Here is a 207227-nt window from a genome sequence, read left to right on the forward strand (position 1 = left end):
TGTATGACTATACTTGTGCTGCCATAGATCTTTTACCAATTTTCCTGCAATAACTAAACAAATAAAACAGCATGTTATTTGCTCACTTCATCAGATGGTTGTTTTCTGAATTCAGCCTCGTGCTTTGATTTACTGTACTTCCCATTAAAAGGCGACTCACAGTACTACAAAAAGAGAACTGAGCAGTAGAAATGTCTGAGCAAGCACTTTTTTGTGGTTTCTAAACAACTGTGCAAATCATCTTATGACACTGGGCTCAGATTGACCTGAACAAAGATGGAGAAAAGCTGAAAAAACAATAAGGAAAGAAATTTCATAAATGCTTTTTTGAGGAAAAAAACATAGCATTGAGCAATACTGTCAACATAAAACCTTACTCAAAAGTATATAAGAAATTACTTTTGACATTACAACTGGTCAATAGCACTGAAAGCACAAATGATTTCCACTAAATAAATAACTAAATAAAGGAAATGCCATTATGAATGTATTGATAACTGAATATTATGTATTGCATATTATAATTGGAATATTAATAATGCAAGAAATATAGAGTTTGAGATTTATTTTATTGCAGACATGTATAAGTACAACATTAGCAAAGCAATTGTAATCTTACTGGAAAATTAATATTTAATCAGCATCTTTAAAAATCAGAATTTAGTGCAGCAATGCAACCCTTCAACACACAAACAGGTTATTGTTAGAACATATTCATATGCTTGAATACCATGAACCTTTGAAGTCTTGAAAGGTGTTTCTGGGTCAAGAGGGGATTATACATGGGATTTCTCACATTTATGACATTCTGCTTCTTTAGGCAACACAACCCAATAGTACAGTTGAAGGTTTTATATCTTAGCTTATAGTAAAAACATTTTTACATAAACTTTACTGTGCCACCATGTTTTCTGCTATAAACTGGATTTTTTTTCTCATGCATTCTACATACTATGATAGATATACAGTAAATATAGAGAGCTTTGTTTGTGTAGTTCAAATAGCCCATCACAATACATACAGTACTTCACCATAGGATAATTAGGACCAATTGCATGATTGTCATATGCAATTAATGCAAGTTAATCAAACATACTGTAGGTGGTGTCAATAAATCACAATGTTCAGTATATACTGCATAAGAGTGCAAAAAAACAAGGGTCTTTGTATTGAGAGTAAGTGGGAATGCTCAAGACTGGGCTTGCAGAACTGAAAGGGAAGAGAAACTTTGTTTAAGAAATGAAGAGGAAATTGCTGCCATTAAGTGTGTCTCCTTCTCACTCCAATGTTGAGAGAAGAGGTTTAGCAACAAGTTACACTAAATATGGATTATTTGGAATAGTGCATACTCGTTACTCGTTAAAGGAACACTTTAGTTGTGAGCATGCTCTAGAATGATATACAGTGTAAAGATCTGTTTTGGTTATGTTTAATTGATTAAGTTAATTGCCCCAGCTAATACAATTCTTCTACCTTTATTTTTTGCTCCTCTTGGCTGTTATTGTCTTAACTATCTCAATAGAAAATGAAATGGTGTTGTAGTAGTGAAGATGTAGAATGCATAATTTGTAAAAAAAAAACTGATTCACAAATTTTACATTTTCTACATTGAAATGTTTTATTTTGATTATGCTCAATATGAATGCATAGCATCTATATCACCAGATGGCTTGATGCTCTGTCTTTTACAGTTATTGGTTTTATTCTGTCTTTGCACAAGGTCTGATAACTGCAGTACCATTTTTACTTGTTTAGTAAGACATTTTGATTAGTTAATGTCATATTTATTGTTCATGTGTACTATAGAGATTATGCAAATTTTATTTAATCACATTACTACTTCATAATACAATTAGATATAAGGAGGCCAAATGGATTTGTAAGTGAAGGAGTAGCCCCAGGTGAATCTGTTCCATTCAAAACAGTAGCCTGCAACACAGGGCCAGATTGTGACAACCTTTTATCTCTGCCGGTTTATTTAAATTACATTAAATTATTTAAATCCCATACTGTACAAAACAAGCGCACTCTGGCATATCCTAGACATACATTAACTTTTGTGCACCATCATCACACTTTTGGAGTAACCACTAGTCATACAATAGTAAACTACAACATCCAGTAAACATCGAGGAAGGCAGTTTTAAATTTAATTGGAAGAACTGTTGATTTTTTAATTGAAATTTGAATTCTCCTTTATCTCAGGCAGTCTTACGAAGGGTTTACTTAGAGGACAAGGACCCCAGGAAGGGCATGAGTCCATAATTTAATCAGAATTGTGGGCAACATGGCGGTGTTGTAGTTACTGTATCACTGCTGTCTCACAGCTCTGAGGTCCTTCCTTTGATTCTGGCCTGGGGTGTATGTGTCTTTTTTTTCTCTGGGTGCTCTAATTTCCTCCCACCTCCCAGTGACATGCTAGTTAGGTTAAATGTTATCTCTGTATGGTCCCTGTGTGCTTCTGAGTGTGCCCTCTGATGGACTGGTGTCATGTCCAGAGTATAGTTTCCTCTTTTTTCCCCTCAGGTATGCTTCTGGCATACGCTCCAGGTTCTCATAAACCTGGATAAAGGATGTTTGAATAGTTCGGACTGAATGATAGAAAATTACAAAGTTACTTAAAGTAATTTAATCAGGGAACTGGTTGAAACATCTATTTCTGTCAGTTTCTACTGTATGTAGAGCCTGTGTGATAGACACAATTCAAAGAGGCACATTGTCATTATTTTATTATTACATTTACTTCCTCTAAACAGACAAAGGTCAGATTAAAATATTTAAAAATATCAGGCTTATATCTATGAATGTGCAACATACGGCAGAAAGCACAGGCCTTAAGTGTTGTTTTACTTCAGTGAAGCTATTAAATATTTTTTCACCAGCCAGAACAACACAATCACATACATCTGATTTCATGATACAGGTGCAGATAAGTAAGATGAATATGAAGACTATGTAGTATTTCTGTTTTCCAGACTGATGGCACTGCTTTTGTTGATACTCCATAGAAGCAACCCAGAAAGCAACCATTCTGCTTGACTGACCAAACGGAAGTCCCACACAAGCAGATGAATGGAAATTAAGCATAATAGGCTGTCAGTGCTCCTAAATGAAAACAAAAGACTCTGGCCTGAACACTCGATTCCAAAGCACACTGCTTGTCATTTTTTTAATACCAATTAAAGCTAAAAATATACTGGTTCATAGGAATGTTTAATTGAATATCGAAGAATTATTCTTTTGAAACATGCAGTTAGCTGTGCAAGCTATTTGTTTATTTTTAAGGATGAATATTTGCATATGTAGAGTTAATCCTGAAGTTGCGAACATGAGAAAATTTATTCAATGCCTCTACCATGAGTCCTTTTCTCATTTCTTTCTTGTTTTCAGATTTTACCTCATAAAATGGATCTTTTTATTTTATCTGGATAAAATTTATTTATTTCCTGATGACCTCTCAGTTTTGGAATGACTGCTTATTAACGATATTGGATTACTGCTAAGACACTCGTATGAGCATGAGGAGGGTGAGGGCTGAATGTGTTTTCTGCATCCAAACACCTTTCTATACATTTGCCAATTCCACAGCAGTACAGAGGTGAGTTAGTATCAATTAGAGAAATAGTGTGGCTCTCGCTGAGAACACCTCAATGTCACAGGTTCCTAGCAAGTCATAGGGGGCACTATTGTACAAGAAACTGAGGGTATCCTGGCTGACACGGGTCCAGTTAACCCAGCCAAATGTAGGCCAAATGCGTACCCCTATTTAGGTGATCCTGGTCACAGTAAACTTAGTTCACAGCTCAGCTATTTACTGGTGTTATCTGGACTATAAAGCTCAACTCACTATCACATCAAGCCTCTTCACAACTTAATCATGAGTTCTTATTAAAAACAAAAAGGTTTTATACACGTTTTAGGGAAGAATACTTCAGTCCAGCAATCTTTCATTTAATTATTCTTTCAACAAAAAGGCAAGGTTAATATGCCCTTTGATGAAATGTAAAAATGTTTTTAAAAAGCCTTCTCGCTGTTTGCAGGTGTCTGAATCTGGAGAACTATGGATTTATTTTAAATTATGATCCTTGGATGTTTCTGTCTGTACAGCCAGAGGAATAATTATATCATTTTGGACTGCAAGCCAATTAAGCGAAAGTTCTAATACAATTCAGAAAATACTCTCCTGACTCAGAAAACAGGATCTCTGGGGTCTAAAGACTAAGAAGACCTTCTGTGAATTTTTTGTCACTTTTATTACTGTACATGTACTGCAGCCAGTCTAAAGATGAGTCTAAAGCCACTCTTAGGACCCCATATTAATTAACTATACGCTTCTTTATGCTGCTTTATAAAACTATTTAAAAAAATGTCATTATAGATAAATGGAAAAAGGCTGTGCGGTGAACCTCAAGGGCTGTTAAGTTATCTTGTTTTATTTAATATTAACTTACAATGGTACTTAAGAAATCATTACTGCTGTAGAATCACAGTAAGTGGAATTCACAGCTGACTAAAGGAAATGTCAGTTCCACTCCCCAGCAGCATTAGCTGTAAATTCCTGCAGCGTTGTCAATAGTGTTCCCTCTGATTGTATTAACCAGAAATGAACAAACTCTTTATCTTTGTCATTACTCAATCTGTTGTCAGAATGACATCATCATCTGGCTTCCAGTGAAGAGAGGAGAGGAAAAAAGACAAGAACATAAATTTGTCAAGATAAGAAAGGTCTGAAGGGAAGATTTTTTCTATATTCAAATCAAGTCAAATGTTTAAGAATATTGCATGCCAATCTGACACAGGGCCTGTTAAATCCTCCCATTAAAGGCTTACATGATACAATTACATTTTGGAAAAGAATATCCCTGCCATGAATCTCTAACTGGTTTTATACAACAGGATCCTGTTGCATTTTTACCTCCTTTCACAGCTGCAAGAATTGCTTTTTATACATCTTTACTTTTTTTGTTTTTGAAAGTAGCAATTGTGAAATGTTTCACCAAAATGCATTAATTGTCTTATCATCCCCATGTCCACATCCCGTGGATCACAATAGAGCACTGTTTATTTAATTCACTAAACAATTCCTCCTTTATCTGAATGCTGACTGGAGTGAGAGTCAGTGTTAAGACTGATTGTGCAGACATTTACAGGAGCATATTCATACACAGTTCAGCAATCATTATTCAGGACTTGCTAACCGATGGGGGAGATGTCATGGGCTGTAGCTAGAAGGGAATAGCACACTGGCAGCTAAACAGGTGTTGACAATCAAGGAAGCAATGCCAGTTTAAACACATTTTTATTTTTAAGCCTGTTATTTTGCACCAGAGCATTAAATGAAAACCAGAATTGTATTATTTTCTATCCATTCCTCTTAACTAAACCACCAGGGTAATATGATTTTAGATCAAGGCTGTGGGCTAATACAGCTCTTCTGGCTTCTGTTATTGAAACCCTCAGTGCAGGAATCATCCAGTCCAAACTTCATAGAGTAGCTCATGAAATCTAAAAAGGGGAAGAAAACACCCAATGTGATAAAACAGAATGTTGTTCTTACATGGTTCACAAACCTACAAAATGTGCTTATTACTCTTTGAAATCAGAGAGATGTGCTTGAGAACATTTAAACATTAAAACAACTATCAGTAATAGTCTGTGGTGGAATAATTAAAGAACAATCTCAACCTAAGATATTGTGTTTTGATTCCTTGCTACTTGGCTGCATAATTTTACTTAATTGAAAATCTTCAGTTTCATGATCTTGTATGCAACAGGCAAAACGTGTCCTATGGACAAAGGGAAAATATGTTAAACAGAAGAGATAAAACATAATGTTAAATATGGCCACAGGTGCTCAAATAAGAGATCAAACTATCAGGCAGAAGAAGAAGAAATCTTCCTGTAGGAATTGTGTCGTGAGAAAGTGAACAACCACAGATGTTCCATCGACCCTGTTATGACTGGTGGAGATCACTTCCAGTTATACAGTTGAGGTAAACACTTTCTTCCCATCATCCTCTAGCAGTGCACGAAGACATCAATACACCTCACTTATGTAAAAGTAATGAAGGATGGTGGAAATGGTGAGGGCATGTTGAAGAATGTGCACTACTGTACTGTATGTGAGAGGTCCAAGGCCTATATCTTTAAGTGTGGAGTGCTTAAGAGTCTCTCCTACATGGCTCAGCATGTCACACCACAGTGAGATCTTCCAATGATTGTTGTCAATAGAGACAAACAGCATCACGAAATAAAATTGCCTAGTACACTCTGGGGCCAACCCATTTCATAAGAGTACAGCTGGAGCCTCAGTAGTGCAGATTTGCTGTGCAAAATGTTATCTTCCTGGAGGAAGATCTTCTTTACTACTGTGAGATGAAGGGCTGAAGGTGTGGCTGGGACATGGCACACTGCAATAAGGGCAGACATGATATGGTCAATTTACTGTACATGCGTGCTGCTATCACATGAACTGGAGCAACTGAGGAGACTTCGTCTGCAGCACTGTGGTGAGCTCTGTCTTATCATGGAGTCCGGGAATATGCCAGCTGCAGCAACCCTAGAAATGAATGTGGATCCACAGCTGGTCTAGCAAATACAAATATATCCAAAAAAACAATTATCCGTATCACAAGTAGGGGACTACTGGGAGGAAGGGCAGGAGAAGATGATGTAGTAAGGAATCATTGGACAACTTTGTTATTCAGTCTCAACAAAAGAGTAGTGGCACGGCACTTCCCCATTGAGGATAATTGCATTCTGCTTGAACAGTTTTTTTCTAATGGGGAGTAGGACATTCCATGTATTTCTCAGCTATTTAAAAATGTGGCTGATCTTAGGATTAAACTGGTGGTCAGCTACTCAGGGTGGTTGACTACGATGTTTAGAATTAGGAAACATAAATCACAATCCAACTGCATATTCAGAAGTTCCCTATTTACATCCAAATGCTGAGACTAAGATGGAGATTTTAGCATAATGTGTATAATCTAACTGTTTGCAAGGGGCTGGGGAAACCAGCAATGCCAGAGAAATGTCTTTCCAATGGCAGGTCAGTCCTGCGTTTTGAGGAAAATGCCACAGTCCCCTGAAAATAGCAAGAACACGTTTTGCCCCTGCGGGGGTGGCACAGCTTCTCTGATGAGAATGCCCAGGTTATCGTTTCCACCATCAAGTATTGCTTCTTATAGGGTCTGCACATATTTGAAAGTGGGAAGTTAGGACACTAAATACCTTTGCTTGACTCATCTCCCAGTTCACTTGTTGCTGCTGAAGATGTTGTCTTCTTATTGCTATAATCACAGTGGCCAAAGTAAGGGGACAGTTTATTTTTTCCATGTTGCCCTTGAAATGTTGATTTTAACTTTTTAAGGTTCTTAACAAGCAAGAGAAATTTAAGTCAAATTACAGGCATCTTAAATACATCTCATTTTATAATTTGAGAAACCTTATTTGCACTGACTCTACCCCATTTTCTATGTGACTCACCTCTCCTGGAATTACTGACATCATTTACAAAAGGTTTACACTGTGTGATACTTTAGCCCAGTGGCTCAAGGATTCCTAAAATTCTCATTCTCCCAGCTGAACTGCAGTATTCACATACACACTGTCTCTTATCGTTCCTTCATACTATCTGCTTGTCTCTCTTTATCTGTGTTGTCAATTTTATTGTTTCATGTTCCAGTGATGATTTACTTTTTTCTTAAACAATTATTAACAATAGAAAATTAATCCAAGAGCTTTGTGCATTTTTTTTAAAGACCAAATGTACAGTATACAGTGCATTGGTAGAACCTTTATCTAGTTCAATCTAATATTGCACATATGACACTTAGTCTTTGTCACGGATATTATGTCCGTAACCATCCTAATGAGATGTAAAATCCTCATAACGTTTTTACAATTATTAAGGGCATGAGGTCATTACATTGCTTCTTTCCACTGGAAGCTTAATAAATGGAAGATTGTATCCATCTGATGCATAAAACGATCCATACACCTTTCTCATACTGTACCATTGTCTTTGTAGAAACCTTGAACTTTCACACATTACTGTTGTTTGGTTAGTTTTATGCATCAGATGCATAGTGTTTTTTTGGTTTACCTAAATGTCATCTTCCATTCTTCTAGTAACCTGTAGGCTTACTATCACCCTGCACAGCTCTACCAAAACTATTAACTATAATGTGTCTAAAAAAGAAGTAATTATTTGTATAAACACAGTGTTTTTTAAATAAATATTTTGTATAAATACTTTGCATACATAGAAAGACAAAAAAATGGGTCACAAAACTTTTTTTAAATGCATGGATTTTATGGATTGTTGTACTGTATGATGTTCTTGCTGAGTGACACTTCATGAAGGTGAAGGAAAATCATGATGTTAAAGAAAAAGAGGCAACGTGGCAATCCCAGTTCTGTATTATGACCATGTCATTTCAATAGACATCCTAAGAATTTCATCTTGGACTTTTGATGTTAGAATTGACACACTTTAAGTAAAGATGACTGGACACATATATAATTACAAAAGCATTTTAGAAATACTATCTTATTGACTGACATTATAGGTCTTCTTCTGCCCCATAATAAAGAGCTTATTTTTTGTGGTTTTCAGATTGGTGATTGTGAATGGTGTGAACTTGCTTTGTGAAAAAAGCACTTCTGTACTTTAAAAACATTCAAACATGTCTGCTGGGTGCATTTGTACTGAAAACTAGCTCCTGTTGACATAATAAGAAATGTTATTATTTTGATTATATTGAAATAAAACTCACAAATATAATTCAAAGACCATATATTTTATCTGTAATGCAATGTCCACTTTTTAGTGCATGAAGAACATTGCCTTGAATGTTTTACAATTTGGTCAAATCTATGAAATTAGGACTGCGAGAGTTCAGTTCATCAACACAGATAAAATGTCCTCTCAAGCCAAACACAAAAGAATGTGTGCTTCATGTGATCCTAAGACTGGCATGTCGAATCCTGAATCAGCAGAAGGCAGGCTTCTCAGCTCTGTCACAAATAATAAAAATAAAATACTGCCACATTGAAACAGATGAGATAAATGTTTCCTAGGCTTAAAAGCTAATAACAGAATCCAGTGACGACAAGGTTGGTTTATAAATAAAAATACACTTCAAAGAGAAAATTGAACAGGGATTCGCTCTGTTTTAAAATCATTCTGTTGCATACATTTAAAATGGAAAATTAAAGAAATCAGAGTCCATGAGTGTGGTGTGTGGTGGCATCTGCGGTTTCAGGCAGGCTGTAGTATGAAAGATTAATCAGAGATAGAATGACATTAAATTACTTTTTCCTTTTTTATTTTTCTTCTAGGAAGCTCTAATGAAACTGAGCTCTGTCATCTCAGCTGCTGTATCCCGCTGTTAATTAGTTTTCTATTTATTTAGCTGATCTCGAAGTGGAGAGCAATCCACGGCCCGTGAATTGTTTGACTCCTGTGTTAAATAGCCCACATTCCAATCCTCTGATGCTGAAACTCACATAAGTCCCACTTTCATCTCAATGCCGTGTCAAATTAGCACCCAACAGATTCCCGATACAAAGAACTTAGTTACCAAAACCCTGGAGGCAGCGCGATTAAGATGACCTCGAGTAAATGTGTTGTGTCTTCAAGAGAAACCCTTGTGGGATTCACACATGTATCTGCATCCACTGGGAACACACATACTGTATGAGCACAAAATCAAACGTATTTGGGCCCTCACATTAAATTAAGCCCATGTACAAAAATAACAGGGACATTACTTTGAAAGTATTAGAAATTTTTTGCAGCTTTTCAAATCAGTATCTTTTACTCTGACAGTTCCTCGTTGTAACAGAAAATGAAAATAGAATTGCAACTTCTGTTTAACAACAGAAATGGTGCAGAATAGAAAAGTTCCATCTACAGTATTTCCAGTAATTACTTTATCCCAAGAGGGTTGCGGGGAGGCAGAGCCTTGCACTGTGGGCAAAAGACACAGGATAGGACTATACCTTGCATGAGGTGCCAGACCATCACCGGACACAAAAATATAGAGAAGGCAACTTAGAAAAGCCAATAAACCTGGACTGCGTGTCCTACACAGACCACACACAAACTCCCTGGCTGAAATTGAACCCAGGACCCAATGACTATGAGGCAGAAGACTCATGCCTTGGTGGTTAAGAAGACTGATACTGCAGATTCCACAACGAGACACTATTGAAATACATATATTCACCCTTATTATTTACGCAATGTAAATTGATTTACTTGCTTACCTTTTTTCAATTCTCATGAACAACCGAGCAAGACATACATACTGTACATGGTGAGAAATGTGTGATCTGGAGTTTGTTTAAAAGAAGTGCATTTTCACTGGCTTTACTCAGAAGATAACAATGTAAATGCTCAGTAAAATTACAACATTGAGGGTCCATCTACTGATCATTATTAGACTCGTTGACCCAGACACCTTTATGAAAACATGGAGAAACTACAGTATCAAAAAGCTTGCTTCCATGTAACAACAAGACATGGCATTACTGGGGCTGTCGAATGGCAGTCTGTGTACCAGAGATGACATTCCTGTTAATAAAAGCAAGAAAAGGTGTTTTCTGTTTAATCTGATTAATCCTGATTGCACAAGTGTGTAAAAGGGAGAAGCCACAAATGTTTGCAAATGTCTGTGAAAGGCAACAAGGGAAATTAAGGGCTAGTAGTTGTGGAATGGCTTAAAAAGCCATTAATCTTAACTTTATAGTCAGTGTGTTGTCAAATCTCACAGCAAAGCTTCGAGTTCACAATATTTTCAGTCCTGTGCTCCACCTGTTGTCACACCAACATGAATCAATTTCTCTCAACATGGTTTCTCAACATGGCAATATCCATACTCATGTGGCAAAGGTAATGCAAGCCTGGTTGCATCGATTTACGATCAACATCAAACACTGGCCCACTTTATGTGGGAAAAGTCTGTTACATACATCATTGTGTTAAAGCCTTTGGCTTTCTTTTCTTCTGAGAAGATGCCTTCATCTTCAAACTACAGTATACATTATGCACATTTTTATTGCTATACTTGGCCTCATCAGTACACACAGAGGAGAATATATTACTTTTATGAGTATTATTCCTAATTTTATGTGTGCATATTAAATGGTTTTTGCTTCAGAATTGTAGCAGGAGAAAATGTAAACGGGGCAACAGAGATTCAGACAAGCATGAACATGCAATTAGAATTCAAGATTTTTCCCCTCTGGAGTAAAACATTTTTTTTTCCTGTCTCAATTCTGTTACACTTCATTCATTGGGGAATTGTTTTTTTTCTATTTATGCAGTTAAATACTCTAATTCGAAACTCTATCACACTCAATATCTGCAAAATAAATCAATCTGATGCATGCAACACATAATAAATTAATATTATAGGACTGAAAGGTATTTTGTGGCAAAGCAGTCATTAACATTCATTGACTGCAGTAATTTCTACAAATCAACAAATTCCTGTTTAGACTGCCTGTGAAGAATACTAGTTTGTGTTACATCTTTAGGTGCACTTAAATATTTTACTATTCTTGTTTTAATTTTATTTTATTGTAAAATAGCAATAATTATAAAACATGTTTGATGTTATAAAGACTTTCAATCTTTTTCTTAATTGCTATTATAAACCAATGTAGTAGTAAGGTTGTATGGAGTGGATGCTGGTAAGATAATGAAGAATGTATAATAATAATTTGTCTACAGTAATATGAACCCATGAAGCACCAACAAAAGTTCCTGTTATGAAATACTGTGATAAAGCAATGTGTTCGTTGTGTTTCTGTGTTATTGTCATGTGTCAGTTTAGTAAGTGTCTGGGATGATAGTGTACTTGCAAGACTTACAAGACATTTGATTTCGTAGTGTTTGACCATGAGCAGTTTCAATGTTCAGAATAAAACAGTGCAAATGATGAATGGCAGTCAGGCTGCCATGTTGGTTTGTACAAAAACTTTCTCTATACTTTGATTGTATTTCCACTAGAATGATAGTTTAATCACTGTGATATGTTAATCATCATTAATTGTATAAACATATTTTTGTATTGGACCAGTTAGAACTTTGAGACAAATAAATGGCAACTGAGCAGTCATCTGGTTTTACAAAGGAATACCAGTACAATGTACACTAAGCCCAGTAAAATGATACTAACCAAGTTCAGAGTTTATTGACCCAAACAGGTTTTAGACAGGAGCAGTTAGCGTTACTTTACAGTTTTACTTTTAGAATTAGCCACATACTGACAACAAACAAAATTAAATGGCTGTATTATTTGTCAGGGTGCAAATCTGACAAAACCTTAGATAATTTGGTTGACCAGTTTGAACCTGGGTGAAAAAAAGCAGATAAATCCTTACAATCTCTAGAGATTTCCAGCAAACTTGCAGTTCTACAGTAACAAAGTAATATACAAATCCAAGAGATGCTTTAATTCAAACATTTGTAATCTTTGTTATGTTGATGTTCAGAACACATTTCAATGCCATTCCCAAGGAAAATGGCCTACAAGAAACAGAAAGGACATTAAGAAAATATGTTCAGAAATGATCCAAGTTGAATTTCAGGTTCTAAACCGTTTTAATTCTTCTTTAAAAATGTGCATTGCTTTTTGGTGCTTCGAGAATTGTACTCTGAAAATAAAAGAAAAGAAATTCTGAAAAGAAACCTACTGCTACAGTCACGATAACTTGAGAATTTATAGCCACTGGACTTTAAAACGTTGTTTTCAGGCCCAGTTTTGACTCTTTCGCAAATCCTGCTTGAGATCTTCTTAATTGATATATTCGCAGAGACAAATGCCAACAATAGATCTTTTTTGGCTCTTGTTTTTGTTGCCTTCCAAATTATTTATTTTCTAGGATAGCGCCAAAAGTGTGAGATTTTGGCTCTCCCTGTAATCATGAGAACCGGATGGTGATTGCTGACACTGCTTCAGAAAGAAGCAGAGAAGCAGTGTGTGTGTGTGTGCATGTGTGTCAGTGTGTACTTTCTTTGCCTAGTTTCTGAGTCCATGTGTGCAGGCATGCATTCATTAACGTAATTCCTCTACTTTAAACAAGAATGCCATCAGAGAGTGAAAAAAAGCCCTCATAAATATTTAGGCCCTCCCACTTCTACCTTCTGAACTGAAGAGAAAAGAGTGTTTAGCGAGGACTATGTCCAAGTGAATCTGCATGTGAATGTAAGAGAGCAACAAAAGGATGAAAAAGTGCTGAAAAGTAAGGGACAAACCCTTCATCTCCTTGGGGTCATTTATCTCACTCTTGTCAACACAACTCCAGTCGTTTTGAAGCTATTTGCACAGTTTTCAGCATTTTGTTTTCCGAGTTCTTAACTCGTTTTTTTGTTGTTGTTTTTGTAAGTAAATAAGTATATAAACAGCCCTGGAAGCTGTTTCAAAAACATCAGAGACCACATAGGAGGAGGCTAAAAGCTTAATTTCATACCCTGAAAAAAAACAATAAAAAAACCTAAAAAACAGTTTGGGAAGAATGAATGTTGCAATAATGAAAGTTTTACTTGGTAAAACACCATTCTTTGCACCGCCTAGAGGTAAAAAAGCAAAACAAGTGTTTTTACTTTATCCACACCATTTTCTGCCTATTTTTATGTTTCATTTAAAGCAAATAAAGAATAATATTTAATAATATATCTAAATACGGCACCTACAGTACATAGTTAAATGTATGGGGTAAATATAAAGTAGGTCTCAAATCTGCATGAAAACGGCTTCAATGTGTACTTCAAACTTATTTCAACCACCAAATGAAAGATTACCAGTAGAAGTTAACTGCTGAGCATTTTAAACCAGTTCAAACAAATAAATGTAACCAAATAACCAGTTTCAACCATTAGAAACCGGCTCCAAATTCCTATTTAAATAAACATCCATTCCATTAGAAATTCAGGTTTTGAAAATCAGTTAAGTGCTTAATGATTTTAGTGCATTTCATTACATATTGACTGAATACATATTGAATTTTTTCACACGCGAAAAGAGGGAAAAATTATCAGAAAAAGCTCTAATTAACTGACAAAGCAAGGACAAATATATTTTACTCTATGTACTCATTAGATGTTATTGTATATACTGTAGTATTTTGAGTCTGGAAATTACCATAATGTTACAGGAAAGTGTACTATGTACAGTTTGTATTTACATTGGCTGACTCTCATTACAATGGCTAAAGCCACAAAATAAAGATTCATACCATACCAGCTGTTTCTAGAACTTCCTCACTCTCACCATCTGTCATCTGAGATGGAAGGGTTATCAGAATGGTATCGTATACAGTATACAAAGTCAGTGGTCAGTCCCTGAGTACTTACTGTGCATCATTTTCCTTTGTCGATTGAAATAGGGGTTAAATTGGCCCCTCTTAATACAGCGCATTGGAGTGGGAAAGTACTGCAAACAGAAAAGCAGCCTGACTTGAATCAGCAGCCTGAAGAAAACAAGAAGTAGCTGTTGTTAAAGACGCCGTTCTCAGGGACAGTGCAAGTGACAAACGCAGTAGGGACTATGAATCACGATCAGTGTGCTGTCTCCCCAGAGCCAAGGGGGCAAAAAGTAGACAAGCTCCTAGGAAGGGCAAGTGGTTCCTGATCATGTTGGTACAAATGACATGGGCACAAGTAGCATGCTTTCCCTGCAAAACAGATTCAAAGTCCTTGCAGACAAGCTGAAGAGCAAGATCAAACTGGTGCTGCTCTCAGAGACCCTGCCGAACAACGGTCTGTGAACGCAATGACTGACAGAAGGCCTGCTGTGCTGAAAACAGCTTCAGCTTTCATAGCCACAGGAAACTTTCTATAGCCGGGTCTATCTGTACTGATACAATCAAGTATATCTAAATGAGATGGATATGAATCAGCTTGTGGCAAGGGCTGTATAGGAGGACAGACGAAATTTAACACCATTTAAACTAGAATGGAAGAGGAAAGAATCCAAAGACAAACTGTGAGGGCGATAAAAAGCAGCAGAGAGAGAAAGAGACAGAACCTGGGGGTAAAACATGGCAATGATTACAAATGTCAAACAACGTGGTTATTATGTTCTTGAACCTAAGTGGCTGGAGTGGAAGGTATAAATTGCAAGAATCTGCATTATCATGTGACTGTAATGTTATTGAAGGGAAAGTAACGTTAGTGGGGACACAGTGCTCCAGAGAAACAGGACTGGTGGAATGTGTGGAGATAAAGAACCATTCTGGCCCAAGAACCTACCCTAGATGAATCAGTGGTCGCAGAATTTATACAGTATGCATCAGGTTTAAAACTATTCAAACATTATAATGTTAAGAGTATGCTACAGAACTCCAAAATCAGAAATCAATTATAATGCAATCTTACATACTCAGGAAATGAGGAATGTATGTAAGAAAGAGAAAAAGATTTTAATTTTCTTCATATACTGTGGGTGGGGAAGAACAGAGACACCAGCGTCTGAAACTGAATTCCTAGACATGGCTAATGACTGCTTTCTTACTCAATTTGTCAGGGACCTACAAGAAGGAATGTCTGTATTGATCTCGTCTTTATAAAAATCAAGACAGAGTAAATAATACAGAGATGTGAGAACCCTTATGATCATCGTATTGGATGTTTTAATTGTATTCTGAAACTGGACAGGTAGAGTCCAAAACACATGTGCAGTATATAATTTAAGGAAAGCAAGGCGTAAAAGACTGCATTTAAACATGTAGAATGAAATAAGATGTGGCATCAGCAGAGAATGGATGACAGGAAGATAAAGATATTCTGTTGAAGCAAAGAACAGATCCATGCTACAATTAAGTAAATCAAACTCTGGAAATTGACTGGAAAATTGCTGGTGTAGTATCCATCCACAAAAAGGGTGACAAAACCACATAATGAGAGATCAACAAGACTTACAGTACTTCTGCCTAGAGGACAGTCAACAAATATTTAGAAAAGGTAGGACTTAACTTATTTAACAGAATTCTGTGAACATGCTACTGCAGTAATAGATACAGGGTACATGATATGATATATTTAGATTTTAAGAAGGGCCACAATACACACAAAAAAACTTAAACTGAAGGCATCCAAGGTAATGCACTGTACAGTATGTATTTCAAAGATGTTCTGTAGAAAGCATGTTTACAAAATACCTCCATTATAAATTCTTACATTATATTTAAAGTATATCCTTATTTGGATATGTGTTGAAAAATGTGTGTACTAATAAAATTAATTACTGAATGCAAATTTTAAACACAAAACAGAGTTTGTGTGTGCTACAATGGAAGCACCTTCCTAAATCACACATTACTACCACAAACATTGCTGCCAAGAGGCATACAGGTCTATATTACTAATCAAGACCCATTTATTAGTGAGAGTAAACTGAAGAACAAACTTTGGTGACTAACATCTTAAGCAACAGAATCCGTGGCTTAATAAATCATAAGAAGATTTTTTCAGATCACACCATTTCAGTAATTTCACACAAAGCTCGAGCCTCAGGCATGTAAAACTTCATTTGATGTCTGGTTTGCTCATTCCAGATGATAACCGTTACCTAATCATTATCTCTTATATTTTTTATCTCTATAATTACGTCTGTAATTTTTATTACATGTATAAAGTTGTATCAGATTCATCCCCATCTCTGGGTAAACCTTGCTGAGCTAAGTATTTTACATCTTTATTTTTAAAAGTCAATGATAATGATCACTCTTCTGTTGTTCAAGCAGAGATAGCACACATTAGCCAATAACAGAATGTTTCGGGAAAAGTCATAAAGAAAATTATTTTCTCCCGACAAGAGTTCTAACATGATTTTCAAAAGAGGTGGAAATAAGAAAAAGTGTGCAAAGTCTGTTTCGAGTCTCTACATTATGTAAAATGTGGCATTATTGATTTCTTGAACCATACATATAGCAAATAACGATGTTCAGTCACATAAATCAGACTTTATTTTTGTCTTTTTCAAAAGCATGCTTTTGATGTCAAGATTTAAGTTCCAAGGTGACGTCTACAGTTACTGTGAGTGTCTTGCCCCTGTCTTAGTTATGATACCAGAGTGAATGTGCCTCAATCTTTCACCCAATTGCCAATGAGAATCCATACATCCATCTTCTAAAAGCTGCATCCAATTCAGGCTTGTGAGGCAACCGGAACCTATCCCAGCAAGCAACGTGTCAAGCCAGGATACACCCTGGAAAGGAAGCCAGTCCATCACAGGGCACCCACAGACATGCACACACTCACATCAGGGTTAGCCAATTCACCTACCAGTATGTTTCTGAGCTGTGGAGTACCCAGTGGAAACCCATGCAAACATAGGGAGAACATACAAACTCCACACAGGTAGCACCCTAGGTCCAGCATGGAACCCAGGGCCCCAGCACTGTGAGGCAGAAATGCTGACCACTGCACCACCGTGCTGCTATACCCAGTAATTATAAAGGCTCCATATAAAATCAGTGACAGAAAAGGGCAAATGATGAAGGCCTCACTGACAATGTCTAGCTAATGCTTCACGTTCCAAGTGTTGGCACACAGAAGGCATTGTGCGACTGCACGGCTACAAAAGGCCCAATCCACCTCTCATGTCCCAAGAAACATTGTATGAAATACTACTCCTTGATCCAGTGCAGACTCCATCTAAGTCATCTGGTGCACATTCAAGGAGACTTGGGGAGTGGAGCCACGGTGCTTACACACCAAGATGTCAACATGAGCCTCAAGGAGGCAGTAGCCCCCACTGCTGCACTGAAGTGTAGGGACAGCTGCAGAAGAGAAAGACACAACCAACCCTACCATCTACACCATTGAAACAGGCTCTCCTGAACTCAGTGAAGGGCAGACTGCACGTGGAGAGAGATTAGCAGCTCCAGCACTGACAAAGAGGAAGAGTCTGATTGCCAGTAGCATACTGTAGCTGTCACAGCAGGAGATTGTTGTTTTGTGTTGTTTGTCTTGAAACATACCACCCTGCATTATAGTGGTGAAGCGCTTGATGACACTGATGAACATCAGGTGAGGTTCTTTTGTTGCATTAATGCGCAAGAGGGAAAGTAGCATGGGAAGTAACAGCCCGCTGCTGAAACAGAAAGATACTGACAAGTCTGAAGGGATCTGATCACACATCCCCAGTAGAACATTCAGGTTTACCCTAAAAATGGTCTAGGTTCACCTGAAGTTCTTAACCAGTTGTACTGTATGATGTGTAGTCAGTTATGTTTTTTTTTTTCTGGGGCCTAAGCCTACTTTTTCACTTTTTTTAATTTGATCATCTGACATTTCAAACTCTAAGATTCCCATTTGCACTATCTGCAAAGACGCAGACTTATTTTACTGATTAATTAAAATTACTGTATATACTGAAGAACATGTTTAGAGAGCAAATAAAATTATACTAAGATAGGAGCCTCACCTCAGTAATGTTGATTCCCGAAGGAAACATTTAAGTTCACTCATGCATTGAGAAATGTTAAAATATCAGACAGAAAATGTTTTTTAGGAGTATATGAGTATTTAATTTAAATATATATTACATACTGTACATAATAAATTTCACCTCCTTTAAAGAACGTCTTTACCATGTTTTAAAACCTACCTCAGCAAAATACTGGAACACTCTTTTAAGCAGACAAATTGAAAAGTCACTTTTAGACTTGTGCTTTATCTTTAGTTTTTGTTTTTGGTTAACATTTATATTGCAGAAATACAATTATGATAACTAGATCTTCAGTGCATTACTAAAGTGAAAAAAATGTATTTTGTACCTCAGTTCTCCTTTGGGACAGCAGCACTTAAACTACACAAGTGCCAATTGAGATATAAAAATGTGCATATTTCCAATGGCTAAAAAAATAAAACACTTTAAATGACATTAAAATAAACATATATAAATATATATTGCAGGGAGCTTTTCTAAAGCCTTCAATATGTATGAGTCTGCTCCATCCACCACTTTAAAGATAGGGATTTATGTATTTTAATAATTACATTACATAGATGTAAAATAACACTTCAGGTTTGCTATTCATCTTGAAATATATGCTTACATACTGTTTGGGGGTTTGTATGCTGTACTTATTGCCTACTATGGTATGTCATACAATACAGAAATGTTAAAATAACAAATGACATTTTATTAGTGATTATATCAACCACCTATATCTGAATAAAACATCACAGACATTGAAGCCTTGCATATTTTACAAAAACATAAAAAACTAGGTATCCAATAGGTAGCGTTACATTTTAACTTTTGATTAAGAACTTGAGAACAAATGTTGAGGGGGCACCATTAGGAGAGTATATCTGTACGTGCTGCAAGATAGTTCAAAAAGAAGAATTAAGGTCATATCAAAGTTCCAAAACCATAAAAGAACTGGAAATAAAGGACCTGTTTTCCTATGTAGGAAAAAAGATTCAGTTTTGTTGATTCTGAGAGGTGTTCCTCTAATTTGGCTGTAATAATTGCTATTGTAGCTGACAAATACATAAGAAAGGTTACAGGTGACCGAAGGCCATCTGGTTCATCTACTAGCCCACTGGGTAGTTAGCAATTAAGGATCTCATTCAGCCATTTATTGAAAAAGCTATGGTATCGACTTCAACAACTCTGAATGGGTATACAGTAGCTTGCTCCGTGCTCCCACAAGCCTTTTGGTTAAGAAGTGCCTCCTAAAGTTATATTTAATGGACTTCCATATTCTGTGGTTCCCACTTGTGCTCTCTGGTTTGTCTTTCACTGTTCAGTCTGAGGAAATTTTGTATCAGACCCTTCTTTTTCCATTCAAGACTAAACAGGTCCAGTTCCTCCAGCCTGCCAGTGTATGATATTCCTTTAAGCCCTGGAATTTACAGTATCTGATTGCTCCTTTCTGGACTGATTCCAGAGCAGCAATATCTTTTGTTATCATCTGGGAACCAACACTGGATACACAATACTCTAAACAAGGCCTTACGAGTGCATTGTACAATTTTAACATAACATTCCTCAATTTAAATTTACACTTTTTAGCAGATATCCTAACATTTTATTTTATATTGTTTACCTACATAATCTAGAAAATGTAAATGCTGTATGTATTTTCATAAGTAGTCTCTTCTATTTCTCTGTCTCCCATTTAGCATTTATCTACATGGAAAACTGCACTCTGCGCATTTTATATAAAATGCCATCACCCAGCATTTCCCCAGTCTTGAATTTGATCTAAATCTTCAGGAGTTTAATTCACTGCTTGTAGCTACAGTATTTGCTAATCTTTTTAATTTGGTATCTTCTGCAAACTTAACAAAATTACCAAAAACATCGGCACCTTGATTATTGACATAAATAAGGAAGATCGGCGGTCCTAGCTGAGGTCCCTGTGGTACTCCACTAATTACATCATTAAAACTTCACTATTCATCACTTATAGTGTCTTTACCCTAGGTTTTCTATTTAATGAGCTATTCTCAATCCAAACACTCTTGTTTCCCTGATTGTCTACTGCCTGCAATTTAAAAATTAATTGTTTATGAGGAAATTTATCAAAAGCCTTCTGAAAAACTAAATAAACCATATCATATGATCTACATGTATGCATTAATGTTGTGGCATGCTCCAAGAACTCTAACAAGCTAGTTAGGCAACCTTTTTTAATTCCATGTTGACTATTTCCTAAGATATTATTTCCATATAGGTGATCATGTGGTTTAGTTCTTTTACTATAATTGCTTCCATAACCTTACATCTAATGGAAGTCAGACGTATTGGTCTATAATTACTTGATTCAGTAATTATAGACCAATATGTCTGACTGTTGTTGTTTTTATTATACTGATATGATGCTGTTGCTAGTTCTGCTACAGCTACAATTTACTGCTGCTACTAACAATAATAATAATTTACACAACCAGGTCTTGTAAATAGAATATGGATTTTAAATAGGGGGATTATACTGAGAACACATAGAAAGGAGAAATAACATACTGAGCGAGGACATGGCAGATAAAAAGAGAAAAAAAGACAGGAGGTTACTGTGCCAGCAGTGTGCAGATTTTCCTGAATATGTTCAGAATAAGGTTAGCATGGTAAATTAGTGGACTGCCCTGTTTGTTAATACTTACAAAGCAGAAGGTTTTGGATTTAAAACGGAAAATTAGTTTAGATTTAAGGACCGGAAATGTTATTTTTAATGCTGGATTTGTTCAGCCAAATTGCTGTGCGGATGGCATTTCACAGGTGTTAATCACTTACTGTACCTGAGTACCAGCTGCATTCAGACATGGCTCAGAAACCCTCATAAGTAAACATGTAAAATAAAGAGCAAGAATGTGACAATAAGAGCCCCCTAATTAGCAATAAGTGAACAAACTAAAATGAGTTGCTTGACATGATGAAGCAACTAGTTATTTCCTCGAGCACTGCAATGGCAGCATTTTTGTTCATTCTAGTAATATGAATAAATCTATCGATTTTCAGTCTGTTTGTTCAAATGTGAGTGGCAAGCATATGAATATTACATCTTCTGTATATACTGTATATATGCCACTTCACCCTGTGATACTGAAATTCCGCAGGGTTATGGTCCAGAATTAGAACTGCTAGTCACAAATGCACAGCTTTTCAAAGCAATACATCTGACCTTTCCTGTCTCTGTGCAATTTGCCTGGATCACAGAGATGGCCTGGGATCATAGTTTTTAAAGGAGTCAGTTTGTAGACATATACCACTGAGCCACAGTATAATGTTCTGAAGGACTTCCAGACTTTTTAAGTGCAGATGGGAAACCAGGTTTCCAAACACTACTGCTGGTGGAGTAGTTTGTTCGAGGCTTTCTTCCACAGATGCGATTCCAAGTTCTAATGCTGCAGTACCGCACACTCGGAGTTATATACTGATCTTGTGCAAGTCCGACACTGGTTTTAAATGTCTGCGTTACTGCAATTACAGTAAATCCCACTGCGGAATTTCACCATATTCTTTAAAGCAAACCGGGTAATGTTTTATGGTTAACCGACTCCCTTTCTGTTTTGAGATTCTGAGGATTTCTAAAACTACAAAATGTGGCAGGAAATATTCCCTTGCTGAAGGAAGGGCAGCAGAACATTCTAGAGAGGAGACGGGAGAGTTAGCAACCCTGCCATTATACTGCCTACTTTAACTCTTGTGGCGGCTGGGAAAAAAAAACAACAACAAATTTGCCTTTTGCTTTCAACATGTCAAACGGCTAGACTACAACGTTAGGGTGGCCGGGCTCCGGGCTCGCTTAGTGCACAGCCAGCACGCGGACAGCCCCGCTCCACCGCTGCGACTCCTCTCCTCGCGGACCGTACGCGCGCACCCCCTCCCCCGGCGCGCGCACAGGAACGCGCGGGCGCGCGCGCCCCCGGCTTGCAAGGGGCTTGTGCCGGGCAGGCCGGTCACGTGGCCGCGCGGCGAGCCCAGGAGTGGGAGAGCGAGCGGAACGCCAGTTTCATTGAGGAGCTCGGCTGCCGAGAGCGGAGAGGGACGGTCGCTGGTACTTGTGCACAGAAACATACAACACACACGGCAAGCTCTGGGGAACACGGGGGGAAAGAGGGACCTTAAAACGGCCTTAAGACACCCGATAAGGGTAAGACGAAGCAGAGAGGCAGCGCAACTGCGATTGAAGGAAAAGTGAGCAACCCGGAGTTGGCTGTTCGTCCTGGGTTACTTGTGGAATTAGCGGCGCAACCAGTAATAATAAGAAACTACCTCCCCCCTTTTTTTTTCCTCCGGTTCCCCCCCCCCTCCCCTTTTAAGCGTTTTCTTTTTTTTTCTTTTTTCTGTCCACTGGAACAACTGACAAGAAGGAGGAACAGAATCACAGTGAGACTTGTGCGTTACAGAAACTGACGAGAGCCACCAGGAGCGTCTAGTAGCTGTCGGCTGGGAGAGATTTGAACCGAGGGGGGTGTGAAAAATACACACATCTCTTGCGTTTTGGGACTTTTTCGTTTTTATTTATTTTTAATTATTTTTATAGAGATATTTATTTTTTTTCCCTTCTTCTTCTTTTCTGTCTGGGGTTAAAGTGGTTGTGTTTTTTTTTTTTGGAATATGGTTGGGGAAATGGAAACTAAGGAGAAGCCGAAGCCGACCCCAGACTATCTGATGCAGCTCATGAACGATAAAAAACTAATGAGCAGCCTGCCTAACTTCTGTGGGATTTTCAACCACCTCGAAAGGCTGTTGGATGAAGGTAAAAAACAGCTAAGTGATTTTCAGACGTGCAGTCTTGTACCAGAATAAAAAAAAAACGCGAACCTGCACAAACATAGATGTATGTAATGTTTTACTTTGAAAACAGGAGCGTCACCCACTACACCAGTCCACCAAAAAAAAAAACGGATGTGTGGTGCAGCAGGTTTCGTGAATTCCTGCTGTTTGGGATAGAGCATGCAGCCGATTTTCAGCGATATTAATTATCGGCAGGATCTGTTTTTTTGTAGAGTGGAGAAGATACTAGGTCTGAATTCTTAAAAAATACCGGTTTGCATAAAATGCCATTAGGCTGGGCAGATCTTCCTGAACTAAACGGGAGGTTTGATGTGCCCCTAGTTGTTCAGTTGACACCGAAAGAAAACCTAATACGCAACTGGAAATCGTTACAACAGCATAGAATATGTTTCATTTAAAACGGGCATGGATCTGATATCAATTATACTTAAATCGACATTTTTCTGACCTCGGTTACAGCGGGTGCTGTTGTTTGAACAGTTGAACAGTTGTTACGCGTATTAAAACAACTGCTAAACAGGCTTCCTGATTTTCTGTCATTTGTGAACTGTTTTGATAAACCCAGAGAATTCGGCCACATTGCCAGTAAACACGCAGCTTGGATCTTTAGAATGAGACTTTTTGTAGAACCTGGTTTTGCGCTATAAGTGTGCTGTATTGTTATTATTGTTTATTACCGTCAATGGATTATTTACATACAAGACTAAAGCAAGACGGCTCTAGGTGCTACAACAATGACATTGTTTTAGATTAGCAGAAAGCTACTTGAGATTCATGTTAAAATGTATCTAAATGAAATCTGACAGAATCAATTCATTGAAGATTAGCCTCTGGGTTAGTGAAGAATTTGAGTGGTACTTGGATCTATTGTGATATAGAAACAGTGCAGTACATACCCTTAAATCAGAAACCATGCAAGTCAATGCCACAATTTTAGCGCCCAACAGTCGTATGCGACGCAGAGTAGGTTAGGATCGAAAATAAAGAGTAAAGACCTATTGAAGGAAAAAAATGTCCTTTCGAAACAGCACCGAAGTTACCATCCAGTAGTTTTTGGATGCTGTACATTTATACCTGCAGTGACAAAACCGAATTAATGTACAAAACTTATTTAAACAACTAAACAAAACTAAAATACTTAATGATCGAGATCAGAATGAGGACAATTACGACTGTAGGATATGTGCGTTATCACTCTTTAATAATGTAAATAGAATCATAATTCTTGTATAACTTTTTTGTTTGTTTGTAAACTGCAAGCACTGTGTGGTATGTGAATCGGGGTCCCGTGATGAGGCCTTTTGCTCTAAGAATTTAAATCATTGAACAACCACTCCTGTGTGTGTTCTCGTATAAGGGTGGGGAAGAGATTACAACTTTCTGGAAATCTGTTCTCGTCCTACAAAAAATGACAAACTTCCGAGAGTTGAACTAGTTTGAACGCTAGGGGGCTCCCCGACGCTCCGTTTAGAGTGATCCCGTCCTGTTACCAACAGGCAAAACCGCATTATAGGTCCTTTGCAACTGTAGCTGACTTTCTTAAAGCGGGTCCCTAAATATGAACTTTCTCCAGAATAAACATGGCTTTTGTTCACTGAGAACGACTGAATGATTTACTAAGGGTGTGATTTATAGAAGACCCATATTAGCCTCAAGCATTTGCAACTTAATACTGGGAGCATTTGCACTTCAGTCAGTAGTATTTACATGACAGACTTCAGTTCGCCGGCAGTAGTGCGGGTGTATCCTAGATGAGTAGTTTTTTAAATGTTTTCCGTCGCAAAAGTAACTTTAAAATGTTTTTTTTTGTGCCTTTGCATTTAGTCACTGCTGTAGTTGAAGCCATGTTCATATGAGTCCCTTGTCATTTAGTCGTAATGTGTAGACAGCCTTGCTTGTCTGAGTGAACTACAATCTCCGGGGTAACGTCGGCATAAAAATAGCAAAAAAGGATGTTCTCTTTGTTATCATAATAAGGCTAACAGCCAAGCCAAAGGAAAGTAGTCTTTCCTGCCCGGCAGTGCGTTATGTTTTTCCTGGTATTGTTTGACCCCCCACTTTAAAAGAGGAATTTTTAGACCGCTTGAACTAGATCTAAGCGCCCATGATATTTGTTTTAGAAATGCAGTTGTTTCACTGCTTGTTTTACTTTTTCTGTAGGGTAAACAGTGTTAAGTAATGTTATATCGTGACATAAGTCAGAAAGTATCGTTTGAAGTGCGATTTTGTTTATATTCAGTGATATTGTTTAGTTAATATGCCGGTACTGCATGAGATATTGCAGGAGCCCTCTATGCAGTGACCATTTGGCTGTGTGGTCTCTGTTAATTCGTACTGCAGTTATTCATATTGTACATGCTGTATCGGCCAGATAAGACTCAGAAGGTGTCCCGTGGTGACGGCGACTGTACAGGAAGGCTCCCTGGTTTTCTCTGACCTTTACACCACCGCAAGGCTTCTTGAAGCTCACAAAATGTGTTGTGCGAAGTCTGGGAGCAGTCCCTGATCCTGCACACTTCAGCTCAGGAGTCTCTTCTGCGGTTGTGTTCAAGATCAACCAGCAAAAGGCAGGCAGCTGTGCCAGAGCCCCATGTCTTCAACCTGCGCTGATAATATGTAGTTTCAGATTTAGCAGGTCTGCTCTCTCTTTTATGGGCTGATTTGTGTAGTAGACCTAATGCCGATATGGAGATTTTTCTAGTATTGAAAGTGGTAGGGTTTCAGATTATTCTGAAATGTCACATGTCATTTCTTTTTGTGCAGGACAATAATGGTTCATACTGCTTTCAGTCTTTGTTGTTCATATTTTTATAGGTAGAATGGTAGGTTTTCATTGATTAGTTGCTTTTGCAGTAGGCCTACATGTTCTTGTACTGTAATGTTTTTACTCATAGTTATGTAGTTATTGATTGTAGCAGAGGTGGATGTGGTTGTTTTCCCAAACTGTATGTCTCCAAGGTTGTTCTGCTAATGTGTGCAGACAGTTGTTCTTTCAACATCTGGATAGGGTTTTTTTAGGCAGGGCCTGTAGCTGTATTTGTTTCCTTTGCATTTACGATTAAATCACTAGCTACAGAGTAGTCCTATACGCAGACACACTAAAATATAATTAAAGTGCATTATCATACAGCATATAGGAAACAAAGCAGATAATAAAATTTTCAGCGAAGTGATGAAAATAACTTTAGTGAACTGTAGGGTTTCACTTCTGCATTATTGCTTGACGTCTACCTCAGCAGTAGCAGTACTGCACAGTAGTGGCATTATTTTCTTTTAAAAAAGAGAAAAGTGACATAAAAGTTCTCTAAAATACTGTCTTAATTTGAGTTTGCCAACAGAGTTGGTTTTGTTGTTTTTTTTCAGAAAGAGCAGAAATGTTCCTTTTTTGACTGCATGCACAGTAGTATTGACTTTGAGATCAAAGCCTCTTGTTAAAAGTGGCCTACTAATTACTATTCTGAAATGATCAAATTTTATTTAAAATATTATGGAGATGCATTTCCGCATGTGAGTTTCTGCAGCCATTAGCAGTTCCGATGTAATTGCCATATGCTTACTAAAAACTGGTCAGTAAATTACTCCAACTATCTGTCACTGGTGGTGCTTCATTGTTCATGTCTTGGTAATAAGGCATAACATTAACACATGCTTTGTTTGTGACAGGAGGGCTCTCTACTATGCTGAACACCAGCCCATCTTGTCAGCTCTGATAGAGGTTATGCATGAGTGTTTTGCTGCCCATAAGTGTTTAGCTCAAAGTAGAGGTTGATGTCAAAGGAGTGGCAAAAACTTTGTGGGACTGTGAAACTCTTTCTCCCCTTTACCCTTTTCAAAACATAACACAGAGAAATTTTATACGTTACAGTTCCACTCTCTTAATTTCGTTCAAAGCTGTAGCGTTCTGAATTTTGTGCAGGGGCCTCAAACCTAGAAACTTCTGTTTTTTGTTTTAGCGTGAATAATCAATTAATGGCTTATCTCAATTTTGTTTTCAGGGTCAAAAAATATTTTTCTTCAGACCTTTTACAGTTGGTTACTCAAAATAATTGGCTTCTTTGAAGGTACAGTTACCTATAAAGCACATCCAAGCCTTGACAGAAATATTACTGTTGTGAAGTTAATTAAATAATTTGACCATGTATTTAACTTAGAGCTCTGGGAGACCAAAACCCAGTGGACACTAGGCCCTCCAGGAGCTCAGCCTGAGACCCCTGATATAGAGACACTGGTGTTTCAGCCCAAGTGTTAGGCCTGTCTGTTTATATTCGGAGGCTTGACCTTTAGATGAGTGGTGGGAAGTGACCGATATAAAAATTGTGATACATGCAAGCGAGCCAGCCAGTGTCTGGCCCTTCAAGACCTGCTTAATAAATTTGTGTGAGTTGTGGAGGTTAAATCATTTAAAACAAACCTGTAGGACTTGAGTCTTTGTTTTACATTCACCGACATCATCCACCTCCCCACCCCCCATGAAAAAAATGGACATATTTAAAGTATTTCCTGCACTATGTGCATATAGCAAATGTTATCATTTCCTCTCCCAAAACTACAACATTTGACATTCATTTTTTTAATACATTTTATTTTTTAAACAAAAAGTAAAATTGAGTTGATAGATTCCCTTTGTAAAACCTTTTGTAGGTTTGAGAGCTGAAATCATTTTGATCAGTATATATGAGAATAAAATAATGTGTTTTTGAAAAAGACATTTTAACTTGATTTAAATGGGTTGTTGGAGACTTCACCTTTTTAAAATTATATCCGTTACGATGTGAAGCTTTTATTATTAAATATGTTTCCTAAATTGTGCATTATTCATGGATTTTTGTTTCTTGTTTTCTATCCAGCTGTATGATGTGAAAATATAATGGTATTGTAGTTCCTGGCTTTAGTTAGTCAAGTTTAATAATGCATATGATTAAACAGCAACTGCCTACTGTACATAACATTAATTCTCTTATTGCACTGGTTTCTTATTCTGTAGCATCCTGTCATTGTTTAATGCTCTGTTTCTGCATCACTGGATATATTTACATATATTCATCAGTATGCACATAATTTTATCAAAGACTTTACAGACCTTGCTTGTAATTTGGAAGGATTATGCATGTATTTTGTTCTCTTGTAACATGCAGAATGGGTACAGCTACAATGCAAACCTAAGTACCCGTTTAAAATACACAGGTGAACATTTATTTAAAAACAAATGAGGTAATTAGGAGGTTGTAACACTGGCATATATTGAGATTCACAGCCAAGATTCTGGAAGTAGAATTGCAATTTGAATTACAAGTGAGTGCATGCACATTGATACTGTATTTATTACTGACTTTTTATTAGCAGCAATAAAGTTGACAAAAATACTTGTGTACAGGATCAAAGGACTTGGGAATCTTGACCATAAGCTTTAAAAACTGGATATGTAGTCTTGAATGAGAAATTTCTTTAGTGTAATTTAGGTTACACTAAAAAAGTGATTGATTTGTAACTTTTCATTTCATGTCTTTTCAAGTTATAGAATTTTTTGGCAATATCGGGCTTTGAGAACACCAGCTAATAAGGGTAAACATAAAGTAGTTCAATTTGCAATTGAAATAAAAAAATCTTTAAAAAAAAAACCTATAAAAAACCGTAACCTATACGAAAGTATTCAGGTCTTCATTTCTTTTGGGATTAATATAAAGGAAAATGGAAATACAGTGTACCAAATGGGAATTCTTCAACTGCCCGTAGGGACTCAAATATATAAATATAATTAAAAGTGAAAGTTTTAACTTTATTACGTCGTCATCTTATTTGAATAGAAACAGTTCTAAACTCGTCGATGCCCCTCTTTAACAAAACCTTAATACTGCAAATGAACCTCTGTAGAGTTTTCTGTGACCTGAAATGAATAGCAGAAATCATAGGCAATTATTATTGTAAAAAGAAAAAGAAGGAATGACCCAGTGGAGGACCCAGAGAACTATAGGCCTGTTTCCATACTAAGCACTGTGCATAAACTAATTGAAAGAACATTTCTCAAGAGGCTAAAACCACTGTTCAGGGAGCACATTCCAACAGGGCAGGCTGCATTCCTCTCCTCCTGTGGCATTTGTGACCAAGTATTTGCCTTGAACACCTATATTGAGACTGAGGTGACAGATTGAGGCTGGATTTCCATAAATGGATGATCAAGGACTCTCTGGCCTGTGGCTTTGATATTTAATGCCAAACAATCTGCCACATTGTTTAACAATGGCCCATATACGGATACAGAGGAGACCTTATGGCGATCCATACTATGACTCAACAACTCAGTCTCTTGGCTGACAGACATTGGTATTTCACAAAACAGTTGTCACAAATACCACATGGAAGAAGACGACCACCAAACTTGAATTCATTTCACACGTTTCTTCTATTTATATTCAGAAACTGTGAAAGTCCATAACACTAATGGCAGTATTCTTTAGGCATATCATGGTATATATAATAATTTCAATTCTTTAAGTACAGACCTTAGGTTTGTAAAAGGGTTTAGCTATTGAGGTGCTTTACTAACATTTTTTTTGTAGCTATTCATTAAGAACAGAAAAACAATTACTTGTACCAAACGGGGAAACATAATATCCAGTGAGACTGCTGTATGGTGGTGTAGACTTTTAATATTGCTAAGTGTCTCTCGTCTATAAAATGGTATATTTGCGTCAGCCGCAGATTAACATAGGGTGACTACCGGAGCAATTCATCACCCAGGCAGGCCTGAAGAGTGTCAGCAAGAAGGCTGACGATGATGAATTGGACAGGAGTGGATGGTGAAGGGGGTGGCCAGGGGAGCCCACTGCTATGGATGCTGGGGTGTGTGTGATAGTTTGTGCACTCCGAGGGGAGCCGGTCTGATATCCAGAGCACCGCAGCTCAATTAGGCAAGAGGGAACCGCAGCCTCATGCCAGGAAACAAAAAACCCTGCCTGCATCTGTCCTTTGTGCTGCGACTCGGATGGGCCACATGCAGATTGTTTTACGAAAAGCAACACATTTCTGTTTCTAGATTTTGTGCCAGTTTGAATTTTTGGTTGTATTGCGTCTTTCCTAGGTATACAGACTGATGTGCTTTTTCATCTTATACATTACTAGTTTTCAGACAAACGTTATGTGCTATCATGCCACAGACTGTGATTGATGCCTGCTTTTGCTAAGAGTAGTATCTTTTCATAGAGGGAAGTGTTATTAGACTTTCAGTTCTTGTATTGTTTTGTTTTACCAGAGATGTTAATTGGGAAGTAATTCTCTTTTACAATGAAAACATGGAGACCCATTTATAGAGCAGGGCCTTGACTGGAGCAATCTGAGTGAAGTGCAATATTTGAGCCCTTAACTCTCTGCTAGGGAGTTCAGAGCCTGTGTAATTAGTATAATTATTGAGCTAAAAAACAAAGGTTTTTTAATATTTAGCCGAAGTTGTTCAAAGTCACTAGTAATATTCTTTAGCTAATGTTGCCTTACAGATACAGTGAACATGCTGAAATGTCGTTTTTCTTTAGATTGATATTGTCCTAAATTTATTTTTTATTATTCTAACATCGGTTTCGGCTACCGAAGATGAGAACATATGGAGCCCTGTTTCTACAAAGAAAACTTTTTTGTTCTCTTTTTTATGTCTAGGTGCGGCTGAACCTGATCTTTATAGGCTTCTGTTCTGAGTTCAGATCGTTACAAGGCACTGCTTAGAGAAAGAGCGTTTGGTAGAGTTCTCTGTTATAGGCCAAATGTCCGTAGCTCTGGTCCCGGTCCTGTGGTGTGTTTCGCTCCAGTAAAGCTCTAAATTGGGTCAATAATTCCCTTAATTTGGTGGCATTAAGTGCTTTCCAGATCTCTGCTGGAAATTTAAGACTACCTATAACCTACACCTGAAGGGCTGCGGCACTACGGGCTCAGGGTGACAGACCCTTGTTACAGGTCATGGGCATGGTACCCATGGCACAATCTTTCAGAATGAAGCAGTCAAGTATGTTGTTTTGTTCAGACATGGGAATAGCAAAACTTGGAAAATCACCAAACCAGCAGCACCAAAGGCAACCTTCAAGAAGCTTTCAATAACCAAAATTCATTATACAAACCGGTCATCACTTTAAACATCTAAGTTCTCTGTATTCATTAATCTTCTGTTTCTACCCTTTTTATTGACTTTCACATTAGCCAGTTATTAATAATTTGAAAACTGCAATAGTATTTGTGTTGCCACTTGTTTCCTTATTAAATGCAGTAATGATTCAGCCCACATTTTACAGGAACTTCCTTTATGTAACTGTATACAAATAAGATAGTTGCTGAAGAGAGATTTTTAATTGATAAAAAAAAACAAATGGAAAGGTTCCCACATATGTGCTTTTCACCATTCACTCAGTTCTTAACAGAAGCTGGAGGCAAAATTAGTACATAAGCTGTGAAAGACCTTGTAAAAACACACTACTGATCCATATAGTAGAGTTGGTTGGAGTTCAGAATGTGTAATAGCAGTGTATTGTAGTCAGGCGGTTCAGCACAATGAATTATTCACAGAGCATGTCAGTGATGCTACTTAAAAAATTAAGTATCGAGAGTCTGTAGGATTTGGAATTACTGGAGCCCCAATTTGTCATTCTTAAGACCAGGAGATAGGTTTGTGTTCCAGTGATCCCACTTTGCTCTCCTGACATCTGATAAACACTAATGTTAACACATCAATAAAACTGTAGTCCCTTATCTCTGCAATAAGAACATTAAGTTTAATAAATCCAAGCACAGTAAAACTCCACAGTATGTAACTTTAGGTGATGGAATGCACTATTCAGAATTAGCAGGTGTTACATTAAATCTAAAAATATATTCAGAGTTCAACCCCCTGCAAATATACCAGTATGTTTTTTGAATCAATTTTTCAAATGCAAACCATGACTAAAAGTAAAATTAAACCAAATGTTTTTGATGTATTATTGCTAATGAGGAAAAATAACGTACCATCCTGATGTTCAGACTTCACAATAAATTGCATTTACAAGCACTGTAGTTCACTAAAACAGATGGAAGCATTAGCCAGTTTGCAGCAAATGAGGGTGGGCACTGAATCCGGCATCTCTGGGAAAGTTCAACTGCTGTGCACTTTCAAGAGAGATTCAGAAAGGCCTTGTACAATATCTTTACCCTTCAGTAATGCCTGATTTTTAAGTCGTTTGGTTTTGCAAACCTCAGCACTATTACACATACTGGTGGGATAAAATATTGTCAACAGCTTGTGCTAGAGTGCGGCATTGATCATATGTGAAGCTTGAAGCTGGCGTTTTCTTCTTACAATCTGTTTTTTTTTTCCAGTCCTTGTGCACACATAGCAAAAATCAAAATCCTCAGTTGAACGGACTCAAAAGAGGTAATGCAAAAAAGCAACATTCTTTCAAGACAGTGGATGAGCATTTAGGTCAGGTTAGACAGTTGCAGATAATGTTCCCTGTCTGCTCAGTTTAAAACAAAAAGTTCAGAAGGCAGAATAGGGATGTGAAAATGAATATTTAGAGCAGCATTAATAAGAGGAAGGCATGAATTGAATGTTGATGCCCTGTAGTCTCTTTTCTGTTAGAAAACCATTTTACGGTGTAGAACAGAGTGGGCTTATTGGACTTCATTTCTATTTAATTATTTATTCATTTGTAATGTTTTATCTCACGATGTAGCTTTAAGGAGCACCTAAATAAAGAGAAGATACCTACTGAGTATGTGATTCCCAACAAAATGTGAATGGCTTGCTCTTTTGCTTGTGGGCTTTATTTTTTTTCCCTTTTTATGCCTAAGAGATAATATTAATTTTATTTAAAAAAAACAGTGTGTTCATAATGCCGACTATAACAAAAGCAAGAAAGCTGCAGAACATATTGGCCTTAAACATGAAATGACCTGATAACATGAATAAACATGAAATAACAATAACATATCTTTGAGAGTCATAGCTGTCGAAAAGCTGAGTTTTCACATGTCCGTACTTAAATAGGCATATGCAAGTAAAAGATTGAAAGATTGAAAAACATTCAGAATAGACAGAAATAAATTTATTTTTGGATGTTTTTTTACTGATGCACTTTCAGGGTTATTAGACCAACATTTCCGTCTTGTGCATCTGATAAATATTGTGAGGGGTAAAAATATAAAGATTTTAGATGTACTGTATACAATTACATATAGTGGGTTTCCAAATAGTGACACATAAATTTGTCGGAAGGCTGTATGTTGCAGAGACACTGCGGGATTGTTTGACTGTGCTCAGTCATCACCATTTACAGTAGTATCAGATGTTCTGTCATTCTTCTTCTGACTTCAAGCATGTGGAGATGAATTAAGTGTCAGGTGTGCACACTCCATGTGTTCAGTGCAGAAAACCAGAGAAAGGATCAGAAGACGCACATTTATAGTAGAGCACTTAAAAACCGCACAACTCCTCAGGAGTTTGTCGTGGATTGTCTTAGAGGCTTATTTAAATATCTCTTGTGGCTCTGCTGGCTGAGCCCCACTGTATAATTCTGAGACTTTGTGTTTCCATTTTGGTTAAATTGCTTTTGATCAACAGAACCAGCTGTATAGACCGAGAAATCATGTATCACTTTTTCTTTTCGGTTTGTCTGGTGCCAACCCTAGGGTATTTACTGTCTGACAGTAAAATAGGAAGTGAGGTAGACAAGAAAATGAATGTGAAATAAACCACTTTCCCTTCTAATGATGTGATCATTTTTTTAAGATTCGTGGCCATCAACAAACAGGGAAGAATGAAGAGAAGACACTGATTTGGAAATAAGTTGTGTATGAGGGTAGCCTGTGATGGTGGAGGGTGTGCATCTCCTTTTTTTGGGGCTATTATAAAATTGAATGAGGTAAGGAGGGGTAGCTCACACACGCTGCTGCCCTTTCCACGCTAGCCTGGCATCTGGCTGGCTACATTTGTGTTTGCTTTACAGTAAATCTGCTCATATCAGCATTCCTGACAAGTATCCATCATGAGGGAGCTCGGAGAAAACATAATGCTACTTTTATACTGCAGCGCTCTGCTGTATCCGGTTTTATATCAGTTTCCACGCGGTTAAGTCTCTCGGAAACAATTGTAACAGCCTTTTTTTCCTACCTTTTTTATTTCCTTTACCTTAAATGAAATCAGTGTCTATGGGCGGGTTGGGCCTGAAAGGGTTTTTAATATGTAATGTAATTTTGGCTGTTTTCCAAGGCAGGGGGATGAGAGATGCGGCTCTAAGCAGTGTTTTGGTGTCCCAAGGGTATTAGATTGCTCTGAGTTTGTCTCTTATGAATGATAGGTCTGTGCATTGGCCTAGAGAGGCTAATGTCTGAATGGATGTGGTGGCTGGCTGGGGTTGATGCCGCCGTTAGCACTGAGAAATGTATTCCCCCAGCCCTGTGTGCACCAAACCATGGAAAGCAGCGCCTCTTTTGTAATAAAGGTGATGAATTTAATCGCACAACCGGCAGCCAAATGGAAATTGCAGTCCTTGATATAGCATTGGGGAGGGGAAGTGGAATGCAAAAAGCATATTGAAGGAGTGGAGAATATTGCCCAAAAAAGTAAAAGGCGAGAATGAGGTGTAAATTTACTGCAGTACCCAGGAAGAAATAGGAGCTGTTTTTCTCAGACTAATTGGATTCCAGCAAACTGTACTTTACTATTTATGTAAAATAAGCTAAATGTTTTCCCAATTCCTTTTTTAAGAGGAGAGTTCCATCACCCAGCCAGCTGCATAAAATCCTTACAAAAGCATTCCTAAACTCGAATCAGCAAAATGGTGTTTGTCACACGTACAGAGAGAGGTCATGGGAGCATTTTTCGCACCACAAGAAATCCCAAATAATGTTGCCTTGAAAACACTGTTGAAGGCTCCTTCTTAAATCGGGTTGGCTTGAAATGTATCTGCAAGATTCAACAAAACAGGTATCATTTAGTCTGGTTCGCAAATCTTTAGAATCAACAGCTGTCTGGTCCTGAGAGGAGGCTGGTATTAGTTAGCCATGTACTATTGCAATAACTAGATGACAATGTGAATGCATTTTCTGCATTTTTCTATTTTCCAGGTAATATGTGACTGATGTTCCTGCTTCAAGATTAAGTCTGCATCAGTGCTGACATACCATTGTCACATTTCTGCAGTTTTTCTAATGGCAATTAATGTCTTAGGTTAATCTACTGTATGTATCGTAATCATTACATGGTGCTTTTATATCTGCTGTTCAAAAGAACCTAGAATATGTAAGAGGTTTTGAGATGACATATTGATGACTGTTGTAGAGCCACATTCCACAAAACAACCAGCCCTAGAAGAATTTCACTCTGGGGGAAAAAAAAGGCAAAAACTGTTAGCAGTTATTATGGTAAAAAAATTAAGCCGTGACATTTTTATGGTTTTATGTTGCACAAGCCTTTGTGGAGGCTAAAATGGAGCTGAAGGTTCTGCAGGTTTCACTCTCATAGCATCATTCATTCATGAAGCCATTGGTAAAAACCAATCGAGTTGTAATCTTTCACAGTGAAGTATTAATTTAAGGAACTGGCCCAGACAGAGTTCAACAGGCAGCCTTTCTAATCCAAAGGCTAATCTAATCCTTTTTTCTAACCACACAATTTCTCAGCCTGTGGGGTATGACACTGTGAGAAATGTGCAGAGGAAACAGACAGATACCTGCTCTTATTCTCTGAGTTGAGATCAGCAGTGATTACTGTCCTTGGTGACGAGTGCTGAGCTGCTGGAACAAACCAGTCACTTTTCAAGGGTCACATGGCAGAGAGAATGTGCCTGAAAAACATGCTCGTCATTCCTGGTGTCTTCTTAATCTAGCGGCATATCATTATTGACAAACCATTTATTAGTGCCATTCAACGATGTATTTAAAACATCATTAACACTGTGTGTAGGGTTTTTCAGAAACTATTATTCTGATGTTTTTCATTCGCTGTTTAATCTAGCATAAAATACTAGAATTATTTTTTGATAGTTACAGCATAGCGCAGTGTACGATCTCTAGTTTGTTGTTGATATCATTTTATGATTACGTGTTTGTTGCAAGTAGTTTAATGAAAGAGAAAAAGACAATCTGCTTTTCATTAGTTTTAATAAAAGTGAGTGGGCAGATCAGATGAAGGTTTACTGCGCAACATGTGCTCAGCAGTTTTCAGTAATATTTGGTAATTAGCCACCTCTGAGCGTGTGTCAGCAGTAATATTTAATGCTTTCTTGATTTTATAGTTACACTTTTTAGATTAGGAATCACAGAGTTAGGTGTCTATACACACAAGGCTCACCTTCTTTTTCGCTATGCGCAATCATCTTCAAGACTGAACAACAAGGAAGTTTCATATAAATTCAGATGGTGTCCTAGACAGTAGGGATAATCTTCAATGGTGGCAAATGGTGATCCCAATAGGAAAATGAAAACAGGGAACAGCCCAGTGGCTGTTGGATGAATTAATTATGTGAAGTCAATAAGATCTTGTTTTTCCTGCTAGGTCCTAAATTGATTTTTCAACTGTAAAGGTGAACTTGATTGCATGGAGATTGAAAATTCATCCTTTTAAATATTTTAAATTTCACCTCTAATTTTCAGTAACACTGTAGAAAAAATCCTGCTTCCTAAAATGCTTAAATGTTATGCATTATAATAAGTAGGTCAAACCAACATGTTTGGAATAAATTGATTATTTTTCTTTTCTAGTTACAGTAGAAGAAAGGTTAACCTTCAATGCTTTCATATACTTTTAAAGAAGGCTGTCGTGAAGTCCCAGTTTCCCAGGAAAGGTTCCTGCTGTTCTAGAACATAAAATGGGGTGTCCTGGAGCTATTCCTTTCTTTCCTGCTGCTCAGCTGTCACCATACAGCCTCAAGCACGGAGAGAATATAGCTGCACAACTGCAGGTGGAGGGGATATGGCACTAAATGTAAATCAGACTATTCAAACCTGAGAGAGAAAAGATTAGTGAAGGCTCAGCTTTCCTTGTTGCTGCTCATATCGGCCCTGCCCAGATTGGTCTGCGTGTTCTTGGCTTTCATAGCTATCGACAGGTAACGCTTACACTGTGCTTACTGCCTCCGCACGCTGCAGAAGATTCTAAATGTGGAGATTTCCTCTGACTCACTCAGAAGAAGCAGGATTGGCATCTGAATGAGGCAATGTTTGTTTTTCCAGTTACTATTACTGTTACTGAGAATTTCTTTGGATCTGTGTGTCTCAGAGGGAGTGAGAGGTATCTCCTTGTGTTTTGCGAAGTCTAACACACTCCACATTTCAAAGCCTAGAGGCTTCATGCTAGTGCCAAAGCAACTTTGGTTGTCTTTTGAGAAAGAGGACTTATGTTTGTCTGAGGTTTATGATGCACAGAGGCCTTCAGTTTGCTTCTGGCTTGGAGGCTCTTGTCATTATAGCCATCTCAGTGTTTGTTTTCCACTTTACAGCGAGATCAAGTTAATCTTCTAGGGATTTCAAATTTTGCTTCAGTTGATTATCCATTTGGAAGTACAATGTAAATCAAAAAAGGCTCTGCTTTTTAAAAAAATTTGCAGTAGAAATGTAAGTGAATCAAATATGTATACATCTCAGAGGGCACCACTTTAAAGAAAAAAAAAACTAAATGACTCTTTTCTTTCTGAATGTGAACTTGTAGCCTTTAAGAATTTAGACTTCTTAAGAATTGAATGTCGTCTGAATTGTGTTAGATTTTCTCATTACACCTGTCTCTAGTATTTCAAGGCAGGTAGGAAGTACAGAGAATGGTGAAGGGCTCTTATGCCACTTGTACTGTACATGCATGTTGGGGAACGTGGCAAACTGATGCATACCTCAGGGCAGAGGTGCTAAGCAGTCTTCACAGCTTCCCAGTGGTTGAAGTCAGCAGGGGAGCTCACAGGCCAAGGCTGTAAATTCTAACACTACTCCAGTCCTGTTTGCTTATTGTGACCTAGAGGAGCATGGCATTGGCGCCATCTATGGTAATGCCAAAACAGTGGCAACTCATGGCACATTCTCCCCGCATGCAGGCTTGGTGCATTGTCTATGAGTGATGCTTCACTCCTCCAATTGCACTGCCTCTCCTGCAAAGCTGCTTGGTTTGGACATCTTGTCAGTTGGTGAATGGCGAGGGAGTACAGTACATGCACAGGTCATTCTTCCCATGTTTCAGCAGTAAATCTAATTGTTTAACGTTTTCTGTTCCTAGATTGGAAGGGTATCAAAATAGAAGAATAATTGGTGATTCCAAGAAAAAAAAAGGAAAATTTTCCTTTAGAGCTGTATGATTTTCTGCTACTCATTCTAACACCGGCTCTCAGTTACTTTTTTTCTTTATTTTTGGCTAGTTCATTTGGACTTTTTCAAGCTTTTTTAGTGTTAATGACTTAAAGGGTGCAGTTGTTTTCCAGTACAATTACTTACTGACCTTTTTGGTTTTTTTTGGCATGGTGATTTATTCACTTAGGTGTTCTCTACACAGCTGTTTTTCTATGAAACAAGTTCAGACGCCTTAGCCCTTAGAGCAGAGTTGTCCAGTCCTCATCCTGGAGTTCTGGTGTGTGTGCAGGGTTCCCGGATCATTTAAAGCAGTAGCCCCTGAAATGTTTAGAGGGGTTATTAAGTTCACCTATTTAAGCTAGTATCCGGTTGATTTAATGCTTTAAGATCTGAAGTGGAATGAAGACCTGCAAACGCACCCTGGCCTTCCAGGATCAGAGTAGGACAGCCATGCTATAGAGACAACAAAGCGTGGTGATTCCTGTGGTCTCTCTTTCTTATCCCTGTCTGCCCTCTGGACAGTTCCCTGCGGAACACACTCTGGGACAGCACATTGTCGAGAAGAGTATTTGTGGATGTCAGATAATATGCACATCTGGAAAAGGAAAATATGAAGCTTATAAGGAATGTTCCCTTCCCTTGCCTCGTTTACAACAGCTGTCCAAGAAAAGCCTTTCCACATGGCTTGTACAGCAGATAATAATAATTAATAATTGCTTACACTTATATAGCGCTTTTCTGGACACTCCACTCAAAGCGCTTTACAGGTAATGGGGACTCCCCTCCACCACCACCAATGTGTAGCATCCACCTGGATGATGCGACGGCAGCCATAGTGCGCCAGAACGCTCACCACACATCAGCTATCAGTGGGGAGGAGAGCAGAGTAATGTAGCCAATTCATAGAGGGGGAGTATTAGGAGGCCATGATTGGTAAGGGCCAATTGGAAATTTGGCCAGGACACCGGGGTTACACCCCTACTCTTTTCGAGAAGCGCCCTGGGATTTTTAATGACCACTGAGAGTCAGGACCTCGGTTTTACGTCTCATCCGAAGGACGGCGCCTGTTTACAGTATAGTGTCCCCATCACTATACTGGGGCATTAGGACCCACATGGACCACAGGGTGAGCGCCCCCTGCTGGCCCCACTAACACCTCTTCCAGCAGCAACCTTAGTTTTTCCCAGGAGGTCTCCTATCCAGGTACTGACCAGGCTCACACCTGCTTAGCTTCAGATCTTTACACTGAGAAAGGAGAGTACAGTCAGTTGGTGGTGTTGCACTTTTGACTCTTGATATCAAGCCCAGCTTGATTATCTGTGGAGTTATCCTAATGACCATAGACCAGATGTGACCACATTCCTTTCATGCGCCTTCTTTTTATATGTATGGTGGATGCTTCTGAACAGGGTTAGGATTTATTTAATCATTTATTTCCAGATTGTTACAGTACATTTGAGGATAGACTGCATTCTCACTGTGGTTTTTAATATTTTGTTGTTGGCTTCATTCATTAATAACCAGCATACTCATTTTTCTCTAGATTTACTTATTATCTAAGTATACTTAAATCTAACAATTATTTCGAAACAAGTTCAAGTTTATTGTCATTATACTCATATACAGGTATATGGTATCACGAAATGCTTTTTAGGTAGCTCTCAGACGGAGAAATAATTCAAACTGTAATTTGGAAAGAAAGCCCCTTTTCTTAAGGAAATAAACTTGCATGTGACTGTCCCTTGCACAACAGCACAGAAACAACTGGAAGCTCAAGAGTGTCTGTTTAAATTGGGACATGAGTGTGCTTTCCCCCCCATTGTCTTCCCTGCGCCTTCCTGTTCGCCCTTGTCTTACACTTCTCTGGGTCACAGCCACCACGCTGTCAGGGCCAGTGTGCTGTTTCCCTGCCCTCCGGCTTCGGAGCCAAATACAGCACCTGATAACATGTGACAGTTTGAGGAATTTCTGTCTGTTGTGCTGTCACTGCTTTCAGAACTGGTCTTTAATTGTTGGATATTGAAAGTATTATTGAACGTGCTCATGAGTTTCTACAGAGGAAAGAAAAGCAAGATTCCTTTGTGAAAGAGCCATATGATTTAACCCGCATCTAAAATACAATCAATGAAAAAGTGTAACGTACTGTTATGAATTTGGTTCTGGTAGATTGCTCTCAAAGGCTGCAGAAATTGTTGCTCATTTGCACCATTCCTGAAGTTATAAAGGCATCTGCGTCAAACATTTGTCTCGCTTGGAGTCAATAAGCTGTAGCTGGATTGTTTACTGTTCATAGTTCCTAACTAACCATGCACATGTTTATTTGCGTCTTAGTTGTCAATAATGCAAGAACAAAAACAGTGAAAACACACTGAATTTCTGCTCCATTACAAGTATATATGATAATATACAGCACAAGGAGTTCGTTTTTTACAAGCGGCTGCATGTAGGGACAAGTTAACTGTTAACACTGTGACCGTTTTTAGTCAGATGATATCTGACATTCATTTATGTGCCCGGAAATGGGGCCCTGATTGCAAAAAAATGTTCAGTCTCAGCCTTATTAGAGGCATTCGCAACGATGCACATGATTCCTGGGTTCTTCAGTGAGATTAAATAGAGTAAAGCTATGTGTAGATTTCCATTTTTTTCCGTGGATTTTGTGAGGCAGGAAGCGGAATGATTTCTACCAGACCACACGTTCCTGAAATTAGCAGTGGAAAGGGTCCTGGAGAGATCAGATATATTCATCCAAACAAGCTGATGAGCTCCTTAAAAGGGTTTCAGATACTTGTGAGTGTTGGCTACAGTATGATTTCAGTGGAACATGCGAGAAATTACAGAAATGTAGAAATGTTACAGAGCAATGGGTTTTGTGGCATATATTCACCTTTAGCGAACATTTAGCATTTCTCAACATATTTTAGTAATAACCACATCAGAATTAAGTGCCTTTTTCACCAGTAACCTTACGAGGGCTCTGGGGGAAAACTTTTTAATGTGCAGTAAAATCATTACCGCAGGCAGACAAACAAAGTCGGTGTTTGGAATAAAAGCCTGAATGTAGTTATTTAAAGATCCTTTTTTTAACGCTGAGATTAACGCAGCATTGTTTCCCAGCTCAGACAGTGTCTGTCAGAGTCAGTCACCTCTGCCTTCCATCAAACGCGGCTCATCCTGAGGGACTGCTCACTCTCTGGAGGGCCAGTCTGAAGCAGGAAGTGGGGAGGCTGGCTGACATCCTGAGCAGCATAAAATTCTGTGTGAAAGATGAGCCCTTCTCCAGTAACTTGGGGTCACAGGGTGCAGCTTTTGTTAAACAAATAGGATACGGGCTTAAGGGAACATTGGATGGTTACATGGGATGTTTAAATTTCAAAGCATTTTTAACCTGGAATCAAATTGGTTTTTCTCCTCATTTTTGTTTTAAGGGCATAGGATTGGTTAACAGATAATTTACATAAACACGTTCACAATTTTCTGTCTGATGAAATGCTTTCTTGAAAATGCACCCATGTAATTGTATTTAAATGTGATTACATTAGTGTCTAAATTTGATTAGGGTTACTATGGTTTTCAAAACATTCACGAAGTTATTTGCAACCATGTTTGGCCTTTTCACTACCCTTTAGTAGGAGTAGTCCTTGATGTAGTAGTCATTGAACCATTAAAACAAAGTTTCTTGATCTTATTTGGGTGAATGTGATTTATGTTACAGCAGACTGTTATGCTTTGTGTTTTGTCTGGAATATATATGCATTGTTTTACCATTTGGTACAGTAAAAAACAGTATGCTGTGACTTTCTGGCATGCTGTGTTATTATGTGGGTGTACAGGACTGTAATGATGTAATATAAGATGATGTCAGTGCTGCTTTTCTCAATGGGAGATACTGTAGCTTAGCTCAATGGGTGGGGGTGGCACGCTTAAGGTTCAAGCTCATACCTAACTTTGATAATGATGAAAGATGAGCGATCATGGTAGATTTTGATCCACTCAGGTAGTGTGTCCAAGTTGTTTTTTGGTATAGTTTTTTTTTAGTTTGGAGGGTAAGCTATGCTGGAAATCTTGGTATATACTACATATATTGAAGCATTCCTGGCCCTAGTCACCAGTCTGAAGAATGCTGTCGAAAGAATAGTTCTTCTGTAACACCGCAGTCCATCCAGTCAGAAACATTCATTTGGTGACTGGATATGACCTTTTGCCCCAAAGACATATGACATCTGCTGAGCAACTGACTATACGCTTTTATGTTATTAACTTTGGTAGCATGATCTTGTGACATGCAATATAATTATACCAACTTAAAAGCGTAAGAATTGGGGAAAAAATGCAATTACAGAAATACTTTTGAGTTTTATGTACTGAGATTTTCATGAGGGAATGGTTCAAATAGGTATACAATTTGTAGCATCTGGGTAGATTGCATGTACTGTTGTAATAGTCTAACATCACTTTCAAAGTTTGGGAGAAATGAATAGAAAAAAGTTATAGAAAACACAAGCTGTAAGAAACAGTTGTAAGCTTTGTGAGTCAAATGAAACTATTTTTTCTGTCATGTCAATCATGAGGTCTTCACTGGGTTCAGTTTTCACTTGAAAAGGGGAAATGAAACCTCAAGCCACATACAGTATGTTAAATTAATTTAGTACAATATCACCACCTTTACTGGATATTTGTTTGATACTGGTTGTGGATTAATGTACTGCATGGACTTGCCAAATAATGGACGAATTCTTTCCTTCAATGGGAGAGGCAACTATGTGCCATGTTGTTTGCAAATCCATGCTTCAGTTTCCTTCAGGTAAGAGTTGTCGTGCCTCCCATGGTAACAGACTCCTAGTGAAATACTTTGGCTCCTGATTGGTGCATTATCAAAAACAGCAAGCCAGCCCATGCTGGACTTTGAGTCTGTGCCTTTTCCTATACCTAGCTTCACAGTATTCCTTAGACATTAGCTTTGGTCACATAAATTGATCATTCTATTGGCTCATTACCAGCATTATTAAACTAAAGCACTTTAAACTATTGTAGCTCAAAATGAAGTCACCGTGTAGCTTGGGCTGCTGTAGTTTGATAGCTTGCTGGATCCACTTCAGTAATCTCTTCTGCACTATTTAAAAATGAAACGTAGTGCACGCACTTCACCTTTAATTTTCTTTCTCTTTTTAAGTTAAGTGGTATGCATGTGAAAAGAACATTTTCACACTAAAACGCATACTCACCACTTATTTCTTCATAATTGACTTAACACATTCCAATGTAGGGAGTTTTGTTTTTACAGATGTATGTTTGTGATCACAATATTTGTTTTGGATATATTGACTAAAATGTTTTTCATGAATCTGTTAAACCAAGACCAAACTATTTCTAAATAACAGTTTGAAATTTACTGGCTTGCTTGTAATAGGAATATATTTCCTTAAACAATAACATGCAATTATGTAACCAGCTGCAGTTGAAGTCTGATATGTTATACTTTTGGGAGATGTATTTGTTTATTTCTGTTTCTCTGACATCTTAAAATATTTTTGTACATAGAACTACACATCACTAAGTCGTGTTTGTAGCCAAATTTAACTGGTGAATGTTTGTGCCCAAGGTAAGGTCTAATGCAGTGCTTTATGAAATAATTCTATTTCATGTGCTTGCATACTGTATATACTGTACCTATTAGCCAAAAATTCATTTATCATGAAAACCTAATTCTAATCCCCAGCCGTTTCTACACAGTTCTGGAGTAGAGTGTTCCCTGGAGCCTTGTGCTTACTGCCTCCCAGTGTTTCCTCTGATTAGGGTGTTTTCCTTGGCTTTAGGTAAATGATGAGGTATCTTTGTTTGCTCCCTGGGATGGCAGGGTAAATCTCTCACCTGTCATGACCTGTGGGCAAACTCTGGTAGAGTAGTTCACATACTGAAAGAGTTATGTGAACATTGTGAAGCAACAAATAACTATTAGCTGTAGGAACTTACTCAAGAAAGGCTGAAGCTCGAGCATGTTTTTTAATGTAAACCTCTGATCCTTTTTTACCCTTTAGCCCATCCACACACTTGGATGAGAAATGGATGTTTTTCCTATCCCCTTTACCATGGTTTTCTATCACTGCATTTAATGTCTGACTTTTATGTTTGAAGGGCTTAATTTTCAGTGTACTGTATTCTAGAAAAGAAAATGCGATGCTTCATTATTATCTAGTGAAGATTGTTTGTGGTCAGAATTCTAGATGGGTTCCCAAAGAATCAAGTTTATTTGCAGAGTGTGAATTTCACTGGTACAGGACTAAACGTCAATTACCAGTGCATATATCACAAGGACAGAGGCTTGAGAAACAGATTGTGACCATCTAGTTCACAGCAGTACTGTTTATCGGCTCATTTCTTTGAGCTTTGCCATAATTTTATGGCTGAGTGCATGACGTTATGTTCAAGTTTCTAAAACCTGATGTTCAACTGGTTTGTCTTTAGTTTTTTTGTTTAGTATGTTGCATATTCCTGTGACAAAACAAAATAAAATGTGCCTGAGACACAAGAAGAATTGCATATCTCAAAACAGGTTAAATATCAAGAGCAAGGACATGTTCAGTGGAACAAAAGTGCTGATGGGGGCACATTTGCTTGCTAATGACAACTCAATAGTGCCACTGCAAGCTCTTCCCCCTTTTATTAGGTGAATGTTAAATACGAAGAGTGTGATCGGGCTATTGTCACTCAGTAAATTGTCTGGGTTTATTATAAACTGAATTGAGGATGTGAGAGAAGCTAGCGGATCCTGTTCAAACAGATTAGGCAGCAGATGAAATGATGAGCACTGTCAGCTCTGCCTCCCCTATGAAATTTCACTGCATGTACAGAAAGCAGCATGCATGTTTTTATAAATATTGAATTGGCTCTATTATCTTGCCATTCTGGCAGATTGAACTAATTGAAGTCTGGCTTTTTTCTCTCTCTCAGGCTCTGCCAATGACAGGATGTTACAGAGAGCAAAATTTGCTTTCTTATTCATGATAGCGATGTTCTTTGTTGAGGCATCCGTGTTAATTATTACTCTTTTGGTAGCTGAATCTAGGCAAGGATTTAGGTGACTACTAGCGCACAGAGAAGAAACAGCTGTGCCTTTTGTTTCTTACAGAGACGGAATCGGCAAAGCATGTTAAGCATCATTATGATACAGCTAAATGCGCCTTAAAAAACTTCTGAAACAACTGCCTATAAATGAGGTTTCAATAAATACTAGTCATTGGAGAATTGACAGCATCTGATTTATATTCTTTTTCATTTTCCCTTAACCAGCTTCAAATGGCAGCGAATTGGCCAAGAGTTCATTTTAAATAATTGTCAAAATGAAGGTGGTGAGAGAGCAATGGCCGTTTAACCAGCTTGTCTCTAGTGAACCAGGAAGCAGGTCTCTTACAGTGGATGTGTATATCGATATGAAGGGGAAAAAGAACTGCTGTGTTTAAGCATAGTTTTTTTTTTATTTTACTCTCGTTTAGGTTGATTTGGTAAGTGGGATGAGATGCTTTGGGTGTGCCTGAATGACATTGCTTTGGGATGTCCCTCCCTACAAGCTGTAATACCCTGTCTCAGTCAGCCTTTGTTGTTAACTATTTGAACCCAAAGACTAGGTTCTGGTAGTTACTGAAATGGCAAATTATACTGCAGTACAAGTCAGAGTGATTCTGTTGCTCTTGCTCACTACTAATTCTGTATTACTTGGTCGGTCAGGCATCAGCAGTGCTTCCTTATTTTTGGGTTTGCCTATTTGCACCAAGACAAGTAAGCCAGGAAATGAATGAATCATCCTTCTAACCCCCAATGCTGGTGAGGAAGCGAGTGATGCAAAATGGTGGAAAATCAACAAGGCAGTATGGTGACTATTTCCAGATAGTGTTGGATCTCATTAGTAACACTTTTTATGTAGTCAGAGTCTACATTTTCTGTTCAGACTTATTGTTCATTGCAAACTGCACATTCTGAATTGTTCTGGGAGAATGAGGCACTTCTCCACACTCCTCCAACACGCTTGCATGTCAGCGCCACTTGCCATGCGACACACCAGAAGGTCCACAGTTCCTCAGAGAGTCACAGAAATTAGAGCACTGACTGGAGGAGTCAAGGTGAGCTTGCAGGCAGGGCTGAGGCTGGTTCCAGGAGTTGCTATTTGGTGGCGTGCTGAGGAAACCTTAGTGGGCTCGACCTCATGTATCGTTGCCTGCTTTTGGCAGGTTGTCTCTCTGCTTGAAATGTCATTTGCTGTCAGTTAATGACATACCCCAAAAAGAAACTCACAACATGTTCCCAGTAGGGCTTAACCTGCTCTGAGCAAATACCATCGGTGTGAGTGCCACTCAGGTGTCCTGAGAAACACTAGTTAGAATTTTTGTTATGTAAAGTTGTAAAACATTTTCCATCAAATAGCAGGTTAATTATAATAAACCAAAGTGTTTTTTTGAAAAATACTCGAGATTGTAGCTCAGTTTTGGATCGTGCAGCAGCTTATCCTCTGCGGTGAATTTCTACCCAGCCCACCTGGCTTGAAAACAGATGCTTTTCCACAATTTCTGTGTACAAATCTGCCAAATTGAAAAACAAACCTCAGGTGATTTCTTGTGAGGTGTGCCTTCTATATGTTATATAACTTGTAGTAAGTTTCCAATTTATTTGCATACTGTAGAACAGCACTACTTTTTTCTGAAATAATACCTAAACTAGTATCATTCCTTTATATGCTATTTATATGCTTAAATCAATACAAATCAATAAAGATGACTCAAGTTGAATTGTTATTTTAGTACCCTACAGATCCTTTCATGTTTTTTGATTTCTGTATAATTACAACATTATTTTTAGGTGATTCCCTGGGATTTATGACGGGATTTTGACGAATTTATATTCCCTTTATATGGTTTCCTTTTGAGAAACTGTGTTTAAATTTTAACAGCATTTTTTATGTTGTATCATGGTGTTACTATATGAGAAGGACATAATTATTGAAGGATTTTTAAAAAAGGAAATATTTACTGGAATTCTGTGATTGTATTTCCTATGTATTTTTTAGCCATGCATACCACTACACACTTTGTTATGAGGGAAAATACATTGTGTATGAGTATTGACATTTTACAACATTATACATGAGACATACTGTATGTAGTTGTGTCTGCTAGGGTTGGTAGGAGATTAATTGCATTTCCACCACTACAAAATGTACTAGACGTGGGCATTAAAATACATATATTCACTTGCATACAGTTAATTTCCTTGGATCTGTGTAAACAGAGCTGTATTTGAATTCTGTCCCACTGTCCTACAGCCCCACTCAGACCTCTTTAGCCTGGGCTGCAGACCCTGTGACACGGGGTGATCTGATCGAAGAACCTGGCACAGCCTCTTAATTAAGTCAGTCCGTTTCCCGCAGTGCATCCTAATGACTAGGAGCTGCAGAGAAGCCTCCATGGAGGGAGAGAGGTGGGGGATCCAGTAACATAAATATTCTCTGTTTGTGCAGACACCTGCACCTTGGCTGGGTCTCTCTCTAGCTCAGCTGTGAGTAAATGCTAAGCTGCATCACTGTCACTTTCTGTTTGTAGAAATGCGGGTGAGGACGCTATTAACATTCTTCCCATTTCCATCCTTTTTATTAGAGAATGAGTTTTATTTACGGTCCTGTCCTCGCACTTCCAGATTTTGTTTCACCCCAGTGGTAGCCGTGAATTGTTTATATCTCTGTTCTTGAAATACTGCATATAAGGAGTGAATTTAAATCTCAGACAAGCTGTTTTTTCCCCCCCCATTTTCTGATTTGCGCTTTCCTTTTTTTTTTTTATTCACAGAAGTATTTTTTAAGCCTCAGAATGTAAATCGCTGGATTACAAAATCACTGAATTTAAGTCTTCTGATCAATCAAGGATGTCTTAAAAATGCATGGTTTTTCACAGTTGATGTCCTTTCATCATGAAAATCCATTTATTTGAGATGGAGATTAGTTGATTTTCTTTACCGTACATGCCCTCACAGTGGTAGTTCAATATTAGTTTTATAACAGGCCAAACATTTATTGGTGTCCTTTATTTAATGTCAGATTGGGGCATCTGTGATACACTTGTTGGATTTTTAAAGTTTGATAATGTTTAACTCTTGAATCATTTTCTGTGTTTACTTTGAACACTTAGAGCCTCCGAATGGTTTTGGCTTCTTAACTATTAAAAAGAACCTGAAACTGTTATGTAGAGAACTGTTATATGCTATCACAAAGTAAATTGTGCACACAGCAGTAATTATGAAGAATATTTCAATTACTTTTTTAATATAAATTTGAATCATGTGTGAGTTAGCTCATCATTTATTCACTAATGAAGCATATACTGTAGATAACCCTGTGTTTGTATTGAATTTACTACAGCATGACTAAGTAAAATTATTGTTTATATGAGGCTCTAATTAGGATTATAACCGAATAGGTTCCTACTGTGATAAGCCCATAATGGTCATAATTGTTTCCACACAGAAATTTGCTTTTAACATCTAATGAAAAATGTTACAAATCAGTCAGGTAAGAAAATAGATGGACTTCTACTGTTTAATGTATGAGCTAAGTGGCTCAAGATAAAAAATATATTTGATGCCATGGTACCAGTATCAAAGGGGTATGATAAATTAAAAGAGCTAGAATGGAAATCATATTGAGAATCTTGCCTTTCAGGATTAATGCTTTGAAATTTGACCAAATAATCATTTTTCTCTTACTTTTCCCAATAACATATTGCTGGCCTCAATGCATATGTACTTTTGTTAATGATACAATGAGAGAATAGGTTCAGAAAAAAATCATATGATTTGTGCTGTTGTTTTTTTAAATTTAATTTGTTTTTCTGATGTTTCACTGTCAAAATGTGTACATTTTTTGCTTCAGATTTATTTCTTTGTTTTATGTGGCTTTTTGTATGGAAGCATTTAAAGACAATCATTTTATTTTTCGTGTCTCCTAAACTTCACAAGATGGCTTTGTTTTGCATCTTTACTACTGTGTTCGCACTACTTTGAAAGTAGTTCAACACACACGATAGTCACTGCAAACAGTGTCAACATTTTTGAGTTTTAGGATAAACTTTGCTGGCCTGGCTGGGTCAAAGCAATTTCATATTATTCCTAATAAAGGCAACAAAAGAGAAAAGTCACTCTTAAAATGTCACCTTGACCAATAAATGCCACAAATAAATTGCCGGCTTTTACTAGGAAACTCGGCAACTGTGCTGTTAGCTGAGATTTTTCTAGTTCTGTATTTCAGCAATCTAATAAAACAGATGCTGCAATAGCTTGCACTAAACATATTGATTACGCTAAAGGGGTTTTGGTTTAGGTCATGACACCAAATTAATGGCCTGGTGAGTTTTAGTGATGCCACTGATGGTCATATAATTAATGGAGTGTCAGTTCTGGAGTATGGACTGGTAATGGAAGTGCTTGCACTTGTTATAAAAATGGTACTCCAGCGTCTTTTTAATTGTTTTATGTAGATGTTTAATAGAAGAGCAGAAAGAGTGAGATGGGAAACAGCCTTAGCCAGAAATATATAGAATTAACAAGCATTTCACAGTGAAGAAGAGAATGGGGTGGAGCAAACTACCTTGAAATTTACCTTGGGAGTATTCTGCCTTTATAGTACTGTGAAGCCAAGCAGCAAGTCTCACTGAATTAATTTTACAGAAACTCTGTTCATATTTCTCAAATCCAGAAGGGGTTGCTGTATAATACAGGAATGGAGTTAATTAAGGGAAAACAAACTGAATTTTCCCTGGCATGTTTTTTTTTCTTTTAAGCTTTGTTTTACGGATATTGATTTACAGGTCTTGAGGGTATTTCAAAACATATCCAAGGGAAATGAGCACTTCTTCATAGCTTTAAATTAAACTAAGATTGACTGAATGCAGTAATTATGACTGAATACCAATATATAAATAAAAATTAATTACTGGGCTACAAAGCACATCTTATTTTATAATATAGTGTGACTTCATTTTACTTTTTTAATATTCTAGACAAATAACAGTTGCAGCCTAGTGCAACATCTTTAGAGCATAAATAAGTAGATTTCTCCATTTTGCAGGAGTCCTTTGTCATATGTTTTCTCCATGTACAGTACTGTATGTGTGTCATTTAATACCCACTAACAAAGTGCATCAGTGAATTATTACCAGGGCTGTATGTACAGAAAGCAATAGGACTGTTAAATTAAAAAAATAATGGATGTCTAATGATAACTGAAGAACCACATCAGAAGTGACTTTTTCCTTTATTCAGTTGCATGATACTGGTTTTATTTTGACAAGAGTAAGTGCAAATCATTTATTGGCATTTCCTCACTGGCATTGTTTAAAATACTTAGGCCTAACTGCTCTGTCTCATTATGCAGTGTGTGACAGCTTGAAGATGCCACAGCAATGACTGTCTGGTAGTGATGAATCAGTGTGCTGATTACTTATTATTATTGTGTTAGCAACGCCATTTTTTTCCTTGAAACATGAAAACCAGATTCTTTACCAGATCTTATCAGCAGAACAATTAAAAAAATGCAAAACACAACAGAAAAGTGAGTTTGTGAAAGGTGACTGAAGAACTATTTCTAACAAAAAATCAAATTAATGGTGAGATCAGTGTTCACCGTTCCGAGTATATGACATAAACATTGTGCAGGTAACACTTAAAGCTTGACGAGTAATTAACATGCCTTCTTCTCGTCATTCACATGAAAAAATGAAAAAATTAATTACTAACATAACATCATTTTCATACACAGTGGGGGTTATAGCACACAATTTCAAAATAAGAAGCAATATTTTGCAGAACATGGTTATTTTGAAAAGTGCCATCTGCTCATCAAGTTGGCATCCCACATTTCTGTACTGAATGCAGATAATAGACCAGTATTTTTTTCATATATATTCCAATTCATAATTTTATTACAACCGCTCTTAGTGTTTTTTACTTTAACCTTAATTAGTTTTTTTTTCCAATCTAAAGATATACAGTAGATTGTTTGTAATAAAGTTCATATCTATTCATTATGAAATGGCAGAAATTCCTCCAAATCAGTACGGTAGTTTAGAAAAGTAAAATCCTCTTTTGGAATTATGACTCATGATATTTTTAGGGCCTTACTCTTGTTTGTTACAAAAAGTATTCCATTACTTTTTTCTCAGTTCCACGCAAGATGTTTTTATTATTCTATCTGGCCTATGGGGTGGTATTACTTTTTCTAACCCTGTGATTTGCTTTTGAAATTACAGTTGTGAATTGGGAGGCAGCGAAACGTTTCCAGAAATATGCCCTGATGTGATGGTGTGACTAAAACGGCTCTGATGACCTAATGAAGACAGTGCGTGTGCGTGTCAGGAGAGGCAGAGGCCGGGGGGGGGGGCACAGCGTGTTTGTGTGTCGCGATGGGTGGTGGTAGGAAGAATGAGAGACTCCTGTCCTCTCTGCCTCTAATGACCTGTCTAAAAAGAGGAGAGTCAGCTGTTTAAAAATCTCCTCATGCTTATCAAATAAATCTGTTGTGTGCACGATTAGTATGGGGATAATGTGAGGGGTGATTTATGTGGCGGGGTGGAAAGATCATTCCGAGGCCCAGCCCTGTTCGATGCTTTACTGTTTTACCAGTTTCCTGTGTTCCATCCTGGGGACCTGATAATGAAATCACCTGTAAAGGGTTCCTCCGATATACAGAAAGTCCAGAAAGGCAGCACCACCCCCTGTGAGCTGTATAACCTGCCATGTTTTCGAGTGCAATGATTTTTTCCCAGTTGTTGTGATTGGCAGTAATTAAAATTTAGCTAAGGGGAGATAAAGGTTTAAACTTTTGAATTTGGTCAGTATATTCAACCCATATGTTTTGTAATTTATTGCTTTTTATATTTTGTTTTTTTCAGTGCTTGTCTAGTAATAGTTTTCCGCTTAGGAGTGTTATAAAACCGTTTTGTCACAGATGTGTTGCAGCTCAGGCGATTATCTTTTACAAATTAAAGCAAAAAGGTTACCGTCTTTGTACTTCCAAGTGCTGTTCAGGCTTTTTAAAGAGGCAGTCTTTAAAATGGATACCTAAAAAGAAAAATGTTCAGAGTGCCAAAATAGTTTCTTCTTGGAAAAAGAATTTGGCAAATTGTGGAGTAAACAATTTTGCCGATAAGATTTGGCATTTTTAAGCCAATAAAATGTTAAATGAACGTTAATGGTAAGAAATATAGCACTCTGCCCATGGCATTGAATGCACTCAAATGTCAATTGAAAGCTCTTAGCAGGAGAAGAGCCTGTGGGTGTTCTCCTCCAGTCGCAGTTGACACAGACTGTGCTGTAGTGTTCAGTGGCATAACTTGTGTGGACCTGTAGGCTAGCAACCCAAAGAAAATGATTGAATTCTCGGATCCAGAAAGCTGACAAATCACTAAAAGTGATGTCCATTAATCACCTGCGTGACAGTTTAATCATCCTAAGACCTAGTCCTCAGCTGAACTCCTGGACACAACTATAATAAGAAAGAAAAAGAAATATGGAGAGTAATTTTTTATAAAAAGCTAGTTATCAGTTTATGGTAAAGCATTAAGGTGATGAAAATAATTTACCAAATCCTTCAAATCCTACATTTTCAGGTATTTTGTATTCCACCTTATGGTACACAAAATGCTAAATGGGATTGTATAACTCACAATTACTGTACTGTATGTGTTGCTTACGACGTCACCATGTCAGAAGTGAAACATACCAGCTAGTCTTTAAAATCAGTAAATAAATTTAAAAAATCTTCAAAGGCGGACAGGAAGACTTAATACTTCATTAGTAAAATTTGTAATATTTTATATCGTATAGTAAATGTGCTGTTCATATCTTTGCCGTAAACCTTTTTTTATCCATCCATCGATTTTTTTTTGTTGCTTCATCAAATTTAGGTTCATGGGGAAGTCAGAGCTTATCCTGGCGAGCGGTGGGCACAAGGCGGGGAATACCTGGATTGGACGCACACACACACACTAGGGCCAGTTTTCTCAGAAACCAATTCACCTACCAGTATTTTTTCAGAGTGTGGGAGGAAACCGGAGCACACAGGGGAAACTTATGGTAATGCAGGGAGAACGTACAAACTCGACGTAGATAGCACCCCAGATCTGGAATTGAACCCAGGGCCCCAGCACTGCAAGCCAGAAATACTAACCACCCTTCCACCCACCTGTGTTTACTTTTCATTAAGTTTATGATTAAGGTTAGGCAGCCGTTTAAATTCTTGACAGCAGGCTTTGGAAACAACAAAAGTATAACGGAAGAAACTTTATTTTCATTATATACATATTGCCTTAATGGAGAATTGTCATACATTGTATTAAATCTTAAGCTTTTGACAGCCTGTTAGATAATGGTTTTCAGTCTAGAGTGCCAATGTCAGAAAGGCCAAGGTGTTCTTGTGTTGTTTTATGTAGAGGATGAAATAGACATAAAGGTAGGAAACCTTTCTGAAACCCGATCAAAGGCAGGATTTAAAATTTCAATGCGTACTCATTTCTCTGTCGATTGTTGGCTTCATATAATGAACAGAGAAGATTAGGAATTCTTTCAGACAAAACGGTTGTGAGCACTTTCATTTTATAATTACGTATGTTCGCCAGGAGCACTTTCTGGAAAAAGTACCACAGGGCAGGAGACTTCCTTTTTCACAAGGCTTTTGAAAACTGTTATTGGGAAAAATACTTCTGTATATTGGTGAGCTGCTGTCATAATAGAGAGACCAGTGAAATGACTGAAAACAATGGAGTAAGAGTATAACTTAGAAGATAAAAAAAGACGAGCGTGTCATGTGTGGTCAGGAGGATGATGAGAATCTGCTGAAGGGAAACGGAAGAAACTAAAGAGGTGTTTAATTATTTTTCAAGGCTTCATTGCTTAGTTGCATCATTACAGTGCAGTGGTTTTGGGTGTTAAATGAAAATGAATGCCAGTGCTTAAAACTTTCTGTATTTCAGCCAGGGTGATTGAAATTACAAGATTGGAGCTTGAACATTTGCTATTAATTCACTACTTCACAGAGCAGGCCCCTTTAATGCTTCTACTTCAGTAAACCTAATGGGAATTAAAGGTTCCCATTAAACTTGAGTTTTAATTATGGTGTATATTTAGCCCAGGCGGTGAGAGTTTTAAACATTGGTCGATCCTTCTGTGTCTTTAACTAGGTGATTGAGTGAAGTCCTTTAATATTGCTAGGCGTGAGATTATTGCCACATGCGGCACACACGCATAGCTTTTGTACCCAGATGAGCAAAGGATCAGTCTAGTAATCGGTTGTAAACTCACCTTGTTTTCACTGTCTTCCATCTCCAAGCCACTCCTCTCGCATATAGATCAAAGATGTTTCTGGTTCACCAGTGTGGTCTGACCTTGGCATCGTTTCTGTGAGATTTAACCACATGGTGTTTTGTTTGCCAATCTCAGTTTTGGAAATATGAAAAAATGTTATCGTATTCCTGGTTTATACTGTATTTTGTGCTTAAATTCTGAACTGGTTTAATGTAAGCTATTACTCCGCCACTGAGGTGTCTGTTTCAATGAGGTGTGTGTGTTATCTTCCAGATGGGATTTTTTTCCCCCAGTAGCACATTTAAATGAATCTTAAATCATGATTTAATAAAAAGAGACTTGTGAACTAATCGTATTATTGTTAATGAAAACCCACATGTACTAGTCCGTATTTATTCACACATGTTGTAAACTCACACTGTTTACAGTATTTCATATAGGATCTTATGTCTGAAGTAATTAGTCCGTCCTATTGAACCGTAGACTGCGAGCCAGGGTGTCTCCTGTAGTTCAACTTCACTGTAATTAAACCATTTACCTCCCCAATGTTTGCCCCTGTGAATTGCTGTGGAGAATTCATTTTTTAAGTAATAGCATTATACAGTGCAGTGTAGCTGGGGACTTGGATATTTAAAGTCTTTTATGAAATATTAACTAAGTTGATGGTTTTAATTATCATTCCCACCTTATTAAAGCAGTCTCGTTCCTCCTCAGGGGAGGAATGCAGTTGATTTAAGAAATGGAAGTTATTACTCTTCTGTTAAATCAAAGATTAGATCACATGTAATTATAGTTATTATTACTCTCCAGTTTTTCAGTTTCCTGGTGTGACCTATGGGCAGTGGAGAGCCGCATAAAAAATGCAGTGTGTTTAAGGTCAGGTGAAATAGATGCTGGTAAATATTGCATGGGCTTTATCATACACTTTAATGTTGTTCTGTTAGGAACTGCTTTAGTGCAGCTAGTGGAAAATCTTTGACACACCTAGAAGTTCAAAATCTCTTCTATTGAGGTTATGTTGAGGTTATAGTTTTCATATAAATAAACGTGCTGAATTTCTGTGAAAAGTTTATGGGGAGCACTTAACCTTTTATGGGCCATGCATGTTATACCATTTAGGAAGCCATTCAGTTGTATACAATGAGTTTGAAGGAATGTTATCTCATAAGCCCCTCTGGGAATCTTGTCAGACTGCTGTCGGCGATCATGACTTGTAGCCTTGTATCTGAATGGAGAAATCTCGTGCCCCAGTGCCAGTTCGTCTGGACATGACATACAAAAGCAGATGTAACACCTGTTCATTGACTTTGTGCCCTTGACTTACCTCACAGCTGGATACCTAACTAGTAGAATAAGCTCCTAGCACTTGAGCAAACTGCTTCATCTATCATTCAGCTAAGCTTAGAATGCCTCTCAGGTACCCCAGTTGTTAAGGTTAGAAGGTGAAATAATGTATTACAATTTATTTAGTTAGGCAGCAAAACCTAATGTAAATAACAATGAAATCCATTATTTATCTGCACAGACTTCTTTTGCCAACATCTATCCTGTGCATAGAGCAGAGAGCAGTAGGGTGCTCAGCTGTGGAGAAAGGAGCCTCCTCAGCTGTGTGTGGTGGCTGCAAGGTGAATTCCTATGTTTTCCAGTGGTGACGGCTGATCCATCATTCTGCCTGGCTTGTCCTGGATGCTCCTAGCTGGAGGCAGCACCAGGACGCTTGAGAGAACGAGATAATAAGGGGAATGCATGTTGTGGAATGCATTCGGCTAAGCAAGAGAAACTAATCTCGCTTCGATAAATGGAAGTGTCTGTCTTTGATTGTATGTTTGCCTGCACAGGGGGGAAAAAGAAACGTCAGTGGTGCCTTTTTGGAGTACAATGAAGGCATTGTAATTTCAGGATTATAGCTGAGTTATTTGTGTTTTTTGAAGAATGTTTTCGTCAAGATAAAGGCAACAGAGTAGGTTATTGTCTTGTCCTCAGGATGCAAACTGAGCTTATACCATAAGCATTGCAAAGAAACACTGCAGTTTGTAAAATTGTGCCAAACCCCTTAACAATTTGACAAGTCTGTTGCTTGAGGAATTTACTGAGTTCTAACCAAATTAATTTAATTGCCAAATATTAAGTGAAGGAACCTTTGCTTGGCTTCTACATGATCACTACCTCTGACTTTTAATGTTGGTCTGGGATGTGGTTATGTACATATGTTAAATGTGGGATCACATTTTATTGTTTTTGATATTCACAATGATAAGTCAAGGAATAAGTATCCTCAGATTCCTTTTATTGATTTTTTTTGTGTCCGATAGGAAACGTATCACATTTTATATTATGCAAGTTGGTAATATTGAGTTTTTTTCTCTTCTTTTTCAGAAATCAGCAGAGTACGAAAGGACATGTACAATGACACATTAAACGGCAGCACAGAGAAGAAGAGCTCAGAACTACCTGATGCTGTGGGGCCTATTGTTCAATTGCAAGAAAAACTTTATGTGCCTGTAAAAGAATATCCTGATGTAAGTATTTTCCTCGCAGAATACCCTCTTTCTTAAAAACATTTCCTAATAAGATGGTAGTTGATCGCTACAGAAGCCTCAATTTATTAATTTTTAATTTTAAGTTTTTTTTAAGTAGCTTAACTTAAACTTTTGCATGAACCTGTGCATCACTAAATCAAAAGTGGCTTGGAGCGGTTCCATTCTGACATCATCTTTAATTAGCTGTCAAAGTAAATACAATTTGTCACATGTCCCACAAAGGAAGAAAGACTGCCTTAACGTTCCCATGGCTGCTACACTGCTTTATTCCCTTTTTGAAGAAAGAGGCCTTTGTGAGCTCATTTATTTCTAATGTTTCTGCAAACTGCCTGTTGGTCTTTGATCTTTGGATACACCTAGACCCCACAGGTGTGCGCGTAAGTGCAAGAGCAGTGTATTCATTGCAAAACTTCAGGAAGAGTTGTTTTATCAGTTCAAAATGGGCTCCCTTTTTTAATTTACATAAAAAGTGTTAACCTCAGGTTAGCGGCTCAAGAAGGCAGTTGTTCTATTAAGACATGAAGTACAGAATAATAAGGAGGATAATTCAGAATCAAGAGCTTCCTCATACTTCTGAGTGTATACCTTTGGAGAACCCTTTGCCAGCCCAAATAGCAAGATTAATGTTAGAGAAGAGCATTTCCCAAAATATATCTTATAGGCAGCATTATAGATACATGCATTTGTCATTGTTGAAGTGTCTTTAGGAGTGTCTGCCTGCTTCTTTAATCTCTTTAATAATCAGCCCTGGCACATCTTTACTTAAGCCCTTTTACCCAGGGGAGCAAAGTGAGCTCAGAGCAGATTGATCCCAATTAACTCATTCCATTGCTATTGCTCCTCTGAAAGCAGCACTAATCAAGACATTTCACAAGGACGTAAACATTGATTAGGATTAGCCACTTGTGCTTTGCAAGAGGTTCCAAAGACATGGCGAGGGAGGATTTCTTCATGTAATGGGTGAGATAAACGTCATGTAAGACGGAAAAATCTTTTAGACCCTCACAAATTAAATGGAATACACAACACAACATAAATTTTACACCAGTGACCCTTTAATTCTGCAGAACAGAAAGACAGTTGTCAGTTTTAAAATACATTAAACAGCTGCAGCGTTGTGGATCCCTTTTAATTGGCGTTTACAGCTTTTACACAGTCATAAATTGTATTGGTTACTGATTAAAAAAATAATTCCCTATCTATTTGGAAAATAAGTGTTTTACAGATCCAAACATATGTTATTCATCGCTAACAGTAAGACTTTTAAATTTGATTTGAAGCAAATTTGAGACTTGAGAGAAGAATATGGAAACAAACTCCAAGCTTAAAGGAAATGTCTTACTCCAGGAGAGAATGCGGTCTTAATCCATAGTTATATTACGAACAGGTAGCAAGTTGTTTTTTCGATCTTAAGATAAACGCAGTGCCCCAGAATCAGCAGCAGGGCGGTACTGAGTAGTACTGGAGAGACAGTTGCTGTGGGAAGGAGACGGGCTTGAAGGTGGAGAGTTTCTCCCTTTCTCATTTGTGATGCAAAAAGGAGTGGGTTTACTTGAGGAGCTGAAGTCATTAAACATTTTGTATAGTACAAGCGTTTTTTTATACCATGAGCTTATTGCAAACTCCTCAGGGGTTTGAATAAGCTTTATATTCATTTCTGCTTGCCGTCATTGTCTTGGAAGTTTTTTTTTTCTGAATAAAAAATGTAAAAAACTCAGACTTTATTTTATGCTCACTACCCTAGGATAAAGAGTTCATTTAGGTCCCTTTTTTCAGCATGGCAGTTAGGATACTAAGTGCTCTCGGTGACAGTTGTTTTCTGATTACGTTCTACCCTTGGTTTAACGGAATTTCCCCCCAAGCAGGCTTCGGATTTAATGGACAGAATCTGCTATGGGGAAGTTTGTCTTTAAAATCAGAAACACTGGACTTTGCCTCCATGATGGACAAAGTATAGAGCACTTGCTATAGGGGTAGGCAAATTACATATGATGGGTGTTGTCAGCGTTATGTTTGCTTTAATGCTGTTTATTCTATATATTTACAATACATGATATAAAAAGCTTGTTTTTATGGTAAAATGGCACATGAACAATAGGCTCTGACTATATTGATTGTAGTTGTTACAGTATATTATGATACAGATAATACACTGTAGATACAGTAGATTGTCCATACTGTATGTTTTCTGTTTATTTATGTTTCTCATATAATACTGTGTTTTGGAGCTGAAAAAACAATGATTTAATGAACATTCAACAATAATAGACGCCATTTTCCCCACATTATTCTGTTAAACAGGATTTACTGTAATATTTAAATAGTTGGAATAAAAGTACTTTGAATCTAAGAAATGCTTAGATGCGTTATTGTGTTGTCTTGTGAATAGTATTCTGTGTAATAGTGGCTTACAAGATTGTTGTCTTTGCAGAAATTCACATCTTTATCATTATGTTTATTTATATATAATTTCTTATACATCTTATCTTTATCTCTGTACTCTTTGCAGGGATGTAGTTCGGTGTAATGCAGACAACTTTGCTTGTGTAAGACTGTGAATGAAGTAGTGTTTACAGGCCTCACTAGTACTATTACCACAGCACATCAAATTTTAATAAGATTTCCTGTAAAATATTCTTGTTAATTAAACACTTTACTATCTTCACAATTCTTTTATTTGCCAAATACCATTATATCTCATGGTGGGTATGTTTATTTTTTATTTTAGAATATCATAATTTTCTTATTTTTTGGGATATCTAGTGAAAATATAATTGTATCTAGTAGAGATGTACAGTATTTGTTATACAATCTGGTTTGATATTAAGACAAATTAGGTGAAAACTCTTGGGTAACCCTTTTGTTAGGATTGATCTCCACTTTATCTGAAACATGTGTGTCAGCTGTGGATTCATGCTAGTTTTTCAGTGCATTTGCAAGCAAACTCATTAGGAGTTTGGAGCTTAATTCCATTTCAGACAGCACTTAATGAAGATGGATTCATTCATTAGACAACAATTTTAGCTACCACTGTTATTGTACACGGTATCAGGCAGCTAGACATATTTGCTTAAAATCCAGTTGCAGTTGTGAGTAGCACTTGAATAAGTTTGGACTCTGGGTATCATTAATACTGGCGGTATGTTGTGAGCTCTGTGGCGCCTCATAGGAGAGTTGCTACTAATTGGAGGAGTTTTGCCTCTGTCCCTGATACAATGACAGGTTTGCAAGCTCTGGACAGGTCTCGGGAGTTGCTGTTGCATGGCGAACTGGAACAAATCCTGGAATTGTCCTGGTCGAACAACATTAATGGTTCCCAGGTAGTTCCCAGGAGCTCCTGCTTGGGCATTTTCATCTACTGGCAACTCATGAGGCCACCCAGACTCAAACCATCAACATCTGAGCTGTTGCTTTCCACCTGGTCAGAGTGAGTGCTTTCACTGGTTGAAGACACTCAGAGCCCAGTAATTGTTTTGTAACTGAAACATTGTGTGTACAGCAAGGAAAGCTGGTGACTAGTTTAGTTTTGAAAGATGTTATTTCCCTTTAATATTCTAAATGTTCACTTGACATGCATAGCCATGAGTCTCATTCCCCTCCCTGGGGCTCCTTTTCAAATTAATCATCATCACAAGCATTTCTTCAGCAGAAAAAAACAGCGTAGCAAGAAGTAAAAATAACAGGTTACACTGAGGGCTTTTTCGCATTGGGTGCACTTGTAAATGTACTGAGTACAGTGTACTTGCCAAGTATACTCGTCACCTTCCAGGGGAAATGTCCTCAGATTGTTTCTCTTTCACATTGATCATGTACTGAGTACACTTGGAATTGTACAGAGTACACTTCTGTCTTTTCAAGTGCATGAGGACATTTGCCTTTCACACTATGTATCTGCAATAACACTGAGAACAGTACATTATTTACTCTTTTATTGGATTGCAGCAGTAATACATAGAAAGCTGAATGCAGAATATAAGTAAAAATTGTGCACAACATCCTCTTTATATTGTAGGCGAGTATAAATCTTCTACAGTATATAATATTAAAAAAGACTAGAAGATATTATACAGCATAGCCAGCCATTGTTCTTGTTCTGAATGTGAGAGTTCAGCTTAAATCTGCATAAAAAATAAAGGCAGAAATTAATCCAGAAATAGATGCAAAGAATTCAGAAGCTCATAAATAGGACCGTGCAGAGAACACCTCCCTCAGTTTATCCAATGAACTGTACTTGGAAACAAAATATCATGCTGAATGGGGGGGGGTTGGGGTAAGAATTATTCATCCAAAAATGATTTCGTTTTGCATTGCGAAGTGCATTCATCATGAGCAGTTAGCACTCAGCACTCATGGATAGAGTGTGCTACAGAGCATTGTTCTAGAGGACTTGCAGGTGAGCTTGCTGCAGGGCAGCTGCTACAGTATGTGCATTAGCAGCAATGCGGAAACCCCAGTTATACGAAGCACTGATAAGAGTCGGATGCAAACCTTCACTAACCCCAGCCTGTGGCATGGCAGTGACAAATGGTAGCTGAGAGGGATGGAGGTCGTTGGCATAGAGTCTGCGCCTCCTTGTCAGATCATGCGAATATTACGAATGTCAAAAGCAACGCAAGGAATAGAGCCCAGATTGAATTCCTTCAAGTATGGAACACATTTTGCTCTGTTCCCAATATATTTGTGTTTTGTATTTTGTAACGTACCAGGATCTTTGTCCTAATAAGATAAAATCTGAAGATATGAGTGCCAAAATGAACTAATTGACAGGCCAATTCCACTGAACTTCACTTGCTGTCAAAAGCATTAAGCTACAAACAGAGGCTTGTCCAGTTCTGTAAGGGATGTTTTTTAAGCCCAGATGTTGTGCGTTTTACCCCAGGGGTTTTGTTGTAATTGTAATTTTTAATCATTTTGGGGTTTTCTCCAGTAACAGACAAAAACAAAGGCTTAAGAGAAATCTAGAAATATTTAAGGGAATGATGTGAGGATAGCTGAATCTGTTAGTGTAAATTACATTTTTGTATTTCAGAAGGTTTTCAAACCGCAGTAAGGACTTGAACATATTTCTGCAAGCAACCCAAAATGTTTTCTGGATTGTATAATATTTTGGATTTAAGAAGTACAGTATTTATTAGCAACATTAAATTACTTTTTATATACCTTTTAAGGCTCTACTGTGCTGTGTTATTACATGGCCTTCATGGCAGATGACAATTTTTATAGTCTGTAATTTCTTTTAGAATTGGGAAGGTTGCTTTACTGTCTCCGAAAAGGTTGAGGAGGATTATATGTCCGTTTACAGTATGTCACAAGACTCCAGTTCTATTTCACTTGACTTCTTCACTCTTAGTTGTGAATGCAACTCTTTTGTCCCATCATCTGAGCATGACATATTTCACAGTAAAGAGGGAATTTAAATGCTGTACAATTCCTGGGAGGTTCTTCTTAATGAACGGCTTCCTCAGACATTTTAAACCTTCTCAGAGTCTGAACCTCATTTTCTCAAGACCGTTATAAAATAAGGCATCAGAATTAGTAGATCAGGGAGTATTTTCAAGTCCTGGAAGTACATTGTTTTCTTCAATCCTGCAGTGTGAACATGTTACATTTCGTAACAAAGTATTTCCAGATAACAGAATATTATATTGTTATTTTTTGTTGTTATTGCTTTTTTTGGTGTGTTGGGGAGGGATTTAAATCACAATACTGAAGGAAATTCAGAGAATGTATTGCCAATAGCTTCCTTTAGGATCCCGATTAGCTAGTCAATTTGATAATTGCAAGAGGCCTGTTAGTACTGATTAATGCTAAACTATGGGCTCTTAAAGCTCTTTTGCGGCTCTTTCAGTAAATTCTAAGAGCTCCGCAATTATCTCATCCAAAGCTCTGTTGCCTCTCGAGGATTTGGGGAAGGAGAAGTAGGATCGGGGTTGGAAAGGCCATGAGCGATAAACAGCTTTTGCTTGTATTCTGGACTGTTTGCTTAAAAAGCGCTAATTAATCTAACTTGGTGATGAACTCAGGGATTACTTTTGGCGTGGGAGGTTTCTCAATAAACTGTCTTGTGTTTTATGCATTTCTAGGGCAGAACACTGCATAAATGGAATTAATTTGTTCTATCCGCTTGTACACTCTGTGTGGCCTTTGGTAGCCTGCTACCCCTGTTCCAGTTTAATGAGCCTCTTGTCTGGAGGGGAATAACAGAAAAGGGAAAAATTAGTACAATATTGCCTAATAGAAAGGATTTCTTTATGCATAAATTAGTTATATCCATTTACAATATGCCATCTTATTGTAGTTTGACGTAGTAGATTAACTTTACAACTTTAAGCGCCCATTAACAAAACTATTTTATGTTTAAAATTTGGCATGATTTAAAATTTCATTTGTCACTTTTATTTAAAGTATTTAAAAAAATATTCAAGTTTTCAGTTTGCATAGGTTTGATAAAGAGAGTAAGGAGTGATTACAGCTGCTCATAAAAGTTTTGTTTCAGATTAAGTACTTGTTAATTACTTGTTGTCCAATAGCTAGTAATCATGACTGCTTATACTATATATTTTGGATGCATTTTATATCAGCCTTAGGCAGTGCTCTGGTTTTAAGATGTAAAGATATCTGAAGATTCTGAGAGAAGCTCTGAAGTAACTATAAAACAAAACCATTAACAATCTAGAAAAGGTTTAAAAATTAATGCTTGAGGAAAAACCTTATATTCTGCTTGAACAGAGTTCAGTATTGTGACTGGAGCCAGCTGAACCACGTTACTGTATATGGTCTTATGAAGGGTTTTCATGTTTTCCTACATATGAACAAGTCTTCATGGTGCATCCATTGTTTTTTTTCTTACTTTATATTTACTATTTTTACTCTATTTTTTTACTCTTGGAATTACCCTCTAGTTGTTGTTCTGTGGCTCTGATGCTGACACAGCTCCCTGCTCATAACCTCTACATTTTAAAATATTAAATTGGATGCATTTAAGTGCTGCTGTATATGTAGACTAGTTTGGTATTGTATTATATGGTCAGACACACTCATGAGTCTGTTTAAGTTCTGTCAGTATTGTCTCATTGGGTTGATTGTATTTCATAAAATAGTCTTTTAGGTACAAGCATGAATGAAGCATAGGTCTAACAATTTTTGCAAATAAGGGTATATTTCAAAAGAGCTGTTTCATATCAGCAATTACAGGGAAAACTGTTTACTGAATACTGAAGAACTGCAATGATAGTTCACACTATAAACTTTGCTTTGATTTGATTTTCTGAAGGTAAAAATATTTCAAAAGTTGAATGGAGGTGAAATATGTCTCAGTCCTTGTCCATGTGGTCGGGAGGATGATCTGCAGGAAAGAAAGCTGGCACAGTTTGCCACAGTAACTGAGACTTGCATGGCATGGTGTCCACATGTCAGGGTTGACATGACCTTGCGCAAGTATAAAATAATACCTTCGTGGTGCCTTCTTGCACTGCACCAGACCCACGAGGAGCTTCTTCACTTTTGCGAACAATTAATTCACAATACCGATCCACATACCGTATAAGCATATTTTGTTCTTGCTAACAAAGGTGGGATTTATTTAAGAAGCATAATTTCCAGCAATGTTTAATTCCTGCCCTTTATAAAAAAGAAAATAAAGAGACTATCACTAAAATAATGCAGAAAAAAATCCCCAAAGCTCCTCTCCAAAGCATGATAGAAGAACAACTAAAAAAGCCGATGGTACTTTCGGTAATAATGTTATCTTTAATTGTATATATAATTGCAATAATAAGATTTGTAATAAGTGGAAGAAAAGATTTTCTGGTTGACTGACAAATGTGAAAGCCTAGCCACCTTGAATTCCAAATGAACATGCCCCTTGTCAGGCTCTGATTTGCCATGCTGTGGTGAAGGTCTGTGCCTGAGCTCAGGGGTTAATGAATGTTGTGATTTCTTTCCTTTGGCCTTAGCTCAGGCTGTTTGAAATGATTTCCTCTCCAAGTGTTGTGACATTGTTTTAATTGAATGAAGCTGCAGAACTGGCATGATAAATCAACAGAGAATGAATTTGTAATGAAATGCAAACGATATTAACTTAGAAATTGGTTGCAGTAGACAAAGCAGCTGGCTGTGATTAATTTTTTTTCATTTCCCTATGTAATCAGCATAAGAGTGAAGTGACCTTGGTTAGATATGGGAAATGCATGATAGTCATGCTTGTTCTAAGAGGTATTTTGGCAGATACATGAGAGCTGCTACCTATGATGATGATATACGGTATTTTACAATAGTACATTTACATTAAAAAAACTAAAAAATAGTATGAAGCAGAAGCTAGGAGCTGTGGATCATTCCTGTGCCGAAGAAGCTTAATGATCCTTAATTATACCAATGCTGAATGCTGAAGCAGCATTGCTATGATATAATGTTGTGATGCAATCAGTCCATTCCAGTCACTCTGTTGTAATTATTTAAAACTGAAAGCAACTAACTATTCATACAGACCTTTAAAGATCTTTAATGCAGTTTTCAAATATTAAATGTCTTGTATATCAGAGTGGGATTGTTTTAATGCCTAAAGCCCTAATTACAAAAAAAAGGTAATGGGTGTTCAGACCCCTGGAGGCAGTGGTGCCATTGCTATCACACATCAACCAAATAAAAACATAAAAAATACTTTAATTTCCCTGTAATGGGTGCTGTTGGCTTTATATGCAGGACCTGTTTCTAAATGTGGTTATTCTCATTAAATGTGTTAGCTGGGCTTTGTTCTCATATCCCAGTCTTTTGTCTTCCATGATAATGAAAACCAAAGGCATCCTGAGATGGAATTAGGACTGTGTGTTATTAAAATCCATGAAATAATTAATTTGCCTATTACCAGTACTTGCTCATTTATCTTCATAATAAGATCATTCTGAATAATTTAAAGTCCACCGCGCTTACATTTTAAACGACCATAATTAGATTTGGTCTGTGTTTTATTGCAGATGATGAAAAATATATTTAAGATCTATTGTGCAGATCGGATAAATAGTATGATTGCTTTTCAACCTGATATTAGGAATTGCGTGGTGTGCAAATGGTTTATACATTCTCTATTGATTTTCAAGACACTTTAGAGAACTAAAACAGACTGTTTTCTTCTGTGCATAAATTCTAGAAGATTCTTTTTCAATCTGTTTTCCTGTCTTTTCATTTTTTCCCTTAGTTTTATCAGCAATTACCACTGTATCTCTGTAACAGAATATGAAATCTGGACTGTTAGTGCAGAAAAAGTAAAAAACAAATTCTTGCTTTGAAATCACTGTATGTTTCTTCAATGAATGAATGCTTGTAATTTGTATCTCTGGCATCTGTATGTATTTATCATATACTGTACATGTCAACTAGGACAGCAATTAACTTAGAAGAAGAATTATGAGAGAAAGTGATCTCACATCTCAAATAATGTAGAAATATAATACTAGAACTTCATGTGCCAACTTTCCAGAGGCAATGAATGATTTTGCATGAATGTTCTGTAGTTTTTTGTAGAATATGTTTTTAGCATTTTTCTGAAAACTCAAATGTTCTGGTACCATGTCCTGGGCATGATTTTCCAAATTATACCTATATCATTTGCATCATATATAACTAGAAAAGAAAACAATACTGTCTTAACTTTATTTAATGTGCAAAATTGAAAAAATATAAATGTCTGTTTTCTCTAATTGTTTGTAGGAGTGTCAGTGTCATTTTTCTAATAACCAGAAATATTCACATAAGAACATAAAGTCCTTTAGATATACTATACTGGTCATGAGCTAGAGAAAGATTCTTTCTTTTGCTTTAATAATACATGATTCAATTATGAGTTCAGGCAGGATCTGGAATGATATGGCCTCTCAATGCCTATATTTGTCTTCAAAGATTTCTAAATTCCAAATAATAGAAAAGCCTCTCAAATATATTTGAAAGAAACTGTACGAGTTCTAATACATGTCTAAGATAAATATGAAAAAGAATATTAAAAGATTGAAGTTAAAAGGCCACTGGAAGGGGCAGTTTACTGGTTACTTTGGAAAAATAACTTGCAAGCCATTTTCTGTTACTTTAAACAAGTAAAAAAAAAACTACCTGTTTGTTTTTGCTCTGTAAATCAGAAAATTAATTTTGATGTCAAGGTTTTTCATATTAAAGTCATTGCGTACTTAGTTACATAAATAATAAGATATTGCTAGACTTTCATTTATGAAGAAAACCAAGCTTTTCTTGATGTGGTCTGGGGTAAAGCTTTGTCTAAGTGTCTGTCTGTGTGTGTGTTCTTGTGCCTTTTAGTTTCAGCTCTAACTAATAGCGTTGTCAACATGTTGAGGAATGTTGACAGGCTGCAGCAGACAGGACACATGAGGCGTACACACACAGAGATAGGAATAAATGAGATCAGGGCTAAATATACTTGTGTGAGCTTTATACTGTTCTAGCAACTGCTTAAGCCCTGCTGTTTGATGGTGGGGGGCAGTGGCCTTAAAAAGGAAGAGAATGCATTGTGACTCTGAATAAAAAAAACAGCTGGTGGGCTTATCATTTCGCCCCGTGACAGATAAGGTCAAATGTTTTTGGAAGGACAGGGGCCAGGATCCAAAAGACAATGCGTATTCCTGTCCTTAATGCAGCCACACTCACAGAGCAGCCTGACATTGGAATAGTGAGCATGAAAAAAGAAGGCCAAGTTGATTTTGCCCTATTTTAATTTTGCCAGTCGTGCAACACAATTGTAGTTTTAAACTACTTACTGTATAATTCTAGTCTTCAGTTTTTAGCCAAATTGTGTGAACTTTCACTATGGACTAAAAAACAGGACAGAAAGAACAAAAAAATCCCTAGACCTGTTGTTGAGGTTTGAGTTCTGATTAAACCGTGCATTATTGCTGAAATGTGAAGTACTGGCAAACACCGTAGAAGCAGCAAATGAAATGTAAAAAGATTTTGATAACTTTTAAGACTGGTAAAATACCTGGCAGATTGTTTAATGTAGAAACACAGAGTCAGAAGAGGTTACTTATGAAAAATATTTAGGTTTTTATGTTGACACTTTCTAGACGAAGTGGGGAAGCAATTAAAACCAAATAAATAGTTAGGATAAATAGTTAAAAGTATGTAATCGAAACCAAGGAACGTTGTTAAAATGGTGTAATGCACTAGTCAGGTCTCTTTTATGATATTGTTTAATTTATGGTCACTACATCATAGAAAATATATAGCTTTTCTGAAATTAGTCCAGAGAAGAGCAACCAGATACATTCCAGGGCTTAAGGGAATACCAGACACAGCAGGCTGAGGGAACTGAGCCTTTTCAGTCTTGATCAGAGAAGATTGCAAGGGGGCTTAATACAAGTTTTTTTTTAGAATCCTCAAGGGCATTTACAATGTCAGCCCGGAGGACTTTTTCAGAATGAACAGTGAAACATGAACCAGAGGACACAAGTGGAAACGACATGGAAGTGCAGGAGGCAGTTCTTCACCCTTAGGGTTGTGGGATTATGGAATAAGATACCCAGCCATGTTTATGAAGCTGTTATCCTGGCTTCTTTCAGGAAACATTTGGAAGAGACTCTTGGATCAGTTAACTACTACCAAATTGTAGTTAGATTAGATGGATTGAATGGCCCCTCGCATTTGTAACTTTTCTTACGTTCGTATGAGAGTCTGTCTACTAGTGACACTATTTGTGAGCAGACTTAGTTTGAAAGGTGTTAGAGACTTAATTTATTCATGATTGTCATTGACTTGCTATTAACAGACTATAGGTTTTACTGTTACTATAATTTCATTACAAGAACTGAATAAAATTACAAGAACTGAAAACATTGTTATAGTAGAAATCATGATTGTCTGTTACATATTTTACTTATATAAAGACGAGCAGTTTTCGGGGGATCTGGTAATTTGCGGCTCTGCAACTCTAGAATTCTGGGATCAAATTAAATAATTTTATCCCTGCTAGATTTTTTTAAGCTATTTTAAGATACCCAGCATGTTCACACTCCCTTTCTCCAGTTTTAAAGTGCTTTTACAATATTGAGGTACAAGGGTTGAGCTTTTTCTATTAATAATGTTCATGCAGCCAAATGTGCCCTTTTCAACTCTGCCAGGTGACAAATGATTTATGGACAGATGACAAATTGCTAAAACAAGTATGTGTTCTGTGTGTAAAAAGGAAACAATCCAATTTCAGCTGAAGCTCACTCACATCACATGCTTTCTAGAGGGTGAAATCTTGATTACATCCAGGTTAGCCAGTCCAGCTTTTGATTAATGAGATACATAGCATATTATCTCTCCTTATTTTAACACTGTTAGACCTTGCAGTAAACCTTTAATCAGTTTAAATAACTAAAAAGGTGTTATGATGCTGTTTCAGACCTAGAGAAATATATATTTTGTCAAGAGTTTTATGACTTGCAGTTTATATTTTTAAATTTTGGTTTTTGTAGTAAAATTCAGTAGTACCTTTTTTTCTGTCAAGTCGCGAGCTTTATAAAAAAACAACACTCTCCAATATTATATTTATTCACAGTATATTATGCCTTTTATTGTCTTTTGCTATTCATTAAATGTATTAATTATTAATGTGTTTTCTGTTCATATGTTTTAATATATTCATTCTGGTATGAATGTGATCAAGTAAATATACTGTACACAGGTAGATTTCTGATATCAAGATAAGACTGGTTTTGTGTTCAATATATGTGTGTGTACATATGCTGAATTCAGATAGTACTATGGCTTTATTTTTTCCCATTCATAAAACAGAATTGCACTGGAACTTGTTTGTCCTTCGACAGAAGCGAAATCAAATTTCCCAGCATTTGAGTGATATGTTAATATTACAGACGTTTTTTGGGTCTGTCATTTCCTCTATCAGTATTTCCACAACACATGTAGTCTTAATCTTGAGCAGTGCCTTTGAAGCTTAGATATATTACAGCAGGCTTTGAAAAGTATATCCACACCAGAACTATGTAAAGCCAATTTCTGATTTTGAAAAGCTGCTGAAATATCTGATTGAGAGCAGTAACATCTTCTGCAAGGGATTTTTTCCTCTCTTGATATAAAGGGCATTTTATTATTTTTAAGTGACCCAAACATTTCTCAGTTCCTGAGTAGAATTGTTATCGTCACAGTATGCTAAACTGAGGAATGACAAGACACTGGGTGAATCTTCACCTAGCATTGATGCCGTGCTAAATGGTTTGTCTCTGGTTTGGTTGATTGAGCCAAGCATCAGTGTCTCTAAACACAGCTCTGAGTGGGAACTGACTGGTCCCGTCCTCATCTGAGTCGTTGTCAGATCGTTATGGTCGAGGCGCAGGTTTCTCTACTGTTCTGTAATCGGGTGGCTTAGGACAGTTAATTTCATTAACGTTTTTCAGAAAAAGCATGTGATGACTGGTGGAGAGCCGTGTAATTTTCTTTGTACTGAAAGTGGAATCAGCAATATTCTTTGCTTAGTAGGTAAGAAAACCTAGTAGTTTTAGTACACAGATGCTGATAGGAGCTAATTTAAATATTAATTTATAAGGCAGTTATTCAGAAATGAGTTTAAATAGCCCCCTGCCCTACAATGCGAAGATCTGTGCACCCAGTGGTGTTCAAATGACGGCTTACACCATTGATGTTATGGAAGTTAGGATGCCTCAGCTGAAATGAGATTTTGGAAAAGTTTATATTTTTTGCAGAGAGTCTCCAGTTTTCAGTAGGAAGCAGCTGGGGGCTCTGTCTCTGTAATGAAGAGAGCAGCAGCACAAGGATGCCACTTGTCCACATGTGGGGCTCCATGTAACTGTGAGGAGGAGAGGATGGCTGTAGGCGTTGGAACTAATTTTATTTTTCCAAGCTCAACCACTGCACAGTTAGTCAAAATGAAACAGCTCATTAAATATCCGCCTTTGCATTTAAGGATTATCCTGTCGGGTATTACGCAGCTGTACTAAAACAAAAGGTGGCTTTGTAAGGCCTTTGCACACAGTCGCAGAAAGTTGTTGAGGTTCATTTTCATGTTGTTGATTTCAGTCGTGTTATGTGTTGAAATCTACAGGAATGCATTCCCTTCCTTGTAGTAATAATTAACTCCACACAGTCCTGAATTCTTGCACAACAGGAGCTGTTTGGTTTGGATAGAAAATTATATGAAAGATTTCATCAGTCTATCATTCCACCTAGAAGCAGACCTAAAAAGGGCAGAGTTACTCAGCTTTCATAGTTTATTAGTAGGATGTTGTTGTATTGTTACTTTAAGATAAAGAGAGGCTGTCTTTGTTATATAGTATCTCTCATTTAACACGTTGTAAAATCTCTAGCAAGCTACCTGTGAAATTAAAGTATTTCACAATTAGAGAATTATTTAACTATAATGAAAGATATGCATATAAAATAACTGTTAGTTAACAGAGCTGAATCACTAAGAAATCAAAACTAGTCAAATTCTCTCTCCCCTGCATGGGTTATAAAGTTTCTTCATCCTGTATGTCACTGAATCATATATCCTCATAGCAGAATAGTTTTATTCCCATGCTTGTATTGAACACTTCTTCTTGTGTAAACTGTGCTTCAAAAATGATTTTTCTGCTTTGTTTATATGTATTATCTTTAATCTGTTGTGGCAGCACAATAAAAATGCCTAAAAATTATTAAACTAAGTTTACCTTATCCAAAATACTTTTTATACAGTTTTTTATCAGTTGCTGTCGCCTTTTGTTTTGATTTGTAGAAGAGATATTGGATTTCATCACTGTTACTTCAGCTTCTAAAGCCAAGACAATTTAATTCAATCAGATAAAGCTTGATCACTATAAATTAAAAAGAGAAATGTAAAGAATGACAAGATAAAAGAGTCTCATCTTTTTTCTTTTCAGAATCAATTAGGAAGTTAATGTTTAATTTGGAAAAATTCCACCTCACGGCAGTTCGTGGAAGATGTGTTTTTTACTGCAATGGGAAAACTGTAATTTTTTCTATCTACATATGGAAGCCAATAAGTGCAAAGTGAGACTTTCATAATCAGTATGCTCTGTTACACACTTGAGGATTTTCTGCCTTTAGAGCAATACATTACATATGGCAAATCTTCTGCAAAATACATTATCAGAAACTTTGATTAAATATCCTTTTAATCACAATAAATTATACTTAGATTGTTTTAGGTTTACTGTTTTGAAGGCTGTAGTCTATACAGTTTGTTGTTTAGTGGCTTTAAAGGTGTCCCATACAGTTCTTCAAAGGTAATTGCGGCTTTGAGGTACAAACTGACTTCAAACCCATGTGCTGACTTTTCCCTAGGGTAATTCTGTGGCAAAATAAAAGGATACTGTATGTTATTTAAATTAACAGACTAACAGAACCACATAAATGTTGACTGTAGCTCTCCAAAGACCCTCATATTCCCAATAAACATTATTACAGCTGTGCTTTGCAAGATCTTTACAGATGAGGGAAGTATATTTTATAAAGTATTTTACCTGCATGTGGCTGAAATTGCACAGTTTTTATTCTTTTGATGAAGTTAATTGCATTGGTTGTAGACATAATTTTGTGCTTTGGTTTATTTAAAATATTTCACTTTTTTCTCAGATGAGGAAACTAACCACGCTAGGCTGTGGTTGTGATGATAACAGGCAAAACCAATATAAAAGACAGCAGATATTTTATGCAAAGGCTACAGCATTTATTTTTAAACACAGGTGGTGTGTTTTAAGTACAAAGTGCAAATAAACACTGTTAAAAACAGAGTGGTCTCTTTGTGACCAGTAAGTGAGGCGATTTTCACAAGATCAGACAGGTTATTTTCAACGGGTAAATTGAAGTGTGAAAAAAAGTTTTTTTCCCTTAACCTGTAGCTTGAGGACAAGTAATGCCTCCCAACATTTTACAACAGCATCCTATAGTATGTCCTTCAATCAGCTTTCAGCTTCTTTCTCCTTGTATTTTTGTCATCAACAAGGAGTATGGCAAATCAGACATGCCAATTAAAAAAAAAAACAATATTTAAACAATTGACAGACCTTATCTTGTTGCCTTCACTTTAGAATAGGTCTTGAGCATTCCCTGATAGAGCTAGCTATTGTGAGCTATTTAAGTGAATTGTCAGAGAAGCTCATGATTAAGGTCTGAGATTACGCTCAGGTGAGGGGTCAAATTAAGTGTTTTCATTTGCTGTTTTTTGCTCTGTGATGTCAAGTACTTGAATTTTGCCCTTGGGGGATGTTTTCTGAATATTGTACACTTTTTGGGTATTAAAAGCATCAAGGATCTAGCCATTCTTTGTTTAATTGGATTTTTTCCTCACATCTTCAGGCAGCTGTGGTGAATTAATATTTAGGTTAAAGATGGAATATACAGTAGCTGAATATTGCATTTTCCCTTACTTTACCCCCTACATAACAGATGCAAAGCTTGTTTTAATATGTGAGCACATTATTTATTAGCATCTGGACTATTTATGGGTACTGCAATGGTATTACCAATCCTTCATCACTTATAGTTCAGGTGGGTAGCTGTGTCAGCATGCATAGGCTGCAAAGGAACAAGTAATACATTTATTCCATGCTGAAAAAAAGAAGAAAGAGAACACAACGTTTCGGCCGTGGAAAACTTCACTTGACACCTGAAGAAGGCTCCACGGCCGAAACGTTGTGTTCTCTTTCTTCCTTTTTTCAGCATGGAATAAACGTATTACTTGTTCCTTCATCACTTATGCACAATTTAAAAAAAGCAGTGAAACCCACTAAATTAATCTTGTTGGAATTTGTATTAGCTGCGTTCATACTGCCAGAAGTCAATAGAATGTACTACAAGGTACTTAAGTATTCCCCTTTAGATCCCGACTCTGGAAGAATTTCTCATTAACTGAGTGGAATTCTCAATGAGAGAATCTTTTTTTAACTTGCAAAACTGCAGGACTATCTCTGAAATTAGGTTCAAAACGTCAGGTTGTTTATAGTACAATTTTGAATGATCTCCGTTTTTTTAAAACGGATATACAGTAAGAGAAAATGTTCTGAGTCTTCTGAATAGACAATTACTATTTGCAAAGGCTGAGCTGTGTAAATCTAGTAATTAACAGTTTCTTGAATGAAGTATTTGAAAAAATGTCACTTTTTTCATTTTATTGCTGGGCATGCATTTCATGGTTTCACAACAGTGAAAGTAAAGTGTGCTTTGCAGTGCAGATAATTATTGTATCTGTTAGGATATTTATAAGCTCTCACATCTTTTCCTATTATTAATTTTTAACTATTGAAAATGCTAATTGCCACTCCAACTTTGGTTTTTAGTTTAATCCTCAGGCAAAATGCATCATCAATGTTTGCCTGATGCAAATAAATAAAGGCTTCGTGGAATATGTGTGAATGAGCTCAGGGCCTCCTAGGATTGCAGAGCCATAAGGGATGTCTTAAGGCAATGCCAGAGGCAGGTCTGAGGGCCTTTTGATAGTCTCCCACTCGAGGGCTTCGTGATCGAGCTGTTCCTTGTCAAATCAGCCAAGTTCCTGGAAAATCTCCACTGCAAGATTTTGATTTTGCTAATATTTTGTGAAGTTACGAGTTTGCGGGGGACCTTAAAATTGAAAAACGAAATCGGTTATCAGCTCCTGGGTGATTTTTGTAAGTATGTATTGCATCTAAAGTAGAAGTGATAGCCCTTTCAGATAGCTTAGATGTGCTCATAAATTAACTGACTTTCTGTATGCAGCTCTGCTCCTGTCTACCTGCTTTATGGTCTGATTTAATGACCTCACAAAAAGGCTTCAGAATGAAAGCATGGAAATTGGCCCCATGTTTGAAGGGCTGCAGCTCTTTTTGGGACACATTAACAAACATTCTTAATGATCATGAATTGACTTGATAATCCCTGTCCTTCAAAGTTTAAGAACTGTTCAAATATGATTAAAATACATTATTGTTCATTTGGATGTATTGTACATTATGACAAACTAACCACTTTAAAGGGCTTTATTGTGATTTATCTTCATATAAGTTTTAAAGATAATCTAAAAGTTATTTTACTAAATGCTTAACCTGAGGCTTACCAATGTGAAAATGCTAAACAAATTTAAAAAAATACCCCAAATTGACATTTCAGATAAACATTGTTAGACACTCAAAATGGCAAGTGGTAGTGGAAATAGCAGAGAAACAAAGATTTCTCTATCAAATTAATAGAAGGCAAAAAGTGCCATATAAAATTACCTGAAAGCAAGACAAAAGTTTACAACATAGTTTCGGAAAGAGAAGTCAGATTGTCACCTGAGATGACAACAGTTGTGAGTGTCATTCTTCTAGTACTGAAGACAGCTGGCTGTGAAGATCTTGATGGAAATACTGCTACCAAGAAACCCACGTTAAGGCCTCAGGATAAAATGAAAGCTGTTTGCAAAAAACTCCAAAATTGAGCATTACAGTCATGGAATGAAGTATTATACTCTAATCAGTACAAAATCAAAGCTTTTCAGTCAGTATATGATACCAGATAGGAGAAGAGCTATTGGATGTTAGAATGCAGAATATCTGCAGGTAACTAAAACAACCAACCCCCAGAGCAAGCTGTTATCCTTAAAATAAACCTGTGTGCATAACATTTAAAATAAAGGATGTAGTTTGATATGAAATTAAGTATGAACAAAAAGTAACAAGATCACTAAAATGGAATGCTGCAGTGTAGAAAATACGAGATGTAATAAATTTGAAAAAGGTAGAAGAAATTGATTGTAGTTTTTGATTGATTTTCTTTTTGTTTCAACTTCTTTTTTTTTAAAAGCAAAGTGAACCACTGTTGCAAGCCAGTTACCCAGTGCCCAGTAGCTGTGTTGTTTCCTGAACAGACTCTCTTATTAGTTTATTGTGCTTTTGTGCAGTTCAACTTCGTGGGACGAATCCTGGGACCCAGAGGATTAACAGCGAAGCAGCTGGAGGCAGAGACGGGGTGCAAAATCATGGTTCGAGGAAAGGGCTCAATGAGGGACAAAAAGAAGGTAGGCGATTTTTTTTTTAGTTCCACTAATTCAGCCTGCAATTCATACGTCGGCTAATTTCCAAATAGAAGTGAACATAAGGGTACTTAAAAGCATAAATGTATAATTTTGTCATGCTTTTTGTTTGGCCATTTGCTTGATGTGCAGTTAATACTAAGCAATTATTAAACTACAGCTTTTTAGTTTGGAAGTGTTTGCCGAAAGACCCTATTACATTTGTGCGTCAATTCCCTGTAATTTGTGACTGTGAATTGCTCTGTTGGGTTAGTGTTGTAAAAAAGAATGGAATGTTGCATTTTGCTAATGTCTCTTCTACTTTCAGCAAGGCCATAGGTTAGAATATCCTAATGATGTTGAAATCAAAATGATTTAACTGTGTGCAAACTCCTCGTCAACTGTATGGTGCTGTAGAGCTTGCTCAAGGACAAAGAAACTAAAGATGCATTAAATCTTGGAATGTCATGTTAATGGTCTCCAAGGCGGTTTGATGTAGAAAAAGATTAGATGTATTCAAATCAAATTAAGCAAGATTAGATTGAATATACTGAGCAAATTGATACCACTTTCTTCTTCTCCTTCTCAAGTGACAGACTAGCATCCCAGCATGATGTACTGAATGCTCAGCAGTCAACAGTCGTATACTCTTTTAGATTTCCATACCCTGGTATTTTTTGTCATTTTCTGTGATTCACAGAGGAAATTACATTTTTTTAAATAGTTTAAAACTTCTGATATGCAGGAAACGAATTATTTTTCTCATCTGCTCAGCAATTTGGTCATTTTTTTCATTAGCAAAAATGTCCCATAAATCAGAACAAAATAAATGTTATCTTGATGTGAGCTAACACATTTTTGCTGCTTCTTATCTTATATTTACTAAAATGCAATGAAGACATTAGAAGGACGTTTTTTCAATGTCTGGTGTTACCAGATTCATTGTCCAGAGTAATGGTTCTGGAGCAGCATGTCTGTCTAATTTCTAGAGACTGTAAGAATTACTCCGGTTGTACATGCGCCATGTTAGCTTTCACTCCCTTTGTATTGAATTTGTCATTGACTTCTCTTCTGCTGCACTTTCATGAGGGAATAGGCAATCTTCTGTGGATCAATCCTTATAGAAGTATAGACATGCAGTTTAGACCTGGCAGTGACAGGACTTTGACGTCGTAAATGTAATTGATACTTGCTAGGATCATCAACAGCGATGCAGAGACTCAGACTAGGAAGCTAAAACCCATTCTTCTGGTTAGTGGTTTGTTCTGCATCATTTTTAGCCACTCTGGTTCTCTCCATGGTTCTATCTTGTAGTAGAGCAAAGTACAGCAACACAGTGCTGTCCTTGTGAACCCATCTCCATCACTTAATGCTTCACTTGTAAAATACTGTATTATAATTCAAAGCATTGCATTTGCCTCCATTATTTAAATGAAAATTGATTTTTGCACGGGGTGGATGTGTGCACAGAAAGCATAATGCACCACCTTGCCATTTGCACTGCCTTTTGTCTTCATGCCAGCTGCCCCAGAGAAGTAAAACTGGATCACCTTCCAGAGAGACAAATCGTGTTCTCCTGCTCAGGCAGGGCCATGGCTGGCTGCTACAGAGACACAGACTCTGCTGTCTATCTTCAGGATGCAGGGACAAAGTGTTAAAGCATGAAAAATATTTGTATTCGTTTAAAAAAAATCCTTTTATTTAAAGTGACCATTCACAGATACCTATGCAAAAGAAAAAAAATTAAGGTTTGGTCGGTGCTCTGGAATTTCCTTGATAATAAATTCACAAGTACAGTTAATTCATAAGAGCACAGGTAGAAATTTCTTGGAAATATATGTATCAGGTTATCCTTATATCTAGAAGTTATACTCTATATATACAGTAACCATATAGTTGTATATGGTTACATTAACTATAAAAGACTAGTGTTCTCTCCGATTGAGTATTAAACAATTCACAGATCTGCTAAATGTACAGCATACTGTATGTACTGCATCTATAAAAAAACTAAATGATTTTTAATATCAAGTTGTTTTGGTTTTCATGCAAACGTTTTTTGGCATCTGCTTTCTCTCTCATTTACAGTCTAACATAGGTCTCTGTCTCTATAAATACTATTCATTGCCTAAAGAGCCAAAAAAATTGCTTTACTCTGGAGAATAGCAATCCAGCATCCTCCAGGCTGTCAAGCAATAGGGGACTGTGATGAAAAACTTGGCAAAGCAGATGAATTAAATGTAAAGCTGAAATCCTTATTACACATTTTTGTCAGCTTAGCGATAGAAAACAAAGCCTTAGAAAGCAATTTTTGAGTCAGTTGCAGTTTTACAAAATTGCAAAAGATTGTGATAAAGGCAAGGAATTGTTTTTATATCAACTATTAAGGGTTGAGCTGTTCATTCTAGTTCTAGAATTTATTTCTAGTGCTAGAACATTTATATGTTATTTAGTAGGTAAAAAGTCAAATCTAGGCATTCTTGAAATAATTAGGTAGAAGTAATTTACAAAATTTGCATAATGAAACAGGCTCTGTGGGCTTATATGACTTCTTTTTATGATAGTTTGTGCTAAAGTTTATCATGATCCACCTGGCTACACTGTAATCAGGTAATGGACATAATTTCAGGCATATGGAGTTAAAAGTTGATTAAAATCAGGGTTGAAGCTGATTTAAACAAAACACAAAAGGGATTCAAACATGAAAGTATCGGACAGTGGTTGTAAAATTAATGCAGCAGGTACACTAGCAGTGCAATACAGTGCAATATGGGTTGTAATACAGCCCATTTGAGGGGAGCAGAACATTGATGTGTGGTGAGCGTTCTGGCGCACTATGGCTGCCGTCGCATCATCCAGGTGGATGCTGCACATTGGTGGTGGTGGAGGGGAGTCCCCATTACCTGTAAAGCGCTTTGAGTGGAGTGTCCAGAAAAAGCGCTATATAAGTGTAAGCAATTATTATTATTATTATTATTATTATTATTATTATTATTATTATTATTATGTACAGTATATGTTGTATGTAAATGTGCAGATCACAGATAGTCATTGTCTTTTACTGGTGTTTCAAATTATCTAAGTAAAGGATATGGGCAACATTTTGTATATGAGTGTTTGTCCATCCATAAATCATTCTATTTTAAATAATCACCTTATTTGTCGAGTTCTCAGTGATCCAGAGCCTGACCCCACAGACACGGTATGAGACAAACTGCGCCCTGGATAAGTCATTAGTCCGTCACAGGACGTGTGCTCACTCACACCCACATACTGCATAAGGATCACTTCGCAGACTCCAGTTCACCTGTACAGCTTGTCTTTGGATTGAGAAAAGACACTGACATACCTGGAGAAAACCCACACAGGCATGGAGAGAATGAGCAAACTCCGCGCCTAAGACATTGCAGGCTGGAACGGAATCCAGGACCCCAGAGCTGTGAGGTCGTAGCGATAACTGCTGTGCCCCCTATGCTCTCTAAATTACACAGTATGTGGGGCTTTATGTTAAAACAAAATATTTTTGTGCCAATTTTAAAACCATAAACTCAGATCTAAAATTCCTTTGTGATCATGATGCTAAATGTTTAGGCACAGCTATAGGTTGGTAGTCTAATTCGTCTTTGCCCATCATTCTATTTATGGTTTAATTCCCTGCCTTCTGAATAATTATACAGTGCTCTTAATTCACACAGCAAGTCCAGAATGCTACAATTTATGGGGAAGAATTGAATGCAGAACATTCTGAATGGTCAAATGAACCTCAAATAAACACACAACTCTCTCTAAATGAATCACAGACTATAAAGAAAAGGGCAGACAGTGACATTTATATATTGGCCCCAACTAATCTACCTTCTACAGCCAAAATTTGACCTTTATTCTTGAAATAGCAACTAGCAGAAATGGCCTGATCGGCCCACAGATTTATATTGCTTGTAAATCCACACAGAAATAGCAGAAACACTAAATTGTTTTGCAAAGTCACCTTGATTCACGATCCTATAAGGATCAACAAAGCGCATCTTTTTATTGCACTTTATTAATGCCGTTTATACTGTATGTGTTACATCCACCTGCAGTGCAGCAGCCAATTGTGTTTATTCACATCTTCACATCCCCTACAAACCTCAAGGCTACTCACAGGGTAGAATGAGAATATGTAAGCAGGCTTATCTGACCCAACCGCCTCCCAGCCAGTCGTCTTTTGACGATCACAGGTGACACACGACTGGAGGAGAGGCATTTCCGTCACCATCAGCACTGCGTGCCTGCAATGGCCAGTCAGAGGGCACTGTTTTTGCAGAGATCCAAGAGAGCGCTGGCCAATCTGATTGAATCCCATCGTAGCCTCAGTTGAGCACCATCGCTTGGGGAATATCGGTCACACTCCGGACGTGACATAACCCATGCGCGTACCTGCGGTCATAGAGCTATTTTACTAGTTTAGCGTCTTGGGAGCCCCTACAGTTTTCATCTTGACACGGTATCTCATTTTAAAAAGAGTGGTCTCTTATTATTCTAAACCGTTTATTCAAAATGTGACATTTTCTGTAATTCTGTATAGGTTAGGAGACTTTTAGGAGAAACTTTAGAGACATATGGCGAGCAGAGAACATCTGTCGCATGAGCTGTGAGCTAATGAAGCGTGGTTTGTGAGCACAGGCACAAGAAAGGAAGCCACATTGACTTAGGCTTTGTATTGAGGATGTATTGTTTAAGGGCCAAAGACAACCAGGATGGTAGCTGGAATATCCCAAGAAGCTGCCTTAGCTGAAAGTGGGTTGAAGAGTGGCATGGCAATTAGCATTGCTGCCTCACAGCTCTTTGGTCCCGAGTTTGATCCTGGACCTGGACACTTTCGATGTGAATTTTGCATGTGCTTCCCATGTTTTAAAGACATGCCGTCCACATCAAACGATGTCTCCACATTGTCTTCTTGTGTGTGTGCCCAGTGACAGACTGCTGTCCAGTGTGTAGTCTTGAAGCCTGGGCTGGCTCTGATCTGTTGTTACCAGGAATAAACAGCTTGGATGGATGGACTTGCATGTCTTGGTTTTATCTTTAAAACTCAATGTCATGGTAAAGGCCATCATTGTGTTATCGTACACATGTGTAGAATTTAATGTTGAGGCTCTGCTGGCAGCTGACACAGCATATCTTTAGGACTTAGAGTACTTCAAATACCCAAGTAGGGAGCTGCATCAGGATTATGTGAAATAGAACTATGTAACAGTGAAAAACAGAAATAAAACTCTTGACATCGGAAGAAGATTCAGCTGTCGAAACACTGGGTTTCTTCTTTTTGCCTTTCAGCGTGGAATTTTCCTTTACTTCATATATTTACTTTATATATTTTAAAACTTTTTTTATTTATTTTTATTTGTTCCTTAAATACCTTTGTATGACTGAGTACATGGAAGCTTATCCCTGGTGGCCTTCAAAAGCCTCCTAACGTTACAGAAAAACAGCATAATATACAAAAGTATCCATGTGCCTTTATATCTTTTTCAGGTATAAATAGAAATAAGAAGAAATAGAAATGAGAGGCTTTATCAAATATTAAGAGAGACTGTTTCCTAAATACCATAAACTTAAAAATGTTTCAGTTTTCCCAAGAAGTTTAATGATATATTACGGTTTCTATATATGTATTTCCATATGAAAGTACAGTGGCAATAGTGTGAAAGCAGTGATTCCCTATTCAATAAAAATATCTGTTTCGCTCAGTGAAGCTTCAGTCATTGTCCCAGATCCTTTTTCCATTTAAAGCTGACCTGTCTGAGAGCAACATGCATTATGAAATGATGTTATGAAAAGGAACTTTACCCAGTTATTTTAATTAATTCCGCATCCATGACCACTATTAATAAAAAAACAAGCCTGGGCTGACAGCCAGCTAGTGGCTACAGCATTGTCGCGCCGGTGTGGGTGATCAGGCCTCTTCCTCACTCTGGCATTCTGATGCTGTGTGCAGCTCGATCTCGGTAATTCACTTAGGCAGCATAATGCATGAGCCCCTCTCTTCAATTCCACTGGGCAGTATAATGCATTGGCCAGCCTGAGCAATTCTGCTGTGTATACATACGTGTGAGCCAGTCTCATTTGGCAGTATCAGGTAGAACCAATTCCTTTATCCCACCGAGTGTTGTAAATCGGACTGCTTCCTCCTGTTTCCGGGAGAAATTAAGCAGTGAAGCACCAGACTGCAGAAAGGCAGTGCACTCTTGTAATTTATGGGCTCTTTTTATTGGACTGCAGCAAATCTGAGCTATTGCTAGTTTTATGAGGGATTGTGTTTGAATCTGTTGTCGAAGTGCTCCGTAGTAAGATTTTACACAGATACTTTTTCTCTTTGTTTGATATCTTTATATATAACGTGTTTATCCTTTATGTGATTGCATATACAGTTTAACCTGTGTTTTCTATATTGTGCACAAAACCCAAATTCCTAGAAGGACAAAATGAAAAAGCACCTTGTTCCAACAGGATATACTGTAGAGTAGCTGCCAGGTGATCCTTTTGAAGTTCTGACACCTTTGCATTTTGGGGGTGTATATTTGTTGGCATTGCGTTTCCCCAGGGCTGTTCTATTTTTAAAATTAAGTTCTGCGTCAGGCTGCTGTGCTCTCTGGGTGCGTGTACTACGGATCTATTCCTGAAATGTTGTAGTCCCCCAATCTCTCATTCGGTTTCTGCTTATAAACCTCTTCCTTTGCCTCTCAAACACACAAAGGGATCAAAATCTTTCAAATAAAGTGCTTATCCCTTTCGTCACTTAGTGTCAGAAACAACCGAAGCATGAGAGAGACAATGAGATCAAAGCCTATTACTTTTGATCCCTGTGGCAAAGAGTATTGTTTAATGTGAAATTGGAAGATTATTAAATTCAGGATTCAAACAGGCCTTGTAAATGAAGAATAAATAAAATGTCTGCATTTTCAAATAAATTACAGACTTGGATATGAATCAGTGTTTGGATATTTAATTGGAAAATGTTTGACTTATTTTTACTTATTTCAAATTAGTTGACTGTTGTTTGCCTGTATCTGTTCAATGCATAAAATTATCATTTTTTCTCAACACCTTTCCCTTTTCATGTCGTAAAAGAATTTTAATGACCTTTTCAGCTTTGAAGCTCTTGCATTCTATTGGTTTTGAACATTGACAATTATTTAAATGAAAGCAAATCGTTTGCATTTTATTTTTAGTTATTATTTTAACTTTAAACATATTCCTGAAATTCACACTAGTCGTCTTCATCTGCATAACATAGCTACGCATTGGTTTCTAAATCTTCTATGAGAAATCAGTAATGATATACAGTAGTATTGCATTATGGAAAGGTATCTCCACACTAGGGTTCCTAAGAGACAACTCATTGTTCTACAGTATACTTTGGTATTTGCTTTAGTGTTTAAGGTAAAAGCCTCTGAATAAAGTAACTTCAAAAGCCTAAGCTTTGCTGATGCAACCAGTAACAAACTCCTACTCCAGAGTTATGAAACAGCTACTGCAGTGATTCATGCACACAGTGCCATGTAGAAAATCAGAATCAGAGCTTGCCACCCCTAGTGATGTGCTTCTGTAAAACTGCTGGCAACAGCAAAGAATAGAAAAGGGAACATGTTCTTTTTTTCATAGTGCTGGGTAGTGTAGCCCAGAAGCAGTTCTTTAATTAAATGGTACTACATTTGGTTCCACTGATATTTACAGTACATACAGGACTAGGTAATGTAGTTCAAGCTTCTGAGTTAGTGATTGGTCGGTGATTAAATGTTTCAGGTGTTTCTTTTATCTCTGTGCAAAATAACTTATTGTGTTTTCAATCAATTTAGCTAACTTGATTAAAACAATTTACTGTTGCTGTACTGTACATTATATTGCAGGTGGAGGGTAATAGGATTTGACTATGATGTAGTAAGTGATGTCCTTAATTTGTAGCTACAACAGTCTAAACAGACAGGCATATGCTAGGGTTTAAGAAATATATGTAATTCCTGCCAGGAACAACTCCATGATTAGATTTTATTTTGAAATCAGAGAATGCTTTGCATTTATTTGAGAGATAAACAATTTCATGGTGGGAAATGTAGGCATATAGTATCTGCCTCCATGTGCTTGACATAATCGTTTTCTGACAATGGCTGTCAGGGAAATTCTAGTCGCTCAGACGCTTTCTTTAGCAGTTATTAGAACTGTCAGAATCAGTTCACAGAAATCCATTTTCTGGTGCTCTAGCCTTCATCGCACATTGATTTCGGCTTCCCTGCTCCTAAGCACCAGGGCTGGATGGGGCCAGCGGGGGAGCCTGCTTAAGCTGAGTTTCATGGGTCGAGCCCAGCACTCTGCTTGTGCCGGACGCGTCCTGTTACTGCCCTGCGTGCTGTGCGTAGAGGAGACACACTGCTGGTGCGGCTCACATGTCACCACTGTCGCCTATTGTCAGCGGTGTTACCAGGCATCCAGAAGTGGAAAGCAAAGTGTCATTGTTCGCAAACAGCAGCAAGATGAGTCTTCAACTGGTTGAGTGATCTAACTGCATGTTTCATTTTATGGTGAATGGAAAAGATGCAGCAGAGTGGGAGGGTTTTTCATTTGTCAGACAATAACAGATTTCCTGTCTTTCCTCAGCCACATATTTGAAAAATAATCATACCCTTAGTGTTATGTAAAGTTGGAGGTTATTATTATACTATACATTATTATAATATCATTAAGTGCAAAACATTAGGGAGATCATCAGGAAACTGCACATCTGGAACTTTCCTAGAGTTGAGACATTTTAGAAAAGTCTCCCTATACTGTGTCTCTTGCCTTCTGTTCAGAACTTACAGTATATAACTCCACATGTTATAAAAATCCATCTTCCAGTATCCCCGAATTATCAAAAGTTAGCTACAAATGTTAAATTCTCTCAGAATATATTGTTTTAAATGACTAATGTTTTACAATACATTGGGAATATTTCAAAACTTCAAAACCCCAGCATTAAATGTCTTAGCAAAAGAATGTACAGTATATACAATATATATGAATATTTATGTTTAAATAAGTGATCTAAAATTATTTTATGTAAATATACTAACATATCAGCAACATAATATGAAATATCTTTGAATGGTGTTTGGCTAACGTTGATACATTTGTTGTTTTTTTACACAATAAATGTGTGATACCTTTCCACTGTAAGAAAACTGCAGTTGGAGACTATTGTGCATAACACTTCATTGCCAGGCAATCAAGTATGGGCAATTAGTTACAGTCATCTTAAATCAAAATTCAGCACATAAAACAGTATTAAACCTGGCACTTAACTTTGCATATTGGTAACGATAAGCTTGTTGTTATGTGATATGCCATGAAGTACTCTTCATTAAAACATTAGCGTTCTCATTGAGCATTGGTGAGTACCTTTTAATTTGTTATACTAAGCTTTGAAAAGCCATCAGGGCTTCTCTGTGTGATCTATGGCAACACTCCAACACTGTGTATTCTTTGCTTGATTTGTTTCTCAGTTTAAAGATGGTGGTTTGTCTCTTTTTTTCTCTTTATATTACAAAGTGAAATTTGGTGTGTTTCTGCAGTCTGCATCTTTAACAAATGCTACCCTAGAGCTGTCTTCCTTAGAAACAAGACAGGGAACAAAAGTTGATAGTCAGTCTCTATGATGTTTATTGTTTTCAAAATTCACACAGATTTTGTTTCAAATATAATAATTGTATTGCAATTTGCACCTCCTCATCCTAGTTTAAAAGAATATATTATCCTATACAGTATCATGTAATACCATTGTTTTGCTTTATTTAAGACTTTGCTTTGCAAAGTGATATGTGCACTGATTTATTTTTCCTTGTAAGTTTAAAACTGATGGTGATGACCTCTTCCAATGTTTTTCTGCTGAGCATGTGTCAAAATCCCGAAACGTCAAATCTCAAGACTGTGAAAGTTAGTTTAGGAGCTAAAACATTGGTTTTAATTATGGCTTGCAAATACGTGAATGAGATCCTGACTTTAAGTTAATGGCGAGGTTTACATTTTGTTGAGAAATTGAGATTTCTTGGGTAACTTAAACTTCTTTAAGATGTGACATTTTATACAGTTCTTCATCCAGTCTGCATTTGTTGTGAGGCACACTATCAGTCTCACAATCTTTGACTATAAATAGCATCGGTATATAACTATAGCCAGTATTTCCCATGTGTAGAGCCAGGAAGTGTGCCTCTCAGATGGACTGCTGTGTTCTCAGGTTAGTATAGGTAGTATGGGTAATACCTGAACCCTTTTCTTTTCAGTTTTGTCCTTAGTCCTGCCCCTGCTAAGAGTTTTAAAGGAGCCTGGCTGTTCTTCAGGGACTGGCTACCAGATATTCTAGGGCAATGGTGGGGGGTTTCCAAGTACAATTTTAAGATAAAAAGAAACTTCAACTCACATCATAATGTAAACACAGAGTCAGCTAATTCAGGTGATGATCTGATGATGCAATGAATAATTGATAAGCTCAATTTTAAGTAGGATGTGTCAGACTACATTTCTGTTTGTATTTTTCAGTTTTTTTTTTTACATTCAGGTGACCAAAATACGATTTACAATGTAAAACTGTCATTGTATGATACAGGTATGACAAAGGAGAACAAAATAGGAAAAAGAAAGACGTGCAAACAAATATTAATTACAGTCTTCGCAATATCAGTGGAAAATAATACGCCCTAGTGTCATTGAAACACAAGCTTATTACCCTCTCTCTGATCAGACCTTGAGAGAGGTTAAAAAGCAGAGTCCATTTATCTGTGTTTTTTTGTTAATGAGACTTTTTTTAATTAAGTCTTGATTAGATTACGCTCAGTTTTGCTGAAGAAATTGAACCACTCTGGCTGTATTGTTGGATGCAACAGCTTTCCCTTTGAAAGTCTTTAATCCTCTGAGCAGACAGAATTCAACGCTGGAATGTTGCATACGTGTGTTATATAACAAAGAAAATGTCAATTGATTTTTTTTCTTAATCCTTTAACAAGGGGCTTTGATTTGGAGGAGACTTTCACAATCATGAAGTAGGTCAGGAAAAAGTTGAATGTTGGTACTTCAAAAACCTTCAACCTAAAATCTTAATTCACTGGCTAATGGATGAAGGCTCAGTCTTCTCTTATCCTCACAGATGATGTGGGTGTATTTCTCATGAACTGCACAGAAACTCATGAAAAGAATAACATGCATTTATGATTTTTTTAGCAAAGGACTAGAGGTTCACTATATATATTTTTTTAGATTAAAATGACAATAGAACTTATGAAAGGCAGACTAAATGTAGGCAGTGTAGTCTTATTGCCGGATACAAACACCATTGTCTTCAGCATGTTAGCTGTATTTCCTATTCATTTAAGCTCTCTCTGTTTTTAGGGCTCTAAAAAAGAGGATCCTCATAAGAAGAAATTAGAATTTAACTCATTTTTTGGGAGCATTTGTGCGGCTTTGGAAATGATTTGGGACTTTCTCTCAAGTGTTTAATATCTATCTTGATGGCAAAATAATAGTACCAGAAAAAATAATATCAAATACAATTTTATTTTGCTTTTTGCTGCACACATTGTTTGATTGACAATGTGTATTTTGAATAAATGCTTTAAAGTTACTTCTCTTACCATAAGGTATCAGTGAATTCTCCTTAATACAGTAGTTTTCCTATAACTGTCTGGAAGTGATGTTTCTCATGGCTCATAATATGACCTACTGTACTGTATATCCGTTTAGCTCATTGTTTGAGAGTTATGTTTAAGGAGACCCTTTTGGGCCGAGACTAATACAGGAGACAGGAAGGTCTTTGATCAGGGGAACATGTTCGGGATGTTACACCAAAGTCAGGGAAGTCTCAGTGCACAGAAAGGCTGTACAGTATAACCAGGAGGCAAGCTTTACAAATGCTGACTTGGGTAAAGATTACAGAAGTGAAAGTGCTGAGCTTGTTTTTTCAAATTGGAGTTACAACATTCAACAGCTGGTATGTGCAGAATTTCTACAAGCTTATACTGAAATTTGAAAAGCACCCTCAGCATTGCATATGTAATGATATGTATGTTTGCAGCCAACTTCTGTGAAACCCCACTTTCATGTTTGGTAACTATAAGCAAGATAAACAAGACTACAGGATTTTTTTTCTGTATTTGTTCTTCAGCTATAGTCTTAAGAAAGACATGTATGATGTGAGGAAAGGGTATATCATGTGGTAATCACTCTATTCTAATCATGTTATAAAAGAATGCAGAATGTAGGTATTTGCACATAATTGAACATAGTATAGTTGAACAAATCACTGGAAGTTTTATCTCATTTGCTTCTCACTAGTAGGGGAATTTGTAAGTATTTCATCAAAGATAAACTGTTCAGACCATAGGGGTAATTGGTATAAATGCATCCTCTCCTATTCAAGAAGAGATTGGGTTTATTTATCCTCTAAACAACACTAATTAATGTCCTTTGTGGTGCCCAAGTACAATACGGCTTGTATATTGTTACACTAGTGCTGTAGATCTGTTACATGAAATGTAATCAAGTTGCAACCTAAAAGCATTTGTCACAGTTGATATATACTGCTGACTTATAGCCAACAGAATGCTCATCTACATAGAATACTGAGTACGTTCAAGTTGCCCTTTCATGCCCTTTATGTTTGTGTTTAAACTCCATCATCATCTGTATGATTTGGGCTGCAGCAAATATTTCATTAGGAACGTGAAATTAAATGTGACCAGGAATTGTGCTGCATTCCAGGAAACTTTTCAACACAAAAGGAGATATTATGGATTAGCAGTTAAATGTATTGATCAACATGATCACCTCCTCATATAAATGTTTAATTTTAAGTTTTGAAAAAAAACTTTCAGAACTTCTTTTTCAGTTACTCCTTTTTACTTCATCTGTAGGATAAGACATTTGAAGTAGCTTCTGAGATGTACCCTACCCAAAGGTTTAAATGATAATTGTTGTACATATGCAGATGGACATGTATGTATGAAGTTCTTGTTACAATTTTTATGACCTTTGCATACAAAAGTTGGTGTGTGGACGTGTGGTAATTGGTTGTGCTCCGTACAATGGCTGTTCTTTTGCCTGAGCATGGGGTAAATATTGGCTTCATCTGAGGAAGCTCAGCAGGCAACAAAACATATAAAGGCATGATTTTTTCTCTCAAAAGAACATTACCTAGACAACCAGTTTGTCATTTCATGTTAGGGTCATTGCATGCGGCTGCCATAAAATGAATTGACTGCTACCTGACCCTCGATGTAAACGCAGCCTTAACCGTTGTCACGGTGATTCCTCTGTGGATGCCATGTTATTTTCTGGAGGATTATTGATTGAGTGCCCTCTCTGAAGGCCTCTGTATTTTTCATTTTCACTATCTTGTGGGACGCAATTACAGCCTTTGTTGGATTTTGAAGATAAAGAGATATTTTAAGAAAAAAAACGGAGCTCTCATTGACCCAACTGTTGCTTAAAGCCTTTTCCGTTGAGTCTACTGTGCAATTAGTTGCAATTAATTCATGCTAATCTAAGGAAATATTTTTTCTAGTTTTCTACATGGGTATTTTGATTTTATAAAACAAACACTTTATGGATTATTTTGTCTCAGTTTTTACAAGATATTTAATGTGAGGCTCCACGAAAGCAACAACAAAAAAAAGCAAGTTTATTAGCATTATTTCAAACCTAGCATGGTCCATAGGTATGTAAGTTTACTTAAAAAAATTAACGAGGACTAGTAAACAAAATGGAGACTGATATCACACGGTCTATTTCTCAGTTTCATTTCAGTTTTTAAATCTGGTTCATGAAACAGTCAATGATGGGCTCTGTTTTATTTTTTTTTATTTAGGGTCTGTCGTGATTTCTCAGGTTTTATATTATTGTTTGACAGCTGTGGGCTCCTCTTTGTCCAGGTGTGTAAAGAGTTTATAAATGTAATGTTATGTAATAATTATTAGTAGGCATGCCTGGATTATTTCATTTCATTGGTCATTCTTCTCAAAAGGGACACACAGGTCATTAACATAGGAGCTCCTTTGTTTTCTGTAGAGAGGAAGCACACTTTTTCAAAACTTCATCTACAGAGCAGTCTGTCTGCTCTCTACAGATCATTGCCTTCCAAGACAAAAAAAGGTTATTCACTTTTGTTTTTTCTTCCTGCAGATGTCTCTGGAAGGATATCATTCACTGACAACACATCTTGTCTGTGCTTTTGTGTTTTCATTCATTTTTGATGTCCTGAGTCATCATGCAAGGAAGGGAGATGTTTATACTGTATGATTACACTTTTCGTGAAAGTTATACAGTATCTGTGATATCACCATCTTGTTTTATTTAACTGAAGTTGAATCCTTCTAATGTAAAAGTTTTGTTTTTTTTCTTTCAACAAAAAAAAAACACAAAAATTGAAACTATTTTAAGCATTGCTGTTCAGAATACCATTGTGTGCTTAGTAAAATCTTAGGTAAGCAAGGAAAGTCTTTTCAAATCTGGGTATTATGTTTCTAGACAAAACGAAAAAAAAGATAAATTTAGCAGTCAAAATAGTCACTGCAAATCCTCAGTGGATCAGAGGGTTAACTTTGCACATTTTGTTCCTATGGAAAACAGTTTCCTTGGGATTGTTTGTGTGATTAGATTCTGACAGATGGATTGGATTAGAAAATATTGTTGAGTATCACATCTATAGCTCCACAGCAGATGGCTTAACAATCTTCTGGCTGGAGTGAAAAGACTCCAGAATGTGGGATAGGAAGTGTTTTTGGCATTAGATGCAAGCTGTGGGGTGACACCCAGTTGCACAGTACATGTTTGTGAGAAAATACCTAGAGCTCAAATTGCAACTCTTTTAGTGTCTGATTTCAGTGAGTGTATTCTTCTTTTTTGGCAAATTAACAATCAAACATACAGTATAAGTTATTAATGATATACAAGGAAGGATTGAGGGTAGTAAGTATTCATTTTGTATAGCCCTAACATTCAATTCCAATAACATTCAATAGTAGATTTTTCTTTTTTCAAAAAGTTGTTACCTTACTCCTGGCACATTATAAGCACATATTGAAAATGGAAATATCGGTTTCTTGGCAAGAAGAGATTGCCATAAAACACAACCTGTCCTTCAACAAACACCCTTAAGAAAAAGTCACATCTTTCTTATTGAGTTAACTTTCTGTTCTAAATAGAATTCATAGATGTGATCTGCTAGGAAATAGAGGAGAAGAGCTGTTTGTCTCACCCATTTAGTTTCATACTGGATATGCAACTGTGTATTTGGATATTGTTAAACCTCCTGACATCTGAAAGAGTATTTTAATAATGCACAGAAAAATAGCAAAATCACTTAAAATAATCTTCAAATTTAATTGTATTTCACATTAAATGTGATAGTTAACATTATATTGCTAAAATACACCCTAATAGGTCGACAGTATTTGTGTGAAACCTTTTAGGGTGCACCTGAACATCTTAAATGCTGAAGCCTAAATGTGTTTAATAAGCAGTTTTAGTTTGTTGGCAGTGGACTTACCATTTTTATTATGGTAACTGTAGACATAGTGAATCATCCAGGCTTTGCCTGAATTTAGCTTGAAAATTGCTGCCCTGACACTTCTAGTGGGAATAGGTGTAAAGTGATCCAATGCCTGGCTGTTGATTGGCTGAAAAGCTTTAGGTATAAAAGCATCTTGGTAACCTGCTGTGTTAGGAGCTGCTGGTTGTGGAGTTAAATACATCCAAGACTCTGAGAACATAATCAGGTTCCAGTGTGACCTGGACAGCACAGCAGTCAGTGAGGTTGGTGAGTATGCGCCTGGACGACAGCCATAGTTTCAGTGGGATATGGTGCAATAGTTAGATGTCAGGAAGAGCGAGTCACACAGTGGAAGAGAGTTGTGCTGATAAGATTTAGCCAGGAAAGCATAAATCAGAAGCAGCAGCTGGCAAGGCACTGTAGGCACGCGTTACCATATAGAGTACATTTAGTTAACCAATGTAGGCATGTATTTTCTTACATTTACTGTAGGTAATTTCAAGAATACCTGAATTGTGCACCAGGAGCAATAGGGTACTTCTTGTCTATTATGAGTGTGATTTAGTTAAAAAGCCTAGAAAAATTAGGAAAGTATTTAACAGCATACCTTTGATATCGGGAAGGGATTATTTGACTATTTCTGTATCACCATGACATGACATCATAAAGTTTCATTATCCTTTCTAAGATATTGATGTTCACTTTTCATTCTTAACAGTACAGTCAATCATTGTTCGATCTCTGCACTCTTCTCTCACATTTGATTCTTTGAGAACCCACAGTGCAATGTGTAATTATTCTCTACCTTTAAAATCGGAGCAGCTAGATGTTCTGTGCTGCTGAATTATCAAAAAGCACTATAGTAGTCCAGATAGCTATACATTACACCCCTCCTTGCATTTAGTTATGGATTGTTGAAGTAGATTTTACATAAGCAGTGCATAAATCAGTGCATAATATTACATAAACCATGGTGGGTGACTGACTGTAAAATTAATAATGAAATGTACACATTCAGCAAAGCAGAATAAAATGCAAGCTTTCTTTGCATGTACCCTGTACGTAACACAAACGTTTTGCTTTACTTTTGCTTCTGAAAGGTAACTCTAGAAGCCTCTTTGCCAAAAAATGGTGAATGTTTATTGCAAAACCAGAGTGGATTAATCAAGAAAATAAAGTGGTGTATCTACTGTACAGTACAATAGCTCGGTAATGAAATTAACCATGCATAGTGGGCGAAATATATGCATATTGATTGCTTTAAATCTTCTGTTCTTATGGCAGAAAATGTTATCATAATGTAGATGTCTGATTGCTACATAATTAAAAATAATCTAATTGTATTTTGGGGGGGGATAAAGTCGTTGAAAGCCAGGTGTCTTTTGTGTTTTCTGTTTTTGGGATAGTTATCATAAAATAAATTATCATAAAATAGTTATACAATAGAATTTTGCATTGTAATGTTTTGTGTTTGTAATTATAGACATCTCACTGAGCAGTAAATTAATGCCTATGTAATAAAGGAATTAATGTGACCCTCAAACATCAGTTTTGTTTAGCAGTAGGAGAACCCTGGTGTTCAGGGAACTTTGTGCTGCTGTGTGTAACAGTGATAAGGACTGTGGCAGAAAAGCTGTTAATTACCTGTTTTATTTGATATGCAAAGTAATGGTGCTGCACCAGTCCTCTCAAAGTGAAAGTACTCCATTAAAACCAATACGAAATAGTGATAATTCTTCTCATTTTTCGGATGAACTGGATATTCCAGAAGACTGAGCCAATTAAAATTTGTTTCCTTTAATCCATAGAGGACTATGAGGCTGTTAGTACAAGGATCGGTGCAGGGTGCGCCTACTAACTCATTTGTGTATCCCTCCCAACCTTTGTAAAAGGATAAACATTGGTATCAAAAAGGGCATTCGGTTCCTGACTCTCAATTCTCAGAAAGTCATTCATGGGTGTTCAGATTTTTTAAAAAAGTTGCTCCGTACCAGCGAATGCTGTTACAGGATTTGTCTTCACTTCAGAAACCTACTGATCTGTTTCAAAGGAACAGCTCTCTTGTAATATTCCAGTCGAGTGACTGTGTTGTGAATTACGTGTCATTTTGTCATCTTCCACTGAACCTAACACCTTTTAACCCCTGTTAGTGACAATTTCCTTTTCATCTTTCAGCTTCACAAAATTTTGTCTGAAAATAAAATACATATGTACTGTAAACTTTTCATGGATTTGAAGTGTTAGTCTGGAGAAAGATGTCCATGCAGCTCAAAAAACATTAGGAAGTGCTCTTAGTGCTGAGTTCCTTAAAGATGAAAAAAACTTCTCAAAGTAATGGTTGTTAAAAATATATCAAAAGTTCAAAGCTCTTCACTTTATAAATGGCTTTGAAAGCAAGCATTTCTATTCACCTACTCTAGGTGAATCTTTGCTTCTTCTTGTGGGACAGGGTCTTTTAAAAATACAGTATGTAAAAGGAAAATGTGTACATGGCAGTCACTTCTTAAGAAAACAAACTGTCGCACTAAATTCAGACTCTGTATCACCATTTAGCTTAGGTGCAATTCCCTCTGATTGTTTTTTCTAGATGTTTGAAAGTAACAATGCATTCACCTTAATGTGCTAGTTAGAAGATCTTTGTAGTTGACAGCACATACTGTATAAGATAATATGAATATGATTCTACAGTATATTAATATGAAGCTAGGCTGTTAATCTTCCCCAAGTTGTTAAAGGTGGCAGCAGTATTTTTTATCTGATAGTTTGATTATGCTTTTTAAACACGTCCAGGAAGTTTTATTCATAATTTGTAAGGTAAATATACGTTTTTGGTATGACAGCCACTTGAAATTTCCCAATAACGTTTACCAGTGTAGGAGCAGGATGATGATGTCATAATATTCCAGCAATCCATGGAAATAAAAATTGTATTAGATTAAATACACTATAAACATAAGGTTCAGACTGATACAAAGATATTTAATTATTTAGTACGGTTGAGATTATGGATAATGAAACACTGGTGGTTGGCGAAACACTTAGAAAAGCACTGTCTGTGCAGCATATATTCTCTCGAACAGTCCTCCACGTTGTCTGTCGCAACAAACTCAAAACAAGCAAATTAAGGGAGTGCAAATACAAAACTACCTCTACAATATATCAAAATGCCATATTAGTTCTACAATCTGTTATCTGTTTCTTTTCAGCAAGCATCACAAATGACTAGAAGAAAATGTCCATGAGCGTTTTTACATTAAATGATGCGTGTAAAATGTTCTGATTTTTTTTCCATTTTGGAATCATTTGAAGAGAATTGAGAAAGAATGTGACAGATTCTGCACTGGAAACACTTCAATCATTGTAGACTTCTGCAAATAGTTGTGTATACGCACTGTATGATTATTATAACTTTTATATAATTTGCATTGTATATTATTTGTATTGTACATTGCTGGGCTACTTGCATTTGATGCAGTCAGTAGTCTACAGTAGGTACTTTTCAACATTTTAATACATGTAACAGCTTTCAGTAGCCAACTGAGTTGCTGCTTAGATGAAGGTGTAAGAGTGGGGATCTGATTCAGCGTGAGGGCTACACTCCCATCTCTCAGCCAGAATGGGACCGTTTTTCTTTGGGTGCTAATATGATGAAGCAGCACACTCTCTTGGTGTTATCTTGTATCATAGTCAGCCAGCGGTAGAGCAGCATAGTGCTGTGTTTTTTTCTTTGCAGTGTTTCATAACTTGGCTTCATTACAGTTTTTAGCCTCAATGGACAGCAAAAGCTTTTTAACCATTTGTAAAATGTAAACTTGTACCAAGTGTTCTTATTCAGATGACATTTGATACAATGACTAGTGAAGGATGCATGCATATGGGGTCATAGTGTTAGCTTATGATTGTGGTAATTGCATGCCTGAAGAAAGTTCCATGGCAGAAAGTTTTTTTTTCTTTTTACCTTTCAGCACGGAATTAACCTCTGCTTGTTCTTCTGTAGCTTCCCACTCTTGACCTCTAATGAATATCTCTTCCTCTTATTCCGCATAGGAATTTGGGGGATAAATAGTTTTATCAGTTCAGAATTATTTTCACCAAGCCGAAAGATATGATTATAATAAAATTATATATTATCTGTGCCGTTGTTTCCCTAGAAGCCAGTTTCGTCATTCATGTAGTCCTAGTTTTAGTACAGTACAAGTGCTAGTATCCTCCAGATAAACATCGGGCCCTGTGCTTTTATTTATACGGAATAAATATAATGAGAAATAAACACAAGAAGCAATCACAGGGAAGAAGAAAAATGTTAATGTATGAAATGATAAGCAAGAGCAAATTATTTTAATGACTCCCTGGTGCATTGTGTGTGACTGACAGTGATCCTGGCAGGAGAGCAGTGGAGTCTTGCCCTGGTCTGAGGTCAAGAGCCAGGGATAGTCGGTGTCAGGGAGTTTTCGATAGCTCATCAAAGCAAGAGCTGCTTTGTACACATTTAGTGATTAAACCACTCCCACAGAACTGCACAAATACCTTTTTAGTATTTTAGTATGCAAAGAAACAATTTTGGCCACACATCAGCTTTTAAGTACATACAGTATGTAGTTTTGCATGGTTATTAACCCACTTGGGTGATTACCGCAACCTTCGTATTAGGACAGGAGAATGAGTGTGGTACAAAGTGCTTTCCTCTGGAACCTCCCCATCAGGTCCGCTTGCCATTTTATATGCTGCAGGTCAGAACGTGGCTTAGAAAAGAATTGGTATTGATTGGAGAAGTAGCACAGGTCTGCAAGCCCCCAGGAGCCTGGCAAATCCCAGGGGACTTGCTTGGGAATCTGAGGATAACCTGATTGAATCAAACCCAAGTAGCCACAGTGCTGCTTGACCGGTTGCACATGTCTGTTTGGGCAATACTGGTCACCTTATTCAGATAGTATAATTCAGATTCAGACCTGTGATGTCTGAACTACACTGGCTATCTTTATCGGTCGGCCTACAGAACCTCTATTTTGTTACAGTTAATCATTTAAATTCACAGAGAGTTGAATCTGGTACCAAATCTGATTCACAAGCCCTTTTGAAAAAAGTTTCTTTCCTTTCAGGCAGTGTACTTGAATGCAATTCAAGTTCAGTAAAAATATGTAATGTAATGATAAATGGCAAATAGCTTTGACAGCATTTCTTCTCAGTTTCTTTAATGTCAAGTCATTTTGAAAATAATTAAAGAGTAAAGAAGTACTGTATGCAGAACATTACTGTGTGTGTTATGCCCCATTGGGCTAATTCATTATTTCCTTAAGCTTTTATTCCTTTTCCAAGTGAGTGTGAATCTTTGGAGCCGTCAATCTCATTCTCAAGACAAGCAGTAAGCAGCATTGCTAAGGAAGTACATGGGGAATACCGCCATCACAACTCAAATGTGTTTGTGGAGCCGGTTTATGTATCAGAAGCAGGTACTGTACATCTAGGTTTTACAGTAGGTCTACTTCTCAGTGACTGACTGGCTTAATAATGTGAATTTACCCAAATGGTTTAAGTGGACCTTCTTAATTTCCTCTTTGTTAAATCTCATTGATGAGCAGGGAGGTTAAGGTCCTGCTGAGTAAGAGAACAGCTTTTCTAATTATTGCCTAAAAGGAAATGGTTAAAGCAGCTGTATCCCCTCTCTGGTCTTAAAGACGTCTGCCCCTGTAAGAGAGGCAGTGGGTGGTGGTCAGGGCCTGTGAACATCCCAGAGCTGTTTATAAGTAGTGGGGGAAAAGGTTAATAGTCACAGGCCTACCATAGAGGCCAGCTCCTTCTCTACATATGAACTCTGACCACAACACTTAACTGTCCCGGCCATGAGTGTTTCACTGGGAGCTGCTTTCAGCTGGTCTAGTAACGGGTTGGCTGCAGCTTCTCTATGAAAGCCTTTAAATATCTATGGCTAGGAAATAAAAAAATGAATCTCCATTACCAAGATGTGATTGTGGGTTTCTTATGATGTGGTCCAGCAGCAGCCTGGAAAAAACATTGTTTGCACATGTCATTATGGTCTGAGTGTTTAAGTCTGGCAGTAGACATATCTGACCGTTGCAAAAAAAAAAAAACAGATATATTATTCTACTTCTTCCAGTATTGCTACTGATCAAATGCTTTATTTGGACACTTTTAGGATAACTTACCAGTGTGTGCTGTGCAGAGAGAGTTAGTTAGGGATCTGTTAGTTAGTGAGGTCTCATCACTAAAAGTAATTTCAGTATTATCTCATCAGATCAGTGAAACACCCTTGATCCTGGATTCCCACGGAGTTTCTTACTGTACCTGTGTTGTTATTGGCACCTGACCTGTTACAGGGACAGCACATATTAGAACTGTTGATTGAAAAGATGTAGTGCTGAAATAACATTTTAAGTACTTGAAAACATCCGTGGAACCTTCTTAATTTGCATGCAGAGATCTTAAAATCTTTTACAAATCTTTTCTCATTTAGGAAAAATTGTTGATAGTAAGTGTTGCAAAAATGCAGAGAATAGAAGTTTTAATAATGTTTCTGTTTTTATGTAACCATCTGGGCTATGTGACATGTGTGCATATATTTGCTTCTCGAGAGATTTTTGCTGACAAATTCCTTTCAGAAACTGGCTTGTCATATTTTGAGCAGTGTAGTTCCCAGAGCTAAATGGTACTGGGGATTAACAGCTTTCAGTACTGGGGTATTAATATTTTTTTTTCTTAACAGTCCATATGGTTTGTGGGAATGAGAAATCAAACATGCCTTCCTGTTTCTTCTGATAGTAAGAGCCTAGTACTAAGTTTTTTTAGGCAGTGGGTTTTTGCTTCTAGCTTGATTATGTATTAATAAAACTGATGTGATAAAGGCTTCTTAAATACAGAGTAAAAATAATGTTTTTGATGGTTTAAGTATTGTATTCTTGTTTTTGCTTTGTAGCAACCCACACATAGGGATTGAATAGATCAAAGACTTCACTGTTTCTAATAGGAGGGGGTGGTTTCAGATATATTACATTTCTCCAGAGGTGCCATCAGTCAAAAGACAGCAAATGAGAAGTGGAAGATCATAAATTCTCTGTTTCATTTAAATGTTTTTTATCCAGTTATCAAAATGTATAATCGTATGTCACGGTTTTGTAATGAAGAAAAAAACAAGTGATGTGTTTAATAACAAGTAGATTTTTTAATTATAGTTATGCTTTGCAGTGTTATTATTTAAATATGTTAGATGTTTAAGTAATATGCACTTTTATCTTTTAAGGGGATGGGATGGCATCTAGCAGATAACGAGTTTCAGAAAATATTTTGTTTTTGTTCAGAAAAGTTTTTTTTGTACTGTATGTCCATATCTAAACCTTCCTAAAGAACAAACGCATCACTAGTACCTGCCAGTGTTATCTGTTCCCATCAGGACAGATAGACTCCTGGAAATAACAGATGTTGCTGATTCTCAGGTCCCAGGACTACATTCTAAAAATGTAAAATACAATTGAAAACATACACAGCAAGCATTAATCTCAGTCTCTACCATGATGCACGGTTTACAGTAAAAGCTAACAAGGTGTGCCATGGATAGCATTTATTCTTGGAACACATACTTTTTTGGTATCAACAATTATTGGTATCAATCATTGGATTTATTGGCAATAATAAGTACAGTATTACAATTAGCTTGATTGCAAATAACAGCTTTAAGACTCCTTAAAATAAAAAAACAAAATTGGTATTACTGTACTCTTGAAAAAGGTTTGATAACCTTTTAAAATGTCCTATCTTTAAAATAATTAGGTTTGATGGTTTTAATGAGCAAAGTAGCATGAACAAAGTCTTTGTTTTATGTAGAATAGTTTTTCTTTCTTATAAATGCAAAGCTCTTAAGTGTTTCCTGTTATCTGCTATAATAGCACTAAATTATTCTTGGGTTTTTATGACAAATTGAATTAAGATGTCTTAAGGGCAATTTTGTTGTACACAAGTATGAAAATTACAGAATGGGTCCTTTTTTTACATGATTTTGAGTAAGAGAAACAAGGAATTTGCTTTTTCAGTCTAACTTTCAGTTTCTTGTTTTGCATCTGGCACCAGTATTAAAACCCTGTGCTGTTTATACAGGCTCATATTTTCATTTAAAGGTATTTAGTAGATTTATATCCTGTATACTGTATATATTATTATGAAGGTCGGAATTTTGTTCTGATTAACATTCCCTGATAATCTCAACCTCATCAGATACAGTATCTACAGTATTAGACTGACAGCCTTTGTACTTGACTGAGACAGAGCTAATAATTACATCTGAAGCAGATACAGTATGTAGCAGGTACAGTAGTACATTTTACTTGTAGGAAGACAACATCTTAAAGCCCACCTGCTGCTTATTCAGAAGTATTCTGAAGTACACTTTTCACTGCTAGAGAAGCTTGTTACATTTTGACACATTGCTAATTTCACTCTGACTTCTTGATTCATTCTTATTATTTCCTTCCCTTCTGATAACACAGGGATCTCCTACATTCATGACGCACAGAGCTGTTTGTAGAACAAAACTATTGAAACTGGTACAAAGGAGATGTGGCATATACTGTACTAGAAAAAGATACTTGTCACATCCCCCTGTTTTCAAATAAAAGTCCCGGGTAGACATTAGGCATTTTTAAAGAAACAAGATAGATTCCCTTTGTTGTTCCTCTGTCCATTTATAGTATGTAGGAAATTATGATGATCAAATGGAAAATGAATGTTATTTGAAAAAAAAAACTCCCTTGATTTTTAAATACTTGTGTGTAAAAGAGACAGGAAGAAATGTATGAGTTTTATGGTAATTCTACCATAAATTATTATGGTAAGTTTGTCGCAATGTTCAGTTGAGCCTGGCTGGTCCTTATTTACAAAAGCAAAAATGTCCTTGACCCATTGAAGGGAAATTTTTTATCTTGGGGAGTAAGTGTGATTGAAATCAAAGATACTGTTAATCGTATCCAAATTTATTTTTAGTAGTGTATTGATGTCACAGCTGAAATCCTTTAAAATTTTGTCTTGTGTGCAGAGTGATTTATTCCTGGCTGCTTTAAGATGACATTTTGCGTTTCAACTGCTCAGAGTGGAAGTAGCCAACAGGCATTAGTTTTTGTCAATTTTCCTAATGGTATTGATTGATTATAATAGTGTAGGAAAATTACCTTAGTATTGATCAGCAGAATGCATTATTAACTCTCTATTTGAGTAAAGGGTTTGCATATGACAAGATGCAAAAGATTAACAAGATCTGTTTGTGTTTGCATTTTTAAATAAAAATTTCCAACCTAGGCTTTATTAGTTTAATTACCTAACCAAGACAAATTTAATATGTGCTACAAATTATTTTAAAAATACACAAAGACAACCTGTTTGTCTGAATCCTAGAACTCTCTCTCTTCACATTAAGGCATATTTAAAAGTTATAATGAAATGGAAGTCCGAAGAGTATATTAATGCACTGCTTTAAATGTCATGATTTTCTCTTAAAATGTTTCAGTCCTTTAGGAAATACAGTAGTTTGGCGATATGAGCAGGAGATATCAGACATTTTACATGGGATACTGTAATAACATTTCTGCAAATTATAGGCATTTCTTGCATATTAATCTAAAAAATATACAATATGTTTATTATGGAGTTTTGAAGACAAAGACTTTTGTGAAAGACCATGTTCACTTAAAATGAGAGACAAATTTAGAATGCATAATGCCATTGATATGGAGAAGCCAAATGGGATTTATGACTAACTTTGTGGCTGCTGTTAAAAATGTTACTAATAAATAGAAGTGCAATGTGATTCTTTAGTAAACACTTAGAATATGAACTCTATTCAAAGGTTACTTAAGTAAGTGCTTTCAGTTTTGCCTACATGCTGGGTTTATTCATATATTATTTCCCACAGTGCTCTGCCTGGGTAGTCACCATCAGGTGCACAGTGGGAGAAAAACTTGCAGATAATGTGCTCTATGAGAGATGCAGTTATAGCAGTTCATCAGCGGGGGTTAGGATAATCAGTGTGTCATGATGCTTCAAGTTACAGCTCTCCTTGTGTTGTTCAAACAAATAATTAGTGCTTTATTGTAAATCTTTCTTAGCAAGGCAGTAGCTCATGTTCCATTTTATGTCTAATTATAAAAAATCTCATTCTTTGTTTCATTAACTGTTGGAGTTGCATTTTGTGATGATCATTACCATAATTCCAGCTATTTTATATGTCACCTAGACTGTGATGGATATGATGGTTTATGTAATGCACAGCTCTTCCACCACTAGAATGTGTTCTTTGCAACAATTTAAAGAGTAGAAATACATTGCCAGCATTTCAGTTGGATTGAATTACTTCATTTAGTTTATCAATACCAGTATTATCATTATGACCATTATTACAGTATTTGTGAACTAATATGCTAATATGTTTATGTAAAACATGTATGCAGTACACAATTAATCAAACATTCACAATGAAGGTGACAATTAACAAAACTTGAAAACAAATTGAACATTAATTATTTTTAAGGTATTGCTTTGAAAATATTCAAGTACATAGGAGGCCATTTACATAATCATTACATTTTTTTAAAAAGAGTAAACTTCAAACGTCGCTAGAAAAACATTATTTTAAAGTTGAAATTTCCAAATCTGTGGGCAAACAGTTTTTGTACTCTACCTGTAGGAAAGTGGAGCCTAGTAATGAACAGGGTTTTCTGCAGGCAGAACAGTTTCTTAGGTGCAGAAGTAACTACTAGAGGTGTTATTGGAGAGGCCAGTGTGTTGACCTGAGCAGAGGTCTTCTGTGAGGAGATGGGGATTTAATAGGAGAAAAAGCTAAAGCAAATACCAAAAAGTGAAAGTGAAAAGAAGATGATGAGAGGATCCCTAGGGGGAACTTTGCTTCAGTTTTGAACTTTGCCTATTAAATCTTACATATAGTTTTTCCAGTTGAATAGGTTTGGACCAGTGCCCAGCATATAAATGTGGGTCCTTTTAAATACAGCCCCCTTTCTTTCCATTGAAATTTGTTTAGTGCTTTTCAGGCATCTTTCTTAAAAGCATTTTTTTCTCCGTTTTTATTTTGTATTCATTCAGTTTTACTTTTAGATGTGTGCATTCTCTAAAATGTGTGCCATTTGATGTTTTAAGATCACAGAGAAAAGAGTTTGGTTTGAGGAAATGAAACTCAGGCACAGCTCTGCATAGAGATAGAAGAAAAGGTTTTTATGCCAGTCGGTCCAGCACAGCTGTAAAACCACCTAGAAACGGTGTGGGAAAGAGTGAGAAGACATTGTTCAGAGTTGGATACATTCGAGTACAAAGAAGAGATGCAGAGTTTGTCTTATGTTTGCAGTCCTATTCAGCCATATCAGTCTTTGTCATGTCTCTCTGCAACCTGTTGTTTCACTTGAATCTCTGCTGCTCCCAAGTGTGGGCTGCTGTATTATCTTTCTGCACAACAGTCTGGATTTGAAACTCTATTCTTGAAAATTGAAAATGCAGCTTGTGTTCATTGCCTGTTAACTACATTTCTCCACTGTATATTCTGAACACTGCATCTCACAAAATTAAGCTTATTTTTAATTTATGAAAAGTTTCTTTCCCCGCACCCCACAACGTTTTTGAAAGCAGAAGTCGCTGGAGATACTGAAATTCTTTGGCCTGCACTAATATGCACAAGGACTGGCTGGATACATAACTGTGAGGCTGGGTTGATCATTTTAGGACCTTGCTTTGAGAAGTTGACTATAGGAAAAGAGCAGCATTACGTCACAGCACTAGTGTTGACTTGCAGACTCCACAGGCGGTCTATAGAATGAAAAAGCAACGCAGCACTCTTGACACCCAGAAGCACAGCCCATTACTTTTCCCCAAGAATCCTGGGTAGTAATTGTTCAAAAATGATAATTAGTGTGTGTGGGTGTGATGGAAGCACAAATGAAGAAGCTTTCACACTGACAAGCTGAGGGAACCAAAAATCACTGAAAACATCTTTTGGCAGATACTTTTGTCCTAGATTAAATGGTAGCATAGTGCACACTTGCAGTTCCTGTTAGAATGTGGTGGAAAGAGTAACTGCTATTTGAAACATAATTTTAAAAATAACTTTGATGAAATAGTGACTTCTTTTAGACTTTTAAACATGAAGCAATGGACTGTTTTGGGTTTGGTTTTGTCATAGGAGGTTATTGAGCTCAAAACCGACAGTATTGCGAGTTGGTGTTCAGTAATAATGATCTGAGATTTTGCCTGTAACAAAGAAGTCAGCCTCAGATGTTCAAAAAACACCTTTGCCCTCAAGAAGATGATGAGGATGTGTCCCAGCTCATTCAGATCTCGACTTCACGTGGAGTCTCCTGTTTTCAGTGGTTTATCAGGAGAGTCTGTCTATCATCCACTGTCTTGAGACCAAGCACTATGCGCATCTCCTTTGTGATTTATTTTTTAGCCTCCATGGATGACACACTGAACCTTTACAACAATCAATCAATTTTCTTTTATGGGAGGCTTTTTGCTTGGTGAGCACCACCTCAAATGGGCTTTACAATGAGTCATATTACAGTATACCAGAGTAAAAGAAATGAAAATGATAAAATGTATCGAAAAGTAAACAGCCTTTAAAAATGTACACGAGGACAAAGTAGTTTAATTTCCCTGCATAACTCGTTAGATACTTCTTAATCCATTTTAGCCTAATTTATATTTGTCTTTTTCTTGACCATTTAAGGAAGAACAAAACCGAGGGAAGCCGAACTGGGAGCACCTAAACGAAGACCTACATGTATTAATCACTGTGGAAGATGCCCAGAACAGAGCTGAAATCAAACTGAAAAGGGCTGTAGAGGAAGTCAAAAAGCTGTTGGTGCCTGCCGTAAGTATTTTGGTTGTTTTACCATTGACCCTGGGGTGGTTTTCATCTAGAACATGTGATGCAAAATTACTATTTTTTTCTCAGTCATATTCATATGTGGAAATTAGGTTTTAAAGTCTCCAAATTTCAGGAGACTGATTATCACATAAGTTCCTGGAAATAGTTTCGACCGTTATCTTGCAGCTGTTGTTTTTTTTAAGGTGCTGAACAATTTAATGGGAGTCCATAATGTTCAGGAGAAGGACAAGCTCATTGCTGTCTAGTTGGGGAAACATTTTGCTCTTTAGACCATTATTTCCAAGGGTTTACCATGCTCATAGCCCTCCACCACCATCACTTTCACAGGCCTTTGGTTTATTATAGGGGTGTTCTGAATTCCTCATCAGTATGTCCGGGCAGTCGTCCATCAGATCAAGCAAGTTAAGGCAACTGTCAGTTTTACAGTCTTGCTTTATCTGAAACATTATTGGGGTTTGTCTGTATCTGCTGTACATGCTGTTAACTCATGGCACTCTTGGCAGTAGTGCTTTTGCCCCTTGGGATAAACAATTGATTGTTAAGACCTTGAATAATTCTGGTACGTTATGTTTGAGAAATCTGGAATGATATACCATTAGACCACCATTAAGGGGCTGCACTCAATCACTTCTGTCATAAAGCATATGTAGGTCAACACTAAAAATAAGAATTATACTGTACAGTATGTGCTTGACAGTGTTAATAAAATATGCTTATAATTGTCTCTTGCAATCATGTGGTTTTATTTCTTTAAGAAATTATAAAGCCTGAATTCAAAATATAATTTTAAAATATAATGCAAAATCCTTTTAAACCTTAAGCAATTTTTACTTTCTACACTATTTCATGGAAGTCTTATTGAAATCTCTAAAGACATATCTTTAAGAAAATTGATTCCTTACAGTCTCATTCCTGTTTTAGTCTCATGATTAATGGTAGGATTAGTTCAGTTAGTACAGTAAAGAAATGTAATTTAGGGTTAGGGCCTTATCGTATACAATACCAAGGTACTTGACCACAGTATTGGTTGTTGTTTTATACATGCCCTGAATGCTGTGAATTGACACAGATTAAACTCCTTGAGCTTGTCCTGTCATACAAACCTGGTTGATTTGAAAGTCCATTTATTTAGGAGGAAAGAATGTTGGTCATTATTAAGTTTGCCTAATTTCTTGATCTGGTGTTTTACTCACCAACATCAGTTTGTGACTTTGCTACAGTTTTTCCTATTTTTAAAATCAGGATTCGGTATGATGATGAAAGAATCAGGTATCCCCCTTACTGTTCTCTTTGGAATAGGTCTGGACTCGCTGAGATACAATCAGAATACCATAAATGATAGTATAAGCTTTTTTCTGTAATCTGTTTATTGTTCTTTTCTTTGCAATTAAAGCAATTCAGTCAGTTTCTTAGTGGAAAAACAACAGAAAGACTACTGACATTGTTCCTGGTTCTCATGATATATTTCACAGCCGAAAATCATGTTGTTGGAAAGACAAAGCAGTATTCGCCAGTTTCTTGCTAGCTCGCAGCGTATGAAATATGGTCCCTGTCACAAGTTACCGACTGAGTAGTGTGTCACCAACCTGGTAAATGACAGTGTTTAATCTTTCCTTGAGATGGAGTTTGGGATTATTTTCCCCGTATATAGCATACTGTACTCTAAGGGTGTGTGTACAAATGAAAGTAAATTTCTTCTGTCCAGCCAGCAGTGAAATTTCTCTTCTGGTCGTGTTTAATTCATGTTCGCAAACTAAATTCAACATAACTCCAATTAAAGACGACCAACACATGACAGAGTTAAAAGCAAGATGAAAATGTTTTCAGATTGTTATTGTTTACCTTAAGGGCAAATGTGTTTCATAGATCAATAACAAAAGATGTGTGGCTCACTTAGTTTCTTTTCTGTTGGAAAGAAACGTTTTTGAGTATTTCCATGTGTCTTCAAAGTATAATATACAATGTAGTGCCTAAAAATAAAAAGCCCAGCTTTGCTTTGAATATGCATCTTGATAAAACTTGCTGTAACTGTAATTCATATTTCGCTCTGCATGTAGTCACAATTTCCTTTAAACATGTGAAACCGTAATTGGGATAGATCATTTTGAAAATAACCTATAATTAAGTCTAATTGACTGCTCAAACTTACTGTTTTGAATGCAGGAATACTGTGTTAGTCTTGGTGTACAGGGAATTCTGCATTTGCACTACTGTACTGTATGTTAGGCGGGGAACAAAGTGCAGATCATGTGTATCAGTGATTCGACATCAGTACTTCTATACCAGGAACCGAGCACGTTGAGGTAGAAGAATGGAACAGAAGGGTCATTCAGTGAACTGGACAGTTGGTAAATGCAGTTAAGTGACACAATACAGAACAATTAAGGTTAGGAACAGAGTTTTATCACTGCTAGAGAAATTAGTTAAAAAGTAAAGAAACTCATTTACCTCTGTAAGGATAGAGGGCAACTTTTATAGAGGTAAACTAGCAGTATCTACCTTACATGCGTGGTATTGTCAGGGCAAATAAATGTTAAAAAGAGAATATATCTATAAAGCCAACATGTTAAAGGTGAATATGTTTAACTATATATTGAATAAGGCTTCTAATCAGTTAATCAAGGCATTAGTGCTATACATACTGCAATTTAGTGGTGGCTTAAATGAGTCTCCCTCTATGTATAAAGCACTTCAAGATCCTTTGGGATGAAAAACAATATATAAATGTAAGGAATTATCATTCTCATTATTTATATCTTCCCGATTAAAAGTCCAATGGAAAGATTTTAAGAATTCTTGATACTCTCGTTTTCTGAATTATAACCAAAGACAGCATACAGCAAATCTTTCTCTTTATTAGTGTCCGGTTTTTAAAAATGAATACAACAGAGCAGCATTCTAAACCTTTTGCCCTTTAAAGCCAATTATCATTAATTGCAGTGTCCAGTGATCTTGTACATTGCAACAGAATGTCAGCAGTTATTCCTTCAGGAGACAGAAGATCTGACACATTTAATTTAAAGCAGTCAATAACAAAGGCTTTATGAGATTATTGTATTTAGTACAATGACTAGTGAGATCTCTGATATTTCAGTATTTTGTTTGTAGGGGGACTTTTTAGAGGGAATAGTATTTAAAATTTGTATGTCATCCTGAGTTCAGAACATCATCTGTAAGTTGAAAATGGTTGATCCGTATAATAATCATAAGAAGGCTGTGCAAGTACAGTCAGTTAATTTCATGTAATTCAGTAAATGTTTAGCAGTGCTTGCTGACCTGTCTTTTCCAAGAACTTTTATAATGGCACAGACTGAATTTGTTTTTCACCATTGCACTATTGAGTTTGGACTTTAAAAAACTGTTTTTTCTTGCCATGACTTGGGAAGTGAAAATGCAAAGGTTGATAAGTTGGAAAGAGGAATTTACATAGCAACATATGACAATCTCTGAGAACCTTTAAGAATTATCTTGCAACTACAGAAGTGGCGGATGGTCATTTGGTGAAAGATTAATCCACTTTAAAATCAGACTTTCTAGCACCCTGTCCTTTTTGTGTGTCTGAGAAATCACTGTAACTTTCCATTACAAATTGTGTTTGCATGCAACCTGTCCTATTGTTAAAAATTTGAAATGTGTTCAGTCTAAAAATAACTTTAACAGTGTATTTGAGCTTTATGCGAAGTCAATTGTGAATTGTGAGTTAAATCCTAACCAATAAGTAATTTACACCTTCAGCAGCAGATGGTTTACTTACTAAAATCATTAATTCTCTTCATTAATTGCTTTTATTTGAGGGTGTAATGTTGTTTTCTGAGGGAATTCAAAGAAGATAATTCTGCTTTTAAAAGTGCTTACACTTTAACACTTTCTTACAGTGAAGTGTACTGACAGCCTGCTCTAATTAGGGTGTCTGGTATAAAAGCATCTATTGAAACATTTAACAGTCTAACCTGATCACGCTCAAACTGTAGATGTCATTATAGTTTTCCACTTGTTTTGAAAATATCAGCATTTAAAACCTATTTAAGCACCAATATTTTAATATAATTAAGTTATGAGTTAATTTAAAGGAAGCTGAACAAAAATCATACCTAAACATCATGTCCTAAACTTTGCATTGTCAGTAAAACTGTACATTATCCCTGAATGGGCTGTCCTGTTAAATTGTTGCTATTTCTTTTGACTTGCCAGTGAATGGTTGCCAGTTATGAAAACTGGTTCACAAACGCAGGCTATGATGGGAGCATTGTGACATTAACTGAAGTAACTTTCTTACCTGACTGGTGAAAAGCAGCACTGAAGCAAGGTTATCATTTTTTTACTGACCTCTGGTGTGAAACTGTTATCTTAACAGGTGAATGTTGCACGTGGAAGGAGTGAACTTGTAGCTTGTTTTGATTCTCTCTTTTTCATTCAGTATTATTATGGGGGCATGGTGGGTATGGGGGCTATGAGGTAAGGAGTGCAAATAAAATAAATTGTGGGAACAAATTGTGGGAGAGGGCAACAGCAGTTGGACACTCCATAATTTTTCTCATGTTTCCAGGACGTCTTACTCATCTTGCTAAGCTCAAGTGTCAGTGCCCTCGTCCAAGGAAACCTGGAGTGGAAGCTACTACATATCTGTGAACTCAACTCCTGGTCAATGTAATGATTGCTGTTTGGTCTCCACTGTTCTAATTTCCTCTTCAGTTAAAACTTCACATAACCTGACGTTTTGCTTAACGACTGTGACGGGCATTTTTGCATTTGTACTTTTCTGGCTTTAGTAGTCAGTATTTTTGTGTGGTTCAGTGTGGTCAGTTAGTGCTAAGTCCAACAGATGTCTAACATTCATCTGAAAATTGATTGACTAAAATTCGTCTCCCCCTCCCACACAAACACGCAGTCATACTGTACATCACATGACACTTTTCTCTAAAATGAATCTTTTTAGGGGCAGCTCTATCTATAAAATGTGAGTAGCTGAAATTAAAAGAGAAAAGCTGACATGCATAGATACAGGCTAATACAGAATGCGTGACCTGCATTGCTGTCTTAATTGATTTAATTACTGGTTATAAATTAATGTAGAGCTCAAGACAGTAAGGTCAGGCCACAGGAACCTGACTGAATTCTTAAGTCTTGATGCCAACATTAAGCAAGTCATGAATGGTAATTTAATGTTAGCAGATAATTATGTGACAGTGGGTGATTAAAATATATAAAAGCTTTGAAAAGTTAAAGAACAGAAAATTATGGTGAATGTTTAATCGCTAAGATAAATGTGCCACCTCTGTATTCTTTGGCACAGAAATGACAATTAGCCTCACTTCAGGAGACTGGTAACCCCAAAATATCTATTGGTAATATTAGGGATTAAAACACTTTGGTTAATATGACTTTCCATAAGGCAGGCATTTGTTAAAGTCTGTATTGTTCTTAAAGGTGCTTCCTGCTTTATATAAAGTAATGTAAATACATGTATACATTTTCTAAAGTATTTTTAAATTTGGATATATTGTTCGTAATGTATTTAGCATGTTAAGACAGTACAAATCTTACATATTGCAGTATTTTTACTATGAAAACCATTGTGCTGCTTTTATTCTGAGAAGATAAACATGGTGCTGATCTTTCAACTACGTGAGCATGCCACTTTAAAAATAATGAACATATGAAAACTATTTAAAAAATTGTGACAGAATGAAATGAAAAAATAAACGCAGTTGTTCATATTGCACTCACATGGCACTACCCTGTGTAAAAGCAATTTTTAAAGCTCCCTGATCTGGAAAGGTTGTGCCACCAATGGACTGAGGTCTGGGCCTCTTAGTTCAATCTGTGAGAGGTGGAATCCAATAGGTTCCCTGGGTGTTTCTAAGATGTCATCACCTTGAGACCTGATTTAAAAGGTTTAACTGGCAAACATAAGCCTCAACTGACCATCCTCTACAGGCCTGAGGCTGTTGTTGATTTAAACCTAAAAGAAAGCTTGTTGTGTAAATGTCCTTGAGGACCAGGAATGAGGACCTTCACCCAAGACCATGGGTAGGCAAAAAATAAAAAGAATCCGTGCTTATACTGTGATATTGTTAAGTCTTTTTTAGGTAAATGTAAAATGTACAGCTTAACTTCTGATTGTTGCCTTTCTCCATACTGTATTCTGATGTAGTTTTGTGGAGATTCCATTTTCTAAAGTATATTAATAATTAAAAGCAAACTGCCTGAACTTAAGCATCCTTTCTTGGGTATCAGAGGAAGCATAGTAACATCCCATGGGGATACCACGGTAACAGCACCCCAGGGCTTTTCCTTCTAGCTTGGCAGTGGCTGAGTGACAGCCTTGCCCTTTCCTAATGATGGAAACCAGAGATGTGGGTGAATGTTTAATCTACTTTAATGCAATGTGTACTTTGTGAGTTTACAGTTTTCTTTCCCGGAGAAAAATTCATTACCATTGTCATGTTTGCCTCCAAGGCCTGTAACAGGTGAAGAAATGAGGATTTTTTTTTCTATTTGTGCAAAGATAACAGTCACTGCACTGCCATTTTTAACTTCCCTAAGGTGCTTAATAATCCTCAGTGAAATTTACATACAGATTGAACGCATGAAGTGACTTTTGAATTGCCTATATATATCTCACTGTAATGCAGTGGGATAGGTGCATGTTAATGTCATTTTTACTTCTTTGTGACATACTTTCTTTGGGAATGATGTCTGTTTTGTGTACTGAAAACAATTGTGCCAAAGTTTGAAACCAGTATATCATGTAGATTGCAACAAGTGAAAGAAAAGACTAACACATTCAGGGAAAAGGATACAATAATCCGATAAAAAGATCCATTAGGAGTCATTTGTTCACTATGATATATTTGTTTACTCCTAGAATGATGAATGTGTTGCAAAAATGCAGAACATGTTTGTTTTCCTCACTAGCTTCAATAGTCTTTTGTTGTCTTTTTACAAACTACTTTCATATCACAAAATGCAAAGCTTTTTTTTTTCATTGTTCTAATAATAAAAATGGATGCACCCTTCCATTTGTTGAAAGTTTGTAAGTGGAATAATATTTTTACAATGTTCCCATGAGGAAGTTGAAACCATTAATTTCAAAATGTTTCCTGGCTTCATAGCCTCTTGATACAGCTGTGTAAGTCTAAAGTCGAAAGCTATAGTATCCTTGTGGAAAAATTGTCTCTGCAAAGCCCACTGTCAGTTATTCAAGCATTTCTATACTGTATTTTAGAACTGAAAGTCTAAGTTCCTTTAAAAGAAAATAGATCACTATGCTCAATGGAGTTAAGCTTTTTCACAGTACTCTTTTTCTGTGCCTGTTCTTAACCATAGATTTGTTAGAATCCACTGTGGAATAAGTCATTATACTGTATGTTTGCTTTATCATACACTATACAGTTTTAAACTGAGCTGCCATTAGCAGTGTTCTTGCGTTCGAAAAGTATTATCTTTGCTGATAGCTGTGTACCTTGTAAAAAGAGTGTTTCTGCTCTTACTTGACTACTGAGCCGCAGATACAGCCTATATTGTTTTTTTCTGACTAAGCAACATGCACATGCTTAATTGTTATAGTGATGTGCAGGTACAGTATCATCTTTCAGCTGTCTTGTCTGTGTGCACCATGGCTGCTGACAGAGAGAATCTGTCTCCTTGGTCAATGTGTGGCAGCCAAGCTTGTCTATCACCACAGCTCGTGCTAGTCTCCCCGGGAGCAAGGCCCGGCTAACCACTGAAATGAGCTTTATTGACAGAATTGATTTTTGACGCCGTATTTATTGCAAGCAATCTGGATTATTTATGACCAAATTCAATTAAACCTTTAATTCTATGAAGACTTCCTCTGCTCCCCCCACGCGTCCTGGACTAAAACAATTGTATAACCCTGTGTGGAGTCACAGGATGTCCTCCCAGTACAACAGTACAACCTCTGCTCACTTTACTGAGGCATATTTGCTTTATTAACCGCTAAACCACATTATAATGGTTTCTGTTACTCTGATGAAAAATAAACTAAGAATAGAATAAATACCTTTATTACAAATTATTACAAACTAAATATTAAAGTGCAAATTAAAAATTACACATTATTGCAGTTAACATAACTGGGAGCTAAGGTGAAGACTGTTGGTGTATTAAGAGCCTGCGGACACAGTGCAAGATGTGCATTGATAGAAACCAGTGAATTTAAATAAAGGTTTAGTTGGTGATAATGAAAGAGATCTGTGAATGACTTTCATCACAAAAAACAGAGATTCATAGTAGTCAGTAGGAAAAAGCTGTATGTATACCAAAGCACACTTTTTGATATTAAATAGTTACGTTTTGGCATGTTCATATTATCTGTAATTCATATTATTGTTTATCCATACACTAACATAGGTGACAGTTAAATGAGTATTTGGAATTTTTTTCAGTCAGTAAATACTTCATTTGCAGTAGTCCATGAGTTAATTAATTTGGCACCCAAGTCAACCATTCAGGTCTCATGAGGCAGTAATAACTCCAGCATGCAGATAGTAAAGCCTCTGACCAGAGTCACGTGCCACCATTTCTAACACAGCCTCCCTCTGTTGCATTTTGTTTAATAGGAATTACATTTTGTATTTTAATTTGTATTAAAAGTACAGGTTTACAACAAAGCTTTAAGAACTATACAGGTCATTTTAATTACTTAGTGCTGTTGCTTTAAGTATTTTTATTTTACCGTATTTTAAATTGTACTAGTGTTTTAATTGATTTCCAACCTCTTGTTTGTTCTCCATGTTATTACTCCTTTTTGCAGTCTTTATTGTTACTTTGTACTGTTTAGTCATTTTCTTTTTTAAGGTGACATTTTGGAAAAATGAGTAAAATAAAGATGGACTGATGTATTTATATAGTTATAATATATATTATAAAAATCCACTGGCAAATCTGTTTTCACCACATTGACTGGTTAAATATTTTTACTGCTGTTCTATGAACAGGCGGATAGCTCAATATTTACCATTTCCTATTTTTAATAGGATGTCTGGCCATGTATAAACACAGTATTGCTGCTTCTTTCCACTTCTGTCTACCTTACAAGCTAGGCTCATTATTAATATACGTTGTGATACATTATATTTGAGAGTATCAACATCTGAATCAGTTAAAATAAAAAATGGCCAAGCAGTTTATATTAATCATGTCTTATGGTGGCACTGGTCCACTTTTAAGAGGCAGGTTTCCTGTGTGAATCACTCTTCTCTGACTCTACCCACTCTGTTCCTGATCACATGGCTGTCACTGCCTGCCGAGATTCCAACCTGCCCAATTACACAGTAAGAAGATTGTACAATAGTATCATGTGAGGCTAATTTTGGGCAAATTTCATGGCCTTACATAAGCATTTATGCCTTAGAAAAAGGCCACATAGGCACAGTATATCTGCACTTTAAGCCATCTTTGTGGTCCTGGTTTGATGCAGACCCTAAAGAACCTTTCGGATCTCATGGTAGAATGTTATTTATTCGATGTTTTACGGTATGTGTTTTTCTGTTTAGATTGATTAAAATGTTGGGTAAAAAAGTTTTGTATGGATGCAATCCAGTAGAATATTGTTATAGCTGAAGAGATCATAAAATGTATAAACAAGTTCCAGTTGTCTCATTTCCAGCACCATCTTTATTTGATTTCATAAGAGTTCGTTGTTTTGTTTCACTGCAGGAATACTCCCTTGACATTAATTGTATACTCAACAGCAATTACAACATTCCTTAAATATTCAAAAAGATTTTTTTTCTAAACCAGTATATTTTTTTATTAACTTTTAATGAGTTACTGTGCAGTATGTCAGCATTAGAAGTTAAAAACTTGTTTTGACATCTACTGTATGTAAGACTTACAAAAGTAAAGGAGAGCATTCGTCAAAGACTTTTCTGTTCATGTTTCAATGTAAGGAGAGGTATTGTGAATAAATTAGGTTGGTGATTTGCAAGTTCAGATAACAAATATTTCGAACATTCTCATACACAATAGAGATATTTTGCAGGAGCGCTGAGGCTTGCTTGCTCCCTCTTCCCCTGAGACAATGACCAGAATTCTATTACACAGATCAGCTGTGATAAATGCAAATTACTGTGATAAATACCAGCATAGCCGCCATTTATCATCAGTGTTTTTTCTACTTTACTGGCCATCATCATTGATAAGTAAATAATAGAATTAAATTAACATCAGCAGTGATGGAAAATCTGTGTATGCAAATTCAACTGATTATATATGATAATGCAGTATATGGTAAATTGTTTTTTAACCTCATTTCATTCCTTTCAAACATCATTGCATTGCAATATCAGATTATAAAGAAAGGATTAAATGAACTGAAAGCATCAGTGTTTATTTGGTTAATATTTTTTATGTGAAATAAAAAAGCTGTGAATGGCGATTTGCTTTTTCTTCTGTCTAAACACTGATGATCACTTGATTAAAGCTCAGTTTTTCTATTTTCACAAAATGCATGTTAGCTATAAAACAGTGTCTATTGCAATATTATTGCTTTCTGTGGAATATTTAAAAGAAGGTTCTTAATTTAAAAAGGGTAAATAAAAGTTGAGTTTAGGTCCCTTGATTCTTGAAATCTTCCATCTTTTCCAGCAGATCTTTTTACTCATGCCTACTGGAGCAAAATTTCATCTCAATACTGATTTTACTCAACAGTAGATATATTGAACCAAGTTGCTATTGTGTATCAATAACATTTGTTTTAAAGAACCTGTTAAATTGCTGTCCAACAGTTGTTGCCTTGAATCATGGTCTCTGTTGTATATATATATTAGACCTTTAACCTACCTTAATCCAATTCACAAATGTTAGGCTAACATTTTTCTTTTATATGTTGTATAATTGTAGATTCAGTTAGAAAATATGTTAATAATATTTTCTAATTAATTTTATATAACAAGCTCATTTTAAGACAGAGCAGCATGTGCTATAAATGAATATTTAGAGTCCAGTTTCAAATCTTGTCCAGTTTTCGTTGCAGTAGTTGCGACCAGTGATTCTTTGGCACCTTTGAATACAGGTGGCCCTCATTCGCCGTTTCCTTCCGAGCAGGAATTTCCAGATAAGCCTTGTGTCCGGGAATAGCCCTGTTGCCTGCCTCATGCAGCACTCTCAGATTTAAATGGAAATGGATTTGTTAGGATTCTAGTTAAATGGATGGCTGTTTGTTGTGTGGTGGTACAATACGTCATGTTTGGTTGCATTTGTTTCCATCACATATCCCAAAAATGAATACAGTAACTTCAATTTTTAGTAGCTTTTCTTCTACAGATACTATGTTATGAGTTGGCCTTTGAATGGTTTTGGGATGGAAATTTATGTTTACATATATTACAATGTTGTGACATTATAATCTGCTATGTTGTAGACTTCTCTTCCATACATTTACAATTTAGAACAAGCACTTCGAGAAGATCAACGAAAAGTATATACTGTACATTTTTATGTTAAAAGGTGCGAATCATAGGTTAGATATATGATGACTCTCACCCATAACTGCAGTCAGTAGCGTTGTAGTTGTTATAAAACGATAAAAATGTCAGTAGTAATAAATGTTTGAACTTCATATTCAGTTTTATACCATTAGCACAGTAGACAATACAAAACATCTGCATCCCAGATTTATTTATTATACTCATTAGCTGAGAATGTCGGCACAGTCTGCTAAACCTTACCAGACCATCAACAACAACTAAAAACATGAAACAGTAATAAAACAAAAAGAACATTGTTACACATGCAAATTTGAAACTGAAAGCAAGCACAACAATCAAGATACAATTTGATTTTAAGGATTTAAATTTTGAATAAATATTTATTTTGTGCAGAACTCCAAACCCTCTGTAGCTTCTGAATTCTATGTGAGGAACCTTTTTGTCAGGCATACCATGCTTAGAAACGTTTAGCAAAAGAGCAAACCATGGTGTTTGCAAATGTAGCATGTCATTGGCTTCTGTACAATTATAGGTGAAACCGCTATTTATTAAGATATATTACAATATAGGAACCACTTGGCTGCCTCAATCCACCCCTGTTGTAAATGTGTTGTTGAATGTTATGTGAGTACTTCACTCATTCTAAGTATTGAAGCAAAAGGTCACAGATTTTAAGTTACTGCAACTTTTATTGAGAGATCCAGATAAATGTGTGGCCATTTTTAAAATAGGTGTTGTACAGCACGTCTCTTTTAATCTGTGTTTCAGTTTTGAGGAACTGGAACTCTTGAGTGTGCATGTGTGTCCATTACTCATTAAAAAAGGCCAGTGTCAGTAGAAAGTGTTGTCACATGCCAGCAGTGAGTCTCTGTAGTCTTCTGCAATGTTGCTATTGATAGCAATAAATGTTCTTAGACCCCCCCATCCACCCCCCAAAACCACCAGCACCAATACCAACCTCCTAAAGATGCTGAAGGGCTTCATTTAATTAAACTTCTGTCTATCAGTACAGCAGGTACTGGCACTTTGCCTAGGGTCTTTGCAAGATAGATGGAGTTTTAATTGTCAGTCCAAAGATAAACTGAAATTTAAATGGAAACATGCTCAAAAGCACGAGAACCAGTGGCTAGTCCACCAGCTTTGTAATGTTTATACTGTATGCAAACCTGTGCAAATAGACAACTAAGGTTTGGCGTTCTTGATAATCGTAATAAGCTCCCTTGTCCTGCCACTCATGCTCATTGAGGAAATATCTCCCTCAAACATTTTTATTAAATGCTATCTATCTCCAGGGAAGCCGAAGCTGTTTGTTCCAGTTTTGCCCCATCCTCTCGTGCCTCGCCTCCTCTTCGATTTTCCCCTTGTTTTCCTTAATTTAACCAATTCTACCAGGAGGATTCCAGCAGTTTTGTAAGAGTATAGAGAAGTAGACTGAGCAAGAAGGAAACAAAGCAGAGGGCAGATGCGTCCTGGTTTCCATGACAAGCACCCTGCCAGGGACTGTGAAGGTAATTGTAATGAGGCCTACTGTAGGCAGTCTATAACCAGCTGTTAAGTCATTTTTCTAAGAGTTACTGTTATTCTTAACTAAACCACAGTATCTTCATATGGCACAGCCTTTCTGACATGCTATTCTTTCTGGACTTCAGAAATATTAAGGAGTGGAAATGAAATTTTCATCTCTGGATTTATACATTGTGGCACAAGGAGAAGGAATTTAACCTCCCCTTCCTAGCTTAAGGAATTTTTAATAGAAGTTGGGGAAACAGATCAGCTGTATTTATTTTTGTTCAAATGTAAAAAAAAAACATTCTTGCTGACTCAGACCTATTTTGTTGTCTGCAGTGAAGTACTGTACAAATATGTGACTTTTGTGTGGATGTAGTCCTTCTTTCCATTAGCTAAATTTTTAAAACATTTTTGGGAAACGTATTAAGGACTAATATCAAAGCAGGTTTCTGGTAGATCTGTTTTTAATGCTTGAATGAAGGAAACAAATTCATGGATTCCAAAAACATCTTTTGTGCACCTAGCTGGAGCTTTTGAATTTAGTATAGACAGAAATGCACAGAGTGATACACACTAACGTGAGCCAAGAAGAACTGGAAGGACCAGTAATGGGTACTTTCTGTCCTAGAGTTGAGCGAATCAAAAAGGTCAGAGGCTGTTCCCCGTCTTAGAGAATAAAACAGTGTTCTTTCTTTGGCACAGTTAGGACTACCAGAAGTGATTTAGTCTAAGCATTGCCAGTGTTAATGTACGTGTGTGTTTTTGATAATGATGTCAGATGAGGAGATGAGGTTGTTTGACCATTTAAAAAAAAAAAGTTTTATTTTCCTTAAATGGGGAAATCATTTGTGTTCCATCTGCTGTTGACAGCACTGTGGCTCAGCACATGGTAAGGTGCCACATTCAAGGGGCTCATTAGAATGAACCATAATAACTACACCTCCTTCTGGGGTGACAACCTGCCCTTCAGCGTCCTGCAATGGCAGCCTTTCTGGAGAAGCCTCATAATTGCTATCTGCTGGGAGGAAGCTGCCTGAAGTAATTGCTTCTGTGGAGAAACTAAACATTGTTAAAACAAGAAAGAGTACAGAATGGTGAGAGTCTGAAAATACTGGAAGTCTGACGGAACTGAATTCAGGCTTGACTAGAGGGGGCTAATTGGGAAATGAAAATTTGACAAGTAAAAAAGATAAGTTCATATAAAAAGTGAAGAAAGGCAGTCTGATCCATCTGCAGTGTAACAATTAAACATGACACAGGACGTGGTTTCTAGCAAGAATCAGACTTTCTTTGTCAGTATTTCTGACTGGAAGGCTTTGCACTGTTCGTCTTTTCCTAAGTGTTGCAGTCTCTGGACTGCTTGGTTTCTTCTCTACAAATAACTACTGTTTGGAAGCATAATTCTAATTTAGCTTTATTTTTTCAAATTAAAATGTAGTGACTCAATCCATTGGTAAACAGTTACGCATTAAGAAGGCTTTTGGGTCCATTTAGGCATGTAGCATTAAAGAATTCGATCTAAAAATATCCTGCTCATTCTGTTTGGTTGCTGCAAATATGTACTAGCTACAGTATACAGATTTTTGTATTTGTGAGACCAACCAATAGGGGGAAAGATTAATACAATGATAATTGTTCTTCTTCAGGAGCTGTTTGTGACATGTTACAAACACATAAAGTTGAATAAATTATTGTGGTAATGGTCTCTATAACAATAAAATAAAAGCTCAGATGTTTTCATTGTTCCAAATTCAGTTTGCTGGAAGTCTTACTGTATGTTTCTGGCTATAAGCTATTTGCGAGACATTGCGACAAGACAACTGTTTTAAATTATTGCAGTTATTATAGATAATAGGTGATCTGGCACAGACAGAGGGAGAATGCGAATCAGAGCCATCAGTAATGACATCGGAAGTTCCAGCTCCTTTCATAAATCATGACCTTTACCTGAAAACATAATATCTGCACTGGCCTCTCAGAGCTAACAGAAAGGAACTGGTTAGACCAAGCAGATTACAGATCCGGACAAATCCTAATGTAATAACACAGTATTAGTGTCTGCAGCCATGCTTCCTAGTATACTGCTCCTCTGGTCACCTTGTGCAACTGTGATGTGTGGACTGATAAAGATCCTTCCTACTAGTATCATTTCCCTCAAACTTTCTCATTCTCTTGGGTGTTTATTAACTAGGTTGAATTTCAGTAACTTTGCTAATGAGCAGCCTTGTTTAAAAGTCTTTTTATTGTATGAGAAGATGAAGATGCATGGTATAAAATATATTGCACATAGGAAACAGCTGATTTTATCTAGCATTTTTATGAACTTTACAAACAGAGAAATTGCATTTAAATAGCATAATAGCATGTCTAAAGATATATGTAACCAATAAACTTTGTCCATCCGGTGTGTTTAATGTAAAGCTTATTAAATGTAGCCTTGTTATTTGAGATAGAAATATTGCCGCTTCTATTTGATTAATATTTTGATGAGGAGGAGGAAAACGCAAATTCCTTTATAATGAACTGGACAAATAAGTTATGATGTACATTTTATTAATTTACCTAAATGGATGTGGTTTCCCATAATAAACATAAGTTTGCAATTGAGAGAAGACCTCAAGATTATTTTCATTTTATCCAGCCACTTCTTGAAGGAGCCCAGCCTGGACCCAAGCGCTTTGCTGGGAACACTGTTCCAGACACCTTCAACTCTTTGTGTAAAGAAGTGCTTCCTGTTTTCAGTCAGACATGATTGCTCTTGTAGTTCTGAGTGCTCTAGTTTCACTGCCGTGCTGAAAGCCCCCTTCATTATCTGTACCCTTTGGGTTTTTAAATACTTGAATAAAATTTCCTTTAAAAGATGTAGTTCTTTTTAGAATGTCAATTGTTCTTGTAGCTCTTCGTTGAATTACTTCTAACTGTATAATATCTTATTTGACCACAGTATTCTAAATGTCTTACTACTGCAATGTAAAGCTGGCACATAACTTCCTTGATATATCCATCATTGTTTGCTTGTTTATGGTGACTCTTCACAATTATAATTCAATAGCTTAATTAGTATATTATACCATTCATAGAAAAGTAAACATTATAAGAGAATGCAATAAGAAGTTGTGAATTGCAAGAATTACAATAATGACACAGAGGTAAAAGTATGGTCTTTTACATTTGTAAAATCCATGTCTTTTTATCTGCAGTTGAAAAACAGGTCTGTCTCGCACCTTATGGAGAAAAAAAAGTCAGTGACTATCATAGCAGTTGTCTGCATTAAGAGAAGTGTTATAAGTTATTTTTTATAGAAAGAAGAAATCACCTACTGTATCAGATCTGTCTTTATGCCTCTTGCACCGCAGAAGTAGGAACTGCTCGCAAATTCACAGATTTCTTTGAGCTGCCCATTAGGTTATAGCAGTTAATCATATATTGAAAGTAAAACAGAAATATTATTATTGTCTTGATTGTGTGTCATTCAGTTAAAAGCCAATAAATCCTAACAAATTTCTCCCATTTAAGATTTGCCAAAGTTTCTTATAGCCATGCAGTGTACCAGGAAAGTATGACTTAGTGAAGTTTCAATCTATGTAGTGATATAATGAGATTTCTTGCACTAAGGTCCAGTTACACAACTTTGTGGAATGGTCCTTCCTTCCCTTTGATATGTATGGGAAAGAAAGAGTTTTTTTCTGTCAGTCATAGAGCATTTTAATCTGAATGGAAATCTGTCTGGGGACTTCAAGTGTAGTAATTAGCAGTTTCTTCAGCATGTCAGAACAGAATTACTGTTGTAATGGTTTTGCTCTAGGATAAAGCGATTAAGTTGGGCTCTGCCTGCCTGCCAAACAAAATGAGTTTCCATGGTTTTTGTTTTTTTTTCCCAAGTAAGAAAAGAAAGTGTGTTTACTTGGTTTTACTGGTTGTTTCACTGTCGGAAATGAATGATGTGCAAAGACGAAAGTTAGAAGGAGCCCTGTGATCTTAATGAGGGCGCAGTGATCTGTGCTTCTGTCTGATGAGCAGCTTATTAAGGCTAAACTGTTTCAGCTGAATGCAGTACAGTAAGCACATTTTCAGCACCGTGAGACAGTTTGTTTCAAATCCCTCGAGCAAACAGTAAAATCTGATTGTTCTAAAAGAAAATTGAATTTCCACTTGCAAAATTGGATCCATTCTTGAAGTAATGCTGTTTAAAAATGGCTCTACCATGTGTTTAGTTTCGACAAACATGAACCCTTTATTGAATTTATTAAGCTTTCTCCTCTCATGTAATATTTATTAAAACACTTGTTGAGTATTATGTGAAGTTAAGTGGGGTGAGTGGTAGGGGAGAGGCTTACTGTCCCAGTAAGATTTATTTTGCCGATTTACTGTATATATACATGTGATCTTTGACATCCAAATCCACAGCGTTTTCATTTGCTGAAAACTACTGTCTCTCCGTTCTGCTGAGGGACTCTGGCCTGCTGACTGGTTTTGCAGCAGGCGTGTCACAGAGAAGTGAGGAGATGTACTCGATGCTTTCACATGACGCCTGAAGAGATGAGCATCACTTATGCTTGTTTAACCTTCAGTCTTGCACCACAAGCCAGCTGATGCAGTAGGAGCTAGAGTGTAAGCATTTGGTGGTGGCTGTCAGAAGAATACACCTGATAGATCTTGAACTTTCCTGTTAGATTCCTTCATAAGAGGCCTGCAGTGACGTCTCTCAGGATGGCCGTACATCTAAATAAACAGGCTGTGACAAGAAAGACTCTTGTGATTTCACTGCCTTAGGCAACTTCTGCCTGCGATTTCTGCACTGCGCACAATATTTGCTAGTCATATTCAAGTGGATTATCATGCCGCCATGCATTCAATAATCACTTCCTAGTAGTAGTTTGTTCATTCATTCAGGATTTACATTTCTTTGCTTTTGGTGAAAAAGAACTAGTGGAAAATCTAAGTAATTCTTTTTGCCTTTTTATTTTACTTTCCTCACTTCTAAAGTATGTGTATTGTGTATATTTTAGTTTTATGGAAATGCTTCCAGTTAATTTATTACGCCTCTAAGCCTGTGCTGGAAATACAGAAAACTGGTCATTGTGTTAAGCTCCTATTAACCTATTAAAAATGAGCTTTATTTCAGCTGCTGCTTTGAATACAACAGTGTCAGTATTCAGTCTTCTGAGTTTTCATCCCTCCTGTATGTATACCGTAAAGGTCAGAGATTGCCTGTAGTGTTTTTTCATGAATCCTTTGTACAACTTAAACAAAGAGGTGGTACTTAATTAATAACGTGATTCCCTTCTTCTGAGATTCAATATCATTTCTCAGGCAAGGTTTAACTTCTGTCTTTCTTAAAATATTTAAAATAAAATCACACTTTATTAAGTGCATGAAAATATCTTAAATCTCAGATGCTAATGTTCTGTGTTTAGCCATTTTGACTACTTTTACCAAGGCTAAAACATTTTACTGCTAGTGAAATAACTGTTTGAACTCATCATAAATTAATCTAACAGCTGTGAGTGTCCCATGTAAATTCCTAATGTCTTTGTAATGATACAGCTGGGAGCCACTGGAATCCTTAAGGATCTTTTTCTGGAACTTGAAGTTACGCAGAAAAGGGTAGGCAGGGAAAAAGGTATTAAGTGTTCCTTGCTGACTGTACCATCTAGTCCCACAAGGATTGATACACTTTTGTGAGATATTCCATATTACAGTAATATTTTTATGGAGTCTATAATTATGTTCTGTGTGAAAGATGACATTGTCCCCAGATAATGAGTATATACTGTAGCTGTACCGCACCTAACCCTAATGGCAGAACAGTTAATCATTGCTTATACTGGCACACCAATGTTACCAGTGTACACTTTAACTTTTGTTTAAATGGAGTAACTCCTTGCGATTGAACAGCACTCTTTAGTTACCACAAGCCAGCTTCCCAGCTGAAGAAACGTAATCTGTATGAAACAGATCACCAATCGGCAGCTTCTGTCTATTCATGTGCTGATTGTGAGATGTGTAGCAACTTAAATATGGTATGAGAGAGCATTCTCTTTCATCTTCTCATATCTGACTTCTTAAAGTCAGAATCAGCCTGTCTGTGATTGCCCTTTAATAAATTAAGCACGGTGTCTTTAAAAACTGCCTTTAATGTTTTCCCTCACATAAGTTAAAGGGGTTTCTCCTTTGTGATTAACCTCCAGTGAGTACACCTCAATAGTTACCAGGCTTTTTATTTTCATCCATATTTCTTGGAGGCATCCTTTCAAAACCATGCATTTGTGTGCTAATTCAAACTCCTCACCTCACAGGCTTGCTCATACCAAAAACACAGCGCTGGACCTTGTGACAGTTTCTCAGATGCACGCAATCCTGACTTAAACATAAAGTGCCTCAAGAAGTCTACCTTTGTGCATCTTTGTCCTTATGCATGGTTGGTAAACATGCTAAATATTTCAGCAGAAATGTGGATTATATTTGTGGCACTCAGGGATCCAGTGACTGTGTAATGACACGGAGTACTTCAGTTTATGGTAGTTGCACAAGCTTAACTTCTTGATTTGCAAGCTAGGGGAAATAAAAGGTGTCTGTGGTTTGAAGCCTGTGGCATTCCACTCCTTAGTGCTGTGTTTTATGTCTGCAGGAAAAGATATTTCTGCCCTTTCAGCTGGAAAAAGAATTGTTGAGTGCCCAATGTAAATGTTCATGCCATAAAGGGTTTATCTTTAAATGTCTAATATTGAATCAGTAATAAGCGTCATGTACAGCAGGTAGTGCATAGCAGATGATGGCTAGGTTAACATACACTCACTTAAAGCCCCCAAGTTTCATCTTTTGCACTTTGGAAATATCATATGGAACCTCTTAAGCTTGAAAAACAGTTGACCTAATGTTTAGGTTTGTGTAATTATTTCACCATAAATATCCTGGCCCCCAAATTTATTATTTTGAACCTGAGAGATTGTCACTGAAGGAAGTCAAGAATCTGGGTATTTCCTAAAGAATCTATTCTCTGCAAAGAAGAAAAAAAATATTTGACAGATAGATTGATATTCCAGGTGCTTGTAATGTGGTCTTTTCAAAAACTCCTCCACAGTATGTTGTCTAACAGCACAGTTCAAGTAGAAACAAACTAGCTTAATGATGGAAGAGGAAATCAGTGCGCAGATGCACTAGCTATGCCATCACACAAGCCATGCCATGCCTGTGTATGTCATCTGAATTCACATTAGGGGTCACCAAAAAATTGAGAGCCAATGCTTTGTTCTCATGGTGATTACAGTATATATATTGTCTTGTAAATAAAATACATTCTGTATTTTTGAATGTATGTAGAAAACAAATCAATGTAACTAAATCAAAACACCTGTTTATTTTTTAGCCATGCACAGCACTGTACAAGGCTAATATTGTGTAACACCTTTCCGCATCAAACAGTCCTGCTTCGTGAGTTTACGGCCTTTTTCTGGCAGAGCATCTCTTCAGGGTTTCTCAGGAAGTTAGTTTTCCGGGACACCTTAGTAGAGATCCTTAGTATCAGTGGTAGGAGAGCCATGTTTTAATTTAATTTCTTTTTGTGCTGTACAGGAGGGATCAGTTTGTATCTATTTTCTTATTTCTGTTGATGCATCTGTATCATTATATTAACCCTTTCAGAAAAAAGGGTTTAGGAAAGCAGCATGATTTAGATTTCTTGTTAATGGAGTTGAGCACGTTTGAGTTTCAGAGTCTTAGAGTGGGGAGTTGCATTGGAATGTGAGCCGCAAAGGCACAAAAAGACGTAGATTCCATTATGAAAAGTAAAAAAAACTCTGACACCTGAATGTTGTGCTCTTTCTTCATTGTTAGTTTTCTGCAAGGAATTATCCACTGCTTTATTTTTTTTGTTGTACTGTGAATGGTTTTCCCAAAGCAACTGACAAAATTTATCTAACTACTAAAGGTATTTTATTTTAGTGTAAAGCACATCAGGGAAGAATTTTATTGTGATTTTAGCTGACTATCAATCAAAGCAATGTGATGCATTAATGACTAAAATATGATTAAGATCATAATGATTTGTCTGAGTTTCCATCTGTTCCCTCCTCTGTACAACAACACAGCAGACTATCTCATGCACAGCATGTTTGTCTGTTGTTAGAAATTGCTGGTGAAAAAAGTAAAACCCTGCTATTCTTTCAGTTTTGCCAGAAATCTTTCAGAGTGGGAGAATTTTGCCCCAGGATTATGCCTGAATAAAGAATGTGATGCCTGGTGTTTTTTGCTGTTTTCCTTTTGAGATCTCCCAGTGAGGCACATTTGCTTCCAAGCATATCATTTATGTTTGTCTTGAGATTCTGAAAGCAGTGCCTCGCTCTGACTTTTAATCCTGCTTAAAGCGTGGTGTAGGAAAACAACTGCATTCAAGTTTATGTGTTTATGTTTTTTAGCCACAGAGATTCTCTTTGAAATAATAATGCTTGTAACTGTATCTTTCTTCTCTCTGGTGAAGAAATTCTAATGAAATGAATTTAAGTTCTCTCAGTCATCTCCCAGAGATGATCAACTTACAAACGTAATGTGAGAAATACCTGTGCGGTCAATGTGCTTCTATTAGTGTCCTGTTTGTAAGGTATTCACCTTTCAGCAGTGTGTTCTTCAGTTTCTACCACATGGAAAAGTATCTGGATTTGTTTGGATCAGGAAATGCTAGTATGTTTATAAGTAAAGTAAATTGATATATTTAAATAATTAAGCCTTAATTTGTAAGTAAAATGAAAAAAAAATAGAATAAACAGAAAAATACCCAAGCAGTTAATCTTAATTTTGTGTCTGATTAGTCATGATGTTTTTATGTTTCCTCATGATTGATTTTACACATTCAGCATACTGTATGTAAAAACAAAACTGGTACAAATTTTTCACTCCATCACTATGTGAGAGCAGTTCTCTAAGATTAAAGCTTTTTAGGGATTATTTTAGTGTTAAAACAAACACTTAAGTTTACTGTGATTTAGTATTGTGCCAAAAGAATTGCAAGATACTTCTGTCTTAGCCTTGGTAGCTTGGTAGATTGTGTGCCGTTTATTGAGTCTGTTACTTTTCAAGTTAGCAATTTATTGTGGGTTTCTCTGTTAACAGGTGATAGATTTGCTCTTTGTGATTCTTTTCAGGATTAAATGCAAAGGCAGAGTAGCAAGACATAAGTGGTATTTTTGGTGAAGCCTGACTCTAAAGACAAGCAGTTTAATGTTGTCGCTTAAAGAGGTGCCATCCTTCAGACGAGACATTAAGCCAAGGTGCTGACTGTTTGGTGCTGTAAATACCCCATGGCACTGTGTGTAAAACAGCAGAGTTCTAAACCCTGATGTCAGTCTCTAAGTTCATTATTTTGAAGAGCGTCAAGAATCGAGATGTTTTTTTTAAATTCCATTCCAGGATTGCACATTCTCTTCAAAAGTTCCCTCTTAATTCAACTGGCGATGCAATTTCTCATTTGTACTGGTGCATAACCATGGCCGTTCGTCACTCAATCGGTCCAGCTCTTCAGAGGTGCAAGAAGTAGGTACACTTCTGTATGTAAGGCTATTGGAATATTTATTTGGTGTTTATTTTATTGCATTATTAGTAGCGGTAACAGTACAAGTATTAAATATTACCTGAATTCTTGGCTGTAATAAGTCACATTGTTAAATATTTCAAAGCAGGTTGATATAAGCCACTTAAATAAAAAACAGGTTCACTGTAGTTTACGCTTGGATACCTGCCAAAGCCTGAAATATGCCCCTGTGATCCGAATTTCTCAAACGTTCACTTGCGAAAAGTTTTAGAGTATGTATTGGAGGCCAAAGGAGACCAGAAACGTACTATAATACTATAATATAATACGTTTATATAATTTCACAGGTATGTAGGAATACATACCTTGCCATTGCATGTATAGCATTGCTGACTTTCGGTTGTGTTGGTGAAGAAAAGGAACAGCTAGATATGGTTAATTAGCTACCAACTACCAACTACTAAATGGGATAGATGAGCCAAGCAGGCAACCACTGTACAACTAAAGGTATAAGTGAACAATCTGAGTGCTGCCCCATCTTTGCCTTTGATGTACTGTATGCAGTGTATCAGGGTCAGCAAAGTCACGTTTCTGACACGATTGTCAAAATGTAAAAGCTCAAGGTGTTAATTGGAGTTTGGGTATTAATATTTTTATGATTTTTGTTTTTTACAATTGTTTCAGATCATACTGTATGCATGACATGTTATATACAGTATGTCATAAAAACCTTCTTCCAATGGTTAATGAAGCACTACATTAGTAGTAAGTGTATGAAGGGAAAGTGGACAGCAATTATTGTTCTCATCGTTTTAATGATTAACGCATACAGTATACAGTATAGTTAATACAAGTCCTTTGATTTAAATCATACATCAAGACTTGAACATGAACAATTAGCAATGTTTTCTACAAAAAAAGCACCTAATTATTGTCATGGTAGTTTATACCTTTAAGTATCAAAATAGTTTAAAAAAACACCCATATTTGATTTGCCAGTACTATAGGCATCATGAGATCCTGCTACATTGTACAATATTACACATAATAAATAAATATAACTTGCATATTTTGCATATTATGTACAATGCCATAGAACATCATCGTAATTATTTTCATTTTATTTATTTTCATGTTTTTGTTACTATGCATTTTCTTTCCTTTCAACTTTATGAATCTAAACAAAGCGGTGTGATAATGATATAAAATATTGTGTATATGAAGTAGTAACAGACAATGCCCATCTTAACCAAAAGGATTTGTGTTTGTTCTGGGCTCTTGGCTTTCAATCCTGTGGTTCAGTCAACCTTTTGAGGTATTTTGATGCATTCTTAATGCAGCACATTTCATGTCTGAAAAGCCTATTGTAGAAAGTGCTGCTTATGTGACTTTTATGTTTATGAAGAATTACTTTACACAGAGTTATTTTAAGGGACCCCTAAAAAAGTGCTGTGCTTGATTGCTTGTTAATAAGATCGGTAACGGTGCCTCTGTTTCTGTGCCTCAAGTCTCTTATTCCTTGGGTAAGTGTAACACACAGTACAGTGCATTAGTTTCCAGGGCATGGGTGCAGAAAGCATTGAAAATCAACTGTAATTACCAAAGAAATCCCAGGGTAGAGAAAGCACATCTGCACTCTGTTGTTATGTAAAATATGATCTACAGTGTAGCTGGCATTGAAGATTGCATTTCCAGTTAGGTTGGTGTGTTAGGCAGTTTACGTCAGTAGGGGTCACTATGGTACAACGGTGCTTATCAGTCCTAATCAGTGTTAACTATGAAACTCATGAGGATCACCAGTCAATATTCCCTGAGTGTCCCCTGTCTTGTACTGAGCCCATGATTTGCCTTTTATATTGCATTGCTGACTTACTGTACCCAGCCAACAGGACCACTCGTCACTGCATTTCAGTTACTCTCCAGCTCTCTGTTTTCTGTTAGTCATTGCTTGATTACCCCCATAACTTAATTTGTATTGTTTCTGAGCTTTTATCAAGACCCAAATGGAGATAATACTGTATATATAGCTTGTGCTTTCAGTAGTGACTATTTGCAATAAACTGTAACTTCTTAATTTTTCTTCTACTCAAAAGCTCACAATTCTACCATTTTGATAGGAATAAATACAGCGGTCGAAACACCATTCAGCCTTCATTCTGAGAAACATACAGGATGACGAGGAGTATCTTGGGTTCTCATGACTCTGAGTGCCCAATGACAATGAAAACCAAGTACGTTTTCGGAGCCCCATGGATGGTATTGGTTAGAGCTGTAGTGTACATGTGAATAACAAAGTAATTTGCTGGTCACATGATTGTGTAGTCATCCAGCACTTTGAGGCCATTCAACCATCAATAGAGCCTTTGTTTACAATCTCGGTCTGGAAATCCTGCGCCTCCGTTTTTATCCCAGGCTCTGTAAAATAATAGGCCACTAGTGTGGTGCAGGCTGAAAAGGAAAGCTCAGTAAGTAGGAAAGAAAGCCCGCTCCCTGGCAACATGCTGTCTGGAGCTGCTCAGGCCTTCAAAGAGAAGGTCATATGACTGACATGCTTGTCCCCTGGAAAAAAGGCAGCTATAATTCTTCATCTTAGTTTCCTGTATTTTTTAAATGGCGAGTGAATGCAAATCCCAGACAGCTGTAGGACAAGCTGGGACAAGCCATCCATCTTAATTCACCATTTCTTTCTTTTTCCTTTTTATCAAGGGAGGGGGTTGGGGGGGGGCGTTTAAAAAGCCTTGAAAAGTAGTGAATCAACAACTGTTTTCTCCTTGGAGGTCATAATTCATAGTTCTGAAATACTTTATTTGAATATATATGAATGCATGACCTTTAGTTTTTTACTATTGTAGAATTTACAGATACAAATTCTGCCTTCCCTCAAATCTTTTTGTAAGACTTGATATTTTATTACTGAAAATTTAATTAGGATGACAACTGTCTTTCCTACCTTTAAAGCTTAAATTCAAGCAATACTTATTTTGCTTTTTAAAACAGAACCACATTAAGCAGCCTAAGATAGACAGTGGAAGATATTGAGTATCTAAACAGTTAAATTACTTATACTTGAATTTTTTTTAATTTTCTGACATTTTTGTTTGTTATTGTGCATTTTCAAAACATGACATGACATTTATACTATTAGTATATTTAGGAGTTCAGTATTAAGGAGTATTTTATTTTGCTGTTAGGCCAACAGTGAGCCAGCATCTTCTATTTTTTTACGTAAGGTAATGCCCAGTACTATTGAGCAAAATCCAACAAAGTAAACTAAAACAAAATGGTGAAATTGATTTAAAACAATCACCGCTGAGATTTCTTATGTCTGTTTCTATAGTGACAGAGATTTGCCATATTTTCGTTACAGAGTTTGACTTGAAACACATTTTGGCATACAGAAAGTCACCTGCTGAGATTTTGTTTCCCCAGAAAAAGTCAGATCTATCGACTATAATTTGCCAGTTTGCAGGAAGCCTATGACATAAATTGAATAAGTCTCACACAGGGCAAGATAGCACAAACCGATAAACTTAAACCTGTAAAAGCTGTATAAGGATACATCAATCAGTAATAAAAAAGAGGGGCAAATGTTGTGCAGATATTCAGTAAATATCTAGCTTCACTAATGGGTTGTCTTTAGTCCCTTAACAGTGATATCCTCATTGAGTTCAGGTTGTCAGCATTGACAAATGGAATAACCCCCTGACCCGGTTGGAAATGTATTACTTAAAGGTTCTGGAACTGCAATACTGCCATGTTAAATGTGAGTGGACTTACACAACATGAGCCAAAGGGCCTGTGTTTTTGTTATTGTTCTGCCAGCCTATGTAATGTTGTAATGAAGTGTAGTAGCAATCTGTTAAGTGTTTTAAAGAGAAAATTAATAACTGAAGGTGTTTATTAATGCATATCTGAAAAAAAAATTACAAACCTGAAGAATAGATTACAAATGAATGCTGCATTTTTCCGAGCTGGCTAACAGTACTAATTCAATAAGACTGAAAGTTGAGTAAGAAAAGATAGGAAGATCAGGAAATGTTGGCAAGATCTTTTCCCTAGTGTATCTTTAACATTGTGACCCACAAATTTGTCAAGCGAAACAGTACAGCCATCTTTGCATATCGTTTGAGCTGAGGGCTTGCTTTCAAGAAGATAAGCAAGCTGTATAGCCCAGAAGAAATAATGATGCTAATTCATCTTGTCTGTCTCACAAGGTGTGCAGAAGTGCAGTGTCTGTTAACAGCTCTCTGCAAAGGCCTGAAAAATAAACCCTTTCAAAAACCAGATGAGTAAATAGATTCGTGCTCATCAAGGCAGATCATTGCATTTTTAACTTCTGCAGACATAAGCTTGTGAGTTCTTTATGGCCCAAAGATAGGCTGTGTCACAGTTCCAGGTGGTCCTCAGCAGCAGTCCATTCTGTTTTCTCCAAAACTCCTTTAAAATTTATAAAACCCACAATATTCATATAAAAGTAAATGGTTTGTGTGCAAAACCACTGGCATTTGTATTCCTCTGTGCATAAAAAAGTTTTTTTATTTCATACTGTATGTCAGTGTGAAGGGGTGCTTCTGTGCAAGTGAGGTAACCTAGCAACAGAAGATGCAACCTGTCTTTACACTCTGAACAACTGTGACAAGCATTTTTGGTTTCATATGGATTGATTTATTTTTAGTAAACAAGAGGGTGCACTGGTGAGTAAGACGATGAACATACTCAACTTCAACCGACCAGTAAAAAATGTCACGGTAAGGGAGTCAGAAAAAACAGTGAAGCTTATTTAAGTTTAGATTTTTCTGTACTGGATTAAGTGAGTTCTGTGTGCATTACATGCAGTGAAACATTGTCTAAAAATGGTTGTAGAAAGTCTTCCAATTTCACTGGTATCAAAAATTTTATATTGACAAATAAACCTAGTTTCTTTACGTTGAGCTTTCTTTAGGTATGAGGTGTTGAATCCTTCCATTCTTTTTCTGTTTTCTACATTTCAATGTATAAAAACCCTCTGCTCAAAACTCATTTTAATGCATTGAGCTGAGTTCAGTACTAGATGAAAGCACAACACAAATTGAAAAGAGTTTAAAAAAATCTATCTTAGATGAACTGAAAATTACAAGACCCTGTTAAAATCTTGACCTCAAGCTATTTTGCGCAGGAGTATTTGAGAAGAGGTTCTTTGTCAAGATACTACAAAGAAATCAGGAATTATATCACTCAAAACACCATCAGCCAATGAATCAGTAAAATGCGATTTAATGTGAAACATTAGCTTACTGAGGTGGTGTGTGATTCCAGTTTTTGTATTGCAGGTGAACAAATCTACTATCAAAGTAGCACACTTCTGTTTATGTGAGATTTAGCAACAAAACTCTCAAACTTTCATCCTGGAAAGACTTACCATTGAATCATCTGGTTGATTGTTGAGACCAGTTAGTGAAAGATATTATTACCTCAAATTACCCATGTTAATGAGATAAGATGAATTGGTCAAATAGGAATGTTCAGAGGAATGTACTGTATGAAAATATATTTTAAATAATTTTCATCACAATGGGTACATTGTATTGAAATTGTATTTTCCAAAAGCACTTTGTTCTTTTATTACCCCATATTGTTTGAAAACAGGTTAGTTTAGGTTGAAATACTAACATGCAAATATAGATGCATATTGGGTAAAAATGCACGTTTACGTTAGCAAAAAAATTCTAAAAGAATATTTGTTGATTTTAAAACCAAATTTTGGGTCCTTCTTGAACACCATTTTCTTTCATCGTAATTAAAACTAGTTTAAATTGTATTAACAACTTTATGTGTTTTTTTCCATTTCATGCCCTAGGGACTTTTTGCATTGAAATTACTGGAATGCAAATGAAGAAAGGAATGTAAATAAACTGCAATTGGATTGCTTAAATGCTTGGAATGTTTTTTTCAAAAATAAGTGTTAATATTGGTTCCCAGTGCACAGCTGCAGTACAGCTGGGCCTTAGGTTGGGAACCCCTGGTTAACTGACTTGTATTTTCCTTGGCAAAAGCGTGGTCTGTAACCCATTGTGTTCATGAACTTTGAGTCACGTGTATCCTTGATACACCTACAGTATGAGCAGCACACAGTGGCTGCAGTACTTCTACTATCATGGCTGTCTCTCAATAACACAGATGATTGATTCATAAGAAGCCTAGAAAACAAAACACACTTTAAATCTACTGTAAAACCAAAAACTGTTTGATATCGTTCTTTTATAACACCGTAAATTTCATGTGAACTGCAGAGTACAGCTTGTACTTCAAAGAATCTCTTGCCAACTTTATAATACAGCAAGACTTTGCTTTTATGATTGGTCTTTTCATGACATATAAATAGGTGGTGGGAAGGCTTACATATGACCATATGACATGTTGACATTCAGGACCCTACTAACCTGTTTCTCCAAGAAATTCTGAGACAAAACTTGCTGTCATTAACTCTTTTAAAGTGTCCTATCTTTAACTGGGTGAATAGTATGAGAATTACAAAATTACAAAAATGATCTAAAGGATTCTGTAGACATATTTCAAATCTTTATTGAAACAAGGATAATTCTATAGACACCTATAGGTTATTTTCATTAGGGTTTAGGAATCCTCCAAATGAAGAGCATCGAAAATTGGAATAAAAATATTATACTGTATATTGACACAGTCATTCTTCAGAGCTTTTTTTTTAATTTACGTTTTCTGTTTAGTACTACAGTACTTTGAACAGTGGTTATCTTAATGCAACAAGATTGATCCTAATTATAATTCTAATTATTTGTACAGTGTTTTATTTTTAATTCCTGTCCCTTTTATGCTGTGTGTTTATTAAAATAGGTGAAAACATTTGTAGCCAGGCATATGTCAAACTGACATTTGAATCAACTGCAATGAGTTATAAAACACTTTTAAATAAATATGCTTCACCTCATAAAAGAACAACAAAATAGACTTTGGGATGTAAAACTGAAACTCTCCTAATAAAAAAGTTGATTGCACACTTATTACTAGGACTTTACAGTTCCATGCATGTACTGTACTCTGTTATAAATTTGCTCTTAGGATTTTTCTAGTTAACAGTAGTATTTCCAGTAAGAAGTGATCAACACCACAAGCTTTGCATATGTTTGCAAGCATGCCATTGTAAATTCGGCAAAAGAAACAAATTCTTAGTAATAATACACTGGGAGGTGATGATTTCTCTGCTTCTCTGTCTTTTTTGATCTATGCTTTCAATCCGGTTCAATCCTAATATAATTGAACCTCAAACAAAATGATGTGGTTATTTTTAAATTACCTCAAGGATGTATTTGCAAAGGTAGATCCCCTGAGAAAACACAGGTTTGTTTGTCCTCTTATAGCATTTCCTTATGAGTTGTTGTGCACATTAGGTTTATGTTCGGTGAAACGGTCTCTTATTAGTATCTGTTGTTAATTCAGTATTTCCCCTGCACTGGGAAAAGCTCAAGCTGTTTTTGGAGGCAATTAAGATGAAAGTTATATGTGCCAGAAAGGAACTAGGAAACTTTCCTAGAAAATCAGTTGAATCATATTGTGCTTCCTACTATTCCTTGACTTTGAATTACGTACTGCTGTGTACTTCCTTCAACTAAAGTCAGCTGCAGGTCAGGCAGGAAAAACAGTCTAACACACACCCAGAAAAGGCTCAAAATAACTAGTAGTCTATTTTTAAAAAGTATTATCTTCTAAATGTTTAATAAAATGACAACTATACTGTGCTTTATTTCTGAATCTATTCAGTGGAGTAAGCAAATTGTAGGCATGTTGGGTATTGCAATAATTATTTAGCCGATGTCTGACACAAAAAAGAACTGTAAACATTAATAGTACAATGTGATATAAACAGCAAAAATAAGTTAATACAATAATTTAATGTCATATTTATAAGATATAGTAAAAACACTGTAATTGCACAGTAACAATGTTCAGCTGCAGTTGGCAACTAAAAGGTCTAGTAAAAAAGACAAGAAGCACTTTCTCCTGTATAATGATGAACAGTCATGTTCAGATTAGTTCCAATTGTTTTGGTGACATGTAAAAAGTATTTATCACATTAAACCTACTAATGTCTTTAGCTCAAAGCTACCATAGTGGATACTCCTTTAAACTCACAACCAGATTGAATGCTTTTTTGGCTTTTCATATGCACTGAAATCTTGTGTGTTTTCAGCCCCTAGAAAATAGTTTCGTGTTGCAAATAGTGAAGTAAAATATTGGTTATTTTCATATGTTATAAATACTCCTGGGTTATTTCTTAGGTCACTTTATTATCTGGTACCCAGGGGACCAAGACCTTTGCTGTACAGAAACTTAGTCTACTAAGATTGATTTAAGTTATTGATTTATATTAACTCATTTTACAGAGTAAACTGTATTGTTTCAAAGAAGCACATATTTCTTTTAATCGGACATTTTTGCCAAGTAAATTGATACGCACTCTGAGGGAGATGCAGGTTTCTAGATTGCTTTCCAAGACATGACCGTAATAGGCCACAGAAGAGCATACAGTTGTGCAAGTGATGAAGGAAAGAGGCAGTTGAATGCTTTCTGTCTTAAAGCAATATTTGGTCAAAGCAGGTGTGGAATGTAAGCTGGGCAAGGGTGACTGATATTTAAATCATTACAAGTCAAGTGTGATAAGATGCATGTTTTCTCATGATATTTCAGTCAAGCCACAGTGCACACTGCATTACAGCCTTATCCCTCTTTCACAATGCACCACATGAAGCAGAACTTGTGTGTTTCAAACAGAGGTCTGAACAAACGCTTTACCATGTTAAATTGTAACATACTCTATATTGTACTCTGTATTGTGTGCAATTTGAATATACGAACGTTTCTCTACTGTCAGCTTGCATTGTTTTCAGGTTCACACCGGTCTCAGATTGAGTAGCTATGGAGTTATGTTTTCTTTATGCAGGCTAAGATAAAAAGCATTCCGTGCAAACCAGTGTGAGTGAGCACTTGAGGGGACCAGCCAATGAGATGGCGGCCGCACACAGGACTGTATAGTGATAAGTGGAGGAGGAGGCCAAGCACAGGAAGGGTGAAGGCAAACACAGAGAGGCTCCCTCTGGCTCAGAGGGGCTGACTGCAACACAGCCCATCTGCAGGAGAGCGTTAAACCGGTGCCGCCTCTGTGTGCTTGTGTGATGTAGCCTTCACTAATCAGTCTGAAGGGACCTTTTTATTTGGTATTTCAGGAACCGTGCAGTCTTTTATATATAATACATAATGTCCTATACCAGGGCTTTCAGCTATAAGGGCACAATTTCTATCTTAGCGGCCAAGTTGCAGGTATAAGTGTTATAATTATTGTTATGCACAATAAGTGAAATCAGGACAAGCGTTAAGCCCCAGATTTGCAGGGTTTTAGATTCTTTCAATGATAATTACATGAGCCTTGCCCATTGTTTCAAGGTTAATATTCAAATATTAGCATTAAAGGTAAAAAATTAAACTGTTAAAACATTTTAGCCTTAAGTTCCACTGGAGGGAATGGCACATAGAAAAAAAAGACAAAACTATACAAAATAATGAGATGAAATAGGTTTATCACTTGGGCATTGGTAGCCAATGTAAATTTCACTTTTATCGACCTTATTGATGTCTGCTTAAAGCGCCTTTCCCTTTGTACAAATGGCCAAGCTTTGCTGTTGATCTTATACAGGTGCTGAGTGCTCCTTTTTGTGTCTCTGGCATAACCTTCCTCTGCTCGAACAGAGACTGCCTGCAGCAGTGCCTGCAGCTAAGATAGAATGCATTGGCATGCTTCACTTGATCAGCTGTCAGCTGTGTTTGCAAGAAAGATGAGAGAGGAAAGAGGGAGGCAGGGAGCCTGCGAGGCAAGGGATAGCCAGATTGAGGGGACAGGTCACAGGAAGGTATACGATATGTTTCCTTAACCTCCTGCTCTGTGCGGTCTGTAGGCCGAGGCCTGTTAGGAAAGCTTGGGTACATCATTTGCAACAGTACCAGATAGTTAACACAGGCCCAGCATACCTCTGTAGTTTAACAGTTGAAAAGGAGAAGGAGGTAGGCAATAGTGACAAGTTATTCAGTAGACTATCAAGCAGACAGAGGTGAGGTGGTGATGAGAGAACCACCGGTCTGGTGGTGTATTTCAGCCCATTGTGTAACAAACAGCACCACCTACTGGCACAGGACAGGTATTTCAACCTCAATATCAAATCCGAAGACAAAATTGATTTAGTCTAGAGACATCCCTTTTGTTGTTAGCTTGTTTCAAAGGGTTACTACTGCTGCATATTTGTACAATCGGAGTAATTTTTCTTCAAATGATAGCTTATAAAAAATTATTCACTAGTGTGATAATCATGGGTGTTTCTTTGCTGTATTAAATTTGAATAAAATAAGAATTTGTGCTACAAAAAACTGAATGCAAATACTTATTTTTTATTTATTTTGCTTAAGTCAGATTGAAGGAAGGTAATAATAGGGTTATTCAGTTATACAGGTTTATCTACACTGCTCATGGTTAATAGTGGAACTGGGAATAGCTCTAGGTATCTCAACCCAGTCCCTTGACGTCATCCCTACTTTGATCTCTGTCGAATTCTAGGTTGTTATTTGCGCATTCAGTGTATTAACCTTGTGTTACTGTGTCTTCATGAAACACACAGAGAATACAGTGCTAGAGATGCTATGTGTTCTTACAATTTTACAAATCCAAAAAGATTTGTGTACCAGAATTAGGACAAAGACTACAAAAACTGAGGTTCTCTAAACCTCTAAAAGGATATTTTACCTTTTATTTGCAGTTAAATTAAATTACAGCAGTGCTCTTCCCAAAATATTAATCTACTTTGTAGCTTTTGGTCTACATTATTTAAGAAATCCATTTCAAGAGAATAATATACTGAGCATTAAAATTAATTTATCACTCTGTGCTTGTGTGTTTTTAGAAAAAGAAATTATAAAGATTTTAAGTGTTGAATAAATGGCTGTACTATTATGCAATACTACTATTGCATTACCATGAACATTGTGTCCATCAAATGATCAACTACAGTTCAAGAATCATTGTATGTCATGTTATTAGTGTGAAGCAGGGAGTAAATCATTCAATGGTGATTGTATTTTATAACATTTTTGTTACAGAGCATTTCTTTATATGAGTGATGTGTTGAAAAATGTTGTTGAAAAATATGACAATCTCCAAAACATTTCTATATACAAAAGCAGAAAGCAGACCTTCGGCCGAAGTATTTCTTATATACTTTGTCACTTCTAAAATAAAAGGAAAGACAGAAATCCTTGGTTAATCGAAAAAAAAACAATTGTATAGTGGTATATTGAATCAATAGTGCAGAAAAAACTTTTTTTAGATGGTTTCTGCAAAATACTTGAAAGAACTTGAAAATTAACAGATTTTCAAACCCTAACCCTAACCCTAACCCTAACCCTTCGGCCAAAGTATTTCTTATATACTTTGTCACTTCTAAAATAAAAGGAAAGACAGAAATCCTTGGTTAATCGAAAAAAAAAACAATTTTATAGTGGTATATTGAATCAATAGTGCAGAAAAACCTTTTTTTAGATGGTTTCTGCAAAATACTTGAAAGAACTTGAAAATTAACAGATTTGATTAAATGCATAACCTAAAAACAACACAATCCAAATCTATATGAAAATTATTAAATTATATTATTGTTCCTACTTCAATAGCAGCAATGTGTGTTTATTAAAAGTTTCATAATCAAGGAATGTGTTAATGAATTTTAATATAGGTAGATATAGTTATTATTTCCAGAAATAGTTCCTGTCAAAGCTAGTAAAAGTGCCCTTCAGCAATTGCAAGAGTCTGTAGCTCTCTCTTCCTGTCCATGATTTGGAAGAATAGCTCCACTTTTAGTACATTTTTGTAACATGACACTACTTCTTCCTAGCTGTGGATTGTAGTACACCTCTGCATTACATCTCTTACATTTTATCTGTTCAACTCCTTTCTTTGCAGTGGTATTCATGAGGTTGAGAATTTGTAGACAAACGAATCATATGAAAAGCTATAGTATTGCTTTTACTGGTTTTGATTATAGCTTTTAGCCTAAAAGTTCTCTGTTTGCTTCATTACTGTAACTACTTATAGATGCTACTTTTTCTTTATGCTTAGTTCTACCTGGCCAGCTGTACCCAGTTTTGCCCTTTTCCAGTGAAAGGAATACTAGACTGAAAAACGGTTGGGAAAAAAGCAAAATGCTGGAGAATTCTGTACTCTGAATGGCTGTGGCACTATTCAAAGGTCATTGGCCCTGTCTGTGTTTTTTAAAAGAAACAATAGCCTGCCACCATTTGCCCTTTTATTCAACGTTACTTTTTTTTCCCTTTCAAAGTAAAACGTTGGTATCTGAACAGATTCTTAAGCCAGTCTGACAGTAAGCTGAAATGGTGTCATGCAGAATGACTAAACAAAACATTTCTCCGACAATGAGCTGTTTATTTGGATGCAGAATTTTCCACGCCACTGGCTGTGTCATTAGGTGAACTCTGAAGATGATACAGTCACTTGTTCTGGCTTACAGAATTATCCTGAGTGCCAGAGGTATTTGTGAGAAATTGTAACAATGAAATTGTCTCCTCGCCATACACATGCATGTGTAAGTGCAAAGCCTGCTGCTCATGCTTACAAAACATTAGAAAGTCTTTCTCTTCAGAAAGTTGTCACACTTGTCAAGCACATGTGCTGTATTGGAATTTGTTTACATTACCAGAGTGCACTACAGGTGAATAATGTTTCCTGTTCACAGTACTACACTTTGTGAGCTGTCTGAACATGTTATGGAGCAAATGAAACTTGTAAATTGTTAACTCAAAAATTCTATAATTTGAATAAACCTTTGGATGTGGAGTCTGTGATTCATAGAAAACTTACCTGGGGGGATCTGTCAGGAATGAAGAATGATGAAGAAATCACTAGAAATGGCATGTAGTGGAAGGATAAACTCCTACTGCAGAAGTAGATGCTAATTAATAGCTGTGAAATATGTCAGAATATTTTTCTCTTGTGTTGTCACATGTTTGAATGTTTCCTAACAATGTTGTTGAAAAATTGAAGTGCTTTCCAAATATTTATCATCTATCTCACTGTTTCTTGAACACCCAGTGTGGAGTGCCTGGATGTGTGTTTTTAATAGGGAAATTCGCAGGATATTTGCTCTTGTGAGTGGGCTTTTTCTCACCCAACAGCTTTGCAGAATTATTCCAGTAGCTGTCAAAATGGAAGGTAAAACATACAATACAGTTTATGCAATCTTTGTGTTTCAGCAGACAAAAAAGGAAAGAAAGTAAAAACAGAAACCATGTACTACATTGTAGTAAGAACAGGCTGTGCCCTTGGAATATTACTGTCTCCAAATCCAGTACAGTATATTGCCTACTTTCTAAACAGTGATAGTGAAGAAAATAATCTGTGCTTTTTACAACATTTTGTACATTTAATTAGAACAGAAATAAAATGCAAAATCATTTTTCTTGAATATTAGACTCTAGGCTTGGTCATAATATTAGACTCTAGTCTTGGGGTTTAATAAATATGTTTTATTTTAGTTGTTGTGTTTCGCACATTAGATAGTACAAGCTTAATCGATTTTCCCATTAAGAACAGGGACCCACCACAGTGTAGCAGAACGTTTCTGTGTTTCATTCTGTTCACCCACAGAGCAGCGTGTGTCTTTGGATATCCTTTTTCACAGTACATAAACAATGCTCTAACTCTTGCTTTCCTGTTCCGCTCCCCCTTGCAGGCAGAGGGTGAAGACAGCCTTAAAAAGATGCAGCTGATGGAACTTGCGATTCTCAATGGCACCTACAGAGACGCCAACATCAAATCACGTAAGGATGCCTAAATTCACCTTTATTACAGGAGTCGAGAGTAAATGCCTATATACCATCTCATTTCTAGTTCATAAGGGAAAGCAGTTTTACCCTAATAGATTTATGTATATCATTTGGTTCCAATTTTGATTTCTCATGGCTGAATATTGAAACTGAACTCCTAAGTGTCTGAAGAAGATTGTATATACAGTATGTATTAAAGTCACTATCGTTTATCTGTAATGAAGCTAATTCTTATCAAACTCAAGGGCACATAGCTCATAATCAGATATTTTGAAAAAATAGGAACTAGCCTCTCTGTTTCATTAAGCAATTCATATTTGTGGTAAAAAAATAGCATCGTATTCTTGGAAAGCCTAGTACAGTGCCCATAACAATTAAAGTAACACTTATAACCTATTAATTTACCTCTGCCTAAATAATGTAGACATACCCAGTGACCCAGATGAATAAAAAAATCCAGCATATACATTTGATCACTTTTTAATTTGCTACAAAGTAAATAAAATTGCACTACCCAGTCTAGAACAGATAATGGAGCTCTGTGCACAGCGCATCTGGGTAAGACAACGGTTATGACTCACGCTGTATCTTTATTGCTAATGGCACCCAGCATTGTGGGCTGAGTAGATTCTCTGGGTCTTGCCTACTCTGCTTGTTACTCATGATTGCACTAATATGGACATTTGCTGTGTGTGTCACTTAGGGGAGGGAGTGAGTGGCATTGGAAACAATTTTCTCCAAAACCAAGTCTAGGCTTTTAAATTAAGGACCTCTGTTGGGTTGTGTGCATTATCTTTAAATATGTTAAATGAAAATTGCATATTCAGAATCAGAAATTATATTTAGTAAATGTAAACTCACTGGAAGACAGAATGCTTCCTACATAAGTACATGCAGTGTTGACTTCCTTTCTGGTCAAAAAGGCTAAAAAGAAATGTGGAAATCTAGATTCATGGGCTAGTCAGTGAAGTAACATGCCACTTTTTAAAAAGAAGCATTCCCCTTGTTAAGAGGATTATAGAGACACCTTTCCACTAAAAGTATTTTTATATGGATGAAATGTGACGTTTATGAACCCCAGCCCCCCTCCCCACCCCAGAAGAGCAAATTTTTCGAAATCAATCTAGTTGACTTGAGTAATGAAAAAAACAATAAATAGTGCATGCATACTGTATATTTTGTATATGTTTATCAAGTTCTGAAAGGAGAATTCTTTATGAACCCGATGGGGTAAGGAGCTTGCAGCTTCTTGCCTCTGTATGATTTGCTTTGACACTCTGTCAAATCAGGGCACGGTACTAATGATTTTTTTTCTCCCCCCCCACCCCTCTCCTCTTGCTTTTCTTTTTCTTCTGCTGCTGCTTCTTCTGCTCTTCTTATTTTCCTCCTCCTCCTTCAAACTGCCCCTCCTGCTGCTGCCACCCCACCCCCTGGACCCAATCTCCCCCCCACGCCCCACCACTCCCCTCCGCCCCCTCTCGGTTTCCTTGCTTACTGTAGCTGCCCTTGCCTTTTCTCTTGCAGCAACGGCCCAGGCACCCCGGATCATCACCGGGCCCACGCCCGTCCTCCCGCCCGCCGCCCTGAGAACGCCCACGCCCGCAGGCCCTACCATAATGCCTTTGATCAGACAGATCCAAACCGCCGCTGTCATGCCAAACGGGACCCCTCACCCTACAGCTACCATTGTCCCACCTGGGCCTGAGTCCGGACTCATCTACACACCCTATGAGTATCCTTACACACTGGCACCCGCGACATCCATCCTGGAGTACCCCATCGAGCCCAGCGGTGTATTAGGTAAGCACCCTTCCCTCTGCCTTAATGCCCCAGATATATTGCAAAGCATTTCTATCCTGCTAGCCCCCAGCAGTGGGACCTTCCTGAGAAGTGAGATAAGCCTGAAGTGTTTCTCAGCTAATTATTTTTACAGTACAGTAATACAATAAACTGACTTAAACATTGCAGAGGTACAGGTTCTGTCAAAAGCTTTTTAAAAGCTGTGGAGAAGTCCTGTGAAGATAATTGAAAAATATGAATGATTTGTTTTGCACAATACGTGTTAATTTTCCATAGTACATGTATAAAAAAGCCTGGATGCAACCAGTGTTATTTTTAGATGTTTAAGAAGCTTTTCCAGTCTAATAGCATCAGCTCTATATGGGTTTCACTCAATTTTATAAGTTACAAATTAAAAAAGTAAGAATATGTAAAAAATGACTGGTGCAAAATTGCGGATAAGATTTAAAAAGTTTAAGGTCTATTTGCACCCTTTTTACGTGATGTATGTGGCATTTCCAAACGAATTATTTGTTAAATGTTGAATATTGATCCCTGTCCAAGCTATGGACTCTTCTGAATAACAAAATGTTGGTTGATTAGTAGTGAGCACATGATTGTGCAAGCCTTCAATTATTTGCATAATAAGCATTTGTTCTTTTGTGAAACCTGTCAGCAATTTGGTAGGCATAAATTGCAGTTCTTTTGTGTAATCACAGCTGCATGATAATCAAAACAAAAATCAATTTGGAAGGCCCAGCTTTTATTATTATACAGAGCTTTTAACAGAACCAGTAAATATAATCAGATCAGACTTTAATTCATGAAGAAATTACAGTATTTCAGTCTTTGCAAATGCAGTTTGTTAGGATGTTAACAGATATGTTTGTAAAGATAAAATTCTGATTGATTGATAATTACCACATGAGAATGCTCAAAAGTAGGTGAATTTCATATTTTTTGTAAACTATCATCAAGATTGAACTTTAAATGTTTTTTTTCCTTAGCATTTAGAGATGTATTGATGATTGAGATTGATGAATGTGGTTTGTAGCATATACTGTATATTACAGCTGGTTTTAGTGGGAAGATTGTAATAGGAGTGCTACAGTGTTCAGGAGCCATCTCAATGTTCTCTTAATGCTCTATTCTTTCTTGTGTAACCTATACAGCATCCTCAAAGGCTGAAGAACTGCCACTGTACTTTGGGTTCCATACTTGTCACATTCCAGTCACATTCCATCGAGGAGAACCCTCCTCCAGGGTCCCCTTTTAAAGAGCACAGGCTGCACACACTGTTTAAACTGCCCAGACTCCCCTTGGGGGGCCTTTTTGAGGAGCTTCCAGCCTCACCCATAGACCATGATGCTCTTGCATCATTTCACTTCGGTGAATGTTTACAAAAAAGAAACTGGCCCTTTTTCCCGTAGTGTCTGCAGCCTGAAGTGATTTTTTGTTTAATTTGTGTGCATGCCTGGTTAAAAAAAAACAGCACAGAGAACCATTGCTTCAGATACTCGAGGATTCAACTGTGGATGAGGTTAACTTGTGATGGGGATCTTTTTTTGCATTGGGTTAAACATGAAGACAATGCAGTATGTGTATAACTACACAGAGGATGGACTTCTCCAGAGACTAATTCACATTCCCTTCCTTTATTCTTTAGGTATGGCTTTCCCCACGAAAGGCTAAGCATTCAAGAATGGTCTTACCCAACCCTCATCTGATCTGAGTTTTAACAAATGCTTAGTTTCACAGCTGCCTTGAACAATATGAGCTCAGCCTAGCAGTCAGTCAGACACTTGCCTTAGATACCCTGAAGATATTTTTACTACTGAAGTTTACACTGGCAATATATTTTGCAGAAAAAAGTAATGATGCAATTTTATCCTATATACATATGTTAACAGGTGTTTCACTGACTGCTATGTTTTGGTAAAACAATAAACTGTTTTGCTTTACTAATCACCTAATTCACTGCCAACTGTGCTTATTGGCTTATAGCCTCAATCTAAAATTTTAGCCTAAAGAAACTACTGCAAAACGTTCTTACAAAACTGGATTGTGTCTCAGACCATTTCAGAGAATAATCAGTATTATTATTTAAGAGAAAAACTGGAAACATGGTTCTATTCTTGCTGCACTCCATTGATTATGTGACTAGTAAAGCCCACTTTGTGCTTGTCTGATCAATGTCATTAATACTGTTCTTTGGGATATTATAACTTTGGATCCATCAGGTTAAGGCAACGTAATGGAAGTGACTGCTACTATGTTAGAAACAATATAGATATACTTTTAAAAACAAACTATTGTGCCTTAACTTGTATTTTTATTGCGTAATTTGTAGATACCATGAGTCATTTTTGATAAACCTGCTGTTGTTGATAAACTGCTAATGGAATATTTCTAGGCTGAATAATCTAACCTTGTTTTGGTAATGTTGCAATTTAACCAGGTGCGGTGGCTACTAAAGTTCGAAGGCACGATATGCGAGTCCATCCTTACCAAAGGGTTGTGACCGCAGACCGAGGTTAGTTTAGCTCCAGTGTTCGTGTTTATGAGAAATGCTATGGTTGGTTATGATCCACTTTGCAACACATGGACATATTCACAGGCTTTTAACTCAAACTATACAGTATACATATTTTTTTTTTATTCTATGAAGGGTTATTTTATTATAAAACCAGTATTCCCTCAACAGATCTAGATCTTACCACTCTTTTGGAAAGTGACATGAACATCGATCATGAATTAAACTGTCCACACACACTGAAAAAAAACTGTAATGTGCTGGCAATGGGTTAAAGCTGATGGATAGTGTCCACCATGCACTATGTAACAGGTCATTTTTTCTATACAAATGAAAAACTATATATATATTCGATTTTCATCTCTTCTGCATTTGCTTCTCCATTATTTTGATGACTATGTGATGTGTGTGCTGTTAATGATAAATAATGGATTCCTCTAACCAACATTTCAGTTTCCCCACTGCTTAGAAAAGAAAGATACAGAATTATGGTGTATTATGTTATTTTAACAGGTGTTGACTTCCTTTATTTTGAAGCTTTTATATGGGTTAAAGTGTAAGCATTAAAAGTATTTAAAAGAATTTATTCTTATGCTAAACATTTAGGAAAAATCTGACATGTTACAATTACGTTTTGGCTGTCTTTGTTCTGTGAAAGTCAGTTTCCTTCAGACTTAGAGTTTCAGATGTCACTTCTAAGGTTATGTGAGCAAATCACATAAAAGTTTGTTAGCGTTAAAATACAAAGACACTGAAAAGAGTTTAAAAATCAAGATTGATGTCCTTAATTACACTTCTGCCTTTTCAGCTTGAGACAAAAAACTTTTGAATGCATTCCCTAATAAAAGTCATTCATTATATCTTTCTGAATTTTGGCATTTAACATTAAGAAAGTTATTATATGTAAATTCCTTGAATTATTTTTTTGTAAAAAAGTATGGTATTTATAGAGTTGAAAGTTGAATGTGGAGCAATAAGAAGCAGTTGGGGTGGTGTTGCTGAAATGGAATAAGCTATTTCGAGTGCCTTATTAGTGGATACTAGAGTGGACTCCATCAGCTTGTTTTAGTAGAACACATCATTCACAAAAGAATGAATACAGTAGGACTTTACCAATGCCTTACCCAGCTGGGGAAACTGAAACCAAATGATGACGTATACCAGCACAAATACCACCTAGACCTTTAATTTGGTTGGTTGCTGTTGCAAATGAACGTAAAGTATTTCTTCTTGTGATCTTTTTCAGTGAGAGTTCTTTGTGTGAAATACATTATTTTTTAAAATGTGTTCTATGATGAACAGGCAGAAAAAAATGAAGATTTGGTTTTCTGTTCAAATTAAATGAGACTATCAAAATTTCATGTGTTTCAAGCCTGAGGACTGTCGTTTTGAAGAGTCCAACCTGGTTAATCTAAAGGTGATCAAATTCAGGGTTTGACCACGTGACAAAGCAAATGAATTAATATTTTACCCCATAATTATTGGTCTGACATCTGTATTCTAAAATGTGCAGAGGGCAAACATGCTTTTATGTCAGCAAATCCTTGCAGTGTCTAAAAAGACAAAAATAAAGTGAAACATAATTACGTCATCAATACTTCATCCTAATTACTGCAAGAATATATTTTAAAGATGCAAAACAGTTTTGTAAATATAATGGACTGTATGGTTTACATAGAAAACATCAGTTATTTGCCTACAAAGGTAGGTAAAAAAGTTTTTGTTTCTTTTTGTATGTGTGTGGTCTCACATGCATGTAAAGGTATGGTAGAATTTAAATTTATTCAGTTTTTACAGTAAGAAATATTTTAATCTGGCTATATCATTTTGAAGAAAGTTACAGAGATTAACCAGGTTAGACTGCTGGTTAAAATATGATACTTAAAAATGTTGCATTTAATATAAATTCAAAAGCATTTGTACAAAAGAGGTTTGTGGACCCAGTATCCTCTTTGGTAACAATTCTGATTATTACCTTTTTAATGTGACAAATATTTGAATCAGGATTTAGTATGAACACACAGTGATGGGGAACTAAATCTTCATTTTTTATTCTCCTGCCAAACTAATTTAAGTTGCCACCCACATATGCCCTTAGACCCAGCAGTGAAATGTTCGTAAAAAGAAATGGCTTGGTATTTGGGTTTATTGACAGGTCTTTTATGAATTGGCACTTTTTTTAAAGCTGCACATACAGGAAGTCCTATTAAACAGAGAGCCTGTGATGTGAAGTCATTACACACTTCAAGGTATAACCTCTTCTGTGAAATGCTAATGGTGTTTGTGTTAAGTGTTTTTCATGTTTTCATCAGTGTGCTTTCTGTTTTTGAATTTGTAAATTGCAAAACTTGGACCAATGGATACTCTTTCCTCTTTGAAAGCAATATTACATTTTAACAAAGGATTTTAGTGCACTTTACATTTTGATGAATAATCCTTCATAATGTCAGTCTTCCAATTAACATATAAATATGTACCTTTACTCTGTACATTTGCTATTAGGATGTTGTTTTTTTCAGATCTACAGCAGTAAACCTAAGTATACCAGTTTGCAAGACAAATTTAAGTATAGATGCTTCTATCCTAAATAGCTAGAAAGCATTGCTGGGTCTAAGGGAATTGAAAAACTGGCACTAGAACTTATTTTGAAGTACTACCACAATTAGACTTAGGGATTGCTCTTGTTTTTTCTGATTCGTGTTGGAGTATCATACATGTGCCAAAACTCAGATAAACATATTCCCATTCAAGAAGGTTTAATTATTGCTAAACGTCTCTGAATGGTGAATTTTTACCAAGTGAATTAGTTTTGCATTACTAAGAAAAAAGACCTTAATAAGTAACGAATGAAAACTAAGTTTGGTACCTGTAACAGGCAGATAAACTGACAAGATTAATTAAAACAAACTACATGAATTTGCACAATTGTCAAACCTGTGTGTTGAAAAATAATAGCCTGTGACTGGCCAGAGGATACAGGTGTTTGAGTTCTGTGGAAGCAGGGAGATGTCTCTTTCTGGTTTCATATTGACTAGGCTGTAAAAATGCCTCTGTGTGTGCTTCTCAAACAAGAAGATATAGCAAGTATTGTATTACTTTGTAATGGATTAAAAAAAAGAAGCTACAGTATACAGCAAATGTTACTTTACAATGTAAAGCTACTGAATAAAGCATGCGACAGCTGCATGATTCTCAATGCCTAAGTTATACTTTTGCTGTGTGGGCGCCTTATTTTTAATATTATAATATTACTCAGAAAGTTAATAGAAATCTTTATCTTTCAAGCTGTGAAAAATATTCAGCACTTAATAGGTTGCTGATGAGGTCATTCATCATAATCTTTGATATGTTAAATGATTACAGAGGTAAGAGCTTTGAAGCAAGATGATTTTTTCTGCATTTTTACAGGCTATGCAAGCCAGTAAAGATACACTGTCTGTAACCATCTACACCTTGTATGTTTCACTTTATTTAAAACAAAATGGCACAAAACTGATTTTGCACTGAATAAATAGATCCCTTCATCTCCTCTGCCTCAGTCACACAGGCTACATGTTAAAGAAAACTGCAAGAAACCTCAGAAAAAAGTGAAAATGATTAAGCTGTTGAAATGAGTCTTACAATTACTACTGTTAAGTGGACCAAGTTGATAAAGGGGACAATTTGTGGATAAGATTAGACCAGATCATGAATGGACTGAAAAAAACAAACCTTTCCACTTGAGAACTTTTATGTTTTACTGTAAGCATCTTTTTTGTTGTTGTTGCAAAGAAAATAGTATTTACAGGGGGCTTCTTAAAAAAGATATAAAAATATAAAGCAAGAATGTATATGAAATGTCAGATTTTATTGTATTTGCAGAGAAATAGCATTGATACTCAAGAGGGCTATTTGTAGGAAAGAAAAAATATGCATCATAGCAACATTTAGAAAATTTCCTATATTTTTGGATGTACTTTAGGGCTTTATAAACGTAGACTATAAAATGGCAGGACTTTACAGTGTTTATAAGCAAATGCATTTTATATAAGAGTGTCCTGTAAATGTATCATAGAGTTTTAAAGCTGGGGGTTTGTCCTAAAGCAGCAGCCTTAGCAATCCCCCAGCTTCAGTATTGATGCCTACACTGCTAGATCTCCAGTTTAGTATTGCTTTGTATTATGAGGCCAAGATTTTCATGTTGTTGTAAATAGAAAAAAAATACCTGAAAGGCAATAAAAGTTTATTGAGCAAAAAAAAACACTTGTACGCTCCATAAATTATTAAAGTTCAAAATTGTCTTCTTGAAGTTCCTATTTCTTCCAAATTCATTTCTCTTAACAACAAATTATTAATATTCACATTCATCATTAATAGTCGCTTTTATGCTTGCACTTGGAAAGAGTACTAATGCTTAATAGCAGTCAGAACTGATAACTGTACTGACTGTTGTCAAATGATTCTCATTGATTAGAACTTCCTTCTGTCCAGATTTCTTCCATCGACTGCTACTAACCATTAGTCATATTAGTTATTTTATTTCATTGTTTGTTTATTTCCTCCTTTTTTAACATTTTATTTGTGGAAGTGGGCTCTTCTTCATGTTTGAAATCATGATACAACACTGTCATGATTTTACTGCATTCTGTAGATGGTGTCAATTAGTCTGTCAGTAAAACGTGCTTGTTTTATTAGTTGTGATTAGTTTTCATGTTGTCATCAAGCCGTCACTAGCTGAAACTAATCTCTTCTCTATCTTTTTCTTTTTTCCTTTTTTGTTTCTCTTTTTTTGTTTTATTTTGTTTTGTTTTCTAACCACCCAGCCGCCACCGGCAACTAACCTATGACCTTCTGACCTCTGAACTCTTCACCCAATGATGACCTGACCATTGCCTGGCTGCTGATCGGTTTTCTGGTAAACGCCTTTGCTTGTCTGTCCCTTGTGCAGCGAGCTGAGGCTCTGGCCCATCAGCTTATCACCTAACAAAAAACCAACTACAGCAAACAGACATAAACACAACAAAAAAAAGGTTCAACATCTCCGCTTTCTGCTCTGGTTGGGTGATAGTGGTTCTAGACCTGCACTGAATAGTAGTAAAGCAATAAGGTCCAATTCATCCCTCAGCACAGCTCAACAGTCCACAGCCAAATCCTGCTCCCATTTCTCCACCCTCAACTCCCTGAATAATTAAAAAACGATGATAGAAGGCCAGGAGCCAGCTTTCTGTTTTCCTAACTCTCAGAGGCAGTTACTGTGAGATTTCGACAAAGTACTTCAGCTCATGGTGATATAATTCGCTCTGAATGTATCGTGTTGTAATGATGCATCATGCATGAACCTTTTAGTCAATAATTCCATTGGTGGAAAAGACTTTTGTTTTACTTTTTTCTTTTAAAATATTTCACATTTGAATAGGCATAACCGCCTTTGCAGGCAATACTAAAAAGTGTGTAAAAGAATACTGTGATTGTGCCTGCCTTTTTCTGGAATTAGTTGTGCACCACTACCGAATAATGCTGAAGCTATGAGTTAATGAGCAAAGAAAGAGTAAAGTCTTTCAGCAGATATTGCAGTTAGAGGTGGAGTTGAGCAGCTGGAGCTGATTTAAAGAGACTCAGTGACAGCAAAGGTACATGCATCATGTGTCCCATTATGTGGCAACTGATTTTTTTTATAACAACACTTCCTTGTAAAGATACTTCTTTAAGGATGTAAAAGCCATGCTTGCCTATTTGCTGTACACATGTATTAAAATTGTAGATAAATGTATTATGTTGGGAAAAAATGAACATAAGTAGATAATTTTACGATACAAGGGTGCTGGTGAAGAGAAATATATATTTTTCAAAAATGTAGCCTTTTATACTTTCAAGTATTATAAAGAACAAAAAATGAACAAAGAAACCCTTTATTTCATGAGAAAAATTGTTTTCCTTTCATGGTTGGAGAGTTATTAAAGACCAAAACAGCCTTTTTTTTTCTTTCCTTTTTTTGTTAAGCATCTAAAATGTCAAAAGAATGAAAAGTGCCTTATTTTATTCATGGTCATTGAGTCTGAATGTCTCATAAATCAGTTCCTATCGGAATACCAGGTTAACACACCACTTTGTCAGCCTCTGCATTTAAGGGGAGCTGTGAATGAATGAACATGAGCTTGCAGCAATGAAGCCAGATTTTGCCTTGCCGCTGAACTGAAGCTTGGGCAGAAATTCTTTCAGCTGTCCCTGTCGACTTTTAAAAATTTGCTGTGCTGCCACATAAAATCTCAGCAGAAAATGCTATGTACTTACTGGCCAAACTATTAAGAACCAATAACTAATCAAAATGGACCTGTGTAAGAACACTTTGAACAGGACATGGCATGTACTGTATTCTATAAGGTTCTGAAATATGTGTAGGTCGGTACCATCCCATTCTCTCAACTGAATCTCCTTCTGTTGAGGTTGAGATGAGGGGTAGTTCCATGTAGTATTGAACTGCAAGTTCCACCTACAGTATGTAACTAGTTTTCAGACTAGGTGCTCGGTCTGGCCAGGAGAGGTGATGGGCTTGGTCAGTCTTGGGCTTCACAAGCCAACCACACAAGAGATTGCTGCCAAGAAGTGGCTCATTTAACACAGGCTTCTTAGTAGTTTGGCCAGTGGGTGTGTTAACCTCAATGGGAATACTCTTCCCCATACAGAAAGAAGTGGCACTGCTGGAAACCTGCTAAGTTGGAGAAATTGATGAGGCAACAGCTAACAGAAGAACAGCACACTTAGTTTTAAACCCTTACAAACAGGTCTCTTAATGGGTTATTTAAAATTGCACTGTGCTTTGCCATCAGAATTCAGTGTTGTTCGTTCTTTGTGAACCCTGTTAAAACTCTTGCATGATAAGTAACAAATGTAATACAGATAATTTTAGCGTTTTACTTGTTCATCCTTTCTTTTCTGCCTACATGAAAATATTTTTTAAATACTAAAGGATTTAAAATGAGAGTAGTAAAGTTAAGGGTCTTGCATGTGTATACAAAGAGTCATTATCTTTAAAGGTGCCATTAATACAAGGAAGTAAAGCTTCCATACTTAAGCTGAAAATGGAATAACAATGACACTGTGGAAGAGTTCGTTTTCAGAGTCTACATGTCATAGGATTTCCTCAGGGCAGGCAAAATACTGTATCATTGGCATAGTAGTGCTGCTGTCCAAAAATAAAATTCTAAAGAACAAAAGTGCAGGAAAAAGAACTTTCCACTGTTGTTTTAGAATGTAACTTAATGTAACCTCTGACATGACATTATTTGAAGAATATTGAAAAGAAAGGGTGGTTTAATAAAATGAATGTGGCATATATCAGATGGCAACTGGTGGCTTATTCTGTGAGCTCATTCTTCTGTTTTTTCACAGCCTTACGGAGTTTCCAGCTTAGCTGTCCACCCATTGAGTGGCTATAGACAGTTACTCTAGGACTGTATTATATTGCTATCCACTATTGTGTTCCCCTTCCCAAGAAAGCAAAGTGATTTATTTACTATGCAAACTATTTATCCTTATACTTAACCAAGTTTGTCATCACGTTTGTCTTCCTTCTGGATGTATCATTTGGATTTTCTTTGACCTCATTTACCTTTATGCAGTGCCATTATTTAATAACAGTAATCTTATTTTTGTTGTATGTTTCAATTAAAGGCGTAACAGAAAGCAAAACAAGAAGCATATGTGTACTCGAATCCAGATATACTCTTGCTGAATGGAAATGAAAGCAGTTTATGTTTGTTACATCGTCGCAGTTCTGGGGTACAACCTAGAAATACAGTGCTGGTTGAAGGTCATTTGGAGGGGAGCATAGCCACTGAAATGAGAATGCTGTTTGATGTGGTAGTTTTAGATGGGTCCGTTAGAGTTTAGTGGTTGAGACTATCATATCCGATAAGCATGACTACTTTGCAGTCTCAGTATGCATTTGTTTTTTCAGTATTATTTTGAGTTTATTTCATTTTATTGAAATATTAAGCTTTTTTGACAGTATTCTGTATTTTTGTGTTAAGTGGGAGTGTTTCCTGTATGCTACCATACAGCTGACAGTTTATCTGTTCCTGTTATTGTAACTCTAGACCCATGTTATGTACCATAACCAACTTATTGCCTACGAGAAAGACATGTAAGATAATGTATTTACAGCCATTGTTACAAGTTTATAATGTATTTTTCTATCTTGTTTTATATGTATGTTATAAATAACATTCAGTAATTTTTTTCCTGATTTGAAGAAATCAAGGATATAAATGCATACATGCAGTTTTTATAACTGATAAAAGCTTTGTTTTGCAGTACTTTATTACCAGGATTGATGTTTTTCTTGAGCCTTATTATCTTTTAACTTCTCTGGTCAGCAACTGGATGACTTCATTACTCACGTTTGATTTTTATTTAGTCAAGTTTTCACATCGCTTGCATTTTAAAGACTTTTGGTTTTTAAGCTGTTCTTATTAACCCATAGTATTATTTTAATAAATGTTACAATACAAATCTACTAACAGTGGACTAAGACTGTTTCATTAACCAAGTACATGTGATAAGTGTGTTAGCTTAAAAAATATCCCAAAATGTGTTAAAAAATTAACCCTAAAGTGTTGAACCATGAATAACACTTACTCTTACAGAGTACTGGTAAAAAGCTACAGTGACCAAAGCAAAATTAATTTTGGTATTTCTTTCTCGTATTCTGCCTTCAAACTAAAATTCTGCATACTAATACCAAATTGTTTTATTAACTCTTAGCTCTCAGCGAGAGACGTAAAAACAGGGCAAGCAAAGTGTGAATGGTCGAACTGTTAATGGAGTTATGAAATAACCCTCCTGGAAAGACAGTGCAGAATGTGAGACAACTATTGTCTCAAGACATCGGTATAAAATGTCTCCAGTCTATTTGTATCAAGTAAACAGAAGTACACTTAGATTCTAGGAGCACCTACCTCATTCTGGATTTGTTTCCACACTGAAAAGCAGTACAGTATATGCATTTGTGCTAAACAAAGTATAGTGTATTTGTCTGTCATTTGCTGTTTATATGAAAATAAAACTATTAACTTAATCAGCAAACATCTTTGCTTATATAATTTTATATACTGTACTACTGACCCTCCCCCATTCTCCCCTTCCACAGCTGTAACACAATGAAAGAAACATAAACCAGAAAAAAGGGACAACATGCAAACGACAAGTAAATATTGTATGGATGCTTTAGTCAAGATTATATACTTGCATTACTGGTATGCAAGTAAGATGCTTTTCATTAGCTCTTGCTGCTGGTAGATGTGATGCACATACTGTATAAAAAGTATTTTTCTGAGTACAGTTCTGAAGCACAAATTTGGATTTCATCGTTGTGACTCTGGAGGATTTCACCACGTTTGAAACGCATGACGTGACTCTGCTAACCTTGGCGCACAAGAGCTTGCGTGTGGACCTGTAGTGGGGAGTTCCATGTCACCTCAAGGCCCTAACCTTTTGGAAATCCACAGTGTTAGAGCAGCAGCTGAAAGGTAAAAAAGGTAAGTAATGCCAGGGGGCTGGCTGGCAGATCTCCAACTGTCGCTAAGGGGAGGAGGGGCCAGACCTCATCTGATGGAGCAGGGGGGTTTAATGCAGGCGCAGGGGTCCCCAGAAATGGAACATGATTGCAGGAGGATTATATCCAACGTTAGGTTCTTTAGAGTGATTTTTACTGGTACTGTGCAAAGCCAGTTTCTACCTATCAGTTAATGATCTTAGTTTTCTTAGACACAACTACACTTTGCTTCACAGGACAAACACTGAGCTGCCCCTCTTGTTCTGAAGCACACTGATGGTGTACTTAAATTACCTTCATTTCCGAACTTGGATCTTAATGTGAAAGTATATGTTGCAACACTTGCAGTAACAAAAGTCCTAGAGCTGTTTGCCAACATATAGTGTAGACATACAGTAACAACAGCTTCAGTTACACAAAAATTGCATAACATGATTGTTCTCTTCTGCCTCTGGGGTTACATTGACTTGAATTTTCCTTCAGCTAATTGAAGAGGCGACCAAAGTTCTAAGGGAAGCTTGGTAGGGTGAGGAATGTAATTTTTTAGTATGCAAATGTCCTGAAACAGCAGGGCCAATCATACTACCACCACTTGAACATGTATTAAGTAAAAGGAAACCTGGAAAAGGAAAGCAAAGTAAACGTAAAGGTAACCTATTTTCCTAAGTCTGATCTGATGTCACAGCTTTTTCCATTCTAAGGAAATTATCCTAAACTCATCCAAAAGTATCTTTATATCTATTTAATAAAAAAGGTATAAAGTGTTAAAAAAATTAAGACCCTATAGAATTGGAACAAAATGCATACTGTAGTTACTTTGCATTTTCTTGTGGCAACCTTCATTAATGAACCCACATATAGGTACTGTATACTGTACTGTATATTTGAAAGTCTGCAAAAAGCAATTGCATCTATTAATATTTATTTAGATCAACTATTTCTAGAGGGGCTGATATACTGTATAAGTCCAAGCACAATATTGTGTTTTGTTTTACAATCTATATATGAATGCAATGTTATTTTCATGTATTTTTAGTATTATTGAAACACTATAGTAAGTGCTGTTTTGAAAAATATCTCAAAGCCAGTCAAGACAGTAGATTCATGCTGATGCAAACAAGTACTGTAGCAATCAAAATGTAATAAACAAATATACAAGTAATAGGTTTATTCCATGCTGAAAAAAAGAAGAAAGAGAACACAACGTTTCGGCCGTGGAGCCTTCTTCAGGTGTCACCTGAAGAAGGCTCCACGGCCGAAACGTTGTGTTCTCTTTCTTCTTTTTTTCAGCATGGAATAAACCTATTACTTGTTCCTTTGCAGCCTACGCATGCTGACGCAGCTACCCACCTGAACATAAACAAATATAGATTTCTAATCACTGAAAAAGGTGAAGACAAATACAGGAGTATCCCAATATTAAAAAGGGTCATGTTATCTGTATAAGACTCAACAGTGTTCACATTAAAACATTCCAATGTTAAAAACAGGTATAAGTTCATTAGTATGATCTTGACACCATTGGTACATAGACTTTATCAGACTCTGGACAGACCACTAAGAGATATTCCGGCAACTGTCTCCTGTTGATGGTTTTGGCAAGCTGGGTTCACAGATGTTCTAGTGGACTCGGATCAGGAAAAAAAGCTGGCCATAGCAGGACCTACAGTCACATTGTTTACCTGAAATGGTGCCATTGTTATTATTGCACAGTGTCTTGCATTGTCCTGCTAGAAAATCTGCGCTTTTAGATTGGCCTGTAGTAACAGATCAGATTGGTGCAAGGCTTTTGTCAGTGTTTCACGGGCACCAATGTTGCCCTCAGTCTGAGTAAAGGCTTTCTTGTGATCCCTCACTGCCCGTTGGCTTGAACAGCACAGCACACAGTATAACACCACAGTGTCTCCACGTAATTTGCCTACTATAAGAAACTACTGTCTGTGCCACCACTTGGGCCATTTCTCTGACCCACAGCATTTACAGTATATCTCTAAGCCATCAACATTACCACTGCATGCCTTCCAAGCATGCTCATTGTTTTTATTTGTAGAAGCCGAGCTATGATCAATCTGCCTATATACAATTTTTTTCTGGGTTGGGGAATTCTTGAAAAGTCTGAAAACTTATGCAGATGATGACTTTTGTGATGGTCCTGAGCCAGTGTTGTGGATCCCTGTATTCCAAAATGCTCCTTTCTCCCACACACAGCTGATTTCTTATGTTATGTTATGTTATGTTATTTGCTGTAACAATCTGCAGACATTACATCCTTCTAACAGCTCCTCATAAACAAGCCACATTCATTCATGCTACAGGCAATCACGGGATTTTATTTGCTTCGCTCAAGAATGACCACATCTTTTTGCTGTTTTTGTGTTCATTAACATCTTTTCTTTTCAGATTAATACAGGTGCTTAATCAGGTCATATTGACAATATCAGCTCAAATACCAAGCACTGAGCATCTAGCGCTGTTATGAAATCACATGATTTCATTTTATTCTAAGGAATGCTATTTTAACTAACCCATCTACAGTACTTACGATTAAAAGTTAGCATTAGGAATCTATCTAGTGAGCTTCTGATTTAAAACATGCACAATGAAAATTTGGATACAAAAAAGTATGAAACATAAACTCAGTTATGACAAAGTATATTCAAGTTTAAATGATAGAAAACAAATATTATCTAGTTCTCTAAGCAATAAATTGATTTAAGACAAAACATGTCCACCCCGTACTTCAAATAGGAAGTGTAAACAGCAAATCTTTTCAATTTTTTATATTTCAAATTTTTATGTTTAACTCATTTAACCCCATATGGTAGAAAATAAGTTTTATTCCATATCCCTTTTTCCATATTCTGCATAAACCTTTTTTTAATCCAAAGTGTTTAACTTAATTAAATCATAGTCTTTTGTAAAACAAGTAACTGTTCAAAGGCCTCCATTGTGAAATCATGGTGACTCTGCATTCTTAGATCTGCACTCTGTTACAGTATGCAAGAAAATATGTGGAAAATGTCACTTATCAATAGCAGATTTCTAATCAAGAGTAATGTTTAATTTTACAGTTATGTATGTATTCAGTATTAAGTGAACTGCAAAGCTGTTTTCTACAATAACTGTTTTCTAGTGTCCTCCACCACTGGGTAATTGTGTTTTAAGACTCATATCTCCAGTTAAGGACAATTGATTTTCTTGCAGCTTGCAGTAAGGAGGTGCAAAGACAGTAGAGTGAACTGCTTAATGATGTTTTTGGCAATGAACCAGGAAGTCATGTATTTGTTTATTGGCAGCTTAGGGCTTGTCTTTTGAGTCGTACACTTAAATGTTTCTTCCCTTAAGATACAATCTGTGGTCATTTTCAATGGCAAGGAGATTCATGAAGTTTGAACCAAGGCAATGAGTTAACTTGGGTTCAGTGAGTGCAGAGATAATGTGTATTTACACAATTCCCTTTTCTTTGCAAAAGTTTCTAGGATATGCTTCAAAACACATTTGCTGTACTTATCTCCAAGCAGTGCTTTAAAAAACAAGTTAGGTGCATGAGAAAAACCTGATTCCTAATCAAGGAACCCGGATGTAAGAAGTTCTGGTGAGGTGTTTCCACAAGACCTTTAAGAACTCATTTTGCCTTTAATTTGTTCCACTGCAAATCTCAAAGACAGTCTCGCTTGTCTGTTCCAAAGTCATAGATTCTGTGACTAGATAAGAATTCAATCAGTTGCAGTCTGCCTGCAGATAACTTTTCACTGAGGAAACATTGTGTTTCTGCTCTTTCAAAAAAATACTTATCAGTATTATTAGCCGAAAATATGATGCATGATTGCAAAGATTCTTTCTGCTGTATTATCTGAGTGAATCATTTTTTTTTGCTTTCCAGCAAAGCACTGAAGGGCACAATTGGTGCTGACCAATAGGAAAGATATATTACACTTTAAAGGCCAAAGACATTGATGCAGAAAGATTTGAAACAGTAGGCAGTTCATATGCAGAACAGTTTACAGGCAGGTGTATGGTTTCATTTGTTCATTTCACGCCAAATAAGTTTCTACCATATATTTTTATAAAATTGATAGCTACCTTCAGATGACCTACTTTTACCATATCTTTTCCCCCAGGAAGCAATAATAAGACTTGAAACTGCTTGAAAAGCTTTAAACCTACTACTACCCATTCCCCCACAAGAAAATAGTTACTGTTCACTGTGGTGTCTCATAGTCTTCAATGACACAAATTCATAGGAGCAACTGTGCAATATATTCTTCACCCATTTTTAATTTCTTTTCAGATAAATAGAACAGCAACTTCATACAACTAGGTTCTTCTATTTCCTCAAATGGTATTGTACAGGAAATTCCCCCTAAGACTTGTGCTGGCTAACGCATGGAATTTTAAAAGGCAGTTACCTCTGTTAGCCATGTTATCTGTATATTATATACTAAATGCATCTGGAATTTTTTAAAACAAATACTAAATATGATTATGAAGTTCTAGTACCTAAGTTTTATTAATCTACCCTACATTGGTCATGTTAAATATAAAAATTTAGATTTAGAAAATTTAGATACTCCACAGACTTGTAAGGTCTGTCATTTTTATTTCCTGAATGTTTCTGTACTGTTACTATAAAACTCAATATGATGCATAAATTCACTAGGCACATTGTAAACTGTGGTCTGTAAAAGCGTGCTTTCAGAGAAAGTCTTGCAGGTACATAATTGGATCTCTAGAAGTCAGAGCATTCTAGCACTTTCAAAAGGTAGCACCACCTTTTTGTCAACTAATTTTCAGTATAATAACAGCCCTCAGCTTTGTATTAATTTTTTGTTTCCTATGGTTTCTAACATATAATCGTATTTCAGTGCAATGTAATTTCTCTTAAGGAATACATGAAACTTTAATTGTTAATTTTGTATTTTTTCTTGAAGGGGCTGACTCCCCTGCAAGTTAACAACAGACTGGGATATAATACATTCAATACATATACTCTTTACCTGCTGTATATGTGCTCAGATTTTTAAAATGTGCTTTAATTAATATGCAATACGCTGTGGACCATCTGCAAGTAGCAGGGCAAGTAAATCAATCTTCCAGTGTCTGCAAGATGTCAGTACGTATTGTATTCATTGATGATTACAAGAAGGTATTGGCTCAGTAAATCCATCAATTTTGAATGCCACAAAAAAAAAAACAGGTCATTGAAAAGACCTGCATCGACCTCCTCAACATTATCAACAAAGAGACAAATTCATCCATGAGGCCAAATGAGACAGCTCAGGTGGTGGTCATACTCTTCACAGCTCCCCTTTGATCAGGGGTCAGTTTGGATTTTCTCAAGCGTCGCCCTGATTGTGATGTCACACACCCACAGGCCAGTGACACTCAACACCGGTGAGGTGAATCAGTTGACATGAAATGCCTTTCAAGGTCCAGACGGTTGCATCACCACAATTATCACAGTATATTGAATGATGCCAGCAGCTAAATACCTGTTCCATTCAGCAGCTAGAGCAACTCATCAAGGGTACTATCACCATCCAGTTTAAAAATAAATCTCATTGTAAGAACATACTGCAGCATTGTTTCAAATAGCAAATGTACATATACCACAATATTTTTTATTTGTGCTGTGTTGTTGTTAACTTGAGAAAGGTGTCATGTTGTCAAAGAAAAAGAGACTCTTGTAATAGTTGGAAAAAGTAGAGCTTTTATGAAGGTTTTTGATAAGGTCTGTATTGGCTGCATGTACTGCATGTTGCTTGGAAAAGCCTCTGGCCAGTATTTACATTTAAAAAATCATTTCCTTTTGCTGTCCAATCACATTAACATGGCAGGAACTTCACCCTGTACTGATAAACCTCATTTCTCCAGGGGAGTCTGACAGAGTTCAAGATAGCATCATTAACCAGTCACTGAAAACTGTAGCTTGTATACTGTATAACCTTTTTCCAGACAAAAGGAAAAGAAGCAGAGAAAATGTATATTTTTTTTAATCTACACTCTTCTACAACTGGTAAACATTTTAACTGATCACAAAATCAATAGTTCCAGGATCATCTTGAGTGGTCTTTAGCAGTTAAGAAAGTAATGTAACTGAAGTTCAGTTCTTCCAAACAGCTGAACAACCTTTGTCTGAAAATGTACTGAAATAACCATTTTTAATAATTTAAGCCTTGTATACAGCATGCAAATTTCACACCTTTATATCCTTGTCCAGGAAACCACCAAAAACTCCAAGGCATGCTCACCATCCCATGAAATTTAAAACTCAGCTTCACGTGTGGAAAACTGCTGTTGAAAAAATAATGTACGCTTAATACCATTCATGACTTCTGAGTAGAGAGTAGTGGGTTTTTGTTTCTTGGGATACACAAATGCCAAATATTCACTCCGAAGTTTAGTTACTAAATGGACATTTGGTTACCAGATTAAATCTTCTTGACTAAAATGTAGGAGGCTCCTTTCACTTAAGCAACATCCATTCTCGCATTTTCTAACCACATTATCCGAGCAATGGGCCCAAGGCAGGGTACACCCTGGACAGGATGCCAGTTTGTTGCAGGGCAGATAAACACAAACGCACACATTCTCAGACCAGGGCCGGTTTTCCCAGAAGCCAGTTAGCCTACTGGTATGTCTTTGGACTGTGGGAGGAAACCAGAGCACCGTGGGGGAAACCCACATGAACACGGGCAGAACATTTAAAAACTCCACATACAGTAGATACAGTAGCAGCCTGGGAAATGAACAAAGGGCCCTTGCTGACCACTGCACTAACAAACACATATCAAACTAAAATTTAATTGGAATACTTTGGAGTGGCTGTGCAGATAGGAGAGGAATTCAGGCAGAACATATATTCAGCTACTAGAAAGGTTGCAAATACATCATTTACAGCCATGAATAACAGGAAACTCAAACCTTGTCATTTTCAATTATTCCAATACAGAGACCTGATTTTTTATAATGTCCAGTGAAGAGCTTATGGAAAAAAATGAGAGATTTAACTTCCATTAAATCCATTGTAAAAATGACCAAGTGGCATCATAGAACAACACTTCATTATCCAACCTTAATGTATGCAAAGCTTTCAAATCTCTCAATCCTTTCTGACTTATTAGATTTTGGTTGGTCAGGTATCATCCATTTTCTCATGATAGGTCTGGGTTGAATTTTCTTCTCATATCCCTTTACCTGTTATCTTGGCAGCACAGAGGCTGCTCTGACTGACACATAACTTATCCCTTCACAGTCATTTCTTGTCAGATGTACCTGGGCTGTAATGAAATTTCTCTCGGACGTTTCAGTATTTCATGTGCTAAAAGTTCATCTTTGATATTTCCTTTTCTAAATGGCGTAGTATAAATGTTGGAACAGTTCCATACATACTGTAGTTTCATACAATATTGAAAAACACAACACATAGTAGCTTATTCCTAGTTATATTTTAAATGGTGTAATTTACCTTACCTGCGTTGGTATTACCCAGTTTGACTTGCTTAGACCTGCTTTTAGTATTTAATATTCGTAGAATTGGAGGATTACAACTCTTTCATTTTTTTTTGACGTTTTTAATTCTGTTTCAGGAGAAAATAAACTATTCAAGTAGGGCTACACAGCTTGTAACTATTCCCATCCACTCCATTTAAGTACTTTGACATACAGTAACCAGCTCCTTAATTGCTATTGATCTGACTAATTATTCATTAAATAATGAAGAAACTGGATGGAGCAGAATTGTGTGATTGAGTGGATTAGAGATGTTTTAGGTTTACTAGCTCTGCATCACAAATTTAAAGCAACAGAAATCTTCATACATGTATCTGGTTACAGACATTGAATTTAAATGAACTCAGTTAATAAAAAACAACAGTGGTGATGCTATAACATTATTCCACCCATAGCAATGAGGAAAAAAAGCAATATTCTCTGTGAGCGGATCAGTGCAACCAGTTTACAAATATTTTTTTCACTTTCCAATACTGTAGGTTTCTCCCAATATGGCTTTAGCCTATTGGAGGAAACCCACACAAACACAGGAAGAACATACAAACAAACTCCACACAGACAACACCCCAGGGCCAGACCTGAACCCAGCGCCACAGTGCTGAGAGGCAGCACTGCTGTCCACTGCGCCACTATTGACTTGGAAAACTATAGATGGTCTTAATAGTTTGATATTATTGTCTCTCCTTCTTCACATTTTTACTGTTGCTGATCTTTGGGATTTCTTGGATTATTCCTCATACAGTATATACAGTAGTGGTCTTATGTATAACTGTACTTTCAAACTAAATCTAAGCTGAAATAAGGAGTCAAATTTGATAAAAAAAATCTCATTTTCAGGACTACAAAAAAAGCCAAAGTCCAACTCCTGTAGTTCATGCAAAAACACTTATTGTAAAACTGGAGGATATTATGTTTCTCCCTCTGCATTTATAAGACCATGGTGCAACTCTCAATGTATTTAACTGTTGTGCCTTCTCTTTTCTTCAAAACATACCTTTAGGAGTTAATTGATTGCATTTTTAATAAAAGAACTTCAAAACAGAATGGCTTTCCATGCTGCAATCTTGGCCAGTGTGTGCCTCCAGCTGGGGCATCGTGGTCATCATCAGCTTGTGACGTGATCCTGATTTGCTCCTGCGATCCCCGAGTGTTGAAAACCAGGGGTGTCTACCCCAACCAAACTGCAACCCCTTTCTTTCCTGTTAAGAAGGTTTTATTTGAAAAAAAATGAATTTTTATGCCAAATAGCAGAAACGAACCCTCCTCTAAGGCATACTGTATAATTTGCCTTCTTGATCGTGAGCGAATATTTCAGCAGCTCTTCAGTTGACAGTGGTACAGTACCAGTTTGTTGCCAATGTCTGCCCTGGATCTTGTCTGTGCAGGTGAAAAGTTTGGTTGGTAACATTCATTATTCAACTGCGACATACAATCGCTAGATGTGAAACTGTGTGCATGGTACATAAAATGGTAAGCAAATAGTCCCTCACTTGCATGTACTGTACAGTATGTGAGCAACACATCTGCAATGTTAGCAAGGTTTGCAATGATTCTGCTTAACACTTATTTGCTGAGTGCAATAGTTGTCGTGGCTGTATGTCATAAGTGTTTTATTTTGACACAGCATTGCTCAGCAAAACCTCTGCTTACTCAGGTGAAATGCATAAACTTTGTTTCATCTACATCGTTCATTTGTCAAAATCCAGTCATGTTTTATGGAGTTTATATAAGAGAAGTTCCTGAGGAAGGTTCGATCCTTATCTCACACACTTCTGCTAACCTACATATATAGATCTCGCACCCAGGTCTTCACTTTGTGCATGTCTCGCTCTCTCACTACACCATTGACACCCTTGCAGCTTCTCTCTAGCTCACTCCTCACGATAGTCTGAGCTGCCTCATTCTCACAGCTGGGCTACCATGCTCTTTATATTTCAGTCCTTCATTGTGAAATGCAACAGACATTAGGAATCAGAAAATATAATGGGATAATGAGTCATTTCTTAAGAAAAAACCGGGCCATCCATGTTATGGATTAAATACAGGAGTTTCCCATTAAAACTGGACACACTTGACTTCGGTCTTGAGAGCAGGGTGGACTTGTGCATTACATTTTGAAGAGACTCCCTCCTTCTTGAAGATAGTAATAGGGAAAACATTAACAATCGATTTAAATTGAAAGACAAGCAAAAAGGTTAAAACCCTGACACATCTTGTCATTTATTTGAATTCTTCACTATACTGAAAGTACTGAAGCAAAGTAATGGAATGTGTTAGAATGAGGATCCACCTTTCATAGTATTTAGAGATGATGCAGGATGTCACAAAAAGCCCTTAATCACTGGAAGGAGTTCTGGAATCCAATACATAAAGGCGCGGAGACCAGGGTTTGGGCAGTACATGCACGCTAAACAAGTCGAGCTTGTGGTGTGCCTGGCATCATCAGGACACTTTTGATGTTTTCTTTGCAACATTGCTAAAGAGACATTCACAGCTCATCAAAGAACTTCATTACTATTCAGTGCCTGACAAAGTATCATCAAGTGTCATTACCCATCTTTGTCTAGCAGTGGGATTCTGCTGAATGGCTCTGTAGACGTTCACAAGCTCTGTCATTGAAAATCAATAGAATGTTACAGCTGCTTATCACACAGTAATATTGGCTGCCAAGCTAAGAGCTGCCTTTCACTCCGCACAGCTGTCAATTTGTTTATTTTGGAGCCATCTGAGTTCAGGCCTTGTTCTCATATACTTTATCTTGCTCCGGGTTTGGAGATGTTGTCGACTTTAGTTATTTTTGTTGTTTGCAGAGTTGGAAGGAAAATCTCCATATGTTTACAGTAAGTATAGGACAAGCACACAGAAATAGGTTGTGTCTATTATTATATTAATTTACTTCACATTTATTCTTGAAATAAAAACGTAGAATACAATTTTGTGATGGGAAAACTATTTCATTTTATCCTTAACATGAACTTGTTTCATTTAGGGAAAGAAAGACTAGAAAGGGTAAATTCAAATTATCTAGGGCTGATGAAAGATTGCAAGAAGTGTCCGTGATAATTCTCAAGGATTCTACAGTAGTTCACAAAGTATAGTGCAATGTCTCATCACAAAAAACTGAATAGAATTTGCTAAACTGTAGGTCCTATATTAACAAAGAACTGGAGCATACAGGCTCAATATGATTATTCATATTAGTTTCAGAATGTGTGGGAAACAGACACCCTTTTCCTGTTAAGAAAGAAAAGAAGCTGGTGTGAATTTTCTCTAAAACTATTATACTTTATATAGGAACTTATAATCATTTTGCAGATGGTAACATTACCATTATGCAGATGGGTAATGTCTGCTTCTGCTTTTTTAAAAGAAAAAAAAACAGTTATAAGGCCATGATAATCACAGAAAGCAATTCAATATATACTGTATATGTGTACTTTTCTATCTTAAATTGAAGTATTTCTTTCTGCATTACTACATTAGAATTGCTTTAGAAGCTTTAATGTTTTTAGAAAAAAGACAGAAATTTCTTTGCCCTTACATCCAGCTGAGTTTAGGCATGATGGTAATTAACCAGAAAATAAATACATCTGGAGAAAAGTAATGTCAATGGAAATCAAAGAGCTAATCAAATTTTAATCCCAAATGTAAGTGATGTGATCCTCATCCTATGCTCATACACACACAGAAAGTACCTTTGTAGCCCTACATTTACTTATTCTATTTTCTATGTCAAACTCCTGTAAATGTTCTAGTATATACAGAAGATAAAACAAAAAAAAAACACAACCTATCAAAAAATATTTAGGTTATCTTCAAAAGCACTAATGTGACTGAGTTCCTGTTTTCTAGGATGGTGTTCCATAGATTTAAGGTTTAAGAACAGTAAGATATGTCATTGATAGACAGTGGACAAACAGGAACAAATGGCAAACAATCATTTTTTTCTTGTAGTTATCTTTTTTTTTCGGTTAATGTCACACTTTCCATGAAAGTTTCCTTTTAAACCATCACTGTACTGATGTCTTAGAAAAGTGTTGATTTGTTTCATAATACAGTTTTAGCATTTGTGCTCCTGCTCCAAAGAGAATGATTTAAACTGGAAATGGAAACAAAATAGCAATTACTCTCAATTAAATGTTCTGTAAAATCTCTTGACATTTATTTTTTAACAATTTGTGGACGCGTAGGAAAATGGAGTAAAATGTATTTATTTTTCTTTCTTTGAAGTCTGAGAAAATTATTTTTAATGTCATTTTTGAAGATGTTCAAAAAAGGAAAAAATTGTTGTGTGAAATGATTTGAAAGGGTTGTCGGTTTTCCTAATGCTGCACTTAAAATTTAAATCATGATTTTTTTCTCCCTTTATTCAAATGGAGAAGTAAATTCTTACTCATCGTTCTGATTCTCTGAGTAGTAGGGATGCTGACGCAAAATGCCTGCTACTTCAGTATGGATTCCTTGAGATCCTTACTATACATAAAACACTTTGGGCATCCTTTGGGATGAAAAACATAATTCTGTACAAATGCAAGGAGTTTCATCCATCCATTTTCTAACTGCATCATCCAATTCAAGGTCACAGTAGAACCAGATCCTATCGTGGAAAGCAACAGGCTCAAGGCAGGGTACAGTCTATCCTTGCCTGATGCCAGTCTATCGCAGGGTACACACACACTCACACCAAGGTGAGTTTTCCCAGAAGCTAATTAACCTATGGATGGAAACCATAGCACCCAGAGGAGTCCCAAACAAACACAGGGAGAATATACAAACCCCATGCAGATAGCACCCCAGGTCCAGAACTGACCCCAGGTCACCAGTGCTAACTATTATTATTATTATTATTATTATTATTATTATTATTATTATTATTATTATTATTATTATAAAAAGAAGCTCTGAAATCCTTAAATGTGATTTTACAGGTTTACTGATACAATACTGCTGAGTAATCTGCTTTGATCCGATATCAAAGGGTTTGACAGATAAGATTGTTGCTCCTTCTTAAATTGGAGCCTGTTCCATGTGGTACCAATCAGAAACTTGTTTAAAGATTATAGCTGTTGTGCCATTGTAATGCAGAATATTGACAAACACCATTTAACGAAACACACTGGAATGTTAGAAAATGTGCTGTGGAAGCAAGATTATCCCAAATCAGAGGCATCTTCTATTGGCAAAGTAAAAGTGCAAGAAGAAAGAAAAGTAAAAAAGGCAGGGGGAAATCGATGGCGCCCTTTGTGTTATTTGACATTTGAGGGACCTGTTATCAGTGATAGTGGGATTGCTATCTAAATTTATCTCCCTAGCTGCCAGCCTCTGAGCAGATAGGCAGAATGAGCACGCTGATATTACAGCAGATAGAGATCGGGACATAATTTGCCAGTGCTGGGTTGTCGGGGCCTTGATGACTTCTGTCAATACCAACCTGACATTTTGTTAGGCTGGGATGGTTTTTTTCTGCCATTGCGTTCCAAAGCACCACACTTAAACTTTGTCTCATTAAATCCCTTAAAAGAAAGAGTGAGATGAGAAGAAATCATTAGATTTCTTTTTCTGCCTTAACTTTCTTTTTCTTTCTTAGTGCAATGCTTTGGATATTGCCATGTCTATCACTGAGGCAGAAATTGCCTTGGATTCTCCTGTTTCCTGCGAAACATTGATAAGGCTAATCATGCGCTGGCGGCAAGTCTGTGTCGTGGCTGTTTTGGGAAAAATCTCTTCTACGTTGCTACAGGGTGTTGAGCCATGAAAGTGTTCATTTTGTGTGCAAGCACATCCTGTTCTCTTGAAAGGGTCAGAAGATTCTGTGATACCAATGGGACTGGGTAATCAGAATCTCTCAAAATGAAGATTAAACTGCATTTTGTAAATTGGAACTGGGATAGAAAAATTGAAAATAAAATATACAAGTCCACCTGAAATAAACAACAATAAGAGAGAAAATGCCAGAATATCCAATTCACTTATATCGGACTTGATCTGTAAATTGCTTTTGTCACGTCCTTGAGAAGCTCTGCATTGCAAAGCTTTTCAACAATCATCATAACCCATATAACCACTGCTTAAAGTCTTTCTTTTTTGCTTTTATTTTATTTTCCAGCAGTCAGGCACATTAGGAAGCCGATTCCTCCCAAGAGCAGGTATCAATCATTTGAGATGAAATATTTATTATCCTTTTTCTTCCCCTTGAATTTGCATCAGAGCCGATGCTGGCCAGATCATGTTCTCTTCTAACTGAGCCTCACTGAAGTATCAGGGCCTGTTTTCCACATCAATGAACATTTTCTCCAGTGTTTCACCCTCCTTCCTTAATGCTGTAACATAATTCATTAGGGAAGCCTAATGAGCTAATAATTGGTCTGGTAGGGGGTAAAAGAGCCCAGCAATGGCAGGCAGCTTGAAAGTTGAGCCGACTGGGATCTTCTAAAGAGTCCTGTGAGAGTATTTTGTCAACACACTGAGATCACCTTAACAAGGACTAGAACTTCCCTATGACCTTCATGTCAAAATATTGCGTTTGCTTTCCTGCTGAGAATCACAGTTTGCGGGAACTGCAGACATTTCTGTGACTCTAAAGTCGTGCAGCCAGCTGTGCACTAGCCTCTGACTTTGAAAGGCACCTACTGTACTTTAAGGCACAGTATTTACCTATTCAGTCTTATTAAAAAGGCTGCTATTGTAAAACTCCATGGTGATGCTGTCAGTTGTGACTGAGTTATGCATTGTGACATATCGTCAAGGTACACGTCTTGTAATACTGTGATTTATCCATTCATCCATTTTCTAATGGCTTCTTCCAATTCAGGGTTGCAGGGAAGCCGGAGTGTATCCTGGCATGCAATAGGCACAAGGCAAGATACAAACTGGACAGGACGCCAGTCCATCGCAGGGCACGCTCAAACACAAACTCAGACACACCTAGAGCCAAATCTAGAGCCAATCAAATTTCCCCAGAAGCCAAATAACCTACCTTTGGAGAGAGCACCCAGAGGAAACCCAGGCAAACATGGGAAGCACATAAAAACTCCACACAGGTAGCACACTGTAATTTATACCCATAATAATTACTTGCATTAATTTATCCCAAATGATGCCAGGATGCTCTACAAATAGACCCACTCCATTCACTGCTGAAGTGCAGTACTTGTCTAAGTCATTAGAAACTCCTGCAGCTCCACTGCACAGCAGATCAGGTGGAAAAGTGAGACATTGTTTCACAAATTGAATTAAGGGAAAACCATAGGGTGCATACATTGTTCAAAATAGAAAAGTACAGTATATGGAAAAAGAATGCCATTTCCTACTTTTTAGAAGCAAGAATTTCAATTCATCCAGTGCCATACTAGTTGCAACGTATGTATTGTATGAGTCAGTTATGCTGTACAGTATGTACTCTTCATAGTAGCAGGTAAAATGGCCACTCATCTGTGATTGGCTGTAAAAATCTAGTAGTACAGCACACCTCTGACTAACAGCTGTGAAATACAAAGCTCATGATTTCTGTAATGTACAAAATTTATAAACGTTCTGCCTTCTTCTCTTGCTGCTGGAATTGAGACAAGCAAAAACAAGCCTAGAATCATGGAGACCTAGACAGTAATGTTTAAAGTCTTAGGGATGGCTCCCATGATCTGTCATGTTTGTTTTGCTGAATGCAATGTGTGCTCAGACTTATCTTTTCCTTTTCAAAACAATTGTCATCAATGCTTAAATTTTCCTTGCCTACCCTCACAATGTGGAATCTCAAAATGTTCAGCAGCTTGGGATTCACCTCTACAACTCTTGTACAAGAAGGTGGGGGGAAAACAACTCCAGTGGACTATTCAAACCTAAGTAATTTAGTCGTGCAAAATAGTGTATTTTGTTTTTTCTGACATTAGTTACTTTATGTAGTCAGAAGGCTTACATATTTTACTAAAAGTCTTATGCATAATATATTCTCTTTTCCATAAGGATACACTGTAGCAAAGCATGTTTTCTTGTGCATTTTCTTTGTCCTCTATATAATGCTATTGGTAAGAAAATCAATTCCAGTCTTAAACTGGTCTCAGGCAATGTTCAGTCATTGTAAAACGTGTTTAGAGGATATGAACACCACTCAGTTGTAGGCTTTAGTAATTAGCTCCCACTAATCTAATTGCTCTTCCCTTTGGCTCCTTTTAGATTTAATCCTATTAAAAGTACCCTCATTATAAACCAGATGAATCCAATGCCTCTCTTAGGCATGAAAAAATGTAGATCAAGTGCTTTTAGAAGTAGGTTCTCATTGATGCTGAAGTAGAACTGAATTCTACAGATTGAAATATAAAGCCTTTGTAGATAAAGGAGTACATTAGATTTTCACAAAAAGTTTCGTCACATAAGGAAAAAACATTTTTAAAGAATCTTATAAATAGATAAAACATACATTAACGGTAAGTGTGGGAGTCAAGGAGGAGACACCTTAGAACTCTCTAAGAAACAATTAGGAACAAACCTCCCCTTCCTGGGCAACAAATCTTACAGCGTAGGAGAACCTTGACCACACAAACACAATACTTGGAGCTGACGAATTCTAGGGTGAGTCTCACTCACTGTCCCAACAATGGATGGTTTGTTTGTTGGGAAGTATGTGTAAATCAACTGAATAAGAAGAACATTAAAGATCTCCCTCCCACCCCCACCCCTCAAAATTGCTTAAGCTGGAAGTTTGTCCTCTTTCTCCCCTCCCTATCTGCACCCTGTTTAAAGTAGCAGACTCCAGTCCTGAACTGACAAAAAAATATCATGTGCTTCTGGGAGAACAGTGAGATCTGGCAGTCTCAGACAACAACAGGAGCCAAGATCTTCATTTTTACATTCTAACAGAATAAGCAAGGGTTCTAATAATTCCCAGCAGCCCTACAGGCACCGGTCGATCTCCAGTCCTACTTTGTGTACAATAGAGGCCTATTGAAAATATTGATTAAAATGAAGCTAGAATGTAACGGGATCAATCTGTAGTACTGTACATGTACCTGCAGAACAGATTAAGGCAGCCGTGTGTAAAGTTGCAGGACCTTCTGTTTCACTGAGAGCCTAGAGCCCTGACTGACTGTAACTCCAGGTTTATCCCCTGGGCCCTGGTGGAGCTCTGCCACTACTTGGGGGAACATAGCCACAGCCGACTATTCAAATGAACCAGGCTCAAACATGTGACTAGTCATGTGACCCAGGCTCAAACATGTGACAATCAAGAGCAAGAGCCACTACCAGGGAGCCCCCAGATGATCAGGTTTTTAAAATATTTTTTTTAAATGAGGTTAAATGTCCAATAGACGTTTATTTACACACTGGCTCAAAATTGTAAGTGTCAGTTACCTCAATTTAATCAATTTCCGTTTTCATAATTTCTCATAAATGCCCCAGCTTCAGTTTTTTGCCCAGGAATTATTTACAAATATCCTCTATCAAGAAGAGCAGATTTCATTATTAGAGTTAAGAAAACACAGGAAATATAAAACTGCTAATTTTGAGTGGTCATATTGCTATTTTGGTACATAATGAGATAATCATTTATTCAAATGAATGTTTTGCTGCTTAAATACTGTATTATTCTAAGTTTCTGAGTATCACATTTTATTGAGGAATGATAAGAGGGTATAGATTTTCACAAAGGACTTCTTTTGTCATGGAAACTAAAGCACAATATTAATTAATTGTAATATGCCCTTTAAGAATTGATTTTATGTATGTATAACAACTAAAACAATATCTTTGTAATATATTTGATGCAAATGTCCTTTGCAACTTATTACTGTACTTTTGCCACTTTTGCAATGTAGCAGCATGTTCCCAGCTATTTTGTTTATTTGGTTGGTGTCCTCACTATTTGAGAAGCCAAGCATTTAATCTAAAACAGAGATACTAATGGGCTTCTATGATCAGTAAAAAGATACCAACATGTAGGATGTGTGGTACAGTATGTACAGGTCAGTGTGCGGGTGTTAATAAGAATTGGTATGTGGAATAATTGGTTTACTCCAAATTGTGGGACTGGAAAGCGGAGATTCATTTGCTAATTCCAGCTACTGCTACTTCTTATGATGTTTGTTTTTTTTTATGTGAATGCAGATAACTAAAATGATGTGATGCAGAGTCTGTCGTCGTTTTTTAAAGGTTAATAATTGCCATTCATACTCTTCTCTGACCTTTCAAATCATTCCATTAATCCCAATCTTTCAAATGTACAGTAGATTATTGATTGTGGTATTATTCTTATCTGATTTATATGGTTTGTTCCACCTTAAGATTCCAACTTAAGAAATAATTTAGCTTCTATTAGTGCCTGCTAAATCATTGTATTTATATAAATGTTATTTTCAGTCATTTGTTTAAATTCTAATAATGCTTTATTGAACCAACAAATATAAAGGGATAATTTGATTAATACTTTGGCTTTAACTGACCTGACTGAGGAAATGACACTGTTGGAAATCAATGGAGTCACATTCCCCAAAAGAATCCCCAAAAAACAGATTTCAAATACTCAGCGATCCATATTGGCTGCAGTTTCATTGGAACCAAGCAGAGCATGCATGTACTGTACACTAGCATGGAAAGAATGAGAAGTACGTGTGATGTAGACTTCAGCTTGTTTGATCAAGCAATTCAGTCATGCAGCTAATGAGAGTGTATGTTTCTGGTTTAAAATGTAGCATCACTAGCAGAAGCAGACTTGAAGACATTGTAGTAACCCAGAAGAGTAACTTGATGTTGAACCAGGAAGGGAGCCACCATTTAGCACCTATAAGCACTAGCAGGACCGGCTAATATGAGATTGTAACTCTCTGATGGGCAATGAAAAACTCTGAGATGATACAGATGAGTAACTTGACACAGAAACAGGAAGAGAGCTTCCACTTGCTGAAGTTTGTGAGACTGCATTAATGAAAACGTATTCCTAGCTAACCCCCAAAATAAGAAATATCAGCTATGTATGCAGCCTGCACATTTTGAGAGGAGGAAGAATCGAGGGCCTATACTGCACCAGTTGGACAGCAAACAAGGGAAGTGGTAAATGGACGTGGGAATTGTTGCAGTAACAGTATAGGCCTAAGTGCTAAAGATGGTGAAAGCTATGAATGGAGAGGCCCAGATCTGGTGCAAATCTGGGAGATGAGAGTGGAGTGGGCAGGATTAGGAAGAGAGAAAAGGCAACTGGTGTAGTTGTTTGGAGTTTCTGGAAAGTTTGACAAAATCAGGAGAACAAAAGGAAAATGTAGATGACATGATAATAGCAGAGCCTCTTGTTTTCAGTGGAAGGTTGATGCTGAAGAGGCAAGAAAGTGACTTCAGTCCTGGCTTTTAAGAGAAGAAAACAATGAAGGTAAGGTCCCAGCAATGCATAACACATCCATCTGCAACACAAAGAAACACAGAGTGCTAGAAAAGATGCGTGCTGCACTGTTTTCAGACGATGAGCTTTTATGTGTAGGGAAGCAGAAGTGTCAGATTAGAATTTGACCTTCATCTTCTGTTAAATAAAACTATTAAGAATCAAATTAAGGAAATTGTAGTGAAATCATTCAGAATAATTTGTACCGAAATAAAATGTAAGTTTAATTAAGATTTTTGATATGAACAGATTTTTTATGTAGTATTGGAAACATATGGGACTGTGAAAGGTCATGAAGTACTGAAACACTTTTGTGAATTTAAGTGGAAGTGATCTAGGTACAGATTAAACACCTCTGTAACCCTCACCAGCAAAAATGAACTGAAAATGGATGGAAGGATGATTACACGATGATGCACTCATTTTAGTTAGTCAGAGAGAACTTTGAATGAAAAAATACCATTAAATATTTACCTCCCAATCTCTATTTGTCAGAGTGACTCCATATGTATGAGTGTTTCACCCAGCTGTTTTGATATCTATGCCACAGTAAAAGAAACTTCTTCCATTTCAGTAGTTTGTCAAATTCTTACAACAACAAAACAATTAATATAAAGGGATATCTTACTTAACACTTTGGCGTTAACTAGTCTGGCTGAGTAAATGGCAGTCTTGGATGAAGACTATGTAGACTAATTGCTATCAGAAGTCCCCTTACATATGAGGAATGAACCAGGGAGGCAGCTGCAATGTTTAAGATGGACTGGAAAGATGGGTGTTGAAAAAAAATCTCTTTTAAAGTTGTGGTCAGCCAGTGAGTATTATACATGGGAGAGCGGAAATATGAGATTACAATTTGTACTCCACCCAAGATTTTGTTAACATGTTTGGTATCAGGAAAAATCCTCATATTTAATACACTATGGGATAGAATGCTCTCTTAAGTTTAATTTTATGTCAGTTACACTGAGTGTTGTCCTAATCTCCTTGTGTGTGTTCTAAAGCTAAATATAAAAATATTACAAAAGAATAAGGAGATGGATATAATGTTGCAAAATAAATGCGAATAAAGTCAGTGATTTGTTTATATGATTAACATGCGTGTTAACACCGCTTTGAAGAAAGAATGAGATGGGTCTGTACTACAGATTGGGCCATTTTACAGTAGTTTATCATTTTGACACATCTCACTGTGCAGTGGCTGAAAGGCTGAATTTACTATTTCAAGTGCTAGACAAGAAAAAGTATTGGATTAAAAACGCAACATTATTGTTAAAGTCTGACACTCAGTCTGCTAACTTGTTTGCCTTTTTGTTCCTGCTGGAACATTTTTATGTGTATGAATCATAAATATACTGCACACATTTCTGGCCTGTAGGGATCCCAAGAGTCTTTGCATTTTTGTCTTCTTGAGGGAGACATTGAAAAGCAGCTGTTAGTGGTGATTATTCAAAGTGGAACACTTTTGAAATCTTTGGAATTATTTCTCTGGGAAGAAATGAAAAAAGAGAGGGAAAATCCATTCCATAGACTTAGATGTTTCTTGGAAAAGATGAACAAAAGAGTGGAGTGTATTGTAATGAACAATGCAGTAGCAATACTAAGGACAGATGACGCAAATTGCCATTATTTATCTTGATAACAGACATAAGGGTTGAATTAAAGACCAAAGTATACAATTCATAGTTAATACCATTATTACTTTAAATCAATGGTATTGAGAGACAGGCGGATCATTCGAACTATATTCTCTAAACTTCATTGATTGAAATAAATTTAAATAGTGATTGTATTACATGTTATAAGGTGCTTAATTTTAAATAATAACCAGTTAAGAGCCTTTATAAAAATGGAAACACACACTCAAGCAGTTAAGACCTTTAATATACTAATGAGGAGACCATCTGAGCCTCAGCCGTGAGACGAAGGGAGTAGTTCATCATTTTTTCTGACAAATGTGAGATAAGGTGACAACAGATTAAAATCTGTTGGGGTTTTTTTCCCTTTCTGAAACCAATGATGTTTAAAGGCTCTGCAGATGAAGGGGGTAGACTGATGAATGCACCACTTCATTTTGAGCTGCCAAAATATTAGGCAGCCAGTAGCTACCTAATATACCTATATGCTAGAACTAAACTAATCAGACATGGCAACTCATGACTCAGCTGACCTTCGCAGACCTCCAGACCACATCACAATGACTCTCAGTCCTTTAACAGAGATATGTTTATTGGGCACTCTTATACAGAGCTCAGGGTGGTTTCCAAGGCCCTTAGGCCACCAGTTAGACTGTTTATCTGACAGGGGCCACTCTTGAGCCTTAAAATCAGATTATTGGATGGATTGTTCTTTCGACACTTGGCAACAGACAGAAGAGGGATTATATCTGCTGCCCCGTCCTTTTTTTAATGCATGGAGATGTCTGGTTAAAAATAATTTGAGTTTAAAGTTACAGTATGTACTGTTTGTCTAGTCTAAACAACTCCTGTTGATTTGTCACATTCAGAAAATTCATTTCAGTATCATATGCCTATTTTAGTCTTTCAGAAAATGTGGGGGTTAGTGTTGATAACGGTAAGGCTCAGTACTTTGGATGACTTTCCATGGTTATCCCAGGACATTTCTCAAAAAGAGTAGGGTGTTACCCTAGTGTCCAGGCCAAATAACCCACTGGCCTTTACCAGTCATGTCTCCTAATAATTCTGTGAATTGGCTTCATCAGTCGGCTCTCCTCCCCACTGAGAGCTGGTGTGTGATGAGTATACTGGTGCAATTAGGCTGCAATTGCATTGTCCAGGTGGGGGCTGCACATTGGTGGTGATGGAAGGGAGTCCTCATTGCCAGTAAAGTGCTTTGAGTGGGGTGTCCAGAAGTGTAAGGATTATTTATTATTAATTATATATACATTTAAAGATCATCAGACTCCGGCTCACTTATTTTGGTCACGTGATGTGATCAGATTCATTGGAGAAAGCAATGATGCTTGGAATGGTCAGTGGAACAAGAAGACGAGGCCGCCAAAGAACGCGTTGGCTCGACGCCATCAAAACAGACACTGGCTTAGGCATAGAACAGCTGAAAGGGAAAGTCCAAAACCGGAAAGCGTGGAGAGAGATGGCCTATAGAATCGCCAAGAGTCGGATCCGACTGACCGGATAACATCATCATCATCATATATATATACATTTAGATCAATTAATACACATTAAATAATAATTGATTATATCAACTAATGGGTTAGAACTCAATCTAGAGTGAATATCGTTATTCTAATAGTGAGGGAGACTAAAATGTCAGTGGATCAGAAATATAGGAAGATGGGCTGGTTATGGCTTGATAAAGGGGGTGCTATTCAGCCTCCCAGAAGGAAAAATATTGACCAAGATCACCTGTAAGAAGGAAAGATTTGCTTTGAGGACCGAACTGACGAAAAAAGTCAAAGACAAATTTATGGAAGAATCCTAGGGAGGTCTCCTTTCAGCAGTGATAAAGGTTGGAGAAGATGAGGATTATATATATGACATACTCCTTTATATGTCTTCTACCTCCACATACCAGAGCCACAGTGGCCCACTGGGCCTGAGCTCATTCTGGTATACAGTATGTAGTGTTAAGAGGAATAGAGAGCACATGAATCCCCCCTGGATAGGACACTGGTCCATCACACCAATTACACCTAAGCAGTACTGGTCTCCACTTATACAGCTGGGTGGACTGGTACAATTTCAGTAAAGTACTGTACCTTATTTTAGAGTAGCAGTGTCTTTAGCACAGACTGTAGCACACAACCTGACAGCTATTTGTCCAAAATCTCACCCACTATGCTCTGCTGCCCTTCCAAGTCTATAATTAATCTTGTATATCAAAACATATGTTGTGCTTATAAAATTAGTTGATCGCAGTGACCACTGACGAGGCAGGGAATTGCTCCATTCCTACCCTTTAAACAGCTGTTAAACCACAGGCAACACTTAAAAGGATGTCAGGCTTATTAATAACACATTAATTTGCAAAGAAAGATTCACCACAGTACCCTTCACTTCACCACTTAAGTTGATTTCAGTAATAGCCTAATCACTGATACTGTGAAATGTGTTTCTGAAATCCTGAAATATGGACTTCCCCTATGGATGTTAAATAGGCTAAAAGCTTACAAAGGCTGGAGTATATTTATCTGATGCGAAGAGATAAGTATAAAACAAATGGCTTATAATAAAAAGGATTTAAACTGAAGTCATGAAGTCAACAGATGGTCAGGTATGGTTAGAAAATACAACAGACTTGCCACCATGCACTCACAACCTTGGGGAGGGTGGGAGTCAGCAATCAGGGGCTCCTACAAGGAAGAGGATAGAAACAAAACAACACTGTAGGTGGGCTGGGGTTGTAGGTATGGTAGGTTGGACGTTTGACCGAAAATGGAGAGACAAGAAAGGAGGGAAGAGAATAAAGCAGGAGAAAGTAGGAACAGAGAGGAAGAGAGGAAAGAACAGCCTCAGGAGCAGCTGCTGGGACATTCTGGAGGTTTGATGACATCAGGAGAAAACAGAACACAGATGGTATGGAAGGCACAGAGCTGAGTGAAACATTGAGGCCAAAGAGAGGACAGGGACCCCAGTTCTGGATGAAAGCGATGAAGGTGAAGTATTGGGAACCCCAAAAGCAAGACACATCTGTATGTGATGGAGTGAGAATGTTCATATGAGAGATGTACTCTACAGGAAGTCCCGGATGCAAGACTTCTATGCACAGAGGGGGCAGAAGTGCGATATTAGGTTCTAACCTTCCTCTCAAATTTGTATGATAACATTGTTATAATTCCATTAAGGCTGTGGAGAAAGGATGAAATGGTCCATTTTAACCTTAAGTGCATCAATGTAATACCTCCATGTGAAGGGATGTTTGTAACTTAACAAGACACAGAAAACCGTCAGGATTTCAAACCTAGGAGACCAGAGGTAGGAAAGTCTGAAATATAGTGTGAAAATTGTGTACTGTGAATTTTGCCATTGAGAATACTTTGTTACGATATGAGTCCAAACCAGAGAGCATTAACCTCACTAGACTCTAACAGAGGGTGCAAAACGCATTCCTACATAAGAAAACAACCGGCACACCAGTTTATGTCATTGAGTTCTTGAAAGAACAGTAGAAATAACAGCAACCATGTTTTCCTTCAGCTGAGCTGCTATAATTCATAAACCCCCATGATGTTACTTTCTGAAAAACTCTAAATCCCTTTATTGAGTTCCACTTGAGTTCGTCATTTCACTTCCTCCTTTACCCCATCTCCACCATTGCAGCTACGCTCTGGTTAAGTCTTCACTCTCCATGGGTCCCAACTTCCTCATCCTCCTGTCACCTAGTGCTTAACTCTCCACCAATTGTTTTAACCCAAAGTTTCTTTTTTAAACCTAACTTCTCAATAAAACTTCCCTAAAAGTGTGTTTGATATTCCTTGTAACGGCTGTGTACTACGGAGCCCGGGAGGGGCCATCAGTAAGAAAAAAAGTTATATCGAGGGAACAATTTATGCGCACTAAATAGCTCAATCGTTCCCTCGTTTTCTCTCATTCGTGCGGACGAAATAACGTTTTCTCTTTCCTTCGTTTTCTTTGTGTCACGGTAGTCACACGCACAAAGAAAGTTTCTTAAACGTCAGCATTATCCCCAACTCCTAAGAAAAACGCTATAAAACACTAGTTAACACGTTACCGTGTCTTTATATTAGTACAATAAAGCCCAACTATTCGACATTGCTGTAGATTGGGATAATGGATAGAGATGAAGTTTTATTTTGGTTTGGGGATGAGTTATTAGGGCATTGTAGCTACTGTACTCTTGAACGACTAGTTAGGACTGCACCTCTCTTTTACTGCTAGTGCCACACCTGTCCTTGTGAAGGAAAAAGTTAGAAAAAGTTATTTCGTGCGCATGAATTAAAGAAAACGAGGGAGCGATTTAGTTATTTGTGCGCACAAAATAGTTATATTGAGGGAACGATTTACAATTCATGTGCACAAATTATAAATCGTTTCCTCCATATAACTTTTTTTCCCTGCTAAATGGCCCCTCCTGGGCTCCATGGTATACAGTATTCTATATTATCCATAATTTATAGTGGGCTTTATCATGCAAGCAAAGCACTCCATTACATTAAATTATGATGACAAATAATAATAATAATAACAATTATTTAATTTAGGATTCCTTTTCCTTGTATTTTTATTGGACATTATAGATACGTGACAAAAATTAGTCATTATTCCTACCATACTGTGAGAACTGGGTCTTGCCATCTTCTAAAGAATAGCTTACCCCTGGTAGTTGAAACTGTAGAAAATAAACATAATTGAAAAGCGGAAGTACATTGCTTTCTCCCATCAAAATATTCCAAAGTTTGCTTGTCAAACTTTGAAGTGCTTGTACATGTCAGATAAACTTTACACAACAACCAAATTATAACAGTTATCTTTAAAAATGCATAACATGCATTCATTTCCTAACAAAACCGTATAATAAAGGCTGTAAAAGTTTTTTATGGCTTTTTCTCAGTTTGGTAAGCACTCAAAAGCATTGCTGAATGACTCTTAAGTCCTAGCAAACAGCATTATTCTCCAAGCATGGACTAAATCAGAGCTGCAAACCTTTTGTTAGAACAAAAAACCCAAGTGTGAAGGATTACAAATTTGTTTTTCAAGGTGTCCAAAATCCTGCTGATCTGGCCATTCCCCCCTTCCATCTCATCTAGCCTAGACTGGTTTTCAAAAACGAAGCCACACAACACTACTTTCGGATTGCCATGGCAACCGTGCCACACTGGGGTCTTAGTTTTTTTTTGTTTTGCATTCTAAGGTTCCTAATAAGGGGGCCTAAATGAAACAGGAAGAGAACAGTGGAGGAAAAAAGCAACAAAAACATTAGAAATGCATTCATAATGACATCACTACTATTTCCCACAGCGGTCATTTTCTTAGGAAGCCCCCGGCATCCATTCATTGGCTTAAAGTTAAGTTTCTAGAACCTAAGGAGGGCCATCTTCTCTCTGCTTGAATGCCTTTTTTGTTGCAGAACAGTGGACTGTTTCTGGGTCCACATAAAGCCTGAGTAATTTAGTGCGGTTGCCAGGAAGTCTGAGCCACTAGCTTGACAACAATGGTTAACTTTATTGCTCCACTCAGAGGGCCAAACCCCAGCTGCAAAGCCTGAATTCAAATAAGAGCTTTTTTTTACCAGATTCCTTCATCACCCATCTCTTATGATCCCTGAGTGGCCTAAACTTTTGTGCACTGTAGAGAAAGCAGCAAAGTTCTGTGAGAACCAGGAGAAGCCTCAGGAGGTTTTAAGACTGGCAAATCTATGTTTGGTTTTAATTTAATGTTTGGCTGCTGGAGAGGAATTCAATTGATAAGCTGGTCTAAATGTGTCTCCGTACTGAGGGAATTCAGAAGAAGAGACCAAGTGAACCATAAAAGATTCAGTACGTATCTTTTATTTGAGAACTGGAGAGATTCAAATCTAAATGAAATTGAATTGGAGCTATGACTTAGATTTCTGTTTACTTATGCTTTTTCGTTTAAATACAAAGTTAACCCATCTATCCTCACTTTACTCCCGTTGGCCATTTTCTCCCCCAGCTTTTAATAATTAAAACTCAATTTACACTCCGTAATCCCCCTAAGCAACGTAAGGAGTTAGAGATTCTACAAATTACAACAGATAAGAAGGCCATTATTTTAAAATATGTGACTTGCTTTCCAAAAACTTTATACTTACAAATTGAGCAATAGAGAACAAAATACCTACAGTATATATCATATGTCAATACTATTTTGAAAAATATAACCTTATAAACTCACTATATATGGAAAAAACAAAATAATACGTGTTTTTTATCTCAAAGATCCTGTGTTATTCTATAAACTCAAAGGCTTGTAATACATTTATAAAAGTGACCTAATAGCTTTGCTGTATTACATCCTGAAGTGAATTGAAATAATATCAGCATACTAAAACATTGCCATGATCGCATTTCATCTCACCTTTCCTTTAGCTGTTTTTTGGGGCCAGTTTTCTTTTTCATACACCATGCCTGTCAAATCATATTAATCTTATTCATCATTTTTGTATCCTTTTTTTATTCTTGGGATACTTTTCTAATAAGCCAAATTCAACTGAGTTTTAATACTCCAAATGTAAGTACTTCGCTTAGTAATAAGTGACAAAACAAATGTTTATGTAATTAAACATGAATGAGAAATGTAGGAATGTACTGGAATTAGAAGATCTCATAATTTACAATGTACACATTGTTATCAAAATAAGCACCCATAATAAATTCATAGAAAAGAGAAAAAAAGAGTTTCAACAGACATGTGGCATTATTCCTCTGTACATTAGAATCAGATTCTCTGCATCACGTATTGAATCATTTAAATGTTTATTGTTCTAAAAATATGTCCAATAAAGTTGTGCTTCAAGACATAATGTATCTTGCTAAAAAAAGCTGACATGGCTGTCAAGTTTCACGTTTATTTCAGGAAGATTAGTTCTAAATATGTAAGTTGTCAGTCACTGCTGGGAGAAAATATCCTAGAATATTCATGCTGCTGAAGTCTCCACACACTAATAAACTAATGCATGTCACCCTGTGCTGGGGGCTGGGTAGTTCTGAGGGTCTGAACCCTGACCGTGGAAAACAGTCAATGAGAACCATTATAAAGACTAACAAAATTAAATATTTACCACTTGGCACAGCATGGGTTCCAGAATAGAAATTCTCTGAAATAATACCTTTTTTGAGTCTTTACTATCGTGAGTAACAGTCATACAAAACAGATTCCTGTTCAAGAATTATTATCAGTAAAACTCCGTGATATTTTATTTTTTCTGGATTCACACCAAATAGAATGGATCAACACTGATCCCATAAGATTCAGAACTAGAGAGCTAAGAGATTAAATTGAGGTGTGCAGGATTAATCATAGATGGAAAGGCAGGGATCTGTGAGGGGACTCTGAGGGGGCCTAGATCCAGCAGTGGGTTTGAAAGAGCTCATTTTCGCTACATACAGTATGAGTGTGGATTGGCTAAAAAGTGTATTGCATAACATCTTTGGGGTCCAGTATTTCATTCCAGCCTGGGGCACTTCTTGAGTTGGGTCACACATGTTTTCCACTCCATTCACTTCAACTTCCCAAAGACCTGGAAGATGGGTTTGACTTGCCGAAGAAGGAAGCTGAACATTCCAGAACATTAGTCTGCATCATCAAGAGGCTCTCTGATTGTTTTCTAAGCTGGAATTGAGTACAGCCTATCTAGATAGACACATGCATATGTCATTATTTACAGTATATAAATAAAGCCTTGAGCACCTGTTTAAACACCTGTGAGTCACAATAAAGAGTAACATTACAAAGGCCGACCAGAGCCTCAGTGCCTTTCACTAGGGACAGCAACATCCAAGGACTGAATGCTTGTGAATGCTGGTTGAGAACAGTCGGCTTGGCTAATGGCTATCCTCCTGGCCACAGGACGAGGAGGCTCCAATCCCATGCAGACTCAGTGAACCAAGGGCAGCTCCAAGGTAGAGATGGGGCAGAGGAGGGATGCTTCAGACGAGTGCGAAGGGAGACATTTGAGTTCAGGTTACGTACAGTAGCTAGTTTGGTGGTGATCATCATTAGGAAGTACAGATGTGCGAGATTCACTTGTCATTGTTCCTCCCAAAATTCAGTTAACTTCCATATAGTACAGAAAAACCCACGCCTTAGCGCCACATGCTCTGTTTGTATGAAGAAAATCCAGGAGTTTCTCATCACAAAAACTCCAAAAGAAGAGAAAAGTTTGAAAGACTCTGGAGCTTGCGACCTGAGAACAACCGAAGAAGGCTCCACAGCACAAAAAATGCCATGTTCTTTCTACGTGCAATTAACCTCTGCTTCTTCTGTTGCAGATTCCATACCTGTGCAGCTCCCCATAGCACTCACAGCTCGATGAAATAGATCACCCTTCCATGTAAGTCCATATTGCCAAAAAATACTATTCTCTTTTGACAGGTGTTCATTGACCTAGGCAGGCAGTGGTATGAGGTACAGTCATTTTTAAGGAGGAGCTAGTTTTCTACTGCCAGTACAGAAGTTCATTAGTTTGATGAAAATTTGGCCAGAGATGGTAGTCCATGTAAAAGTGTTGATGTGCTGAGTGGTTATGCACCCAGGATGGGGTACAATTTTGGTAATTGTGGGTGACGGATCCAAAGCATACAGTAAGTACAAGTATATGGTGCAATACCAATGAAGAACTTTTATAAAGAAATGTGTTAAATATACAAAATAACTTTTCTTGTTATAACGGTCAACTACTAATACTTGTATAGAGGAAAAACTGCACTGGTTAAATTTTATGATACAGATATTTTTATTTGTTTTTGTTCATGTAGAAAATAAAATTCAGTAAGCACCAAACAGCAGAAACAATTGCTTGTTGACTCTATGAAAGAGCTATATGTTTCACAGAACCTTGATCACAGAAAGTTCTTACCAGGAATCTTTCTGATCAGGATCTTATTTCTTTCTTCTCTGTTTTCTTCTCTATTTCTTTCTATTTTTTCTATAGGCTATAAGTGTACATCTTTGCTGTTTTTTAGGCAATGATTGTTGATGTCTGAATGAAATAATCCAAATAAAATGTATTCTATTGTATATTTATACAGTCATAAAGTGTGGATTTTGTAAAATGTGAGTGATTATTCATAGCACAGACAGCACTTTTCAGTTTAATTAATGACTACACATAGTCGTACTGTCTCGTTATTTACAGAGGTACAAAAGCTTTGAACAACTGATATGCAAACAAAGGGGCAAAAGGATTTCTCCCGCTTTCCTTTCTTTGTAATTAACAATTCCGAATCACAGATGCAAAACACTCACTCTCTGATTTTTAATAGCTCCTTCATTTAGTTCACATTATCTTCATGCAAATGAAAATACCCTTTTACAGTGTGCAGTTTAGTTAAAATTCAAAATGCCTATGAGGATGAATAATGAATGTGCTGGCATTCTGGAGCTGTAGGTCTGGGTCACACCAACTAGTATGTATATAGTAGCTTTGTTAATTTGAAAATGGCGTGCAGGAAATTTATCTTTGGTCTCACGTTTTGCCCATCTTATACATGTCTATTGATTATATGTCCAAATATTTTATTTTTATTGTTTTGTGCTCTTTATATTCTAGAGTTCATTTCATAAAATGAAGTATTTTAAAGTTGTGTATTAGTAATTGATAGAGTTGTTTTTTTACAACCATTTTAAAGTGGCGGCTTTTGAACTCATAACTCCTTTATGGAAAGAATTGAGGGAACATACTGGAACTTCATAAATCTAGAAGATAGAGTAGTTATTTGTGATAGCAGGCCACAGTGATAAACAGACCCACCTTCTCCAGACTGTAGATAAGAGAATTATGTTTTTTCAGTTATTTGAAAAATTTTCAATATACTGTATGTTTCCAATTTTATGTAATTTCACATTAATTCCCAAAACATGAGTTTAATTTCATGCATGCTGTAATGCTGCAGGGGTGGTCAAGACCTCTAGCTATAGAAATAACAGCCACAAGTCTTTTTGGGCAAATCTCTGCCAACTTTGCACACTCGTTTGGTGCAATTCTTGCCCATTCATCTCGGCAGATGCACTCAAGTTTCTTGGGAGAGCAGTTTTTAAGTCTTTCCACAAATTCTCCATTCAACTCAAGTCAGGACTTTAACTGGGCAATTCAAGGACAGCCACTTTCATATTCTAACGCCATTCCACCATAGCTTTGATCTGGTGTTTTGGATCATTGTCCTTACAGAGACTTACAGCAGTAAGCGGGCAGTAGTTTTCAACTATCAGGAATCATGACTGTATATCACATTCTTGTACACATACAGTATTCACTTTTTGCTTGTTATACATTATAACATAATTTCCTGTATCACAAAGTACAATCAATAATTTTAGCTAGGAACAATATCCAACACAGGCAGTTTTCAGTATTAGGACTACAACAAATGAGTTGGGCTACAGAATTACCTACTGTAAATATCTCTCTTCTTAACCACCACACTGTATGTAGTAATGTCTCTGTAAAGTAATCTTACAACAAAGCTTATGCATAACAAAAATCACTAAAGACTGATTTATTAGTTCAGAAAATGTATTTTTTCACATTCCATTGCAGTAGGATCAATTTGTTTTGCTTTTCTGTTTTTTTACATTATACAGTACATATATCAATATCGTCCACTTAAACTGTGTGACCTCTATAGATGCCCTAGGGAGAATGTACAGTACTGCTGTCTGCTGGAATATTCTCACTAAACTGAGAAGTCAGAGGAAGAATTCAAGTAGATGCAAATACTTGCAGACAGGTAATAATCTTTGTGGATAGCTCCCCTTCCCTATAAAGGCGAGATCACTGTCAATACTAGTTATTTGCCCCCTTAAACCTAAGGGTCTTTTGTAATAATAAAATGTAATTGGAATCATAATTGGAAACTTAAATTCAATGACTTTGCTGGTACTCTATTTTTCCACTACTAATTCAAGGGGAAAAAAAGTTATTTTTAGCATTTTCCTTCAATGTGCTTTTCATATTAAAACAGCTATACTATTAAATCCAGGCAAGGTACGAAAACAGATGGAAGAAATATACTAGCAAAAAAAGCAATTAAGCAACATTTGCAATTATTGAAATTTTAGACCACAACAAGATAGTTTGGTTCCCCCCACATATTGATGCTAAAGGTAAATCATTTTCTCTAAAATTTAAGACTTTGGGTTTAAAATGTGCTTCTGTGACCAGTAATAAAATGCTGATGCATACAGTATATGTGCTGTAGATCACTGTTTAACACAGTGTATGCTGTATGTATGTAATGTATGCTCTGAATCCTTCTTTTTGAGTTTTCAGAATTAAACACTTCATGGTCTTGCTGCAGAAGCACATTCAGGCTTTCAATCTGATATCTGATATTCTGCATATAATAATAATTAATAAAAATTGCTTACACTTATATAGCGCTTTTCTGGACACTCCACTCAAAGCGCTTTACAGGTAATGGGGACTCCCCTCCACCACCACCAATGTGCAGCATCCACCTAGATGATGCGACGGCAGCCATAGTGCGCCAGAACGCTCACCACACATCAGCTATCAGTGGGGAGGAGAGCAGAGTAATGAAGCCAATTCATAGATTTAATACTTTATATGAAAATACTTTATATGTACTATATCATACTATATAAGTATTATATCATACTTTATATGATATAATACTTTATATACTTTATATGATACATATGTTTAATACTTTATGGAAAACATTTGAATTTGTTGGTGCATAGTAAAATCCCCATGTAATTGTAAACAACCAATAAATAATTTTCTGATTGCATAAAGACGAAGTCTTTTTCATTAACAAAGTTCATTAATTTATTAAATAAATGTGTTGAAGTGTGTATTTCTATTTTCTTTATCTTTTCTAGAAGAAACAAGGACATACATGTGTAGTTTAAAGAGTTTAAGGAGCTCCCACAGGGGAGCTGCATCAGCTTGCAGGCTACAAAGGAACATGCAGAGGGTAATCCCATGTTGAAAAACAGAGTGAAAGAAAAAACAATGTTTTGACTGAGGACTTCAGGTGTGAAGGAGAGAGAGTAAGGATGCAGAATAAGGCACAAAGGGAAGGATGAGAAAAAACAGAAGAAAGAGCAAGTGAGACTGGGCACGGCAGGTGAGAAAGTGTGTCCAAACAAATGGAAATCTGGCAGACGAATCCCTGGAGAAGTGTAATAAACTGAATTCTGTAAACAAGTGGAGAGGTTCCAAAAAGAAATTTGCCTACCACTGAGGGCTAGTGGAAAATAGTCTTTGGGAAATAAAAACCAGCACAGTTATCATCCATAAAGCTAATAACTGAATTAAAGTAACTCCCATAAAGCTAAACTAAATGTCATATTTTAATGGCAGAAATAAATTATTACTGACGTACACAATTTAAAATGTATATGTAACATACACAGTGATTAACGTGGGGAGCTATGTCAATCTATAACAAGACAAAGTTCATTCCTACCTGAAAAATAAAAAGAAAGAAAAGACAGAAATAACTGACCATGTTTAAGGATACGTTTGGCCTCTGATGTCTTTCTGTCCTTGAATCCTTGTTAAAGGATGCTGATAGAAAGGTGAGTGTACTCACTTGGAAAGAGCTTGGAAAGATCTTTAATCCTTACTACTCTCGGATATTGTTTGAAATGTACAGCCAGTCATTTTCTCTTCTGCAAAAGACAAAAACTACAAACTGGAGAGTTTGCCGTGGATGGTTAAGGAGGCTGTGGACAAGAAGACTCTGTATTTTGTGTGGTTGGTGATAAAGGATGATTGATGAGACATGAAAAAGGGCTCGAGCTCAAGGGTCAGAGGTTGTGGATGACCTTGGGAATAGAAAAGATGCTGGCGTGGAAATGGAGTGGAATGCGGTACTGGGTGGGGGTGTTCTTTGTGGGGATGATGTTCTCAACGTTGCTCTTAGCTCAGACTTATTGCTGCTTTAAGTTTGAGGAACTTAGTAAGGAAGACTTTTTAATTTTTGAATTAACATATGTCAGTGCTATATACCGTATGTACAATATGCGCAACTGTACTGAATTCTAAAGAAAATGCAAAACTACATTGAGAACATAACTTTTAAATTTTTTTTAATTGGTTTATACACCACGAGGTATGACTCTTGAGCTTAACAGAAAGCAACTGTAGCAATCACAGGCAACACAATTATTAAATAATTGGTGGCCTGGTGTGAGTGCAAGTGAAGATAGCATCTGTTAGACAAACTTGCAACTCTGATAAACCAAATGTGAAATATGTCTACAGTAAGGCTGGCAGGTAGATGATTGAAATCTGGTACTTGTCTAAGTTCAATCTAAAGTCTGCTATGGTGTTAGTTCTTTATATTTGCATTACAATATGATATTAATGCTTGTTCCTTTGCAGCTCATACAATGACACAGCTTTCTACTCTAACTTTTCTATGTGCTGCATATCTCTATTCATGGTTACATCAGCAGCAGTACCCTTGTCTGTGAATAATTATCATGCTTATATGGTTTCAGGCTCAAGATGAAACTATTAAATTCCTATTTCAGATTTTGTTTTGGATGTAATTCAGGCTGCATCAGAGCTTCTGGTATTGAATTAGCAGCATACACAGAGATAAAGATTTCCCAGGCACAGATGATCAAGGACATAATTCCTACAGACCTTAAACGACTGTGGCACAGGAAAGAGATAGACTCAACACGCATTCTCAAAACTGCGCACTTAGGTCATCTGCTTCTTATTCATGTTAAAAGAGATGAGAACTAGTTCATCAGAGGGAGGACAGCTTTGACATCATGTCAGTATTACAGGTGCAAGCCACAGAGGTTTCAATTGTGTGGTAGGTCAAGAATTCAACAGCTGATTGAAGCCCACCCAGCAAAGGCCCAGCATGACTGGAGCACAGTCTGTCGTGCTCGCTAGTTTTGCCATCTGACTGGTATCCTGCTGGCCAGTTGCTTTGTTTGTATATACACCAGTTGCTAGTCAAATACTCTAAAGGGGAACTGCAGTCCTAATTTCTCAGTCCGGTTATTAAATCTCGGTAACAAATACATTCACTGAAAGTACAGAAAAAATCGACAATTTTCAAATTAAGCAAACAAAATCGTGGACTTTGTGAAAGTACAGGAAGTCGAGGCTGTCGCAATCCCCTGGTTTCAGCGCAGTCGAAAGCGAGAGTTCACGAGTACTGCAACGTGATGCAGCCCTTCCTGCTCACTTGTCACTTTAATGACTAAAGTAATGTGATATACAGTACACGAGAATAGGTTCAGATTGCAGCTCACATTTCACAACAAAAATGTCACAATGTGATCTGCATGCAGAGTTAACAAGTAAGTAGTATTTGTCAGCAAAACCGTCTTGGAGGCGAGAGCAATATTTCTATTGGATTAAAAGAGATGTATTCAAAAGCCTGCTTGTTTACAATGTAATAAGGCCGCAACATGTCACTGGATGTTTCGTTACCTTGTTCTGAATCGCAGAATACGGTGCTGCAATACCTGGAAATTTCATCTCTTTTGTGATGTAAATTGGAGGTTTTAAAAGTAACTGTGTACATTTTACATTTATGGTGGTTTGAAATGCACTCATCAATATTAATTCTTTCTAACTCTGAAATATAAAAATACCATTGCAGCTCCCCTTTAAATAGGCATTTCTTAAGATATGGCCCTGTTTTGTTTCATTGCAGTTTTCTGTAAACATATTACGTTCATTTAAAACATTTTCAGGGTATCACAGAAAATGAAATCACGGAATATGTACAGTACTTTGTCACAACACATCCACTGCAAGGAAGCAATATGGCTGAAGCAGACATATTGTAAATTTCGACAGAAATGTCTTCCATTTGTATGATGCTGCAAGTTTTTAATTCAAAAAGGTTTGCAAAACATATAACCTGCAAAGTCAGAAGTATTACTATACAAATCAAACACTGAATTGTACAAAACAAATTCACTGCCTGCATAAAATGTGAACATAGAAGAAAAACATCTCAGCCCTAAAGGTTAAAAAAGTCTTACAAAATCTTAAAATCCTTCACTGTCTTCTCATACTGTATGCAGTGAATGCACACATTTTAACCACAAAGAAAATAAATGATGATGGAGCAAAATTTATTTCAGACCAGGATTTGCTTGTTGAAAAGCCAGGTTTTTTGTTGAAAAGTCAAGCCCCCAAGGACCTCAGATGAATCTTTTTTCGATAGTTGTTCTATTTTTTCATTGGTTCACTTACTGTAACATAATTAATACTACAAAACTTTCATTAAGTGGAGAAGAGCTCTCAATCAGTGATAATGACCAGTTGCACAGTGCAGTTTTATAGGCAATGTTTCATTTAAATCAAAATTGTAGAGAGACCTAAGCATTTTTAAACTATTCAATTGTTATGTAAATTCGGTCACATAACATATATAACCCTAATGTAACATGTAGTCAGTTGAGGTTAGATTTAAGAGAGAGACAGTTACATAAAGCTAATGTAATGTTTTGGACAATATTTTTGCCTCTCTACTTAACAAATAGCGTAAACATTACTTTCTGCCTGAAATTCACTTATCAAATCAAAAATAACAAATGACACTAGATATGTTCACAAACAGCAATTACTGAAGGCTCAGCAAGCTATCACCTGAAAAATAATTACCATTTTCTGCAACTAATTTGAAACCCTTTATGTTATCTATCTCGCAAGCAACGTAAGAAGCACTTGCTGTGATTACTTTTTTTAATTATGCTGTTACAGGGCTCGTTAACCCCCAGAAAAGCAGCACTCTCTCCTGGGTCATTCTCAAGGTCAGATACTTCACCTGATGTGACAGGACTGTCATTTCTCTGCCTCGCATGTTTATAGAGGATGCTAATTCGGACAAGGTAAGAGGCACTCAAACTATTGAGCGGCAGACTGAGAGAGAGATCATTTAAACATAAAGCAGAAATTAAAATGTCAAAAACAAGAACCTTTTACAAGTTTTTTTTTCTAACAAATGTATTTTTTTTGTAATCCAGGATCATGCAGATTGAAATCCTTCACATACTTAGAAAATCTTTTCTATTTGAATCAATACTTATTTTTATACTTATTGTCTAACGTTTAGGTGTAACAAAAATATTTCACTTCAATTCTTTATATAAAGTAACTGAAATGTAAAATTGCAATCCGTTTCTCTTACAATACCCGGAATAAAAATCACCAGATTTGTCAGTGTTTTTAAATACATTTTCATCCTTGTGTGTTATTTACTTAATCATAGTATTATTTACTTTATTTGGTATTACAGTAATTGACGGTATATGCCGTGATATTAACTGAAACACCTGTCATCTCAAATAGTGATTTTGGTGGTAACTGAAAAGAACAACATCATGTGACTCAAGATCCATGATGACTCAAGATCGTTCTAAACAGGGTACAACATGGTCTACTCTACTCACTGCTTGATTTTTTTAAGGGATTACAATTTTCACTTTGTTTTGAGGGATTCCTGTGCTCTAACAGCCAGAGAGCACACTCTTCATTCATTATGACAATGGCCATTGATTTCTGTAGTTTCCCAAGAACCCTGATTGCACAGCTACAGTATCAATGACAGCTAAATCAGTCCTCCATATTACAGTATAATAACTCTACAGTATATACTGTTGAGCTCATGGTAAGAAAACTGTTGTGTAATGTGGGTATGTGTTTTTAGAGGATATTCTGTTGCTAGTCAGGTTTGTACTCAGGCTACGTTTAACCTGCACTGCCTTGTGTTACTGTTTGTTAAAAGCTATTTGTAGAAGATATTGTGTATTTGCTTTGTAGTATAACTCTGAAGCAGAAAGCGCACAATTGTGAGAGTGAAGTCATTTTCTGACTTTATTAATGATATAGCAAAAACTTCACTAATGCAATAATTCACTAGTTCACTTCACTAATGCAATAAGCTGGATGAGTTTCTTCCTCTTTTTTCCAAACATTTATCTTGTTTTATGTTCTTAAAAGATACCTTATCAAAGAAGGAAATATGGTAATTCCCTGCAACGTACTGGTAACTGCATGTTCCAGGTTTGCATAGCTATTCTGGAAAGAAGCTAACCATTTTGATATATAGCTGATACTAAAGATTTGTTTCTTATACAGTATGTTTTATATTTTCAGGAAACATTTATCTGTCCTGCCTGCCATTCCAAGAGCTTGCTTAATTTTCTTTCCATAATCTCTGATACTGTATATTTCGTAACGCCCTTTCAATAGAGACCTGTCAGATCTACTATTCTGGACATGAGTTTGCAAGCCTCCTAGTGTAGGGAGTTTGTTTTAGAATCATATAATCTCAGTCTGCATTAGGTGATTCTATTTTAGAGCCCCATAAATGGCACTAAAGCACTTTTAGTGTTTTAAAATCCCTGATGGATCTCAATAATGAAGTGCTCTCTAGCAACTTTATGGAGGAATTGCTGATATGGTGGTGAGATGTAAGCTATTTATTTTAATGTTTAAACTCAAATACCTAGATGTACAATCAGATTAACAAAATTGCATTCCAGTGACCTGAGTTTGCACTGAAACATAAATACAGGGGGAGATGGTATGTTTTACATGTTAAAAATGGTGGTTAAAAATAGCTAATATACGATAGTTAGAATATAACTGTCTTTCACGGATGGTGACACCTAATGTGTCACCATCCCATAAATGTCACCATAAATGCTGGATACTTTCAACCCTGATGGTGACCCCAAAATGCAGGAACTGCTTTTGTATGTTAGCTTTGCAGCTTTTGATCTCCCAGAACTATCAGTGCACCCACAGACCAGACAAGACAGTTATCCTACGTAATATCCCATTTTATTACTACAATTTACCTTTTGCACAAAAGCAGCCCCATAACACAGTAATTTTTATCACTGCCCACCCAACATAAGAACACATGAGACAAATCATCCACGAGGACACACACTCCCAAAGCAGTCTCAGAAGCTCCAGTAACCAAAACCAATGTCCTAAAGGAAAAGTCCGGCTTATTCTCTAAAACCAGCTCCAGTTGGTGGCCCGCTACTCCGAAGTAAAGGATGAAATGCCATTTTGTCTTTGGTGATTCTTAGGCATCCTCTTAGTCCCAGTCATCCTGAACAATGTGGTCCCTGATGTTCCTCCCTGCCTTGTTTGTCTTGAAGTCTCATTTTGGGTAGAGAGGGAAGATAAATTATGCTGGGGCCTTTCTCCACTGCTCTCTGTACAGTTTCTGGTGTCTAATTTCTCTCCTGGATACTGGAGTGCAAACTGTTTCCTCCAGTTTCTTCTGTCTTGTGTGCTCTGTGAGACCTTTGATCGGGGCTATGAAGCCTTAATCTAGCCGGAGCTCAGGACTCGTTGTGGGGTAAGGTGATGGTGATAAGGTCATTGTGATGTCTTGGGTATGGGCAGATCTAATGGCTCAGGGTTAGTTGATCAGCTGGCCATATGCAGAAGACCAGGTACTGCATAAAGATAAGTTGTGTATTTTCCACACAGTCTGAGGTCCAGTAAGTCTAAGGCTGAACAGTGTGGTGATTATGGTGATTAACATGTTTTAACAGAAGGAGGAACTTTGATCAACTGGGAGGAAGCTCAAATACACTGCGAAAAACATATCAACCCTCATAAGGATAAGGTTACTTTTAGGGGATACTTTACATTCAATGCAAACTTAAGGTCAACATAGCCCCTGACACCTGTTGTCCAAACCCATTTTCTTCTCTCTGTAACATATTATCCTGTATTATTAGCTCAGTCTCTAAGTGTTGTCCAATGTTTTGTCCAGCTGTTGTTTGTGTTTCTGAGTCATTTACTATTTTCAAAACTCATCTGAAGATCTTTTTTAGACTTTTACTTCTAATTCCATTTTACACATTTGATCTTTGCTGTGCCTTTACTATATGCATACTGTTTGATCTCAGTTTTATTGCCATGAGAAGTATTAAAATAAAATCCAAATTTTGTTTAATTTAAGAAAAGAGGAACTGGATTATTAAGATATGCAATGTCATTAGAGAACATGCTTTTGTTTCATATTATTTAAACTGCTCTCATACAGACAGATATCATTATCAGCACACATCACAGAAGGACACTCTTTGACGTTCCTTTATCCCAGTGTACCAGAGTAAAGGTTCTTTTAAAAAAATGACTACAACGTATTAGGAAAAATTAGCACTCTTCATTATTCAGCTTTTAGATAAGTAACATGTTATTGCTGTACTGTAACTCTAAGCTTATGACTCACACAAAATCATCAAGATTAATGTAATATGCCTGCACACCTTAGAGATTCTTAATCCACTGCAAATTGTGATGGCTGTCTAGTGATATTTCTTTAGGGTCTAAGCTCAGTGTTAAAGCCTCCAAAATGAAATGACATTTGGGATTATGGCCATCTTGGAATTTCATTCACCAAAGGTTCTCATTCTGCGCAATAATTCACTCATAATTCACCTTGATTGTATTGTATCTTATTCTGATTGTACATTTTCCTAAAAAACAAACTTTTGCGTAGATACTTGGGTGAACCCTGGTACATCTGGTAGGGAGCACGATGGATAATAGATAGATTTTCCTCTCTCTGGCAGGTAAAACATGTCACATTTCCAACAGCTCAGCATCCTCTTCCTTGTGAGTGATGTGTATAGAGCTGTTTGCCCTCTGGGTTAGGTCTTGAAATCCACTTCTTCAACATTAACTTGGAAGATTTGGGTTGTCTTCTTAAAGTCTGGTATGGATAGGTCATAGGTCACCAGGACCTTTCTTTGCCAGGTTTTCAAAATTTCATTTTGCCAGTAGGCTACTAGAAGAAGAAGGGAGCAACCGCAAGAGACTTTCTGTCCAGGTGAGACTGACATTCGGGATTCTTGGCTTTTGATGTTGTGATGTTCTCATAGTGATGGAACACCAGGAGAGACCCGACGGCATAGGCTTCATCATGGCATCCTGACCATCTGAGTCCGGGGCTCAGAGCGCCTAGCCTCGTAACCGTTCCGGATCCCGTTCCGGATTTTAACTGTGTTTGTTTTATCTTGGTTGGATCCCCCGGTTTTGGACTTTGGACTGCGTCCCGGATTCCCCCTTTGGACTACCTAAACTTGTTTGCAATCGTCACGCCCCCCGAGCACCGGATCACCGTAGTCACGCCCCCCTGTCTGTCAACCCGTCCTGATCCTCCTCATCTCCTCCCCTGATGTCCTTCTTCACTTACTTCCGGATTATACCGTCTGCATAGGGTCCTGAAATACGCTTCGTGGGAGACTGGACCTGCTCCTGTTACATTTAGATAGATAGATACTTTATTGATCCCATGAGGGAAATTGCAGATTTAGATTTACCAAATTTAGAAGATTTCCCCACTTACTTACAGATTATACCGTCTACATAGGGTCTTGAACTACGCTTGGTGGGAGCCTGGACAGGCTCCCCTTACATGGTCGTTGCCATGTCAGACCACTGGTAAGGTAAAGAATGCATTAGAGCGTTTCCAGCCAAGAAGGATTGACCAAGATTTGCGTATTACACTACTACTTTCCATCAGGGACGTGTGTGTGAAGTAACTGTTCAGGCCCTATCGCCCTGAGTCTGCGGGTAAGGGGCAAGGAGAGTGGAGCACAGGGCATGAGCAGCGTGAAGCCTTAACTGCAGGAGGCAGGAACTGGTTTATTGATTGCCGAGTCTGGAAAATCTACAAACGAAGGGTTCAGTGATCAGGTTTTGTCCTTGAGGACGACCTCAGAGTAGATCTGCAAGATATTAATGTTGTGTGATATAAATGCTCTACTGTGCAGCCTGAGAATAGGCACATTTGCATATCACAAATACAAATAAGCCAAGTCACAAATATGGAATTCATATATATCAAGGCTTTACTGTACATATTCATATGCCCCATTGGTAGTAAGATTTGAAAACATGAACTACAAATTTCAGATTAATGTTGTATTATGTAAAGAAAGTAAACATTCATAAAACATATACATTAACACACCCACAGTAGGAACAATTATAGGGCTAGCAAAGAATTACAAAAATCTAGGCATTAGGGACTTTTTTTCTTCTTTAAAAAGTAGAGGCTGCTATATTATATCAAATTCCCACTTCTTTGTCAGGACACCCTGGCAAGTGTAGCATATTTGCAACAAATTCACAGATGTAGCCTTCTCTATAATTATTTCCCCCGTGTTCCATCCACTAGAAAAGAGTGGTTTTGTTTTGTAATATTAAAGCATTATTCCTTGATTGAGAGGCTGGATGCTAAAATATTTAAAATTTTGTCCGTGATGAGATGGGAGATGAAAATCACCACATCATTTGTAGCAGTTTTGTTATTTAGACTAATTAAGGGCTTGCTTTTATTCTGCAATACAGTTTTTTTCTGCTTTGTTTCACCAATGGAATTGGTATATTTTGACATGTACCGTCAATGTGAATTAGAGGAAGAAGGTTGCTCCTGTGGAAGGTTATCGCTTGAATAAGGGTGCCCCTGACAGATAAAAATGCTAAACCTTATTAAATGTTCTCCTGCTGTCAAGAGAGAAGTAATGTTCTCAACCCTGGGTTGTCTCACCAACTGACTTACCAAGATTCCCCAAGTACTGGCATAGAGTTAGCAGAGTGTGCCATTGATTGGGAAGTAATGAGGTCGCCAGGTATCTCTTAACCTTCTGAAAGACAGCGAGACCTGTGACTTTCTAGGTGTCTACATGCAAGCAGTGGCATTGGTGAGAGACGAACTGCTAGTCTTCCATTCACTGCCAGCTCTACCAAACATGTACTGTGCAGCCTGCAATGTGTCAAATGACGGATGACTCTGCAGGTGGGCATTTCATAGGACCACATCTACGAGTCTTATTCTCTCCAAACTTAATGTTGAAATCATTGTCAGGAAAAAACAGACTTAAACCAACTAGCCATTCCAAATTATTTAGGTATATAATAAATGAAGTTTATAACAGATGTTATAACATCTATAACAGATGTTTGGGAGGAAGATTAGTTCCTAATCTTGCACCTTTGGCTAAACCGACCACAGTTATTGGTAATTCCAGCAAGCGCCAGCGCACTGATCAATTATCCAATCACGACATCACACTAATAACCAAACCTTCCACTTCCCGGGATATTTAAACCCTCATTACCCTCAGGTCTGCGTTCGGTATTAGCCTCTATCCTTGAAGCTCCTACCTCGCTGTTTCTACCGAAACATTCTCTTTCGGATTGAAACTCTGGTCTTGGAAAATTCTACCTTGGAAAAGTCCCTCGACTCCCACTTCAGCCAGCGACTATTTAGCCTTCGATCTCCTGTCCCTTTCACCCTTTTCCCGATCTCCTGAAACTCTCAGAACAACGCACAGGGTCCTTCCTCTACCTCGTGGACAGAGCATTCGTTACGCTCATATCTCACTCGTACATCTCCCACAACTCTAACCACACCCTTGCAGCAATTCCTAGCTCACTCCTTGCAATAGTGAGGGGTGGTGGTGGTGGGGTTCAGACTGACGCATTCTCACAGCTGGGCTGTCATTCTGTCAGCTAGGTGAGTCACACCAAATGCTCTTTATATTTCATCCTTCTTTTGCATTCATTAGGATGTAACTGAACTACTGAAACATATTTGGCAATTGCAATTCATAAAAAGCTGCCCATTAATACTGAACTTTAGTATACTACATTGTAGACTAGGATTTGATATTGAGTAAATAATGCACATACATAGAATTTTTAAATTAGATTTTAAACTGGGTGACCCCAGTTTGAAAGTGATTGCTTTAAATTTGCCCTTCAGTCAGAGGAGATTAAGGAACTTCTTCCCTTATAGAAGTGTCTTAAAAAAGAAAAATAAAACTGAAAAGGAAGGAAAGGCACAGAATTACAAACATGCAGCTAGCTCTCTTTTAGACCTTTCCAAACCTCTGCAAATTAGCAAACAGCATGAAGCTGATTAAAAGGAGAGAAAAAAATTAAGTCTTTCTATTGAAGAAGGTCATCATGATGAAAGGTGCTTGAGTGGAAAATCAATGAGCAGAGGATGCGCGGGCCCATCAAATCCATCATCCAGAATGAAAGCAGTCCATCAGACTATTACGCAAACCACCTTCTCAAAACAGAAAATGTCAGATCTGCATTAATTTACATAAAATAATGCCCTCATTAGCAGGAGACACTGTATAAAACCAGTTATTCATTTAACTTCAATACTTTCTAAAGTAAATGTTGTAATAAATCCACAATAGGAATTGTTACCACAATAAATAAATGTGTGGTAATCCCAGTGCCTGTTGAACCTCTGTACAGTATGTTGTACTATTAAAGTATAACAAAGGACAGTCTCAGATATGATGCTTAACATGATGACGGTTAATATTATTGTCATTGTTGTGCCCATATTGATTTTAGCTTTATGCTGTTTCTTGTTGATCACAGAAATGCTGTTCATTGCATTTTATGCAGCTTGCCAATATACAGTACTACCTCTGTATTTCTAGAGGCAACCATGAGCAGCAGTGGTTTGGGCTCCAGATGTGTGATAGGATGGTTGTGGGTTCTAGCCCTGGGTGAGGCACTGCTGTTGTACCGTTGAGAAAGAAATTTCACTTAGACTGCTTTTGTAGACGCCCAGCTGTATAAATGAACACAAATGTAAGCTGCTTTGGATAAGAGCATCAGCCAAATAAATTAATAGCATGTTCATTATTTCTCAATCCTCATCAAGGGGAACTTGTGGGTCTTTATTCTCCTATCTTGATTATCTAACTACAGCTTGTTTTCTAATTAAGAGTTTCTCTGGGGGAAATGTGCTAATTGCAAAAAGTGTCTGTTGTGCCAGCAAAGGGATCCTGATTTTGATTCTTAAAAAAAAGTCTCTGTGAGGCAATGAAAATGGAGCGTCTTCAATCTCATGTAGTTCAAAGGCATTGTAAAATAACCAATTTAAAAGAATAATCATAACAGATTTAAACGAGAAATAAAAGAATTCAATTGCCTTTGTTATGATATTGAGTTGATATACTGTACAAGAACAATAGCTTTCATGAATAACAATGTTTTGCTGACACAATTGAGGTGAAGTGGATAGCTACTGTGCAAACAGCCTTTGAACTTACAAATTCAGTTTTTAAACAATTCATTGGAAAAGCCAGATAATTTGAGACAACAATATTTATAATGTTTAAAATAATAACCATAAGACAATACCAATCATTACCACAGGTCTGACTCTACTCAATAGGATCATGTGCTAGGGTCTAAACAGGTCTTAAAGATCCTTACCTGCAAAGCCCATTAATAATATTTCATATTAAACAGCCATTGTTATATCTAGGGAATTGTAAAAATGTCAGTACAGTAAGCTATTTGCCCCAAATAAAAATGAGGTTTTCTCAAGTTCAGTGTGCCCCAACCCTGTTTTGGAATTCTAAGTTAGATGATAAATTAGAATCTGATTTAGAAAAGGTTTGTATTCATATTTAGAATGGTAAAATCTTAATTTCTCCAGGCTGGTTTGCAGACTCTGACTCATCTTTGGTTTAAATAGAAACTTTCCTGTCCATCAGGAGGAGCTGTTGATGGAGCTTAGGCTTTTTAACCCGGCACTCCGATAGTCTTGAGGGTGCAACATTGTCTGTGTGCTGTAACATAGCTTTGTTTTCTGGTAAGCCTGCTGCTCTTAAAACTGCAAGTGAATGTTACTTTTTTCTGTAGATCAGATTTTTTTTTCTTTGAAAAGTGTTGTTTTATAACTATTTTTGTACAAAACACTGCACATAAGTAATCACTAGTTCTGCACTTTATTTTATTAGAATGCAAATGACTAAATTATTTCATACAGAGGCCATGTAACATTTTTTGCTCTTTATTAGTGACACAGCTCTTTTTTCTTAAATTAAATAATAGTCATTACCTCCAAATATGAAATTAAAAGTTAAAACAGGTTGATTAACATTTGGGGATGTATTTCCACTTGGCCTGATATAATTCAAGCCAAATGGGAGAGCCAGATGGTCCAAATACTTTCATGCAGAAATCTGCATATACAGTGTAGCTTGGTTCTTTCAAATACTGTGGAGAATATCATTCGGGCATGTATTTAATTTCATTCCATGTTAAGTGAAGTTTTGACAAACCGAGACATAATATTCACTTAAATTAATAGCCACTAGCTTAAAAAACCTGTAGTTGGATAAATAATATACACAGCAAAAAAAAAGGAAACCTCTGGGGCTCCAAGGTCTTCTCTTATCCTTATTATATTTTCTATTACATTTTTAGATAAAGTATTTAACATTTTGGAACAACTAATAGATTTGTTCCATGCTGAAAAGAGAAGAAAGGAAACAGCATTTCGGCTGTGGGCCCTTGTTCGGGTGTCACCCAAAGAAGAATCTTGACACCCGAAGAAGGCTCCACAGCCGAAACGTTGTGTTTCCTTTCTTCTCTTTTCAGCATGGAATAAACCTTTACTTGTTCCTTTGCAATCTACGCATGTTGACACATCTACCCACCTGAACTTTTTAGCATTTATACATATTTTATCTTGATATTTTCCCGATGCACTTGTAACTTGGTTAAGGGTACAACAGCAACCTCACCTGAAATGTGAACCCACATCTGTATACTTAAACTTCTAATAGCCTAGTACTGCACAACAGTGCCCTTCATCTTTCCTTCTTTAATAATTTCCATTTTATATCTTCACTTCCATACAATCTAGATGTGTATTTAAATCAATGTATAATAAAATTGTCTAAAAAGCAATTCCCTCACATGACGCACCCTGGTAAGACTAATAGATTTCACAATTCACTCATTTTCTACTGCTATGACAATACTATACTGTATATTTCATAAAACAGAATCTTATAGAAAAATGTATAATAAAGTATTAAATTGTTCTGTTTTATGGATCTTAATCCAAGGAGATTTGTGAAAGTTGTGCAATTACAAAAAAAATATTTTTAAATAGTACAAAAATAATTAAAAGTGGTAGAAGCAAGGAAATCTCCAAATAACACATAGTATGAAATGATAAAAACACGAATAACAGGACAGTTTAATTATTCTTATGTTTTTTATTATATAAGAAAGTCACTTACATTTTAAACTTAATTTAACAGAGTGTTCTTGAATTCCTTCAATAGCTCTATACTTTTCTCACTTTGGCATTCTGTATGTCTCTGATTTATCACTCCTGTCTTATTTGCTGTGGTTTGCTACTTTGTACTGATTTTATAACACAGAAAAGGTTTAGAAGAAGACCCACTTGGGTTATTAATTAACCATTCTGTTTTCCATCACTGCACAGAAAGATCCAATGCAGACATTACTGGACCACAGTGGCTGTTTCACAGGATTCTGCTACTTATGCAATGAAGCTGTAGCTCATATCTCTGGAGTGCCAAGTTTCCACTCACGAAAAATGGAATTTTATAAATTGAGAATCCGTTCGATAAGACTTTCATCTTAACAGGTTGTGCCTGTAGGTGACTTGGCGTCTGGCTTTATAATCCAATGAATCACAGCTGAGCTATTTGCAGTCATTACAATTTAGTTAAGTGCATTAATAATTTATACTCAGGAGCCAGAAAATTATAAGGGCATATGAATACAGTCGGTCTGGATCCCTCTGATCTTTCCATTCTTTGCACAATCTCTAGCTATGTTTCACTTTCACTGTGTGTTGTGGCTTTTCTACACATCTAAATTTTATGAACAACTTTTCTCCAGAGATTAGCCTAAAGCTATGACAGGCCATACAGTTTCTGAATTAATGCAGTAGATAAGCAGTAAAAAGGAGAAATGTTGGCAATATGTGATTATAGATTAAATGATGCAATTTCAGGGTCAACGTTACACTCAGCACTTAGTGAGAGGATGACAAGTGAAGATGAATGTAATATGAAAGGAGGAATTTATTTCTAACGAGGAGCACAATAGTGTCTTCTGCCATCTTCTGGGTACTTAGAGAAGCAAAGCTCCTTATCAGACTATCAAACACGAGAAGAGGCCACGCAATGTGTTTGTATACTGGCACCTCTAAAATATTTTGGGTTGTCTGTAGGTTTCAGAATTCAGAATTTCAGTATTGTGTCAAGGGTATATTTTTGACTACCACTGTTTATTTTTCAAGGGATAATGCTGAACATATCATCTTAAAACAAAATAATAAACAGGATTAATACTTGATCTTTTATTCATAGAGGCTTGTTAGAAGGCGATGACAAATATTTCTAAATGATCCCCTCTAGGTATATTTAGTACAGAAATAAAGTTAAAAAGGTTTTTTTACCAAGCTTTGCAAACATGTTTGATAAGTGTAAGCTAGATATATACTGTACATAGACTTTTAAAAATACCTAAAGAACAAATCAACAAGTTCTCCAAAACCTATATTGCTTTAAGTGAGATGAATAGTAATGAATAGAAATTTTCATTCCAGCTCCATTTTTGAGATGAGGGACAAATTTGAGATGCCTCATTTTAAATTCAGGTGCTGCTTTTAGAAAGTGCAGAGTAGGGCTCGGAGTGTGATTTGTACAGAGGCATTCATTCCAAATGAGAGCAGTATAAATAAAAATGATTACGAATCAGTAAATAGTTTTACCAACACAATCCATTAGTCACTCAACCCTCTCTAAACACCAAAGCACTTTACATTAATCAGCACCATGCATTGTAATGCTCAGGTCTCCTTCAATGAGAACAAAGCTCCTCATTAACGGAAAAAAAAATGAATGTACTTTGATTTCTATGTAATTATTTGTTAATTACTTTTTCAATATATAATACACTTACATATCTGAAAATATCATCTTTGAATTGTTCAACAGAACACGTTCCAACCGAACAGAGGACACTATTCTACTATATATTAAGAAGGATATGTCATTTTGCATATAGGGATAGCAAAAGACCCTATGCCATAACTATACGTAGTTCAACTGGCATATCAGAATGGAGAACAAAGTATAGATTCATAACCTCAATTTATTTCAGGTGGTTTTTGTTCAGATTTATCCAAAATTGTAACAATTACTTGATACAGAAACCATTTTTTTTCAGAATATGATCTTGGTTCTGATATTATTATTACAACAACACAAATAATAATAAAATAATAATAATAATACAATTTTGTATATAATTGAGGTACTACAGGGTGTACATAAAGAATATCTTAAACCTAGACTACAAAACAGTATTAGAATATAAAAGGCATCTAGAAAAGTGCTGTTCTAGATGTTAATGAGTAATTAATAAGAGCAGAGGCAAACGAAAGAAGGACAGAATGAGTTAAGAAGGAAGAAGAAAGAGGGTCAGAAGACAGATATCAATTGTTGTGAGCAGGCAATCAAAAGTTCATTCAGACAAAAATAAGGTCATCTGAGCAGCTGCACTGCAAGAAGATCAAAGTAACCGAGAAAAGGTTGCCAAACAGAGATGAATTTCCTCATAAATTCCTCAATTCCCAATTGAGGTTTTTCTGATGTGAGGGACTGCACAATTCGACAAGTACAGTATAAGCATGGGTACAGCTAGCTATGAGACATAAGACATAAGTTTACAGATAGAAACACCACCAGCTATCACTTCCAAAGCAATTCATGGTGAAATTGAAAGATCCGAGACAAAACTGTAAAAATAAAATCCCAGAAATGTACCAGCTTGGGAAAGAAAATGTGCAAGTTTCTGGATGTAGCTGTTTAGCTGTCAGAACTAGGTTTAATTTTAGACAGTTTTACTTTAGACCTGTAGATGTGAAAATGAATAGGTTAGGGTACAGACACAAGCATTTGACAATTATAAAAGTGAAGACCCTAAAAATGACAATGGCCCAACAAGAGAAATATAGTGTTGTTACACTGAAGCTGTAGTTAAATAAAAATAGGATTCAGGAAACAAAAAATAGACCAAGAAAGTGGCAATATGAAATTATTGGGTGAGAAAAGACAGATTATGGAAGAAACCTGGGAAATGTTTGCACTAGTTAATCAATGAAGACATTAATTTAATACAGTATTAAAATAATAATAGAACAAAATGGGCACAAATGCATATAACATGGAAGAGTACCAACCATGTGTACGAATAAAATGTAATTCAGTTATGTGCTCATATTGTAGTACAGGGTGACTGGATGATTTACAAGCAAAAAGTGCCACACGAAAAGGTCTATGGAAGTAGTGATTTAATTTCACTGTGGTGAATGGAATAAGCTCTAGCTTGTTATAACCCTCAGCATAAGAAGTTCCTCGATAATGGATGATAATGGACGGAAGAATGCAGAGTTAAAGCTCTAGTTAAGGCTATTCCATGTGACAGGTTGCTCCCTGTTCTATTATATGTAGTTTTACTGTACAGTATTTCCTTTGGAGTTGTGTTAGCAACATAGTAACAACATTATGTCTCAACAATCATTGCATTTATTTAGATTGTTTGTCACTAGTAGAGTATGCAGGAAAGCACTAAAGCACTATTAAGTAAACATTCAATACTGTAACAATTTTTCTGACAACCATACACAGCTGCAATACTTTAAAGATTTTGAGTATCAGCGAGGTTTTGGGGATACCTATACATCCATGTGACTTCAGATCTACAGTGTGTAAAAGTCATAGACACAATCAGAGTTACAAAATGTGTATGCTGAACCTGATCAATTTATTCTAAGCCTCTGTTTCCTACTATTATGACCATTTTTAGTGTCATGAGAAACAATTGGTTTGGGTGAGAAGTCAAGCTTAACATTTGAGATTGTGGCCGATAGTTTAGCTTTGCTTGGGTATTCATATTCAAAGCAAAGGGTGTTTAGACATGTATGAGAGACAAAATGCATTTCAGCTTTAATACTATCATGAAATGATCAGACTGTTTCACACAGTTAAGAAACTTGTTCTGTGCCAGAACACTCTTTACACGACCAGGTATAGTAATTAACTGGGATGCTCCGCTTCCTTCCGCATTGAGACCTAACAGGGAGATAACCCTGATCTTGGCAGTATTAGTAAGTGTAAGTTGTAGGTGTATTGTCCTACTGTTCATAATAGTGAGCTAAACGGTTGTAACACACACAGCCTGGCTTTCACACTCAGAAACACTTTAAGTAATGAATCCACACCAACAACTCGATAATCCTCCAGCTGTCAGGAGTGGGCTGTAGTGTTTAGTTTATAGGAATTAAGTGGGTTGTGCATTCAGTAATTTATATCCAGCCTGCTTCATAATTTTCATAATGTGGGCTCAATCTTTCAAGCCTATTTATAGGGTATATTAGTCAAACAAATCTGCTCTAACATCTAGGCCAATAAACTGAGGCTCCTTTCTTATATAGGCTGGCTTTTGCCTACAGAACTGTGAATTAATGCAGCAAAATATTCTCCTGCAAGGAATGCTCATTTCAAAGTAAAACCTCATCTTTCTTATTGGTTTAGGAACTCAAATCTACAATATTCAAGGAACTCTTCTCCAAAAACATTGGGTGTGTAATAATAACCGGATGCTGTATATTGTCCTAAATTTTATTTAAAGAGTACAATTGCCCAAATCCTGAAATACAGTAGTTACTTGTGATTAATGCGTTTTAATGTAACACAACAGCAACAGCAATTGCACTGAGGGATGTTACCACATAATGAACCTCAAAACCACTATTAGAATTGCAAGGATAAAAATAATATTTGCTTTCTTTAGGAAATATCAACTTCTGTTTTTATTATGTATTATCAAACAACAAGGGAGATTCTAGAGAGTATAAATTTAACAGGTCTTTTAATTGAACGTACTTTTAAGAAGCAAGTGAAAAGGAATAGCATCTCAACTCACATTTTCAAAATCAAGATGACTTGTCACAAACTCCTCTTGTATTAAACCAGGACATTAAGGAAATAAGTTGTTCTGTCAGCCACAAATACCCTAAAATAGATGCTTCTTTTAGGAGAAGTATTGATTTTCAGTAGTTAATGTATCACAATGTAATCCATGCAATGCAATACACTTCCTTTTGGGAAGAACTGTAAGACTTTAAACTAGGATTAAGGGCTCATTATTCTTTGGGTTATTTAAAACAGTACAGTACCAGCCAAACTGTGGTATACGCAATTAGCCTACAAATGTTCAGTTACAATCAGCTTTCTGTTTTGCTCTTTGCATTGAAATTAGCTCCACAATGGAATCTGCCTTTATAGACCGGCTACTAAATTAGCTTATTAGCTTACTTGAGTTCATTTGCGTTAAAGTCTGAAATGGATAGCTTCCAGCATTTTTCTTAAGTGTAATTATCAAGTGTACACCACTCAAAATCTAAAACAAAAAAGCTGGGTCAAACAATCTACTTACAGCTTAATGAAAGTTAACGATTCATTGATCAAACTCATTTATGTCTAATTAAACCTTTCTTGCATCGTAGAGAAACATTTTAAAATGATTTTTAGCATTTAAATCTAATGGTGACTCTTGTTCATCTATTTTTTGTGTAATGTCATAGCTTTGAATTGTGTGATTTCTTCATTTTTAGATTCACACATGTTCTAATGAGACATTTATGACAATTATGAATACAGTTGGGTGGTTTATTTTAATGCAGATACTTTTTTAGTATATCATG

The 207227-nt window shown here is 36.7% G+C and overlaps 1 protein-coding gene across 6 annotated transcripts; it reads left to right on the top strand.

Annotated features, from left to right (window-relative positions):
• The first annotated feature begins 22453 nt into the window (after positions 1 to 22453).
• On the top strand, positions 22454 to 154059 carry LOC148646321 (KH domain-containing RNA-binding protein QKI). Of its 6 annotated transcripts, none has more exons than XM_088609603.1 (8): positions 22454 to 23232; positions 57270 to 57412; positions 76317 to 76433; positions 104711 to 104854; positions 141160 to 141247; positions 142778 to 143053; positions 145491 to 145565; positions 150368 to 154059. In XM_088609603.1, exons 1-8 carry the CDS (start codon positions 23091 to 23093, stop codon positions 150382 to 150384), a joined length of 1002 nt encoding a protein of 333 aa, XP_088465729.1. In that variant the 5' UTR covers positions 22454 to 23090; the 3' UTR covers positions 150385 to 154059. The 6 variants fall into 6 exon arrangements, 5 of the variants coding, with proteins under 5 accessions (XP_088465729.1, XP_088465728.1, XP_088465727.1 ...); XR_015927876.1 differs by having other exon boundaries at positions 22458 to 23232; positions 142754 to 143053; positions 144205 to 145565; XM_088609601.1 differs by having other exon boundaries at positions 22458 to 23232; positions 142754 to 143053.
• Positions 154060 to 207227: the final 53168 nt, after the last annotated feature.

The sequence above is a fragment of the Lepisosteus platostomus genome, chromosome 17 (genome assembly GCF_059453375.1).
Source record: "Lepisosteus platostomus isolate fLepPlt1 chromosome 17, fLepPlt1.hap1, whole genome shotgun sequence".
In the NCBI taxonomy this organism is placed as follows: domain Eukaryota; kingdom Metazoa; phylum Chordata; class Actinopteri; order Semionotiformes; family Lepisosteidae; genus Lepisosteus; species Lepisosteus platostomus.

What these genes read in the sequence shown, in the direction of transcription:
- LOC148646321 (XM_088609600.1), top strand. Translation starts at nt 23,091, where the DNA reads ATGGTTGGGGAAATGGAAACTAAGGAGAAGCCGAAGCCGACCCCAGAC. An exon ending in CGAAAGGCTGTTGGATGAAG is followed by an intron (nt 23,233 to 57,269) that starts GTAAAAAACAGC and finishes CTTCTTTTTCAG; the next exon opens with AAATCAGCAGAGTACGAAAG. An exon ending in CAATGAGGGACAAAAAGAAG is followed by an intron (nt 76,434 to 104,710) that starts GTAGGCGATTTT and finishes TGACCATTTAAG; the next exon opens with GAAGAACAAAACCGAGGGAA.